The 266648-nt window shown below is 37.1% G+C and overlaps 2 protein-coding genes and 4 non-coding genes across 6 annotated transcripts; 2 read left to right on the forward strand and 4 right to left on the reverse strand.

Annotated features, from left to right (window-relative positions):
- Window positions 1-40144: 40144 nt before the first annotated feature.
- Window positions 40145-157457, reverse strand: GABRG2 (gamma-aminobutyric acid type A receptor subunit gamma2). Its single transcript, XM_049775675.1, has 10 exons — window positions 157271-157457; window positions 121615-121766; window positions 119854-119921; window positions 117611-117831; window positions 114209-114291; window positions 112322-112459; window positions 51948-52100; window positions 45912-46117; window positions 43722-43745; window positions 40145-42466 (listed from the first exon to the last, which is right to left on the reverse strand). Exons 1-10 carry the CDS (start codon window positions 157375-157377, stop codon window positions 42191-42193), a joined length of 1428 nt encoding a protein of 475 aa, XP_049631632.1. The 5' UTR covers window positions 157378-157457; the 3' UTR covers window positions 40145-42190.
- On the reverse strand, window positions 80663-80769 carry LOC126013052 (U6 spliceosomal RNA). The gene has a single exon (XR_007497388.1). It is a non-coding gene; the product is annotated as a U6 spliceosomal RNA (small nuclear RNA).
- On the forward strand, window positions 152370-153034 carry LOC126011918 (60S ribosomal protein L18-like). Its single transcript, XM_049775677.1, is given in 2 exon segments — window positions 152370-152938; window positions 152941-153034. Coding segments are annotated over 2 exon segments (570 nt in total). The 5' UTR covers window positions 152370-152392; the 3' UTR covers window positions 152965-153034.
- A 37739-nt stretch (window positions 157458-195196) lies between the features above and the next one.
- On the reverse strand, window positions 195197-195299 carry LOC126012969 (U6 spliceosomal RNA). The gene has a single exon (XR_007497309.1). It is a non-coding gene; the product is annotated as a U6 spliceosomal RNA (small nuclear RNA).
- A 4905-nt stretch (window positions 195300-200204) lies between these two features.
- LOC126012342 (U6 spliceosomal RNA) lies at window positions 200205-200311 on the forward strand. The gene has a single exon (XR_007496854.1). It is a non-coding gene; the product is annotated as a U6 spliceosomal RNA (small nuclear RNA).
- A 10570-nt stretch (window positions 200312-210881) lies between these two features.
- On the reverse strand, window positions 210882-210988 carry LOC126013049 (U6 spliceosomal RNA). The gene has a single exon (XR_007497385.1). It is a non-coding gene; the product is annotated as a U6 spliceosomal RNA (small nuclear RNA).
- Between the last annotated feature and the right edge of the window lie 55660 nt (window positions 210989-266648).

Genomic DNA, 266648 nt, shown 5'->3' on the forward strand with positions numbered 1-266648 from the left:
GTCTCTTCTATTAGCCTAAGTAGTCACAGGGTGAAAACAACACCCTGAGTCCAGAAGACAACACTGTCACGTTAGTGGGAAGCATAGCATGGTCCTACAGGAACCTGAATAATGGAGTCCTAAGTGCAGTCGACCACATTGAACTGGCTTGTCCAGTGTCTTTAGGCCACTATAACTTCTTGTCATCCCCATGGATTCTCTCCTATATACATATGTAATTGTTGAATTCTCTGTAGGTTTTTGCCCTATTTATCTTTATAACCACCACCTAGCATTCCTTGAAACTCAGGAGTGTAGATTTCTGATTTCATTATGTTCAGATCCATTGGTACTGGTTGACTTAGGCAATACTTGGTGGTTCTTGGGGATGGACAAACAGTACCAGTTATCAAAATCAAGGCATCATGTTTTCAAGGCAAGCATTCCACTCCTTTGACGTTAATTGATTTTATTTTTATTTATTTATTTTATTTTATTTATTTATTTATTTATTTTTAAATAATTTTATTATTATTTTGATTTGGGACTTACTCGAGTCAATCTAATAGTTGCTATGAGGGATATGACAAGACTTGAGGGGGCGAGTGGGGATCCTGAGTGACTAATACATATAGAAAAACTGGGTCTTTGTGTTACTTTTCAAATTACAGGTAGTTACAAAAAATGTAAGAATTATCATTTGCTTAAGACCTTTTAAGTTATCTATTTGACCATTTCCCTTTCTCTATTTCTTTCTTCTTTCTTTCTTTTTCTTTCTTTCTTTCTTTCTTTCTTTCTTTCTTTCTTTCTTTCTTTCTTTTTCGCTCTCTCTTTCTTTCCTTCTTTCTTTTTCTCTTTCTTTCTTTCTTTTATCTTTCTTTCTTTCTTTTTCTTTCTTCTTTCTTCTTTCTTTCTTTCTCTTTTCTTTCTTTCTGTTTTCTTTCTTTCTTCTCTTCCTTCCTTCATTCCTCCTTCCTTCTTCTTTCCTTCCTTCACCTTATTTCTTTTTTTTCTTTTTTTTCTTTTTTTTTTTCTTTTCACCTTCTTTCTTTCTTCTTTCTTTTTTCACCTTCTTTCTTCTTTCTTTTTTCACCTTTCTTTCTTTTCTTCTTTCTTTTTTCACCTTTCTTTCTTTCTTTTCTTCTTCCTTCACACTCAGGGGTTACTCCTGGCTATGAGCTCAGAAATCGCTCCTGGCTTGGCAGGGAACCATATCGGATGCCAGGGGATTGAACCTCGGTCCATCCTACGTCAGCAGTGTGCAAGGCAAACACCCTACCACTGAGCCACTGCTCTGGCCCAATTTTCCTTACTTTATTTTAAATCTCTAGTATGTCCTGTGAACCCAAGGCCTGGGGAAGAACCTATGGTCTAGGTAAATTGTAAGCTTCCCATTCTCAGAGAGAGCCCAGGAATTGGTAGAAATTTTACAATGTAGAATGGAAACTGCTGGAATGGAGCTGCTCAGAGCAGTAGGCAAAAGAAAACTGAGGCTTTCTCTCTCAGGAATGTCTGTTCCTAGTGCACAGTTGGAAAATACTGAGGAACTAGTAAACTACTCACTTTTAGGGCTGAAGTGATAGTACCTAATGGGTAGGGTGTTTGCTTTGCATGCAGCTGACCTGGATTTGATCCACATCCTACCAAAGAGTTCCCCAATTCCCACCAGGTGGGATGCCTAAGTGCAGACCCAGGAATAACCCCTGAGCATCACCAGGTGTGGTCCAGAAAAAAAAAAGACACTCAAGCATTCATTTTGACTCAGGCATCCTAGCTGTGAAATGTGCATGCTGGATCCTACTGCAGAGACTCATGGTATCATGCACCTCGGACTTCAAGGGCTTTAAGATTTTAAAATCTGCTGGTTGGCAACTTTAATTTATCTGGACCATATTTTAATTTTCAGGCCCATATTTGCTCTTTATCTATATATGACCAAGACTCAAAGGGCTTAAATCTCACTTCCTCTATACTCTCTGAAAACAGCAAGATGGGGAAGTGAGGGGAGACCTGCTTGTGAAGGATTATGGAGATTCTCACTCCTGCACTCTCCAGAAAGTCTCATTTCCTGCACCAAGAAATAGGAGAGACCAGGTTCAGCCTCTGGTAGCAAGTACCAGATTTAAGCAAGCCCTTTTCCCTCTGTCTCATTTAGGCCAAGTTTCAAGGTCAAGGCGGTACTCAGGCTCATACACACATACCCTTCTCTGTTATCTCCAGACTTTCTTAGGATTTGTAGGCAAGACTGCTCCCTGTTTCCATTCTGTAACTCTGCAGTGTTGTGTGTAACCAGAATAGGAGGTCAAGAAATGCACCCAGAAAATAATATCCATTGGATAAATTTTACTCAGAGGAGGAGGAGGAATCTGGTTCTCAATATCATATTGTCTTATCTTAAGAAATGCTGTTCATAGATTTTTTTCAGAAATATTAAAAGAAATAATACTATGGTTAAAAAAAATAATAGCAATTCCCAGGCATTGGGAGGGGGGTATATAAATTTCCTTTTAACTCAAAAGAATACTGGAAACACTTTGAACAGAACAACACACCCATTCTTCAGCCCTATGTGAGGGGGGAAGCTTGTTTGGGGGCCCAGAACAGAGAAGATACAGTGAGGTTCCTGGGTTAAGATATAGCACTTCTGAGACTCAGTCACCCAGGAAGGCTTGAGGAGAGCTGAGCTAGCACTTTGGAGTTGACCCTGAGTTGAGACAAGATTTCTAAGGGGAGAGCAGACATCTTCAGTTTTGCAGCTTCTCCTTAGACAGCTGATCTAGTACATCCATCCTTCATCTTGAATATATACCTCAAAGATCTGGACAGGGCCAGAAATGTGACTCCAAATAGTAGAGCTTTACCAAGACTGTGTGAGTCTCTGAATTCACTCCCTGCCTTGCCCCTGCATTGCAGGTTTTGTTTTAGTAGTCCCCAAGCTGGTAACCTCTGAAATAGAGTGTAACCCCTATTTCAAATATATAAAAGTTTCTTTATTTAAATCATTAGTCATGAAGATAGAGATGATATGGCAATAGATGGTGAAACCAAGGAAGTTTGGAGCCAGGCAGGCAAGCAGTGAGGACAAGAGGTGATTAGAACTGGCTGGTGGCTCTCGGGGGCTCTCATCAGACCAGTCTCAGAGTCTGGCAGAAATGCCCACTCTGGGACCTTGCTTTAAAAGACAGTGACTGTATGTGTCATCAGGAGTACTATACATGACTTCAGAAACATGGAAGACAAATTGTAAAATTAGATTGCCTTTGTTTTTGCAACAGATGTGTTCTTGTGTTTAATTATTTTGTATTGATTGGCTATTGTCACAGGTACTGGTTTCTCAAAAAAGAAAAGGACCAGCATGGAATGCAAAATTGAAGGTTTATATTCCCCCCAAGTTCTATGATCCTAACATTTCTTGAGGTTTCCTTTCTCTTGTTTCAAAACAGAGCTTTGAATCTAATGGGTCAGTTGTAAGGTGTCAGAAGTCCAGTTTCTCATTTGGGTTCCATTGTGTATCCTCCAGGGAGACCAGTTGATTTTAATTACAACTTCTTACCCTTCTGTGTTTCCTTTACTTCTCTCTTCCCCACTCACATACCGTTCAACAAAATTAACTTGCTCTAAAATACTTCTCAGGTGGCAGTTTGTGGCAAGTTCACACCAAACATCAGCATATTTCCATATTCAAAGGGAAAATTAATACCTCTTCCAGAGGCTTTGCATGAAGATTGGATAAAATTGCATATGAAAAACCCATTTACAAGCTGGAAATATGCAATCATAAGATGGCACCAGGAGTAGTATGACTTTGGGCTAGAATTTTGTTTAGAATCGAATAGCACCCTTTTAAAAAAGACAAATATTTGATCAATCCATATTTTATTTTAATAAGGAGGCTTTGTTAAAATGATTTGTTTTAAAGGTAATGCTTTCATGTGTAGAGTAAGATGCTAACAAATGTATTGTTGGTGGTGGTTGTGTCACATTCTTTTCTTTGTCATTAAATCTAGTTACCCTTTGGCTATGAGAATAAGAGCAATAGCTTGAATAAGTGTTTAACCTGGACAAATGTCTCTGGTTTCTGTTTCTGGACTCAGAATCCATTTCCCCCAGGGCATCCAAGAAACCAGTCAGGAAAGTGAAAGTGAACAAGTAAAGGACAAAAAGGCTCAAAACAGTCTCATCACGATTTTGGATTGCATGAGCCTTAGTGAGATCATCCTTGAAAGTGAAAATCAATTTATTTGTCTTAGATCCATCTCTGAGTTCACCAGGGCCTTCTTTCAAAGCATACTTAACCAAGTTGCTATAAAAACATATATTTCAACAAGATGAGTGGCATTCAGCTGATGCTTGCCTAGCAATGTATCCAAGATGTTAGTTGGTAAATAGTTAGCCCTGGTCAGAGCCAAAACTAAGTCACTCACTGTCCACACTGCATAATTCAATATTTGAAGTTCATCAGCTAATTCTCTCATACCTTCTTCTATATTTGTATTGGTCTTAAGGTAATGGTTTGCATCAACTAAGTATTCATTCTGCTTTCATTTACTTCTATCAAAAGTGGTTGGTATTTTAGTCTGAGATGTACCATTAAAAATATAGGGAACACTATCTCTCTCTGGTCACTTATACTGGGGTGCTCCGTGTAACCTTATAGATAGGTCCATTTGCAAGAAATTGAAGTTTTAGGGAGTTGAAAAAGACAGTGGAAAACTGAGGCTGTGATAAATCAGATGAGCCATACATAGGATTCCAATTTTGGTTTTTTGTTTGTTTTGTTTTTGTTTGGGGGCCATAAATATGGCTATGCTCAGGGGTTACTCCTGGCTCTGAGTTCAGAAATCGCTCCTGGAAGGTTCAGGTGACCATATGGAATGACAGGGATCAAACTCCGGTCCATTCCAGATAGGCAGTATGCAAAACAAACACCATATTGCTGTACTATCACTCTGGCACCTCCAATTTTCTAAAACACTAAAATTTAAGTGTAATTTGTTACTCAGCAAGTTCTAGTTAGTGTCTTGACTAATGATTTGTCTTTTGCTCCCTGTTGCTCTAATTTCTTCATGATTAAGACTCCATACATCTTATATTCTATTCAAAAATGTTAAATAAAATATTTATATGAAAATATTTAAGTGTTCAGAGCCAGCTTTTATTAACTCAGACTTGATGTTATTTTGGGCTGCACCCAGCATTGTGAGGAAAACAAAAGAAAATAGGGGAATATAAGAGAAACTGGCAAAGATTTATGGACATAAAGGAGAGTGACAGGTCATAAAGAATACCAAGCATAAGAAAGGCTTGAATTACCAGAATTTAGAAACTGAAGCAAAACAGTTAGTTTAGTGCGAAGCCCTCTGTTCTTCAAGGCTACATCAGCTTTAGCTACAATTTATTATTATCTTTTATTTTTTATTATATTTGGTGGAGGTTAGGCCACAACCTAGTGATGCTCAGGGGTTACTCCTGGATATGCGCTCAGAAATCGCTCCTGGCTTGTGGGACGCTGGGGAATCGAACCTCCGTCTGTTGCATGGGCAAGGCAGATGCCTTACACCTTGAGCCACCACTCTGGCCCCTGCTTTAGCTACAATTTAGCTTGTGTTATCAAGCCTTCTTGACTGATTCTGTGTTTGAAGAGATAAAAAAAAAATGGAGTGAACCATTTGTTTGGGACTGAAAGTTGGCAGGGTAACTGAACTCTTGTTCCATATAAATAAATTCCTTTATCTTCTACTCACCGTAGGCTACAATCTTGATTCCATGAACTTTACTTAGCAGAAGTATTCATGGTTTACTTCTAGCTCTGTGCCGAGGTATCACTTCTGGTGGAGCTCAGGGTACCATATTATGATGCCAGGGATTGAAATTGTGTCAGCAATATACAAAGTATGTGCCCTATTCACTGCACTATTGCTCTGACCCTTAACTGAGACACTGTTTAGATCAGGAAGACTATTTTTTCAAGCAGTTTCATATATATATATATATATATACAGTAAGATCGAAGGAAAAGTCTGGATATGTTATCATGTTCCCTCTGCTCCAGATATGTATCTTTCCCCCAATATGAACCTCCCCCCCATTCCAGAACAGTACATTTATTACAATTGAAGAATTAACCCAGAAACACCCTTAACCCATAGATAACATTTGGGTTCCTTTTGGATATTGTACAGACCAAGTGTCTACAAATATAACCATTAATAAAGTACCACACCAAGTAGTTCCATTGCCCTTTAGAAAAAATACTCTGCTCTGCCTATTCATCCCTAGCAACTCCAGCCCCTGTAACCACTGACATTTTTGCTGTATCTGTAGCTTTCCTTGGCTTTTGAAAAATGTCATTTGAGGGCTGGAGCACTGGCACAGCGGTGGGGCATTTGCCTTGCATGTGGCTGACATAGGTTTGATCTCTCAGAGTCTCATATGGTCCCCAAAGCCAAAAGCGATTTCTGAGCGCACAGTCAGGAGTAATCACCTTCACCGGGTGTAGTCCAAAAACAAGCAAAAAAGAATGTCATTCAATTGCAACCATTCAGATGGTAGCCTTTTCAAATTGGCTTTACTTACTGGTTTTCTTTGATACAGAATTAAGGATCCTTCACATCTTTTCCAAGCTTGATCTTTTCCTTATTGCACTTGGTAATATCAACTGTCTGAATAGCAACTATTTTCTTTTCTTTTTTTTTGAATTGTCATTTTCTTCTTTTTTTATTTAAACATATTGATTACAAATATGATTATGATTAGGTTTCAGTCATTTAAAGAACACCCCCCTTCACCAGTGCAACATTCCCACCACCTATGTCCCCAATCTCCCTCCATCCCACCCCATCCCCACCTGTACTCTAGACAGGCTTCCTAGTTTCCACATTCATTCACATGATTATGGTAGTTCACCACTCTTTGTAATGAGCTTCATGAAGTGAGCTGGAAGTTCCAGCCCTCCTATCATTGTCTTTGAGGATTGTTGCAAAGATGACTTTTATTGTTCTTAAAACCCATAAATGAGTGAGATTATTCTGCATCTCTCTCTCTCCCTCTGACTTATTTCACTCAGCATGATAGACTCCATGTACATCCATGTATAGGAAAATTTCATGACTTCATCTCTCCTGAAGGCTGCATAATATTCCATTGTGTATATGTACCACAGTTTCATTAGCCATTTGTCTGTTGAAGGGCATCTTCGTTGTTTCCAGACCCTGTCTATTTGAATAGTGATGCAATAAATATAGTTGTGAGGAAGGGGTTTTTGTATTGTATTCTTGTATTCCTAGGGTATATCCCTAGGAGTGGAATAGCAGGGTAGAATGGTAGCTCAATTTCCAATTTTTGGAGGAATCTCCATACCGCTTTTCAGAGGTTGGACTAGATTTCATTCCCACCAGCAGTGGATAAGAGTTCCTTTCTCTCCACATCCCCGCCAGCACTGCTTATACTTATTCTTCATTATGTGTGCCAATCTCTGTGGTGTGAGATGGTATCTCATCATTGTTTTGATTGGCTTCTCCCTGATGATCAGTGATGAGGAGCATATTTTCATGTACCTTTTGGCCATTTGTATTTCTTTTTTTTTTAATCAAAGTGTCTGTTCATTTCTTCTCCCCATTTTTTGAGGGGATTAGATGTTTTTTCTTTTAAAGTATTGTCAGTGTCCTGTATATTTTGGATATTAGCCCCTTATCTGATGGGTATTGGGTGAATAGTTTCTCCCACTCGGTGGGTGGCTCTTGTATCCTGGGCACTATTTCTTTTGAGGTGCAGAAGCTTCTCAGCTTAATGTATTCCCATCTGTTTATCTCTGCATCTACTTGTTTGGAAATTGCAGTTTCCTCATTGAAGATGCCCTTAGTCTCAATGTCATGTAGTGTTTTACCTATGTGTTGTTCTATATACCTTATGGTATCAGGTCTGATATCTAGGTCTTTAATCCATTTGGATTTTAGCTTCGTACATGAAGTTAACTGGGGGTCTATGTTTGCTTTTTTGCATGTGGCTAACCAGTCTGCCAGCACCATTTGCTGAAGAGGTTTTCCCTGCTCCACTTAGGATTGCTTGCTCCTTTGTCAAAAATTAGGTGATTGTATGTCTGGGGAACATTGAGAACTCAAGCCTATTTTACTGATCTGAGGATCTGTCTTTATTCCAATATCATGCTGTTTTGATAACTATTGCTTTGTAGTACAGTTTAAAGTTGGGGAAAGTAATGCCTCCATTTTCCTTTTCACTAGGAGTGCTTTAGCTATTTGAGGTGTTTATTGTTACAGATAAACTTCATAATTTTTGATCCACTTCTTTGAAGAATGTCATGTGTATCTTTAGAGGGATCACATTAAATCTGTATAATGCTTTGGGGAGTATTGCCATTTTAATGATGTTAATCCTGCCAATCCATGAGCAGGGTATTTGTTTCCATTTCCTTGTGTCCTCTCTTATTTCTTGGAGCAGGGCTTTATAGTTTTCTTTGTATAGGTACTTCATGTCTTTGATCAAGTTGACTCCAAGATATTTGAGTTTGTGTGACACTGATGTCAATGGGATTGCCTTCTTGACATCCATCTCTTCCCTATCATTATTGGTGTATAAAAAGGCCACTGATTTTTGTGTTTTAATTTTGTAGCCTTCCACCTTGCTATATGAGTCTATTGTTTCTAGAAGCTTTTTGGTAGAGTCTTTAGGGTTTTCTAAGTAGAGTATCATGTCATCTGCAAACAGTGAGAGCTTGACTCCTTCCTTTCCTATATGGATTTCCTTGATATCTTTTTTTTTTTTTTTGCATGATTGCTATAGCAAGCACTTCCAGTGCTATGTTGAAGAGGAGTGGTGAGAGCAGACAGCCTTGTCTTGTACCAAAATTTAGAGGAAAAGCTTTTAGTTTTTCTCCATTGAGGATAATATTTGCCATTGGCTTGTGTATGGCTTTAACTAGATTGAAAAATGTTCCTTTCATTTCTATCTTGCTGAGAGTTTTTATCAAGAATGGATGTTGGACCTTATCAAATGCTTTCTCTGCATCTATTGATATGATCATGTGATTTTTATTTTTATTTTGTTGATGTTGTGTATGATGTTAATAGATTTACGAATGTTAAACGATCCTTGCATTCCTGGGATGAAACTTATTTGGTTGTAATGTATGATCTTCTTGATGATGCATTGGATCCTATTTGCCAGGATTTTGTTGAAGATCTTTAAATCTACATTCATCAGGAATATTGGTCTGCAATTTTCTTTTTTGGCAGCATCTCTGTCTGGTTTTGGTATCAAGGAGATGTTGGCTTCATAAAAGCTGTTTGGGAGTGTTCCTGTTTTTTCAATTTTATGGATGAGCCTGGCTAGGATTGGTAGTAGCTCCTCTTGAAAGGTTTGAAAAAATTCATTAGTAAACCCATCTGGACCTGGGCTTTTCTTTTTGGGCAGATGTTTGATTACAGTTTTAATTTCCTCAATAGTGATGTGAGTGTTTAGATATGCTACATCCTCCTTACTTAACTGTGGAAGGTTATAAGTGTCCAAGTATTTATCCATTTCTTCTAGGTTCTCATGTTTAGTAGCATAAAGTTGCTCAAAGTAGTCTCTGATTACCCTTTGGATCTCTGCAATATCTGTCATTATCTCCCCCTTTTCATTTCTTTTTTTAATATAATTTTTATTTTGAGCACAGTGGCTTATATATTGTTGACAATAATATTTTAGGTATATATTTACATAAAATCAGGGGGGATTCCCATCACCAATTTGTCTTCCCTACACCTCCGTTTTCGTCCTACCTCCCATATCCTCTTTCCTCACCCCCGGGGCCGCTAGAATATATGGTCTCCTCTGTACCTAGCCTAATACTTAGTAGTCTTGCATCTGTTTGGTCTTGGTGTCTCCCTAATTTCCCCCTCTAACTGGGAGGCAGGACTAGCTAGTTCAAGTTATGTGGTTTTGTTTGAAGAAGAGAAAAGTAATAAACTGGGGTAAAAGTCTAATACGCTGAAAATGGGCAGAATTCTTCTAGAGGCTCTCATCATCGGTTTGAGAGACAAAGGAGAAAAAGAAGGTGAAAAACTCCACCAGTACAAAAAGAAATGTCAAATATCCAGTGAGGACTCCAACAATAACGATAAGCACCACACACAAAAAAGCCATGGTCTTGAGATAAGAAACATGGCAGAGCACATAAAGAAAGAAAAGAAAAGAAGAGAAAAAATAAGTGTAAATTGGGGCAACAACTTCAATAACCACCCCAAAACAAAGAAATCGACCAAAAATAGATAGGTAAATAAAAATAATAATAATAAATGAAGATAAAAAATATATAAAAATAAACAATGTTTTGTGCTTTTTGCTTTTATTTTCCCTCCTGCCGTGGCACAGTAAATACTGGGGTCATTTGAAAAGGAATTCACATGGCCTAACCGCTATGGGGTTTCTCCACCCTTGGAGTATATTGTCATGGGATTAACTATAGACTCTGTTCAGGATCATTTACTCTCCCAGTGGTGCTTTTGTGGTATTTGGAAGACTTCTGCTCTGTCCTGGGTGATAAAATCAGACCTCTGTATCTAGAAATCTCAGTATCTGCACAGGTCCAGGAGTGGGAATATGATGAAGTTTTTCTTTGTGGTTCTAGAAGTTCTGTTCCCTCAGTGTCACTTTAATCCATCTTCTGTGGTTGGTAGTCTTGGTCTTTACACTGAACCTAGGATGGCACATAAGATAGCAGCTTTCTTTGTGTTTCCAGAAGCCCCATTCCGTTGCAATTGTCTCTGCCAGACCTTTGGAACAATGGTTATTGTGCAGGTCGTAGTTCAAAACCCTAGACTAGAGCTTTTTTTATTGGTTCCAAGATATATATACAGTCTGGTCATGGTTCTAGCAGACAGTCATATGTAAATCGTGATCTTGGCTTTTGGACCTACCAAAGGGTGACAAGTCTTCTGATTTTGTCTTATCGTTAGCTGGTAAGGTAGGATAACCTTCTCTTAGGTCAAGTTGTTCCCATTTTCCTCATTGTCAGGATATCATATTAGAGCTGGCACTTGTTGGTGACCCAGCAGTATTAAGGCTGTCCCAGATTGGATTTGTTTCCTGCAGCTGTTGTGAAGAACTGTGCCATTTCTATGTCTGGGATCCAGGGTTCAAGGCTGGATGGATGGTGTCTAATCACCTGAGGTCTAAGTTGAGTCCACGTGACATATTTTCAAGGTAGGAGATATCCCTATATTGTAAAAAACTATGAGTTCCTATTCCTAGTAGATGAGAGCTCTTTTTTATATGTAAGATTTCCCCCATTTTTAGTGTGCCTTTGCAGGGAGAAATGGTGCTACATTATATTGTCAGTGCATTTGGGGATGGACAGAGAGGAAAACAGAAACAGGTCACATACCCAAAAAAGATTAAAAAAAATAGGAATAAAAATGTATGTGCTCACATATGTATATGTAGAACAGACATTTTTTAAAAAAAAATGAATTAACTAAGTATTTAAAGGACTAAAGTGATGCAAAAGACTACCTTACATTTGGGAAAAAGCAGGTAAAGAGGTGGTGTAATACAGGTCTTATGCTTATGTTGGAAGTACAGGCTTTCCCGTTGTCATTTGGGTTTTTCTTGTGGTGTGTGGGTTCCCAGGCACCTTTCCATCACACCCCTGACCTTCTTCAGATTGGCAAAAGATTTGTGGCAGGGAGGTCTTGGAAGAGTTCTTGCATTGGAGATACTTTTGGAACTAAGTCCGGTTTCAAGTAACATTCCACGTTAGGGGGAGTTGGTAGGGAGGGCCGCGCAGCATGAGTCCGCAGGGGAGTTGGCTGCCTTTTCTTGCAGGGGACGAGGTGTGGGTTTGACTGGGTGTCCCTTCGCTTGGGTGCTGGGTACTGGTTCGTTGAGGTAGGAGGTCAATCTTGATGCCTAATAGATTAAGGACTGAGGGTGAAGAGTTTTAATATGGTGGGAGGTCTGGATGGGATTGAGGGGTGAAGGGATAGTTGGATTTCCAAAGGGGGAAAAGGGGAAGATATATGGAAGGGGTAGGAAGGGAGAAAAGAGAAAATACATTAGAAAGAAAGGGAGAAGAGAAAAAAGAAAAAAGAAGAAAAGAAAAGAAAAGAAAAGAAAAAGAAAAAGAAAAAGAAAAATGTAGTGAGAAGAGTGGAGAAAATAGAAAGGGTATGCTAGTTTGCTTGAATGTGTTCGATGAGTAGGGCCTGTAGTATAAGTTTGTATGTCACAGTTGCTGCTTCGGTGGTCTGACTGGTCACATGCTTCAAATCCTAAAAGAAGGTATAACCTAGAGATAAAGTGTATGTTAAAGAGTATTCTTGGGACATTCTCATAGTGCAAGCTGGGTATGGTATCTCATGTGACTGAGTCCTGAGATGCCATCTTTGTTTGTCCACCCTTTGTATCCAAGAACGCCTGTGGACAGAAAAGCTAAGAGGATATTTTAAATATAATAAGATTAAGGCATTAAAACATAATATTATGGGATGTTTCCTTTGAAGTCAGTGATTTCCCGTGGTATACTTTACCTGTGATCCTGAATAAGATTCCTAAGGGATTATTATGGACCTTAGTAGTAGAAGGCTGATTACTTACCTGTTCTCTCTATGCAGCTGTTTCTACTGTTGCTGGTTTCTTTGTGGTATAATGTGTAGTCAAGAGTTTGTGTTGTTCCTTTTTCATGTATTTTGGGCACTGTTCCCGAGTATACGTTGACTATTACTGTGTTTGAAGTTTCTACCCTGTTATACCCTGTTATTTGATTGTTGAGTATTAGTTGTATATAAGGTGTATGTTCTAGGTGCTTCAGAATAGTGCTATCATTCTGTGTTTATCTTTTGTTTTCTGACTTACTTCATTTAACATAATATGTTCTAGGTCCATCATGTTGCTGCAAAGTCTGTGATTGTATCATTTCTGACCGCCATATAGTATTCTATTGTGTATAAATACCACATCTTAATGATCCATTCATCTGTTGTTGGACATCTAGGTTTGTTCCAAGATTTGGCTATTATACTGAGTGCTGCGATAAATAGTGGGGTGCACACGTATTTTGGAATAAATGTCCTTCCAACTTGGGGGTATATACCTATAAGAGCAATTGCTGGGTCAAATGGCAGCTCAATTCTGAGTTCTTTGAACACTTTCCAGACTGTTCTCCATAGGTGTTGGACTAGGGGGCATTCCCACCAGCAGTGAATGGGAGTCCTTTCATAACGCATCCCCACCAACAGAGGTTGTTCCCATTATTTTTGATGTGAGCCATCCTCACTGGTGTCAGGTGGTATCTCATTGTTGTCTTGATATGGATCTCTCTGATGATGAGTGAAGGTGAGCATGTTTTCATGTGTTTGTTAGCCATCCTTCTGTCTTTCTCAGAGAAGTGTCTATTCATTTCATCTCTCCATTTTTTATGGCTTTGTTTGGTTTGGGGGGGGCTCAGCTTTCTGGATGCTTTGTATGTTCTAGATATCAGCCCTTTATATAATGTCGAGTGAAAAGATTTTTTTCCATTCTGTTAACTGTCTTCTTGTGTTAAGTAGGGTTTCTTTTGCCATGCAGAAGCTTTTTAGTTTGATGTAGTCCCATTTGTTTATGTTTCACGCTAAAGTTCTTGCCATTGGTGCTCCATCCTCAAAGACCTTTTTGATATATAGGTCTTCGAGTATTCTGCCTATTTTATTCTCGATAAACTTTATAGACTCAGGTCTGATTTCAAGGTTTTTGATCCATTTTGAGTTGACTTTTGTATAAGGAGTGAGGTATGGGTCAATTTTCACTTTCATACATGTGGTTTTCCAGTTGTACCAACACCATTTGTTGAATAGACTTTCTTTGTTCCATTTCAAGTTCTTGCCTCTTTTATCAAATATTACTTGGCTGTATATCTGGGAGTTTATGCCTGGGAATTCTGTTCTGACCCACTGGTCTGAGGTCCTGTCTCTGTTCCAGTACCATGCTCTTTTGATTACTATGGCTTTATAGTATAGTTTCAAGTTAGGTAAGGAGATGCCACCCAGCTTCTTGTTTTTCAGTATGTGTTTGTCTATCCTGGGTCTTTTGTGGTTCCAGATAAATTTTGTGATTGATTGTTTTAATTCTTTAAAGAATGATGTTTGCATTTGTATAGGGATTGCATTAAATCTATATAGTAGTTTGGGTAGGATAGTCATTTTGACTATGTTGATTCTACCTATCCATGAGCATGGGATGTTCTTCCATTTCTTTAGATCCTCTTCAATTTCTTTCTGAAGTGTTTTGAAGTTTCCCTGGTATAGGTCTTTCACTTGCCTTGTAAGGTTGATTCCTAGGTACCTGATATTTTTTGATACTATTTTAAATGGAATTGTATTTTTAATCTCTCTTTCCTAGACTTTGTTGTTTGTATATAGAAACACTACTGTCTTTTGTGTATTGACTTTGTATCAAGCCACTTTGCTGTGTTGATTAATTGTTTCTAAGACTTTTACTGTGGACTTTTTAGGGTTTTTGATGTTCCATGTGGGCTTGAGAAGAATGTGTATTCTGCTTTCTGGGGATATAAGTCCATTAGCCCTATATCTTCTAATTTTTTATTTAGAACTCTTATTTCTTTGCTATTTTTCTGTTTGGTGGATCTGTCCAGTGGTGATAGTGGAGTATAGAGGTCCCCTACTATTATCAAATTTCCCTTCATGTGTTTCTCCAGGTTTGTGAGCAGATGCCTCACATATTTTGCTGGCTCTACGTTAGGTGCATAGCTATTGACCAGTATTAGTACTTCTTGATCTAATGTTCTCCTGATCAGTAATTAGTGACCCTCTTTGTCTCTGGTGACTTTCTTAAGGTTGAATGCAATTTGGTCTGATATAAGAATGTTTGTCCCTGCTCTTTTTTGTTTTCCATTGGCCTGAATAATTATTTTCCATTCTTTTATTTTAAGCCTGTGCTTATCCTGTAGTTGTAGGTGTGTTTCTTTCAGACAGCAGAAGTCCTGTTTATTTTTCCTAATTCAGTTCTCTACTATGTGTCTTTTAATTGAAGAGTTTAGTCTGTTAACATTTAGGGAGATTATTGACAGAGATGTCTGTTGTGCAGTTGTGTTGTGTAGGGTGGTTGTTGTTACAATTGGGGGTTTGGATTTTGTAATTCGTCTCTGAGAAGATCGTTTAGGATCAGCTTTGTTTGCACAAATAATTCAAGTTTGTTCTTGTTTGAGAATGTTTTTAGTCTGCCTTCCCATATAAATGGATAGTTTGCTGGGTATTGGACCCTATTTGGAAATTTCTTTCATTCAGTTGTTTAAATATATCATTCTACTGTCTTCTTGCTTGAATTATTTCAAATGGGAGATCTGGTTTGATTCTTATGTCCCTTCCTTTGTACTTGAGGTTTTTTTTTCTCCCTTATTGCTTTAAGGCAATGTTCCTCAAACTTTGGCCCACAGGCCACATATTGTATTTATTCCCATTTTGTTTCTTCACTTTTAAATAAGATATATGCAGTGTACATAGAAATTTGTTCATAATTTTTCTTTTTACTATAATTTGGCCCTCCAATACTCTGAAGGACAGTGAACTGGCCCCTGTTTAAAAAGTTTGAGGACCACTGCTTTAAGGAGTTCATCTTTCTTTTTTTTTTTTTCTTCTGCCATTTGGATTACTATATTCTTGGGTGTTTAGGTTTATTAGGGTCTATTTTATTAGGGACATCTCTTCACTTCCTGATTTTCCCTGAAGTTTCTTTCCAGAGGGTGGGGAAGTTCTCTGCTATTATCTCTCTGACTACTTTTTCTTCCCTTTTCCTACTTTCTCCCCTTCTGGTATACCCACATTTCTTAGATTGTTTATTTTGTCCTTGTTCATTAGATACTGGACTTTTCCTTCCAGTGCTTTGCCTTTTATTTCTTTGTTGGTTTCTTGATCACTTTTTGTTTGCAGTTTTCCTTCAAGTTCTTCAATGTGCTTCTCCAACTCTGTGTTTCTGCTTGTAAGGCTTGTTACTTTGTCTTTTTAATTCCTTCAATTCTTTTTGTATGGAATCTCTCATGTTCTTTAACAGTTCTTTAATTTGGCTGATTTGTTCATCCATAGATTTCTTATACTCGGTAGCTAGCATTTCTTTAATTTCTTTTATCAATTCTTGTATTTCCTTCCTCATTGCTGCTTTTAGGTCACCTTCCCATGGATCTGTGCATTTTGGTGAACTTGGAAACTTGCTAGGATTTGTCTTCGTATCTCCAGATGTTAGGGTTCTCCTTGATTTACCCATATTTCTTTGCGTTTATTGGTGTGCTTTGGAGTGCTGTGCCTTCTAAATTCAGCCTGTTTTAATCCCCTGTGGCATGGGGATGGGTCCCCTCCCTGAGGGTGGTTCTAGAGGAGCTGTCGGGTGAGCTCGTTGAGGTTTGGCTCCTCCTGTGCTCTTTATGTGGCCTGATTCGTTGCTTTGCCCTTTTGTTGTCAGCTAGTGCTGGTCCTCTTCTGGCCACAATGGTGGAGGGTGCTGTTGGGTCTAGCTCTTTCTCCCCCTCTCTGCTACCTGGAGGTCAGCCTTCCTTCAGTGGGTCTGGTCAATTTTCTTCCCTTTATTCCTGTCAGCCGGTGCAGTTCAGCTCCTGGACACAATGGTTTCGGGCGCTGTTGAGCCAAGCTCTCTGTCCTCCCCTCCCCGAATTGGGAGTCAATGGATCTCCGTCCCCTCCCAGCTTCAGCAGAAGAAATTCCCCTAGCCAAACCCACCCGGTAGCTGCCCTCAGCCTTTGGGGAGTCTCAGGTCCACTCTGGGGCTCAGGGGGTAGGCTGCTCTAGGTTACCCAAAGGTCCAGGTGGCAGGCCCAAGCTCACCAGTCTATTGGTCCCAGCCTGTTGCAGCGGCGGAGTGGGTCTGGCGCAGGCGATTCTGACCGGCTATGTGCCAGGGAACTGCACTCTCCTGTCTAAGCTTGGGTCGGGTGGGGTGATCTCTGGGGACAGGAGAGTGAGGCGGTGGGTAAGGGGGGTCTCTGCGCACCCACGTGGAGCGGCCCCAGGGGAGTGAACTCACCCTGGGCACCGGCGCAGAGGGTCGCTGACGCGGGGGTCCCTGTGTGCCCAGGTGGAGTGGCCTCAGGGCACTGCACGCACTCAGGGGACAGGCATGCAGGCTGGCAGGCGTGGAGGTCTCCGTGCGCCCACGTAAAGTAGCCCCAGGGGAATCACTCACCCTGGGCACGGGGAGGCACGGACACAGGGGTCCCTGCATGCCCAGGTGGAGCAGCCTCAGGGCACTGCAATCACTCTGGGGATAGGCATGCAGGCTGGCGGGTGCAGAGGTCTCTGTTCCCCTTTTCATTTCCAATACGAGTTATCAGGTTTCTCTCTTTCTTTGTGAGTTTTGCCAATGGTCTATCAATCTTGTTTTTTTTTTTTTTTTTTTAAGAACCAACTTCTCTTTTGTTGATCATTCAAATTGTTTTTGGGTTCCCACTTTGTTGATTTCTGCTTTCAGCTTTGTTATTTCCTTCTGTCTCCCTATTTTTGGGTCTTCTTGTTGAGCACTTTCTAATTCTATGAGCTGTGTCATTAAGCTATTCAGGTATGCCCCTTCTACCTTCCTGATGTGTGCTTGTAGAGCTATAAATTTTCCTCTCAGGACTGCTTTTGCTGTGTCCCATAGATTCTGGTAGTTTGTGTCTTCATTATCATTTGTTTCCAGGAAAGTTTTGATTTCCTCTTTGATTTCATCCCGAACTCACTGGTTGTTCAGTAGCAGGCTGTTTAATTTCCAATTGTTAAAGTTTTTCTTCTGTGTGCCTTTGTAGTTCACATCTAATTTCAAAGCCAATGTAGCCTGCAAGATTTCTATCCTCTTAATTTTATGAAGGTATGTTTTATGTGTCAGCATGTAGTCTATCCTGGAGAATGACCCATGTATGTTGGAGAAGAATGTGTATTCAGGTTTTTTGGGGTGGAGTGTCCAATATATATATATATATATATATATATATATATATATATATATATATATATACTAGTCCTCTTTCTTCCATTACTCTTTTCAGGGCTAGTATGTTTTTGTTGGGTTTCAGTCTGGTTGATGTATCAAGTGTTGACAAGGCACTGTTGAGGTCTCCCACAATTATTGTGTTATCATTGATGTTTTCTTTCAGATTTTTCAGTAATTGTATTAGATAATTTCCTGGTCTCTCATTGGGTTCATATATGTTTAATAGTCTGATTTCTTCCTGTTGCACATATCTCTTGATTAGTACATGGTGTCCATCTTTGTCCCTTACCGCTTTTCTGAGTATAAAGTTGGTGTCATCAGATATTAATATGGCTACCCCACCTTTTTTAAGGGTGTTGTTTGATTGGATGATTTTGAGTTTATGTTTGTTCTGATTATTCAGATTTCTTTCTTGTAGGCAACCGAAGGTTGAATTCATCTTTTTGACCCATTTTGCCACTCTGTGTTTTTTAGTTGGTGAATTTAGTCCATTGACATTGAGGAAGATGATTGTCATAGGATTTAATGTCATCTTTGTAGATAAGTTTGCTGTATTTGTTCGTCTCTCTTGTCTTAAAGTAGACCTTTCAGTTTTTCCTTTAAGGCTGGTTTTTCATCTGTAAAGTTTCTGAGCTGTTATTTATCCATGAAACTATGTATCTTTCCTTCAAACCTGAACAGGAGTCAGTTGGGTGCAGTATTCTCAGTGAGGCACACATTTCATTCAGTCTTGTCACAATATCCCACCACTGTCTTCTGGCCTCGAGAGTTTCTTATGACATGTCTGCTGTAAGTCTTAGGGATGCTCCTTTGAATGTAATTTCCCTTTTTGATCTTGCTGCTTTCAGTATTCTATCTCTGTGGGATTTGTCATTGTAATGAGTATGTGTCTTGGGGTGTTTCTGGTACTTTCGCGCATGCAGGATTTGATTGCATGTAGTCTTTAACTCTGGGAGTATCTCTTTGATGATGATTTTGACAGTTGATTCTTCCTGGAGATCTCCTACCTGGGCCTCTGGGACTCCAATGATTCTTATGTTGTTTCTGTTGAGCTTATCAAAGACTTCTCTTTTTGTCTGTTCACATTCCTTGAGTACTTTTTCCATTGCCTGATCATTTGTCTTAAGGTTCTTTTCCAATTTCTTCTGCTGTGTTGAGCTTTTCTGCATCTCATCTTCCAGCAGGCCAATTCTGTATCCTCAGCTGCTCTTAACCCTGCTGGCGAGAACATCCACTGAGGTTTTCAGTTGAGCTACCATGTTTTTCAGATCAGTTATTTCAGTTTGGAGTTTTCTGATATCTGTCTTTGTGTTCTGTTCTGATCGATTTATGCTTTCTTTGAGTTCTACAAACATCTTCCATATTTCTACTCTAATCTCCTTATCTGAGAGGTTAATCAGATGGTTGAAATTTTTTAGGTCATCCGCACTATCGTCTTCATTCTCTGTGCATGGTGCTTGCCTGTGAGGTTTCCATTTGTCACACTTGTAGTGTGATTTTTTTTCTGTATGTTGTGTGGCGTTTATTGGTTAGAAAGAGTGTGCGGCTGTGAAGCGAAGTGGAGCTTAATGCTCTTCTGGAGCCTCTGGAGAGCTATTTTTCTGGGTCCTTTTAGGCCCACCCCCAAGAGGTTCAGGAGACAGGACAGTGAAAAAACATGCACAGGCAACACTTACACTTTCTCACAGTCGGGACACACTAGGCGGGCATAGATATTCCTAGCCTGACGTCATAAACAGGGGATTTTTCTTTCTGCAGAATACTGCGGATAACCAGTTTTCATGGTCGGAAACAGTTCCTTGGCGTTCAGGCTCTTGGGTGAGCCTCTGGGAGAACTTTTTTTCTGGGCCCTTTTCAGCCTACTCCCAAGATATTCTGGAGACAGGACAATGGAAAAACATGCACAGGCAAAACTTACAGTTTCTCACAGTCAGGAAGCACTGGGCAGGTCAACTTTTTTCTTTTTACCCAAATGAGAAACATGTTGTGGCTTTTAAGTTTGGGAATTATGAATAAATTTCTAAACATCCATGAGAAGCCTTGAGTATGTTTGAACTCCTTTGTGTGAATACCAAGGAGTACAGTAAAGGTGGTCTTTAGTCTGTGGAGACCATAGAACTGTTTCCCACAGTGGCTATTCTATCTTGAATTCTCACCAGCAGTAAAGGAGATTATCTGTTAATTTACATGCTGACCAATGGTTTGTGTTGTTATTGTTCCATGTCTGGGCAATTCTAATAGGTTTGTGTGGTCTCCTCATTTGTTAATTTGCACTTGCCTGATGATGCTTGATATAGCTCATCTTTTTTTCTGTGCTTATTGTGCTGTCTGCATATTTTTAGAGTGTCATAAATTTGTCTTTTGTAATTGGGTTATTTATTATCTTAAGTTTTAAGATTATTGGTATAGTTGAGATACAATCCTGTATCAGATAAGTTTTCACAAATATTTTTTCTCAAGCTGTGACTTATATTCTCATATTTTGGAGAACTCAGACAAAAACATTATGTGTCACAGACTGAACTAGCCTCAGCAGCTCATAATTGCTTGGCTACCTAGAGATGTCTTGTGCACCTCTACTCGGTGGGTTTGGTTATTAGCATTTTGGAAAAGATTGGGCAAAATAATTTCCCTTCTCATTCAGCATCTGCCATTCGGTTTTGTTTCCCTTTCCTACTCATGAAAAATCTAGGAATTCTAATACCATCATGACATAAAGCTTGTGACGCATCCCTCCCTCATTTCTCTTACCCTTCTCTTTATAAGAATATTGACTGTAGAGGAGAGAGATGGTGTGTTTGTATTGAGTAAAGTGTTTTAGCTAATGGGATAAATAACGAAGTTACATCCTTGTAAGGATGCCATGTATTTGTAAAAATATATTATTAAAATTAATATATTAAAATATATAACTAAATTTCATTTGCCTGTTTGTTTTATTCTACTTATGTATATTCTTTTGAACAAATCAAACAATCTCACCCAAAATGGTAACAGTTGCAAGCATTTTCCTCAACAATCTTTTCGTTTCTTATCCTTCCTTCTAGAGTGTGTGGATGTATGCATGCATCTGTATGCACATAAATGCATATATTCAGATAAAATATTCTGGCAAGCTCAGAGCTTGCCAGAGTACTTTATATTATTAAACATTACCTTAAATCATTACCAGTGGCTCATTCAGTAGACTGTGAAGACTTCAGAACAGAGAATTTATCTTCTGCATTTCCCAGATTTGTCATAATACCTAACTTCACGTACATTTAATTCTTGATGCGTGCATCCTTCATGAAGTCAAGTAATTCAGAGTGAAGGCAGGAGGCATATAGCAAATCACTGATAACTCTCAAAGTGGTTGGCATCAAGAACCACTTTAAGAGCAGGGCAATCTGACTATCTAAGAATCTGCATGATTGACCTTGGGAGGCAGAGCTCACTGGAGGGCAGCAGATGAGAGGGGAGGACCAGATTGTGAAGAGCAGACTGCAGTTACCCTCCCTGCATCACCTTTCTTGTTTCTTTTTTTTTTTTTTGCTTGTTTTTGGGCCATACTCGGTGACACTCAGAGGTTACTTCTGGTTATGCGCTCAGAAATCACTCCTGGTTTGGGGGACCATGGACCTTGGACCATGGTCTATCCTAGGTCAGCTGCGTGCAAGGTTAAAGGCCTACTACCTCACCACTGCTCAGATCCCCTTGCTTCACTTTGAAATGCTGTCTTGCAAACTACAATTTAGTGACCCACACTCAGGTTCAGCCAGAGTAAAGGCAAAGGGGAAAGGACATGTACTGGGAGTCTACGCAAAGTATGGCTCTGGGGATAGTGTGGTGTTTTGCAATCACAACGCAGGATAGAGCAGAGAAATGTGGGTCACCCCCAACTAAAAAGCACAGGGAAAAGACAATTTTGAACATCTCTGTGCTATTTGCTCAAAAACTCAGACTAGGCAGAAATTCTGTCAGCACTTGCCACTATAATTTATGTAAGGCCTTGACACTGAGCATCTTTATTCTAATTATGCTCATATTCATTTTGATAAAGCCAGGATAGCTCACATGTGCATTGCCCATGCTGGGACAGATAATTTATAAACAAATATTTCTCTTTGAAAAGCACTGATAGATTCTCACCTTTTATAAATCCAATTTCTGGGTATCATAAAAACATATTAAAATGATAGCAGCTTTTTGGTTATTTGTGGACAGTGAGCAAGCACAGTAAATAAATAAATACATTTTTATTATATAATTTTTATTTTGATCATAGTAGTTTACATGTTGACAATAATATTTTAGTTAAATATTTACATAACATCAGGGGGTATTCCCATCACCAAATTGTCTTTCCTTCACCTCTGTTTTTGTCGTATCTCCCATATCCACTTCCTTCACCCCCAGGGCTGCTAGAATATGTGGTCCCTTTTGTACCTATCCTACCACCTAGTAGTCTTGCATCTGATTGGTCTAGGTGTCTCCCTAATTTCCCCCTCTAACTGGGAGGTAGGCCTAGCTAGTTAAGTTTGCGTGGTTTGGTCTGAAGAAGAGAAAAGTAGTAAACTGGGGAAATAGTCTAATACTCCAAAAGTGGGCAGAGTCCTTCTAGAGGTTCTCATCATTGATTTGGGGGGCGATGGAGAAAAAAGAAAATGAAACATTCCATCAGTACAAAACAAAACAAAACAAAACAAAACAAAAAGTGTCCATTATCCAGTGAGGACTCCAACAATAATGGTAAGCACCACACATGCACAAAACAAAAACAAAAACAAAAAACAAACAAACAAACAAAACAAAGCAAAACAACACAGACAAACACAAAAAAAAAGAAAAAAAAAGAATAAAAAAAAAAAAAAGAAAAAACCGCCATGGTCTTGATATAAGAAACATGACTTAGCCCATAAAGAAAGAAAAGAAAAGAGGAGAAAAAACTAGATACATTTTAATCTTAGGTGGAAGGAACGACAATGAAAAGTAAGGTTTAAAAGTTGTATCTGGAGGGCCCGGAGAGATAGCACAGCGGCGATTGCCTTGCAAGCAGCTGATCCAGGACCAAAGGTGGTTGGTTCGAATCCCGGTGTCCCATATGGTCCCCCGTGCCTACCAGTAGTAGCCCCTGAGCACCGCCAGGTGTGACCCAAAAAAAAAAAAAGTTGTATCTGGAAATTTAAAATTTCTTCTTTGAATCCTATTTTTCCAAATGAATTTATAATATTTATACACTGAATGACTGTGTGGTCATGGTAGGTTACAAACTACCTTCAGGTGCATATGTTAAATGCTATATTAATAGTGTTACATATGACTGATACTTAGAGAACAGTGCTAGATTTTCTACTTAGCTGTCAAAGTTGTGGTCACATTAATATGAGCAGTATTTTTTATTTATTTATTTATTTTTGGCTTTTGGGCCACACCCGGTGGTGCTCAGGGGTTCCTCCTGGCGGTCTGCTCAGAAATAGCTCCTGGCAGGCACGGGGGACCCTATGGGACACCGGGATTCGAACCAACTGCCTTTGGTGCTGGATCGGCTGCTTGCAAGGCAAACGCTGCTGTGCTATCTCTCCTGGCCAATTTTTTATTTCTTGATGTGTATTTTTATGGCACTCTGTGGGCCTGACCTATATTACTTCATCAACCCTTATATCCATGAAGCAGTCTGTCTCATTGCAGAAGAGAGAATGAATCTCCAAACAGCCACTCTCTCCATTCCAGTTTGTTGTAGCAAGACAATTGCAAAAAGTTTTCTTTGTGTGAATTTTCTATGCAGACAATGACGTAATTCCATTCCCCTCTATGAGCCACAGGACGAATGAGGGCTGAAATGGCACAAATAGACTCTGACACACAGCCAAAGACAATGTCTCCATCTCTACTACTGAGATTCTTGAGAAGCCAGAAGAGCCAAAATGACTGATTCCCCAGCTTTCAGTAGTAAAGTTTGCACAAGTTGTTGAAGCTAAGATTTCTTTGGCAAAATTCACCTCTCTGGAATCTCTGAAGTGGTGCATTTCATTTAGTCACATTAATTTTTTAAAGAACATGTGAGAGGCCATTTTAAAATTTGAGAAAGTGGTTCTGTCAGTCTCAGGTCAAAATAGTTCCAGAAAAGGGTGAAAGTTAATAGTAAATATGTGGATGAAATTCTAAGAGAATCTATAATATTAACATTCAGAATAGCATATAGAATAAGAATATGGAATAACATATAGAATAACAATATTCTATATAAACAATTTTTATTTCAAATTTAAAATAAAATGTGCCTGGTAGTTTTAGTATTAGTAATGGTACTTAGATGGTATTGATGATATTGACAGGATCCAAATAAAGTATTTACCAAGCTAATATACACTTTGTATGGACATAGTTGCAAGATTCTCATTCCTAATCATTTCTAGGTACTTCTCAAGTGACATGTCACCAAAATGAGAATTCTGAGCACACCAACTGAAACGACATCTCCTGTGCCTTTTACTCAAGCTCCCAAAGTTAACACTTCAGTAGCATATTTATTTTTCTGTTTTATGCTAACAGGTGAGTATAAGTCATTTAAAAATGTATAAAGCCCATAGCTATAGTTATGAGCATCATTATAGATATATATTTAAGAATATATTTATAGCAGTTATAAATTTATAACATTTAGTATATATGTATAATAGTCATAAATATATTATAAAGCATTCTATCTTTTATTACTGATTTTTATTTTGACCAAAATGGATTACAAATCATTCACAATACTCTATTTTATCATGTTGCAAAATAATGTTTTAAATGTTTATAATATATTTTAGTAAAATTTATAATATATTTTAGACATATTTTATAAATATCCATATATTTAGACTTGTGTACATCTATATGAATAATTTCAAGTTTTCTGTTGACTAAAAGTAACTTATATTTATTGTATTACCTCAAACTGTACCAACAGGTAGAAAGAATAAGGTGAATGCACCATTTTAACTCTCCCTTCTTTTTATTTCTTTCATCTGTCCTTTGTTCCTCCTACTCCACACAAGTACACTGTATTGACAACACCATTCTTAAGAACTTAGCTTAGGACCAGAAAGCATAAAAAACACAGCAGGGAGAGCACTTGCCTTTTGTGTGGCTGACTTGCATTTGATTCCTGGTATTACACATGGTCCTTAGCATCAACAGAAGTGATCCCTGAACACAGAACCAGAAGTAACCCCTAAGAATGGCCTGGTGTGGCAAAAGGAAAAGACAAAAAGAACAGTCTAAACCCTCACATATTTTTATTGTTTTCTGGCTGTATATGGACACACTTATCTATATGTCTTTTGGGGGGGCTCATATGCACTCAGAAATGACTCCTGGCTTGGGGAAACATACAGGAAGCCAGGGATCAAACCCAGTTCAGTCCTGGGTCAGCAGTGTGTGAGGCAAATGCCCTACCGCTGTGCTATCGTTCCGCCCCCTCCCTTTTTTTAAATCTCTTTTAGATATAGAAAAAAATACAAGACAAATCTAAGTTTTTAGCCAGAATTTAGGAGAGTTTTTTTTTTAAGGAAAAATGCATAAAATTAACTTTAGGAAGTTTGGGCATTAAGTTTTGGTTTGCTTCATTTCATAGTAAAAATCTTGTGCAATTCCTAATCTGACAGTTATTCATAGCCAATATTAAGGAAATTCCTAATAAGTCAATGTAGGTATTTTAGCAAATATACTTAATAGTTCTTTTAGATCATAATTATTACAATAGTAATAAATCTTATGGGATTTGGGGAAGGAATTGATTCTCACCTGGCAGTGATTGAAAGCTATTGTCAGGCTCTGATGATGTTCTCAAAACATGGAAGGGCTGGGGATGAGACTGAAGTCAGCTGCCTGCATGTTAACTGTCTTTACCTTTGGACTATATAGTTCATAGAAAATTTTTGTTTGTTTGTTTTGTGGATTTTTTTTTTTGTTTTTTTTTTTGGGGGGGGCACAACTGTGACATTCAGGGATTACTTCTTGCTCTGTACTCAGAAATTACTCCTGGTAGGCTCAGGGAATATGAGATGCTGGGGATCAAACATGGGTCAGCTGTGTGCAAGGCACATAACCTACCTACTGTGCTATCATTCCAGCCCTAATATAGTTCATGGTTTTAAAGAGTTAAACTCTTTTTCTGAAAAATCACTTTGTGTAAGATGACACCCAGCTATTAACTCAAAACAAAGATGTCCCCCATCTTCCTCTTTCCTTTAAACCTATCCCTTTGATATGTAAAAGCCCACCTGGGTGAATTTTGTACTGGATTAATAAAGAAAGGTCAGTTTGGCTTGGTACACTCAGAGAGATCATGAGGGAGAAGCCACTGACTCCATGACACTCTCCTGACTAGCTTGGCTTATTAAGTCTTCACAGCTACCTGACTTGCTTCAGACCCATCTATTTGGGGCGGAAACATGGCATGTAGTTATAATGTGGGGACTGATTTTACAACTGCTGCTCAGATAGTAACCCAGTGACCTGAGAAGACCCCCAACGATGGTGACTGATTTGGCCGTCTGGTGGATAATCACCATGACTTCTTGAACTGAACTGAGTGTGCAGTGCCTATCAGCAGAATAGCAGTGCACGTGGCCCCTGTTCTGAATGTGGCAGAGCACCCCTCAGGGAGGACAGTAGCAGGTAATCAAGGGGAGAGAGCTGAAGACTGAGTCGTGTTCCAGAGGCCAATGTCCATCTCTTTCTTTTACCAAAGGTGCTTTGTGCAAAGTCCTCAGCCCGCCAACCTGCAGCAGCTTTTTGAGATCACTGACGGGATAGAAGCCAAAGAGAAAGCCCCACTCGAGGGGGACCAACAGCAGGGAGTTGAACTAGTCCCTCGGCCCAGATTCCGGCCCAGGTACCGAAGGCCTTTCTATGCCAAGAGACCTCAGCAGCCTACCACAGAAGGTGGAGATAGAGGTGAAAATGGAGGATCCAAGCTCAAATGAGAAGCTGCTTTCAAATCCTACTGAAACTTTCTTCTAGGTTAATCTCTCAATACTATTTGCATTGGTCACTATAATGCTAGTTAAATGGTATATTCTACCTGTAATAGGTCTTAATAGCTACTGTTTTGTTGTTCTATGCCCCTTTGAAAACAGATAATTTTGTATCCAACTTTATTTGTTTAATATTAGTTTACACAGTTCTGGAAAATGCATAATGTTGTTAGATTTTTTATGGTCCTCAGCTGCCCTATTAGGAATGTTTCCCAATTGCAGTGATGCTGGATTGTACATAGTAAGTAGCAACTTATTCTCAAATTATGTCTGAAAAAATGCTTTTATGTCTTTGTCCACAGAAGTCCATGAAAAAGGAAATTGGATACTTTAGACTTTTATTACAGTGCTCATTATAAGAATGTTTTAGCAGGGGCCGGCAAGGTGGCGCTAGAGGTAAGGTGTCTGCGTTGCAAGCGATATCCAAGGAAAGGACCACGGTTCGATCCCCCAGCGTCCCATATGGTCCCCCCAAGCCAGGGGCAATTTCTGAGCACATAGTCAGGAATAACCCCTGAGCATCAAACGGGTGTGGCCTGAAACAAAAACAAAAACAAAAACAAAAAAAACAAGAATGTTTTAGCAAACTTATTTTCAAATATATATATATATATATGAAAATTCTTAAATATTTTTATTTCAAGCACTGTAATGAGTATATAACATCCAAGTTCCTTTTCATAAACTTCTCTAAACAAAAAATAAAAAACATTTCGGCAGATATGTATGTATATATATGTATGTATATATATGTATATATGTATGTATATATATATATGTATATATGTATATATATATGTATATATACATACATATCTGCCGAAATGTTTTTTATTTTTTGTTTAGAGAAGTTTATGAAAAGGAACTTGGATGTTATATACTCATTACAGTGCTTGAAATAAAAATATTTAAGAATTTTCAAATTGAGTATCTACAGAAAAGTTCTAATGTTTATGTTCAGAAAAGTCTATGAAAAATGTTGCGATATGTATAAAACAAGGATATGGTTAAAGCTGATTATTTTGACAATGATATACACAAGTTAATCTATGATGCTTTAAACAGCTCACAATCTTACTGCTAAAGGATTTTTATCTTTTTATTTCCACAACTCTTACTTTATGCAAGTAATTTTTATAAGTCCTGATCTGGGGTTCACACTTCTGGTGAAGAACAAAAATTTTGTAGCCTTTCTCAATTTTTTTTGTTTTATTATGAACAGAAAGAATGAAATTGTGAGATGACACCCAACTATTAAAGCAAAACAAAGATGTCCCCCCATCTTCCTTTTTCTTTAAAACCTATCCTTTTCATATGTAAAAGTCCACCGGGATCACTCTACCTTCCCCTGCCCAGGTGATTATCTACTGGTTTAATAAACAAAGGTCAGTTTGGCTTGGCATACTCAGAGTGACCATGAGAGAGAAGCCACTCACTCTACAACTCTCTCCTGATTGGCTAGGTTTATTCATTCTTCACTGCTGCCCTGTCTCTTCAGACTTGTCCACCTGGTGGTGGAAATACACCTGTGCAGCAATTTCACAATGTGGGGATTTATTTTACAACTTTTCTTCTCTGGTTTTACTTATTCTTCCGTAATGACACATTTGCTCTGAGAGGTCAGAATTATCTTTGATATTGAGAAATTATTCTATGTAATTATGTATTATAAACAATATAAAAACAAAATAAAGGTTATTTGAGAAGCATTGTTTTTATTTATGTCACTGGTTATCTTTACTCATTATTGATCTTTGCAAACCCCTACACTTGCTCCATCATTTGTAGAAACTTGAGCAAGCATGTGACCCAGTTCTGAAGGCTAGCAGAGTTCTAGACCTCACATCATGCTGTGTTGGCAAGCATAGCACTTCAGATCAAAGGTATTAAGGAAGTGCATAAGTGATGTGGGGTCATGAACATCTTGCTTTGTTCTTTTGTACCTATTAACAAGAAGTTCCTTTGGTTTTCATTATGGCTACATTTTCTTTCTTTTTAATAATAAATGCTATTTAATTATCCTTCCATTCCCTGCTTTTCATGTATTATTTTACATTTTAATAAGTTAATAATTCAAATTATTTTCTTAATAATTCTTCTATCAACAATTCTTTAAAAAGGAGAGATAGCATGGAGGTAGGGCATTTGCTTTGCATGCAGAAGGACGGTGGTTCAAATCCTGGCATCCCATATGGTCCCCCAAGACTGTCAGGAGCGATTTCTGAGTATAGATGCAGGAGTAACCCCTAAGCCTGCCGGGTGTGACTCAAAAAACAAAAAGCAAAAGAACGGTTCCCTTTTCAGTCTGTTTTTCTCTCCTTGTCTCAACACTAAGTAGTTAAATAGCAACTCTATATCACAACCTGGATTATCACACCATTATTAAATGTGGAAATATTGTTATTATTGTTGTTTTAGTTTTTGAGTTATACCTGGCTATGCACTCTGGCTCTGCACTCAGTAATCATTTCTTTAAATATTTGGCAACCATATGAGATATCAAGGAATGTACCCAGGTTGGCCACAGCAAAGCAATCGCCCTACCCTACACACTGTACTATTTCTCCAGACCCAGATCTTATACTTGTTAAATAACTGTGAGCTGTGTTTTTGGCTCAACCAGTTTTATGCATTACAACCTTACACAGAGGCTTAAAGGTTGCCTGCCTTTAGTGAGTAAACTGTGACTTAGAAATATTTTATGATAGTGGCTCCAGTTTTATTTAATTATCACTCTCATACTCTCACTCTTTGAAGCATTTTTCATCCTATTTCTAATGATGACTTATGAGAGTTTCTTCAAAAAACTTCAAGTCTTACAGACCCTAATCATAAATCTCCCATGTGACTTAACATTATGATTTTCCAGTTCTCTGCCAATTCTCCTTAATTCTTGATCTGATAGACAATATCTAAGAAATAACATGTTTTGCAACTCTGACTTTTAAACCTCAAAAATCCAGTTTCTTTCTCTTTTCACCACCCACATTAATATTCTCCCGAGTCCTTGAGTAACTTTCTAAGTAGTGTCCATGCTTCTTTAGGTCCTAGCCCTCTAATCCATTTTTCTCAGTTGGAGTGGCTTTCTGAAGTCCAATCTAATCAAATCACTTCCTTCCTTACAGCTTGTCAGTGCCATTCCACTGCCCTCAGAATAAAGTCCCTGCAAGGTTATTCATGATCCCTGTCTCCTTCAATCAGTTGCTTCTTCTATGGAAACTACTTGCTTCATTCTAAATTCTAATCTTTGGAAAGCTGTGAGCAGTCTGCTTTATTTCAGTTCTGATGGGAGGGAGGAAGGAAAGGAGAGGAAAAGAAGAGAGTGACGAGAGAGAAAAGAGAAAATATGAACCCAAGCATGAGTCTTTTCTTCCCTTTTTGGCCATAGAACTCACTTCACTGTATTATCATTTCTCTTGCTCCTTGATAGCCCCTGACTGGGCGACTTCTCTGGGTGTCCCTTCCTTACTTTTAATCTTCCCTGGGAGCAAAGCCTGATGCATTTGAGCAAAGTGAGGAGTGAGATTAATCATGATTTCAGGTAGTCTGAAGATGGAGAAAGGCAAAGGATGAGAGAGGGAGGGAGGGTGGATACACTATCCAGAGAAATCAGTTACATAACAACTCTGAGGTTTAAGGCTCTTGTAACATCTGGGCCTCAGAGTCCCCTCAGAGTATGCTTCTCTACTGTAACCCCTCAGTTTAGAAAAAGCGGCCAATTACTCATTATTATTCTACCACCATCAAACACTGATTAAAGCTGCCTAGTCATAGTGGAAGGTAAATAGACAGAGGAGAGGGTCTGAATTCTCTGGCATGGTTAGCATATACTTTAGCGAACAAATATGCCCAATGAACCAGAAGTTCCCAGTATCAGGCATTTAACAACCCCTGGAAGGCAGATGGGATGCTCTGGACAGGGATAGTCTCACAGCTTTGCTAAAGATTTTGTTTACTATTCTGACCTTGATGTAGCTCAGTGTAATAGATTTTGGTTTTAAGAAGAAGCATATTTCTGTGACCTCTGTACCATGAGTAGGCTGTTTGCTTGTCCATAAAATAAGACCTCCTTGTGTTGTGGGTAAAGGAGTTTAGATTGTTGCCACCAGAGCTCCATTATTGACTGGATGCAACTCCCTGAATTGTTCAATGGAAAGGAAAGTTGAAGGTGTGGAAGGATTCTAGACTCACATAGCCTCCTGCAGTGCCAATGGATCAGGGAGGGAGCCTTGGAAAGGCAAACAAAGTGGCTTAATTACTCTATAAGGAAGCTAAAGTTTCTTTGCATCCACACTAAAGTACACTGGCCACTTAACTATAACTCTTGTCTTTACTGGGGAGACGGCATGTTTGAGGTCTTAAGTTAAAACTCTGACACAGCATGGTTCCCTATTCTGGGAATAAACCTAGTGGTCTTTGAGTAACAAAACTTCAGGCTCACACTGCCCTTCCCCAAACTGTCATCATTCTTGGATGTGGCCCATACAGAAAAAAGATAAAAAAAAAATTTTTAAAAGATAAAAATGTAATGACATTCTTTAATTCTATAATCAAAATATTTTAGAATGCTCTCATGTGTTCACCTGACTTTCATGTTTATTGTATGGATCATGCCCATTGGTATTTGGGGCTACCACAAACATACCTCAACCATGCTAGATACCACAGGTCTCTATATCTTGAGAAACTACAATTGGCAGATTCAATTGTCACTTTGGAGAAGTCGGGCTTCAGAGCTGCGTAGATTAAGGACATGACTTGCACTGAATGAAAGTAATGCTGTTGTTGTTTTAAGGGAAGTGGTTTCTCATTATCTGATTGATGGCAAAAGACAGTGGCCAATGAATCAGTGAGCTATTTGTGGGAGCTGGCCTTCCAAAAGGCTGAGATGCAAGTCAAGGGCTGTAAGAGGTCAGGACCACAGGTACTGAGACTGAAATGAGGAAAGCTATTTGGTGTCACATGTCTGAGGCAATCAATTTTTTGTGCACATTTGCACTTGGCAAGTGCTTGCAACACACATTTGGGTAAGCAGCATGAAGGATTTTCTCATTGGAGAGAGTATTTCCCTCTGTCTGTAAAAAGGAAGCTTCTGTATAGGAATAAATCAATGCCAGTAAGGTTTTTCCCTCCCATCAGGATTATTCTGGGCATTCATCTTGGCAAAGATTTTCCAGAATCTAAAATAGTATTCGACTTGCAATTGAATAATTAAAATCTGTGAGCCATTTTACAAACACATTTTGTAAACAAACTAGTATTATCCTACGTACACATAATTATGGATCAGCTGATACTTACAAAACTCCAGGCTCTTCTTTCCATTGTTTATAATATGCAGGCCCTCTACATGGATGGAATTTAATCTTCATTACTTCACAAAAACAGCAGGTATTGGCAGGTGGTCATAAGTACAAGAGTGAAGGGAAAGAGTGGGGGCCCAAAAGAGCAAAGTCAAGCATTAGTATCAAGTACAATTGTTCCCCTGTTTTGTTTTATTCTGTTTGACAGCCTTCAAGTGCAATCCTAGTGGACTTCCTTTTGAGACTTTGAAAGAGTAATGCCTATCACTGTGGTGTCCTGAGTATTGTACTGAGAAACATCTGTACTGATATAATTTATTAGCTGAAGGGCAAGAAAAATAGTACAGAGTGTTGGGTGCTTGCCTTGCATACAATCAAGATGGGTTTGATCACCAGCACCCTATGGGGTCCCCCAAGCATTGCACAAATTATTCCTATTGTAGAGCCTTGAGAAACTCATGAACATCACCAGGTAGGGTTCAAAAAATAGGAAAAATAAGTTTATATAACATTTTGTACCAGCCATGCATTAATAGTTCATTAATGGACATTGCCTTTACAGGGCCTGACTTTGCTATTTTGAGGCTTAGACCTAGTATAGAATTTTGCCCTCGAGCTCCTAGCACTCCAGAAGGCCAAATTCTCTTATTTAATTCAGGAAAAATAGATGAGAAATGTTGACACCAAGGCTCCACACCAACAGGGTGAGGCACTATGGACTTGTGGGTCTTTACAGTTTCTGCCCTCATCAGCAGCTCAGGTCTTTGTACCCCCATTAACTCCCAGAAGGTGGTTCTAAAGGCCAGTGCCTGATCAGCATAAAGGCAGGTGGAGAGTTGTTTATGTTGAACACAACACTCCGAATAAAACATATGTCTCTAGTATCCCAGTGTGATTCCATTTAACGACTGCATTTTTTTTTCTCTAACAAAATCAGAATCCAAACACCTGAATTTCACTTTGGTCATTGGAGTTTTGATGGCCAGGGTATAGAAAAAGAGCCTTTATGATCTACATGGCTAATTTTTGGAGAGGTTTGCTGAGATAATTTGTATTCATTTCTCTAGTTCTTTCCTCCCTCTACTCATTGTGGGGAGTTCAGAAAGTGAACTACTCAATCTGGATTTCATTGCCCTTTGTTTCTCTATGGTTTAGCCAAAAAATAGGAGAGAGCATTCTGGGTGCTTGTCCCCATGCTGATCCCCTTCTGCCCACTATTTGGCAGTGATTACACCATCCTTTTGTGGTAGCTTTGGCTCTTCCATATTTTCTAAAATTCATTTCTGCTCCTTCCTTGCTCTTTCATAATGAGTGTCCTTATTATAATCCAGGGGTCTCAAACTCGCGGCCTGTGGGCATTTGTGGCCCTCCGTACAACATTTTGTGGCCCGCCTCCAAATATCACAGTATTCGTGATTATTCACTTACCAAATAATCGCAATAAAAATTGCATTAGTAAGAAAAACATCGCATTAAACATTTGCATATCTCGGGCAGTTTTGTTCGGGGTATGCAAATGTTTAATGCGATTTTTTGCGACTTTTTTCTTATTAAATGCGATTTTTTTCATTGCAAATATTTGGTAAGTAAATAATCGCAAATAATTTGCGCCTAGCGCAGACGTCATTTCCACTGCTTTTGCCCGCTGTCCCTTGCATAATCAGAGGCCTAAGGGAGAGAAGGGAGAGAAGTTTATTACAGAATTATATTTGTCATACCTTCATCATGACTTCATCAAAGCTTGCAGTGAAGAGAAAGATTGATGACGAGCACAGACAATTTCAGGAAAAGTGGGAGATGCAGTATTTCTTTGTTGAGCACAGGGGTATCCCCACATGTCTTATTGCTCAGAGAAAGTTGCAATGCACAAGGAATACAACTTCAAATGCCATTATTCAACTAAACATGCCTAGGAATGTGCAAAATATCAAGGAAATGAGAGAGCCAAGCGGGTTGCCAGTCTTAAAGCATGTCTAATGAGGCAACAAGATTTCTTCAAGAAAGCAACCAAAGAGAATGTTGCATCAGTCGAAGCTAGTTACATGGTTAGTGAGATGATTGCTAAGGCAGGGAAACCATTCACAGAAGGAGAGTTTGTTAAAAAAAAATAAACTGCATGTTACAGGCTGCAAGTATTATCTGTCCAGAAAAAAAAGGTCAATTTAGCAAAATCAGCCTTTCTGCCAACACTGTGGCAGAGCGCATTTCAGGCATGTCAAGTGACATTTATCATCAACTGTGTGAGAAAGCCAAATGTTTTGATGCATACTCAGTTGCTCTTGACGAGGACACAGATATAACAGACACTGCACAGCTCATGATTTATGTCCGTGGTGTTGATTGCAATTTTGAATTGACAGAGGTGCTGCTCACAATAATTCCGATGCATGGCCAGACCACCACTAATGAGATATTTCCGCATCTGTGTGATGTCATTGAGAATGCAGGTTTGCCATGGAAGAGGTTTGTTGGAATAATAACCGATGGAGCACCATTGATGACAGGGAGGAAAAATGGACTGGTGGCACTTGTTCAAAAAAACTTGAAGAGGAGGGTGTAGAGAAGGCCATTGCTCTTCACTGCATCAGCAGGCCCTTTGCAGTAAATGCCTGCCATGTGACAATGTGATGTCTGTTGTTGTGAAATGCATCAACAAATCAGATCCAGGGGCTTAAAGCACAGGAGGTTCCGTGCTTTTTTAGAGAAATGGAGTCAGAATATGGAGATGTGCTCTATTTCACCGAGGCACGTTGGCTCAGCAGGGGAAATGTCCTGAATAGATTTTTTGAGTTGAGAGAAGTGAAAGCCTTCATGGAGAAGGATGGGAATGCTGTTTCTGAGTTGAGTGATCACAAATGGCTCATGGACTTAGCTTTTCTTGTTGACATCACACATAAGCTGAATGTACTAAACAAGATGTTACAAGGCCCAGGGCAGCTTATCAGTGCTGCCTATGACAACGTGAGAGCAATCTCCACAAAACTTGTGTTATGGAAATCCCAGCTCTCTCAGACAAACCTTTGCCATTTCCCAGCATTCAAGGAACTTGTGGCATACCATTCAGTGGTGAGAAATATGGATTTTAATGCTATTTTAAGCTAGAGAAGGAATTTGATAACAGATTTGCAGACTTCAAAAAAGCACAGAGCCACTTTCCAAATTCCCTTTTCCTTTGATGTACAAAATGCCCCTCCTGTGCTTCAAATGGAGCTCATTGACCTGCAATGCAGCTCTGATCTCAAAGCCAAGTTCAGGGAGATTAGTGGAAAAGCAGACATGCATGGGCAATTTTTGGGAGAATTGACCCCCAGCTTCCCTGAGCTTTCCTGAATGTTCAAGTGCACCGTGTGCCTTTTTGGGAGCACATATTTGTGTGAAAAGTTATTCTCCACATTGAACTTCAATAAGTCAAAGTACAGGTCTAGACTTAATGATGATCATCTTCAAGCCGTACTGAGGGTCTCAACTGCTTCCTCTCTAAAGCCAAATGTTTGTGAGAAGAAGCACTGTCAAGTCTCTGGCAGCAAGGAATAGGCAAAAGATGCCATGTTCAGAAGAACTGTTCATGATCTTCACTCAATGTTCTCTTCATGTTCAGAAGAAATAATTAAAACTGTTAATAATGATGTTTGAGGACTTTTTTGTGAAATCCCTTATGTGGCCCTACCTCACCCTGAATTTGCCTCCAGTAGCCCCCAGGTAAATTGAGTTTGAGACCCCGGTTCTAATCCCAGCATCTCTGCATATATTGTACTTAATAAAAGGGACTTGGTAGGTGTGACGAGTTATGGATGTGGAGATGTACAATATCCTGCATTGTGTTAATACATCACTGCAAAGGGATCTGTAAGTGATAGACAAACTGTATTGCTAAAATTTGGACAAGAACTATTCCTCATGGATTGCAGAGAACTTATAGAACTTAAAAAAATAGAGCAGTGGCTGGAGTGGTGGTGCAAGCAGCAGGGTGTTTGCCTTGCACACACTAACAGACTGTGGTTTGATCCCCAGGTGTCCCGAATGGTCCCCCAAGACAGGAGTTATTTCTGAGCACATAGCCAGGAGTAACCCCTGAGCATCACTGGGTGTGGTCTAGAAAGCAAAGAGGGCCAGAGAAATGACTCAGGGGACTACACATGTTTTGCCTAGGTTCTATTCCCAGCATTAAAAGATACTTTGAAAATCACTAGGGGATACCTCTATACATGGCTAGCTGTAGTCCAGAAAACCAAAACGCAAGTAAAATGAAAACAATGAGTAAGAGCAAAGAGCACATTTACCATGTTGTCTTTAGAAGGAATATAGTCCTGAATCTAACTTTTATTTGAGCCACTGAGATTTCTGAGTTTCAAATGACTTTGTGCTGCCCTCATCACAAAGTGTGAGGAAATGTTTTCAGGTGACAGCGAATTTCTGCTCTTGCTGGTTTCTTGGTCACATCTCTTTATTGGGGGGCCTTAAAACCATCCCTATCTTTCAAATAACATTTGATTTTTCATTTACAATTCTGTGTACCATCTGTTTTCTGCCAGGATTTTATTAAATGCTTCTCCATTTTTATTGCATTATATCACTTTCAGGATGTATTTAATAGAAAGTGTGAGATACATAAAGTGCCTGTGACAGATAGTTTTAGTATTATAAAAATCAGGGGAGAAATACAAAATTTTAGAATAGGAATTTATGAAGTTATGGCATGTTTCTGAGACAACAAAAAAATGTTTGCTATGTATGCAAGTAATAATTGTGTGTGTATGTGAGAGGAGTGAAACTACAAAACATATCTGTATCTACAGCTATAATTTTATTTATTTTTGGATTTTTATACTTCTATTTGTATCTACCTATCCCTGTCTTTTTATCTTGCATAGCTATCTATTTATATCTATATCTCTATAAGTAATAAAGAAAGATAATTCATGTTTTTATTTCTTAAATTTTATATAGATTTTCCAGGAGTAAAGCAGTAGGTTTTAAATTTGTAGGAGTATCTGCTTTGATATAATGCATTCATTTGCATTAAAGAGAATTTTTTTATTTCACTTACAAGTAGAACAATAATTTTTCCTCTTTTCCTATAGCTCCATTATAAAAACTTGCACTCCTCATTTGTTTTTTGGGCCACATCTGGCTATTTCTGCTTAGAAATCACTCCTAGCAATCTTGGGGAACCATATAAGATACTGGGATTGAATCTGGGTTGGCTGCATGCAAAGCAAGAACCCCATCTCTCTGTACTAACTCTCGGGCCTCAAAGCTGCATTCTTACTCTATATAATAACCATTTAGGTTCCATATGACTTCCCTAAAATTCATTTCTTGTTTTATTCTCAGTACCCTCTATGAGGCTTACAATATGTGTTAACTGAAAAGCTTTATATTGAGTTGGTTTTATAGAGGGTTAATCAAGATATTTTTGATGAGGAACTAATTTCCAAAAGGCTTATAATAAAATAGGTAACAAGAAAAGAGGCATGAAATGGCACAGGAAGAAACTAAAGATAAATAAGCTGATTTAAAATGTAAATAGATGGTGAATTATTGATAGTTTAGTCTCCTTCAGAATTGCTCACTCAAGATTTGTTGACTAAGAAAATTAGATGCATGGAAGTACTTAATTGAGATAAGTATTAAAAAAGAAGGCACTCAAAACTTATGCCAAAACTTGTAGAAGAAATAAAAAAAAATAGCTTATCGTATTTTAGTCAAAATAGAAAGACATCAAAGGCCAGATGAACTCTTTAATGTGTTGTACAATATTCTGGAAATATGGTTCTCTTCTGAAGAAAATTCAGGGAAAAGGATGTGTGAGTCATGCTGGGTGTGTGGGGCTAATAGTAATTGAGTGAATGCTGAATGATAGAAGGTAATCTAAGACATTTTTCCTAGTAAAAACCCTAATAAAAGTTATATACATATATATTTTATAATTATATATGTATAATGTTTATATGTATAGACAATCGTATAAGCACTACTAATATATATCAGAAGTCTTCATCTGTAAGCTCAATACTTTTAACAAGACAATCACTCTGTGTTTGCTTGCTTTTTCTAACACTTATTTTGTTCTAAGGTTGGAAAACAGTAAGTATTATTCCTTTTTTAAGTTGAGAAAACTGAGGCAAATAAAACTGGATCATCAGCCTAGACCTAGAATTGAACTTAAATCTGGAGCAAGAATATCTGGTTTTCCATTTTAGTTTCTACACAATAAGTAAGGAAGTGTTCTTTATTATCCCCAAATTTAAAGGTTTCAATGAGATTTTAAATTAATTTTGGATGTCTAACCTCAGGTTGATTAAGAAAACTTTACTACCATACCCTTGGAGGCTCTGACTGTCTATCATTTTACATCTTAAAAAACCAAAATCAATTTTGATCTTAAATTTACAATTTCTATTTATCTTTTTTCCAAACAATTTTGAAAGCAGTAAGAGTGAATGTTCATTGGCATTTATATTTGATAAAACCACCAATGTATCTCTGAGGCTAGGGATTCTAAAATTCCTGTTATTTAAATTAGAACAATGGGAGATCAAACTCAAAGAAAACATTTGAGTGTTGAACAGTTTCTAAATCATTGGGAAAAAAAGAATTTCCAGATTTTATTTCCAAAATATTAAATGCTGCAAGGCACAATCATAGAAAAAAATAATGCATGGGTAGCTCTTCCAGGTTTGCCTTTATACAGCAGAGCTCCTGTTCTAGGTCATTCACCTTTTTCTCCAATAGTTGACAAAAATCCATGGTGACAACGCATAGAGATAGCAATTTTCGACCTACTCCCCAAAGACTGCATCATTTGATTAATTTAATTTGACCTATGTCACAGACAAAAATTATTGCTTCTAGTCAGAATGATATCAAGACTTTAATAAATGGATAAAAGTCATTGAGTTAGACAGCAGAAAAGACCTAAGTGAAAAAAAATTTTTATGTGACTAGAAGGTGAGAAATGAATGTTTAAATTGGATGTAGAAAGCCACGAGGGGCCAAGAGAATGACAGTTAGGAGAAGGCTAGGGCATCTTCTCATAAAGGATTATGCTACATTATTTTTTTGAGATTTTTCACCAGACTTCAAAAAATAGAATGCTGTCTCCCTATGATTTTAAAACTATAAGGGGTGGAAAAAAGTGGATACATAAAAGTATTACTGGACCTTAAAAATAGCTAATGCCAGAGCCAAAGAGATAGCACAACAGTAAGGTGTTTGCCTTGCACACAGCCAATCCAGGACAGATATTAGTTCGAATCCCAGCATTCCATGGTCCCTCATGCCTGCCAGGAGTGATTTCTGAGTGCAGAGCCAGGAGTAATCCCTGAGCACCGCTGGGTGTGACCCTTCCCCCAAAGCTAATGCTATGTGATATTTTTCTCAATTACAGACTCAGGTATTCAACCTATAAGGTTTTCTATATAGATATTCCACACAAATAAAACCAAAGGAATTAGAATGTGATGAGATCATCTAGCACTGCTGATTGTTTAGGAGGTTGAGGGTTGAGTGATCTTACATACATATAGAGTTTATAAATATAAAATGGAGGTTTATAAAGGCTCTATAGACAACTATAAACAGCTGGTAGGTGGCATAGTTGAGATATCCACTCATTAGGTCTTTTACCGTTGTGCATATTTTTAACTACACCAAACTTATGAGGTCCATTTACTTTATTTCAGGACACTGTCACCTTCCATCATCACTCCCTAACCAGATGCATGTGTCCTTTAGAAGTTTGAGAGATGTCACTGTGCAGAATTTGATCCAACAGTTCACAAAGTCCACATAGAGGGACAGGAGAACAGTATCAGCACATGCAACAGAAAAGGGGACACGCTCTTAAAGACAAACTCATCCAACCATACCACAAACATGTCACCATGATTTGAAAGCAGCATTTTATTGCAAAAGTCCACATAGTAGGCAATTCCCTTTGTGAAAAGGTGTTGAAATACAGACAGGGAGCAGCTGATAATTGAGAATTAAATTGTCTTATATATAAATATATATATTCCTTTGCCAATACGTTGCACACATTGGAAAACTAGCTGTTTTTGAGTGTCCCCCTTACAGGATACATTTCAAGTTGACAACAGTAACATGTTTCTCATCATTAGAAACTTGCCAGCAACTCTCCCCAAAAGTCAACATTGACTATGTTAACAATTTGAAACAAGAAAATAATTAAGTCTATTTACAGGTGTTTGAGGTTATATACTAGAGCACTCATGATAGATATTAAGGGTTTGTAAAATCAGCAGCTAAACATATTTCAAGATTCATCCAGATGACTTGATGGTCTTAAAATGGTTTAATGCAGCCACTCTCTCTTCTCTAATACCTTTTAGAAATTATCTAGAAGCTGTACTAGCTATGACTAAATTCTAATTTCAAGCAGTGAATCTCCCCCAAGAAAAAGGAGGATGAATGAAGAACACTACTTTAGAAAAGTGAGGCCTCAAAAAGGTAGAGCTCAACTTCTCATAGCTGAAGCCTGGGACAACCCTTTTCTGTGATCTCAGTAGATCTGAAAGAGCCTGTTCTAAATGTTTTGTATTTTGTTTCCCCCCACACACAGTGTATAGAATTGAACACCAGGTATGAATCCTACTTATACCTTTCATATTTCCTATTAGAATTGTAAATGGATCAGAATCAATTCAGTCCCACCACCAGAAAAAAAATACACAAATTATAATATGTCTTTATTTTTGTATTTCTATACACAGAGTTACAAATATTTTAAGAGGAGTATAGACTTTGGCTAAAGTAAAATTTTGATAATGAACATAAACAGCCAAAGTTCTTTGGATCCTTCTGTTCACTTCTACAATATCAAATACAATTTGACAGTACTTCTATGGAAAGATGAATCTCTGGTTCTAAACCAGCAAGGGATTTAAGCAGAGAATGTGAGTTTACTTCACTTCAGACCATTTTTGTTGAGCATCAGTTGTGTGCTGAGTCCCATAAAGGAACTGCCATGGTTCTGCACACAAGGCACTCACAATCACTGAAATGGAGAATAAGTGATTTCCTTTTTAATCATCCTAAAAGGAAGAAAAATAGCAGCAATCATATGCATTTAATTTATTTTCTATGACACTGGGCATATTTAAAGGTGGTGGCAATTGTCAATTTACTCAGTCTATATTTTACTTGAAGTGTTTTTATGTCATACATGGGAAAAATTATTCTTTGCATCTTCATGCATGAGGGAGAAGGTGGAGAAAACTCCTCCCTCCAGACCCAAATTCTTGTAATTGCATTCATGATTCTTTTGTATCCCAAAGAAACAGAATAGAAGACAAAACTTTATGATGTTAACTTCAACCCATTTATTTTGGCTCTAAAGAGGTGCATGCAATTAAACTTGAAGCATTCTATGTTGCTGAAATATTTACACCATTGTACATGTGATGGAGAGGAATTTCTCTTCCTATCTTGGGATATAGGTGTGGAAGATTCCTTTAGTACTTAAAGTGAGTCATAATTCTTCTCAGATGACGAAGAGGACCTATTGGTATCGAATTTACCATGACTGACTCCAAACAGAGGGTCACGTTGGGGACCTTTTGCATATAATTGTATTTAGAACTGAGAAAGGACACCACCACTATAAATAGTCACGGCTTTCACTTTTTCGATGGGCTGTAGTGGAAAAAGAATCTTGTTTGGTTTCAATGTTCTTGCTCTAATTGCAGCTCGCCTTATAGGTTGGAAATACGGCAAACATCAAAATTCGAATCACGCTTACTACAGGAGAGTTGGGCGCAAACAGTATGACATCAGTACACTTCACCAGGTTAGAACAGAGAAACAGATTCAGATGAGGAACCACAAAGTTGTTTGAGTGGACTCAGAAAGGACACCGCTCTCCACTAAGATTTAGTGAGTAAGACCCATATCAACAAAACCTGTACCTTCTCACAGGTAAAGGTAGGAGACCCAGTAAACCAGATTGAACAAGCAGAAGGCCGTGGGGAAGAAGATCCGGGCATAGGAGTCCATTTTGGCGATACGGATGTGTATCCTTCCATGTCTCCAGGCTCCTGTTCGGCAATCTTCAAAGCAGCAGAAAAAACTGGCACAGTCCTTGCCATCCAGACACTCATAACCATATTCTTCATCTCTCTCTTGAAGGTGCGTAGCATTGTTCATTTGAATGGTTGCTGATCTTGGGCGGATATCAATGGTAGGGGCCTAGAACAAGGAAAGGGCAGGGGAAGGACAAGAATGTGGTCAGTTGTATGAGTTCAATCCAAGGCTGCTTCTTTACAATGGCACCAATGGGAATGATGAGTCTGAAAATGAGTACTCAGGAAATTGCTATGACATCGTGATCTACAATGGTAAAATTGAACTCAGAAGGAGAAGCACATTTGCAGATTTCAAATGTTGAGCTTAAGCAGCGCAGCTGAAAATAATACCACCAAGCTAATAGCTATAGCAAGATTGAACACCAAAAGAACTCTAGTATTAGAGTTATTAATATTAGGTATGACGTTGGTTACATGAAGATTCTTAATGGTGCTACATGTGAGTGGATCAGAGAAATAAAAATGCATTAATTTAGAAATAAAATTTTGTGTCATGCTTACCTATAGACAAACAGTAAACCTGTGGTTTACTAAATAATGTCATTTACAGTAAACCCTGAACAAATGTGTTAGATGCTGTAAATAGACAATATGAGGAAATGTGTAGATCTGGATATTTCCTTAGTTTATATCACATTGATATGTCTTATATTTTAAAGGAATGTAGTGTTCTGCCTAAACCTTACCAGCTAACTTCAATATCTCTGCATTGTTTACTATGTGCGGTGACAATTAAGAAAGAGAATTTACTACTTACATCACATGGTTTTTAGTCATTCAGAAGTGGCTTCCAATAAATTGAATATTGATCTCACCTTTGCCATTGGACTAATCATAAAATTGTTGTATGTGTAAATACTTTAGATAACTTTGTTTTAGAATAACATCAATGCAAATCCTAGTAATTGTGAGTCAGTTACTAGAATTCTCTTTGAAATAGAAAGTTTAGGCCTATATTACCCTGTAAATTACACATTGTTTACTTTTCAAACGATCACATTTTGAATGAGAATTTATAGTTACATTTGGTTTTAAAAGGGCATACATAAGCGCAGCCAGTAAAATTGGATTGTTTCATCTACAAAGAGGTAAGTGTTGGTTTTGATGCTTAAACAGGTTTCATTACTAGTGACAGCTATATGAATAACTTTTTAGTTATATATAAGATCAAACCCTCTGTGAATTACCCTAGGCTGACTGAATAAACTCTCTAAATCTGTAGAACTTTATCTTAAATGTGATATTTCTAGAAGTGTGTATGTCTACTTATGGAAAAACAAAACAAAAAGCACCATGTAAGCATTAATAGTTAACCTCAGCAGTTGCATGCAGTGATTTCCATTCCAAAAATATTATACCTTGAAGGAAAACATCCGAAGAAGCTTTGGGTTTGTAGACAGAAAAGAGAATTGCATTTTTTTAATTAAAAGAAGGAGGAAAGAAAAAAAAGGAGACAAAATAAGATAAATTAAAAAATACATTTTGAAAACATAGTGAAATGAACTGAAATTATAAACACAGAAAGACAGTTCCGAGCTTGAAATAGTTGACTGTGAATGAAATCTTTTGTAAATGAGTCCAACAATACCTAATCGCAAAAGTCAATTTTGCTCACTTGTCAGGAAGTTTCCCATTGCTGTTTTTCTATATAGGAATACTATGGTAATAATTTCATTTTCAAATTATTGTCAAGGGGCATTTTGATTCACCCTAGGCTCTAAGTGGACTCTGATAAATCAATGATCTGGTTTGAGAGAAAAATGAACACAACTCTAAAATAATTTCATATACTCTGCTTCTTTAATCCCCTTTCTCCTCTCCCTTCTGCCATGTATAAGATCTTGGATTAAGGAAGCCCAGTGTTTCACACTTGGCAATGTTACATTTCTATTCATAAGCCTCTTCTGACCCATCAGAAAAACCAAGCCTTCCTATCATTGGCAGGTAGTCATGTTAGTGTCAGCAGAAAGGTCTTCTAGGAAATGGAGGCTGCAGGAATGAAATGAAAAACAAAGGAGGGAGAGAAATTCACATCACGAAAGAAAAATAAATCAAGGAGAAAGTGGAAAGGAAAGACATGCAAAACTAAGAAGAAGAGATCTGTGCCAAGTAAGACTATTGGCAAACCAAAGCGAAGCACTTCATTAACAACAATAATCGGGCCCGGAGAGAAGGCACAGCGGCATTTGCCTTGCAAACAGCCGATACAGGACCAAAGGTGGTTGGTTCGAATCCCAGTGTCCATATGGTCCCCTGTGCCTGCCAGGAGCTATTTCTGAGCAGACAGCCAGGAGTAACCCCTGAGCATCGCCAGGTGTGGTCCAAACACCAAAAAAAAAAAAACAAAAACAAAAACAAAAAACAAAAAGACACACACAACAATAATCATAATGCTTCTATCTTTACATGCCACAAATTGCTACTTTCATACAAATATGCCTTTTACAGAATTTTGTTAGGATGGGGGATACTCTATCATAAGTTAACCTTGTAAAGTCTTTGAGTCAGAGAGTTAGCCACTAGCAGGCCCATAATTCAGAAAATGTGGCAAAGCTAAAGATTCAGGAGTGTAGGGCAAATTTTTCTGACTCTGTCTTAGAAAAGAAATTTCTTTGGTGAAGAGGGGTGCATCATATCCAGCAGTGAGATGCCAAGGGCAGAACCTGGGTTAACCAAGTAGAAAAGGACCTTACCTACTGTACTATTTCTCTAGTCCCATAAGAAGTGAATAGACTAACTTTATGGGGTCTGTGTCAGCCACAAGGGACTTGAAGATTACATGGGCAGCACATGCTTCCTTTTTAGCACCTGTAAAGTAATGCAGTTGCTTGTGCTTGTGCTTCATCTTCTCTACGTGAAATTTGGTGGCAAGGGTGACATTATTCTACTGGTTTCCAAATAATTAAAATAAAATAAATTAAAATTAAAATAATTAAAATAAGGATGGTAAACTATACCTTACCCATCATCCTCAAAAGTATTAATAGTGGTTAATTGCATTATGCGATTTCTACCTGCACATTAAATTCTCATAGCAGCTCCTTACAGACAGTTATTTTATAAATGACCAAATGAAAGTACAAAGGCGGCAAAAAAATTTACCCAAACAACAGAGAAATAATTTCCATCCAAAAAGAAAAAGAACATGAAATTAATAGAAGTCTACTAAGGATAGCACACATATAAATGTTAAATAATTTCCAAACATATGATGAGTCTTGAAAACTTAAGAATTTTTGGTCTTAAGCTTTAGTTAAAAACCTTTGGGGGAGCAGAAAAAATGAAGACCAATAGAATCAAGAAATAGATTTTATAGTTAATATATCCCATGAAGTGAAGAATTAGCTTTCTCTCAACAATCCTAACTGTATGGCCTGTCCAAACTGATCAAACTCATACAATCTTTTGATCATCTCAGAGCTCCAAATGCTGAGTAACAACATTGAAATAAACCCAAACCAAGTGGCATTTATGCATCAAAAAAAAAAAATCCCAGTCTTTAAATTTTTAGGGGGGAGAAGAGGGTTCGCATAAGAAATGATACATACAGGGTTTTTCTTCTTTTTGTCTTTGTCCTTGCTAGGTTTCCGGTTGCTGACAAAATAATGCAGTGTGCCATACTCCACCAGAGCAGAGAAGACAAAGATGAAACAGACGGACACAAAGAGATCCATCGCAGTAACATAGGACACCTTGGGAAGTGACTTCCGGGCAATGGTGCTCAGCGTGGTCATTGTCAGGACGGTGGTGATACCTGGAGACAGGCAGAAGGAGACAGCATGGAAATACAGATGGTAGGGAACCTTTCATACAATTGAACCAAGGCTGGCTTGCTTTGGGCTACAGCCAAACCACATTCACTCTGTGCTGTGGGTGGATGCTGGTTGCCTGCCTACATGGTGGTGACAAGTATCGAGTATGTGTGGAGATATACCTTTTTGTGAGGGGAAACACCATGAATAAGGGCTATACTGTGTGAAATGAAGACAAGGTAAGAATAGTGAGGAGCTAATTCGATGAAGGAGGAGAAAAGACTCTTTGTAAGACACAGTAGAAAAAAATAGAAGAGAGAAACTTGGTTACTTTTTTAAATCTATGAGCAGATGAAATAGAAAGGACTCTGAGAAGCTACATCTTGTCTGCTTTTAATAGTTAGAATGCTTGGCATCTGAGGATAACAAATGATAAAGAAATTCTATTATGCAAAACTTGTGAAGGCACCTACCTGCCTTTTATTCAAAGCTCAAGGAGAAGTCACTTAAAGGCAATAGAAGAGGTGGGCTGTGTGACAAGTTCAATGGACAAATTGTTTGAAGGTTATTCACTATATAGTAAAAATTAGTTTTGCAGAAGTAACAATAATATTTATTGATAATCAATATTTATTGATTTTCAGGTACTTTGATAAGTGTCCATTCTCTATTTGAATAGCAGATATTTTCATTTTGATTTGACAATGAGGAGATAAATAAGGTTAGAGACAACTTGATGTATAAGGATTTGAACATAAAAATTAAATATCTGGCTCCAAAACCCATCTTCTAAATATTGAATATTAAATAAAGCTCAAGAAAGCTGGTCCTTCTCCCTAGTAATGGGAAACAAAGCTAAAATAACCCCCAGGAAATACTAATGACACTGTTCATTGAAAGATGTTAGTTTTTTTTTTTAACTGTAAGTGAAACGCTTTATTGGAAATTTTCTCTGGAGACCCTTGGATGGTTTCTGTGGTTAGTCACATTGATTATGCCACCTTGTTTCAAATACATTGCTTCTGCATTAGTCAAGTGGATTATTCTTGTTTTAAACCAATTGGTTTGGCAATATGGAAAATCATTGCTGTTGTATGGTATCAGTCTATATTTCTTTCTTTTCTTTATTTAAACATCTTGATTACATATATGATTGTGATTAGGTTTCAGTCATGTAAAGAACACCCCCCTTCACCAGTGCAACATTTCCACCACCAATGTCCCAGTTCTCCCTCCATCCCACCCCACCCCCACCTGTACTCTAGACAGGCTTTCCAGTTCCCTCATTCATTCACAAGATTATGGTAGTTCTCAGTGTAGTTATTTCTATAACTGCACTCACCACTCTTTGTGGTGAGCTTCATGAAGGGAGCTGGAAGTTCCAGCCCTCCTCTTATTGTCTCTGAGGATTGTTGCAAAGATGACTTTTATTTTTCTTAAAACCCATAGATGAGTGAGACTATTCTGCATCTCTCTCTCTCTCCCTCTGACTTATTTCACTCAGCATAATAGATTCCATGTACATCCATGTATAGGAAAATTTCATGACTTCATCTCTCCTGACGGCTGCATAATATTCCATTGTGTATATGTACCACAGTTTCTTTAGCCATTCGTCTGTTGAGGGGCATCTTGGTTGTTTCCAGAGCCTGGCTATTGTGAATAGTGCTGCAATAAATATAGGTGTGAGGAAGGGGTTTTTGTATTGTATTCTTGTGTTCTTAGGGTATATCCCTAGGATATAAGGCAACAAAGACTCCAATCTTGAATTGGTTTTAGCTATATAAACTGTAAGAGTACAGGTCTCGATTTGCCCATTTAGGACACTGACTCTATGAAGTACATTCATTACTTATCATCTGTGATCTTGAGTTAGCATTTCCTATCATGACTGGCAGCAACTCTCTGTACTGTAGAAACAGAGGCTCCAGGCCCTCCACCATCTGCAGCTTGTGATGTCTATTTCTGATGATTCTCTGCAGAACTCAAACACAGCAAGAGCCTGGGGATCAATAGGAAGAAACCAGCATCACAGAGAAAATGAGAAACAAGGTATTTTTCCCTGTGATGTGGATTATTGGTAGATTATTGATGATGATTGAGTGGAGCTCAAACACTCCCGAAGGATGATTTAACAAAGAGAAGACTGCAAAAACTGACGCTAGGACTGGAGACATTAGAAAGTGAGGGCCTGAGTCCTATTTTTTCCCTGGAGTTGGGAAAACTTTCAAGCAGTGATTAGGAGTCCAGATGTACCTCTAAACCAGCTGAGTCAGTTGTTCAATGTGAGTCCTGGAGAATGAGGTGCTGCTCATGTTCTGTCATGCTGGGAATTATACAGATTACACCCAGTGATACAAGGGAGATCATCTGATAATGCCATCAAATCTGGTTTGGTTGCATGCTTACTAACCCCTAAATCATCTGTTGGGTTTCTCAAAGCCATTCTTCTATGTTCATAAGTACAATCTGCCTCCATTAGGTCATTAATCTTAGATTATTACTCTTCTTCAGTTTAGTTTGTGTTATGAAATATTAGAGAGGGGAAATTCCTGGTGGTGGAAGCTGAAATAACTGTACTAGTAAGAGTAGCCTTTGGTAAGGAGGATAATCAGAGGAACTGTAGGTACCAAGACCATTATCTACTTTTTTCTAATTCATCCTTAATGATTTGGGACTAATCTATCTCCTTTTCTGGTCTCTTCTCTGTCACAACAGAGAAGATATCCACCTTGATGACATTGCAATCTGGTGATCTAGTGCTGTAATTCAATAAGTAAGAGTGAAATAAACTCATCAATAAATCATGTGTAAACATTTGAAAATTGGTATCTTTATTGAGAAGTGCTTTAACTAAATGTAACAATAGCTAATGTATACCAATCTCTTATTTTTTCTAGGTATTGTGTCCAGTCCTTGAGAGGTTATTTGAAAAAGTTTACCTCAAAAAGTTAGTGACCTGCTATTATTCCATTATTCTTAAGTAAAAGACAATAGCAGAGCATAGCAAAAGTGAGTTTTTAAGTCAGACTTCCCAAGTTTATATCTCATCTTTATATAATCTGAGCACTTTTTCAAATTAGTATGAGGTAGAGATGAGATATAATCCTACAAAGTCTGATTACACATAAAGTGTTATGAAATCTTTAAAATAGGCACATTCTACATTGTATTAGGTAACAGACTTGGGAACTATTTAATTTAGGATTTGGTGATAAAGTCCCAATTTCCAGTTAAAAGTCCCTAAATACAAGGTATTCTGAATTGTTTCAGAGGACAGATAAGACTTTCAAACGAAAAAGATTTAATTTGGGCTCATTGCTTTATTAATTCTTACAGTTCTTGGCTAGACTTAATTATAGCTGATATTTTTGTGGAGGAATTAAAATCTCAATTGAGACCTTGGGCTTTACTTCAAATTTAGGCTTCAAGTTTTATCTGACCTTTTAGAAGACAAAATGTGAGCCTTGATAGGTATTATAAATAATTGGGATATTTATCTTAGCCATTGCTTTTTAATTGACCCCTCCAGTCCTGATGTGAAGTAAGGTCTTCAGGAATGCACTTCAGAATACTTGAGAGGAAAAGTACCAATTGGCATTTCCATGGTTATACCTATCTTGATACTGTGATTGGCCCTCAGCAGCAACTCTATCCATGTAGCTTCTGTATCCATGCTCTTTTAAAGCTCCAAAATAGGTCCATTGGAGAGCACAGGGGAACAAAATAAGAGGGCCTATTTGTCTTGCTTATTGAACAATCTGGATTTATTCTATGGCAAGAAGCTTCATATCCATAAGCATTTGGGGCCACATGTAGCAATGCTCCAAGCTTACTCTTGGTGGTGCTCAGGAGACATTCTGGAATACGAGTGATCAAACCCAGATTGTCTGTATGCAAGGCAGCTATACTTTAGCTCCAAGCTCAGGAAAATTTTTAATCCTGACATCCAGGCTACACTCTATACAGATCAGGCATCTCTAAGTGTTGTCCTAGAGAGAAACTATCACTTTTAAGGCCTGCTTCCTACCAGTGATTTAAAATATGTAATGAAACTCCCTCTTCATTTTGCATATTGTAGCCTTACAGCTTCCTGAGATATAAAACATGTCGTCAGTTTTATTCTTTCAATTTCAATATGCAGTTAATGTAAGGACAGGGGAGTCTAGGGCCACAAAGAGGAAATGACCAACAAAGAGCACCTACCTGTTGCTTGCTCAAGGGCTTAGGCCTCCTTGCTCCTCTTACTCACCTTGCTCTCCAGGTTCAGCATCTCTCTTGGACACTAAGTAGCTGAAATTAGTCACCTGAATGGGCTCTGGCCAGAAGAAGGCATTGATTTGAAACCCTTTCCTTATATTTCTAGAGTAGAGTTGGACATTTATCTGTCCTATCTGTCCTATCCACTCAAAAGTATGCATACTAACTGAATAATTGTTGAGGTACAAATGCCAGGAGACAAAGAAGACTATCACATTCTGATGTGAATGACAGACCGATAATGTATTCTACTTCGCAATGACAAGTAAGAGTCCTAAGTAATAGGCTCAACATATTTTGGTTTCTTTTCTCCAGTATATAATGTCAGACAAGATGTTGGATAGGACTTATAAAGTACTGCACAGAACAGAAAATATAAAAATAACTATTTTGAAACAGATGGGAATCTAAATTAAGTTTGAAAGGGAACAAATCTGCAAATGGATTTTACCCAATAATTTCTCCAGCCTTCAGTTTTAATAACCTAATGTAGATCAGGAAATTCTAACATTTTTGAAGCTATTAGCTCTGACCTTATCCCCTCTGTAGCCTAAATGAAGGACACATGGATGATCTGAGCCCAAAAGGGACTCTGCCAGGACTATGAGGACTCACATCCCCAACCTTTTCAGTCAAACTTTTAGATATGTCACAAGAAAGGTAGCCTCAGTTTTTATGTGATCACTTCTATAGTGTTACCATTTCACTTTAATTGATTTTAGGCTACTAGAACTAAATACATTGGGAAGATAAATGATTAGTTCCAATATATAATGCCCAGAACACCAACAACAACAAAATATCTAATACAATTAGGGTTTTTTTTTGTTTTTTGTTTTCCTGATTAACTTGAAAAAATTTACTAAAAAACGTTTATAAGCGTCATTGAACAACAGGTGGGGCCAGAGCAGTGGCACGAGCCACAAGGCTTCTACCTTGCACATGCTAGCCTAGTATGGACCTTGGCTTGATCCACCTGCATCCCATATGGTCTCCCTAGCCAGGAACAATTTCTGAGTGCATAACCAGTAGTAACCCCTGAGAATCACTGGGTATGGCCGAAAAACCAAAAACACAAAACAAAACAAACAACAACAACAAACAAAAAGAGTCATTGAACAGAACTAAGAAACTTGAAAGCTTTCTTTAAACGTGAAATAAGGTTGGGGCAAAGCAATAGGTTCATGGTTAGGGTTTTTGCTTTGCAAACCACCCTGGGTTTGATATTCAGCAACCCATAAGGTCCCTTCAGTTCAGAACCAAAGTAAACCCTGGAATCTAGTGGGTGTAATTCAATACCCTCCACCCCACAGAAACAAAAACAAGATCAAAGTGTTGAAGGAGGTAGTATTAGGGCTAAGGTCTTGCCTTGAAGGACCACTAACCTTGGGGCTGGCAGGGTCACTTCTGAGTACAGAGCCAAAAGTAGCTTCACTCATAGGGGAAAAATTAAAAAATAGAACAAGTGGCATTTTATTATATGTTGACTGAACTTAAAAGCAAATCACATTAAAAATAATGAGAATTACTGAGTACTTCTGGGACATCAGAGTACAAGGAAATGTGTCTCACCTAACGAAGTTCTGGCCGGTACCGCATCCTTATTGATCCAGAAAGACACCCAGGATAGAACGACGATGAGTGTACAGGGAATGTAAGTCTGGATGGTGAAGTAGCCCATCCTTCTGCTCAGATCAAAGTAGACAGACATAACAACATAGTCTCCTGGAAAAGAACAGAGAGCGCCTGGTGAAAATGGAAGGCATTTTCACAGAGTCATGCATGTACTCCATTCTACTATTCGCAGAGCTAAAGTGAGAGTTTTCTACACGGGCTGTGTGAAAACTCTCCTTTAGCCGCTTGTTAAGAGCTAAGTGAACCCAAGTCTGATCCTTTGAGGAGCAGTGTGGCCATGATCTTTCTGACAGTGCCACAAGAGAGTACAAATTGTACTTCTCTTGCTTGCAGTGAATCCCGAGATTTTACAATCATTTTTCTTTGCAGGACTTTTCTCCAAATAAACCAAGACTGTCCAGGTGTTGGCCATCACTCAATGACTATTTTGCTCAGAATAACATACTTATTTCTATTTCTGCTGAAGCATAACTCTTAGGTTCTCCTTGATAGAAAGATACTTAAGTTTCTAATTCATTTGTGTGGTGCTTCTTGTAATATCTCCTCAGTTAGGCCATGAACAACACCTATTTCACCCCATTACACAGCCTAAGAATACAGCATGCTGCTAGATTCACTTATAAATTTCAGCAGAGGGGAGGAGGGGTGAGATTCAAAAGACTTTTGAATATAGAAGTAAAATTAACAAGTAAGAGGAAAACAAGAAGTTACATAAGGATAATGGTGGAGAGTCTTATGTACTTTGACAGTGCTTGTCTGTCTGAGCCATGAGAGTCTCCCCTCCACCCTGGATTTTTTCGCTTTAGCCTCTGAGAGAACATCCATTTCAAACTATCTGCTCTCAGTGTGCGCTATCCTCTGAGACCACATTTCAAATATTGCTCTTTTTTTTTGTAAGTTAGGCTATTTTATTTTTTTCAGCAGCAAAGTTACATGGCCTTCCATATATAACAGCTAAAATAAATTTGAAAAGTAAATAAATGCTCATTATCTCTTTAGAATTCTAAAAATTCTCATATTAATGTATCTATTGGTATTTAAAATGGAAACAAGAAATTTTACAAAGAACCATGAAAAGCGCTGAGGAATAACAGAAAAAAGATAGAAATATCACCAGAGGGCAGTGGCGCAGCAGTAGGGTGTTCATTCGTCTTGCACACGGCTGACTTTGGACGAACCTCGATTCTATCCCTTGGTGTCCCATATGGTCCCCCAAACCAGGAGCTATTTCTAAGCACATAGCTAGGAATAAGCCCTGAGCGTCACCGAGTTTGGCCCAAATACCAAAACAAAAGAAATACCACCACAATATTCATTTCTAAAATGTCATGACTTCTCTATTTTTAAAAATTTGGACATTCCAAACAAAAAAAAATACTCATAAGTGTATGTATGTTCAAAGGTGGAGAGAGAGGATGTTTATAAATAAATATGTCAGTGCCAGAGATATAGTATAGTAGGAAGAGTGCTTGCCTTTCAAGTGGGTGTCTCAAGTTTGATTCCTGGTACTTCTTATGAATACCTGTGTCTCCAGGAGAGATACCTGAGCATAGTATTGCTCCATTTTTTTTCTTTTGAACTAAATTATAATGAGTTTTTGTTTCTTTGGCCTCTTGCCTGTTTTTATTGACAGGCAGATTTAGATCTGATTTGAGAATAAGGTATTTACAGAACTCATGCACAGAGGTACAGTTTTTCTTTCTGAGAAATTATTAATCTATCATGGTCTAAATCTAGTAAAGGCAATGAACCCAGACATTACCTGTCAAATTCACTTCTATTGGGACATTAGAGAGCATTAGAGAGCAATTATTAGCAATTATTTCTGAAAACTTAGACTGTACTTTATTATAGATAACTAGATTTTGATTAAATTTTTTTAATTTATGCTTCTCTGTGTTAATTAATCTGGACATAAGCTACGTAAAATCCTAATCTTTCCTAGATTAATTTGGGCTCAGCTTTTATTATAATTTATAATGCAACAGGCCATGATTGAGTAAAGAGAGTTAACTTGAGAGAACATCAAGTACGTATTTTTTTTTCCTGTTTTGTGATCAGAACATCAGATCCAAATCCATCTTAAAGATTTTATTCAATATTTTAAAAAAAGAAGAAAAAAAGAAAGTATACAAAATGGGATCTTAACTATAAGAAAAGATTAAATCTTGTCTTTTGCTACAGCATAGATGGAATTGCTCGGTGATATGGTCAGTAGAATAAGCCAGAGGGAGAACAAAAATACCAGGTGGTTTAGGAAGAAAAGGGATGGGCACTGATCCTATGAGAACAAACCAAGGACTCTGGTGGGACTTGGAGTGGCATGATAGTGTGAAAGGTATGCAACAACTTTGTAGAATAAAAAAATAAACAATAGGGGTGGAGATAGCACAGGAGTAGGGTGTTTGCCTTAGATGCAGAAGAATGGTGGTTTGAATCCCGGCAACCCATATGGTCCCCTATGCCTGCCAGGAGTCATTTTTGAGCATAGAGCCAGGAGTAACCCCTGAGCGCTGCTGGGTGTGACCCCAAAAACAAAAACAAAATAAAACAAAAAAAAAAGAATAAACAAAAGACCATGTTACTACAATAAGAAGGTAATTTAAGAAATTGTCTTGCCTAAATAAGGATTCTTGTGGGGCATTTGAGAGTTTTCAGCAGATTTTAAATGAAAATATCTAGAGCAGTGTTAGTAATTTTTCACTCTTACGTAAGTGAATAAAAATCTACCCGGTGGCAACAATACTAAATTTCCTTTAGAGGTGGACTTAATTTTGCCATAAGTAATAATTCAATCTTGGATTTAGAATTAACTCTAAGTCATAACTAAATTTGTACTACTTGTTTATCAGTTTCTATTTTAAGGTAATAGTTTCTGAGCATCTCTGACAACAAATTTAAAGCTTTTTGCCAGTCAATTACTTTTCAAACCTGGGAAAAGGCCATTGAAGACCACAGCAGTTTTATTCTCGCAGTTGACACCCACGCATCTTATCTCCAAAGCCATATCACTGTTTATATTTTTAAAAACTTTTTGACTGAGAAGTCTGTAAAATCAAATCCCCTTAAAGTACCACATCAGTGATTTCCTGAGCCACAGAGGTTTAAATGCCAACCATATCAAAAATGGTTTTCTCAGTCATCTCAAATTTATAACACTGAATCATCCTAACACGTGATCCTTGAAGTATCAGCATTTTATAAATAGTGCAAACTTGGCTTTTGTTCTAATTTGGAATACAATAAATATATTGATTTTGAGCCTTATATGTCTAGTTTTAGGAAGAGTAGGCAACACAAATGAATTTTATCTACTATTTTTCAGCCATGCTGTTAAATATCTGTATGCTTTAAAATTCAGGATGTATGCTCTAAAATAGGGTATTTGAGCTCATATTTTGCACACAAAACTATTGTGCACTTCACAAAAAATAAGAACAATCAGTGTTGGCGGGGGTGTGGGAGAAAGGAACTCTCATTCTCTACTGGTGGGAATACTGTCTAGTCTAGTCTTTATAGAAAACTATATGGAGATCCCTCAAAAAAAAAAAAAAAAAGGAAAATGAGCTCCAATATGATCCAGCTATACCAGTCCTAGGGATATATCCTAGGAACACAAAAACACAATACAAAAATTTCTTTCTCACACCTATATTCATTGCAGCGCTATTCACAATAGCTAGATTTGGAAATAACCCACATGCCTAGGAACAGATGAGTGGATAAAGAAACTAACTAGACAATGCAATACAATGCAGTTGTTGGGAAAAATAAAGTCATAAAACTTGTTGATATGTGGATGGCTGTGAAGAGTATTATGCTGAGTGAAATAAGACAGAGTCATTTGTGGGATACAAAGGAGAATAAAAGATAGTATGGTAATAATACCCAAAGACAATAGAGACACCAGCCAGGAGTAAAATTGCTACTATTAATAAGTAAATATTGTTAGGGCAGAGAACGGACTACTCTGACAATGATAGTCGGAAATTATCATTCTAGACAAAAACTGGGTGCTTAAGGGAGCAAAAGTGATATGCATGATACATTTTTAGTAACAAGATTGCAAACCACTGTGTCTTAAAAAAAGGAAGAAAGAGAGAAGAAAATATCTGCAACAGAGAAAGAAGAAAAATGCAGGGAGGAGGCAGAGGGAAACTGGGGACATTGGTGGTGGAAATGTGTACTGGAAAAGGGTGTTGGACATTTATGACTGCAAATAAATTATGAACAACTTTGTAATTGTGTATCTCATGATGAGTCCATTAAAGAATAAAAAAAAGTGTCCAGAAGTTCTGGGTGTCCTGGGTTCTATTCAGTCCCTAGTACTGCATGCTCCACCAAGGTGAAAACAATAACAAAACTGTCAACAAATGAAGATCCTAAACTAAATAAGTCTTGCCCTGTAAATAGAAAAATAATGAAAGTACTCCAGGGTTCTAGTAAAGAGGATCTCCTATGTGTAGAAAGATATTGGCTGTATTTTTATTCTAGATTTTTCGAAAACTAGAATTGTGTCCCACCTGCAAAACATAAATTCAAGATAGGCTGAATGGATTTAAGCAAGTATATAAATGATATTTAAGGGAGTATCTTTGTCATTACAAAAGGCTTTTTCAAGTACAACACAGAAAAAAGATATATGAGAGAATTACACATTTACCATGTGACACAGTAGTTTCACATAATAAAGAACACTCCATACGTATGTATGTATATGATATGTATGTATGATACGTATGTATATACATATGTATATATACATACATATATCGTATGTATATGATATGTATGTATGATATGATGTAATATATCAAACTTGAATAAAATATTTTTAAAATAAATAAATGAAAGGAAACATCTTAGATATAAAGCATTCCCATGTATCACTAAGAAAGGAAATCCAAATATGTCACTATGCTAAACAAAATGGACATCATATAGACTCTAAAATACACAGGAATGTTCTCTTTTTCAGGAGTAATCAAATTACTAGAAAGTTAATAAATAAAATTTCTTTCCATTGCTGACAAGATGTGGATAAATTTCAGAACTAGACATTCTTGGGAGAATACAACAATATCATCTGTGTGGAAAAATAAGAAAAGAATATGTATACTTATTTTTTATTCTTGGACTTCTAAATTAAAAATTCCAGTAAATTATTTCTTTTCATGTTGCCTTTCAATTGGTACCAAAACTTTGCTGTATGCCCAAATGACTGAGTAGAAAATTTGGGCCAAGGGTGGAGATTGAGTTCCTGAACTGAAGGGTCTATACAACACAATGGAGGAGAAAAGACAGACTCCCAGACTCACCACTTATGTTTCTGTATTCATTTCTATACTCCTATTATCAGTGGTACCTTTTATGTGTGGCTCATTGTCAATTCTAGACATGCATTCAATAATCTCCCTACAATTAAGAAAGTGTTCAAAACCAGCTAACGAAAGGAAACTATAAACAGAACTGCAATCCTTGTCAAGAAGTCCTCCGGCCAAGACAGGCATAAAACATACATGCTATTTTATTTTACAAACACTCAGTAAAGAAATTTTCCAGCGAATACACTTATGCAAGTTCTGATTAAACAATGCTAGTCTTCTTAAACCTCAAAGATATCCATTCCAAGTTTCAAGGAAGTCCGAATTCCTTAACCTGACATACAATGATCTTTGTAACCTAAATTCCACTTAGATCTTTCCCCCATCATTGCTGCTTTTATAATTTCTAAGTCCTCAATATATAAAATAAATATTTGCACTATTGCATTTATTTAATTTATTTTTATTTAATCTTTTATTCTAGCTCATATTAAATCTCTTTCAGATTAGTAACTCATTTCCTATTCCTTTTCTTCATTCAAACTTATTTGCCCTCAGTCTAAAGCAGTACCACACAAATTAACTCTACTTTGTGATAAGACCTATGCACTGAGAGTCATCTGATTTTAAATTAGAACAAATTAGAAAAATCTTTCCTTAGCTGCTTAAGTCCTACTTCAAGAGCTCAAGGACTCCCCTTGGTTAGCAGTGTGATAGTATAAATTGTAGAAAAGTGACTATCAGGAAAAACTCACATGAAAAATACTGGTCAAAGCTAACCTTTCAAAAATGCATTTTATTTTTATTTGTTGTTGTTGGTTTTTGGGCCACACCCAGTGACACCCAGGAGTCACTCCTGGCCATGCACTCAGAAATTGCTCCTGGCTCGGGGGAACATATGTGTTGCTGAGGGGGTTGAACTGCGGTCGGTCCTGGATCAGCCACCTGCAAAGCAAATGCCCTACCACTGCGCCACCACTCTGACCCTCAAAAATGCATTTCTCCTACCTTTCCCTTCAACTGTTTCAGAGTAGAATGTATACTGTTGAGTGTGCCCAGATAATCCTTTTTCCTAATCCATACTGATAAAATCCAACTGGATCTCACAATCTTTCCATTTTTCTGCCTATCCAATATAGCTTCTGCTTTTCCATTATTCATTTCCTTACCTGTGCTACTTTTAATCATGTCCAACATGCAGAGACATATACCTCCAAATAACTACCTATTAAAACAATACTATATCTCATTGCCTTCCCAAATATGTCTCCAGCCTCATCTTCAGTACTATTTCTTGCTGTTATTTAAATGTCTCTTTCAGTTTTTTCATATCCAGATTCTCTTCATTTAAACTCAGAGCCGCTATTTATTATTTCCTCAAATATTGATTTATTCTCTCATCAAAGAAACCCTCATATGATCAAAGTCCTCAGTAGACTTCATGGTACTCTAAGATTTTTCATAAAGCCTATCATAATTGAAAGTAATATGAATACTATGCTGTAATCTAAATTAGAATCATTCAGCCAAATCTGTGAGAGAAGTCACAGATGCAATTATTTTGCTCATGAATTTATTCTCAGAAACTAGTATAGTGCCTGGGTACACAAGAGGATGACATCTTTTTGCTAAATGAATGCATGCTTCAGCTCAAAAGGCCATGGAGAAAACCCAGGGTTATCTGTATATCACAAGCATTTGAGACCAAGGGCAAAGATTGGCATGGGCTTTTAAAATATTAAACTTTTACTTTAAAAATAATTGCTTTGAGAAATATTTTTGCTGGATACTTGCTGAACTAAATCTCCTGAGATGTGGGTATAAGGTCATCATGATCTGTTAGCAATCTTAACTGCTTGCCAAGAAGAAAAAGAGGGAAGGGCAATTGACTACATCAGAGTGGCTGCATTATGCTTATTAAAGAATCGATTGGTGATTTGAGCTTCTCAGCCAGATCCAATTAGTGAGTGAAGAGAAGAATGGGGCTGGCAGCTGTTCAGACCATCACAGCCTTCCAAGTAGAGCCTAATAGATATACTTTCATTTCAGAAGTCACTATTTTTATTCTAGACTTTGTTTAAGTTCATATGTTGAAGAAAAAATAAAATCTATCATTTTCCTCCAGGTCTAATATGTCTTTTAAAGACTATCTCGGGCTTTCCCAAGAATGAAAAAGATCATAGGATTGAGAAGGTCAAGGACTTCTTCAACTTAGAGACCCTTTCAAAATTAGGTCTGTCTTACAAATTTTGGGATTTGGGTCAACTCCCTTCATTATTCAGTGTCTGCATTCTTAACTGTTAATCAAGTATAATAAAATTATTCACCATGTTGGACTATTTTCCCCATATACTCAGAATACAGTTAATTTTCTTGGTGTAAATCCTCACATTTAAAAAGTTTAATTATGTCAGTTGTTATTAAAAGTTAGAATAATCTATCAACTAATTAACAGGATTCTTGGGGAATACAGTGGGTCTGGCACTTCTTAAATGGCAGTGACAACATTTCTCTTTAATTTGTTTCGGCTATACTACAGAAATTCGGCCTTAGCTATCCTCCAGTCATAAAGAAATTTCAGTAGCAAAGAAAACTGCTATAAATTCTCTGCTGGTTAAGTATATTTGCATCTCAAAAGCCAAGCCAGATACCTCTCTTTCTGTCAGTCTATTTGCTTCCTAAGGCCAAGTCAAAACAAAGCATCTTCAAGAAAATGGTTTTCTCTACCTACCTTTGAGCACCACAGCAAATGATTTTTGCCTCAGGGACTTTCCCTGTCACTTTGAATACCTGCTTTCAAACAGGTTTGGTCAGTGTAGAATTAGGCTATTTTACTAGGCATAATTCTGTACCCCTTTCTTTAGTGTTATCAGATCATAGGAAGTGGGTCTTAGCCCCTAGCAAGAATACTATTTCTCTCTGGTTAAGAATATTTGTTAGCAGGAGTAAACCAGGATTTCCTGCTATCCCTTAATTTACATCAGTAATGACACGTAGGGCCAGGAAATTTTAGCCTTCCTTTTATCCTCTAACTCCTAACTGAAACCTATTCTATTCTAAGGTTACAAACCACCTAAAGCTATGTGTATTTGTTCTAAAATCAAACAATGTACATTGCATTCCTTTCATGTTATGATTGCCGCTTTTTCCTTTTATATACTCCCTTGCCTGAAGATTAAATTTGTTGCACTCCTGCCAGAAATGTGTTGACCCCACACATATTGCATGTGGTATCACTTTTTCATATTTCATATTCGTCCGCTCGTGTATCCACTTTCTTCCAGTGAGGATTTTCTGACTCCACTAAGGTTTTGCTTAGGGACACAAGATGTCTGCAGCAAAATGCTACTACACATTCAAAAGAATAAAAGTTAAGAAAAGCATCAGAACTTATCTATACAGCCAAAAATTTCTTCTTCAAGATTAAGGAATTGAAACTTATTGAATACAGTGTTTTATATAAAATCTCTAAAATAACCAGTGACAGACCCAATATTTTGCCCCACACACCAGTGTCCTTGTTGTAGTAGATAACATATTCACATGGAGTCCTAGTCAGGGACCTGGGGAAGATAAGCAGTGACTGGCCAATTATGATAGAAAGCTGGTTTGGATAACTGGGATTCCAACTCATAAAAAAATAAATTCCTTTCATTTGTTCTTGAACCTTATGTAACAAACACATTGGACGATGTAAACACACTTCTGGGATAGCTTGTCTGACTCAACAACCATATGAATTCTCTTGGATAAAAGCTTTAGATAAAAGAAAGCATAAACATTAGAAACTTTCTCTAAGTGCACACACTGAACCCAGCTCTTTTGCTAATAGCTTGCTTCTGTGCACTCCTTTACCAGAAACACACATTTTACTCATCTAATAGCTCCTCTTCCTTAACTTCTGTGGATGCTACCATAGTCTTAACCCAGTGTAGCCTTTTGTAACACAAGTGAACATCAAATCTCAGCCTTCCAGCAAATTAATTTACCTTTGTTTTTTATATGAATAAAATAACTCTGGCTCAGAATCTAAAGCTGAAGATAGAAAAAAATGCACTTGCCATTTTGATCCATTAAAAGGGAATGCAATTTCTCAGCATAATTAAACCTCACTCCTACAAACATATGACAAGATATTAAAACATTTTATAGATGTACGAAGTAGTTCTTGATTGCAGAAAATATACAAGGTACAGACCCAGGATCAAGTATCAGTAATTATATTAACAAAGGGCAGAGACTTTGGTAAGTTTTGTAATTTCTCCATAGTTCAGGGTTAGTAGTAGAACAAGGTTAATTATGCCTGTTGCTAAGGCTGTAGCAAGGGTCACATTTGCTAGTGGTAGGGAAGTATTTTGTAATCATTCAGACAAAAATGTATAGATGAAGGCAATTGCAGCCTATTAGGGTTAGTTGTTTTGCAAAGCTGTTTACATAAAATTGGAAGTAAGCTTCCTGTTGTGTGAGACTTTCTGCCTTTGTTAAATGGCTCCCAGATGTCTTCTAGAATAAGTAGCTGAGTCTTTATTTTATTTTTTAATAAGCATTATGAGTACTACCAATACTAATCAGCAAAGCACTAAGATTTGTGTCACTGAAATTGTGTTCTCATTCTTTCAACTTAGACTCCTGCAATGCAAACCAGTATCAGTATGGCTTGTGTACCTTGCTCAATATGCTAATAGAACTCTGTGGCTGAGTGTCACTACAGCACAAGAGGACTTACTGAAGTGGCTTTATTTTTTCAGAATTCTTACTACAGTGCTCACTATAAAAATGTTTTAGTGTAATAAAAAATGATCAGACTTGAATACATAATCCAAAGTCAATGACAACAGAAATGATATCCAATCTACATCAAGCTGTACATGGAGGGATAGTTGCACTAGCAATTTTTTTCAACAGAACCACATAAATCGAATCATCTTGTTCTGCCTCATGAATTAAGGGGGGAAGAAAATGAAGGGTACTAGGGCCAACCGTCATATGGACATTGAGTGGAAATAAAAAATGACCAGACTCAAATACCAAGCCCCAAGTCAATGACAACAAGCTTTACACAGAGGGGACTAGTTGCACTAGCTGTTCTGGGGACAAATGAGGGAGAAACAGGGATGTATGCTGGGAACAGGGGTGGAGGGAGGACAACACTGGTGGTGGGAATGCTTCTCATTCATTATTACTATGTGCCTTAAATATCACTGTGAAAGATTTGTAATTCACTTTGGTCACAATAAAAAATGTTTTAGTGTCTTTAATTTTAATAAGTATATTATAACTCTTTAGTCATTTTATTCACAATGGTTCTTGAGATATAAAAAGGTCACCCTAGTTTTGCATTACAGTGCTATATTTTATTAGACTCCAAATACAGTGCTCATTATAATAAAGTCTTCACAAATATTCTAATTTATTCATTTTTGATATGATTTTGTCTGCAAATATGACCTAATGTTTATGTCCACAGCTAACACTGGAATTATAGGCAACTATATGCCATAGATTCAAGCCACAGTGCTCATTCATTGAGTATGTTTTTGCAGTTAATTTTTAATTTTAGCTAATTTACTATTATATCCGTTTACTTTCAGAAAAGGAACAAATATGCTCAAGACCCATTAGACCATACTTCATAGTGTAGACTCATTTTAAACTTCTCTCTACCATATTAGTATTCTAGACTTAAAACTATCGTTGTTTTAATGATTCTTTAATAATGTACTATGCACAGCTCACCCAGGAAACCTTTTCAGCACAGTTTACCACCAATGATTATTTGGCTAGGAATTAGAAAACCTTTTCATCTAACCTGCTACCTTTTTTTTTAATGCTCTAACCTGTGCCACCTGGGTCAGTTTTCCAACTGTAATCTATGGATTGATCTTTGTGTGTGTGTGTGTGTGTGTGTGTGTGTGTGTGTATGTTGTGCTAACCACCTCTATGTCTGTTTAATGCTCATCTCTATTTTTTTTAATATGATTTTTATTTTGATCATCGTGGCTTACATATTGTTGACAATATTATTTTAGGTACATATTTACATAAAAGCAAGGGGGATTCCCATCACCAGATTGTCTTTACCTATACCTCCATTTTTGTCCTCCCTCCCATTTCCTCTTCCCTCACCCTCAGGGCGGCTAGAATATGTGGTCCCCTCTGTATCTGACCCACTACCTAGTAGTCTTGCACCTGTTTGGTGTTGATGTCTCCCTTATTTCCCCCTCTAACTGGAGGTAGGACTAGTTAGTTCAAGATGGATGGTTTTGTTTGAAAAAGAGAAAAGAAATAAGCTGGGGTAAGAGACTAATATGCCGAAAATGTGCGGAATCCTTCTAGGGGCTCTCATCAACGCTTTGAGAGATCAAGGAGATAAAGAAGGTGAAACACTCCCCCCGTACCAAAAGCAGTGTCAAATATCCAGTGAGGATTCCGGCTATATCGATTAGCACCACAAAAAAACAAGCAAACGAGAAAAAAAAAAAAAAAAAAAAAAACAAAGAAAAAGAGACAAACAAAAACAAAAACAAAAAAGAAACAAACAAAAACAAATCAAAACGAAAACCGCTATGGTCTTGAAATAAGAAACATGGCATAGCACATAAAGAAAGGAAAGAAAAGAAGAGAAAAAAAAAGTATAACTGGGGACAACAATTTCAATAATCACACCCAAACAGAGAAATCTACCAAAGATAGGTAGGTAAATAAAAATAATAATAATAATAAAAAATGAAGATAAAAAAAATAATATATATATAAAAAAATAACCGAGGTTTTGTACTTTTTTTATTTTTGTTTTTTTCCCTCCTGCCCTGGCACAGTAAATATTGGGGTCATTCAAAGAGGAATTCACTTGGCCTAAGAAATATGGGGTTTCTCCGTCCTTGGAGTATATTGTCATGGGATCAACTATAGACTCTGCTCAGGCTCATTTATTTTCCGGGTGGTGCTTTTGTGGTGTGTGGAAGACTTCTGCCCTGTCCTGTGTGATACACTCAGACCTCTATGTCTAGAGGTCTCTGTATCTGCACGGATCCTAAGGTGGGACTTATGATGAAGTCAGTCTTTGTGGTTCTTGAGGTTCCGTTCCTTCAGTGTCATTTTAATCCATCTTCTGTGGTTGGAGATCTTGGTCTTTGTGTTGAACCTGGGATGGCGCCTAGGATAGCGTCTTTCTTTGTGCTTCCCGAAGCCCCATTCTGTTACAATTGTCTCTGCCAGACCTTTGGAACTGGGGATCATAAGTATTGTGCAGGTCATAGTTCAAACCCTGAACTAGGGCTTTTTTATTGGTCCCAAGATATATACAGTCTGGTCATGGTTCTAGCAGCCAGTCCTCTATAACTCGTGATCTTGGCTTTTGGACCTACCAAAGGGTGACAAGTCTTCTGGTTTTGTCTTGTCATTGGCTGGTAAGGTAGGCTAATCTGTTCTAAGGTCAGGTTGTTCACATTTTCCTCGTTGTCAGGATATCATGTTAGAGCTGGTCCTTGTTGGTGGCCCCACAGTATTAAGGCTGTCTCGGCTGGGATTTGTTTCTTGTAGCTGTTGTGAGGAACTGTGCCGTTTCTATGTCTGGGGTCCAGGGTTCAAGGGTGGATGAATGGTATCTAATCACCTGAAGTCTAAGTTGATTCCACATGACATATTTTCAGGGTAGGAGATATCCCTGTATTGTAAACAACTATGAGTTCTTATCTCTAGTAGACAAGAGCTCTTTTTTTATGTAAGATTTCCCCTTTATTTAGTGTGCCTTTGCAGGGAGAAACGGTGCTACCTTATATTGTCGGTGTATTTGGGGGTGGACAGAGGGGATAACAGAAACAGGTCACATACCCAAAAATGATTAAAAAAAAAAGGAATAAAAATGTATCAGCTCACAAATGTATATGTAGGACAGACATTTAAAAAAATAACTTAATTAATTTTAAAAAAAAATAAAAAAAAAAAGAAAAGAAAATAAATAAAATGAGTTAGCGAAGTTTTTAAAGGACCAAAGTGGTGCAAAAGACTATCTTACATTTGGGGGAAAGCAGGTAAAGCGGTGCTATATTACAGGTCTTATGCCTATGTTGGAAGTACAGTTTTTCCCATTGTCTTTTGGGTTTTTCTTGTGGTGCATGGGTTCCCAGGGATCTTTATATCACACCCCTGACCTTCTTCAGATTGGTAAAAATTTGCGGCAGGGAGGTCTTGAAAGAGTTCTTGCTTTGGGGATACTTTTGGACCTAGGTCCAGTTTCAAGAAACAGTCCACATTAGGGGGAGTTGGTATGGAGGGCCTCGCATCATGAGACCGCAGGGGAGTTGGCTGTCTTTTCTTGCAGGAGACGAGGTGTGGGTTTGACTGGGTGTCCCCTCGCCTGGGTGCTGGGTACTGGTTCGTTGGGTAGGAGGTCGATCTTGATGCCTAATAGATTAAGGACTGAGGGTGAAGAGTTTCAATATGGTGGGAGATCTGGATGGGATTGGGGGGTGAAGGGATAGTTGGATTTCTGGAGGGGAGAAAGGGGAAGGTATATGGGAGGGGTATGAAGGGAGAGAAAAGAGAAAATAGCTTAGAAAGAAAGGGAGAAGAGAAAGGGAAAAAAGCAAAGAGAAGAATAGAAAAAAGTGAAAGGGGGAAAAGAGAAAAAATAAAAAAAAAGTAGAGCCTGTAGTTTAAGTCTGTACGTCTCAGTTACTGCTTCGGTGGTCTGACTGGTCGCGTGCTTCAGTTCCTAAAAGAAGGTGTAACCTAGAGATAAAGTGTATGTCAAAGAGTTTTCTCGGGGCCATCTCGTATTGCAAGCAAGGTATAGTATCTCGCGTGGTATCCCGAGTTGCCGTCTTAGTTTGTCCGCCCTTTGTATCCAAGGGCGCCTGTGAACAGAAAAGCTGAGAGGTTATTTAAAATATAGTAAGATAAAGGCATTAAAACATAGTGTTATGGTATGTTTCCATTGCAGTCAGTGATTTCCCATGGTGTTCTATACTTCTGTTCCTGTATACGATCTCTAAGGGATTATTGTGGGCCTTTGTTGTAGAAGTCTGATTACATACCTGTTCTCTCTATGATGCTGTTTCTTTTGTTGTTGTTTTCTTTGTGGTATAATGTGTAGTTAAGAGTTCATGTTGTTCCTTTTTCATGTATTTTGGACACTGCTCCCAAGTATATGTTGACTATTACAGTGTTTGGAGATTCTACCCTGTTGAACCCTTTTATTTGGTTGTTAGGTATTAGTTGTGTATAAAATATATGTTCTAGGTGCTTCAGAATAGTGCTACCATTCTGTGTTTATCTTTTGTCTTCTGACTTACTTCATTTAACATAACATGATCTATGTCCAACCACGTTGCTGCAAAGTCTGTGATTGTATCATTTCTGACTGCCATGTAGTATTCCATTGTGTATATGTACCACATCTTAATGATCCATTCATCTGTTGTTGGACATCGAGGTTGGTTCCAAGATTTGGCTATTATACTGAGTGCTGCGATAAATAGTGGGGTGCATACATATTTTGGAATGAATGTCCTTTCAACTTGGGGGTATATGCCTAGGAGCGCAATTGCTGGGTCAAATGGCAGCTCAATTCTGAGTTCTTTGAGCACTCTCCAGACTTTTCTCCATAGGTGTTGGACTAGGGGGCATTCCCACCAGCAGTGGATGAGAGTTCCTTTCATACCACATCCCCGCCAACAAAGGTTGTTTCCATTATTTTTGATGTGAGCCATCCTCACTGGTGTAAGGTGGTATCTCATTGTTGTCTTGATTTGGATCTCCCTGATAATGAGTGAGGGTGAGCATGTTTTCATGTGTTTGTTGGCCAACCTTCTGTCTTCCTCAGAGAAGTGTCTATTCATTTCATCTCCCCATTTTTTTATGGCTTTATTTGGTTTTGGGGGGCTCAGCTTTCTGAGTGCTTTGTATGTTCTAGATATCAGCCCTTTATCTGATATATCGAGTAAAAAGATTTTTTCCCATTCTGTTAACTGTCTTTTTGCGTTAAGTAGGGTTTCTTTTGCCATGCAAAAGCTTTTTAGTTTGATATAGTCCCATTTGTTTATATTTGATGCTAACGTTATTGCCATTGGTGCTCCATTCTCAAAGACCTTTTTGATATATAGGTCTTCGAGTGTTCTGACTATTTTATTCTCGATAAACTTTATAGATTCGGGTCTGATTTCAAGGTCTTTGATCCATTTTGAGGTAACTTTTGTATAAGGGGTGAGGTATGGATCAATCTTCACTTTCGTACATGTGATTTTCCAGTTGTACCAACACCATTTGTTGAATAGACTTCCTTTGTTCCACTTCAGATCCTTGCCTCTTTTGTCAAATATTATTTGGCTGTATATTTTGGGGTTTATGTCTGGGAATTCTGTTCTGACCCACTGGTCTGAGGTCCTGTTTCTGTTCCAGTACCATGCTGTTTTAATTACTATAGCTTTATAGTATAGTTTCAAGTTAGGTAAGGAGATGCCTCCCAGCTTTTTGTTTTTCAGTATGTGTTTGGCTATCCTGGGTCTTTTGTGGTTCCAGATAAATTTTGTGACTGATTGTTCTATTTCTTTAAAGAATGGTGTCTGGATTTGGATAGGGATTGCATTAAATCTATATAGTAGTTTGGGTAGGATAGTCATTTTGATTATGTTAATTCTACCTATCCATGAGCATGGGATGTTCTTCCATTTCTTTAGATCGTCTTCAATTTCTTTCTGAAGCGTTTTGAAGTTTTCCTGGTATAGATCTTTCACTTCCCTTGTAAGGTTGATTCCTAGGTACCTGATATTTTTTGATACTATTTTAAATGGTATTGTATTTTTAATCTCTCTCTCCTCGACTTCGTTGTTTGTATATAGAAACGCTACTGTCTTTTGTGTATTGACTTTGTATCCAGCCACTTTGCTGTATTGGTTAATTGTTTCTAGGAGTTTTACTGTGGACTCTTTGGGGTTTTCGATGTATATCATCATATCATCTGCAAATAGAGATAGTTTGTGTTCCTCTTTCCCAATTTGGATTCCTTTGATTCCCTTCTCTTGTCGAATTGCTATTGCTAGGACTTCTAAGGTTATATTGAATAAGAGTGGAGAGAGTGGACAGCCTTGCCTAGTTCCTGACCTTAGTGGGAATGCTTCTAGTTTCTCGCCATTAAGTATAATGTTGGCTGTAGGCTTTTCATAAATAGCTGTAACTATCTTGAGGAAGGTTCCTTCTAACCCTATTTTGCTGAGTGTCTTTAACATGAAAGGGTGTTGGATTTTGTCAAACGCCTTCTCTGCATCGATTGATATGATCGTGTGGTTTTTGTTTTTCTTGTTGTTGATGTGATGTATAATGTTAATTGATTTGCGTATGTTGAACCAACCTTGCATTCCTGGTATGAATCCCACTTGGTCATGATGTATGATCTTTTTGATGAAGAGCTGGATTCGGTTTGCTAAGATTTTGTTGAGTATCTTTGCATCTATGTTCATTAGTGAGATTGGTCTGTAGTTTTCTTTCTTAGTGATGTCTTTGCCATCTTTGGGGATGAGTGTGATATTTGCCTCATAGAAGGAGTTAGGAAGGATTCCTGATTTTTTTATGGTTTGGAAGAGCCTATGAAAAAGTGGTAGTAAATCTTCTCGGAATGTTTGGTAGAATTCACCTGTAAATCCATCTGGGCCTGGGCTTTTGTTCTTAGGGAGTTTTTTAATTACATCTTCAATTTCCTCTGAGGTGATTGGTCTGTTTAGGCTTTCTAGTTCTTCTTTGTCCAGTCTTGGAAGAGGGTTTTTCTCCAGGAATCTGTCGATTTCTCCTGGGTTCTCTATCCTAGCTGAGTAGAGTTGCTCATAATATGATCTCATGATATGTTGTTTTTCTTGGGGTTCTGTTGTAATCTCTCCCCTTTCATTTGTGATCCTACTGATTTGGGTGTTTTCCCTCTTTTTTTTTTTTTTGGTGAGTTTTACCAGTGGTTTGTCTATCTTGTTTATTTTTTTCGAAAAACCAACTCCTGGTCTCATTGATTTTTTGTATTGTTTTCTTAGTTTCTATGCTGTTTATTTCTGCTCTGGTTTTTATTATTTCTTGCCTTCTGGTTGTGGTTGGGTTTCTCTGTTGCTGTTGTTCCAATTCTTTGAGGTGATCTTTTAAACTGTTGGTTTTGTTATTTTCCTGTTTCTTGACATAGGCCTGTATTGCTATGAGTTTCCCCCTAATTACTGCTTTTGCTGTGTCCCACAAATTTTGACATGTTGTCTCTTCATTATCATTTGTCTCAAGGAATCTTTTTATTTCTTCCTTGAGTTGCTCTTTGATCCAGCTGTTGTTGAGCAGCATGTTGTTTAATCTCCAGGTATTAGTTTTTCTCCATTGCTTCTTCTTGACCCCAATTTTGAGCTCTGTTGCATAGTGATCTGAAAGGGTACTTCTAATGATCCTTACCTTCCTGGTCTTATATAGGTTGGCTTTGTTTCCTAAGACATGGTCTATTCTGGAGAAGGTTCCATGTGGACTTGAGAAGAATGTGTATTCTGTTTTCTGAGGGTGGAGGGCTCTATATAAGTCTATTAGTCCTAAATCTTCTAATTTTTCATTCAGAGCTCTTATTTCTTTGCTATTTTTCTGTTTGGTGGATCTGTCCAGTGGTGATAGTGGAGTATTGAGGTCCCCTACTATTATCACATTTCCCTTCATGTGTTTCTCCAGGTTTACGAGCAGTTGCCTCACATATTTTGCTGACTCTACATTAGGTGCATAGATATTGACCAGGGTTAGTGTTTCTTGATCTAGTGTTCCCCTGATCAGTAAGTAGTGACCCTCTTTATCTCTGATCACTTTCTTGAGATTGAAAGTGATTTGGTCTGATATAAGAATGGCTGTCCCTGCTCTTTTTTGTTTTCCATTGGCTTGAATAATTACTTTCCATCCTTTTATTCTAAGCCTGTGCTTATCCTGCATCTGTAGATGTGTTTCTTGCAGACAGCAGAAGTCCGGTTTATTTTTCCTAATCCAGTTCTCTACTATGCGTCTTTTAATTGGGGAGTTTAGGCCATTAACATTTAGGGAGATTATTGAGAGAGAGGACTGTTGTGCAGTTGTGTTGTGTAGGGTGGTTTTTGTTACAATCGGGGGTTTGGATTGTGTAATTCATCTCTGAGTAGGTCGTTTAGGATCGGTTTTGTTTGCACAAATAGCTCTAGTTCGGTCTTGTTTGAGAATGTTTTTAGTCTGTCCTCCCATATGAATGATAGTTTTGCTGGGTATTGGACTCTAGGTTGCAAGTTTCTTTCATTCAGTCGTTTAAATATGTTATTCCACTGTCTTCTTGCTTGAATTATTTCGACTGGGAGATCTGGTTTGATTCTTATGTCCCTACCTTTGTATTTGAGGTTTTTTTTCTCTCTTATTGCTTTAAGAAGTTCCTCTTTCTCTTTGTTTTTTGACATTTGGATTACTATATGTCTTGGTGTTGGTTTATTGGGGTCTATTTTATTAGGGACCCTCTTGATCTCCTGTATTTGCCCTGAAGTTTCATTCCAGAGGGTGGGGAAGTTCTCTGCTATTATCTCTCTGACTACTTGTTCTTCCCCTTTCCCTATTTCCTCCGCTTCTGGTATACCCACGATTCTTAGATTGTTTCTTTTGTCCTTGTTCATTAGGTACTGGACTTTTCCTTCCAGTGCTTTGCCTTTTATTTCTTTGTTGGTTTCTTGGTCATTTTTTGTTTGCAGTTTTCCTTCGAGTTCTTCAATGTGTTTCTCCAACTCTGTGTTTCTGCTAGTAAGGCTTGTTACTTTGTCTGTTAATTCTTTCACTTCTTTTTGTATGGTCTCTCTCATGCTCTTTAACATTTCTTCTTTAATTTGGCTTATTTGTTCATCCATAGCTATCTTATATTCTGTAGCTAAGGTTTCTCTCATTTCTTTTATTAATTCTTGCATTTCCTTCCTCATTGCTGCTTTTAGTTCGCCTTCCCAGGGATCTGTGCGTTTTGGTGGACTTGGAAACTTGTTAGGGTTTGTCTCCGTATCTTCAGAACTTAGGGTTCTCTTTGATTTACCCATATTTTTTCTGTATTTATTGGTGTGCTTTGGAGTGCTGTTCCTTCCGATTTCAGCCTGTTTTGATCCCCTGTTGTGTGGGAATGGGTCTCCTCCCTGAGGGTGGATCTAGAGGTACTGTTGGGAGAGCTTGCTGAGGTTTGGCTCCTCCTTGCTCTTTCTGTGGCCTGATTCCTTGCTTTGCCCTATTGTTGTCAGCTAGTGCTGAGAGGCAGCAAAAGCCCAGCGGGGGGCGGGGCGGAACCGGCGTGAGTGGACGGGGCGCTGCAGGGGCGGGGCGAACCGTTCGCGCGGGCCGCGTGTGTGGGCGGAGCCTCCCTAGCCTCTGGAGGCCAGAGAAACGCTGCAGGGGCGGGGCGGACCGTTCGCACGGCTGCGTGGGTGGGCGGAGCCTCCCTACCTTTTGGAAGCCAGGGGAAACGCTGCGGGGGCGGGCCGCGTGGGTGGGCGGAGCTTCCCTAGCCTCTGGAGGCCAGAGAAACGCTGCGGGGGCGGGGCGGACCGTTAGCGCGGGCCGCGTGTGTGGGCGGAGCCTCCCTACCTTTTGGAAGCCAGGGGAAACGCTGCGGGGGCAGGGCGGACCGTTCGCGCGGGCCGCGTGGGTGGGCGGAGCCTCCCTAGCCTCTGGAGGCCAGAGAAACACTGCGAAGGTGGGGCGGACCGTTCGCGCGTCTGCGTGGGTCGCTCATCTCTATTTTACACTATGCATATCTCTGTTGTATATATTCCTTTCCCCTGTTATATGTATATATATATATGTGTGTATATATATATATATTATGCTTTCTTTTCCCCCACCCCTCCTTACCACTTTACAAATCCTTTTCTACTTTTTCACTATCTCACCTGATTTGTATTTCTCCCTATTTAACCCTTTTTACCTCAGTTCTTAATTCCTCAGTAACTAGAATATTCTCTTCACCTCAGCCCACTCCCAGCCAGCTTCCAAAATGAAAGGACAACATTCAGCATGCCTTGCCTTGTCCCAGGAAAAAGCTGCCACCACTGCTCTTGCTGATTTACTCTTGGTAGCCCCTTTGATCCCACCTTCCTTCATTGTGGACTGTTGCTCGATATCAGATTCCACTTTTGAGAGATTCTTCACTAGAGGACATTTCCTAATCCATGACTCCTGTGAGCCATTTTTGTTCCTTCAGACCCCACAAGACCATGTCACAGGCTGAAGATGTACTCCAGAATTTATCCTACCCACCAGACTATTTCAAAAGTTTTAAAGGGGATTTTCCCTTTAAATTTTCCCCATCTTTTTTTTCTAAATTTGTTTAGTAGGAAATTCTAGTAGATAAGATTCTCTTTGGTTATGAGTTCATGTTAGAACCAGGTTATAGGGATTTAAACAATCCCTATAACCCCTATTTGCATTATGCATGTCATTATTTCTTTTTGCATAAACAAATTAAAATGGGGAAATCTTATAAATAGAAAGAATTTTTTATCTAGTAGGAATAGGAAATCCTAAATTTTTTTATTGCATGGGAAACTTTTACCCTAAATATGTGTCATAGTAAATTGATCTAGGCTTCAATTGATTAGATATCAGCTGTTCACCCCTAAACTATGGTTGTCATTTATGGAACTGGCACAGAGTTTTTGTACCAGCACCAGGAATTGAAGTTCTACTGGGGAAGGCCCTAAAGCTGCCTTGGCCCCCAACTTGCTCCAGGGTGGATTCATATGACATCCTGACAACTTGGAAACAGCAAGAACTTGCTTTCAGGGTGGGTTTCCCAGTCTCGTAAAAGAAACCGCCTCCCCCCCCTTTTTTTTTTCATCTTTTAGATAGGGTATCTAGCCCTTTTTATCGAACATGTGGTAAAAAATGCTCAGTTCTAGCTCATATTTCTACATTTTTCTATTAAATTAAGAAGGGGATAAAAAGGATGGGGGCCAAGGCCAAGTAGTTTCTGGTGTATTGGTGGAGATAAAGAAGGAAAGATATAAATATCCAAGCCAAAGTCAACAACAATGTAATCAAGATTCCAAAACTCTAACAATATAAGCTTTAAATTAGCCTGGCATACAGGCAGGCCAGGGGCCAAAGGGTGGTGATATAGGATTCACTCTGGGAACATTGGTTAAGGAAGGTCGACACTGGTGGTGGGATTGGTTCTGATTCATTGTATGTCTGAAATCCAACTATGAAGGGCTTGATAAATCACAATGGTTTCAATAAAATAAAACTTTAAAAAAAATTTTTTACTCACTGCACCAGAAACTTTATTACAATTCACATTCTACTCTTAGCTCTCTTGATTCTAAGATACTGATTGGAAACCTTTTCAATGGCTCAGAAGAGAGATTCTACTGTAGACTATGGACAACAGGATGATTCTATTTGCTTCTGTCAACTTTGATAAGACAAGAAGCCTGGCTAAATATAGTATCAGAAATGTAGACTAAAGTACTGGTTACTTTCCCTCAAATGACCTAGGTAAGAGTTGACTCAAAATTTGACGGTGTAACTTCTATGTCACAACACAAGCCCCAGGATCACAATGAAGGAATATGTGTTATTTCTTTTATTCTGGCAAAGATGCAATTTGACAGAGGAAACTAACAAAATTCCCATCTGGGATCTGTGCAGAGATCAGTTAAGAAACTCTGAGAAGTAAGAAATTCTGGTAGGGAAAAGCTGAGTTCACAGATTTGTCCCTGGGAGATCCCATTTTGGCCATGGACCATTACAATTGGTGCCTCCACTCTCGCTTACTCATCCCTTATCTATTATAAACAAATGTCCACCCTGCCCAGGATTTCTAGAAAGGAAAGAATCCACTCTGCACTCCACACCTGCCTTGGTCCCCTTTCCTTGGTGTTATCTGGATGGTGAAACTGGGGTGGTTGGCCCTGAGGTGTTTCTTACTAGAGAGATCTGATGGTTCTTACATCTGTACTGCATTCAGAAAAATCTACATTTTTTGAGGACAGTCTGGTGCTCTCATACTAGTTATCATCCCAAGGCTAGGGAATTAGTCAATGTCAACTAGTCATCAAACAGAGTTCCAACACTCACCTGTCTAAGGTACTCAGAACCCCAGATTCAATTTTTATCCCCCCAAGCTCCTAGATTCAATTTGGACAGGGCATTGTCAGAATCTTATCTAGGTCAGCAAACCTACCTTCCACTCTAGTGCCTCTAGCAAGAAAGATAATTTTGAACTCTTGGTTTGAACAAGTATATTTCACAAACCATGGACAAATCAGATAAGAGAAAGGTGTTTAAAGAGGATGACCCCAAAATCCAGACCCCTGTTCTAGAGGATTAAACATGGGAAGTAGAAACTTTATTTTCCTGACATAATATTGTATCTGTAGTTAGACCTGATAAATAATCTAACCCAGGCACTTGACATTTTCTTAGAAAATGACTAAGAGTTTGGGGAACCCAATTTTATAATACCAAGCTTTCTAAAATGGCTTTGAAAGTAGCTTGAAAAGAAGGTTCATATTGGCAATGGTTGCAAAAGGTCAAATCACAGAATGTTCCCCAAGTTGTCAAATTACTCCTGGGGTTATGCTGCCAAATTATAGACTTCTGAACTTGACCTCACTTGCTTTTTGCTCTGTGCCCAAGCCCTCAATATTAACAATATCCTACCCACCCACTTTACTGGAGTTCTCTCACTAGGAACATTTTATGACACAAGGTATTTTTAAGAATTTTTGCTAAAAAAAAGTCACTACTAATATAAGCAAAATAATCAAATTCTACTATACTATGTAGAATTGTTTCTTAAAAGCTCAGTTTCACTGAACAGAAAATCTTTATGTTTATATGGTTAAACATTCATCTAAAGTCAGTTGTCTTGGTTTAATTTCTGTCAGGCAGAAATCTTGCTGGGGAACCATGCATAAATCTTTCCCAGTTCTGGTTCTCTGACTTGTTTATAAAAATATAACAAGTTCAGAGTTAGTGAGACAGCACTGGAATTAAGGTGCTTGCCTTGCACAAGGCTGACTGGTTTGATTTCCTGCACAACATAATGTCCCTGAGAACCACTCGGAATGATATCTGAGCACAGAGCCAAAAATAAACCCTGAGTACCATTGCTCTTTAACTATCCCTCACCAAAAAATGAACATTTAAAAAAACTAAGGAGTTAGATATTGAATTTAATATTTTAAATGTTAATAATATTAATATTCAAAATAATCTATTTTAAGAGGCTAGAGAGATAGTCCTATGAGCAGGGAATTTATCTTGCATACAGCTGCACCTGGGTATGATCTCCAGTACCCTATATGGTCCCAGGAGCTCCATCAGGAGTGATACCTAAATAAAGAGCCAAAAGTAAGCCTTGAGCACTTCTACGTCTGGCCCCAAAACAATAATCGAGCAAACGAAGAATCAAATTCACCAATGGGATATCCGAAGTTCATTTTAAAAATGAGTGAGACATTTAATAAAAAAAAAAAAAAACCTAGTCTTTGCTTAGCTGTCAGGAAGTTAGGTGCTTAGTCCCATCTCACCCACTTCTGCTTTCAAAATTAAAGAGTCTACAGCACCAACTTTTCTTATTTCTAATATTTGAGATATTGAGTCTCTTTTATTTGCAAATGACACTGTATATCAAGGGTTCTCTGGCCAGAATGAAAATGAGGGGGCAGAGAAATAGTGCAGAGGTTAAGGCTTTTGTCTTGCATACATCTGACCCCAGTTCCATCTCTAGCACTATACTTCACTGAGGGACAGCTGGAAGTGACTCTTGAGTCCAGATGGCTCCTACACTCACCCCTCATTCAGATACAAACACACAGTTTTGAGTGAGACAGTCTCAGGAAGCAGCTGCTGTGAGAGAAGGATCATGAGAACCAAGGTTTTCAGGCACCTGACTTTGACTTGACTTCTGTTACCATCTGGACTGGGAAAGGTGCCAGTGTCTTCCTGGTATTTCTAGAATCTGGCTCTAGCTTTATTTCACAAAGGGATACCTGTGTCTGATCAGTGTCAAGAACAGTAGTAGTTCAAGGCTCTGTTCACTAAGCCTGACAATGCCCCTGGGCTTGTTCCAAAGAAATTTTTCATTGCTCCTTTTGCCAAATCATAATCTGAATCTGATCCTACAGTGTCAGAGATGAAGAGAATTCAGAGATAAAATGAACGTATAGAAGAGAAAGCATAGCCACACTGAGGAGTCAGGACCAGGAGAGTTCACTTTCGTATCACAGAACCTGCACTGGATTCAAGTTTCTCAATTTAGCCATGCTGCTTTTGATTTCCATTAATACTGTCACTTAGGTGATTAAGTTATTAGGGAACAGAGAGATAGTATGGTGGTTATTGTGCTAGACTTCACTCAGCCAACTTCTGGTTTATCCAGGAGTGATCCATGAGCAGAGTACTAGGAGATTCATAAGCACTATGGAATGGCCCTGAAGCCAATCTATAAATACTTCAGTAACAAACAGTAAAACTATAAATTATAAAACAAACCACCGTCTTCTGTATTTAAAAATTAGACTTTTTTCATGCCTTCCTCATCTCAAGTTCCTGGACAAACTTCAGAGTTAATAAATCCTTACAGAATACTTTTATGATTTTCAAGAAAACAGGGGCTATTACTTGGTGTGACATAGTGCATGCCTTGTTTTTGTGAGGTTCTGGGATCTGTCAACAAAACTCCCAAACAAAACTGACACAGAAAAGCGGAAGGCGAAAACCCCGTTAATCCCTCATTTTAAAGAATTGAGCTATTTGCTGAACAATGACACAGCAGCTGAAGTGACAACTTATCAGCCTGCTGATCTGAGAGGAGCTTTCTCAAGGGGGATCTAGCATTGGCATTAATGGACTTTGTTTTGCCACATGTCAGCTTTTACAGGCATGCAATTTAACCCAAAGAAAATTCACCAAGTTTTATTTTTTTTTTTTTTTTATTTTTTGAGCCACAACCAGTGACACTCAGGGGTTACTCCTTGCTATGCACTCAGAAATCGCTTCTGGCTAGGGGAACATATGGGACACCCAGGATCGAACCGGGTTCATCTTGGATCTGCTTTTTGCAAGGCAAACACCCCACTGATGTTATCGCTCCGGCCCCAAAATTCACTAAGATTTTATAGATAGAAGTTTTTAAGAGATAGAAGACTTTTCATATCAATATTGCCAACAACCCCCTGTGTAATTGGTCATTTTTTTTTTTTATGAAGACATACACATGTGTAAGGAATGGAAAATAAAAATTCTGGGCCTGGAGAGATAGCACAGCAGCATTTGCCTTGCAAGCAGCCGATCCAGGACCAAAAGTGGTTGGTTCGAATCCCGGTGTCCCATATGGTCCCCCGTGCCTGCCAGGAGCTATTTCTGAGCAGACAGCCAGGAGTAACCCTGAGCAATGCCGGGTGTGGCCCCAAAAAACAAAAAAAAACAAAAAAAAAAAAAGAAAAAAAATTTTTTTCCTTTAGTCCTAAAAGTTTACCTTTAACCCCCTATCACTTTAGCATAAGTAAAAGCTAATGTTATAGAAAAGAGAAAACCTATATTTTCAACCACTGGCTTCCAACCTTTTTTTTGTTTGTTTTTGTTTTTGTTTTGTTTGTTTGTTTGTTTTTGGGCCACACCCGGCGATGCTCAGGGGTTACTCCTGGCTGTCTGCTCAGAAATAGCTCCTGGCAGGCACGGGGGACCATATGGGACACCGGGATTTGAACCAACCACCTTTGGTCCTGGATCGGCTGCTTGCAAGGCAAACGCCGCTGTGCTATCTCTTCAGGCCCGGCTTCCAACCTTTTAACACATCCCAATCAGCACCTGGCTAGCAGTTGAGAACTACTGGCTTAGATTATCTTAAATATGTTCAAGATCTCCTAATCCAGTAGTATTTAAACTGAGATAAGTGTATACAAAGAGCTGTTATTAGCATTGTATTCAAGGTAAAGACTGAATCTTAGCTTGAAATTTTCTCATAGTGACTTTTCATTGAAAGCAACATGACGGTTGTATATGTGTGTTTTCATTTAACTATAACTACTGAAATCTGTAATATTAAATATGTCCAATTATTCATCTTATATACGAAGGTCCTGAGGTCATTATCTGCCAGAATCCACTGAGAGAAGCTGCATGATCATTGTCGTTTGGTGTAGGAAGATTGTGTGTGAGGTAGCAGAAGAGGGAGAGAAGCAGAGAGGGAAGTTTGTTACTGAGACAGATTGATCATCTTCTCAATGAGCTAAACTTAGAACAACAGAATTTTGCGAATGCTGATGTTTCTATCAAACAAGAAAGGGAGGGAGACAGAGAAATTTCTAACATTTGCCTCCCAAGAGAGTGGCATGTAATTCTACAGAAATTCACACCCAGGAACGAATGTCAGCAAACAGTGTCACAATACTTGGTCAGCTGTCTTTTAGGATAGAGCAGAGTGCCTCTTTCTCCATGAGTGTAAGAATGCCACTTACTGACTGGATACTGAGTGACCCATACCAGGATTGGAGCTAAAACCAATGCAGTCCCTCCACTGTACCTAAGCTAGCAGGACGGACTTGGATAGCTAAGCACAGGGGACACTTGGCTTGGTGAGTAGCACAACTCTAATCTCCTGGAAAAGTAAGGTTCAATTCAGAAAGCTGGAACAGCAGTGACATGAAAATAGGATTTGCTGATTAAATTCAAGCCAAGCAAACAAAGCATGACAAAGGCTAACATTCAAGTTTCGTTGTTTAAATGGGACCATAAATCTCCTTTTCACATGTGGCTGACCTTCACACAAACCTCTCCTAGATCCCTGTGCCCTAAATGAGGCTTTGAACTCTTATCAAAAGTATGTCATGAACAAAGCAAGGGTTTTGAATCAAAGATAGAGTTGCACCCTCACACCTAGTTCTTCCAAAGGTGTACAGGTTCAAGCCAGTTACTTCATGCCTTTGTCCTTGATGTTTTCTTATATCTACACCCAACTCTCTCCTATTCATATTCGCTTCCTCTAGCTGATCTGGGAGAAAGAATTCCAAATGAAGTAGAAGCATTACATGTTTATTTCATTTTTAAGGGCCACTCCTGCTGCCTTGCTGGACAATTAGTTGCTTAGAAACCAGCTGAGGCCTCTCAGGGAAATACCCCATGAGCCTTATGGTACAAAGGATTGAATTCAGCCTCACACATGCCTTTTACTCTTTCACAGGCATTATCTCTAAATATTCATTATTGTATTCTATATAAAATTTCTTAGCTAAAATGTTTCATCTCAGTCAAAGATATTTTCATCTGGGATTGCCTACTATTCTGGGGCCTATCCATGTTACATTTTATCAATTAAACGCATATGCTAAAAATGGTTGATGTCTAATTCCTAAAGCCAAATCTGAATATGCTCACATCTAGAAATGTCAGCTTTGAATATTGGTTGAATTGTGTGATATTATAAATATTCTCACATCTTAAAATAAAATTTAAAGTTTAGCCATAAACTGTATAGCTGACAACATAAGTGATTAGACACTATATTAAAACATCCTAATATGAACCTAGAATAGTAATAACACTTGAGTGGTTTTAATTTTGTAGGAAAATTCATTTATCCTAAATATCTAAAGCATCTACAAATATGCAATATTACAAAGATGCTTTTTATGCCCCCAAAACAATATCCATATTTAAAACAGAGTTGAGTGTTATTTGATAGCTTTTCTTTTTCTTTTTTATTTTTTTATTATTTTTTTATTTGATAGCTTTTCTAAAAGCAATCATAATACTAATCAAAAGGCCTCAGGCAATCCTGATTTCTTAATATTTGTTCCTTATGTATGTAAGTTAAATTTTTTCTTTCTCTTACTATTCCTTAAGAGTGTCAGTACTAAATTCCAGTGATGGCAGATTTGCAGACTTGCTAATACCCCAAGATTATGAAATTGATGTTGGAATTTTGGAATTGAGAATTTTTAAAAATATCTGAATATCAATTTTTTTTACTGAGAATTAAACAGATATATAGCACCTAATAAAGTTTGTTGGTATTCTCAAGTATAGAACATCAAGATACAGAGTCACAAGGTATCTTGTTGCAAGGTAGCATTCAAGTCTCATGAAAGACTTTGCCTAAACAGGTGATTGGCTCACTTACACAAACCTCTGTGAGAAATAATACCATGAATGAAGAGAATAACAGAAGAGGGTGCAAGCATTCTCAAAAATTGCTTCATCTCAATTAACGATAAAGAGTAAATAGAAACTGCGGAATTATCAAGTAGAGAATGCAGCCAGAACTGCCTGTTCAGAGGAAGCCAGGACATTTTTCTTTCTTTTTTTTTTTTTTTTGAAGAAAGAGAACATGACAAAAATATGGAACGCTTCACGAATTTGCGTGTCATCCTTGCGCAGGGCCATGCTAATCTTCTCTGTATCGTTCCAATATTTAGTATATGTGCTGCCGAAGCGAGCACAGGACATTTTTCTTAAGGAATGAGATAATAGGATGTACTGAGGAACTACTCACAGTTTTTTGGTTGAAACTCAGAGTTCTAGGATGGGTGAGAAGATAGCAGATAGAAAGTCAGGATAAGGTTTGGTGATTCATATATGTTGTACTGACAAATTTGAAATCAGATCTGAGAGCAATGCAGATCATGCCAAAGTTCCTTTTCATTCAAGGATGAAGAACAAGATACCTCCTGGTAACATAGCATCTGCAATTCTTAGATGTGCCAGTGTCAAGTGGATTCTCTCACTTGCTGTAATCTCATTCTCTACACTGAGGTAGAGTGGAACCATCCAAGGGTACCAGGTAGGAGGCTCTGCTGCCATTTGATTTTCCAGAATATTCTACCTCATCCTTAGGAAAAAGCTATAGATATATCCCTTGCCACATCAATACTGGATAACTTGAATCTACCATGATTGTCCCATGTCTAAGGTTAAAATCTCCCAGCTATTTCTTTCTAATTATCTGAAATGTCTAATTTTGAACTTACATTCTCTGACACCCTTGAATAAATATCCTAAATATTCAATAATCACCATGTTCCATCTTCAAAACCCTGCTCTGTGAGTTCTTTGGGTTCTAAGAGTAGCAATGTGATTGACCACAATCTATTTATTCAACCACCTGCTGAGTATACCCAACATCTTCAAATTTAGTAGCCACAAAATTTCTACAAATCTCTATTTTCTGGATCTTACTATGTGAATATCATTAATTATCTGTTTTTAACTACTGGTGTTTTTGTCTTCCAACTCTTTTGACCTAATAGGGACCCTTCAACCAATTGGACTACTGGTTGTAGAACTTGTGTATTCTCTGTCTGCCTACTAGATTAATTATTTAATTAACTTATTCAATAATGGCCACACCCATTACTGATGCGACAGAGAGAGGATCTCCTGAAGTCTCTCCTACCAATGCTTGTCTGGTACTCAGGCCTAACAGTTCAACTTCACTGCTCAAAGACTATATACCCTGGCAGGAATTAAACTCTGAAAGTTGACCAAGCTCAACCACTTAAATGATCTCCTTGGCACACTATAAATCTCTGGATGCTCATTTAGTACAGGTCCCCTCACCTCTCTATGCTAGGCATTATGACCCCCTTCCTAACAATCAAACTCCAATTTCTTCATACTTGAGATCTCTTGCAAGTCAAACTGAGCTACTTTTTGTACCTTTAGTAAGACAAGCATCTTCTAGCTTTAGATACTTTTCAGGGATTAGACTACAGCTGTTATTGAGATACCTGGAAAACCTTACTCTCCAAAAGAGCATATAAGACTCTAACAAACTTTCTGTCTGGCCTTTTAGTATTAGCAGCATGGTAGGTACATTTCACTGAGGACTCTTTACATTTATGTCAACAATAATCTTTAATGGAAATAGCTCAATTACTGGAGCCTTAAATTTGGTGATTATTTTATATCTCATAATAAAATTGTATATGTTTTGTCACACAGTAACAAAAATAAATTATAAGGAAATAGTGAGATCCCATAAATATCCAGAGAATTCGGCTGAAATCAGTCACAAAATAAAAAGATTCAATTGGAAGCAAATAAACTTCTAGGACTTAAATGGATTTTCAAAATACCCACAAAAAGGGGCTGGAGCAATAGCATAGTAGGGACAGCATTTGCCTTGCACTTGACTGACTCAGGTTCAATTCCTGGCATCCCATATGATCCCCCAAGCATGCCAGAAGTAATACTTGAGTTCCAATAGGTGTAGCTCAAAATCAAAACAAAATAAAAACCCCACAAAGAGTAAGTTAATATTTCTTTTTCTCTACTATGTTCATCTATCCCAGGACAAAACATTATATATCCCAAGGCTTTATCTTTTTAAATTAAGTTACTGGAACTAATGCCTAAGTTATGGTCCCCTTGGATTCTTGGGTCCCCAGAGCCCTGCTTGAAAAATGCTAGTTCTATTCAGCTTACTCTTCCTGGATAAGCAGTTTTTATAGTTCTAAGCTTTCATATTAAAACAACACAAAACATAAAAGGCTCTTTTGATGGGAGTTTAAGTTATTTTTTAGTATTAGTTTTGGCAATAATAAAGTAGAACCTTTGATCATTCTCTACATATTTAATTTTTTACTTTGTTTAAAATATAAGAAGTAAAAAGGGTATTTTAGGTTTCCGAAACCCTTAATCATTAAATGTGTGCAGTCATTTAAATATTCCCAGTCTTTCCTATATCTGAACCTTTATTATTATATTGTTCTTGCCCAAGGTGTAACAATAAAGCTTTTAGAAAATAGCAACATTGGGGCCAGAGAGATAGCATGAAGGTAGGGCATTTGCCTTGCATGCAGAAGGACGATGGTTCAAATCTCCGCATCCCATATGGTCCCCCGAGCCTGCTAGGAGCGATTTCTGAGTGTAAAGCCAGGAGTAACTCCTGAGCATTACCAGGTGTGACCCAAAAAACAAACAAACAACAAAAATAGCAACACGGTCTGGAGTTATAGCACAGTGGGGAGATCATCTTCATCATCATCAAATCACTCAGATTTGATTTGAGGTTTCCCATATGACCCCTGAGACTGCCAGGAGTAATTTCTGATCACATAGTCAATAATAAATCCTGAGTGCTGCTGGGCCTGGCCCAAAAAAACAAAAACCGAGAACAAATTTCTGCATGATATTGGAGTGTACAGGGATTTTTTTTTCACCAAGACCCAAAAGCACTAATGATAAATAACTGTACAGTTTTAAAGTTAGGAACTCAGAAGTCAGAGAAGGTAGAGCAGGTAAGGTAAAGTGCTTGCTTGCCTTGCACACAGTCAACTAGGGTATCTCTAATATCTGCTGCCAAGGACTTACAACTACATACTTCAGGCACGCTGGGTATATGCCACCCTGGTGCTATATGCACCACTAACTATAAACCCAAAGTTTCTCTGCAGATTCATTTGAACTAAGTACTATACTGTAGGGACCTATGACTACAAACTCCTGCCTGTCAACCAGGCCCACTTAACTTAAACCACAGCCTCTGGATACAATAATGAAACTGATCACTGTTCAGAGTTTGTTTGAACAAAGACCCCAGACTCATGGAGCCCAGGAATAATTACAAGTGAGCAAGCATCAGTGATTCCATCTTTGCTTCTTACATATGTGTTCCTTAAAAGTTTTCATTCTTCTTAAGGTAAACCTTTCACATAGCTGACCCCAATTTGATCCCAGCACTGCAGAAGCTCCTCCAAGCACTACAAGTTGTGATCCCTGAGCACAGATGCAGAAAGAACCCGAGTATCACTGGGTATAGGCTGTACACCACAACAATAATAATCCAATTTTAGAATGAGTTGAAGATGTTAATTAAATACAATGCAAAATATTAGCCATTGTATTTTCCTCATATATTATTCATTTAGTATAAACTGGGAAGTGCATATTTTCTTTCTTTGTAGATGAAGAAATATTTGTTTGAAATAGCTATTGTAAATGACATCACTTGGGGTTTAGGGCTTGATATTTTTCCAACCACTGAACCTTTCTCAAGCTTGTTTGGAACACAGACTCAGATAACAAATCAGTGTCTACTTAGGTGTTTTCATCTGAGACATGAGAAACTCTCCAATATGTTTGACTACAGAAATCCCCTAAAACCACACACTTTTAATAGCTGTCATCAGGTGTTTTAATAAGAAACAATATGCTAAAAATAAAAAGAAACACACATGCTTTTTCTTTCTTGTCTTTAAAAAACATGTTTAGGATCTACAATACTTTAATTATACTCTTCATATAATATTTTGTTATGATATATAAAATATTAACATTTATTTCACATTTAATGGGACTGTAAAATACAATATAAACCTATATTTATTTGTAGGATTTAGTACATTTTTATATTTTCTTAGGCCTATTCAGATTTTCTCTGAAAAGTTTCTTAATTTTCTGGACTTTTTTTGGTCTGTTTGTTTTTTGTTTTTGTTTTTTGGGAGTCACACCTGGTGATGCTCAGGGTTTATACCTGGCTATGCGCTCAGAAATCACTCCTGGCTTGGGGGACCATATAGGATGAGGGAATCAAACCACAGTCCATCCTAGACTAGAGCTAGTCTAGATGCCTAACCTCTAGTGCCACTGCTCTGGCCCCAATTTTCTGGACATTTTTGAAAAGAGAATAGGATTCCTTAGTCATCTTTTCTCTGGATTAAAATTATAAAAAATAATTAATGCAGAACCCTTTCCAGGAGCTGTTCCAAGACTATTCTATAGAAATCCTGGGTGAGATAACACCAGCAATAAGAAGGTCACAATAGTGTAGGCCAGGAAACTTAAAAGCATATTAGATACAAATGGTGGGATTATATCACAAGGATGTTGCTGAGAGAAGGAATTTAAAATGTATCATATAATTTTATATGAGGAAAAATGAGAAGAAACTTAAATTACTTCCATGAGAATAAATCATAAGCTTATCCTAATCATAAGAAACTATTTCTCAAGATTGAGTCCTAAGAATTGTCGTAAGATCCTATTAAAGACACTACTCAGAAGTCATGCCTCTGTACCTTAACTCTATAGATAGTGGTACAAGGCCTGGAAACCTGTTTTGAGTAACTCACAGGAAGTGCAAGAATTCATAAAATTGTACTCTGCAGAAAGATTTGGAAGCAAGAGCTGAGAAATTTCAACCCTAACTCTTTATTTCAAATCACTTTCATTGCCATCAAGAAAAAAAGAATCAATGATCTCTCAAGTTATTCTAATGACTGTGATCAGGAGACACCACAAGGCTTTGGATCAATTGCAGAAATTTAGAGTAAACACAAAGTATTACTTATCATATATATATGATACGATATGATATATATATATATATGAGAGAGAAATGTGGTTTTCGAAGCCACTTTTTACAAATAGTTTCATGAAACTAATACTATGCTTAGAACAAAGGCTGTAAAACAATTCACAAAGGTCTGTGAAAGGTCAATAATGACATGTTACCATATGAAATCTGTGGCTAATCATATAAAACTCATCAATGTCACTAGGTACCTAAAATATTACTGTGAAATATTTTTAATCCACTTAGGGCAAAATAAAAATTATTTTAAAGAGCTCATTTCATTTATAAATCTTGAGAGAAAGAGTTCATAGCTATGTTTATATGACTTGGGGGATGTGACTAATTCTTGAGTAGAACCAGATAGTCCCTAAGTATGAGTTTCCACCAAATATGCACTCACAATCATGCCACAAATGAAATCACTCAATGCATCTGTGTTTTCAGTGAAATGCTATCCATTTAGAGAAACCAGAGAAATTTATGTGCAAGTAAGAAACATATATAAGAAAACATTAGGAAGAGAAGGAAAAGGTGAGATCTAGAAATATTAAAGATAACTTATCTCATCTAATTTGTAGAGAGCTCTTATGCAATTGATAAAAACAGTTTCATTTTGTATCACAGGGATAGAAAATTGGGGCTCGGAGACCCTATATTCTCCTGCATCAGAAGAACTTCTGAGGGGTGGAGGGTAGAGGATAAGGTTGGATACAACAGCTGTATGGGTACAACAATAGTTTGGTGCTGTTGAATACAACAACAGCAAATGAATGTCTATTCAACAACTGGAGATAGATCAGATTTGTTTGGTATTTCCATGGGCTAAAATAAAAGGAAAAGAAAGGAAAGATACTACATGGAAAAGAAAGAGGATGGCAAGAGAAGTCATTCAGCATCTGCCTCCGCACTAAAACAGCACAGCTAGATGGCTTAGACTAGAGAAACACCACAATGACTGATGTTTGGCCAAAGGCTGCCCCATTCAACTTCAGTTAATGGAGTGTGAGGCTGTCAGTAAGACTTCGCAGACACCTCTCTCCCACCAGCCTCTGTCTGGGAGGCTTGGAGCATCACATGCATGGGGGCGAGCATTTCGACTGCCACAAAGAGGGGTGGGTGGAAGTAGGCAGCTCTCTAAAATGAGCCCCTGGAGCAGTCACAATTAAGAACTACAATAGCTCTTAAACTGGATAATGACTGTACTGATACTTTCAAATTATATTTCAAACATATACTAAGAAGTTGAGACTTTTTAGGATAATGGTTTCTTCATTCAGAAAAAAAGCAGACGACAGGCTAATGAAGTATGCATGCGTGAATATAGTCTGCTATGATGAAATGTATGGGAGGTTTTATATGAGAGGTTTCATTAGCCTTGTCACCTGGAGAGCCATGACAAAAGTATTTTAAAAGATAGATGGGGCTCATTGTGTTCCACCAGACTGCAGCTTCTAGAAACCCAATATGTGTTGTGTGAAACATTGGATGGCTTGAATAAACAATCAATGAACTGAATTTCCTTCATCTAAAGAGAGAAACTGACCAGTCTTGGGCTCTCTTAACAGTAAGGTTTAGAGGTGCTGCATGGAGGCTAACTTGATGGTTGGAAATGAGGCTGGAGCCAGTTCTACTCCGGAGTCATGTGAAAATAAGCAAGTTGCTTAGCCTTTCTAAATCTTTAACTATTTTTCATTTGTAAAATAGCTATAATTCCTGGTACAGAGTATTTGGCAGAAGTAAAAATGGTGCCATAGGGCTAAAGTGATAATAAGCAGTTTGGGTTCTTGCCTTACAGCAGTGCTTCTCAATTATTTTCTGTCATGCCCCCCTAGAAAGAAGAAAATATTTTCGCGCCCCTCCATGGCTGTAAAAAGTATTTTTATTAAAAAACTTTAACCTGCAAAACAAAAATATATAAAATAATTTGAGCTGGTTTTTTAATCAGAGATGACGCCTGTATTAATGGCTACAATGAGCACGTTTTGCAATACATAGCTTCTTGAAGCAGGGTTTGAAGCAGGACACAGCAAATCTCAGCTCCAGAGACATACAGAGACAAACACGGGGCTTAGCTTGTTAGGACAGTGTTTACCGAGGTCAAACGCGCCCCCCTTTGTGGAGCCTCGTGCCCCCCCCCCAGGAGGTGGGTCCCACTATTTGAGCAGCATTGCCTTACAACCTGGGTTGGCTCCCTGGCATCACATACGTTTCCCTGAGCATTCGAGAAATGAAACTTGAATGTAGATTCGGGAATAGAGTCTAAGCATCATTGGGTTTGCCCCAGCCTTCTCAAAAAACACAAAACATAATAAAAAATGCTACTAGAAATCAATTAATTTAATAGTAAAAAAAAAAAAAAAGCTGTTGGGGAGTGGGTTTGGGTTTATTTTTAATTTTCCACCCAAACAGTGGCACAGTCTTTGAAGTAATGAAAACCTTAAGACCATTAATAGAAAACAGCGAAACTATCTCTTTGCAGAATGTTTGAAATTGGTTTATCCTCTAATTTTCATGAATCCCCCTCTATCCCTTAGAAAAGAATAAAATTATTTTCCCTTTCTAAGGTGACTTATTCAGATTCAAAATCCAGATCTATAAAAATGGACTGTTCCTAGACACCACTAGGTGAAATAAGAGTGAATAAGCATTTAGAACATAAGAAGGCTAATGATTTTGAATGTCTGTCAAGTACCTGATTTTTTTTCTCAGTTAACAAGGGGTGAGAAAAGGGAACCATACATATCTTTTGAACTTGCCTTTGGCAAGACTGATTGGAACTCAACTGGCATCTCTGTGGTTTCTAAAGTTAAAATTTCTTGCAGAATAATTTTCCCTTTCCTCTTCAATCCATATTCTTTTGTCTACAATCTTACCAGAAGCATTCTGAGAATGATGGAATGGTTGAGATGTGTGATCTCCTACATCTGAATTCAGAAGACTGCTGTTACTTACAGTCAGAAGCCAAATTCTCTCTTTTTTATGTGATCTGCTTGTTTATGAAAGGAGGGCTCTAATCATATTTATGTTGAGGTATTTGTCGGATCAAAAGAAATGTGGTTTAGAGGCCTGAGTAATAAATAGCACAGTGGATTGGGCATTTTGCCTTGCATACTGCTGACCTGGGTTCCATCCTGGGCACTCACTCCAATGGTCCCCCTAAGCTTGATAGAAGCAATTCCTGAGCTCAGAGCCAAAAATGAATAAAAGGGATCCTCTATAAAATATTCATGACTTGTTTGTGCCCATGTTTGAAATGAATAAGTTATTATTTGTTATACTACACTGGGGGGGAACTCTGAAGTTTGCACCCCAAATACACCTGCTCAAGAGAAGATGAGGTTTTTTTTTCTAAAAAGAAATCAAGTGTTTCTTGCTCAGCTAAAGTTGAAGCTGAGGTGGGGAACAGTTTTGTTTGCTTCCTTGCATCATACACAAAGACAAGAAGCTGTACTGAATGTTTCAAACTGAACACAAAATTCTCTGTCAATCTGTCCCTATATCTCTGTGTCTGAATTCTAACTTCAAAGTGTCTTCTGTTTTTTGTAACTTACTTGAAAGTTTAATTTTCATTTCCCAGAAAAGAAAAACCATGTAGTTCTCTCACAAACTACAAAATGATTTTTTATTAACTTTTGGTGAAAAATGCCTGGATTCTAAGGCCATCTAAATGTCATCTTGCTGTTTTCTCTCTTTCGTCATCCTTTTATTTTCCCATTTAAGCTGGCTCTTTAAATAGCAGTCCCCCCATCAAAATAGCAAAAAATAAAAAAGCTAGAATTGTGCCTTTGTGTTGCTTTAATAATTCAGCTTGTCATCCTCCTAATTCCTGATGACAAAAATCTAATCACAGGATCCCAGGAGTAAGAAGCAGGAACTTGAGTCACACTCCATGTCTTGCTCCTGTTGGAGCTGGCACGAGTGCACAAGTGATTCATTTTCCTCAGGTGTCCTGCTTCCCTTACTGGCACAGAGATCAATGTGTTTTTGAAAAATGTTACAATGTGATGGTCAAAAAGGCATGTGAACGAATGTGAACAAATATTGCTAATCAGGAAAATTCAAATAAAAAAATAAGATCTCACGCCAAAGAGACTAGCACTCATCACAAAGAACAACCAGTGTTGAATGGATATAAGAGGGTTTTGCCCCTGAGGTCCTCATTCTCTGCTGGTAGAAACAGACTGATACAGTCTTTTTGGAAAACAATAAGAACACTCCTCAAAAACTATAAATTGAATTCCATATGACCTAATGTAAGATGACACCCAGCAATGAACCCAAAACAAGGTGGTCTCCCATCTTTCTCTTTCCCATAATATCGTCCTTTGATATGTAAAAGCCCACCTGGATCTTACTCCACCTTGCCTCCCCCCACTCCCCATGGGCACTGAAAAAGAAAGAGACAGCTCTAGTTTTTGGATCAGAGAGATCATGAATGCAGACTGGCTTCTGACAGGCTTGGTTTATTACTCTTTCACCAATACCCTGCTTCTTCAGACCCATCTGCCTGGTGATGGAGATATGGTGTGTGGGATGATCTCACAGATTGTGGATTTTATATTACAACTGGCACCTGAACAGTGGAGGAGACCCAAATGATGATGGATAATTTGACCCTCTGATGGATAATCACCATGATGGCCCCTCAAGCTGAACTGAGTTTACAGTACCCTTCACTAGAACATTGGTACACATGGCTCCATTCTGATTGGCTTCATCTTGCTCTGGTTCATCTACCTGCATTTCTTGCTCTGGACCATAAGTGCCAAGCTCCCTAGAGATTCTCCTGCACACATGCCTGAAAGGGGAAGGGTGCCATTCCAGTAGTGATGGATTCTTAATCTAAATGCCTCCCCAGGGCTGATTATTTATCATTGACTACTGACACTAAGTCAGTGAGACTCCCATCTCCCAAGGATAATGAGCTGGCTACCACCTCTGCAGACTAAAAGTCTGAAAACAGATCAACCAAGATAATCCTGTGCCCCAAGCCCTGAGTCCACTAGACAAGCCAATGCTGGCAATCCTAATCCTGGGCACTGTAAAATGATTCAATATCCAGAATTTTTATAAATTTATCAACAAAAATTTTTGTTTACTGGACAGTTATTAAGACAACCAATCCCAGGAAACTTCTGTGTAGCATTGGAGATAGGGAGACTGTGGAGTTTGATGTTGTGAAAGGAGAGAGAGGTCCAAAAGCTACTAATGTATCTGGATCTACTACAGTGCCAGTTAAAGGTAGCTGCTATGCTAGCAATCGACACATGTTCTGCAGATTCAACCCCCAGCCTCACTTAGCTACTTCACCATCCATAAAAGAGGCAGGCAATGAAGAGGAGAAAGCTGAAGACTGTACAACTTCGCAGATGTCTACACTCACCACCTTTTTTCTACCAAAGGTGCCTTGTGCGAGGACCTCGGCCCCCAAGCTGAAGCAGCTTATCAAGGTCACTGATGGGATAGAAGCCAAAGAGAAATTTTCATTTGAGGGAGACAAACAGCAGGGATATGAATGGGTCCTCCCACCCAGATTCCGGCTCAGACACTGAAGGCCTTCCCATCTCAGAAGACCTCAGCTGGCTACTACATAAGGTGAAGATGGAGAGCCCATTTTCAGACAAAGAAGCCCAACTGAGAAGCTGCTTTCAGAACCTCCTGTAACTTTCTTCGATGTTAATCTCTCGATCCTCTTTTCATTGGTCATTATATTGCTGGTTAAACTGTGCATTCTATCTGTAGTAGATTTTATAGCTACTGTTTGTTCTATGCCTCCTCATGGCAAACAGAAAATTTTGTATGCAATTTTATTGGTTTAATATTAGTTTGCACAATTCCAGGGAAATGTATTATGTTGTTAAATTTTTAATAGTTCTCAGCTATCCTAGTATATGTTTCCCAATTGCTGTGTTGTTTGATTGATTATATGGTTTAGCAACTTATTCTCAACATTAGTTGGCTAAAATGTTCTAATGCCTTTATCAACAGAAGGAAAAGAATCTGGATACTATTGACTCTTATTACAGTACTCATTGTAAGAATGTTTAGCAAACTTGTTTTCAAACTGTGTATATATATATGCAGAAATATTCTTGTGATTTTGTTTAGGGAACTTTATAAGAAAAAGGAGTTCAAATGTTCTAAACTCATATTACAGTGCTTGATGTAAGAATGTTTAAGAATTCTCAAATTAAGTGTATCTGCAGAAAGGTTCTAATGTTTATGTTCAAAGAAGTCTATGAAAAAAATTTGTGATTTTGTAAAAATTACATCACATGCATATCTTATGCCCAGGTGAACAAATCTGAGTCAGGATCACACTTAAATTAATCCCAATTAGGCTGAGGGTGAAACACGTATAGTCTGGAAGTCTTGTATATTGTATCTCCACCTGCTACCTGCCAGAACTGCCATTTTTATTGAGTACAGAGATCACTCCTGAGTGGAGCAGTAAGCACAGAGTAAGGACAGATAACTCAGGTTATCTGTGCACCAGTCCATCCAGGTTTACAAGCAAGACAATGTCTGTTTTGGGGTAAATCCAAACTGTAAACAAACATGCAAAGAAACCAGAGATGATCTTTGTTTTAGGTAAAATAAAGTGTAACCTAATATCATTTGTATAAAACAAAGATATGGAAAAAGCTGATTGTTTTGAGAATATGTATGCACAATCTGACCTTTGCTGCTTTTACAACCAACTTTTTAATAAGTTCTGATCTGGGGCTCCTGCCTCTGGCGGAGAACAGTAGAACAAAACATGTAGCTTTTCTCATTTGTTTTTGTTTTGTTTTAAACAGAAAGGGTGAAATTGTAAGATGACACCCAGCAATTAGCCCAAAACAAATGGTGTTCCTCCATCTTCTTCTTTCCCATGACCTCTTCCTTTGATATGTAAAAACCCACCTGGATCGTATATCACCCTCCCCACCAGGTGGGGTGGAATTGGTTTAATAAAGAAAAAGGCAGCTCTGGTTTTTGGCTCAGAGAGACCATGAGGTTTCTAACTGGCTTGGCTTATTAATTTTTCACCACTACCCTACTTCTTCCAACCCATCTGCCTGAGGTTGGAGATATGGTATGTGGGGTGATCTCACAACTCATGTATTTTATTTTACAACCTAGAAATCCATTCTTGAAATGTACTCTACGACCAATATAACCTAACCTCAAATACAATGCACAAAATACATCTGTCCTCCAATGTTCATTGATTGCAGCACTATTCACAATACATAAAAATCTGGAGACAACCCAAGTGCCCAAGAACAGATGAATGGGTAAAAACTGTGGTACATATACACAAAGGAATATTATGCTTTTGCAGTCATTAGAAAAGATAGTCATAACATTTGCTGCTCATGGATGAATCTGGAGATATGATGATGATTGAACTGAGCCATATAGAAGTATAGAAACAAATGATCTCACTCAAGGCCAGAGCACAGTGGTAAGGGCATTTGCTTTGCACACAGCCTACCCAGGACTGGTTCTAGTTCGATCCAATCCCCAGCATCCTATATGGTCCCCCAAGCCTGCCAGGAGCATTTTCTGAGTGCAGAGCTAGGAGTGATCCCTGAGCACCCTGGGTGTATCTCCTAAACAAAAGAAAAGCAGAAAACCACAAATAATCTCACTCGTAGGTGGGATATGAAGAAGCATTGTAGGGGAATAACTAATGTCTTAAGGCAATAGAAATAATGAGCAGGAGAATTAGTCCTTAGGAATAAATTTGCTGTTGGGGGAAATGTGGACAGATCAGGAAAGGAACAACTGGACAATGAGAGGGAAGAAATCACTCTGGATGAGGACTAGGTGTTGAAAGGAGGGAAAGTGAAATATATGGTACTTTTTTAGTAAAAATTGTAAACCACAGAGCCTGAAAGAAAAAAATAATTTAAATATTTAATATATTTATTGTTTTGGGTGTCACAGCCAGCAATGCTCAGGGATTCTTCCTAGCTCTGTACTAAGAAATTATACCTGCCAGGGTGTGGGGTACCATATTGAATGCCGAATCAAACCTGGTTTCAGCTGAGTACAAGATAAGTGCCCTCCCCACTGTAATGTATTGCTCCAGCCCCTAAAAGAAAAAGAAAAAGTGCCTGCAGTAGAGGCAATCTGGAGGATGGTAGAGGGAAAGAGAATGGAGGGAAATGGACACTGGTGAAGGGAATGCATCGGTGTTTAAATGTTTATTCCTGGACTTTAATCATGAATACCTCTACATTGTAATTCATGCTGATTCAATTAAAAAATAATAAAGACTGTTACATTGTGGAAAGGGTTAAATTCCTACTGGAATGGTAGAATTAAATGCCAGAAAGCATTTTTGGTGCATTTTCCTTGAATCCATTCCATTAGATCAAAATTTTTCTTATATGGGACTCTGCATGACAGCAAGAACTATGCTCCATGTAAAAGTTAACATTCAAGATAGCTTGACCTTTGCCTTATTTTATAGTCATTCTTAAATCATGTTCAATGATTTCCTCCCACTGACCAGAAGATTCTAGTTCATTGTTTCTTAGAAATTACTGCTAACATCTATAAAACTGAATTTAGCATGAGACAGATATTTATGGACTCACTCATTGTTGCTGCTGCTATGGTAATTAATAAAGTTGCCCCAAGTGGGTAGCAAAGGAAATCTTGACCATGTTAAACGACAGTTCCCATCACCTTACATGGTTCTCATGTTAGTATTCTGTTTACTTACTGCTCCTTTTTCCATAAACTTGCAAAACCTGGCTGTGAATATTGACAAAGTGAAGCAAAACCCCAAAATGGTCTCTTTTCAGGGGATTAACTTCTTAAAATTAGAGGAATCTGCGCACCTGGGCTCCATTTTCTTGAAAAGGAAGTTGCTACTGTTTATGCTGGGCTGATTTATCCTATGACATATTCTTGCAGTTTTGAAGATAAGTAGGAAGTCACACTGTCACTTGGTCGCAGCACGAATTCCTTCCTCACCCATGTGATTAGGGGATTCCTTCCCCTGGGGAGGTTGACTTCAGTCTTGGTTTGTGACCTAAGATTCAAAGCTAGTGAGCTCTGCCTCTCCTTCGTGGAGAGAAGACTGCATGGAGTGATAGATAGCACAGCACTCCCGGCTTCCTGAACTTACTCCCTAGCTCTGTCGGTCATGTTAAAAATGAAGAATGAGAATAATGCTACATTTTGCTTATGCTTTTATGGTTCAGAGTATCTGCAATCCTTCTGTGACCACAAAGCCTTTCCTGGGGTCATTTGAGAAGAGAAGCTTGCAACTTACCACATGGACATCAAAGTTTGCCTGTGAAACTTTGCTTTGACAAAGGATTTATGTCTATCAAAGTATACCCTTTATTTTATTTTTTTTGAACTAGTTGGTCCTTCTCTTTTATATTCTGAATCAACAATCACTGTGAGATACACAGTTGTTCGTGATTGAGTTTCAGTTATACAATGTCCAACACCCAACCTTTCATCAGTGTACATTTTCCACCACCAATGTCCCTGTTTTCTTCCCTCCATCTCCTTGGCCTGCCTCTATGGCAGACATTTCTTTATTCCCCCCCCCCTCTCTCTTCTCCTCTCTCCCTTCCTTCCTCCCATTCTATATCTCTCAACCCCTCCCTCTTTCTTTCTCTCCCTCTCCTCTGCTTCTCTCTAGCTCTTCCCTGTTTTATCTTTGAAACACTGGTTTGTAATATGATTATTGAAGGACTATCATGCATGTAACTTTACCTCCTTTCAAAACCCAGTTCTTGTTCAGAGTGATCATTCCCAAATTTTATTTGTATAGTTGTATTCTCTGCCCTAATTACACTCCCCTGCTCTTTGTGGCAAGTTTCTTCCATGGACCAATATTTCAATTGTCTTTGGGTATAATTACCATTTTTTGGTATTCCACAAATGAGAAAGCACATACTTTAGGAATCACGTAATCCTCTGTCATTTCCCCCAAGGTCCTGATATAACTTGCCTCGAAAGTAAAAAAAAAAAAAAAATGAGGAAGGGACTGGCATAAAAATAAGAGCCATATATGCAATAGTAATAAAACAATTCCTGTCTACAAATTACTGAAACTTGAGTATTATTTGATACCTAATAGTCTAGCTTAAAAATGATCAATAAAGTACATTTCCACTATACTTATATACAATCATGCATATAGGTAGACACAAAAATAGCAGAGACAACAATGAAATAGAGAAACAAATTTGGCCAATAAGCAAAAATGGCCAACAGTTTTAAAAAGTAAAAAACAAACAAACATGTGTTTTAAAAGGTATAAATCATTTGCCAAATATAAACCTTTCTGAACATGTGAATTTGGAAATGATCCTAACATTTGAGTCATAACTGGGCTGGAGAATCATCCCATCAACCAGGAGACTTGGTAGTCCATTTTCTGTATGTTCTTGCACAGGCCTGTATTCTCTAGATGCATTTTTATAAGCAAGGTATATTCTTATCTGGAAAATAAAGATCAGATTGGAACCACAGATGTACTGCAGATGATAAGTAAGGTGCCTGTTTTTCACACACCTAACTTGACTGGGTTCAATCCCTAGCACCCCAGATGGCCCCCTGAGCACTACCAAGAATGATCTAAGTACAGCTGGTATATCATAAAAATAAAAAAATAAAGGTAGGGTAGGGTGAGTGCACATCATATTTTAAAATTATTGTGGAAAGTAAATGAAATTATGTATATTAAAGAGCATACAAATTCTGGCACATATTATTATTAATATTTTTGCTGTGGAGATGGTAGCCTCAATTTTATTTAATGTACTTAAGTTGTATAATTAAGCTATTTAAAAATAGCAATGTCATTCTAGACCTTAAATTCATATTAAGGTTCTTTTGATTACAAGTGTTCTTTCTCCTTGAGGACGCAAAGTGTCTGTTCCTTCCCCTCTCACAAAGCCTTGTCACAGCCCTTGTCCTATCTTCATCCTCTCCTAATCCCTCATTCACAGGAAGTGCAATTAACACCCACACCCACTACTCACACCCACAGTGGGCCTATTTTTCCCATGCCAAATTCATTTCTTTTAGTACTCCACTAACTTACCAACCATTTCCATGGCAACACCGTGGGCCACTTGCCCCCACTATTGCCACCAAAATTCTCTATATTTGATGAAAAACAAATAGATTGGTTTGTTTCTGAAACTTGAAGAATAATATGAAGATATGTCTGTAAGGGATACACAGGGACACTAAAAACTAAAAACAACTGAAATATCTACCCAAAGTTTGCTTTATATAATACTAAATATCAAAAAATTGCCATACATTATAGGAGCTAAAAAGATTTTAAAATTCAATCCAATTTTATTTTATATTTTTAGGTAAAAAAAATTGAGGGCCAAAAAAGAAAAAAAAAATGACTGGCTCAAGGTTATTAAGAGACACAGACGCAGAAAATCAACAAAGTCAAATACAGTCACAGTTGCTATCCCTTCAGCTGTCTCATTTCATCACGAAAAATTAAGAGGATTTTTACTGCAGAAACACAACTATACAGAGCTTCAGAAAATTATAACAAAGTATTAATTGTTGTGTAAGACTGCTAATCAGTAATGTGCATAAAAACAGTAGCAATGCTTATGGCAGCTCAAATGTGAACAGAATAAAGAGAAAAATCTAGACAAGGCTACATGTATTGATGTAGCTATATATTCACAACATAATTGAAAATTTATCTTCCAGGCAAAGAGTCTATTCCATTTAAAATAGTCTCCAAAAACACCAAGTACCTAGGAATCAACTTAACAAAAGAGTTGAGAGATATATACCATGAATATATCAAAACACTTAAGAAAGTAACTGAACAAGACCTTAGGAAATGAAAAAACGTTCCAGTCTCATGGGTTGAAAGAATCAATGTGACTATTCTATCTGAACTACTATATAGATTCAATAAAATTCCTATCTATATTCAGACAACATTCTTCAAGGACTCAGAATAGTTAATTATAGAGTTTGTATAAAATCATTAAAAAAATGTGAATAGGGGCCAATGTAGTGGTGCAAGTGGTAGGGCATCTGCCTTGCATGCACTAACATAGAATGGACTGCAGTTCGATCCCCTGGCATCCCATATGGTCTCCCAAGCCAGGAGCAGTTTCTGACCATAGCCAGGAGTAACCCCTGAGCATCACAGGGTATGGGCCCCAAAACCATTATATATAATATATAATAGCATTATATTATATATGTATGAATAGCCAAAACCACACTGATAAATAAGAAATTGGCAAGCATTTTATTACCTAATTTGAATCTATTTATCTATAAAGCCATAGCGACTTTTCAGTGTGGTACTGAAATAGACAGATTCTGTAACCAATAATTCATAATAGAATATCCAAGGACAAGCCCCCATATATATCCATATATAGTGAGAGAGAGAGAGAGTGACAAAAGAGATAAGTGCATGAAATGCAATCAAGACAACCTCTTCAACACGTGGTGTTGGGATATTTGGATAATGTGTAAGAAATTAAAGATGAACCCACTATATCTCATACCTGACAAAAGTCAACTTAAAGTGGATCAAAGACCTTGAGATCAGACCTGAATCTAATAGGCAGAACATCCTAAGACATAGACCTCAAAGGATTATTCAGTGATACAATGCCAATGCCAAAGGCTATGGAGTCAAAACTAAACAAATGGGACTATGTGAAACTAAAGTTTCTGTGTGAAAAAAGAAATGAACTAAAAAAAAAAAAACTGAGTCAGAGAAAATATTTTCATTCAACACATCAGATAAAGGGTTGATATCCAGGATATATAGTACTCAAAAATTAACAAAATTATTTTTAATTTTCATCAATAAGATGCCTGTTGTTATGGCAGGCTGGGAGGGGGAGGTATGATAGGAAAGTTTCATGTAGAGAGGTTAACAAGAAGCAGTGGGATTGAACATAGCATGTCTGAAACTCAACTACGTATATCTTTGTAAATCACACTGTTTAAATTCAAACATTTTTAAAGAAATAGAAGACCATTTCATCTTCCATAAATGTGGATAGTAGATGTAACTGAATAAAATTAAAATCAACTTGTATTACTTATGTTAAAAATAAATAAACCATCACATTTCTAATATTTTTCTCATACTATTGCTTCATGACAGAGGTAAATATCCTTCATTTCCTCATACATATATGTATATATACAGATATCTGTATATCTCTGTATATATGCATGTATATATGTATATACATATATGTAAGTATATATGTGTATGTATATACATATATACGTATATATGTACATACATATACACACACACTCTCACTTGAGAAGCTAGTATCTTTTATTTTCCTTGATTTTCATAAGTGATGAACATAGTTTTCCAAAACAAGGAAACAGTCATTCAAGAAGAAAAATGCTTGGGGGTGTAATGATAAAGAAACTCTATCTTTTGGTGGGAACATCTGCTACAGTGCTTATAAAAAACAATATGCAGAGCTGGAATGATAGCACAGCAGGTAGGGTGTTTGATTGCACATGGCTGATCTGGGTTGATCCCTGGCATCCCACATGTTTCCCCAAGTCTGCCAGGAGTAAACCCTGAGCACCACTAGGTGTGGCCTAAAAACAGAAACAAAATAAAAAAGGAAAAGGAAAGAAAACAGTATGGGTATTTCTTTTAAAAGGAAGAATTTAATGGCCATTATGAGTCAGCATCCCTCTCCTTGGTATCTACCTGCAGAACATTAAAACACAGATGTACACAATTACTCACTGCAACACTTAGAACAAGAACTGTGGTATGGATTCCACCTAGATGCCCAATAACAGGTGAATTTATTATAAGGATTATGAAGGTGTGGTATATATTTTAGAGTGAAATACTATGAAGCTATAAAGAAAATATGAAATCATACAATTGACTGCAACTAGGAAGGCATGAGTTGATGTGTAGAGAAGTAAGCCCAAAGAAAAAATACCGGATGACCTCTCTTATCTGTGGTATGTAAGATAGCAGGCTGAGGGAATGTAAAGTATTAAAGGGAGGATGATATCTAGATCACTCTTGACTCTCCAGTAATAATTGAGAAGGACAGGGTTTGCAAGAAATTGAAGGTTATGAAGGGGTAAACAAAAAACAATAAGGGTAGGGAGTTATGAGCCTTGGGCACATCGGTGGTATAAAGAAGTGGTATATCTCTGTATCTAAGGCTCAGATCCAACAATACTGAATGAATAAGATGGAACCTACAAGAATCAAACTTAAAAATGATCTTTGCAAGTTTACACTAGTGGCCTCAACTGGGAAACTGCTGGAACAGTGTATGCCTGAAAGGTAAACTATGAGTAGTAAACCACAGTGCCTTAGTAAACAAAACTTTTTGAAAATAAGATGAATAATTATAAATATGCAACCCAGAGAAGTAGGAACATCAGTATCCTTGGCGAATGCATGCACCTCATATTTAAACAAAAATGTATCAGTGCATTCAGACAAAGATCTGCATTTTTATGGCACAAATAAGTTTTAAGGTTTCTACATAAATTCTCTGAATTGTTCAATGTTTGTTAACAAAGTCAAATTTAAATTCTGGCCATGCCTAAGATAGACTGAGAATTAGTGAGCATTTTACAAATGGTGACTTACCTCTTTATTGTAATATGCCTGCAAGTATTCTTACAATTGGAATTGATTTTTTTTTTTTTTTTTGGTTTTTGGGCCATACCTGGTGATGCTCAGGGGTTACTCCTGGCTATGCGCTCAGAAATCGCTCCTGGCTTGGGGGACCATATGGGATGCCACTGTCCATCGTAGGTTAGCAAGCATAGGGCAAATGTCCTACAACTTGCTCCACTGCCTCGGACTTTATTTTTTTTTAAATTAACCCTACAATTTTATCTTTCCATCATCAAATTTCACTCTCATACTAATAAAGTTACAATTGCTTTCATGACTAAAGTATGGAAGTTAAACATCCTTATTTAATTAGAAACTATTGCACAACTTATAAATTATGTTGTCTTTTATTTTAGATAGCTTTTCATTACCTAGCAATGAAAAGTATATGTAAAGTTGAATATCAAAATGTATGGTGCTATACATTATATGAGTATAGGTAGAGTAGAAATCATGTTTGGAAACTATTTCTGTAAATTTAGTTTTCTAAATAAATTGAAGCTTCCAAATTTAAGTCTCATCAAGTCATTATTTGATGAACTCCAGTATTTATATAGTTGTATCATATTTATGACTATTGGAATATATAACAATATATCATATAAAACTGAGGGGAAAAGTCATATGGGCCAAAACTATTAGGTTTTAAGAATCACAGAGAATGACTGTTTTATTTAAAAAACAAAACAAACGAAAATATTAGCAAAGTTGGTCACCATGTTTGCATCCAGCCAGCTACAAAGAATCACTCTATTCTTGAAAGAGATGTAAGCCAAGCTATAAAAAATTATGGGTACACAGGTTATACAGATGAATGCTGGCAATCTAGGAAAGAAAGGGTAGTCCAACTCCCTGCCCTACATAGCCACACCTGCTACTACCATCATCCATAATCACTGTTTCATCAATAGCTTTGCCTCACCACTCCTCTAATGTTCTCTGCAGAAATACCAATCTGACTAAAAATCCATATATGCTGGAATTTGGACTGATAGGTTTTGTTAGAGTGAATGTGGGCATTCCCACCCTGTTCTCTTGTATTTCTGGAAGCCCTGACAACTAAAAACATGCCTCACAAAAGCCACCATATCAGCAAGAGTGTTTGGAAATCCTGGAAATAGTGCTTGAAATGTTGTCATTCCACTAGGGAAACAACAATTTAGAAGCGAGTGTGTTTCTGAAGCCATCTGATGTTCAAAAGAAATGAAGTGACAGACTGGTCAACTAGCAACAAGTGCATACTAAAACTTCTGACAATAACTTAATGATCTCATTGGAGCTAAAATAGTTTTTACAAATTTGCTTGTTGCTCTACTCTTTTTCTACTTCCTTTTTCCTTTTTTTCTCTTTTAGTTTTTCTCCCATTTATCAGAAAATACATTTATAATGATCAACTATGCCAACTATGTGATACATGCTCTTTAAATAAAGTAAATTTAATTTTACAAAAAAGACTTTTTAAAATGTATGTATTCTTCTGAAAGCAAAAGAATCATAAGTATTGTGATATGGAAGTGGAATGTACACAATTAGACAAATATGATCTGCTTTATATATCAAGGAGCAAACAATGTTAAGCTTTGAATAGCAGAAAATTCATTATACAAGTAATGAAAATATTACAGTGAATCATCTAAATATTGTTTATCTGGGGATTTTTCTAATGAATTTCTGCTTCTAAAATGGACTAATAAAGTGGTCTGTTCTTGATTTTCTAAATAACACAGATTATATAAGTGGCAGCCAGCAAATTCTGGATAGCCCTAATTTGTATATCTGGCAAATGCATTCCTAAATCCTCATGTAAAAAAGGTGCTACGGTCTTATTTAAAATACAATAAAGTTAGAGAAAAGAAAAATATAAAAATAAATAAAACAAAGTTAAAATTTTTAATCAATATTTTTCTCATGACTTTCTTGTGGCTCTTTGTAGTTTTTGGTGTCATTTGCTTATATTTGCATATTCATAACATTGAATAGCATTATTGACAGAAAACTCAAAATACAGAAGGGGGGATTATTTAACTGTATTAAAAAGAAAAAATCTTCCCTGATTTAATGTGTTAAGACTGATATCTGTACATGGCCTACATGGATTCAGTCCCATACTCCCTATAATGGCCCTCTATGTATTCCACAGGACTGAGTCCTGAACACAGAGCCAGGAGCAAGCCCTAAAAGTCTCTATCATTCATATTTTTGTATTTTCAAATAAAATACAGAATATTTCACATTCACTTTAGGTCAGCAGCTTGATAAGAGGAATCGAAGCCATCAGACACATAGAAGAAAGTGTCTTTTAAATGTAGCAAGATAAAAAATTTTCAATTAAATAGAAAACACCAAAAACTTGGATAAAAGTAATGTTGTCTTGACCTGGTTGGATTTGACGAAGGTCAAAATAAGATATTCCTCCTCAAAATGATTGTAAATAGCAATCATCTAAACCTTTTATTATGTTTTCTTCTAAATGAGATTTCCCACAATGGGGAATAAATTCTTACAAGTATACTGATTCCAACAGTTTCTTAATTAAGGTTGATATGGATGTAGGACCCACAGGTCCAAGTAGCAGGTGAATACTAAGTCTCATAAGCACTAAGTATGTTTCTGAGAAATAAAAGGATATTGCTGCTAAATTAAGTTTATAATTTACTATTGCTCATTTACTATTGCAATACTAATGTCAATATAATTGCTGTTCATACAGCTGAACATTTTGTTGATGCATATTGAATGCTATTATTTAACTTCACTGTAAAATTTTTATTTCTAAATTATTTCAACTATTTAATATTATGATTAAATTTAGGAAAATTTCTATCTCTACATTTTTTTAGCTAAGGTATTTCTGAGAGAAAATAGAGTAAAAATATAGCATCCAGATAAGTAATTCTTTCTCACTGAATATTCTAGAATAAAGTATTTATTTCCTTAAATGGGCTCATCTGTGAAATGGAAATGGTACCATTTTCAGAGCCTGTTATGATAAAAAATTACATTAAATGTTGTAGAGATGATTAGAAACATATAAAAATTTTCCTAGTTATGCTGAGCTACATTTTCCAGTTTTATTTTTGCTTCCGTGGAGCATGCACATTGGCTGACCCAGGGAAAATAAGGAGAAATGACAGGTGTCACCTGGAAACGAAACAGTATTCCTTAAATTTTTCCATTTCTTCACTCTCCAGTACTATCCATCCATTAGAGAATTTCATCACAATGTTGAATTTTAAAATTCCAGCATGGGTGTTTGAATATAACTATGTATTCTAGCATTGCAACTAAAATAACAATAACATGTAATAGCTTATCACTAAGAACAAATAGATGAGTAAAACTTATTTACCTAAGCTTAAGATCTAAATGTCAGAAATTTCTGGTTCCTATTTTCTCTTTTTTTTCTTTTTAATTTTTTTTTTTTTTGCATTTGACTTGCTTTGAAGCATGCTGAAAACCTAATGAGAGAAAAAGATTCTAGAAAAACATTTATTCATAAATAAAACAATTTCTATGTTAGGACATCTACACTCTGGCCTTTGTTATATCAAAGATCATGTGTTCTAAGCGCAATGACATTAAAGTCACATATAGTCAACTGCATTTATTTTGCAGACAAAGAATTTTGTTTTTAAGAGTCAGTGATTCCTCCATTTGCTCCCCGCTCAGTATTTGTTACATAATTTATACATTTTCCTCTCATAGGTACTTTTTCTAAACTGCAGTTTAAAAATAAAATAAATATCTACCACTATGCCATTTTTCAATTGATTTATTTTAAGCTACCAGTTTGATTGGATAGTTTAAAATGCATATTATTGATTAAACTGAAGTTGCTTACTCTCTATAATTTAGGGTAATTTTTTTCGCTCCCATGGGGAAAAGGCATTATTAGTTGTATCTATTCTTACTGCCTCACCCCCATCCACACAAAAGTTTACCTGGATGAAGAAATAAGTTTTATGTTTTTCCCTGGTGTCCCATGAAGTCTCAATTAAAATATACTTTATCTATTTGGTGGAATTAATAAACAAGTAAATGAATGCTGTGGTCTAAAATAGACAAAGAAGGTTATACCTGACCTTGGCATGTAACTTTGGCATGTTTCATAATGCAGATAGGTTCACAAAGACCAGAAGTAAAACAGCTTATGTACAAAAGCATCAATGAATATAGATAGGGTGGACACAATGATAGGTTTTAAGATACAGCCTGTATATGATTCTGAAAATACACATATTTGAAAACCAAATAAGGAACATGGAGCTGGTATTTCTAAAGTTTATCTTCTGCATGATATGGTCAGGTAGTTAGATAAATTAAAGCACGGTGGCTTTTAATATTTATGTGTTTCTTGTAATAAAAGCAGAAAATGTAAGTAGCATATGAAGTCCAAAATGTGGGTGACAGACATAAAGAAATAATAGTTAATAAGTGTGGCTATGTCAAAACTTTTAACAGTATCTCACCAAATACATGTGCTTGAGTCACAAACAGCAATATGGAAATTTTAGGGATGTTCTAATATTAATATTATTTCCTTTAAATCATAACAGTAACAATAAGATTACATGAACAATATGTTTCCTTCATAAACTCATTTGCCATTTTTTAGCACACACTTCATGATGAGAGCATGTAAAAATAAAGTTTTTTGCTTAATACTAAAAATCATAGAGATGATTGGACAGCAATGAATAATAAAAATGTAATAGATTTTGGCATTAAATTTTAAATCAAAGGGGTAAATTACAAAGGAAAATCAATATAATTGTCAGAAGCAATCAATTCAATCACCACTTCTTAATCAAAAACTCCAAGCAAACCACCATACTAATAGCATCATGGATATAGAAGTGATTAAAGGAGGATTCTGTTGTGAAATCTGCAATTTGTAGAAATGAGGATGAGAGAGAGATATTATATTTTACAAAGCAATTAAAATGTTTTTAGAGAGTTAAAGAAATAAAAAAATTGGTGAGAAAAATAATTATTCATGAGATTATGATAATATGATACTAATAGTGATCTATTCTTTTTCTTAGTCTTTTCTCTGTATTGAAAAAAATTTAGTCATTTTAATAATGTATCATGCTTAATTCTCAGAGCAAGTGGTATTATTGACCTTATTAATTTACAGAGCTAGAGAAATAGTACAGGAAGTAAGGCAATTGCCTTATATGTGACTGTCCAGGTTAGAATCCCTGCTACCTTGAATGGTGACCTAAGCAATATGAACCACCAGGGGTCCCTGCTGCGGAGTTGGGAGTAGCCCTTAGCATTGCCAGTAAAGCCTCCGATATAATAATTTAGCTAGTTGAATTATTTCATTGAAATAAATTATTTAAACCTGAACCTTGCCTGGTCCTAGAGAACCTTTTTCTAATGTCTCTCCTAAGCTGTGTTGATATTAAAGTCAGTTAAGTCTTCAGAGTCTGCATTCCTCCTCCTTTACCCCACAGCCAACCATCTGCCTCTAGGGGAGTCACTTCACACACACACACACACACACACACACACACACACACACATATACACACACACATACACACACACACAACACACACACACACACACACTCCAGAAACTGAGCTTCTGTTTTCTGTATGACCCTGCAATACCACTCCTAGGAATGTACCCTGGGAACCCAAAAACACTATAAAGAAAAATTCTCTGAATTCCTATTCACTATTCACAATAGCTAGAATATGGAAGCAACTCAAGTGCCTGAAAACATGTAGATGGCTAAAGAAATTGTGGTACATCTACCAAATGGAATATTATGCAGGTGTTAAGAAAAATAAAGTCATGAAATTTGCTAATATAGATAGGATGGATATGGAGAGTGAAATGAGTCAGAGGGAGGATAGACAGAATAATCTCTTTTATGGTGCATACGAAAAATAAAAGATAATATGGAAATAATATTCAGAGACAAAAGAGATGAGATTCAGGAGAACCAGTCTATGGCAGTGCAGTTAGGGTAAAGAAGGGTTCGTTTTGACAATGACAGTTGGAACTGATCACTCTGGACACAAACTGGGTGCTGCAAGAGGATAAAGTGATATGCCTGGTACCCCTTCATAAAAAAATTAGTGCAAACCACAATGCTGAAAAAGGAAGAGAGAGTGGGAGAAAGAACTAAAATATCTGCCTCAGAGGCAGGTAGAAAAGACCATGAGAGAGAAACAATGGTGTTGGTGGTAGGGAATGTGCACTGGTGAAGGGGTAGTATACATTGTGTTGCTGAAGCTCAACCATGAACAATTTTGTAACCACAGTGCTTAAACAAACAAACAAACCTTTTGTATAGCAAGTGGGGGAAAGACTCGCCCATGTGGAGGAAAGCATTCAACCAGGAGGAAATGGTGCTAAAAAGTGGTACTGTGCTATGTATAAAACCCCATCAACAACAGTATTGTAAACCACGGTGTAAATACTTATATTATAAAACTAACAAAATACTCATCTAGAAACATACTGGTGGAAGGAAAAATAGGGTGGGTGAAATTGGTGAAGAGAAGTGGAATTGGTAAATAGATTGATGCCTAAACATTGTATGTCTGAAACCCAATCATGAAGAACTTCTAATTTCAAACGATGACTATATAAAAATAAAAAATAGTTTAAATTTAAAAATATAACTTTTGACACTGTGGTTTACAGTAATAGGATTCCATGTGAAACCCTTTATTGCCTTTCAGCTGAAAGCTTCCCTCCTCCACTGTTGTAGTGTCTCTTCCCTGTTGTTCTAAGTTCTTGAGACAGGGCTAGAAGTCAGGACTTGAGGAAGACTTGCTGGGTCACAGTGGGAATAAAATCTGGAGTGATTAAGAGCATGAGTTTGAGAGCAACCACTAAAATCTGTTCCAGCTCTAGTGGCCAAATACTGAAAATGAAAGAATCCACTCAACCCTCCTACTCCCCACCATCACCCATGTCTTAGTCTCCTTACCCATCTCAATAACTTCAAGGCTGGTGATAGCACTTGTGACTCTAGTTTAAAGCACTGAAGTAAACCCAGGAGAACGCATTTGCTCTGATGCATGGAGTCCTTGATAAACACTAGATTTTTAATGATTATTCTGATTGATAGACTGTAAGAAAGGTAGTGGGTACGAAACCTAAGAGGCTTCTAATGCAGTACAGATGAAAACAGACAAAGTTGTGAACTAGGACAGTGGCAATGACAACTGAAAAAGAGGACAGTTACACAAGACATTTCAGAAGCATAAGTGCCTCTGTGATTCATTAGATGTGGGAGGCAGAGATGTGGCTCTGAATGTTAGCCTGGCTTGTTGGGACAACGAGGGTGCTATTACCAGTTATAGAGCAATCAGTAAGAGATGATGGTTTTGAGGGGAAAATCTTGGACCCAGGATGTTATGATGTACTGGCTATCAATTAAAGGTATTCTTCACATCTTCTGAATCTACCACTCAAGTGATATTTTTTCTCAAGAGTGATCTAGAACATTTGATGAGACAAATGATTCTGGTGGTATGTATAAGGATTAGCCAATACAATGGATTGCATCATAAGAAAATTATAATTTTTTCCTTTTATTTAAACACTATGATTATAAAGCTGGTCATAATTGAGTTTCAGTCTTACAATGCACACCCTCTTTCACCCATGAACATTTCTTGCCATGAATTTCCTTAGTTTCCCTCCTACCCTTCCCCCCTGCCTGCTTCTAGAGAAGGCAATTTACTTCTCTCTCTCTTTCTCTCTCTTTCGCTCTTTCTCTCCCTCTCTCTGTGTTTGTCTGTCTTTATGTCTTCCTTTTATTTTCCTTTTAGACACTGTGGTTTGCATTATTGTTAATGAATGGCTACTATATGCATACCCTCTGTTCAAAATCCAGTTATTGTCTAGGGTGATCAGTTCCAACTATCTTTGTCAGAGTTCCCTTTCTTACCTTAACTGCTTCTTCCCATGGGCTGGTTCTCCTAGTCCTCATCTCTATTGTCTCAGGATATTATTACCACATAATTTTTTTATTTTCTTATATCCTATATATATTATATTATATATATTTATATTGTTATTATATTTATATATATTTTATATATTATATATAAATATATTTATATGTTATATTATATTATATATATGTTATATATTATATATATTTATATCCTATATATTATATATCCTATATATTTATATCCTATAAATGAATGAGATTATTCTGTGCCTATTCCTCTGACTCAATTTACTCAGCATAATACTCTCCATACCCATTCATGGATAAGGACATTTTATGACTTCATTTTTTTCCTAACAGCTACATAGCATTGCATTGTGTAGATGTACCATAGTTTCTTTAGCCAATCATATGTTCTTGGGTACTTGGGTTGTTTCTAGAGTTTTGGATATTGTAAATAGTGCTGCAATAGGAGCATATGAATGCATAGAAGTTCATAGGGCTTTTTTTGTATTGTTCCTGTAAAATGGTCCTTCTCTTTCACTATGTCAAGAAATCTTTTCCTTTGAGGTTACTTGTACTTTCCCAGTCCTCAAATTCCTTTCCTCTCTTTCTCTCTCTCTTTTTTTTAATAAACTCAGAGTTGGGAGACACATTATGTACCATTAAAATTTAGGATGTTTGTTTTCTTTATTAATATATATATTATATATCTATTTTTTTGTCAAATGCTTCTTGCTTTCCAATTGTGAATATTCCCTTAAAACATTGTGGTAATAATAATAAATCAACTTAAAGAAAAACATACTAAGAAAGAAACCATACTGATGCATTTTGATTGTGACAAATTCAGGAAAGTACTGGAGATGAAGTCAAGAGCTGAGTGCATGTCTAACTTCTGTGAAGCCCTAAGTTCAATCTTTGACACCAGAAAACCAATCATCAACAAATCCAGACTGATTTCCTTTCCTCACCTTTCATTATTCTCTGATAATCAAAACAAAAAACAAAACCAAATGCAAAAGCCATGAAAGGGAAACTTAAACAAAATCAAAGCTAGAAAACCCTACAATCAGCAAGGTGACATTGTAGACTATTCTTATCCAGTTTCACTTCTCAGAAGGAGATGCATGTAGACTAGGAGTCTAGGAGAAAACCACATTGCAATAAGAGCTAAGATGCAAACTTTCTGAAAATTTTCCAAGAAAAATGTCAATAGAACTCCCCTGTAGCCACTAAGAAATAATGGAGTTGTGTTTTGAATATAGAACTGATTTCAGCTATCAAGCAAGAGGACAAACAGAAATAACTCAGTTATTTGAAAATCTAACAGCTCAATAATAGGCAGTATCAGTTCTGGATTATTTTTTCAGCTAGTTCTCTTCACAGAGGCAGTAACTGTACACAAAGTGTCACTAGAGAGATTAAGGGGTGAAAAAGATAACAGTGGACGCAAACAGTCAAATTAATATTCACAAAGGAGTTTATGAGCTCAATTTTATTTTATTTTATCCATTTTTTATTTTTTGTTTTTTGGGCCACACCCCCCTGACACTCAGAGGTTACTCCTGGCTCTGAGTTCAGAAATCGCTCCTGACTTGGGGGATATGGGATGCCAGGGAATCTAACAGCAGTTCGTCCTAGGTCAAATACGTGCAAGGCTAATGCCCTACCATTGTGCCACCACTCAGACCCCATGAGCTCAATTTTATGATACTACTCTACCAAATCCGTTGTCTTTGCAGTTTTACTGTGATTTTCCATAGGAAGACATTTATAAGATGGCTTGGAAGGTTTCCTACTCATGCATTCAGTAAAAGAATCATTTTCTTCTGGAAATTCTTCTTAACAGACAGTGCACTTATTCTCAAAAAGGAACAATAAGGAAAAGGTTATATTAGGAGCAGCGATAAGAAGCCAATCATTCTCTTACCACCTTCTGAATGCCACTTGATTAAAAATGACTGAACAAAAGATCTGCTAGTCATGAGTTTATGGGTTATGTTTGAGGGTGCTAGAATAATTATAGAAACATGAATATACAACAGAAGTTAACACCAATTTCTCTTTCTGCAGAATTGAATATTATTTTTACATGTGTTCTTTTCACAGATGCAAAACTTCAGTTCTAAGACATTCCTAAGCCTCTATTTTGGGTTCCAGAAGACAGTTCTAGGACTTGACAGTCAGGATTTCCAATGAATAAGAAAACAGAAGACCACTTGTCAAAAATATACACAAGTACTCAGGATTTTTTGTAAGTGTCTCTAGAAGAAATCTGCAAATGTTGACAATAATATTAGTGTCTGATTACTATTTGACTTAAAGGGTGGTGTTTCTGAAGGAATATCTTTTGCTTCATAATTATTTCTTTATATACTAAGTCTTTATTCTAAATTAGTCAACACAAAAGTATCTTCTATAAATTTCAGGAGAAAAATATTGAGCATGAGGCCGGTAAAGTGGCACTAGAGGTAAGGTGTCTGCCAAGGAAGGACCGCGGTTCTATCTCCCGGCATCCCATATGGTCCCCCCAAGCCAGGGGCAATTTCTGAGCGCTTAGCCAGGAGTAACCCCTGAGCATCAAATGGGTGTGGCCCAAAAAAAAATATTGAGCATGTATGCTATAAGTATTTCTCAAAAGAAAGGTCTTAAGAGATGGCAAACTGAAAATAGAATGCTTATATTTGAAATGGGGACATATTCAAATTCACATCAGTTGAAAAATAGTTGGAAACTGGGAGTTGAAACCTAATCTGTATGGAGAATATAGTCAGGAATACAGAAGGTTCATAGTCACTCAGTGAACATAAAAGCATAAGATTAGATCTGGGGTTTAACTATGTACAGCATGGCTTGAATTTTAAAATCAATTAATACCATTAAAAATCACAAAATCTTATATAAAAATGCAAAATTTTAGTTTTTCTTGGCCATCATTTACTTAGAGGTAATAATTTGGGCATTTATTTTTCATTAACACAGTATGTCTGCACCACAGATCTTTTTTATTCACAAAAGGCATCTGTGAAAACTGATCCTTAGAGATTCAAAATTTACTCAAAAAATTTTCCTGACATATTATATCACTGTGTCTCTTTAAAGCAAAAGCCCATTCCTTTATTCACTAAAGAAACTAGTTCAAAATGCTAAATTACTAAATGGAGAAATTGTCCTTATTCACCACGGTTACTTCTATATTTCTAAAAAGTTCATATCCCCCCTTAGATTACTTCAAGTGCCATTTTAATGTATTCTGAAACACATTATTGGGGGGGGGCACACCTGCAGGTGCTCAGGAGTTACTCTTGGCTCTGCACTCAGAAATCACTGCTGGCTCGGAGGACCAAATAGGATGCCTAGGATTAAACCTAACCTGGGTCAGTCGCATGCAAGGCAAATGCCCTACCACTGTGCTACCACCCTGGCCCCATGAAACATATAATTCTTTTGGTTTGGGGGCCACACCCGGTGACACTCAGGGGTTACTCCTGGCTATGCGCTCAGAAATTACTCCTGGATTGGGGGACGAATATGGGATGCCGGGGGGATAGAACCACTATCCATCTTCCTAGGCTGCACAAGAAAGGCAGACACCTTATTGCTTGCGCCATTGCTACAGCCCCATGAAACACATTTAAAAACAAAAAACAAAAAACTATCTCTATGTTTTTTCTTTCTTAGTAATTGCTTCTCATTTTTACTTAAGTATTTAAACAAATAGGGCTAGAGAGATAGCACAGAGGTAGGGTGTTTGCAAATGGCTGTCCCAGGACTGGCGTTGGTACGAATCCTGGCATCCCACATGGTCCCCCATGCCTGCCAAGAGCTATTTCTGAGCAGATCCAGGAGTAATCCCTGAGTGCTTCTGGATATGACCCAGAAACCAAAAAAAAAAAAATAATAATCATAATTTAAACTAATAATCGACCTTGATTTATTGTGCTTCAATGTGATATAATCTACTTCTACACATATATTATAAAATAAAACATTGCACTGAATTTTCAAGAAGCAATTGTAGAAAAGTAATGAAAATCTTTCTGAATTATAAATGCCTAAATTTTAACTGCCATGGGGCACTCAAAAATCATTTTGAGTACAACATACCAGAAGTTGTCTTCACTACTTCAGTGGTATTTCTCAGACCAACAAAGGAAAACTGATAAAGTCTCCAAGATCTTGTGTCACCAACTTCAACAGAACTCCGCTTCCACTGATAGACAATTTCTTCACGTGGGTAACCATCTGCCATGAAATGGAAAAGCACACATTTAATATGGTTATAAATGAATGTATGTAGCAGCCATCTTCTATAAACAAGCCAAAGGAGAAGGTACAAAAAAAAAAAAGGAATTATAATTTAAATGAAGCTCCTTGTCTAAAGAGCATCACAGTAATGCAAATAAATACAATGATATGACATTGTAATAAATGTTAGATTTTTTTTATAAGTTCAAAATTACTACAAAAAAAATAGGAGCTAGAGCGATATTGCAGTGGTAGGGCATTTGCCTTACATGAGGTTGACCTAGGATGGACCTCGATTCGATCCCTGGAGTCCCATATGTTCCCCCAAGTCAGGAGTGATATCTGAGCGCATAGCCAGGAGTAACCCCTGAGTGTCACTGGGTGTGATCCTCAAAAAATAAAAGAAAAATTAAAAACAAAAAACAAAAAAAGGGAAAAAATAAAGGAAAAGAGAAAGAAGTAAAATATCTGCCCAGAGGTAGGCAGGGAGGAGGGTGAGAGGGAAATTGGGGGCATTAGTGGAGAGAATGTGCACTGGTGAAGGGTGATGCATATTGTATAAATAAAACCCAATCATGAACAATTCTGTAATCATGATGCATAAACAAATTAAAAATTACATTGAAGGACCAGAGAGCTACTACAGCCTTGTGTGTATCTAACCAGATTCAACCCTGGTGCCCCATATAGATCCCCTGATCAAACAGAAGTGATCCCTGAGCACAGAGCCACGAGTAAGCCCTGAGCACCACCAGGTATAGACCAAAACCAAATATTTTATTGAAGGTATATAGCACATGGTCTTTTATATATTATATACATATCTTAACAGAGGTGAAATATAAGATGTGAGTAGTACATACAAATAGTATATAAAATATATTGTTTCATTGGTGATGGGTGTTAATAAGAGAAACATAATATTAAACAGGCATACAAATGGACTAAAGGGTGAGTGAATAAAATAATCTCAATAATTTATGTTACTATTGTTGTCAAATTGTTAAGATTTCAAAAGGTAGTTATTTCTTTAACTAAACTCATCCCTGTTTGCGGTGAGCTTCATGAGGTGAGCTGTAACTTCCAGCTTTTATCTATCCTAATAATGAGAATGTATGAGGGAAATAGAAAACCTGTCTAGAGTACAGGCAGGGGTTGGGTGGGGAGGAGGGAGATTTTGGACATTGGTGATGGGAATGTTACACTGGTGATGGGTGGTGTTCTTTACATGAATGAAACCCAAATACAATCATGTATGTAATAAAGTTGGTTAAATAAAAAAATTGTTAAGATTTAAAATTAGGTAAGTAGAAATTTAATGGGGATAATACCACCGAGCCAGGTGCAATTTCTGAGTGCAGAGCCCATATTCTGAAATGTTCTGAAAGAAAACAACTAGCAAACATACTTCTCTGCTCTTCCATGACCACTGGGGGCATAAGGAATATAATTTATCATTGTCCCTTTCTATGGAGACCAGGCAGTCCTTCTCAACATAAGATCTAGGGAACAAATGACAGTTTTCTGAGTTTGCACAATGATAATAAGTGATTTATTAGCCTCATCAAATAAATCTATTTTTGTGTTAGGAATAATGTTAATAGGTACAGAAGGGTTAGAGTGAAAAAAAAGCCATCAAAGTCAACAACAGCTCTCTATAGTTGGGCACTCTCAGTACTTCTCAGTTAGCTGACATTGCAATCAGACTAGGTGAGAGGGGATAGAGAAGATAAGCATAGTACTTACAACTGGAGAACTCCAAGGGGCAAGAGTGTTCATCCATTGGAAAATTATGCAACTGTAACTGGCACTCAGCATCAATTGTCAGCCTAAAGAAAAAAGAACATAGAGATTTTAGTGAAGTTCTAAAATGTATATGATCACAATTTCTATGGAACATTCATCTTTGTTACTTGAGAATTAATTTTACATTTTTATTCATATTACAAAGATGATTCTCCCAGAAGACATCTACTCAGTCCAGGAGAATATATTTTAAGAGTTAATATAATCCATTTATTTTTACAGACCCAATCATAGAATCTCATTGACCTTAACTCCATTATTCAAAATGTAAGATCACATATTTTTGGCAAATTAATTACAAGCTGATTGTTCTATGAATATATTTAACTTATTTAATAGAACAAACTATCTTAGGAACTTAAGTTCATTTACTGTTTGCATTTAAATGGATGCTGATAATTCTATCTAATCTGCTAATTAAAGCAGAACCTACTGTTTCTAAGTACTTGTTAGCTGTTAGCTTTAAATTATTATATGTGAGTTTAAAAATACTGTGTTTTACAGTGTAGTATCATGCATTCTTAAAATGGAACACTAAGAAGCTATTAGGATGTTATAGAGTGGAAGAATATCTCATGGCACATACACAGGCATAAAAATGTTTGCCTGTGAGTCTCAATTAGTTTCTATCTAGGTGATCATTAAACACTTGGATGTTGTGGGTCTCATTATAGGCTGAGACTCCTGGAAGGAGAAGATAAAAAAAGCATCTCACAGTTTTAAATACCCTTTGGAGAACTGAAAAAAAAAAGATTTAATTAAAAAATTGAAATGGTTAAAAAAAATTCAAAAAGAGGAAGGAAAGATAGCACAGCAGGTAGGACCCTTGCCTTGCATGCCTGCAGCCCAGGTTTAATTCCCAGCACTCCATACTGTCCCCTTTTTTCACCAGAAGTAATCTCTGAATGCAGAGCCAAGAATAATAAGACATGGTGTGTTCCCCCTCCTCCAAAAAAAACCCCACACATAAAAAACTTACAATGGCAAAGTGTTCATTCTTATTGTTTTGTCTTGGGGAAGGTCACACCCAGAGACTTGTGTGGCACTATGAAAATTCAGTGTTATTAATTTTTTAATATTTTAAGTTGTACAAAGAGACAAGGTTAGTAGTTGAGTTGAACTTTGAAGCCAAAGTATCTGTATGTATCTGTTTCCAAAGATGGAGATTTAAATTGTTTTTACTCAATATTTCTTATCTTTTAAATAGGGCCTCCATCTTTTTTTTATAGAACTTTGGGACACAGATTACTTCATATGTCTACATTTTTTCTATAAAAGTAAAAGGAAGAAAGAAAGGCTGGGGTCCAGCAGCCTAGTGGTCTCAGATGCACTGGTGGGGAAAAATAGGACAGAACTAAATATCCAAGCCAAAGTCAATGACAATAGAATCAAGATACTTAAACTTTAAAAATTTAAATTTAAACAAATCTAAATTTAAATGGGCCTGTTATACTAACATGCCAGGGGTCAAAAGGTGGTGGTATAGGATGCACTTTGGGTTCATTGGTAGAGAGAGGTTGACACCAGTGATGGGAATGGCCTTGATTCATTATACATCTGAAATTCAACTATGAAGGGCTCTGTAGATCACAATTGTTTCAATAAAATAAAATTTAAAAAAAATTTGCTCAACCATAGAACTGAGTATATTGGGCAGTGGAAATGCTAGTGGAGGCAATGCTGCTTTATTCCCAATTGTCTTGATCAACTTTTACCCGATTTCTTCAAGTAAAACCATACCAAGCAAGGGGCCAGAGTGATAGTATAACTGGAAGGTATTTACCTTGCATAGAGCCTACCCAAATTTGATCCCCAGCACACCATCTATTACCTCGAGCCTGCCAATTATGATCCCTGAGCTCAGAACCAGAGCTAACCCCTGAGCTCTGTTGGGTGTAACCCAATATTAAAAAAATGTAAGAAAGCTAAACACCAAACTTATTGCATAATAAATCTGAGTAACTCTTTCCATTCTAAGGTATCTCCCAGTTGGTTTATAGTCTCTAAATATTCATGAGTTGTCTTAATTTATGCAAAGAGAAAAATATTTAGTCAGAACAAAAGTCAATTTTTCTGATTCTTAATGCTGTGAATTTATATCTCTCATGTTGATCAAGAATATACTGTTGGTGTCATGATAGTTTCACAGGAGGGCGCTTAGCACCTATCCTGTGTATGTGCAACCCTGGGCTTCATTCCTGTCACCACATAGCCCTTGTGTACCACAGAACCTGATCAGCACGATCTGGGCACCAAAGATCTTGGCCCCTGGTGGCAACAGCTCTATCACAACAAACACAGCACAAGAGCAACAATGAAAGGATATACTCACCTCACCAGCAAGCAACTTTAATGTAAAACCATTTTATAAGCATGTATATATGATATGGTAATGGAAAAAAACTAAGGCAGGCAAAACCTTCCCAGTGTTAATATTTATTTTTATTTAATTTTTATTAAGCCTGCTTTCTATTTTGCATGCTTCTGTATCATTTTAAGTCAATTTCTTTTAATTTTATTTTCTTTATTTTCTTTAAACACTATGATTACAAACAGGACTGTAGTTGGGCTTCAGTCACCAAAAGAACAAAAACCCCCCCTCACCAGTGCAACCTTCTGACCACCAATGCCGCCCCATGGTAATATTTAAAGTAAAAAGATAAACAATAACTTCTTCAAGTTTTTCCAAGAGATGTCTAGTCCCACGGTAGGTTATACAGTAAGCCTATCCAACAATAAAACTCATGCAGTTGAAAAATGAAAAATACACAAGAACCAACAACATCAAAAACTATGTTTTATTACTTGGAAATAAAGACACTTTCCTCCTTATCAACTGGTAATTGTAGGAATGAGTATATTTCAATTTAAAGTACACAGAAAAGTCAAGGCTGGTTCAGAAGTATATGACTTCCTTAAGTTCTTTCCTTTTTGTGCTACTGAGAGTTTTCAAAGGACAAGTCAAGTAGCACTTTGTTTTTAATGCCAGATGTAAAGATTCTTTTTTTTGGGGGGGGGGTCGCACCCTGCTGTGCTCAGGGGTACTCCTGGCTCGATGCTCAAAAAATCGCTCCTTGCAGGCTCCGGGGACAATATGGAATTCTGGGATTCGAACCACCATCCTTCTGCATGAAAGGCATATGTCCTACTTCTATGCTATGAATCCAGGCCAGATGTAAAGATTCTTATTTTCTCACAGAACCATCAAAATTCCCTCCTTTAAAGAAGCCATATACTACTTTAATCAACAGGTTATCCCTCATGAATGCATACATTTGGTTCTTGTCTTAGAAGTGTGTAATTTTACTTTCACCTAGTATTCTTTCATATACCAAAAAATACCTTAGTGTGTAGAGAACTCTGCCATCATTCCAAATTCTCAGCATCCTATTAGGGGTGGTGATCCAGTGTGCATCAGCCTTTTTGGAGTTCCTGAAGAAAGTGTCTGGGATCCAAATTTTCCCCACCATGTTGCTATTCAATCGGAGGACCTTAATGGTGCTATTAAATTTAAGACGTCTGTCATACCATGTTTGGGCAAAAAATATATCAATTGTATATTCCTGTTTTAAAGAAAAAAGATGGAATCAAACTTTGTTTTAAATACAGTAGGACTGTATTGTAGAGCATTGATTTGCATTTATTGGTTTCTATTCTCAGTGCCAATTTGAAGCAATTTGGGTTTTAAATACTCCAAAGGAAAGTAAAAATATGCCAAGGAGACTACTGACTCACCCATTTTCTATACACTATATGATATTTTTATGGGAAAGAAACCTATTTATACTGATTCTGGAAAAATATCACAGCCCTGGTACAGTCCATGGCATTGAGTGTATAAAGCATTTTTCCACGTTATTTGAGACAAGCTAAATCTCAGCTATGGAAAGCTGTCTTGTCTATGCTTCGATGCCAGTCTCCAAGCCTCTAGATGTCAATAGTATGAATGATTCTCCCCACATCGTCCCTACTTGGGAGAACAAAAAATAGAACAGGCATTGCCAATATCTCTTAAAGAAACTATAATCATCTATGTAGAACCAGTGAAATAAAGTGGATGAAAGTCCAGAACACCCAAAATAGTTCCAAATCAGAGCTATGGAGGTGCTGCTGCCTTGTCACTAAACAAGAATCTCAAAGAAATTAATTTATGTGTTACTGTGAAGATAACAAATAGGTTCTACATGAAGTTTTTGTTGCAGGTCTGGAGTGTGGTAAACAGTCAATTTAAAAATTATTTATTTGACTATTATCACAATTGTCATTTTCTCGAAACATGAGAAAGTAAGTGAACTAAAAGACAATATTTCAGATTTTCCAAATCTCTACCACAGAACCTATGATAGACAGATGACTGTAAAGCCATTAATATGCCAAAAGATTGATTTTTAAATTTAGGAGGGTTGTGATATAAATTCAGACGAATATGCCTGGAGTCAGAAGACACAAATTCTGGCCTATAACATTTAGATTTTCTTTAGCATCATTTTGTGATTTTAGTCAAGTGCATAAAAGAGGAAATAAAAAGAGAAAAGGCTGTTTCCTTTAATTTATAAAATGTGGGCTGGGAATGAAAGTAATCTACATGTACTGTCTAATTCCCAATTCACCTCACTGTTAATATATAACATACAGAAGACTGAATACATAGTCTGTCAGTGAGACTTTTTTTATTTGTTTCATCTACATTATTCTATACTTTTGCCACATGTCTCTGTCACTAACTACATCTTCATAGGTTAAGTCAGATCCCCTTGGTACCATAATTTCAAATTTCAGTCCATATATCGTCTGTCAAAAGGGGACAACTAATTACCTTAATTTTTTTTAACTTATTAGTTGACAATTATTTTGATCCCTATTTTAATATTAAAATACGTAAAGGAAACAAAAATTAATAGCTATGATTTTTTATATCAGTATTTCACATATCATGACCATGAGACAGTTGTTCTGGAGGCTAGTAATTTTTAAATATAAAGTTCTTGGTTTAAATAAGCATGCTGTTCAAAAACACAATTTATATCAAAAGGTTCAAGATTCTGTAAATTTCAGCTGAATGTATGACAGGTTGAAATCTGTTTAATGGTCAACCAAGTAAATGTCTTTGCATGGTATGCAGGCAGAATATACTTTTTTTAATTACCCTGAGAAGTTTCTTATCTCACTGACCCAATAGTGTTAACAAGAGGCTAACAAATTACCTTTTAAAATTACAGTACCTCATTTCACATGTTTAGCATACTCTAAACTCTAATTTCAGGACAATATTACATTTCTGCTTTGAGACAAATCATGCTTTCCTCACACTATCAATAACTTAAAAAGTAATGAAACAATATATCATATTTCTTAGTAAGCAATATTTGCCAATATGCAATGGATGCTGAAGTTTAATAGTACAAAACATAATATTATATATGTTTACATTAAATTTTAATTGCAAATCTTAAAACGTTATCCTTGTGTTGCAATTGAGAAATGGTGGAAATGAAATATCTTCCTTTCTGAATATTTTTATTTCTATGATACCACATTTTCTTTTGTAATTTATTAAAAATATAAGAAAACTATGATTAACTTACCATATTGATAGCATTCACTGGACCAATGCTATTCACATACATATCTGTGTGAATTAATGTTGGTTTCACTGCAAGAAAATCAAAGAGAATATAAAAATGGAAAAACACTAATTCAGTGCTTTAGTCTTTACTTATATTTATTTTGCTATGTTAAAAGTGATTTATTTGAAATTACTTTGGAGCCAGTGCCTTATTCACCACATTTGAATAACTTAATTTTTTCAAAGAAGTTTTCTTTTTTGAAACATACACAGCAAAGCAGAGTACAAGTTTGATACTGATTATTCTTCTGAAACTTAAAATAAACAAATGAGAAAAACATGCTCATTTTTCTCTTTATCTTCCTTTCAGGTATCTTGAACTCTGACATTTTTTTTCTTCAAGCTCAAGAATCAATTTGAACAGTGAATAATACATGAACAAAATTAACTAAGTGACTCAGAAAAAAAATACATGTAAGAAACCATAAGTATACAGAAACAGCAAGAAATACTATGAGTTATCTCTAAAACACTGCCTGCCGTTGATTCTTTTTTATGAACACTTTATCCTCATAAACTTCTGGCCAACACAAAATCAATCTTCCTTAATGACTTAATGGATTCGGTGTCTCATCAAATAGTACAAAAGAGCCATATGGAAACCAATACACACCTATTTGTCAAAGAAGACTGATATTACCAATCTTTAATATTACATCCATGACCAAATGCCTGTGCTTCATTTTCATTTAACATTTAATGAACCGGATTCATAATATTCAGAGTTTCCCAGACGGACATTTCCCTTGTCTTTATCTTTTTCATTCAATGTGCCATCCTCTAAGTCTCTGTGGTCCATTAAATTCTCCTCTATACTCTGCATCTATATCATTATCTTCTCCTCAAACAAGGACAATATTTTTCTGCTTTTTGAATTTTGGGTTTGATCATCTGACTTGCTTTAGCTATGAAAATGAGGCCAATAAAATCTGACGGTTCATTCCAAGGATAAAATGGATGCCCTTCTACTTTCTCTTTTGCTTTTTACTGTTGCCATGAGATACATATTCCCAGCAAGTTGCTGGAACCAGGGGCAGAAAGTTGTCAATGCTCCTAAATGAGCTGGCCTATCTGGGCTTGCTTTTAATTGAATTATCCTTGGTAGAGTTTGAAACAAATATTATAATTGTCTGCCAATGTGATATTCTGAACATTTATGACAGCAATAGGTAACCAATATATTATTTCTATTTGATTTTTTTTAAAGCATGAAGTTTCTTCTAGTTTTTGTCTTACTATCTAGGAAAATATTCATTTCTTTTTTTTGTTTTTATCTGGTTTATATATTTGGTCACATCCAGTGTTTAGAGCTTACTGTATTGGTTGGCCCTGATGGTTCAATCTTGGCAACCTAAGGGGACCTTATAGGATGCCAGGGGCCAAATCTGGGTCAATTGTATGCTAGAAATGCCCTTCTCACTGTACCATTACTCCCCCCAAAATATCCATATCTAGCTCTCATACCTCACTGAGAAAAAAATCCTTTGAATTTAACATCACTTTGAGTGAATATTACTTCTGACTATTCAGAATATTCTGAAAATTACTACTGAATATATACAATGAGTATTACTTCTGAATATTTCTACTTTATTGATCTTTTAATCATAGTGTTTGAAATCTTCTGGCTATTGTATCATGCTGATGTTTTCTTCAACTTTGATAGGCCTGTATAATAGGAACTTCCCTCCATACCACATTACAGACCCAATTAACATACCTCCTATATCAGGACGAAGTTTATTGTCATATCCTTCTAGGAGGTTATTTAAGATGACAGTTACATCACCCTCAGGAACTTTTGGAGTTAAGACCCATGTTTTGTTGGAAGCATAATCTTCATAGTCATCATCAGATTTCTGGCTAGTGAGGCTAACAATAGAAAGAGAGAGAGAGCGAAAGAGAAAAAGAGAGAGAGATATGAAATCAACATACAAGTAGACTTTTAATCCATGGAGTACCAGTAGGAAAGAAGTAGTCAAAATTATAAGAACATATTAGAATAATTACAGTGAAAACTCATCAGAATGTTAGTCTAGATTCTAGCTCCTTAAACTGTTGGGAACATAATTTTTAAAAATTGTCTTGAGGGGGCCGGAGAGACAGCACAGTAGTAGGGTGTTTGTTTGCTTTGCAGGTGACCAACCCAGGACGAACTTGGGTTTGATTCCCAGCATCCCATATGGTCCCCTGAGCCTGCCAGGAGTGATTTCTGAGTGCAGAGCCAGGAGTAATCCCTGAGTTCCACCAGGTGTGGCCCAAAAACCAAAATAAAAAAATAAATAAAAATGGTCTTAGAATAAATTTTTTTAATATCAGTAACTATTTTACTTAAGAGCCTGTTATATATATTTATATAAAACCCCCAGGGCTGTACAAAACATTCTTGAGCAAAAAGAAGTGATAAGAGCAACAGCAACTGATAGTGCAATGGGTAGGATACTTGGCTTGCATGCAATGACTGGGATTCATCCCAAATATAGCATATGATCCCCCAAACTTAAGTGCAGATAGGGAGTAAGACCTTAACTGGATGTGACCCAAAAAACCAAAAGGGAAAGAAAAATGACAGTATAAAGTTTCCCTGACTAAGCTAACTGAACTGCAGAGAGTAGATCAAAACATTAAAAGTGAAGTTTCCAGGGACCAGAGAGATAGAACAGCAGGGCATTTGCCTTGCATGTGGCCAACCCAGGAGGGACCCGGTTTAATTCCCAGCATCTTATATGGTCCCCAAGTTTGCCAGCAGCGATTTCTGAGTGCAGAGCCAGGAGTAAGCCCTGAGCACCACTGGGTGTGGCCCAAAACCAATCAATCAATAAATAATGCTTAAAAGAAATAAAAGTGGTATCTCCAGTTTTCTAAAAATGTCCTGCTTTTCCAAACAACCATGTTTCCAGTTATTTTTAATTTATACATAGTTGGTGTTCTTCCCACCAACCTGCCTGGTTTATGAAGAACATTAAAAAAAAAAAGTAATTTTTGTGAGAGTGCTGCATAAAGGATCAAACTGTATAAAAAGACTTGTGGCATAATGCCTTCTTCTTTTAGGCTCTTGTACAGTTTTCTTAAAATTACTCATGGCAGTCTCTGGGGGCCATATGGAATGCCATGGATTGAACTTGAGTCAGCTGTGTGCAAGGCAAATGTCCTACCTGTTGTGCTAGAGCTCCTGGCTCCCAAAGAATCTTTTATTTTAAAGTATCTCTTTTTCTCCTTTTTCCATTCCTTCTCTCTCTTTCACATACAAATGTGCCTTCCAAGAAAGACACATTCTTCTAAAATAGTTTAGGCATTAAATTATTTGATGTGCTTGCTTGTTTATATACTAACAATTACAGTTCTGAGCATGGGAGTATGTGTGATAGTCATTACTATTATCTGGGAGAGTTGAAAAAAATACATTAGGGATTCTGGCTATGAAGAAATGCACTTTCCAGAAATGCACTAATAATTGCCTCAGAGTCATTATATACCAGATGCCACACAGTAGTCAAATAGCTTGTTTCATATAAAAACATTGCTGACTGATGTTTTTCATATTTCTGATGCCTTCTTATATACGGATAACTGAAATAAAAAAAGAGAATACATATACTTAGGTGAACAAAATAATCTCATCTCACATGAAAAAATGCTTTCTATCTCTCATCATTAAAAACTGCAAAGATGAGGATTTTTTTTTTTTTTTTTTTTTTTGGTTTTTGGGCCACACCCGGCGGTGCTCAGGGGTCACTCCTGGCTGTCTGCTCAGAAATAGTTCCTGGCAGGCTTGGGTGCTCAGGGGTCACTCCTGGCTGTCTGCTCAGAAATAGTTCCTGGCAGGCTTGGGGGACCATATGGGACACCGGGATTCGAACCAACCACCTTTGGTCCTGGTTCCGCTGCTTGCAAGGCAAACGCCGCTGTGCTATCTCTCGGGGCCCAAAGATGAGGATTTTTAAAAAGAAGATGGGGACTAAAAATTAAGTAAAAACTAGAGTGAGATATCAGTTTATCCCTATGAGAATAGCCTGTATCAAAAAAACCTAGAAACAAGAGATGTTAGTGAGATGTATAAAGAAAAGAAGCCTGGTAAACTTCAGGTAGAAATGCAAATTGGTACAGTCTTTGTAGAAACTATGAGAGAACCCTTATAAAATAATATGTCTTATAACCCAGTGAACCATAACAGGCACTTCTCCACAGATTACATTCATGGCAGCACAAGTCACAATAGCCATTTGGATCAACAAATAACCATCAAAAGCTCAATGGATAAAGGAACTATGGTATATAAGCTCAAGAAAACACTCTTCTATCATGAAAACAATAAAAGCTTGCCTCATAAGGGGGTAGGAAAATAGGTGGACGTCAAGGTGATAATACTAAGTGAAATAAGGAAGATGGAATCAGATTTCTAAGGGAAACAAAAAGGCAAAAGAAATTTCCAAATTTCTAAACTCAGTGTACACTGGTGGCTATTGGGATTAAGAACCGGTAGAGAAGAAAGGAAGAAATATGGTGGTGAAAGATAAGGGTGGAGGAGGACGTCTTTGGGGGACTGGAGTATAACTGGGACTGTGGAAATCAGTGCTTCCATTATAGAAAGGTGTAAAGTTGTAACCCCAAAACTTCTAGAATATTTTAAGACAATACTATTTTATTTATTTTTTGCTCTATTGGGGGGCCATACCCAGTGCTACTCAAATATACTTTTGACTTGATGTTCAAGAATCACTCCTGACTGGGGTGACCATATAGAGTGGTGGGAATTAAATCTTGGCCAACCACATGCGAGGCAAGTGTTCTTCCTGCTATACTATATCTCAGGACCAATAAATCAATTTCTAAGATGGGGGGAAGTAGTATAGGGGTTAAGGCACTTGACTTGTATGGGCCTGTCCCCTCAACTCCATCTCCTATCCTGTTTAATCATCTGTACCATGTATGGTTCCTGAGTACAGTCAGAGACACTCTTGAAAACAGAACCTAAAGGAATTTGTGAATACCACCAAATGCAGTCCAATACTCATTTTCCACCCCAATAAGATATAAAATTAAAAAAATATTAAGAAATAAGATATAACACATACTTTGTTTTATGACTTTCAAGGCAAGTTATTTAACCTAATAAAACCTCAAAATTGCTATTTTCTAAAGCATGTAGACACTAATATTCATGTCACGCTTTTCTGTAATGTTAAGATAATACTTTTATGTGCTAAGCATGTATGTCTGACATGTGACCTTCAAAATAGGCCCATTATATTTATTGTTTAAAAGTGACCATTGGCAGATTTCCAACAGCAGCTCTACCATTTAACTAAATCTAGACCTACACATTATGCTTCAGGCTTGTATCTAATATGGGCTGAGAACAACTAAAAACATCTGTTTTCCAGGAAGGAAAATAATGAGCCCCTACATTATAAGTAAATGAAGTTTTTATTTGCTAGAGCTTTCCCAGCTGAGGTCTAAATTAATGGGCCTGGTGCAGATTCTGGGATTGTTTCCAAATTTGTCTTAAAAAGAAAAAAATAGAAGAAGAAATAGCTTCTCTCATTCAATAGTGAATATTTCTTTCTCTAGGATTCTTTGAAATCAAGAATCTCATTTGTAGGTGAAGGATAAAGAGGTTGACAGATATCTGGAACTGTGAACTCTAAGAAGAGGCCTGAACACACATATATTGAAAATGAGTCCAAAAAAGAGATAACTTAATAGCTGAGTGGGTGGAGAGCTGACATAAACTTGGACTATAAGCTAATGGCACCTATCTGAATGTAAAATCACTTAGAAGTGATTCATCTTAGAATTTCAGTCAGTGTTTACCAGTAGTGTGTGGTCTCATGGATATGTGTGTGTTGAGGATGAACTAGTAAGAAATAAAGATTCTCAAGTACCTTGTTTAAATTTTCCCAGCCAAATCTCCATGTTGTAAAATAAAATATTTATTTTATTTTTCTCTTTACAGCTTTATGCATGACTTGAATTCTGTGCACAACTACAAACACTTAAAGAGCTCAAATTTTTTTGACAAAACCTATTTAGGGAACTAAAAGTGACTTATTAAAACAAAAAATATTGTAGATAACAGTTCAATATGAGGTTGATCTCAGTTATATAAAAGATTCTAAGTATTTGGATCTTGGTCTATATTCTGAATATTTGTCACTATGAAGGTTAACCATATGGTTTATAGCATTTAATTTTTTATTTGTATTTGTATTTATTGGTTGATTGATTGTTTTTTGGGCCACATCCGGTAATTCTCAAAGCTACTCCTGGCTCTATGTTCAAAAATTGCTCCTGGCAAGCTCGGGGGCCCATATGGGATGCCAGGAAACAAAACAGATCCATCCTGGGTCAGCCGCATGCAAGGCAAATGCTTTTCCACTGTGCTGTCTCTCTGGCCCCTAGCATTTTAAATTTTAATCCTGGTATTTTACAATCTCAAAAGTTCAATAAAACTTGAGGTAATGTAGGGATAGGCAATAAGAGAAATAAATTTTCCCAGACTTGTACAAGACAAACATTTCAATGGAAATTAAAAACATTGTATTTTCAGTCTTCAAATTTATTAATATTTGTGATTATAAAATCAGAATATTTAGGGGATAACATTATAGTACAATATTTAGGACATTTGCCTTGCACGTAGTAGTGCAGGTTAGATTCCTGGCACCCTATATGGTTGCTCAAAACCCAATGATACCTGAATGAAGATCCAGAAGTAAATCCTGAGCACAGCCAGGTTCAAAAACTAAAAAATAATACAGTCATCCTGCCCAAAGCATTACCCAGATTCAGCAACAATCCTTTATCAAAATTCCAATGGCATTTTTCAATGAAATAGACAGGCACTACTAAAATTTGTGGGGAATCACAAAAGATTATTTTTAAAGACAATCAATGAAATTCTGAGAAATAAATAAGGATAGGGAACATCACATTCCTCAACTTTATAATATAAAGCTATAGGAACAGTGTGGTCTTAGAAAACTGGGCTAGCACATGCAAAAGATGATTATCTTATACCATGCACACAAATTAATTTTAAATGGATTAAGGCTTTAGAAATATAATCCACAAAACATAAACTATGTGAAAGATACTGACCTCAGTGATATCTGCAGTGATTGACTCTAAGTGGCAAGCAAAACAAAACAAAAATTAAGATACTATATTGTAGCAAACTATAAGCTTCTGCAGGCTGGAACAATAGTACTATGGTAGGGTGTTTGCTTGAACGTAGTCAACCCAGGTTTGTCCCAGGCACCCCAATCTGGTCCCAGGAGGCTTCCAGAAGTGATCTAAGTGACCCCTGAGCACAGCCAGGTATGTCTCCCCCCAAAATAAAACTAAAAAAAAATAAATAACTTCACAGAAAACCAGAAGCTATTATTAAAAATAAAGACATCCAATTCAAGAAAAATATACAGCCTACACATGCATGCATCATACAACTGGCAAAAAGATAATATCCACAATATGTAAGAAACATAAAACGCAACAACAAAATCAAATAGCCATATAAAAATTGAAGGATTTGAAGAGGCACTTCTCCAATAGATGACAGGAAAAAAATGTTTATAATTTATCACTAAGGACATGTGGATGAAAATAAAAGATATCTTCTCAGACCTGGGATAAAAGTCTACTTATAGCATTTTATTTTAAAAATAAAAGTCAAACATAGAAAACATCAACAGTAATATAAAGAAAAACGAAGCCTTGTTCACTGTTGATAAGAACTGTAAATTGGTCCAGACTTTATTAAAAAAACAGTACATAAAAGTCTCAAAATCTTAAAAATACAAATACCATATAATCCAGTAATTTCACATCTAGGTTTCTATCCCAAGAATACCAAAACATCAACTGGAAAGAATGCATCTTTGCCACAATTCTACTTACAATTGCCAATACTTGGAACAATCTAAGTATCCAATGACAGATATCTGGGTTAAGAGGATTTGATGGGTAGACACAAAAGAACCCTACTCAGTGAAAAGAAAAAATGAAATCCGTTCTTTCTATCACAAGTATAAAACTGGAGAGGATCATATTAAGTGAGATAAATCAATGGAAAGACAAGCACAGGATACTTTCCTTCATATGCAGTATAGAAAAAAACCAGCAATGGTCTTGTCAATGTCCAATGAAAACAAATCACAGATCTGAGGGAAGTGGGCTGGAATGGGTCCAGTGTTTTGTGATGAGGTTTGTGGCACTTAAGTGATGGGCCTGGTATGCTGAGTTTCCCTAAAGCATACTTACATTCTGATAAGTCAGTGTTACCACCATATAAAAAATTTAAAGCTCATACATTTTTATGTGTGAGTACTTAAAATTTTACTACCAAAAATAGTTTCTGTTCTGTTGCTATTATCTTTGCTGTGATTTATTTTTACTATTACTGTTATATAAGTATCATTACCCTTTATTATATTCACAGTGACCATCCTGCTATATCAAGTACTCTGAAGACTGTTGAATAAAGTGAGAATCCTACTCTCTAAAAGCATAATTAACAAGGAATGTGGCAAGGGTCAGAGATATAGCATAGGAAGGACAAGGGGTATAAAATGCCCATCTTGCAGCAGAACTAGATTCTATCCCCAGCACCACAAGCTCTATCAGAAGTCACTGCTAAGCACAGAGCCAACAGTAAGCCCTGAGCACTACCATGTGTATCTCTCCCCACTTCATAAAAAAATAAAAAAGAATGTGCTGTTCTTACTTCCCAGGGGAGTGATATTAGAGCTTGTCGAGTTCTATAAACTTGGCCAAACTCCAGGAGCTTTGCATGCATTGGACTCTGTGCCTACATAGTTACATGGTTTTGTTCTTTCCCAAATAGCTGGCAAATCTTATTCCTTTTTAACCTTCATTTTCAACACAAACATCATGTTCTGATAAAATCTATCCCTGACTCTATTGTGCACCAGAACCTTTACAGCATATTCTACCCAATATGTAAAGGTTGATTGCTACTTTGATTGCTTCTTGGCATCTGCTACATTGTCTTTATTTTTGTATGTTTTCATTCTTAGATAACATATCCCATAAACTCAATTAAGATTTGTAGAATCAGGGGTCTGAGCAATAATAGTACAGCAATAAGGTGTATGCCTTGCATGCGGCCAACACAGGATGGAACCCAGTTCGAACCCGAGTATCCCATATGGTCCCCATGCCAGCCAGGAGCTATTTCTGAGCAAAGAGCCAGGAATAAACCCTGGGGACCACATATGGTCTCTCGAGCCTGACAGGAGAGAATTCTGAGAGCAGAACCAGGAGTAACCCCTGAGTGCTGCTGGGTGTAGCTCCAAAACAACAACAACAACAACAACAACAGCAACAACAAAAGCAAAAGATGTGTAGAATAATTTCTTCTTTCTGTTTCCTTAATATCAATTATATTGACCATAATAACTACAGTAATAAGTTTACTTATAACTTTGCTTATATACTTAAAAGTTTACTAAGTTCAAGGAGTGTCTTCTCTTTGGAAAGAGAATATATATATGTATATATATATATACATTCTTATATATATATATACACATTCTTTCACTTAATCTTTACAATACTGATATTCCTACACTAACCCCTGATTTATAAGAGTCACTTTAGTTTGCTAAAATCAAATTGAATAACCACTAGGTTGGCAAAGCTTTGAAAAAAGATTCACCTAATGAATCTGCTATTGTACATCTAGCAAACAGTAAGATCATCAAAAATAAAGTTTCTTGAGCTAATTTCCCTTAGGACAATATATTAGTTTTAGTTTGAGACCAATAAAAGCGTGACACCTTTAGCACAAAGTTAGTAACATAATATTTCCATTGGAAATACTGACGATTTGATCTACCCAGACTGAGAAATAAAAGCAGAGCTTGCAATTTCTCGCCTTTTTTGTTTTAATAATATCTTTATTTAAACACCTTGATTACAAACATGATTGTGATTAGGTTTCAGTCATGTAAAGAACACCCCCTTTCACCAGTGCAACATTAACACCACCAATATCCCAAATTTTAATATTATAAGAACAGTGAAATGTGAAATGAGTATAAAAACAAAAATACGCTCAGACTAAGAGAGCTGGAAGAAACCCAAGAGACTATTTGATGTAGTAATTGTACTCTTTTCAAATTTCATAAGTCTTTGAACAAAGTTTAAAATCAACATCAGAGCCATTCACCATTTTCTTTCCTCATGTGGAGCCTCCAGATGGGCTCTCTAAATTCTTGAAAACTCTGAAGTGCACAGATTGAAAACTTTTGAGCTTCTCTTGCTGTTGTTTTCCAGGTTTGCAATTTCTCTTAATGGGTGTGATAAGCTACCTAAGTTAAGCTCTCGACATGAAAAGTAATTCAGACTGCAGAGCAGGTCAGACATCAGGCCAGCTCGTTTTGAAAGATGTCCTCCAGTCACTGCAAAATATAGATTCTGGTATGGTAGATTAGATGCCCACAGTGGAAAAGACTTGGAATTTTATCATGGCAGGAGAGGACTCATATCCGCTCCTTCAGGAGAACTCAGAATTCTTGAAAGACAAATGTTTTCAGTGAATGGGAATATTCAAGTGCCAGTTGCTTTTTTATATAGAACCTTTAAAAATTTTGTGGAATTTGGGCCAGAGAGATAGCATGGAGGTAAGGCATTTGCCTTTCATGCAGGAGGTCCCCCGTGCCTGCCAGGAGCAATTTCTGAGCCTGGAGCCAGGAATAACCCCTGAGCACTGCCGGGTGTCACCCAAAAACCGCAAAAAAAAAAAATGGGATTCTATAACTCCACGACAGTTACATAACTGCATAGAACCTATTCAGAAATAAAAGGCCTATACAAAGGTGTATACAACATGGTTAGAGCAATCCCTACATATAAATTTGGGTAGTAAAGTAGAAGATTTCCTTGACCAACTCTTTTTTAAATTGATTTTAAATTTAAGGTACAAGATAACAGTTGTTGTTGTATTTGGGTCATTTGTCAAATATATATTCTGATGTATAAAATGCAAACTTAGGGGCCAGCAAGGTGGCACTAGAGGTAAGGTGGCTGCCTTGCAAGCGCTAACCAAGGAAAGACCGAGGTTTGATCCCCCAGCGTCCCATATGGTCCCCCCAAGCCAGGGGCAATTTCTGAGCGCTTAGCCAGGAGTAACCCCTGAGCATCAAATAGGTGTGGCCCGAAAAAAATGCAAAGTTAATTTGATTAGTAACCAATTACCTATATCAAGTATTTTTGAGGTATTTCATTAACTAGGATGAATTTTATTGAGAAAGTTTATAATTCATGAAATTCAAACTAAATTGGATTGTGTTAGAATAAAATTTATAAAACATATACATACAAAGTCTGTGCAGGATGAGCTTCATGGTGCTTTGAGTCAGTTTCTGAACCACATATTTAAAAATTAATTCTATTGCTCCATTTTATTCTCCATTATGTTAATGCAAACTCAAAGATGACAACTATGTATCACAAGATACTGACTACAAATCCTCACTTCAATGCTTCCCTGTTTATAGTGACAAAAGCCAGAAACAAATTATTCTACAATTTTTTAAAACATGCGTGAACTGTCTACATTTCTGAAAGTCTCCTCCAAGTATCATTTGTGTGGCACTAATCTAACACATATGAATTCATGAATTCATACTCTATGAGAAAGTGTTTAATTAAATCTAATATCCAAAATGGAAGTCTTAATATAAACATGTGTATTCATAAATACCAAGTAAGGAAACAGTTTTTTAAGAAGTTGATGATGAAAAATTTGGCTCTATAATACTTATGGAGGGCAGAAATTATAAAAATTTAAAAAATCAGTGTAAAATCATACAGAATTATTAATTTTTTTCCAGAATTAGTCCCCTTGGATATTTTTTAACCCATGCAAAAGTGGAGACTATGAAGCAGCTAAATTCAGCTAAAAGGAAAACTTTTTAGGCAATATCTGCTCTCGATAAGCATTCACGTATCTTCTAATTCCTAACATCTTTTTTGCTTTTTGGTTTTTGGGTCATACCCTAGCAATTCATTGCTTTCTCCTAGGTCTACATTCAAGGATCAATCCTGGAGGAGCTCATGGGACCAAATAGGGTGCTGGGGACTTACCATGGGTTGGTTCCATGCAAGTCAAATGTTCCACTATCTGTCTGGTCCTTAACCTCTAGCTTCATAATTATGGATTGTGGTCCCAAATTTTGTCTTAAAATAAATGTATGGGGGTTGGAGCAGTGGCGCAGTGATAGGGCATTTGCATTGTACACGGCTGATCTAGGACGAACCATGGTTCAATCACCTGGTGTCCCATATGGTCCCCCAAGCCAGGTGCGATTTCTCAGCTCATAGCCAGGAGTAACCCCTGAGCATCACCGGGTGTGGCCCCAAATCAAAAATTTATTTATTTATTTGTTTATTTATTTATTTATTTATTTATTTATGGGACTGGGGATATAGCATAGTGGTAGGGTGTTTGCCTTGTACACAGCCAACCCAGGATGGACCTGGATTCGATTCCTGGCATCCAATATGGTCCCCTGAGCTTGCCAGGAGCAATTTCTAAGCACAGAGCCAGGAGTAACCCCTGAGTGCCATCGGTTTGGCCTCCAGACCAAAAAAACAACAAATAAAATAAAATAAAATAAAATAAATTTGTGATTGTCAGTAAATGTTTGGTTTGCATACCTATTTTTATATATCCAGTATTATTTAAAAAGTTGGTAAAGGTTTTGAGATTAGGAAAGTTTCAGAAGCTCTGCTCTAACTCACACAGGCCACACCTAGATTTAGTGCCAAAGGAATTGCATTTAGTGTTTATCAGTACACAGAGGCATCATTAATTACACAAATGTATATGCCCCAAATCAACAGAATGGATGCAAAGAATATGGTATATATACATAGTGGCTTCTGCCAGTCACTCCTCTACTTTCTTTTACCATTTGGGTATTTTTAGTTGTTTTAAGCACACCCAATTGTGCTTAGGGCATACTCTTGGATTTGTGCTCAGCAATCACATCTGGTGGGCTCAGGGGACCATACAGAGTGGCAGAGGATCAAACCCTGGTGGGCCACATGAAAAGCAAACATCTTAACTTTATACTTTCTGGCCCCTCGTTTTCTAAGAAGAGCAACAGAAAGAAAGCTTAGCACTTCTGGGCAGATAACGATATTACGTTCAGATGTAATCACACTGCTTAATTTCATTGTATTTGAAGATGTGTTCTGTTATGAAAAATAAAACTTAATCACCCATTCTTAATAGTTTTATTAAATATATTAAATAGATATATTGAAAAGAATACACAAAACAATATTATGTAAGCACATGATATTTGCATTCACATATGGTAAAAACCATGAAGTAAGCTAAAGATGGCAAACAATGACCCCGTTATTCAGACCTCACCATTTTTCAGTTAACTAGCAGGTAACTGAGATTCTTTTGTGCAAAGCATACAGACAGATTAAAGGAACTGCCAAGTGCAACGCAGATATCAAAACACCTCTCAACTCTTTGAGGAGAAATATACCTGAAAAATGTAACAACTAAATAACTATTCAAGCAACAATAAAAACACATGGTAGAATATGACTAATCTCCGTCTGTCAGTACCTCCAACCTGTTATTAAGATTTTTTTCCCAACAATGTGCATCTGTAATTGTCTTTTAAATCTCCATTTATTTTTTGTGGTGTTTTTTTGGGGGGTGGAGGACATCTGGTGATGTTCCAGCCCTACTTCTGGTTTCTATGTTCGGAAATCACTTCTAGTGGTGCTTACACAGACCATAAAATGTACCAGGAATTAAAACAAGGTTGATCACATGCAAAGCAAGCATCCTACATGCTGTACTATCAATCTGGCCCTAAATCTCTATTTCTGTGGTAAGGAAAAATAATATTTTATAGGCCACAAAACACTTAGGGGAACTGAAAAAACTACCAGCAAAATAAGATATAAACATGGAAAGTTGTTGACACAGAGACAAGGGGACTACCAGTGGACAGAAAAATCTTATGTCTTTTTTTTTTTTTTGGTTTTTGGGTCACACCCGGCAGCACTCCGGGGTTACTCCTGGTTCTACGCTCAGAAATTGCTCCTGGCAGGTTCAGGGGACCATATGGGATGCCAGAATCTGCATGCAAGGTAAACGCCCTACCTCCATGCTATCTCTCCAGCCCCGAATCTTTTTTTTTATTAATATCTTTATTTAAACACCTTGATTACAAGCATGATTGTGGTTGGGTTTCAGTCATGTAAAGAACGCCCCCTTCATCAGTGCAACATTCCCATCACCAATGTCTCAAATATCCCTCCCCCCCACTCCACCTCCGCCTGTACTCTAGACAGGCTTTCTACTTCCCTCATTCATTCACATTGTTATGATAGTTCTCAATGTAGTTATTTCTCTAACTACACTCATCACTCTTTGTGATGAGCTTCATGAAGTGAGCTGAAACTTCCAGCACTTCTTTCTTTTGTCTCTGAAAATTATTGCAAGAATGTCTTTCATTTTTCTTAAAACCCATAGATGAGTGAGACCATTCTGCGTCTTCCTCTTTCTCTCTGACTTATTTCAATCACATAATAGATTCCGTGTACATCCATGTATAGGAAAATTTTATGACTTTATCTCTCCTGACAGCTGCATAATATCCCATTGTATATATGTACCACAGTTTCTTTAGCCATTCATCTGTTGAAGGGCATCTTGGTTGTTTCCAGTCTGGCTATTGTAAATAGCACTGCAATGAATATAGGTGTAAGAAAGGAAGTTTTGTATTGTATTTTTGTATTCCTAGGGTGTCCAGCCCCAAATCTTATGTCCTTTAAAAAGTTAACTTGTCCAGTACTTAGGGTAGTTTAAAGGTCAATGATGACAAATGTATGAATGTGAGGGTTTATCTACTACATGCAATAAATGTTTATCCAGACAAATATTCAAATGCATCCAATTCTATGTATCAAAAATATATTAAAGATTCATATCCTGGGCCAGAGATATAGCATGGAGGCAGGGCGTTTGCCTTTCATGCAGAGGGACGGTGGTTAGAATCCCGGCATCCCATGTGGTCTCCTGAGCCTGCCAGGAGCGATTTCTGAGCATAGAGCCAAGAGTAACCCCTGAGCGCAGTCTGGTGTGATCCAAAAACAAAAACAAAACAAAACAAGACAAAACAAAAAGATCCATATACCTTGAGTCTCTTCTAGTGTGAATAGGAGTACTAAAAGCAGGGAACTTTTTAATGTGCAATTTTTAGAAATTTTCATAATTCATTTAGGTGACTGAATAAATTTTTTATTTCATAAGGGTAATTTAGTAATTTGCTCTTTATGCACCTGAACAGTGGCCATAATCCTGTACTTTTCCCCCAAATCTTTCATATTTGTTTTCTTTTCAAAACTTGTACTTCATGTCAAATTCCAAATTTCTCCCTTCTGATTCTCTCCATTTCTAGAATGCTACCTCTTAGATTTTCATGGTGTAGCTTTCCCTGAATAAAACTCTATCTCAAATTAAGGCTTTATTAATTTTTTTGTTTTGGTTTTTTTTTTTTTGGTCACATCCAGCAGCGCTCAGGGGTTACTCCTGGCAGGCTCGGGGAACCATATGAAATGTTGGGATTTGAACAACTGACCTTCTGCATGCAAAGAACATGCACTACCTCAATGCAATCTCTCAGGTTCCATACTGATAATTTTTTAAAAAGTTACAGAAGCCTCATCTTTTATTTTTATGCTAGTTTTTTTTTCTCTACCTAATAATATAAAGAGCATTTTTGTTTCTTTGTAATGTAAACTGACCTGACTAGGAACTTGGAATGCTCCTGATCGCAGTGTGTTTTGTTGTGTTGTGTGTGTGTGTGTGTGTGTGTGTGTGTGTGTGTGTGTGTGTACTCACTCACTGGTGTACTTTGCAGACATCACTGATAGTTTAATATTATTCTTGACACGGAATAATGACTTCATTTTTGAAAATATGGTAGTATTCCTTTATGCTGAAAATAGAACTATGAGTGTGTCACAGGGACCCAGAGCACAGGGCCCAGTCCTCTGAGCTTTCTTTCTGGCCTGTCGGTATTATTTTTAGTTTAATTGTTCTGGTTATCAGTACTAACATTATGGCCTTATTTGCATTTGCCTAATGGCTATTCTGAGTCTCTTGTGTTTAATGACACCTCAATTATTCACATGAATCTCCAGGGCACTGTGCAGAGTAAGTGATATGATTCTTCCTATATGTGATTCCTTAGAGAAAAAAAAAACTATAGTGATGAATGAGAGAGCAGTTGCTATCTAGTTTATGGTAGAGCACAACACCTCAATGAAAGGGTATCAAAGAAAGATTTTTTTTTCTTTTTGGTCTTGAAGATAGAAGAAGCAAAATAGTTTCCTTTCTGACCTAAGAAGACTTGACATGTATGTTAAAATTCATATGGCTGCATACTAATAAAAGTTCATTTTATTTCTGGTTCACTAAAACATGCCACAATACTACAGGGCTGGAGAGAGAGCTCAAAGGGTAGGGTACCTGTATAAAATCTGTGAGTCTCCAAATTAATCCCTTCCACATTAATTCCAGTCAGTCAACTGGTCACCCAGAACTGCATGCTGAACATTTCAGCAAAGGACTTAGCATTGCAGATGTGGGCATCTAGCTATAGAAAAAACAAACAAGCATGGGGCTGGAGAGATAGTACAGCAAGTAAAGCTCTTGCCATGCATATGGCCAACCCAGGTTCCATTTCCACATCCCATATGGTTCTTCCCAGGAATGATTTCTGAGTGCAAATCTAGGAGTAATCCATGAGCATCACTGCTGTATCCCAAAAACAAACAATCAAAAATAAGTAAACAAACAAATATCTGCCTTCAAAAAAAAATTAATTTCAGGCCAAGTCCCTGAGTATTTTTCAAAATATTATTGATGTAAGTTTTTTTTTTTTTTTGGTTTCTGGGCCACACCTGGTGATGCTCAGGGGTTATTCCTGGCTATACATTTAGAAATAATTTCTGAAAAAATTGTTTCGGGCTTGGGGGACCATATGGGACACCTGGGGATCAAACTGCAGTCTACCCTACATCAGCCATGTGTAAAGCAAATGCCCTACTGCTGTGCCACTGCTCTGGCCCCAATGTAAGATTTTTTGATGAAAATTCTTGATAATAAAGTATGAAGTAACTAAGTATAAAAAATTGAAGTATATAGAACTTATCTCTTTATAAACATATTTAAGCATGGTTAAACATAGAGTAACAATTTCATTTTTAAAAAAATAATCTTTATTTAAGCATAATGATCACAAATATATTTGTGGTTGGGTATCAATCTTTCTTCAAATGATTGACATAGTAACAGTAGTTCTTGGTATGCTAAGATCTATAGCAAGAGAGAGAACACTACATATAAATCTAAGGAAAGGAAAAGTCTATTTTATTGCCAAAGATTAACAATAGGTAGGTAGATTGTAATTCTCATTGTTATGCCCAACCACATAGGCCCACTTCATTACTAGTGATATAGACACTGTTATGTTTTCCCAACTCAAACCCCTTATCTCAAATGCAATGCAAAATTCATCAGCAAGGCTTTAAAGCTATTGAAAAGCAACTTTCTCCCCTTACAATCCTGGCATTTTTTTAAATATATACTTATTTTATTTTTAATTATTTAAATATTTTAATTAGGGGCTGGAGAAATAGCATGGAAGTAAGGCATTTGCCTTTCATGCAGAAGGTCATTGGTTAGAATCCCTGCGTCCCCTATGCTCCCCTGAGCCTGCCAGAAGCGATTTCTGAGCATAGAGCCAGGAATAACTCCTGAGCGCTGCTGGGTGTGACCCAAAAACAAAAAACAAAAACAAAAACAAAAAAATTTTTAATTAATCACTGTGCATTCTAGAATCACAGAGTTAACCAGTTATACTTAATTGGATTTCAGGTATACAATGTACCTAAACCAATCTCTCCACCAGTATCCACTTCCCTCAAAATTGTCTCCACTGTCTCTCCTGCAATGCTTTATCCTCCAGCCCGCCATTATAGTCAACTTTTTTCTCTTAGACACTGTAGTTTACAATACTGTTGCTAAAAGGGTCATGCCTGTCACCTCTTATCTATCCTTTCAGCACCTCAACCTTGTCCAGATTGACCACTTCTCTCTATCATTGTCTTAGTAGTCCTTTCCTTTTATTCCCCACATTCGCAATATTCCTCTAAAAATTAACTCTCTTAACCTTGACTTCTGTTGTTAATTCTGACTTTTTCATCCATTCCTCTGCTCTCCAGTCATCTGGGACTTTAATTCCTAAATCACACCTAGTAAAACTCAAAGGGCAACCTATGGATCCTATTTTAAAGGAGGAAATAGTTAAGAAGCATGTGTATCTGAAAAAAATGGCTAAATCTAAAATGTGTTATACAATTTCCTTCGGAGAATTTACACATATATTAATGTAAAAGTAGGCTTAACATAATTAGATTTATAAAAGAATGATTATAAAATGTCTACTATGGTGCTATGCTCTTTCAAAGTATATTTATTTCAGAATATAAATTCTATAAGAGCAAGGGCTATGTTTGCCATTCAATGCTAAATCTTCCAGATCTGATCTAAAGGTAGTAATACAGTGGGTAGAAATTCAACAAAATGTAGTTTATTTAATTGGAATTCAGAAGAATAATATTGAGAACACCTAGTGTTCTAGTTGGAAGTCACCCACCTAGAGTTGCCTAACTCCAGACTTTGGCTGTATGGACACCTACAGTTTTCTGATATATATCATAGAAACTTCATCATCAGTTTGGGAGATTCAAGAGACTGATATCATAAAATAAATTTGAGTATGGAGTTATTTTCTTCCTCAAGTAAATCACTACAGTTTATTTTAGTGCTCCATTTATCAGAGAAGTTGAGAGGCACATGCAAATTTCTTCAGATCTATAAAAAGGGTGTTCATAAGGCCTTGAGACTCTTTTAATGGTCCATTGACCACATGGATACCTTCAACATCCGAGTCAATAATAGATATTTTAAGGAGTTTTAGGTTTTGACATTGATTATAAATCTATACTATATTTTATTATATAAAAAGTTTTGATGACATGACATGTGGCATGACTAAAAATATTGTATTCTTCCACTTAGTATCACTTTTCTATTAAGCTTCTTTTATGATTTCAAAAATAATAATTAGAACAGTAAAATAATCTGCAATATATCCTCTCAAAATGTATAACATCAAAAAATCTCCTGATTCCTAGAAGAATTTTCTAATAAAAAAAAAATCTGAAGTAAAGACTAAAAGTTCTGAGGTAGAGAAAACTGAACATAGTAAATGTGGTAAAGGAAATGAGACAGATGTTGAAGAAATCTAATGAGGCACAATATGGAACAAACTGTGTGTAACAGAGGGGGAGGAGCTGAAATAGAACATCTCTGAGGGGTCAGATATAAAAAATTATACTGAGTTGATCAAAAGTCTTAACTGTGGTCCTGACAATAATATTAGCATACCATTTACTTGTAAGAATATACCCATCTTGGGGCTGGAGCTATGGCACAGCAGTAGGGTGTTTGCCTTGTCCAGGACAGACCACAGTTCGATCCCCCTGTGTCCCATATAGTTCCCCAAGCCAGGAGCTCTTTCTGACCACTAAGCGTGTGGTTCAAACCACCAGGTTTGGACAAAAAAAAAAAAAGAATATCCTCATCTTATGATCTTAGAACAATTCACTGCTGGTAGGAATTTGACTGATTTTGTCTTTTTAGAAAACAGTAGAGGACACCTTTCAAAAGAATGGGAATTGAGCTTCCACCTGACCCAGTCAGACCACATATTGGCATTTATCCCAAAGGCTGAAAAACTCTACTCACAAAAAATATTTATATTTCCATGTTCATTGTGGCTCCATTTACAATAGCTAAAATATGGAATTAATACCAATGTCCAGAACAGGTGACAAACATAACAAAACAGTGGTACACAGCACATTTGCAGAATGGAAAATTGTTCAATCTTAAAAAAAGATAGTAATGCAATTTGCTGCTACATGGATAATTTTGGAGACTATTATGCTGACTAAAGTTAGTCAGAATAAGAGACAGATAGATACAGAATGACATTATCTATTATAAAGATAATAGAGGAATAAAAAATGCCCAAAGACAACAGTTTTTGGTAGGAAACATCAGAGGGGAGGTAAAATAGGCAATGGACAATGGGGAGTGGTTACTTTTGAAGATGGTATAATGCTTAAACATGTTATGCATGAAAACTATTGCAAACCACTGTGCCTAAAATAAAATTTAAAAATAAAAAATAGGGGGCTGGAAAGATAGCATGGAGGTAGAGCATTTGCCTTGCGTGAGGAAGAATGGTGGTTCAAATCTTGGCATCCCATATGGTCCCCCGAGCCTGCCAGGAGAGATTTATGAATGTAGAGCCAGAAGTAACCCCTTAGTGCTGCCATGTGTGACCCCCCCAAAAAAAAAAACCAAACATAAATAAAAACAAAAAATAAACTGTTTCCACGTTATATCAAAAATTCTGGTCATATTAGCTAAAATTAGTAATTTACATTCCTTATTAATGACATTTCCTGTTAAATGTTGTAGTGAATAGGGAATGCAAATGGGACTGAGTTTGACAACCAAATTCTGAACATTACCCATATCTGAGTCATTATTACTCAGCTAAGAAACTCCAGGATAGTCACAGACTTTTTTTTTTAGGTAAGATTGGGTCCCCAGAACCACTTGTACAATAATCTTCACACCACCTTTGTTTAAAGAGCCTCACATTAGTAGTATTAGGAGAAGAACATAGGAATCAGAGCAATAATAGAGCAGGTTAAGTATCTGCCTTTCACAAAGCCAACCTGGGTTCAATCTCCAACATTCTATAATCCCCTGTGCACCACCAGGAGTGAGTGATTCCTGAGTGCAGAGCCAGGAATAACTACTGAGCAACACCAGGTGTGCCCCCAAACAAATAAACAACCAAAAAATAAATTAGCAGATATTTTATTGTAATTCAACTATGGTATACATATGATTCATGAATTATAAATCATGAAGAATGCAATGTTATTGTATCTCAATAAAACAACATATTGAACAAAGGGCAGCGGATAACATACATTGCTAATTTTACCAATATGAAGCTCTAAAATAGGTAATAGTGAGAAAAGCAAAGGAGAAGCAAACAATGAGAGAGAAGAGGGTAAAATATTCAATGTGTTTGATTAGAAATAATGCAATAAAAGTTTCAGGTCTAATAAGATACACAAAAACATATGAACATACATGTAGAAGCCATATTGGTGCTTTCTTTAAGGCTTTTTCCAATTTCTTCTGCTGTATGGAATTGTTATTCATCTCATCTTCCAGTGTACTAATTCTATTCTCAGCTGCTGTTAACCCGTGGAAAAGCTCAACCATGTTTTTCTTCAATTCATCTACTGAGTTTTTTAGACCTGTTATTTGACCTGAAATTTCAGTTTGGAGTTTTCTGATTTCTATCTTCATATTCTCTTGATTCTTATTAATGTTCTCTTCTATACCTTCTTTGAGTTCTTTGAACATCTTCCATATTGCAACTCTAAACTCCTTATCTGAGAGACTGACTAGTTGGTTGGTCATGTTCAAGTCATCAGAGCTGCCATCGTCATTCTCTATGTTTGGCGCTGGCCTGCGTTGTTTCCCCATTGTCACACTTGTATTGTGGGTTTTTCTACGTGCTGTAGTTGTATTCATTGGCTAAATGATGTGCACGGCCGGGAAGTTTCTGGGCTTGTAAACTCACCTCCAGGGAAGGCTCCAGGGAAGGCAAGCCGTCTGCAGATGAGCCACACCAGGATGAAATCAGGCCGAAAATGGAGCACAGCACAGAAGACAGGCAGGTAGGGGTGCTGGCATCTGAGTTCCAGCAGAGTTCAGCGGCTTCCCCTTTCTGGGCTTGTAAAGTCAGCCATTTCTTACTCACTCACTCACTCGCTAGGTAGCTTCAGAATGCAGTTTTGGGGCAGTTCACTTCCCAGGGCTCTGAGAGCTTCAAGGATTCAGAAAAGACAGAGAAGCATAGAACAGGGTTCTCTTTAGGTCCTCAGTTTCCTCAGAAGAAGCACTGCAGGGCGGAGACTCCGCAGGTGAAGCAATCAGCACTTCACCTGGCAGTCCCCATAGTCAGCCATTTCTTACTCACCCATATTGATGCTTTCATTAGAAAATTTGATATTTCTGTACACTTGAATGTTTTAGATTATCATTTATGTGTTTTAAAGGATGTATTAGGAAAGAGAAAAACTGCTGTGGTAAAATAATCACAAGAGTGATTTCAGCAAGCACTTTATGGGGCTGATGCAGTAACCAAGGTGACAGATAATGGCAAGCTTCATTCTATGACCAAAAATATAAGGCACGAAGAAAAATGAAGATTTAGTCATGACCTTGAACAGTAAAACATCATCTGGAATTATCTCTATCCTCATTACTCTCCAGGCAACAGCCTTGGCTTTCCCCTTCAGGCTCTGTAATAGATGTGGCCATCAAGAGGAGCAACACGGGCTCCCTCTGAATAATGAGCTAAATAATCTAACGGCAAGCACTCAGACCATGGCTTCTCACTCTCTTTAGAAAAGGACATTTCATTGCACATCTATCTTTAAGAAAATATCTCATGTGTCACCATTTACATCATTGCCAACCCACCCACCAGTGCTAGAAATTTTATTATTTTTAATGGTGACCATAAAAGTATTTAAAATATCCATTCTAGAGTCTTAGCATTCTCCACCCAATTCTCATCTTATACAAATTAATACAGGGGAATAGAGAATTAGAAAAATTATATTAAGATACCCCTCTCTGGCATTCTCCTTGAATTTAGTTTACCAAGGGTGGAGTAGCAACATGCCTATATAGCCAGAAAATAAACAAAAGTAACTTATCAGGGCTGCTTAATTATCAGTGCCAAGTTCTTAACTTGGAACATGCCAGTTACTACTCAATATAAATTAATACTTCATTTTTTATAAGTGAAGTGTTAGATTGCACCTTTTTTATCCAAAGCAAAGTTCATCCTTGAGAAGCCACCTGATTCCATGATTCTCTCCCCTAGGCCTGGCTTGGCCAGCTCACTCAGAGTTGAAAATACAGCATATGGATTAATTTTACAGTGAAGAGTCTAAAACCAAATATAATATTCAATAATTCAACAAATGAACAAAAAAATAAATCAGCCAGCACACATCACACACCATAGTCCATTTCACTGTGATACTGGAGTTTTATTTTTCTAAGCATAGCATATCATCAGATTAGCACCAGAAGAGGAAAGAAGAAAGAAGGCCATTACAGAATCTAGCCAATATTCGGTCCCCACTCCAAAAAGGGTGATCAGCTTTTAGGTATCAATCATTAACAGAGTACACATTCAGTTTTTTCTGATCATTTATATATATTATTCTGTTCCTTTATATATTATATATAATAATATAAACTATATAATATATATAATATTATATATAATATATAAAGTATAATAAAGTATATTATAAAGTATATATAAAGCACAAGAGGGTTTTATATATCATATATAAATAAAATCAGCAGAATAGGATAAGTAGAGTATATCTGGGGAAAACTTAGAGAATGTGAATCAAATGGTGGATATCTGGGAGAAATGCACAGAAACTGAACAGTTCTTATATTTTCCCTGCCAGTATCATGATGGATGTCTTAAGTCCAGGCAAAGTGTGATGGTTCCATTTAATACAAAAGTGGCAGAAAGTCAAGAGGTGGAACTTTTTTGTTTACTTTCTAGTATTGCCACAGAAGTGAAATTGTTTTATTAGGAAGAAGGAATCATGAAGACGAGGATTATCAGCCTGAGGACAGGTGATGCCACTTCACATCACCTTCTCACGTGACCGGTCTTGCTGTACCTCAAAACACTAAAATAAAATGAAGTCCAGGGGCCGGCCAGAGCAATGGCACAGCAGTAGGGCATTTGCCTTGTATGGTTGACCCAGGATGAACCTGAGTTCGATCTTCAGCATCCCAGATGGTCCCCCAAGCCAGGAACAATTTCTGAGCACAGAGCTAGGAGTAACTCCTGAGTGTCACCAGTGTGGCCCCAAAACAAACAAAACATGAAGTCTAGACACCCATTCACATCTGTGGGTCACTTCCTGTCCTCATCTGCAAAACATCTGATAACTCTTCAATATTCTGAACACATGGTGTCATAGAGAATCTTATGAGGAATTTGACTTGCTTTTTCCAGAATCTTGGCAGCTCATAGGATACCAGTAACCTGGTTCTTTCTTGAACAGATCTAAAAGACTGTTTTGAACGGGGCTAAGAAAGGATTTGGTTAAGAACTAGCTTCAGTGGTATGAAGTGACAATACAGGGTTTAAGGTGCTTGCCTTTCAATCAACAGACCTGACCTGAGTTTAATCTCTGGCACCCTACATGGTACTCTGAACCTGGCAGGACTTATCCTTGTGTGCAGAGCCAAAAGTAAGCCCTGCACTCTATCATGGGTGGTACAAAACCAAACAAAAACAACAAAAAAAAATAGCTTCACTTTCAGAATCTGACAGGTAATTTTACATTTATTTATTTATTTATTTATTTATTAGTTTGGGGTCACACATGGTGATGCTCTGGGGTTACTCCATGCTATGTGCTCAGAAATCGCTCTTGACTTGGGAGACCAGATAGGATGCTGGGGATAGAACCCATGTCTGTCCTGGGCAGCCCCATGCAAAACAAACACCCTATTGCTGTGCTATTGCTCTGGCCCCTACAGCATTGATTTTTAACTACTCCTCCATCATTTACCCATCTATTACCCAGAGGTAAAAGAAAGGCAGCCAAAACATTCCCATTACTACATTTTTCTGGCAATGTTTCATGCTAAATTCAATGCTCCTCAGGATCTTTGGAATTTGAAACTTAAGGTATAAAATCAGCTATTCCAGGGCTAGAGCAATAGTACAACTGATAGGGCATTTGCCTTGCACCAGATGACTAGGATTTAAGTACTACCAAGAATGATTTCTGAGTGCAAAGTCAGGATGAACTCCTGAATATCACTGCATGTGACCCCAAAACAAACAAACAAATAAATCAGCCAGCACACATCACACATCATAGTCCATTTCAGTGTGATTCTGGAGTTTCATTTCCGTAAGCATAGTATATCATCAGATTAAGCACCAGAAGAGGAAAGAAGGCTATTACAGAATGCAGCCAATACCCCGTCCCCACTCCAGCTTTTAGGCATCAATCATTAACAGAGTACACATTCAGGTTTTTTCTGATCCTTTATAATTGTCCTTTCTCCATCTACTCCAATCTTAAAAAAGCCTAAAGCAATGGATACTCCCAATAAAAACAATGAAGAAATAGCATTAGGTTGCAGATATTTGTGGTAAGAACTTATAGGAGAATGAAAAAAGTAAACTGAACAAAAATGGGAAGAATAGATCTAGATGAGATTTTCTTTTAAATATCTGAAAAGAAGATTGCTCTAGGTCTGAGACGAACTAGAAAATTACGTATTTTAAATTATAATACAGATATGGGGAGGAGTCAACATATGAGCTTTAAAGAAAAGCACAATTTCTAAGCCACACCTACTTAACTCTAGTGTATTCAACCAATTAATTGTTGAGAAATTTTGGAAAAAGAAGTATCTCATAAAAGAAAACAAAATTAGGACTGTAGAGTTTGTACAATGGGTAGTGTGCTTGTCTATGGTTCACTGAGTACCACCTGTAGTAATTCTTGAGGGCATACAGGTATGACCCCAAAACTTTAAAAAAAAATCAAGATCTTTATGAGGGCCGGAGTGATAGCACAGTGGTAAGGTGATTGTTTTGCACACAGACAACACAGGACAGATCCCAGTTTGAATCCTGGCATCTCATATGGTCCCCTGAACCTGCCAGGAGCAACTTCTGAATGCATAACCAGAAGTAAACTCTGAGCATTGCCGGTTTGACCCAACGCAAAAAAAAAAAAAAGAAAGAAAGAGAAAGAAAGAAAGAAAAGAAAGAAAGAAAGAAAGAAAGAAAGAAAGAAAGAAAGAAAGAAAGAAAGAAAGAAAGAAAGAAAGAAAGAAAGAAAGAAAGACAGAAAGGAAGAAAGAAAGAAAAAAAGAAAGAAAGAAAGAAAGAAAGAAAGAAAGAAAGAAAGAAAGAAAGAAAGAAAGAAGAAAGAAAGAAAGAAAGAAAGAAAGAAAGAAAGAAAGAAAGAAAGAAAGAAAGAAAGAAAGAAAGAAAGAAAGAAAGAAAGAAAGAAAGAAAGAAAGAAAGAAAGAAAGAAAGAAAGAAAGAAAGAAAGAAAGAAAGAAAGAAAGAAAAAGAAAGAGGGGCCGGAGAGATAGCATGGAGGTAAGGCATTTGCCTTTCATGCAGGAGGTCATCGGTTCGAATCCCGGCGCCCCATATGGTCCCCTGTGCCTGCCAGGAGCAATTTCTGAGCCTGGAGCCAGGAATAACCCCTGAGCACTGCCAGGTGTGACCCAAAAACCAAAAAAAAAAAAGAAAGAAAGAAAGAAAGAAATTAAGATCTTTAATTATAGCTAAACATGACTATATATAATCATTTTTTGTGCACATTTTATTTCAATACACCACACCAACCTAGTTTTTTCAAGATGTAAGTAATTTCTCTAATATAATAGCTCATAAAAATTACCTGGGGAAAGTTAGTGAGGTTCACAAGGTACTAAAGCTCATAATATGCATGGAGAAGGCCTAGATTTTTTCCCAGCACTTCATGGTCCCCTAATCACAATGGGAAGTGAACCCTTAGCACACTAAGTGTGCCCCCCACAACCCACAAAAATTTTGTATAAACCAAAAATATCTAAATATATGTACTGTCCAACAATTTGATTAATAATTTATGTTACTTAATGGAATGAAGCAATTATTTAAATGTAAGCAATTAAGTAATTTGTTATGAGACTGAAAAACTGAATTCCAAATGTATGCTTTCTAAAAATCAAGGAGTTTGAGGGTGCTAAAGAGAATAGAAGAGGGATAAAAGCACATGTTTTGCATGTGACTAGCCCTGGTTCAATTCTGACACCACCTGATTCCTTCCCAAAGTAATACCAACTATAGCTATGGAAGACTTTGGGCACTGGGTAGCCTAGATAATCCCTGACACCAGTACAACAGAAACCACACAGCATCACATCCTCAGGCCAGTCCAGAACTACAAGCCGAGCTGCTGAGAATCTCCAGGAGGAACCAATCACTACTCCTCCCAAATATTAAGCATATCATTTTAACAAAATTTATTTTTAAATAATTTGAAAATAGGAATGCAAGTTTCTATCAAGAAAATGTAAATGTAGATAATATGGTATGGTTTTGAGGGGTGAGGCAGAAAACATATCTTCTGCTGCTTCAGGGATCACTCCTGTAGGGATCAGGGAAACCATGGTGTTGGGGATCAAAGTCAGATCAGCCACATGCAAGGCAATCGTCGCATTGACTGTACTGTTGCTCCATGGTCCAAGTTAGTCTACTAATAATGTTTTATCTTCAATATTAACAAGTTTCTATTGGCTTTAAGAAATAGAATCTCAGGGTCAATCAATAGCACAGCAGGTAGGGCACTCAGGAGTGATTCCTGAGTGCAGAGCCAGGAATAACCCATGAAGATCACCAGGAGTGACTCAAACACAAAAAGCAACAAAGAAAGACAGAAAAGAAAGAAAAATATAATCTCTAAGAGCTGTTTGTATTTTATTTTATTTTATTTTATTTTATTTTTGTTTTTGTTTTTTGCACGGTGCTCAGGGCTCACACCTGGCTCTGACTTAGAAACTACTCCTGGCAGGCATGAGGGACCAGATGATATGCTAGGAATTGAAGCAAGTCAGACTCATACAAGGCAAAGGGCCTACTCGCTGTGCTATTGTTCTGCCTCCCCCATCCCAATTTCAATTTTAAATGTATTCTTCAGTCTTTTATTCTGAGACATTTTAAGTAAAGTAAATATTTCACTCTTCTCTGGGAAAAGTATTCTTTTATGAGGAGACATTATCCAAGAGTTACAGACTACATAAATGTATATAAATATAGGCTACCTTGTAGATGATTATTTTAAGGAAATACTCACTTGCTATTTTGATAAGATAAGAGAGAACTAGAAATAATAAATTCTAAATGGTAAATTATAATTTATAGATATAACTACTAGATCAAATTTATTAATAAATTATAATTTATATAAATTATATATTATATATATTTTACTTTATCACTGATAAACTAAAATCTCCTTCTGTACATCTTTTATAGGCCCTGATATATTTTGCACTTAATTCTAAGAAGTTCCAAAATATTCACTGTGTTTCTTTATTCTTTTGTATCCAAGTCTTTGGGTTTTAGTATTTTTGGTTTGGTTTGGTTTGGTTTGGTTTGGTTTTTGGGCCACACCCGGTGGTACTCAGGGGTTACTCCTGGCTGTCTGCTCAGAAATAGCTCCTGGCAGCACAGGGACCATATGGGACACCGGGATTCGAACCAACCACCTTTGGTCCTGGATAGGCTGCTTGCAAGGCAAACACCACTGTGCTATCTCTCCAGGCCCGGGTTTTAGTATTTTTAAATTAACTTAAGCTTATAGCTGGTATACATACTAATTACGTCAAATTAATAAAGATACTCTGAGATACATCAGTCTGAGATTAAGGTAGGCAATGGATGTTTATTTTCATGCATATTAAGTTAAAGGCCTCCTAGAGAGGAAATAGGTGGAGCAAACCCATTAATAAACATTAGTAAAAATTCAGTATATAGGGCCAAGGCAATGCATAGCATTTGCCTTGCATGCAGCTAACCTGGGTTCATCCATGGCATATATGGTCCCCCTGAGGCTGGCAGGAGGGATTTCTGAGTGCAAAGCCAAGAGTAACCATGAGTGCCACAGGGCATGGCCCCAAAACAAAAGCAAAACTTCAGTATATATTAAATTAATGTCATATATAATTATGTTACTTTATTTTCTTGTTAATATAGTCCTTTCTGGGGCTGGAGAGATAGCATGGAGATAAGGCATTCGCTTGCATGCAGAAGGTCTGTGGATTCAAATCCCGGCATCCCATATGGTCCCCTGAGTTCACCAGGAGTGATTTCTGAGCATAGAGCCAGGAGTAATCAATCCATGAGCACTGCCGAGTTGACCCAAAAACCAAAAACCAAAACAAACAAACAAAAAAAAACAACAAAAAAAACTATATATGTATATATGTTATATATACATATATATAGTCCTTTCTGTTACAAAAATGCTTTAAATCTTTGTAACATAAAGAAAAAATAATTTTCCAAGTTTTATTTTGTAAAGTTGTTGACTAACACTCAGTACTTCTCAATATTTACCCCTGGCTCTGAACTCAAGGAAAAGCTAGGGATAATATGAGCTTAAACTGGATTGGTCAAGTGTAAGGCAAACTTACTATCCCACTGTACTATCACTTTGTCCCCCACATTCACCATGTCACCATGTTTGTACTGGGCCAACTCTGTAGGCTCACTCTTTTCTTGAAAGAGATATAAACCAAGCTGTGAAAAAAATCATGGGCACACTGGTCATACAGCAAAAAGCTGGCACTATCTGGAGGAGAGGGCAGGCCAATCCCTGCCCTACTGAAGCCATGCCTGCTGCATTCATCATCCAGGATTATCATTTTGCCTATAGCCCTGTCTCACCATCCCTGTACAATTATCTCTGGGAACCCAATCTGACCAAACTTTATCCGTATTTGGACTGATATCACCAGGTGTTTTTTGGAGCAAGTGCAGGGCACCCTCCCCCACCCCTCTTCTTCCAGGAGACCTTGGAGCTGAGGACATAGCCCTAAAAGCCACAGTATCAGTAATGGTGCTTTGAACTTTTGGACAATTTCATTTGTTTGACATTGTCATCCCCATAGGAACATAACCATTTAAAAGAATGGGCAGCTAACAATAAAAGTTTATTAAACCTTCTGTGCTGTATTAATGACTTCATTGGAGAAACAATTTTCACAAATGTGCTTAATCCCATACCTCCTTTTTTTCCCTTAAATTTTCTTTCTTCTCTTCCTTTTTCTTTTTTCTTTCTATTTTTAAGAACTTTGTCCTCACTTATCTTGAAACAAATGTATTATAGTCAATTATGTGATGCATTTTCTTTAAATATAGTAAAAAATGTAAAATGTAAGTGAAAATATCTTCAATTATGAACAATAAAAATACTGAAAAAAGGTTTTATCACGAATTCACTACAGATGCAAGAAAATTGTTGGTCTTTTACAGAGCCATACACTATAAGCAATATCCACCTTAGTTAATGTAATTAACTATTGATACAAATCTTGTATTACCACCTGCTACTCCTTGAGATTGCAAACTCTATGATTGTAGGCATCATGCCTTCTGCTGTGCCATAAACATATTGTCAATTCCCAGCACATACCTTTTGAAATGCTGTTTTTTTGTTTGTTTGTTTTTGTTTTGGGGCCACACTCGGTGGTGCTCAGGGGTTACTCCGGCTGTCTGCTCAGAAATAGCTCCTGGCAGGCACGGGGAACCATATGGGACACCGGGATTCGAACCAACCACCTTTGGTCCTGGATCGGCTGCTTGCAAGGCAAACACTGCTATGCTATCTCTCTGGGCCCTGAAATGCTGTTTTTAATGGATGAATCAACATATTAATCTATTTCTATTTTTATAAAGATATTTTCCTGTTATGTTTTCATGTGTTCACAAAACAAATTATAAAAATCATACAACAAAAAAATAAGTAATTCAAGTGTTTTTCTTCTTAGCAAGATTTTAATGAAGCTATTTTCAAATTTGTTTTGAACATTTTACTTAAATAAGTCTAAAATTATAGAACTTATAATATATTTGTGTTGCTACAAAGACTTTGGTTCTAGAACTAAAATTGAGTTCGTGCTAGTGTTTCAATTATCACAAATAATATTTGCTTAAAAACATTTTTTGTTTTCCTTCTATCGTTTACTTGATATTCATGTGGTTTTCTTTATGAATAGTGAAAAGTGTAATATCAGTAGTACTTATTTAGCATTTACATGGTGCTTCATGAACAATGATTTTTATAATGACATAGAATTATTACTATCTTTTGTACTTTTATATCATAATATTATAGGTATTAATATTATAGGTATTATATAATATTATAATAATAATATTATAGGTATTATATAATATCATAATATTATAGGTATTAATATCCTTGTACTTAAATTTTATTTACACCCTAAGTTACTAATATGCAGCTTAAGAGATTTTTTTATTTCTACTTAAAGAATATTTATTTTGAAAATATGTGAAGAATGAAAGCAAACAATGCTCAAAAGTCAACTGGAGGCCTTCCATGTTTCAAAGCATTTTCTTACTTTAAAAAAATGACTTGACTTGTGTGTTGTAGATTATTTTACTAAAAATGCAATTTTGGAAGCTGTTTTTACAGTTATTGCTCTATGGTTAATATTTGAGGATCTTTGAAGAAGTATCTAACCTCTCATGCTCAGCTTTTACAGCGTATTAATGATATTGATTTATCTACCTCATTTAACTCTTTAATATAGAAAGAATAAGGATGCCTAGCCAATTTTTTCTTTCTCCCCAGGCAAAATTTTTGCCAAAAGTTAAATATTTAATTTTTTTAATTGTAAACTAATTTTCTAGAAATTAAAACTCAAATTTAAACTCTGATCATGCTCTATATGGAAGTTACAATTGCTTATACCTTTGAAGTGATTAAGAAAGTCAATCTCAAGTGTCTAAATACTGAAGGTATTTATAGTCTGACATTGATATAATAATATTAGTTCTATTTTATTGCCTTTCACTTTCATACATAATTTTGTTGGAAAATGTAATGTTAAAAGACAGCATTGGGTCAGTTATCCTGCATATTTGTTCAACAGGAGGCAAGATCTCTTTTTAAAATTAGGGCAAGTAGTAGTTGAGTTACTGAGTTGGAAATTTTACATTCACAGACACAGCCATTGAAAGAGAATGCTTTTCTTTTTCTTTTTTTCTTTTTGGGTCACACACGATGACGCTCAGGGATTAGTCTGGCTATGCACTCAAAATAATTCCTGGCGTGGGGGACCATATGGGATGCTGAGGGTCAAACCAAGGTCTGTCCTGGGTCAGCCGCATGCAAGGAAAATGCACTACTGCTGTGCTATGGCTCCGGCCCAAGAATGTATTTTCTAAGCTTACTTTTGGTGAAAAACCTAAGTAATGTTATTTAATATTTATGGAGGAGCCACATGTAGCTGTGCTCAGGGATCACTCCTCACAGGGCTAGAGGAACATATGCAGTGCACCTGGGTTAACTGCATGCAAGGCGCTGTATCAACTGAAGTATGATTCCTAAGTGCATAAGAATGATTTACTATGGCTTTTTCCGGACCTGGCTGACCTAGGGGCGCCATCATGGGAGTCGACATCCGTCACAACAAAGACCGAAAAGTGCTGCGCAAGGAGCCCAAGAGCCAAGACATCTACCTGCGGCTGCTGGTCAAGCTCTACCGGTTTCTGGCCAGACGCACCAACTCTACATTCAACCAGGTCGTGCTGAAGCGGCTGTTCATGAGTCGGACCAACCGGCCGCCTCTGTCCTTCTCGCGGATGATCCGCAAGATGAAGCTTCCCGGGCGGGAAGGCAAAACAGCTGTGGTGGTGGGGACCATCACAGATGATGTGCGTGTCCAGGAGGTGCCCAAGCTGAAGGTGTGTGCCCTGAGCGTGACTGGCCGTGCCCGCACTCGCATCCTCAAGGCTGGGGGCAAAATCCTCACCTTTGACCAGCTGGCCCTGGACTCCCTCAAAGGCTGTGGCACCGTCCTGCTTTCTGGTCCCAGCAAAGGCTGGGAGGTGTACAGGCATTTTGGCAAGGCCCCAGGAACCCCACACAGCCACACCAAACCTTACGTGCGCTCCAAGGGCCACAAGTTCCAGCGGGCTCGAGGTCGCAGAGCCAGCCCAGCCGCGGCTACAAGAACTAATCTGGATCCTGCTTTGCTATTAAAGAGTTTGGATGCTCAAAAAAAAAAAAAAAAAAAAAAAAAAAAAGAATGATTGACTATGAACTATTTCTAAGAATTTCAGTCTAAGATTTTCAATCAAAATTGTAAGTTAAATTTAAAAAATGTTGTGATTAGGACAGATTTTCCAGACTGGCATAAAATATTTGTTCTAGATTCTAGTATCTAAAGATAGACTCAACTATAAAAAAAATAAATAAATCAAAGCTGGTAAGTGCCTTTAGACTAATTACTATATTTATGAGAAAAGCAAACTAAAGGGAAAAGTGATAGGTTAAAAAAATTCTAAAGATACCTAGTGACAATTCAAATTCTGGGGCTGGGGAGATAGCACAGCAGTAGGGCATTTGCCTTACACGCAGCTGATCCAGGACAAATGGTGATTCGAATCACAGCACCCCATGTGGTTCCCCATGCCTGCCAGGAGCGATTTCTGACCACAGAGCAGGAATAACCCCTGAGCACCACCAGGTGTGATCCCCTATAAAAACACACACAATCATCAAGTATTTATGCTCATTATATAAGGAAAAACATTTCTCATTACACACTATGTATTTACATACATACATATTATCTTGTTATTTCTACTTTAAAAAATTTAAAACTGTGAAATAAAAATGTTTAGAAGCTCAAAAACTTTTTTAAAAGTCAACTGAAGAATTGTTGTTTGGGCAATAGAAAATACTTTAGAATCTTCAACTCAATATTTTTAGTAAAAGTTCATTGTAAGTTGGTACTAGAGCAACAGTTTGGTGAATAAGGCACTTGTCTAGCACACTGCCAATCTGAGTTTGATTCCCAGCATCTCATATGGTCTTCTGAGTCTACCAGGATTGATTCCTGAACACAGAACCAAGAATAACTATTGAGTACTGCGAGGTGTGACCACAACCCCACCCCAAATTCATTGCATGGTATGTTGACTAGAACTAAAAATGATTGATGTAGAATATTTACTTGTGTATTTATAAAGTATGATGCTGCAGAAATTAAGTGATGAATTTTCAGTCACACTATATTTTAAAAAATTAATTTGCACAAATGTTTTTTAGTCTAGTATAGAATTTAAAATATTTATGAAGAAATAAGCAATATTTAGTCAATTTAGTTTCTTACATGCAGAGGCTCAATTTAGAGTGTGAAATATTTGATACACTTTAACTTAAATTCTTGTAGTTTATACTTCTAAAAAAACACCAAGATGGTTTTGTCTTCTGAGTCAATTAATTGTCATAGATACTAAAAATGACTATTTGGAAATTTTTTTTCACTGCCAACACTTCAAGGGATATATAAAATTTCTAAATTTTCAAACATTACTAAATATTTAAAATCATCTGCTCAAACTATGCTTAAAAATGGTCTAACATTCTTAAGTATAAAGTAAGTTATATTTTTTCTAATAGAAGAGTAATTATTTCTAATATTTACCACTATTTATCCTAAATAAATTTATATTTTATCCCAATTTTGTTCTTCTTAGTGAATTTTTCCTCTGAGATAAAATGTAGTTATGTTAAAATAATTGATAAAATTATAAAACTTGCTTTAATTCTATTATATGAAGTGTTTGCAGCCTTTGAATATAACTTTATATCATATAATATTCATGTTTTATTTTTTGTTGATGTTTTCTCATATAGATAGTTTTGTTAAAGCTCTTTAATAGCTATTTATTATCCACTCAATGATTTACATCCAAATGAAAATTTTGGTATGTGAGATAAACTTTAGGCTCTGTTGAATTAACTAGTAATTGCATTTTGAAATATTAAATATAATAATGAGTAACTTTGGAAATCATCTTAGCATATATCCCTTTGCTTTAATGTGTGGTCTATAAAATTGTGTGTTATCTATAAAAAGTTGGTAATCTCACAGTAATGCTTTGAATTCTATTGTTTCTACTTCAAATAGACACAAACAGGAGAGTTGACTCAAATAATGATTATGAAAAACATTCTTTGGAAGAGACAATTGAAAAAGTCAATTCAAATTTTAACAATTTTCCCCAACTATCTAGTTTTTTTAGCATAGGAAAAAATTCCTTCACTTTGAATCCTAAGATCCCACACTTTTAGGATCATAATTAGAGGTCATAATTTCTATTTCCATTCAGGTCTTGTCATTTTAATCATTTTCCCATGGGTTTTTAATAAATTGAAATTCTCATTACAATCCATTGATTCCATTTTATATTATTATTGAGAAAATAAGAAAACCTTCCTATTACAAATTTTCTTGACTTGTAATTCTCATATTTTAAAAACTTCATCTAGGTTACTATGCTAAGAATTGAAAATTAAATAGTTCTCTCAAGGTTTACTTTTTAGTTTTCATTGTAAATCACAGGTACTGCTGTTGTAATGAGAAAACCTTATTCTGCTAAAAGAAATAACAAACTTACACATTTTTTGGTTAAAATAAGCCTACTAGAAATAAAATACACGAATGTCTTCACCTATTTAGCTATAAGAGTTTACAAAGATAAATGTTGGTGAGCAGGAAAGATGCACTTGCCCACGTTAGATCATTATCCACAGGTTTCATAACTAGTATAAAATCAGAGTATTTTCCATCTATATGTGACTATCTCATTTCTGGGTAAGGAAATAACTGCTATATAAAACATTAAATATTAATATGTGTGAAAATTTTAATGTGAAAGTAGTTTTTAGGATAATATTAAAATATTTTTACATAAATCATTCACAGTAAAAGGCCTCAGGGAAGCTACTCAAAAACTCTGAATGAAATATAAATAGCAAAGTTAGAAGGTATGATAAGAGTTGGAAGAACTGAGCAAACTAGCAAATCCAAAGAGAGGTTTTCCACTCCCTTTTTTTTTTTTTTTGCCTGTATCTTCTTTATATCAGAAATTGACATCTAGATTTCCTAGACAGCCTCTATGAAATCAAGTGATTGCCTAACCCTATCTCTTTTTATCTACTTTTGGTATATCAGCTACATAAGAAGGTCCTCTACCATGAACACCTTAATGGCTTGGTTTTGTTTTTGTAATTTTTCCAAAAGCTAGGTTTATTTCTTTTATCAGGAGACATTTGAGTAATTTTAAAAATACTTTAATTTTAAAATGATAGTATGCTATTTACAGTGATGGAAATAGTGAACCCACATTAACCTGTCTTTGACCTCATTGTACTTAGAATGTGCTGGCTTGGTGGGAGCCGTTTTGAGAGGCAGGTGAATGGTGAACTTGTTTGTGTAAGCCTTAAGGGAATCCCCAGATGCTCCTGGTGTGAAAAAAGTTAAGTTCCAGAAAATGTAGGAGCAAAGCATCTCAGAGAGGAATACAGACCCACACACTCTTCATTTTGGATTTTGGGGATCCACGATGCCCTTTGCTATTTTTCCTATCAAGCAGAGCAAGGTCCTAAAGCATCTGTGTCCACTCCCCAACTCTGGCACCAGACTGAACCTGGTCGCAGCAGCGTGTGTGTCTCAACACTGCAGCAAGGCCAACTCTATGCCTAGCATCCATTCCTTCGGGCACGAATCGTCTCTCCTCTCCACGCCAGGCCCACCGCCCCGCTACCATCTCACAGAACAGCTGAGGATCATCAGCGCATAGGCCCTGCACTACACAGATGTCATGTGAAGGTGTTAGACGCGTCCTATCCAGTCAGACGAGGCTCTTCCCACCCCCATTCAGCTCCTGAAACAGGGGGGCGCTGGCCCTGGTGCTGAACCACGTTTGCCCTCGTGGGAGACAGAGGCCAAGTTAGTGGGGGCTGGAGAACAAACCTGGTGCACAGACCTCAAAAATTCCAGGTGCCATCAATAGTCTGGCCTTCAAGAACGTGGCCCCTCCCCCTCTTTCAAAAACAGACCACTTGGTTATAAGCCATGACACCCCCCCCACACACACACCCTCCAAATTTGCAGTTCCTTCCTTCAGATCCCTACCCAAATGCTTCCAACTGGGCCTCGAATTGCACACAGCTCCCCTGTATCCAACAGCAAAACGTTGCTAACCAAACACAAAGTCCCCCCACTCCCCTTCGCCATACACAGGCCAATAAATAGCAAGTAAATACATTCAATTCCAAATTGAAGAGTCACCTTCCTCCTTCCACCCTTCCTAGCCCCCACCCCCATTCTGATAGTCACAGGACATGTCTTATATAAAAATAATAAAAATTCAAGGTGGTCTCCGAAATGGCACAATCCTCTCCACCCGCTGTCCCTCCATCCCACCTTGGGAACAAAACCCAATGCGATGCGTAGAAGGGAGAGCTCTCACCCGGGGTAGAGTGTCAGCAGGAGCAGGATCCACGCCGTCATTGTCCGAGGAAAGACAGGAGTCGAGTCTCCCGAGCTTCCTGTGCTCCCCAGATTTGGCAAACTCATTGCCCCCCTTTCTCTCTCTCCCCCTCTCTCTCTTTCTCCCACGCGCTTCCAGCCTCTGGGGCTGCTGAAGGATGCCTCCCTTTTGCGTTTGGCTGTTGCTGCTGCTGCTTCGGCTCCCCCAGCCCCCACTTGCCTCTAGTAGGTCCCTCAGCTTTGGGAATTGCTCCCGAGGTGGGCCGGGGGGCGGCTGGCAGAAAGGAGCTCAGCGCCAAGGCTGGCAGAGGCCATCCAAACGTCGGCGCAGGGAGCGGCTTCCCAGAGCTGGGAAAGGAAGGTGTGGGGGGGGGGAGGAAAAGAAATCGGGGGGCGGGGAGGGGGCAGGGAAAGGAGCACGAGAAGGCAAATCAGGGAGTGAGAGGCGCACGCACGCCAGCACTCCGTACTCGGGCCCCGCACACGCACGCACAAGGCTCTGCTTTGGGGATCTTGGCTTTTTTTTATTTCGCTTTTTCTTCCTGCAGGGCCGGGGGTGGGGGGTGAGGGGCGACCTGACGCGTGTGCGTGTATTGAAGACGAAATGGGGGCGGGGTGGGTAGTGGAGAATTTTGCCAACTACGTTCTCTGCGCGATTTAGCTTCACGCAGGTTAACCAGAAGCGGGTCAAAGTGGAAACCAAATGCTGCTGAATTAACACAGCCTGGTTGGTACCTTGAAAGTTCTTTTTTTTTTTTTTTCTTTTTCTTCCAGTTTAACCCTTCAAAGCCAGACAGTTACTGGCTTCCACCGAGTAAGACATGCTTTAGGGAGCCTATTAACTATGTTACCAAGCAGAGTGTTTGCTCAGATCTTCCCAGAATTCTTATGTAAAACAGTGCAGTCTAGAAAGCCTGATTACATTGAATGGGGGGCGGGGCGGGGTGGGGAGGAAGATCTTTCCTATAAGGAAAAGGAGGTGGTATTTTTCTATTTGAATGGAGTGAGTAGAATTAAGCATCTGAAGAATTGCTATGCTTCCTGGCATTTATTTACTTCAGTTTGCTGCTTCCTCCCCAGTGAAATGTAAAGACACACAACTCAACAGTTGAAGAATATAATTGTACCAAGATAGTTGTCTGATTAAATAAAACACAACGTGTTGTAAAGGAAGCTTTTTGAAAGAGTGAGGTTAGACAAGGAGATCGGATTAAAAAAAACATTTTTACAACGAAAATGTTTTAGATTTAGTGTGTGGAGAATGATTTGTTGTTACTGTGGTTTCAAGTAGTAAAGATTCTGAACATTTCTGGCATGGATGAGTGATCTTTGCATGTCTACAATGTTACCATGGAAACTGAGACCTGGGCCGGGTCCCTCCGTGCCAACCAGGTTATTCTTACACAGGAAACTCACTTGCTGGTGGAGGGAAAGAGGCATAAGAGTGTTTTAAGGTTCTTACAGAGTTAGATGAGCACACGGAAATAGGTTCATGAAGAGTTTCAGACAAAGAGTAACAAAAGGGATCCTTACCTGAGACATACAAGCAGATATTTCAAAATAGCACATTTCTGAAAGTCTCCAAAGTAGGGGAATTGGACATGGGCTTTACAAAGGCCTTCCTTACAGGTAAGGAAGAGGAGTGGATCCACTACCCATATCCCTAAAATGTACTAAAAAAAAAAGAAAAAGAAAACAGGGTTCTGCTAATGAAGCAGACTCAAAGCAAATGAAGAAAAAACAAAAAACAAAAAAAAAACCCTGAAAGTGCTTAGCACCTGGTGACCTTGCCTTGAAGCCTACCTCTGTTTAATGATGGCTGCTGGGAAAATACATTTGCCTGTGTAGCATATAGTTGCTATTTTCTACTGGATTATATTGCAGGCCAGGTCAAATCAAACATTGAGGCTATCAAGTTGCAAACATTATGCCCTACCAAAACAAAAGTCATGATCTCCTACCATATAAAAATTTTCCAATTTTCTAATGTATATATTGCAAATAAATACATTTGTACATTTGTAACAAGTATATTGAACTATAAAAATGAATTCTGTAATATACTGGTTAGTTATTATTTATCAGTGAAACAGTGAAATGAAATAAATCCATTTTAATAATAGAATACAACGCATTATATAAAGAAAACTCACAGAATAAATTTTACTATTTTTGTATTGTCACATTTTTTTAACTCTTATTCCTAATGCACTTGGGGGGAGGTTAGGTCACACCCAGCAGTGCTCCTGGAACTGGGGTTCGTCTGGGGTTGGCCCCGTGCAAGGCAAATGTCCTACCACTGTGCTCCCAATCTGTGGTAGTGCCCTACTGCTGTGCTATCACTTTGCCCCATTCCTAGTGTGTTTTTAACTGGTATTTCTGGAAATAACTTCATGCCTTTATGATCCTTTCTCTAATGTCAGCTCTCAGAAGGAAAAAAATTAATTTAATACATTTTCTTTTGGGAGGGTCACAACTGGTGGTGCTCAAGATTACTCCTGGCTCTGCACTTAGAAATCACTCCTGGCTGGGGGACCATATGGGATGGCAGGGATCGAATGTGCATCATTCTGTAATACTAAGTATTACAGCCTGGATCAGCCTCATGCAAGGCTAATGCCCTACCCCTGTGCTACCACTCGGGCCCCTATATTTTATAAGATCTGCAACACACTATATTCATTGCTTATATATATATATAATATATATATATAATCTTTACTTAAGCACTATGATTACAAGCATGACTGTAGTTGGATTTCAGTCATAAATGAAACACTCCCCTTCACCAGTGCAACATTTCCACCAACAATAGCTCTCCTCTTTCCTTCCCAACCGTTGCCTGTATTTGAGACAGGCATTCTACTTCTCTCACTCATTATGATTATCAGGATAGTTGTTGTGTAGTTATTTCCCTAATTGCAGTACTACTTTTTGTGGTGAGCTTCATACTGTGAGCCTGTTCTTCCGGTCCTCAACTCTATTGTCTCTGGAGATTATTATAATAATGTCATTAATTTTTCTTAAATCCCATGGGTGAGGGAGACTATTCTGTATCTATGTCTTCCCTCTGACTTATTTTACTCAGCATAATAGATTTTATGTACATCCACATATAGAAAAATTTCATGAATTCATCTCTCCTGATGGCTGCATAATATTCCAATTTGTATTTGTACCAGTTTCTTTAGCCATTCATCTGTTAAAGGGCATCTTGGTTGTTTCCAGAGTCCAACTATTATAATTAGTGCTGCAATAATTAGGTGTGAGGAAAGGATTTTTGAACTGTATATTCGTGTTCCTAAGGTATAACCCTAGGAGTGGTATAGCTGGATCATAAAGGAGCTCAATTTCCAGTTTTTGAGAAAACTCTATATTGTTTTCCATAAAGGCTGACTAGACAGCATTCACACCTGCTGTGAATAAGAGTTCCTTTCTCTCCACATCCCCACCAGCACTGATTGTTCTTGTTCTTTGGCATGTGTACCAGTCTCTGTGATATTTGGCATTTTTAAGACCTGATCTAGTAGTATCTTTTATATAAGTATATAAGTATTTTTAATATTTTTATATTTTATATAAGTATCTTTTATGTCACTTTTATCTTTATTCCTTTCCATTTAAAATACATTGTAATATTTAATAAAACAATATATATCATAGTTTATCAATTACCAGAAGTTTTTAAATAGAAAATTAATATTTCAGTTATAAATAATTAATATATTTGCACACATCTTGTTTTTAAAATAATGAAATTAGAGAAAAACATTACTACTTGCTTCCTCTCATCCAAACAACCTGTAGTTAATGTCCTAGAGAACTATTTTACAGATTCATTTTCTCTAAATAAAGCTTTTTGACTTGTTTTTTGGAGGGGTCACACCCACCAGTGCTCAGGGTTACTCCAGGCTCCACACTCAGAAATCCCTCCTGGCAGATTCTAGGGACCATATGGGATGCTGGGGTTTGAACCACCATCATTATGTATGCAAGGAAAATGCCTTTCTTCCATGCTATCTCTCTGGCCCCCAGCTTTTTTGACTTTTAATTTGACACAGTGTTATTACTCTGAGTATTATAGTTACTAGATCCAGAAGTGAATTATGAGGGCAAAGATTGGGCTCCTGTACTTTTCACCTGTGATATATATTTGCACTTTATCTGTGTTTTCAACCACTGGAATTTTGAAGGTGGTGTGAATGATCAAGGTGTCTTTTGTTATGATAAAGATACTATTAGATCACCCCTAAGGATGTGGGGCTGGTTTCCCAATGAAACCGTCTGGTGATTAGAGGTGAGAATTTACAGTTCCATTCTGCAACCTTCAGGAAAAGGACTTAACGCTGAATCAGTTGCCAATGGCCAATCAGTGATTCAATTTAACCTATCTGATGAAGCCTCAAAAAATTATTTTTTAAAGAACTAGTTTTAAAAAAGAAGAGTTTTGGGGCCAGAGTGGTGGCGAAGTGGTAGAGCTTTTGCCTTGCATGCCCTAGGCTAAGATAAACTGCAGTTTGATCCCCAGGCATTCCATTTGGTCCCTCAAGCCAGGAAAGGCTTCTAAATACATAGCCAGGGGTAAAACTTGAGTGTCACTGGGTGTGCCCCCCCAAATAAGTAAAAGAAGAGTTTGGTGGTGGTAACTACATGGAGTTTTATAGGGTTGGACAGTTTAAGAAATATGAAACTTCCAGCCCTCCTACATATTTTACCTCTGCACCTCTTTCATCTGCATATTCGTAAGTTAAAATTCTTTCAGATTCACACTGGTTAAACAAGCAAATGTTTCTCAGGGTTCTGTGAAATGATGGAATCCAAGAAGAGGATCTTGGCAATCTAGGATTTATAGCCAGTGGGTCAGAGCCATAGGTGATTAAAATACTCAGGCTTTGAGTAGAATCTGAGGTTGGGATGGGATGGGATGGGATAGGTGGGGCAGACTTGTAGGCTAAGTATTTTACCTATGTAATGCTGCTGTTTCCGGATACATAGTTTCAGATTGAATTAAATTGTAGAACACCTTGAAAATGAGGATCCTCATTACAATACTGAGGAAATTAAAACATATTACTCAATTCAGGTAATGTAGGAAGTACATTAGCAAATCAGACAATGAGGCACAGAATGATGGTTTAACCACTGAAAAAGGAACTAAACTTTGTGTGTTATAAAATTATGTGGTTTTTCCATGTCAGTACTTAAAAGAAGAATCAACTTTCCCTACTTATCCTATTTTCGAGTTTTTCCTTCTTTCTGTTGTCCTAGAAAGATCTTTTAACTTAGATGTACTGGAAAGCAGAATTAGCAGATGGCAGAGATTTTAACCATTTGAGATCTAAGATGAGAGCTTGGAGTAAGAACGAAAACTCTAAGGAACATCAGAAAAGTGACAGTCAATATGAAAGTTCACTTCTCTTTGAAGCCTAGAATAAAAATAGGGAAAAATACCAAGTCTAGAGTGAGTCAAACACTGAAAGATCTGAAGGCTAGCTGAATCGGAATTTTAGCTGTCCCTCACCACAGTGAACACTGAGTTTGAAATTTGCATCCCACCAAACAGGGGAGTGCTGACTTTCCCTTTATAATTCTGGAAAAACCATAACCCTTCTCTATGCTGGGGCTAAGAATTGGTTTGCTCTAGACCGAAGGACACAACTGAAGGAGCCTGAAAAAAGTATATATGTGCAATTGTTACCTCCTCCCCCAATTCCATATGCCAATCTCATATGCTGATCAGACACTCCATGCTTGGGAATGGTGGGTGTATCTTAAAGAGAGGATAATAGGGTTGCCTGAGAGAGAGCAGAGGCTGAAGGGATCATAGAGGAGCCTGGAAGAAGCTGCTTAGCTTAGAACCACAGGGTGGTTAAGGCCTTGTAATAAAGCTGTATTTCGCCTGAAACTTCAACTGATTGCCTGTGAAATCATTTCTCCGGACGAAGGGGCTGTAGGAGCCAGGCCAAATCGAGAAAGGCCTCACCACAACACTAGAACTTTATATTGAATAATTAATACAATATGCAGTCAGTCTTCTCAGGACTAAGTTAATGTGCCAATCATTTAACTCCTAATAGAACAAAAAAGCAGTGTTCTCTAAGGTAGGTTTTTCAACCTTCTCAGACTGTATCTCCCTTCCAACTTTCCTTCCTGCCCCTGCTGCTTCCTATTTGCTGGCTTGTGGCTTGGCTCCCTAGTTACTTGGAATACCCTTATAACCCACAATGGGGTACAGGAATAATGGGGGCAATAAAAACTCAGGGACAATTAAGGGATATTTTCTATTTTGCTTTTTACATAAAGAACGGTGACTTCCAGGTGGCACTGTATAATTTTTATTCTGGAAGTTTGGGATCTTTGTTATAGAGAAATATTACAAATCAGATAATAAAATATAAAAAGTGTAAACATAGATCACATATTGAAAAATAATAGCCATGCATTTAAATCAACCAACTTGAAATGCAGTTAGCCAATAAAAGCGCTTCCTCAATGATTTTAAGTAGTTCAAGTACTAAAACATGATCATGTTATTTATATGATCAATGATGAGTCCACAGAAGAAAAACTCATCAGAGAAACAAAACTTTTAAATGAAAAATAGAACATTTCTGAAGTGACTTTAAATCATGAAAAAATAAGTTTCAAGCAAAGATTTTATTAGATTAATTTATTCAGAATAACAATAAAATAAATGATCCACAGAGGCCAGAGCAATAGCACAGTGGGTAAAGGGTTTGCCTTGCACACGATTGACCCGGGTTTAATTCCTGGTATCCCCCTAGCCAACCAGAAGGATTTCTGAATGCTGAGCCAGAAGTAATACTTGAGTGCCACCAGGTATGCCCCCAGCAAGGAAAAAGAAAAAAAAAGAAATGCTCCACAAATTTGAAGGCACATAAACCAAGATTGTGCAACATAAAATTCACACAAAAATATTTCAAAATTTATTGAAAGCCATAAGATAACATCAAGCCTCCTTCAAAAGGAGTACAGAAGAACAAGAAAGAGAGAATAAAGTAGAAACACACAAATACTGGCCAGTTTTATTTCTCAAAATCTATATATTACCTGTATATTCAAGAAGTTCAGTAAATACCAAATGGTTGAGCTGAGTAAAAATTTACACACATCGTGAACTTAGACTACATAGAGTGAGCATTAAAGAAAAAGTGAAATACTGAAACTGTTGCAAATTAATACTACACTGAAGATGGATTTATCAATCAAAACAACTGATGTCCATTAACAGTGGGTGGGAGCCATCTTGAAAATGCTGAAAGAAAAGAATGTGTGGAATGCTGTTGAGTACAAAGTGTTTACAGAAATAATAGCAAAATAAAAGTATTTTCAAATATGGGTGGGTTGAAATAATTTTCACCAGCACAAGTAGGATAAAAATAGAGCAAAAATAAATTATTCATGCTGAAGAGAAGTGATACCAGATGGAAATCCAGAACTATAAGAACTGAAAATGGTCAATGTGAGAAAATACTTTATAAAGTTTATTATCTCTCTGACCCCAAGGTCATCACCTTGGACAAAACAGAATAAAGTTTTATTACAAAAATATGGGAATTCCTTTAGGTGAAGGAGTAATAGGAGTGTTCTTTAGCATGACAATGTGTGTGGCTAGAACAGGTGGGACTGAATAGGATACACTAGAGCTTCACTATGAATTTACCTTCATACTTGATCTCAGAATCTTTTCATAGGTGACATAAGAGAATTTTTATGTTTGTTTTGGGGACACACCCATCCAGTCTCAGAATTTAATTCTGGCTCTCTGCATCATTCCTGGCAGAGTCTCAGGGAACCCTAAAGGATGTGGGGGATAGAACCTAGGTCAGTCTCATTCAAGGCAAGCGCCCTATCTGAGCTCCAGCCCCATAGAAGAGAATTTTAAACTACCCAGCACAATACAATAAATGAAAATGTCAGCAAATAACTACAATGATAACTTTTAGTATATTTTTTATTTTTTCAAAAAAATGTTTTTGGTTTTCTGAGCCACACCCGGTGACAGTCAGGGTTTACTCCTGGCTATTCGCTCAGAAATTGCTCCTGGTTTGGGGGACCATATGGGACTCCCGGGGCTTGAACCTCGGTCTGTCCTAGGTCAGCGCATGCAAGGCAAACGACCTACCAGTGCCACCACTGTGGCCCCAACTTGTAGTATTTTTTAAAATGTATTTTCAATTAATTAATTACCTTTCTTGGGAGATTTTACTGAAAAGTTAATCACTTCTTAAATGAGTTACTTCCTTTTCTATAAGGATTTTTAACAGTGAGTGGTGGGGAGATAGCACAGAGGTGAGATGTGCATACTTTGGGAGGGCAAGACACTTGGTTCAAACCCTGATGTACCAAGATCCCATTAGCATTTTCTTTTTTTTTTTATTTATTTTTTTTTTTTGCTTTTCGTGCCATAGCCAATGAAGCTCAGGGGTTACTCCTGGTTATGCGCTCAGAATTCGCCTGGCTTGGGGGACCATATGGGATGCTAGGAGATTGCACTACGCCTTACCACTTGTGCCACTGCTCTGGCCCCCATTAGCATTTCTAAGTATAGCTCTGGTGATCCCAGATAATCACTGGGGTGGGATGGTGGTTTGTCCCTGACATCATAGGACCAGAGTATGAACTCCATCCATCATTAAACCACCTAAAAGAAATAATCTTTGGAGGGAATGTCAAAAAATTTAACTGTAAAAAAATAAAAATTATAAATAAAATGATTATTACAACAATCATAATCTGTTTGACACATTTGCATTTCTCCCCAAAATATGAATATTCTAAAAGTAAAATATGAATCTACCACAAACTACCAAATTTTAAATTATCAGATTAATTTTTTTAAGGAGACTAATTTCAGCAACTTACACTAATGCTTCAAAGAAAATCTGACTTCTTTAAACTTACAGAAGATCTGTAATAGTTTTTACTACCTTTGTCAAAAAGAGTTTCCAACGAGAAAAATTAATTCATGGTTTAAGTTGTATCAGAAAATTTGCATAATGCTTAAGTTTTTAACAAGAATTATTTATTTTGTCTCATCTGTATATAGTCTAATAACAATACTTCATCTATAGAACTGAGAACATTAAATGAATTTGTATATATTAATGTATACACATTTTTTGAATTGTGGAGCCTGAGAGATAGTACAGGTGTGGCCTCATCCCCCCATTCTTCCCAGGTAACTTGATCTTACCTGCAAGACCCGGCCCATTCCTGATAGAAGTCTTGGAAAGGTTAGATAAGGCTTTGACCAGAAAGGATTAGGCACTTTTGGTCTTTTGCCAGGATGGAGGTTGGAGGTAATATGGATGAAAGAAGGAAGATTCAGGGCTAACTGAGAACGGCATGCGTAAATGGTTAGCAGCCACATCTGTTGGCCAGGGCAATAAAGATATTATCTCTCTGGAAGCCTGCCTGTGAGTGAGTTCAATACCCATCGCTTTCCTGGACCCAGACCAGCCGGTTAATGGGAGATGAAGCCACGTGGCCGGGGCCTAAGAACAAAGGCCTCCATCCACCATCCAAGGCCATCTTAAGGGCTGTTTTTCAACATCAGGTTAAGTTTCTTGCCTTGCATGTTGATGATCCCAGTTTGATCCCTGACACCATATATGATCTGCAGAGCTACCACATACTTCCACCTACCCTGAGCATTGTCAGAAATTATTCATGAGCACAGAGTCATGAATAAACTTTGAGCACTACTCATGTGCCTATAAACAAAATGAAGCAGCAATTCAGAATCATATTAAATATTCAATTAATATCAGCAATGAAACTATCTTTTATTTTGCTATTTAACTTCCATGAAAAATATTGGTGGCAAATACATACCAGTTGTTAACCCAGGCATAAATTAAGTATGCATAATACAAGTATCTTGTTCTTGAGTTCAGTGACTTCATTTTCTGCCATTCTCTCTCTCCTACTTAAATTTTAAAGGCTTTAAAGTGATGAACTTTAAAGATTTAAAGTGAATGTCCTCAACACAGAGATCTCTAATTGCCTCCACTTAAATCACCTAGGACAAAAAAACTCAGTCTAAGACTTGTTTATGGTGTTTCTCACAAAAAATTCAGCTCAATCTCTGCATGGATTGACTGCAACATGAAATTCTAAACTTGCAGTTTTCTTCAGCATGGTTAGGTGGTCAGGTACTAAGTGAATTGGTATTCATGAGTTCTTTTTGGTTGGGGTTTTATTTTGCAGAAGGGGTTCTCCCAAGATGTGCTCAGGATACCCAGCTTTTATTCCCAGTAATGCTTGAGCAATTGAACTGGTGGCGTTATATAAGAGTCTGAAGATGTGGTGCTTCTCAAACTCCCTGATGCCACCATAAATTAGGAGTGCCATTCAGGCCATGAGCAGGATGGGCTAATAGAGGCAGTCCTGGCAGTACAGAAGACTTTTGGCAATATATGTGGCCATTGGAGGGTAAGTGGGATTTAGCTGGGGTTCAGGCATACACCTCAATTCCTATAGTATCTCTATATATCTAAATCTTAGGACTGACTCCTGTCTCTGTGTTTAGGAATCACTCCAGACAGTGCAGCTAAGAGCAAGACAAGGATTTTAACCTCTGTAATATCTATTTCTTTGCCTCCTACTCCTTACATGCAATAACCTTAATATAAAATTCAAAACACACTTCAATTTGAAACTTCTGAAAGAAAGCAAAGATTCACTTTAGTGTAAAAATAATTTAAAAAGAAGGAAAAGTTAATAAGAAATTTTTTTGCCTTTTTTGGGGGGAAATATCACTTCCTTATTTGAAGTCAGTTTTGCAGCTTCTTAGAAAACTAAATGTATTTATACCATGTGATCTAGTGATGGAGCTCTTTGGTATTTGCCCAAAGGACTTGAAAGCTTATGTTCACACAAAAATGTATGTGCACATGGATGTTTATAACAGCTTTATTCAAAATTTCCAAAATTTGGAAGAAACCAAAATGTCCTTCAGTGGGTGAATGAATAAATAAACTGTGGTACATCCAGACACAAAGAAAAGTACTAAGAGAAAAAAAAACTTATCAAATATGAATATACACAAAGAGATACCTTAAATGTATTTTGCTAAATAAGTCAATCTTAAAACTAATATTATTATATATAATTTTACTATATTATGTTCTTGGAATTATAATGTGATGGAGAGAGTTAAAAAATATCTTGAGAGGGGCTGGAGTAGTGGTGCAAGTGATAAGACCTCTGCAAGACCTCTGCCTTCTTTGTGCTAGTCTAGGACAGACTGCAGTTCAGTCCCACAAGTCAGGAGAGATTTCTGAGAGCATAGGCAGGAGTAAACCCTGAGCAACACTGGGTGTGGCCCCAAAACCAAATATAAAGATATATATATATATATATATATATATATCTATATATATATATATATATATATATATATATATATTATCTTGAGAGTGCCAGGAATTGGGGTGTTTAAAGGCCAGAATAGGCAGAGTATAGAGGATTTTCAGGTAAGGAAAAAATAATCTAAGCAATTCTATAATAGCACATAGATGCCATAATCTCTAACTTTTTCTCCCTAAGTCATATATATGTATATATACTCTCGGGAGTAACTCCTGAGAGTCACTGGGTGTAGCCCCAAAAATCAAAAGAAAAAAAAAAAGAAAAAAAGAAAAAGGAAATTTAGAGGCCTGAGTAACATAGCAGGTAGAAAGTTTGTCTTCTGTGTGGCCAACTCGTATTTAATCCCTGGCATCCATATGGTCCCTTGAGCCTGATAGGAGTGATTTCTAAGTGCAGAGCCAGGAGTAACCACTGAGCATCGCTGGGTGTGCCCACCTATCCCAATAAATAAAAAATAGTTAGAAATTTATATTTTTAGAGAAGTAGTAGATTCACAGCAAACCTGATGAGTCCTCATATATCCTTTCTCCTTTCTGTCCCCTTCACAGCAGTTTCTCTGTCCTAAAAAGCCCTCTTTCCTTCTTCCCCTAAGCCCATTATCCACTCATCTTTTTACTATTTGCAGAGCTTTGTCTTTTCCAGAATCTCATATAATTGGAATCACACAGGATATAGCTTTTTTAGCTTGCAATACACAGTTATAATGTTTTTCAAGATTGAGTTTCAGTCCTATAATGTTTGAGCACCCACTCTTTCACTTCCAGTCACCAATATACCTGGTTTTTCTCCTGAGTTCCCAGCCTACCGTTATGGCAGGCACTTTTCCTTTTCTTTCTTTTTAGGCACTGTAGTTTTCAATACAATTATTAAAAGGGTGTTAAGAATAATATTTTGCTCCTTTTAGTATTTATCTAATATCCAGAGTAATCACTTTCTACTATCATTGTTTCTTGGACTACAAGCTATATATGCATTCATCTACTAAAGAACAGTGTGATAGTTTTTAAATCTTGATAGTTATAAGTAAACGAGTTATAAAGTTATAAATTATGAGCTTTTGTTAACATTTTTACTCATTTGGGGCAAATACCAGAAGCACAACGTATGAATTGTATAGTAAGAGGATATCTGTTTAGTTAGAACTACAAAACTGTCTTCCAAAGTGTCTGTTACATTTTTTATTCCCTAGACCTAGAATTAAAATTCTTGGAGTTCCATATCCACATCAACTATTGATAATATTTTTGGAATTTTATGATTATAACGGGTGTCAAAAATTATTTTTAAAATTGCAATGATCTAATAATGCATGATATGGAGCATTTTTAAGGGCTTAATTTGTCATCTCTATCATTTTATTGGTTATTTCTGTTCAGGTCTCTTGCTTAGTTTTTTAGGGTCAAAAAAAGTAAAGAATTAAAATATCAGAAAAAATGAGAAATAAAGTAAGAAGTTGAAAAGAGCTCATTCTAAACTACTTTTAAGGACAAGATTATGAAATACATAACAGAAGCCGGTGCTTCTAAACTACCTACACTAATAAAATCTAAACATGGTATTGACCTCACTGAGCAATTGCCAGTCTGTTATCAGTCTACACAAAATAACTCTAGAACACAAAACAAGAGAATAAAATGGTTCAGAAATAAAATTCATTTGTGATCTGTGATCGTTAACACTTACTTTGACTACCAATTTAATGATATTAATTTTTTTAGACTAATTGATTTGTTATTTTCTTTTAATATAGTGCATTTTCTAGTAACTGTGGTGTGATCTTACAAAGCAAATTCTGAATCATAGGGTCTGGAGTGGTAACACAATGGCAGGGCATTTACCTTGCATGTGGCTGACCCAGGATGAAACCCAGGCACCTCATATGGTTCCCTGAGCCAGGAGCAATTTCTGAGCACAGAGCCAGGAGTAACCCTTGAAAAATATATAAATAAAAGCAAAGATTATAATATTGCAAAGCAACTATTGAATTATGCCAATGTTAAAATATATATATTTTTAAAACATATATGTTAAAATGTATATAGTTATATATATATATAATATGCAAATATATGCTCAATGAGCAAAATTTCTAGACAAAAGCATCAGATTTCCATTCCCCCATACATTTAATATATTCCAAGCTTCTCATATAATTTTCATTTAGAAAGGTGAGTTAAGGGGCCTGAGAGATAGCTCTGCCTTTCATGCAGCAGAACTGGGATCTCTGGTATTTTTGAGTTCACCAGGAGTGATTCCTAAGTGCAGAGCCAGATGTCATCCTTGAACACTGCCTGGTGTGGCTCAAAAACAAAACAAACAACAACAATAACAAAAGTGAGTTAAGGTAAATACAATGTCTAGATATTCATTTTAGTTTGGGAGGAAATTTACAAGTTTGGCAAGATAAAGAATGATGTTTCCTTGGTCTGTACACTTTAGCACACTGCAGTAAGCCAAGTAGGACAACTCTGAACATCCATGCATCTCCTAACTCCTCCACTTACCCCATTTAAAAATACTGGCTTTGAATTTCAAGCTTAGTGTTGCCTTCTTTTAGTTTGTTTTTAGGGCAAACAAAGTAGTGCCAGGGGCTACTCTCAGGCCACTCTCTGGTATTTGGGAGCTGTACCCCATCATTCTCTGAGACTATGAGGCTGGGAATCAAACTCTGACCTGCATGTCAGAGCATTCGTCCCACCTTCGTCCACATCTCCCTGTTCCCTTGCTTTCTTTTACTATGTTCTGCATTGAAGTTCTGAAACGTAATGTATTTATCAGAGCGTGGACTTCAGCCAAATTCCAGACATCATTTCTCACTGGCATGAATCTGCATTTCAGCTTTTATAACTTAATTTCCCAGAAGCTCCTGCACTCCTCATTTTATTTCTTAACTATAACCTTAATCAGCATTATTTTCCATCCCAGGTCACTGCCCAAATGAGTCAACATCTCCATTAGTTTTGACTATGTCATATAATTGTTATCTTAATTTTGAATATGAACCATTTCTGTCTTTATTACACTAAGTATGATCTTATAAAAATATAAACTAGGTATGACCACATACATTCATAAAACCTTTGACACATTCAACTACAACTCCTCTGGCGTGGTCTAATCTCATTTCCTTCATCTCTGCTCACTTTGCAAGTATTTCCTTTGTGCTGATCATGCATGACGGGACAGTAGCTGAACACAGGTTTTCTCAGCCCTGCTTCTTCATTTGTGTTTCTGTCTTTGCCCTAGTACAAATATGGCTATATCCTATTCACCTTGAAAGCATAGTATAAAATTACTTTCTTTCATGAGGACTTTCTAATACTTAAACTAGACCCTCTTAAATGAAGTTATTATCATTCTAAAATGATCAGGAGTAGGTCCTGAGCACCATCAGACGTGGCCCCAAAAGTGAAAATAAAAAGATGAACATGATTAAATATTTGTTTTGGTTCTTAATAAATATTGATAAATATATTATGTTAATTTCTATTGATTTGTTTAATTTTACTTCTCAATATAGTAGAACAAAAGTTATCATTTATGATACTATGTATACAGAAGAAAATAATGGTGGAATGGTTATTACCATGAGAATATGGAGTGGAGGTCAGGGAGAGTGGGCCAGTTAAATAGTTTTGGTTGGCTAAGTGTTTTAATTTTTTGATCACTGACGTCCTTAACATCCAATTCTTCTCTTCAGATTTCTTTCTTTCTTAAAATATTCATTTTAACAGGTAATTGTTCAACTGAAAATCAAGATTTAATTTTTATTCTTGTTTATTTTACTTTTTTTAACCTTTGTATTTTGTGCCAAACCTGACTATGTTCAAGGTTTACTTCTAGCTCTGTGTCCAAGTATCTATACTGATAGGGTTCAGGAGCACATATGCGATGCTGGGGCTCAAACCAGGAAGTGTTATATTCAAGGCAAGTGCCTCAATTCTATACTATTTTTGTCTCCATATCTAGATAATTTTCTAAAATAGTACTTTTTATACTTTAAGTCTATAACATAAAAGCTGTGACCATAAATTCTATTTCTACTTCAAAAAATTTTCATCAGCCAAGTTAGCAGGTTAGCAAGAAGCAAGGAATAATAAAATCAAAATTTTTTTTCTGATATATCCAAATTTTAACACTTATTTTTATTAGTAGTCTTGTTGTTTTCAGCTGTCTAGAAAGGACCCTTTACATAATTAATTTTAATACATACTTCTTTAAATTAATAAAAAATTTCTAGAAATTTAAAAAATTATCTCCAGATAGATACATTGTTACTTAAAGGAATTTTTAGAAAATATACTTAATAAATACAGAATAAAATTCAGAGCCACATTTAATTCTTATATGAATAATTTTTAAGTAAACTGTCATAATTTTCTTGGGTATTTTAGAAAGCCATGAAAGTACTTTTTTAATTTTTATTGTGACCAAAGTGAATTACAAATCTTTCACAGTAATAGTTAAGTTACGTAGTGACAATGAATGAGGGGCATTCCCACCACCAGTGTTATCCCCCCTCCACCCCTGTTCCCCGCATGTATCCCAGATGTCCCTTCTTAACCCTGAGAATACTGTTGTAACTGGTCCCCACTATACAGCTTTTTGTAGATTGGGTATCAATTTTGTTGTCATTGACTTTGGGTTTGGTGTTCAAGTCTGATCATTTTTTATTTCCACTACAAATTCATATGACTGTCTAGTGCTGGTACCATCCTCCCCCCCCCCAATTTATGAGGCTGAATGATTCAAGTTATGTGGTTCTGTTGGAGATAAAAAGCAAAAGAAAAATAAAAGAAAAAATTTAATAGCAACTACCAAAAAAAGAAAAAAATGCACCCAGCAACAAAAAATTCACCAAATAATAAACACAAGAGTGAAAAAATAAGAAAAAGTGGAAGAAAAAAGAGGAGGAAAAGACAAACAAAACAAGAACAACGACAACAAAAGGAGTGCTGGTGGCAGGGTTTTGTGTTCCCCTGTTTAGGCACTGGTTGAGTAACATGAAAATAAAAAATTATACAACCTATTTTTTATGAAAAATGGAGGATACTATTAAAAACTAAAACTGTATATAGTCTTTGACTTGGTATTTTCAAGGTTACATGAATCATTTTTATATTTTATTTTACATGTATAGTTGGAAGCATATTTAATTCCAATCATCTTATTCAAAGAAAATTGATATGAAATATATACTTATCTTAAACATGAATGGCTACTTATCAAATCACCATAGTGGGAAAATACTACTAAAGACCAAAAAAGACATATCAAAAAATGATAAAAGTTATGAGTCTTCCAGTTTTTCTATAAACATTTCTACTTTAAGAATTGGGTTTCTCTACTTGGCATAATTACTTGGCTCAGACTCCAGTGCATTGATCATTGGCCATTCACCCCTGAACCAAGAATACCACCTACGAAAACAAACATGGTTGCCCATGTTTGTTCCACACAATCAGCAGGAATAAATTCTACCAAGAAAGAACCAAGAAGCCATGGCATTGACTTACTCCAAAGATAATTCTTATATCACCCTGACAACCAGACAACAGCAATAGTCTGCTTTTAGGGCAGGATTCTCTGCAATGCTAACTGATGGTGAGACGGAACCAGGAGACACTAAACACCACCAGGTCTTGACACGGGGCCTGTACAGAAACAGGATCTATAAATACAGAATCTTGACAGCAACAACGGTGAGACTGAAGAGCTGACCACTGAAAATGACTAGAGTTGGACATCTATGTATGCCTAGAGCCTTGAGTTGGTCTTATGCCAAAATACTTAAGGGGTAAGATATTCTGTTTTTCAGGCGAAAGGTCTTTCTTTCCAATTTCGTCTATATTTTTCTGTGCTTACACAAATGACAACTGCCACACACATCTTTTTTTCTTTATTTTTAGTGTATCTCCCAGCTCTAAAAAAAAGAAAGAATATACTAAACCTTCGACTATTGTATTAACAACTTTATTGGTGATACAACAATTTTCCCATATATAACTGCTAATGAACTCTCTCCCCTTATTTTTTCACTTTAGCTTTTATTTATTCTTTATATATTTCTATTTCTTAATAAATTTGCTTTCTGTCAGCCTGAAAATATGTATTATGATCAGTTATGTCAACTATGTGATACATTTTCTTTAAATAAAAAAGTTAAAAAAAGAGAATTTGTTTCTCAAGATGACCTTTAACAGATGAATGACTAAAGAAACTGGTACATATACACAATGAAACATTACTCAGTTGTCAGGAGAGATGAAGTCATAAAAGTTTCCTATACATGGATGGACATGGAAATTAATATACTGAGTGAAATAAGTCAGAGAGAGAGACACACACAGAATAGTCTCACTCATCTATGGGTTTTAAGAAAAATAAAAGACACTATTATAATAATGTCTAGAAACGAGGGCCAGAAGGATGGCTCATGATTACAAACATGATAGTAGTTGGGTTTCAGTCATGTAAAGAATACCCCCCTTCACCAGGGCGACATTCACATCACCAGTGTTCCAAATTTCCCTCCTCCCCACCCCTCCCCCACCTTTATTATAGACAGGCTTTATACTGCCCTCATTTGTTCACATTGTTATAATAGTTCTCAATGTAGTTATTTCTCTATCTGTACTCTTCACTCTTTGTGGTGAGCTTCATGTAGTGAGTTGGAACTTCCATCCCTCCTTTCTTTTGTCTCTTAAAATTATTGCAAGAATGTCTTTTATATTTAATAATATTTTATTTAAACACCTTGATTACAAACATGATTGTGGTTGGGTTTCAGTCATGTAAAGAACAACCCCATTACCAGTGCAAAATTCCCAACACCAGTGTCCCCACCCCCACCTGTACTCTAATAGGCTTCCTATTTTCCTCACATAGTCTCTTTGTTAGGGTAGTTCTCAAAGTAGTTATTTCTCTAACTAAACTGATCACTCTTTCTGGTGAGCTTCATGTCATGAGCTGGAACTTCCAGTCCTCCTCTCTTTTGTATCTGAAAATTATTGCAAGTGTGTCTTTCATTTTTCTTAAAACCCATCGATGAGTGAGACCATTCTCCATCTCTCTCTCTCTCTCTCTCTCTCTCTCTCTCTCTCTCTCTCTCTCTCTCTCTCTGACTTATTTTGCTCAGCATAATAGATTCCATGTACATCCATGTATAGGGAAATGTCATGACTTCATCTCTTCTGATAGCTACATAATACTCCATTGTATATATGTACCACAGTTTTTTAGCCATTCATCTGTTGAGGGGCATCTTGTTTCTAGAGTCTTGCTATGGTAAATAGTGCTGCAATGAATATAGGTGTAAGGAAGGGATTTTTGTATTGTATTTTTGTATTCCTACAGTATATTCCTAGGAGTGGTATAGCTGGATCATATGGGAGCTCGATTTCCAGTTTTTGGAGAAATCTCCATATCGCTTTTCATAAAGGTTGGATTAGACGGCATTTCCACCAGCAGTGGATAAGAATTCCCTTCTCTCCACATCCCGAACACTGCTTGTTCTCATTCTTTGTGATGTGTGCCAATCTCTGGGGTGTGAGGTGGTACCTCATAGTTGTTTTGATTTGCATTCCCCTGATGATTAGTGATGTGGAACATTTTTTTCTTCTTTTTAATCTTTATTTAAACACCGTGATTACAAATATGATTGTAGTTCTATGATTTCAGTCATGTAAAGAATACCCCCCTTCACCAATGCAACATTCCCACCACCAGTGTCCCATATCTCCCTCCTCCCCACCCCATCGACACCTGTACTCAAGACAAGCTTTTACTTCCCTCATGCATTCTCATTGATAGGATAGTTCTCAATGTAGTTATTTCTCTAACTAAACTCATCACTCTTTGTGGTGAGCTTCATGAGGTGAGCTGGAACTTCCAGCCTCCTCTCTTTTGTCTCTGAAAATTATTATTGCTAGAATGTCTTTCATTTTGCTTAAAACCCATAGATGAGTGAGAACATTCTGTGTCTTTCTCTCTCTGACTTATTTCACTCAGCATAATATATTCCATGTTCATCCATGTATAGGAAAATTTCATGACTTCATCTCTCCTGATGGCTACATAGTATCCCATTGTGTACAAATAATGTGGAGCATTTTTTCATGCGACTTTGGCCATTTAATTTTTCTTTTTTGTCTAAGAGTATGTCCATTTCTTCTCCCCATTTTGTGATGGGATTAGATGGTTTTTGCTTGTAAATTTCAGTGCCTTGTATATTTTAGATATTAGCCCCTTATTTGATGGGTATTGGGTGAATAGTTTCACCCACTCAGTGTGTGGTTCTTGTATACTGGGCACTGTTTCCTTTGAGGTGCAGAAGATTCTCAGCTTAAAATAGTCCCATCTATTTATCTCTGTTTCCACTTGTTTGGTGAATGCAGTTTCCTCCTTGAAGATGCCTCAGTCTCAATGTCATGGAGTGTTTTACCTACTGTTGTTCTATATACCTTATGGTTTCAGGTCTGATATTAAGGTCTTTAATCTATTTGGATTTTACCTTTGTACAAGATGTTAGCTGGGAATCTAAGTTTGCTTTTTTACAAATGGCTATTCAGTTGTGCCAATACCGCTTGCTCAAGAGGACTTCCCTGCTCCATTTAGAATTTTTTGCTCCTTTATACAAAAATTAGGTGACTATGTCTGAGGAACAGTCTCTGAGTTCTCAAGTATATTTCATTGATCTGAGGGTCTGTCTTTAGTCCAATACCATGCTGTTTTGATAGCTATTGCTTTGTAATACAGTTTAAAGTTGGGGAAAGTAATGTCTCCAATATACCTTTTCCAAGGATTGCTTTAACTATTTGAGGGTGTTTATTGTTCCAAATAAATTTCAGAAATGTTTGATCCACTTCTTTAAAAAATGTCATGGGTATCTTTAGAGAAATTGCATAATATATGTACAATGCTTTGGGGCGTATTGCCATTTTAATAATGTTAATCCTGCCAATCTATGACCAGTGTTTTCATTTTCGTGAGTCCTTATTTCTTAGAGCATCGTTTTATAGTTTTCTTTGCATAGGCCTTCCTGTCTTTGGTCAAGTTACTTCAAGTTATTTGAGTTTGTGAGACACTAATGTGAATGGGGTTGTTTTCTTAATGTCCATTTCTTCCCCATCATTATTGGTTTATAAAAAGGCCATTGATTTCTGCATGTTAATTTTTTAGCCTGCCACATTGCTATATGATTCTATTAGAATCTTTAGGATTTTATTTTTTTAATTTTCTTTTTTTATATATATTTTATTTAAACACCTTGATCACATACATGATTGTGTTTGGGTTTCAGTCATGTAAAGAACATCACCCACCCCCAGTGCAACATTCCCAGCACCAATGTCCCAAATCTCCCTCCTCCCCACCCAACCCCCGCCTGAACTTTAGACAGGCTTTCTATTTCCCTCCTACATTCTCTTTATTAGGATAGTTTGAAACTTAGTTATTTCTCTAACTAAACTCATCACTGTTTGTGGTGAGCTTCCTGAGGTGAGCTGTAACTTCCAGCCCTTCTCTCTTTTGTGTCTGAATATTATTATTGCAAGAATGTCTTTCATTTTTCTTTTTTTTTTAATTATCTTTATTTAAACACCGTGATTACAAATATAATTGAACTTGTATGATTACAGTCACGTAAAGAACACCCCCCTTCACCAGTGCAGGATTCCACCACCAATTTCCCAGACCTACCTACTCCCCACCCCACCCACACCTGTACTCGAGACAGGCTTTCTTTTTCCCTCATTCATTCACATTGTTATGATAGTTTTCAGTGTAGTTATTTCTCTAACTGCACTTATCATTCTATGTGGTGAGCTTCATGTCATTAGCTGCACCTGCATGGGAGGATGGGGGGAAGTAAGGGTTGGGACTGAGGCAGTAAAATATTAGAAATGAGCTTTGTAGGGCAGTATCAAGGTCCCAATACAAGATGGATATTATGGATATATAGAACATATGCACACAATAATATCAATATGAAAAAAAAGAGAAAAAAATTCCACTGACTGTCAATATAAACCAGTGCTAGAACAGCCTGTCCTCCTCCCAGAGTGCATTCCCATTAGTGTAGGGAGAGATAGGGGGAAAGCCTGTTGACCCCTATAGAGTCCACCTAGACAGGTGTCCAGGGAAAGATTGAAGCTCAGGGGAGAAAAACCCTATACTTGGCAAGGGCTGGTCTCCAGAATCAAGGACAAAATCGGAAGCCAGATGTCTGCCCGCCCTCCTCCCCATGCACCTCCCCCCTGGAGTACAGAGGGAGGGGGGAACCTGAGGACCACTAAGAGTCCACCTGAACCCACTTCTGGAATCTGGGCTGGCACCCAGGGAAGGCCTGGAGTCAGGGGAAAATGACAAGGACGGCTGGGGGCCTGCCAAGCCTCCCAGCACTCCCCAGGGTAGGGAGAAAGGTTCTGGTACCCCATACCTGGCAAGAGCTGGTCTCCAGAATCAAAGAGGAAAACAGAAGCCAGATGTCTGCCTGCCCTCCTCCCCATGCACCTCCCCCCTGGAGTACGGAAGGAGGGGGGAACCTGAGGACCACTAAGAGTCCACCTAAACCCACTTCTGGCCATCTGAGCTGGCACCCAGGGAAGGCCTGGAGTCAGGGGAAAAAGACAAGGATGGCTGGGGGCCTGTCAAGCCTCCCAGCACTCAGTTTTTCTGATCTGTTAGTTCAGTGTGAAATTTTCTAATTTCAGTTGACAAACTTCTTGATGCTTAATTTTGCTCCAGTCAAGTTTATCGATGCTTTTTTTTCTTTTGAGCTCCCTGAACATTTTCCATAATTCTACTCTAAACTTCTTGAGAGAATACCTATTTGTTTCCTACTTTTTAGATTATTAGAGGAGCCATCTTGATTTCTGCAAATATGGGGGTGTACTGCAAAATTACTCCATTGACAAGGCTGTAGATTACTTCTTAAAATGTACAGAAATGGAATTCAGGTGTGGGTCCTGAAGAGGCTATAGTCCTTGGATGTAGGCAGGCTCAGCAGAGAAAAGGCAGAGAGCAAGGCTGCTGTGGTTATAAGTCTCTGGGTACCCAATCACGGCAGGAATTGGCCCCACGTGCGTTGGGTGGGGACATCTTACCGGGATGGGTCCTGAAGAGGCTATAGTCCTTGGATGTAGGCAGGCTCAGCAGAGAAAATTTCATTTTTCTTAAAACCTATAGATGAGTGAAACCATTCTGCGTTTTTCTCTCTCTCCCTGACTTATTTTACTCAGCATAATAGATTCCATGTACATCCATGTATAGGAAAATTTCATGACTTCATCTCTCCTGACAGCTACATAATATTCCATTGTGTATATGTACCACAGTTTCTTTAGCCATTCCTCTGTTGAAGGGCATCTTGATTGTTTCCAGAGTCTTGCTATGGTAAATAGTGCTGCAATGAATATAGGTGTAAGGAAGGGGTTTTTGTATAGTATTTTTGTGTTCCTAGGGTATATTCCTAGGAGTGGTATAGCTGGGTCGTATGGGAGCTCGATTTCCAGTTTTTGGAGGAATCTCCATATCGCTTAGAATCTTTAGAATTTTCTAAGTAGAGTATTATGTCATCTGCAAACAGTGAGAGCTTGACTTCTTCCTTTTCTATCTGGATTCCCTTGATATCTTTTTCTTGTCTAATAGTTACAGCAAGTACTTCCAATACTTTGTTGAATAGGAGTGGTGAGAGAGGGCAGCCTTGTCTTGTACTAGAATTTAGAGAAAAGGCTTTTAGTTTTTCTCCATTGAGAATAATATTTGTCGGGGCCGGAGAGATAGCATGGAGGTAAGGCATTTGCCTTTCATGCAGGAGGTCATCGGTTCGAATCCCGGCGCCCCATATGGTCCCCTGTGCCTGCCAGGAGCAATTTCTGAGCCTGGAGCCAGGAATAACCCCTGAGCACTGCCAGGTGTGACCCAAAAACCAAAAAAAAAAAAAAAAAAAGAGAATAATATTTGTCATTGGCTTGTAGTAGATGGCTTTAACTATATTGAGAAAAGTTTCTTTCATTCCCTTCTTTCTGAGAGTTTTGATGAAGAATGAGTGGTGGACCTTATCAAATGTTTTCTCTGTGTCTATTGATATGATAATGTGATATTTATTTTTCTTTTTGTTGATGTGTATTATGTTGATATATTTACTGGTGTTAAACCATTTTCTATTCCTGGGATGAAACCTACTTGATCGTAGTGAATATTCTTCTTGATGAGGCATTGGATCCTGTTTTCCAGGAGTTTAAGAATCTTTGCATCTGTGTTCATCAGGGATATTGGTCTGTAATTTTTTGGGGCAACATCTCTGTCTGGTTTTGGTATCAAGGTGATATTGGCTTCATAAAAGCTATTTGGAAGTGTACCCGTTTTTTTCCAATTTCATGAAATCTCCTGGCCAGGATTGGTAGTAGTTCCTCATGAAAGGTTGGAAAGAATTCATTAGTGAATCCAACTAGGCCTGGGCTTTTATTTTTGGGCAGACATTTGATTACCATTTTAATTTCCTCAATGGTGAAGGAGGTGATTAGATATGCTACATCTTCCTTTTTCAACCGTGAAAGGTTATAAGAGTCCAAGAATTTATTCATTTCTTTCAGGATTTGAAATGTCTACTATAATACAAGACAGACCAACAGACACACTAAATTTCTAACAAGGATGACACTAAATCCATGACAATTATCCCCGTGTGTCATTGGATTAAATAAACCTGTTAAGAGACACAGAGTGGCACAATAGATGAAAAAGCTGAAACCAACACCTTGCTGCCTATAAGCAACACATCTAAATAATCAGAAGAAATATAACCTCAAAATCAAAGGCTGGAGGAAAATCATTCAAGCAAATAATTACTTAAAGAAACTAGAGTAGCCATAACAAACACCCCCAGAATCCAAAATGGTCCCCTAAGCCAAGAGCGATTTCTTAGAGCATAGCCAGGAGTCATCCCTGAGTGTTACCGGATGTGGCCCCCTGAAAAAGAGACATTATTGTAATGATGCCCAGAAACAAAGGTGAGAGCCAGAAGGACCAGCTCATGATTTGAAGCTCACCACAAAGAGTGGTGAGTGCAGTTAGGGAAATAACCACACTAACAACTATCATGATAATGTTGATGAGTGAGAAAAGTAGAATGCCTGTCTCAAATACAGGCAGGAAGTGGGGGAGGAGGGAGATGGAGAACACTGGCAGTGGGAATGTTGTATTGGTGAAGTGGTGGTGTTCTTTTTATGACTAAAACACAACTACATACATGTTTGCAATCCTGGTGTTTAAATAAAAACATAAAAAATAAAAAAATGGATTTCTTATTCAATTTTGATAGAACAACATGGATGGAACTTGGGACTAATCTGTTTAGTGAAGTCAGTTGGAAGGAAAGGAATAGAAACAGAATAGTCTCTCATATGTGGGACTGAAGCAAAGAAGCAACAAAGGTCCAAAGTTAATACAAATAGAGAATTGATCCACACAATTGAGTTCTGGGTAGGAGGATGAAAGAGAGGCATGTTAGAGTCCTTGGGGAAGTGAGTATACCAGGGGATACTGGCGATGGTGTGGTGTTAGTTTATAGGATGAGATATCACCATTAACTATATAATAAATTAAAAAATCTTAAATAATAAAAAATTAACATTTTTTAAAACGCCTGAATTTCTGAAAGAGATGATAAGATTAGTTTAAGTTTTAGATATATGCTCATGTTAAGTCAAGTATATGGAAGTTGGAAGAGACAGTTGATGAGAGTCAGTTGGCAATTGGAAGAAATATGTCAATTGGGCTTGGACACTCCCCCTGACCACTCCCCTTGGATACTCCCTTTTGTCATGCAAGTATAAAAAGAAATTTTTTGGGAGGGGGCCAGAATAGTGACTGCCTCCTGGCTCATGGGGGTGGTGGTGGTAGGGAAGGGCAGACATAAAGCATCGGAGAAATACTACCAGCTTTTACACTATTCACTTTTTTATCTTCTTTGAACCTGAGCCTCCTCCAGCCACCTCTTAATGTTGAATATCTATATAACTCTTTCTCCCAGTCTCTGGAACCCTAGGCAGCAGAGGCAGGCCTCATCCACCAGAAGGAATAAAATGCATTGTATTCCAAACAAATATAATTAAGAAGAGTCAGAGTTTGGCCAAGTAAGGGAGTCCTCTTGATGCCAGAAACTATGGCCTGTGCTATTAAGAAAAATTAAGATCCTCTATCTATGACCGTTCTTTCTCTCTTCCTTTGTCCTCTAAAGTGTCAAGTGTTAGGCTTTTAAGAAAACTTCCGGTCAAAAAACTCTACATTTCTGTGGCCAGAGCAATAGTACAGTGGATAAGATGCTTTCCTTGCAGGATTGATCCCTGACATCTTAAATAATTACCCTGAGAAACTCCATATAATTCCCCTGAGCACCTCCAGGAGTAATTAATTCCTCAGTGCTGATCCCAAAACAAAACAAAAAACTAAAATTCTCTTTTCTCTCTCTCTCCATATCTCTCTCTCTCTCTCTCTCTCTCTCTCTCTCTCTCTCTCTCTCTCCCCTACTCTCTCCCTCTCACCCTCTCTCCCTCTCACCCTCTCTCCCTCTCTCTCTTTTCCTAGTCTCTCCCTCTTCCTCATCCTGCTCCTCCTGCTCCTCCTCCTCCCTCTCCCTTTACTCCTTTCTCTATATATACATATAAATATATTTGTGTATATATATGTACATATTGTTTTTTAGGCTACATCTGGTGGCAGAGGCTCTCAAGAGTTATTTCTGGCTCTGCACTCAGACATCACTCCTGGCAGGCTCAGGAAACCATGTGAAAACATATAAGTCATATAAGGAAAACATATAAGGCAAATGACCTACCTGCTGTGCTACTGCTCAGGCTCCAATCCTCTACATTTCTAATTTACTTCATGTGCATCTTCTATTTATTAAAAGATGTTTTTAGCATAAACAGAATCATCAAGATATTTTATGTCGAGTGTACTTGAGTACTCTGTAGCTTTGTCAGAAATATATTAAACACACTTTAGAAAAACACATATTTACAAAAGATTTCAGTCAATTATTTTAGTCCTCACTGGCTGCTCCATAGTTAAATGGGGTAATAAAATCTAAAGTCAACTCAGAACAATTGAATTGCTAGTGCTCTTATGAATTTGGATTGTTCTTTTTTTTTTTTTAAGTCTTATATTTTATAGCCCTTGGACAGCTTCCCTTGGGTGAAAAACAGATTCTACTCAGAGAACAACCTCCAACCTGCCTTTGACTATTTATTTACAGCCAAAATGATTAGCAAAGAGCAGAAAAATAGTTTTATTTTAAATTGCTAAATACTAGAAATAAGCAGTTAATGACAAGGACAACTAGGAAGAAATTTTAATTAATTCATCAATTTTAGTTGTTGTTTTTAAGATGTTCAGAGATTATTTCTGCACCCAAGAATTACTCCTGGTGATACTTAAGGACCATATGAGATGCTGGCAATCGAACCCACATGGTCTATCCACTGCATCCAAAGCAAATATCTCACCCACTGTGTTATCACTCTGGCCCCAAGGAAAATTTAAAGAGGTAGAAACAATGAATTTGAATTGGGTCTCATTGGAGATTTGTTTACATTACAGAGGCCTTCAGTTTTTAATCAATATACACAAATATTTTATGACCAAAATGCATAAATCTTTGAACAATGTGTACAAAAAGATCTCTGCCTTTCTTTTACGCTAACAGATGTAATATAAGCAATATAATAAATTAATATTTTCTATCTCCCAAGCCTTTTGAGAATATCTTAGATGAAATTAATAATCTGGTCTAACTTTGAGTTATTGCTCATTCTGTATATAAAGCAATTAGAAATAAAAATGCTAGAAGTATATATTAAATCTCATCAAATGTAAAATTATATTATTTACTGCTACGAGATTAAGGTGATTGTGGAGAACTAGATCTCAGATTGCAAAAAATAATTAAGTACAATCCATTACCTTAGAAAATATTAACTGAGTCAATGTTATTTCTTACAAATTCTTCTAGTTTTTCTAATTTTTCAAGTATTTCAAGTAGTTCAAGTTTTTCAAGTATTTCTTCAAGTTTTTCTAATTTTTTTTTAAATAGTACTTTTCTGGAGGATATGGGAGGCAGGATGAGAACAGAGGTGGAGGGAGGAAATTCGGTAATGGGAATTCCCCTGATTCATTTAAAATGTACCTGGAATATTACTGAGAACGATATGTAAACCACTATGATTAAAATAAAAATTATATTTAAAAAAGAAATAAAAAATAGTACATTTCTTGATTTCAAAAGAAATCCACATTCCAAGTGAAATATTTGGAAAAATTAAAATTACAAAGAATATATAATATTCTTTAAACTCTTAATTATTTTCACTGATAAATCATTTATGTGTGTGTGTTTAATAAGTCATGCTCAGACAACTATGATGTTTCTTAACACCCACCATTACAAATAACTCTTGAAGAGCTTCTGGGTGCATAAACCTTCAATTGATTCATTATTTAGTTCTCTAGGGTCATTTATTGACACTGAATTTTTAAACCAGAAAGCACAAGTAAGTTTCTAATCCATGGCTCTTGGTGAATTCTGCCAGACTGTCAGACTTTAGCAGCAAGCATATCTTAGAAATGGCCTCTCCACACTCACAACTCCTAACTCCTTCACAAGCCAGGCCTCAGAGGCTTAACTTTTCTTTTCTTTTCCTTCATTAGATACCCCTCTATATACTTACATGCCAGGAAATTCATTGAACACAACCAACTGGAATCCTAGTATGCATCAGGTAATGTACTAAGGACCCTGCAGAGATAGCAGTTACTAAGCACCAATACTAAACAGGAAAAAAAAAATATTAGTTCAGGGGCCAGAGTCGTGGTGCAAGTGGTAGGGCATTTCCTAGGATGCACTAACCTAGGATGAACATCGGTTTGATTCACTGGGGTCCCATAGAGTCTCACAAGCCAGGAGAGATTTCTGAGTGCATATCCAAGAGTAAACCCTGAGTGTTACTGGGAATGGCCCCAAAACCAAAAACCAAAAAAAAAAAAAGTTTAATTTTGTAGTAAGGACTATAAAGAAGTCAAATGAGTGACTGCAAGAAGAAACATCAGGGTGAAAGAGTTTACTAGAACTAGAATTCAAATTCTATTTTTTGATGTTTCAACTTTTTTTTTGTTTTTTTTTTGTTTTTTTTTTCGGGCCACACCCGTTTGATGCTCAGGGGTAAGCTCTGGCTAAGCACTCAGAAATTGCCCCTGGCTTGGGGGGACCATATGGGACACCAGGGGATCGAACCGCGGTCTTTCCTTGGCTAGTGCTTGCAAGGCAGACACCTTACCTCTAGCACCACCTTATCGGCCCCTGATGCTTCAATTTTTTCTAATTACTAAGAGGCCAATGGCGTCTTTCTACTCACTTCCAAAAGCTTTAATATTTGTATCCCAAAAGATGTCACAGTCAATATATAAATAAGCTGAAATTTGCATAATCAGAGAAAAATATAATTGTAATAGTTTCTTAAAAAAATACACTCTAAATATCTGTAAAGGGTATTTAGTAGGAACCAAAGTTTACTTTGTGACAAAAGAAACACAAAAGTGTTAATCATCCCAGAGTTCCAGTTAACTATCAAATACATAAATATATATAAAACTAAAAGTACATGTATATAGGCTTTTAAGTTTATCTTCTGGTAAATTAATATTTGTTATTTTTTTGCTGGGATAAAATACTTGGTTTCATATATATTTAATTAAATTACTATATATGTATTTAGCAGACAGTAAATTCATATTACAACAACCATGTGATACCATTATGCCTAACAAATCAATACAATCCCTCTGCTAGGTCAAAAATATCTGTGGCAGACATTGTTGGCTGGGTAATCATCACCAATTTCTTCTTAGTTTTTTCAAACTCATATTTTCAGCTTTCTGTTCCTTCTTGTTTACACCCACAAAACTTCAGGTTATGTTGACCCCATCCACAACTCTAGTTTTGCATTCTAATGAGTCTTTCCCAATTGACTAGTTAAAACATGGATTTTTAACACAACTTTGGCCAAGGAAATAAGTGAAAAATCTACCTGTAAAAGTCTCCAAATCTGCTACTGGCTCATATCAAGTGTTGAACATGTAGGAAAAATATTTCAAGAGCTTCAGCCTAGTATAATTACCTTGAAGTGCTTTATGACACTAAGATGGCCAAAGGAAAAGAGGCTTAAAAACTAGGCTCTACTTCAGAGCTGAGGCATCTTTTATCGGGAAGGCCATATGAATATTTGTAACATCATTCTGCCACACAGGCAGATGGCTGTGGGCGATCAATGAGAAATATACGCATCTGTGCCTTCATATTCTGGGGACAGATTACAAGATTACACAGGCATTGATCAGATATTTTGAATCCTGAACTACTTCCTTTGTCTTTACAGTGTTATCAATGCCAATCTTTCAAGGAGGTGTGCTTCATAAGCTTCCAGTTCTTGGACTATGGAATAGTCTCAGGACAAAATAAGAAATAGAAATGTGGAGCTGGAGTGATTAGGGTACCTTACATAAGACTGACCTAGATTCTATCCCCAGCATTCCATATGGTCCCCCAACCATGGTTAGGAGTTATTTCTGAATATAGAGCTAAGAGTAACCCCGAGCACTGCTGGGTATTGCCCAAAACACTCCCCTCAAAATAACATTAAAGAAAGAAAGAAATCTGCACATTTTTTTCAATACTTTTCTACAAGTTTGGTTGATTTTAATGTCAGGACCTTATTCTCCTATGCTCAATTATAATCTGTGTGGCAAATTGGAGATAGCAAATACTTGTCCAATACCTGAGATTATTACCAAACATTACTTAGTTAGATATTTCATTGCACAAACTTGGATAATGATTAATAAACTATGGAAGAGCTATTTTGAGGTGAGTATTCCAGTGACATAAATTATGCATCTCTTGATAATCAATAAAACCAAGAATTACGCATTCAGATGCACTAGTTTTTTTCTTATTTTAACACTACTTTTGGTTATCCTTCATTTGAGTGCCACTATATTTTGTGTTGTGGAGTTGTAGCAGCAGGATTTTACTTCCTTTTCATGCCCAGGCAGGTAGGGCACAAACCATGTACTCTAGATGAATCAGCATATACTAAATTTAACCAAATGCTATTTGGTTGATTCAGAGATTAAGAGATTTACCAAATATGCTATTGTGAATTAGCAAAATCATTCCTGATAAATGTTGTGGTTGTGTTCACTGATGCTATATCTCCCCAATGTTAAAAAAGTAGTGTGGACTTCAATACAGTCCAGGATACAAAGTGTTTGTTTACTTATTTTGGGGCCACACCTGTCTTACTCCTGGCTCTGTACTCAGGGAAGATTCCTGGCAGGCTCTGGGAACCAAACTGAGTACTTGGGTCATCTGTGTGCAAGACAAATGCTTTACCCACTTACTATCACTCTGGTCTTCAGAATGAAAAGTTTAAAACATCAATTTAGCTTACATGCCCACCTAACCACTCATTTCATGAATGCCATATGAACCCATGCCCACTTTATACAAATTATCCAAACTATCTAATTTATATTAAATATCTCATTAGTTGTCTAATCTAAATGATCTAATTCTGCAGATTTTAAATTAAATATAAAACTAGAAATTATTTTACACTTTCACAAACTTAATAAAATTTTGGAGAAATTCAGTATCAAAATAACTGAAAATTCTGAAAACCCAAAAGGTGATATAAAATCATGGTATGCTATTTTCTTTCCAATTTCACACTTAAATAATACAAGAATTCCATATGGAGTGTTAAATAACATTCTTCCTCTTTCCATTCAGAATATTCACCTGACTTTTCTCACCTCTTGGTTGTATCCTTTCAAGAGAACTAAGAATCTAAAAACAGCTAAGTAGGATGTGGGTTGGATCACATGATATTTGTAGAGAAACTTAAGTGAGATACACTTCTATATTTAAAGTGAAAATTCTTTGGCCTGATTAAAGAGAATCTAAATCTATTTAAAGACTGCTGGGTTTTTATTTGTTCTGTTATTTGTTTAGTTCTAGAGGCCAAGAATGATGTTAATAGTGTCTAGAATAAGGTGGCATTTAACAAGGTGAATAAGAAATATTAAAAGCAAAAGAATATTTTAACATTTACAATACTTTGAGATATTAAAAGATAGGTCTGGGAATAGACTTAATAGTAGGTCACTGCTTAATGTGCTAAATCCGGGGCTTACTCTTTAATCTTCAGAGCTTCAAAAAATCAAGGAAAATAATTTTTCTATAAGTTTGAAAAAAATACTAAATCTTTTGCTTTTCTATTTGGCCACCACAGAATATAAACTAATATCTTTAATTTTTAATCTTGTTTTTCTTTAGGTTATTCTTGCCAATGCTCCTGGTTCTACATTCAGGAATCACTCCTGGTAGTGCTCAGGGGATTATATAGGAGGCTAGGAATTGAACCTAAGTTGGCCATTTGCAAGGCAAGCGTTCTTACCACTGTACTATCATTCTGGCCACTCTAGTATCTTATTAATCTATCTTAAAAATCTCAATTTTGGAGCCGGATTGGTGGCACAAGTGTAAGGCATATGCCTTGCCCGCGCTTGCTAGGATGGACCCGTGGTTCAATCCCCTGGTATTCTATATGGTCCCCCAAGTCAGGAGTGATTTCTGAGCACATAGCCAGGAGTAACCACTGAGTGTCATCAGGTGTGGCCCAAAAAGCAAAAAAAAAAAAATCTTAATTTAGTATAATTTTTTAGAGAAAAGTAGACTAAAACAAGTATAATTTAGTAGCTTGTCTCAAAATTTACTATTGCAAAAATCATTAATCACCGAGCTTATTCACTAAAAAGAAGAAAGGTATTATAACCAAATAAACTTGTGGTTCTAAATAATATGATTTCAATGTAGGCAGGCTAGATAGCAAACGCAATGAAAAACAACCAAAAGTCAGGACCTCTTTCTCATGCACTCTCTTATAGCCATTGGCAAGAAAGTAGAGACTGAGACCACCAAAAGCCCCAAAGAAATGTTGTATTAATCATTTAAGACCAAAAATAATGCCATCCTGAAATGACACTGGACACTCTCTTTAATCATAAGAAAAAAACGAAACCACAAGGTATATAGAATTATATATACGTATATATGTATGTATATATACATATATATGTATGTATATATAATTCTACATACCTTATGTTATATCCATATATATGGCACATCCATATATATAATATAAATACATATTATATATATATGTATATTGTATATATATATATAGGGCACTTAGGTAAAGCACTCCATGACATTGAGACTAAAGGCATCTTTAAGGAGGAAATACCACTGTCCAAATAAGTGAAAGTAGGTATAAACAAATGGGACTATATTAAACTAAAAAGTTCCTGCACCTCAAAGGAAATAGTGACTAGGATACAAAGGTCATCTACAAAATGGGAAAAAACTAATTTCCCAATACCTATAAGATAAGGGGCTAATATCTAAAATATGCAAAGTACTGCCAGAACTTAACAAGAAAATAATCTAACCCCATCAAAAAAAATGGGGAGAAGAAATGAACACTTTCTCAAAGAAGAAATACAAATAGTCAAGAGCACATGAAAATATGCTCCACATAACTAATAAACAGGGAGACACAATCAAAACAATTATGAGATACCATCTTATTTCACAGAGACTGGCACACATCCCGAAGAACAAGAACATCAGTTTTAGTGGGGTTGTAAGGAGAAAGCAACTCTCATTCACAGCTGATGGGAATGACATCTAGTCCAGCCTTTATGGAAAACAATATGGAAATTCCTTAAGAAACTGGAAATTGAGCTCCCATATGATCGAGGTATACCACTTCTAGAGATATACCCTAAGAACATAAAAACACAATACATAAATGCCTTCTGCACATCTATATTCATTGCATCACTACTTACAATAAACAGTATCTGAAAACAACCAAGATGCCCAACAACAGATGAGTGGCTAAACAAACGGTGGTACAACATAGTGGAATACTGTGCAGCTATCAAAACAAATGAAATCATAAAATTTTCATATACATGAATGGACATGGAAATTATTATGCTGAGTGAAATAATTCAGGGGGATAAATAACACAGAATAATTGTCTCACTCATCTGTGGGATTTAAGAAAAATAAAAGACATTATACTAATACCCAGAGACAATAGAGATGAGAGCTGGAGGGACCAGCCTACGCTTACCACAAAGAATGCTGAGTTTAGTTGCAGAAATAACTACACTAAAAACTATGATGACAATGGTAGTGAGTGAAATAAATTGAATGCCTGTCGTGAGTACAGGCAGGAGGTGGGAGAGGAGGGAGATGGGGGGCATTGGTGGTGAAAAGGTTGCACTTGTGAAGGAGGGTTTTCTTTTTTTAATTTATTTTATTATTTAATCAACTTTATTACATACATGATTGTATTTGGGTTACAATCATGTAAAGAACATCATCCATCACCAGTGCAACATTCCCATCACCAATGTCACAAATCTCCTTCCTCCCCACCCAACCCCCGCCTATACTCTAGACAGGCTTTCTATTTCCTTCATACATTCTCATTATTAGGATAGTTCAAAACATAGTTATTTCTCTAACCAAACTCATCCCTGTTTGCGGTGAGCTTCATGAGGTAAGCAGTTACTTCCAGCTCTTTTTTCTTTTGTGTCCGAAAATTATTATTATTGCAAGAATGTCTTTTATTTTTCTTAAAACCCGTAGATGAGTGAGACCATTCTGCGTCTTTCTTACTCTCTCTGACTTATTTCCCTCAGCATAATAGATTCCATGTACATCCATGCATAAGAAAATTTTAAGACTTCATCTCTCCTGACAGCTGCATAATATTTTATTGTGTATATGTACCACTGTTTCTTTAGCCATTCATCTGTTGAAGGGTATCTTGGCTGTTTCCAGAGTCTTGCTATGGTAAATAGTGCTGCAATGAATATAGGTGTAAGGAAGGGATTTTTGTATTGTATTTTTGTATTTCCTAGGGTATATTCCTAGGAGTGGTATAGCTGGGTCATATGGGAGCTCGATTTCCAGTTTTTGGAGGAATCTCCATATTGCTTTCCATTAAGGTTTAACTAGACGGCATTCCCACCAGCAGTGGATAAGAGTTCCTTTCTCTCCACATCCCCGCCAACACTGCTTGTTCTCATTTTTTTGATGTGTGCCAATCTCTGGGGTGTGGGGTGGTACTTCACAGTTGTTTTGATTTGTATCTCCCTGATGATTAGTGATGTGGAGCATTTTTTCATGTGTCTTTTGGCCATATATATTTCTTCCTTGTCAAAGTGTCTTTCCATTTCTTCTCCCCATTTTTTAATGGGATTAGATGTTTATTTTCTTGTAAAGTTCTGTCAGTGCCTTATATATTTTGGAGATTAGTCCCTTATCTTATGTATTATCTGGGTATTATGTGAATAGGTTCTCCCACTCAGTTGGGGGGATCTTGTATCCTGGGCGCTATTTTTTTGAGGAGCAGAAGCTTCTCAGTTTAATATATTACAATCTGTTAATCTCTGCTTTCACTTGCTTGGAGAGTGCAGTTTCCTCCTTGAAGATGCCTGTAGTATCAATGTCCTGGAATGTTTTACCTACTTGTTGTTCTATATATCTTATAGTTTTGGGTCTGATATCGAGGTCTTTCATCCAATTGGATTTAACCTTCGTGCATAATGTTAGCTGGGGGTCTAAGTTCAATTTTTTGCAAGTGGCTATCCAGTTGTGCCAACATCAATTGTTGAAGAGGCTTTCTTTGCTCCATTTAGCATTTCTTGCTCCTTTATCAAAAATTAGGTGATTGTATGTCTTGGGAACATTCTCTGAGTATTCAAGCCTATTCCACTGATCTGAGGGCCTGTCCTTATTCCAATACCATGCTGTTTTGATAACTATTGCTTTGTAGTACAGTTTAAAGTTGGGGAAAATAATTCCTCCCATATACTTTTTCCCAATGATTGCTTTAGCTATTCTAGGGTGTTTATTGTTCCAAATGAATTTCAAAGGTGCCTGATCCACTTCTTTGAAGAATGTCATGGGTATCTTTAGAGGGATCGCATTATATCTGTACAATGCTTTGGGGAGTATTGCCATTTTAATTATGTTAATCCTGCCAATCCATGAGCAGGGTATGTGCTTTCATTTCCACGTGCCCTCTCTTATTTCTTTCAGCAGAGTTCTATAGTTTTCTTAGTATAGGTCTTTCACATTTTTAGTCAAGTTGATTCCAAAATAATTGAGTTTGTGTGGCACTATTGTGAATGGGGTTGTGTTCTTAATGTCCATTTCTTCCTTATTACTATTGGTGTATAGAAAGGCCATTGAGTTTTTTGTGTTAATTTTATAGCCTGCCACCTTGCTATATGAGTCTATTTTTTCTAGAAGCTTTTTTGTAGAGAATTTAGGGCTTTCTAAGTAGAGTATCACATGATCTGCAAACAGTGAGAGCTTGACTTCTTCCTTTCCTATCTTGATTCCATTGATATCTTTTTCTTGCCTAACCTCTATAGCAAGTAATTCCAGTGCTATGCTGAATAGGAGTGGTGAGAGAGGACAGCCTTGTCTTGTGCCAAAATTTAGAGGAAAGGCTTTCAGTTTCTTTTCATTGAGGACAATATTTGCCTCTGGCTTGTGGTAGATGGCCTAAACTATATTGAGAAAGGTTCCTTCCATTCCCATCTTGCTGATAGTTTTGATCAAGAATGGGTGTTGGACCTTATCAAATGCTTTCTCTGTGTCTATTGATATGATCATGTGATTTCTATTATTCTTGTTGATGTTGTGTAGATTGTTGTAGATTGTTGTTGTAGATTGTTGTGTTGATGTTGTTGATAGATTTACGGATGTTAAACCAGCCTTGCATTCTTGGGATGAAACCTACTTGATCATAGTGGATGATCTTCTTTTTTTTTTTTTTTTTTTGGTTTTTGGGCCACACCCAGCGATGCTCAGGGGTTCCTCCTGGCTGTCTGCTCAGAAATAGCTCCTGACAGGCACGGGGGACCATACGATGATCTTCTTCATGAGGCATTGAAGCCTATTTGCCAGGATTTTTTTGAGGATCTTTGCATCTGTATTCATCAGCGATATTGGTCTGTAATTTTCTTTTTTGGTAGCATCTCTGTCTGGTTTAGGTATCAAGGTGATGTTGGCTTCATAAAAGTTATTTGGAAGTGTTCCTGTTTTTTCGATTTCATGAAAGAACCTTGCCAGCATTGGTAGTAGTTCCTCTTGAAAGGTTTGAAAGAATTCATTAGTAAATCCATCTGGGCTTGGTTTTTTGTTTTTGGGCAGAGATTTGATTACTGTCTTAATTTCCTTAATACTGATGGGTGTGTTTATATATGCTACATCCTTTTCTTTCAATCGTGGAAGATTATAAGAATCCAAGAATTTATCCATTTCTTTTAGGTTTTCATTTTTAGTGGCATAGAATTTTTCAAAGTAGTTTCTGATTACCCTTTGAATCTCTACCATATCAGTAGTGATCTCTCCTTTTTCATTCCTAATACGAGTTATCAAGTTTCTCTCTCTCTCTTTCTTTGTTAGTTTTGCCAGTGGTCTATCAATCTTGCTTATTTTTCCAAAGAACCAACTTCTGCTTTTGTTGATCTTTTGGATTGTTTTTTGGTTTTCCACTTCATCGATTTCTGCTCTCAGCTATGTTATTTCCTTCTGCCTCCCTATTTTTGGTTCCTTTCGTTGAGCACTTTCTAATTCTATGAGCTGCACCATTAAGCTATTTAGGTATGCCCCTTCCTCTTTCTTGATGTGTGCTTGCAAAACTATAAATTTTCCTCTCAGTACCGCTTTTGCTGTGTCCCATAGGTTCTGATAGTTTGTGTCACCATTGTCATTTGTTTTCAGGAAGGTTTTGATTTTCTCTTTGATTTCATCTTGGACCCACTGGTTATTCAGTATTAGGCTGTTTAACTTCCAGGTATTAAAGTTTTTCTTCTGTGTCCCTTTGTAGTTCACATATAACTTCAGGGCCTTGTGGATAGCGAAGGTAGCCTGCAAAATTTCTATCCTCTTGATATTATGGAGGTATGTTTTATTTGCTAGCATGTAGTATATCCTGGAGAGTGTCCCATGTATATTAGAGAAGAATGTGTATCCAAGCTTCTGGGGATGGAGTGTCCTGTATATATCTAGTAGGCCTCTTTTTTCCATTTCTCTGTTCAGGTCTAGTATATTCTTGTTGGGTTTTAGTCTGGTTTGCCTGTCAAGTGTTGACAATGCCATGTTGAGGTCTCCCACAATTATTGTGTTGTTATTGATATTATTTTTCAGATTTGTCAACAATTTTATTACATATTTTGCTGGCCCCTCATTCGGTGCATATATGTTTAGGAGAGTGATTTCTTCCTGCTGTATGTATCCCTTGATTAATACAATACATCTGATATTAGTATGGCCACTCCAGCTTTTTTTTTTTTAAATATGAAATGCTTCACAAATTTGCATGTCATCCTTGTGCAGGGGCCATGCTAATCTTCTCTGTATCGTTCCAATTTTAGTATATTTGCTGCCAAAGCGAGCACCACTCCAGCTTTTTTATGGGTGTTGTTTGCTTGGATGATTTTCTTCCAGCCTTTTATTTTGAGTCTATATTTGTTCTGACTATTCAGGTGTGTTTCTTGTAGGCAGCAGAAGGTTGGATTGAGTTTTTTGATATTTAGCCACTCTGTGTCTCTTAACTGGTGCATTTAGTCCATTGACATTGAGAGAAAGAATTGTCCTGGGAGTTAGTGCCATCTTTATATCGAAGTTTGGTGTGTCTGTTGGTCAGTCTTGTCTTAATGTAGGCTGTTCAGTTTTTCTTGTAAGAATGGTTTTGAGTCTGTAAAGTTTCTGAGCTGTTGTTTGTCTGTGAAACCATGTATTTTTCCTTCAAACCTGAAAGTCAGTTTTGCTGGGTGCAGTATTCTAGGCGAAGCATTTATTTCATTGAGTTTTGTCACTTTGTCCCACCACTGCCTTCTGGTTCTGAGTGTTTCCAGTGACAGGTCTGCCGTAAATCTCAAGGATGTTTTGTTGAATGTAATTTCTCTTTTTGATCTTGCTGCTTTCAGAATTCTGTCTCTATCTTTGGGATTCGTCATTGTGACTAGGATGTGTTTTGGGGTGTTTTTTCTGGGTTCTCTTTTAGTTGGTACTCTTTGGGCGTGCAGGATTTGATCACATGTATTTTTTAGCTCTGGTAGTTTCTCTTTAATGATGTTCTTGACTGTTGATTTTTCCTGGAGATTTTCTTCCTTTGTGTCTTGGACTGCAATGATTCTTAAGTTGTTTCTGTTGAGCTTATCATAGACTTCTATTTTTATCTGTTTCCATTGTTTGAGTAATTTTTCCATTGATTGTTTGCCTTAAGTCTTTTTTTTTTTCCAATTTCTTTTCCTGTTTGGAATTGTTATTCATCTCATCTTCCAGTGTACTGATTATATTTTCATCTGCTGTTAACCCGTGGGAAAGCTCAACTATGTTTTTCTTCAATTCATCTACTGAGTTTTTCAGACCTGTTATTTGACCTGAAATTTCAGTTTGGAGTTTTCTGATTTCTATCTTCATATTCTCTTGATTCTTATTAGTGTTCTCTTCTATACTTTCTTTGAGTTCTTTGAACATCTTCCATATTGCGATTCTAAACTCCTTATCTGAGAGACTGACTAGTTGGTTGGTCATGTTCAAGTCATCAGAGTTGACATTGTCATTCTCTATATCTGGTGCTGGCCTGTGTTGTTTCCCCATTGTCACACTTGTATTGTGGGTTTTTCTACGTGTTGTGGTTGTATTCATTGGCTAAATAATGTGCAAGGCCGGTAAGTGAAGCAGAGCAACCTTGCTCTTCTGGCTCCACCCTTTCTGGGCTTGTAAACTCACCTCCAGGGAAAGCTTCAGGGAAGGCGAGCCATTGAAGATGAGCCACACACAGGATAAAATCAGCCCGAAAATGCAGCACAGCACAGAAGACAGGCAGATAGGGGTGCTGGCATCTGAGTTCCAGCAGAGTTCTGGGTGTTCTTTTTTTTTATAACTGAATCCCAACTACAAACATGTTGTAATCATGGTGCTTAAATAAAGATATTATATATAAAGATACTAAAGCACGGGACCGGAGAGATAGCATGGAGGCAAGGCGTTTGCCTTTCATGCAGGAGGTCATCGGTTCGAATCCCGGCGCCCCATATGGTCCCCCGTGACTGCCAGGAGCAATTTCTGAGCCTGGAGCCAGGAATAACCCCTGAGCACTGCCGAGTGTGACCCAAAAACCACAAAAAAAAAAAAAAATACTAAAGCACATCTTGGGAGCTTCATGCCACCAGCTCAGTTAGTTCTTCTATACAGAAAGTAGGGTTCTTCTTCAAATAAATAATGCTCTGCTTTCTCAGTGTCTTGCTATGTTCTTAGCCCCAGATATTAAGAACTTGGATATATAATCCCACTCTCCTGTCCAGCAACAATGTTACCCGGTTTAAAAGAGAATCTGAATACATACACATCCATTAGTTTGGTTTCAAAACAAATTTTCGATCTTATAAAAACATGAAAACATATTCATAAAAACATATTTTTTCAAAAGCTTTGATTAGGAAAAATCATCATTATAATAGCTGAAATACAGCACTGGCAGATGAGACAGAGCAGGGGTTAAGGTATTTCCCAGTTTGATCTCAGGAACAGTCTAGGACTCCTGAAGAGCAAGTAGGAATGACCCATGACCAGAGTTAAGAATAAGTCCTACTCACAGTCAGATATGTAACAATGGCTAGTGAAGTTTACCAATAAGAAAAGAGAGGAGTGAGGAATCTTCATATTGTTTTCCATAAAGGTTTGACTAGATGGCATTCCCACTAGCAGTGAATGAGAGTTTCTTTCTCTCCACATCCCCGTCAACACTGATTGCTCTTGTTCTTTGTTATGTGTGCCAGTCTCTGTGGTGAGAAGTGGTACCTCATAGTTGTTTTGATTTGCATGTCCCTGATGATTAGTGATGTGGAACATTTTTTTTTCATGTGCCTTTTGGCCATTTGTATTTCTTCTTTTACAAAGTGTCTGTTCATTTCTTCTTCCCATTTTTTGACAGGGTTAGATGTTTTTTCTTGGTAAGTTCTGTTAGTACCTTGTATATCTTAGATTTTAGCCCCTTATCTGATGGGTATTGGGTGCCCATAATTTTTTTGAGTGAAGATTCCTGATAGCTTTAACTTCTCTTATGATGAACAATTCAAAAGAGAGTAGAACCTATAGGTCAACAATCAATCAGATTTTATCCAATTCTTCAGACGTATTTCAGGGTTCCTAAATAAAAATAGTACTATTAAACATAATGAACAAATTGTTAATTGTGTTTGAGTTCTTGTGATATGTGTACACATGTGCATACACATGTTTACAGGTACTCCTAAGACAATACAGCCTTACATGTGGAAGTAACCTGGCCTCCATGAAAGTAAATCTTAACATTACTATTTTAAAGTAGTTTATTATCTGCTGAAAAACTCAAATATATATTTTATTGTATTGGTGCTTTATATTTTTATTTCTTTATATATAACTATACCCCTTAAAAGTCTTATTTTATTTGAAATATATCCTGATAGAATTATACTGTATATATTACTTTTCTCCTAATTATTTTATATCATGAGATTCATCCTTGTTTGTTGTTATTGTTATTGTTTTTATTTGGGGGCCACACCTGGCTGTATTTAGGTATCAACTCTGGCCCTTCCTTAGGGACTTTATATGATGCCAGGAATAGAACCAAGTTAGTTCTGTGAAAGACAAACAACCTTGTGTTTATCTTACATAGTAAAATATTTGTGTTTTCTTGCATAGTACTCATTTTGCTATCTCTGGTTCTCATCCTTGCTTTATAAAGAGATAAAGAAACTACTTCTTTTCAGAGAATAACCTATTAATTCAAAGCATTTGCCTCTTCTAATGCTGGTTACTTGTACTATTCACTTTTTTAAAGTAAACTATTCTTGGAAGGGGAAATAAAATCTGAAACCATACTCAGGTAATCCAGGGGCCTTTGATATGATTTGATTTGATATGTAGACAGGAGAGCCTAGAAGTTCATTGGTAAGGCCTGCAGCTGCTTGGGTCCTGCTGTGAGAAGGGTCATCAGAGACACTCCAGCAGTACTTAGTGCTCTCTAGGATAACATTCTGGGGACCATGTGGTACCAAGATTCAAACTTGAATTCTGAGAGAATACAAAGCAAACAGTCTCTGACTGCTGAACTATTTCTCTGGCCCCAATAAACATTACTGAATATTTTTAGAATATATATACAAAAGAGAGAATATATAGATGATAAATTTAAGAGAAAATTTCTGGGTCTCAAGGTTTGTTCAAATTTAATTTCATCAGACAAGGTTTTATTTTTTGGGGGCAAATCAATTTAATTTCCTACCTCCAATATATTTCAGTTGCTCCACTGACCACTGCAACTGATATTATCTACTTACATTTTTTAAAGTGGCATCAATACTGTCCTTGTATAGTCTATAAACAATGCTTAAGCACAACCCTCTTTTCCTCATTTAGAAAATGTTTAATTTTTCTACACACCTCCTAATAATGGATTCCAATAGAAACAGTTGTGAGTATAGAGAACTGTTTTCAGTGATATGAATTTTTGCTTATTCAGTTAATGAATGCATTAAATATAATGACTGACTATTCAATTCTTTATCACTATGACCCAAAATTATAAAAGTAAAATGGTAAGTAAAAATGCAAATTTAACAAGTACATGTACAGGAAAATTACAGTCCACTAACATTTCTTTGCATTTTCTTTAAAATCACTTTATTTAAGTCTATATAAAAATTATCTGTAATGGGGTCGGCGAGGTGGCGCTAGAGGTAGGGTGTCTGCCTTGCAAGCGCTAGCCAAGGAAGGACCATGGTTCAATTCCCCAGGTGTCCCATATGGTCCCCCCAAGCCAGGGGCAATTTCTGAGTGCTTAGCCAGGAGTAACCCCTGAGCATCAAATGGGTGTGGCCCGAAAACCCCCAAAAATTGTCTGTACTAACAAAATGTATAAAGCTTACTTATTTCTTTCTAGTTCAGATGTCTCTGAAAATTAACTGGTGTTCCATTATGTCTGATATAGTTTCTAATTAAGAATATACCTTCTACTTTTCCTCCTTTGATTAAATGTATTGAAGACTTTATTAGACAATAGGTATTATTCTAGGCCTTACTGTAAATAGTTGGTTACTTTAAAATTTGTCATATATTGGGGCCAGAAAGATAGCATGGAGGTAAGGTGTTTGCCTTTCATGCAGAAGGTCATCGGTTCGAATCCTGGTGTCCCATATGGTCTCCTGTGCTTGCCAGGAGCAATTTCTAAGCATGGAGCCAGGAATAACCCCTGAGCACTGCCGGTTGTGACCCAAAAACTAAAAAAAAAAATTGTCATATACTAGTGCTCACTTCAGTACACATAGACTAATATTGGAATGATACAGAGAAGATTAGCATGGACCCAGCACAAGGATGATATGTAAAGTATGTCATATACTAGGTATACTTAAAATGATCTTAAAATATTTGTATATATTTGATCTTCACTTAAAAAATTCTGTATCTTCATTTTAAAAAGTCGTCTTCTGTGGTAGGAGTGAGAGTATAGCTAGTAGGGCATTTGTTTTGCATGTGACTGGCCCAGTTTTGAACCCTAATATTCCATATGGTCCCCAGAATTCTATCAGGAGAAAGTCATGAGCACCAATGGGTGTGATAAAAAAAAAAAAACTACTTCTGAGATGGAAGAAGATTATTGTAATAAGTAAATAAACCTAAATCTCTAACATCAAATTTGTAACCAAAGACCTCTAAGCTTTTTTTCCCCCCCTGGTGCTTGGAGTATCCTGCTTTGCTCTGCACTCAGTGATTACTCTGTGGGGAGTTAGTGAGCCATATGTGGTACCTGGGATAGAATCCAGGTCAGCTGAATGACTGCATGCAAGACAGGTGCCTTCCCCAGTCTATTCTCGGGCTCAAGTAATATGTAAGTCACTTCTCTTCTTTGCATCTCTATTTTATTCCTGAAAGGAGAGTGAATTTCTAAAGTTTATAAAAGAGTTACTAGTCAAAGGGCTAAAGTTCAGCTTGCTATTATTTCATTTACTAGAAAGTAAAAGAAACGGGCTGGAGTATTTTAGTAATAAGAATATAAATATTATTCATGGGGCCAGAGCAATTGCACAATGGGTAGAGCATTTGCCTTGCACATGGCCCACCTGGATTCAATCTCCCCATATCCCATATGGTCTCCTGAGCCTGCCAGGAGTAATTTCTGAGCACAGAGCCAGGGGTAAACCCTGAGTACCACTTACTGTGGATCAAAAATCATATAGATAGTTAATAAACATCTATCTATAAATATCTATATCTATCTATAGATAAATATTTATCTATCTATATTAAGCTAGTTAGGCCATTGTAAAAGCAATGTGTCATTTACAATGCTATTTTAGAATTTTAGCAGGCACTGAATGTCTTGTTCTCAAGAAAGAACAATTTGGAACTACAGCAGTGGTGCAAGCCTTGCCTGTGCTAGCCTAGGACAGACTGCAGTTTGATCCCCCAGTGTCCCATATGGTTCCCCAAACTAGTAGCTATTTCTGATCACATAGCCAGGTGTAACTCCTGAGCCTCACTGGGTGTGGCACAAAAGTCAAAAATATAAAGAAGAAAAATATTTTTTTTTGTTTGTTTTGGGACCACATCCTGTGATGCTCAGGGGTTATTCCTGACTCTGTGTCCAGAAGGAACATCAGCATTTCAGGAATTGACATTTTCTATTGCTAAACAGAAAACTTTCCTTTTGATTAAAACCATGCGAAGCATGATTAGCGATAGCCAAAGAGGACCTTTGAAATGTTCAAAGAATAAGGACTTGGGGTTATGACTTTTCTTTAAGGCTATAGGGACAAATTATTCTTTTGAGAAAATAGTCTTACTGTAAAGCAACATCTGTGATTAAAAACAATATTGACAACAGAAACATTTGATTACAAGAGGCAGAGTGATTTTCATTGGCAGCAATAATAAAAAATAAACATCAGATGTGAATATGAATGAGTCAAACTAAAGACTTGACACATATAAAGTTCAGGTTTCAAATATTGAGTCTGCAAGGCTGGAGAGTTAGTGCAGTGAGTAGGGGATTTGCCTTGCATGGAGCTGACCAGATTTGATTCCCAGCATTTCATGTTTGTCCCCTAAATGAAGCTAAACACTAAGTATCACTGGATGTGCCCTCCCCCAAATCAAAACAAAATACAAATACATTGAATCTGGGTCAGGGGAGATAATTCAGTGGGCAAGATACTTGCCTTCATGTACCTTACCCAGGTTCAATCTCTGGTATAGTATATAGTTTCCAGAACTTTAGCAGGACTGATTTCTGCCCAGAACCCAATGAGGTTCCAAAATATAAATAAAAGATGAGTTCAAGTTGTACATTTAAACTGCTCCAACTTTACTTCCAAAAAAAGATCTCACCTGAGCATATTTTTATTTTTAATAATATTTTTATTTTAGCAATATGATTACCAACATGTTTATAGTTGTGCTTCACTCCCCTTCACCAGTGCAACTTTCCCACTACCAATGCCCCTCATCTCCCTCCTTCCCCACCCCCTGCCTCTATTCAAGACAGAAATTCTATTTCTCTCACTTACTACCATTATCATAATAGTTGTTAGTGTAGTTATTTCTCTAAATAAACTCACAACTCTTTGTGAAATCTTCATATCATGAGCCAGTCCTTCTAGCCCTCATCTCTATTGTCTCTGGGTGTTATTACAATAATGTCTTTTTTTAAAAAATATTTTTATTTAATTACCACCATTACAAACATGTTTGAAGATGGGCCTCAGTCATAGAAAGAACACCCTCCTTCACCAGTGCCAATTCCCACCTCCAATGTCCCCTACTCCCTCCTCCCCATCCCCTGCCTATATTTGAAACAGGCATTTTACTTCTCTCATTCATCAACATTGTCATGGTGGTTGTTAGTGTAGTCATTTCTATAACTGCATTTCACTCTGTGGTGAGCTTCATATTGTGAACTGATCCTTCTAGGAATTATTACAATAATGTCTTTTTTTCTTTTCTTTTTCCCATTTTTTCCAGGATTTCATGTTTTGTGGCATAGAGTTTCTCAAAGTAGTCTCTGATTACCCTTTGGATCTCTATATTATCTATAGTGATCTCCCCCTTTTCATTTCTAATCTGGTTTATTAAGTTACTTGTTGTGCTCTGGTGTCCGCCTCCCCGACAAGGCTGATACAAGGGTGGGTAACAGAATGTGGTGACACAGCTTAGGCATTATAGCAACAAGATGATATGTGAAGACAACAGTCACCAAGGTACATGGCATCATTGATTTGGATGGTATATGAAGATAGTGGTTACAATGCCCATGGCATCATTAAATCAGGAAGTATGTAAAGATAGCAGTTAAAATACTCATGGTATCATTAATTAAGAATTATGTAAAGATAGTGGTTGCAATGCTTATAGCACTATTAGCCTAGACAGATTGTAAGGACAGGTTGTCCTGGATGACTTTCTCCTTAGCTCATCCTTTACACATAACAGCAGTGACAAAAGTCTCTAAACAAATACTTTCTTTTATATTTAAGGCCAGCAGAATATTCCTTATTTCCCAGCCTCTCTTCCCACAGTTATTCTCTTTCTCCCTTTCTTTGTGAATTTTGCTAATGGTTTATCAATCGAGTACAAACTCGATTGTGGGGGGGGGGCTCACTTAATTAATTTCTGCTTTAAGATTTGTTATTTCCTCCTGCCTACTTATTTTGGGTTCATTTTTTTGGTTATTTTATAATTTTATAAGCTGTATCATTAAACTATTTATGTAGACCCCGTCTTCTTTTCTGATGTGTGCTTGCAATTTTTATTTTAATTCTGTGTTTGTTCTGACTATTCAAATGTGTTTCTTGTAGGCAGCAGAGTGTTGGATTCAGCTTTTTGATCCATTTTGATCCATTTGGCCCATTGACGTTGAGAGAGATAATTGTCATAGGATTTAGAACCATCTTTGTGTAGACGTTTGGTGTGACTGGCAGTCTGTCTTGTCTTAAAGTAGACCTTTCAGTTTTCCTTTTAAGACTGGTTTTAAGTCTATACAGTTTTCTGAGCTGCTATTTATCTGTGAAGCTATGTATACTTTCTTCAAACCTGAAAGTGAGTCTGGCTGGTTGCAGTATTCTAGGCACACCATTTATTTTGTTGAGTTTTGTCACTATATCCCACCACTGCCTTCTGACCTTGAGAGTTTCTTGTTACAGGTCTGCTGTACATCTTAGGATGCTCCTTTGAACGTAATTTCCCTTTTTGATCTTGCTGCTTTCAGTATTCTATCCCTATATGTAGGATTCATCACTGTGACTAGGATGTGTCTTGGGGCGCTTTTTTTTTTTTTTTTTTTTTTTTAGGTCTTTTAGAGCTGCTACTCTTCGGACATGTAGGATTTGGTTGCATGTAGTCTTTATCTCTGGGAGTTTCTCTGTAATGATGTCCTTAACTGCTATTTCTTCCTGGGGATTTACTTCCTGAGTCTCTAGGACTCCAATGCTTCTTAATTTGTTTCTGTTGAATTTATCAAAGACTTCAATTTTTATCTGTTCACATTCTTTGAAGATTTTTTTCCATTGTCTGATCATTAGGTTTAAAGTTCTTTTCCAATCTTTTCTGCTGTATGGAGTTGTTCTGCACCTCATATTCCAGCTCTTTGATTCTGACGTAAGCTGCTGTTATTCAGTTGGAGAGACTTTCTATTGAGGTTTTCATTTCATCTACTGAGTTTTTCAGTCCTGTTATTTCAGTTTGGAGTTTTCTAATTTCTATCTTTGTGGTCTGTTCAGCTCGATCTATGCTTTGAGTTCTCTGAACATCCTCCATATTTCTACTATAAACTCTGTATCTGAGGAGCTAAGTGGTTGACACTTTTTGGGTCATCAGAGCTGCCATCTGAAGTATCTATGGATGGTGTTGTCCTGTGTTTCTTCCCCATTTCCACACTTGTAGTGTGGTTTTTACTATGTGTTGTATTGGGGTTAATTTGCTAGAAAATGCTTGCCAGCAGCCACACTCTTCTGGCTCCACAGTTCATCTGAGTAGACAGCCTGCCTTTCTGCTGGGCCCTGAAGAGTTTATGTTTGCTGTCATCTTCTTGACTGCCTCATGCAACAAAGCAGGATAAAGGGCAGCGAGTGAGGCAGCAGCAGCCTTTTATAAAGGCTCTCTTGTACCCAAACACATGGCAGCAATTAGCCTTCCCCTATTGGGCAGAGATAGCCTACCCTGTGCTGGTCCCTGAAGAGATTATGTTCACAGCCATCTTCTTAGCTGCCTCATGCCAGAAAGCAGGAAACAAGACAGAGAGCTAGGCAGCAGCCTTCTATAATGGCTCTCTTGTATTATGGCACGAATCAACCTCCACCCTTATTGGGTGGAGACTGCCTACCCATTGTTGGGCCCTGAAGAGATTATGTTCATTTCCTTCTTCTTGGCTGCCTCACACAGGAAAGCAGGGAACCACAATAATGTCTTTTATTTTTCTAAGAACCACAGTTGAGTGAGACTATTCTGGGCCTATCTCTCTCCCTCTGACTTATTTCACTCAGCATAATAGTTTCCATGTCTATTTATGGAAATTGTATGACTACATTTTTCCTGACAGTTGCATAATATTTCATTGTGTATGTACCACAGTTTCTTTAGCCATTCATTTATTAGAGGGCATTTTGGTTGTTTCCAGATTCTGGCTAAATAGCTATTGTAAATAGCTCTGCAATGAATCTAAGTGTGCAGAAGGCATTTTTGTATTGTGTTTTTGTGTGTGTGTGTGTGTGTGTGTGTGTGTTTCTAGGGTATATCTCTAAGAGTGGTATTGCTGATTCATATGAAAGCTTGATTTCCAGTTTCTTGAGGAATCTCCATATTGTTTTCCATAAAGGCTGGACTAGAAAGGCATTCTCACCAGCAGTGAATGAAAGTTTTTTTCTCCTCACAACCCCACTAGCACTGATTGTTCTTTGTGATGTGCCCCTGAGATTTTTATGTTTATCATTTTTATGTCTCATTCCATAATTTTTAGACAATGTATTCTCATTAGAAATAAATTTGATAACTTTAATTTTATTGGTTAAACAATCCCATTCAATATACTTAAGTTTGCATACTAATCAAATTAGTTTGGAGACAAAATGGCCAAGAAATTGAGATCCAGTGATCCAGAGAAACCTGGCTGTAAAGCTAAGTTTCATAGTGGTAGTTCTCATAACTGCCATAATTGTGATGAATCACCTAAATATTGATGGTCTCCATTTTATTTGGTATAAGAAAAGATTTATTCTTTACAATGTACTTGGAAAGCTAAAACATTACCTATCTAAAGTGTATTAAGAGCATCTCTCCAGCTCATAAATTACTAGGATTTGTTACTGGGGCCCTTTCTGTACCAAGTAAGTTCACCTGTCCACTGGTCATCAATTGCAACACATATTGTCCTCAATGTCCTTTTAATTTTAATTCTGCTTGGCGTAATTTATTTTTAGAATGGGAACATTTGTTATATGACAAGTAAAGAGTCAACATTCAAGGAAATTTTTAATACTTTTTTCTTAGAGGCGATTTAACCATCAATATTTTGGAAATATTTCAAAGATTTTTCCTTCATGACTATTGTTGCTGGCAGTTATAGCCAGCAATGCCTCTTTCTGTCTATTTATTGGCTTTATTTTGAATTGTACTGAGATCTCTAGAGGTAAAATGAGAAACCAAGGGCATTCACTTACAACAGGATTGTAATTTTATAAATGTAAGCCTGATAAATACAAATGACTTAGCAATATTTTTAACATCTACTAATATCACTTCAGTTTAGAGAGATGGATGTGAGCTGAATTAAGTTAGACTTCAAATGCATACATGACCTTGAGACTTAAGCAGTTCTTCTCACTAACATTTTCTTCACCCAATTCTTCTTAGCTATTTATTAAAAAAAATCACTTGTCTTCTTTTCTTTGGAGTTTAAAAACATCCTTTAAAAAGAAAAGCAGTCCTTTCATAAGAAGTTTGAATTTAAAATGAATAACTTCATTACTAAATCCCCCCTTTAGTTGCATTATCATTTTGATCTAAAACACAGCACAGTCTCAATACCATGTCAGAAAACAGGTTGCAAATAGAAAGTGGTCTCAACAGGGACCAAATCATAGAATTTGACATTAAGGATTACTCACACAGCTGGCACCTGAGAAACCTTACCAGAAAGAGAAGTAATCAGCAAAGGAGCTCTCAGTGGTATTTACTTCACCCTGTTTGCCTTCTCTATCAAGACCTGTGATAAGCATACAAGGGAAAATAACCAAAAACTTAGAAGTGAGAGCCACTGGAGTGCTGGGTGCTGAGCAGTCGTTTCAGAATTTATACCATTATACTATTGCTTTCACCTCTCCTTCAGTAGTCATTGTGTGTTTGTTTCATCGTGATTTCCAGGGCCAGACACCCAGCCTGGGCTTCACACACTCACACCTGCTGTTTCTCCCAGCTTCATTCCAGTCCACACTTCCTGTTTTCATACCATTAGGTTATACCATGGTTTAAATTCTAGTAAATGCTCTTTTCACAACAAGTTGACAAGCTCCACATCCATTTCTTTAACTGCATCTTGGATCCTAAGTAAACAACAACAAATAAAACCCACAAAACAAAACAACGTTGAGCTACAGACTGGCCACCTTGCAGGGCCAAGACACCTGTTTCCCCAGATGGCTCAAGTAGGGGTTGTGTGCTGCAATGCTGGATCCAGGGTGTTTCTAAGTGTCCCTGGTAAACCAAGGTGACCTGACAGGTTCCCCAGAACAGTCCTGAGTAGGGCTTTAAGTCCTCATCCACTCACGAAATTTGCAGCACAGAAAGCATGAGTGCCAAGATGTTTGTGTCCTCATGTGTGTCTGTACCCTAGGCCTTCCCACTGCTCTTGTGGGGGGAACCAGGATCTCTCTCTGCAAGGCTGCAGTACAAGCCACAAACCTTCTCTTTGGGTTGCCCATGTGCCACAGGAAGGGAATGACAGGGCCAGCAGGACACGGAGTACTCAAGACCCCTACAAAAACTGGCATGGATACCAGGAGGCAATGCTCCCAAACAGCTCAATTCTCCTGCAAGCACGCACTGTGTAGTACACACTGCCTTGTTCTTGCCTGGAATGGAGGCCAACAGTTCAGCGCAAATTGACCAAATCCAACTGTGTCTTGCATTGCTGTTTTATAGGCCCAGGCCTGTAACAATATTGGATCAGAGATTTACTTATTGTTGTTGATGTTGTTGTTGTTATTATTTGCATTTTGCTTTTTGTACAGATGCCTGGGACTAAAGCTCTTTCAAACTTGCAGAACTTTTGTCAAAAAGTTTACTCATGGTCCGCTACTATGCGTTGCTGAGATGTGTTAACTTTTTAGATTGTTTTAGCTTTTTTAGACTTTATCCCCTCTCCCCTCCCAAATAATTCCTGTACTGTCCTTTTCAACTTAACTTTTTATTCCTTTGAAGGGATCACTATTCCCTGCTGAGCAGACTTTTCAGGGATTTAAGGCCTAGAGATAAGGAAACAGTCACAGGGGTCAGTCACCTCTTTCCCAACACAGGGAAAACACAGTGAGAAAGAATGACCTTGTTTGTTTCATTAATTTTGATTACTTGGCATCCAGTGAACCAAAATAGTGATTCATTCACCTAACCCTATGAGGTATTTTTGCAGAATCTCTCTTTTGAGGTTTTGATGGTGGGTCTTTGGTTATCTAGCTCTCCTAACACCAATCCTTGAAAAGACTTAACCATCTTATTCTCTTGGCTCTCAGCATCATTTAATTTCACCTAGCTGAATATTTATTTCTGGCTATTCAATTCTGCTCCAAGGATCTGAGTGTCTGATTTTATTCCAGTAAATGGTTTGATTATTGCAGTATTGTATTACACTATTGTTTTGTTTTGGGGTGATACACAGTGATGGTTAGGGGTTATTCCTGGCTCTGCACTTAGGAATCATTCTTGACAGCCCTGGGTGGACCAGAGATTTCAGGGATCAAACCCAGGTGGACCATATACAAGCCAAGTGCTCTATTCTATGTTATATCTTGTCAGTACCTTGCAGTACACTTTAAATTGGAAACCTGTTTTCTCTGGTTTATTTAAAACAACAACAACAACAACAACAACAGGGACTGGAGCGATAGCAGAGTGGGAGGGTGTTTGCCTTGCACAAGACTGCCCAAGATAGACCTGGGTTCAATCCCCAGCATACCATATGATTTCCAAATCCATGAGCAATTTCTGAGTGCATAGCCAGGAATAACCCCTGAGCATCACTGAGTGTGGTACAAAAACAAAAAACAAAACAAAACAAAAAACACAACAACCTCTTAAGTTGTTTTATTTTTAAGGATAACTTGGCTATTCAAGGTATTTTGTATTCTTTAGTAGTGTTTATTATCTGTCCTTAAGAAATGCTATTGGAATTTTGATAGATATTGCATTGAGTCTGTGAATATTTTGGGTCTTCTAACAATTTAATTTTTTCAATCCATAAATTATGGGATTTTTTTCAGTCACTTTAAAAGTTTAAGGTCAGTCACATGTAAGCCACTGCTATACTTTCATTCTGGCCTGTAATTTACCCTTATTTAAATAAGTCTTCTGGGGCTAGAGTGATAGTACAGTAGTAGGGCATTTGCCTTGCATATGGCTGACCCAGAATGGACCCATGTTCGATTCCCAGAATCCCAATGGTCCCCATTCCACCCCAACCTCTGCATGCCAGGAGCAATTTCTGAGTGCAGAGCCAGGAATAACCCCTGAGTGTTGCTGGGTGTGGCCCTACAACAATAAATAAATAAATAAATAAATAAATAAATAAAGTCTTCTTACTTTTTAATTTAATTTTGGTTTGGGGGGCTATATCTTGTGGTTCTTGGAAGCTAGTTTTGGCTTGTTGCTGGGACAGCACTCAGTATTGGTTGTTACACCTGGATCTTCTACATGCTGAGCCTGCATGCCAGCCCATCTCAACATTGTGCATTATTTGTATATGCTATATTCTTTCCTTGCTTTAAGAAAAAAATAGTATGAATATTAAAGAAGTTAGAGAAGGTGCTTAAAAATAAATTTCTTTGGGTTCAAGCCTGGGGTAATAAATGATTTTACTAGGAGCAGAGAAATGTCAACCTATTTAAAGAGTAGTTAGATTGACACAGGGAAATCTTCAGAGAGAGAGAGAGACCTGTCTATCATTTTTAAGGTACACTTTTCATTTGGGCTGCTTTAGGTAGGAAACTTTTGCTTTCTTCAGAATAATTAGTCCTGAGAAGGTGCCAGTTCTAGATTGGTTATTACACTTATTTCCCAATATAATAAATATCATATAGCCTAAAAATAAAATTACAAGAAAATGCTTATACTCATTTAGCTGGTTTACTATGGATAACTTAAAGAGATATATAAGAAAAAATTAAGTATCTGTATGTTTCTATTCTTAAGCTCTGTAGTGAGCAGCCTGTAATTATTTTTGAAAATTGGAAAGAAACCAAAAGATGCTATTTAATAACAAACAAATGAGCAAAAACAATGATGTGATGCTTTCTTCAAGAATTCCTAGATCCTTTTCAGAAGACTTAAGAAAACAAGAAATGACACCTCATAATTGAGAGCATTGTCACCTACAAATTAGCATATGCAATTTCACTTAGCTTTGAGCAAAAAACAGACCTGAATGGATTTTTATGCAAAGCCCAAGAGGACAGTCTTAGGCCCATTGAACCTGGAAACATTAATGTCAGGGTGAAGTCACCCTAAATTAATTTAGAGTTATATGGCTAGATGACTACTAAATTAGAACTTTCCCTTTGAAGCTAACAGGATGACAACCTAAGCACATTTTTCTGCCTCTTGAGAAAATGCTGGGGGCAAGGTACCATCTGGTAGGATTTGTACACATGTTGGTATATAGGAATTTGTTGTGTCCTTTTGAGAACGATAATGTGACTTCAAAATCAAATACCACATTTTTTTTTATATGGAACGCTTAACGAATTTGTGTGTCATCCTTGTGCAGGGGCCATGCTAATCTTCTCTGTATCATTCCAATTTTAGTATATGTGCTGCTGAAGCGAGCACCAAATACCACATTTTTAATAGCTCATTAAACCATGATAATAAATTTGTGTGAAAATTGTACACACACTGAAATATTAAATAGAATCTAAATATGAGTAACATACATTTTAAATGTGTTGAATTGATCACTTTTACCATAATTAAGGATGATATATGTATATATGTATGGTTTTTTGGGTCACATCTGGCAGCACTCAGGGGTTACTCCTGGCTCTATGCTCAGAAATCACTTCTGGTAGGTTCAGGGGACCATATGGGATGCCAAGATTCGAACCACTGTCCTTCTGCATGCAAGGAAAACACCTTACCTCCATGCTATCTCTCCGGCCCCAGAATGATAAATATATTTTAAAATAATTTACATTATATGGAAAACATAGAATTAATTTAGGGGGTGTAATTCTCAAGGATTACTCTTAGTGGTACTCAGGGAACCATGGATTGAACCCTGGTAGCCTCTTTCAAGATAAGTTAGTGCCTTACCTGCTGTACAATTGCTGTCTTCTATTTTACTTATATAGAAATATATAGTATTTGGATACTCCCACTTTTTCTACCAGGATACTCTCAAAAATTACTTGCTATTGCAATATTTTTACGTTTTTTTCTCACCTTATTTGTTTTAGGTACCTTGAGTTACAGTAGTGATGATGACAAAGTTTTATGGAAAAACAAAGCATAAACAAGAAGAACAAAAAATACATTTCAGTATCCACACCTTTTCTCTACCACTATATCAGGACAGCAGAGATTGCTCTTCAGAATGTCCTTTGTAGAGCACTTAAGAAATAGTTAAAGGAAACTAGACTGCTAGATAACAATCACCTGTATATTTTAGAGTTTAGCCTAAAGTTTTCCCAAAAATTATAAAGCAGCTATCACACATCTGACTTTCATTATCACAAAAACCCTGAGTTTGAATTCTGTGAAAGATATAGTTGTTGTATCTCCATCTTTGTTTTAGACTGGGAAAAAAACAATAGTGATGCTTTGGAGGTATCCTGGGGTGACTAATGGGAAGTGAGACAGAGTGGTAGCAGTTTTGAGAAGGGAATCTGTAGAGGAAGTCTCATTCCCCAGTCCTGGGGGAAATTGGGCAACGCAGACACAGAAAATAATCCAGAGGAGGTTGTAGCGATAGACCAGGGTCAGGAAAATATCCACCACAAGCTGGCTACGGGCTGGCAAAGGATGCTGCCAAAGGATACCGGCAGGCAGACATGCTAGCTGTGGAAGAGAAACTGCAAACAGTTACTCTAACTTGAGGTCTTTATTGGGAAGAGAAGAACCCCCCCCCCAAACACACACACACATACACACACACTTTATAAATGGAGAACAGGTAAAGGTAGGAGACCAATCCAGAGGTATTTCCAGTCTGTGAGTGACAAGCACAAGCAAAGAATTCTCCTGAATAGGGTAAAAACCCATTGCTCCAACAGGAATCATCATTTTATTTCTCCCTACCTCTGCCTCCTAGGGGCAGCTGGGCCCTCCGTACAACATTTTCTGGCCCTGCCCTAGAGGAATTTTGTTTTGTTTTGTTTTGTTTTGTTTTAGTTGTTTCAGTCACACACCCCTATGTTCAAGGCTTACTACTGACTTTGCACTCAAGGATCACCCCGACTTTGCCTCCTGCGTCCCCCAGGCAAATTGAGTTTGAGACCCCTGGTAGACTAACCAAGTCTGTGATGGGCCCCTGCACAGTATGGGGCACCAGCCCCATTAGGCAGTTACTAAGCCGCACCTGAAATTCACGTGTTCTATAAGGCAACAGGACAAGCAAGCAAGCAAGCAAGAGAGATTTCTCTAGAGGAGTTGTGGACTCAGGTTAGAGTGAGGAATCGCTCATTGCAGGAAAGGGAAAATCAGTTCTAGACCTTACCTGGGCATTTTGGGTCCACTGGCTTCCCTAATAGAGAATTTCCGGGGAATGGAGAGATAGTACAGCAAGTAGGGCGTTTGCTTTGTACACTGACCCATCCCCAGCATCCCACATGGTCCCCCAAGCCTTCCAGGAGTGATTTCTGAGCCAGGAGTAACCCCTGAGTGCCAGCGGGTGTGACCCCAAAACAAACAAACAAACAAACAAAGAACAGCAAAAAATAAGAAGGAAAAAGAGGAAAAGAATTTCAGGTGGGGAGATGTTCAAGAGAGTAAAAACAGATTTTATTTGGAGATACTGAGGAAGGGAAGGATGAGGATATGAAAGAGAGAGTAAAGCACTCTAGGCAAAGTACAGGATTCTCCAATAGCCGAGAATGCTGCAGCTCTTGTCCAAGTTTTAATAGTCTAAAAATCCATATCTGGAGAGGGGATATGCAGATGATATGTGCAGACACCACGTGCATGGGCTGTCATTTTAAGTTGACTTTTATAAGGTTTTTCTCAACTTGCCCCTTGTGTTTTGTTGTTGTTTTTTTTTTCCCTGCAGATAAGTTTCTTGGTTTTATTACATCTCAAGAATTTATTGCCATGGAGATCCTTTTCCTACCTACCTGCTGTCTATATTTATTACATGAAAATGATATTTTTCTTAGATCTAAAAAATAGGTGGTACCAGTTTCATTCTACCAATTGAAATCCAGTACATAGTATGAAAAAATAAAATTTTCATATTACATACTAGCTATGTAGTATGGAAGAGATTGAAATTCACACTCCTGTCTATTTAACTTCAAAGTGCTCATTTCATTATGAAGCCATAGTTCATATCAGAGCTGACTTCTAAACTTCCCTATTATTATCACTAACTGCTAATTTAGTCATAATCATAAGTTCTTAAATTTAGCTGTGTAACATGTCAAGAAAAATAGTAATTATGTAATGCTTTATTACTTCCATGTCTACTGTTAGTAAACTAGCAAATCCTTCCAGAATAATGAGTGTTTATTAAATACATTCCACTCTGACTTAGAAATACAGTTAAGAGTAAGACAGAATATACAAATTTCCTAAGTTTCAGATGAATTTAAACTATTTCTTAAATTATAGCAAAAATCTAATTCAAGATCATTGGGCTTCTAAGTCAATATTTCTAAAAGTGGGTGATTCCATGCATGGGAAGGAAGGGGAAGACACTGGAACAGTCCAGTTGAGTAGTAATAGCAGTGAGGGAGGCACTTTCTACTTGCTTGTTTTTCAGGGGTGCTGAGTGATGTTTTGGGTATATTTTTAGTTATTGGGACAATGTTTGCAAAATATTCTAAAGGGACATGTTAACAAGTAAGTGTTATGTGCTGTAATAAAATTTTTGAATACCTGATTCTACTTTAAATTTTTTTTTCTGTCCCTCTTAGAATATTTTTTTTATTAATTTCTTTTTTTATTTTAATTATGACAACAAAGATGTAAAGAAGAGGACAGGGTAAAGTTACAGTGGAAGCCCAATCACCCATAAACAGAATTCTCGGTAGTCCCATCGATATCCCAGCCTTGAACTTTCAGCCAAAGAGCATTAATAAAAACAAAACTGAACCCATGTACAATACAATTCCTTATCCCTCAAATCCCCAGTTGTAGTACATACTATTTCTTAGCAGCACACAATATAATCTAAAGACATTATACTTATGTAGCTCCTTACACATTGAGGGCAAAGTACATTTCTCTAGTTCCATGTACATACAAACTAGTTTAAGTTAACCTCGAGAGTTTTAGTGGCTTGTTTTTCTTAAGAATTAGAGTCAAGGGAACATAGTAAAAAATGGTATTAAAGTGGCATTTGTTTGCATAGGCCCATCAAAACATAAGGGACATGGAAAGACAAATTATGGTCTAAATACAAGGAGACCCTAACCCTGAAGTTTCCTGGCACAGGACTGACTCTAGGCTCCAGGCGAATTAGTTTGTCCAATTCGAGTCATCGTCTGTAGTGGCAATACACCTCCATTCCTCACATAGACTCTGTTGTTGGTATCATGCTTCTGTATTAAAGATCCTGGAGTCTGCATATCCCATATTGCAGTCAGGATTGTGCATAGCTTCCTCTCGTTTCACCTCACACTTAAGGGGCACTAGAGAGAACCATGTCCTATAGAGCAGGTCATTGATGTTGTCAAGTCTTCTCAGTGTAAACGGAAGTCTCTTTTTAGGGGGTCGATGTCAGACCCTTGATAGTGTCTTTCCTGGTAGAAGACTGCTTCCAGCTGTTGCTGTAAAAGACCTTGGATGTTTCGTAGATAGCTTGCCTGGTTCCGGCGTGAATGGAGGATGCCCATTCTTCTGATGCCTGTGCCAGGTCATTATATCAATGTTCAGGGTGTAAGGTACATTGTACTGAGATTTATTAGATAAGAACTTATCTGTATGTATGGTGTTTTCCCATTTTAATGTGTCTATGCAAACAAGGATCAATGCCATGGGGCGTTATTGGTGCATCTGGAGGCAATAGGAACAAGACCAGCGGCCCGGACGGGCAGTTGGCAGGCCCCCCATGGGCCAGTGGCCTTTTTGTCCGGCCTAGGGTCAGGGGGGCCCGGACTTGGGTCACCCGACCCCCCTCTCCCCCATTCCTCCGGATCTCCAGGTGGGTTTCTGGGAGGAGCTGACGGGGCACCCTGGGTTTTCCCCACTCCCAGGCCGGGCCGGGACACTGGCCTAGGGTGGGGCTCCAGTCCCTGAGCTTCGGGCTTGGGAGGGTCTCTCTCCCTTCCTGGAGCAGGATTTTCAGCCGGCCCGGAAGGGCAGCTGGCAGGCCCCCCATGGGCCAGCGGCCTTTTTGTCCGGCTTAGGGTCAGGGGGGCCCGGACTTGGGTCACCCGACCCCCCTCTCCCCCATTCCTCCAGATCTCCAGGTGGGTTTCTGGGAGGAGCTGACGGGGCACCCTGGGTTTTCCCCACTCCCAAGCCGGGCCGGGACACTGGCCTAGGGTGGGGCTCTAGTCCCTGAGCTTCGGGCTTGGGAGGGTCTCTCTCCCTTCCTGGAGCAGGATTTTCAGCCGGCCCGGAAGGGCAGCTGGCAGGCCCCCCATGGGCCAGCGGCCTTTTTGTCCGGCCTAGGGTCAGGGGGGCCCGGACTTGGGTCACCCGACCCCCCTCTCCCCCATTCCTCCGGATCTCCAGGTGGGTTTCTGGGAGGAGCTGACGGGGCACCCTGGGTTTTCCCCACTCCCAGGCTGGGCCGGGACACTGGCCTAGGGTGGGGCTTAGGGGGTAGAGTTCGATCTGGTGGGTGACAGATAGCTGCTCAGCTATACTCAGTCTGTCACTTGTAATTTCATACCAGTCTACATTTTGCAAACTGCGCGGGGGCTAGTGCCCCTGCGCGAATATTTGCTCCTTCCAACCATCACTACCCCAGATTTACCCTTCTTAACTTCAGTAACACATAGTTCTAATCTCTGACCTAAGACATACAGTATATCTAACAAATCACAGAACTATTTAGAAGGACACAAATTGAACACATATATCTTTTGAATTTTTTATGGGTATTTTCTTTAACTGATGTAACTCTCTATATATTCTTCTACCATGATGTTTCTATTCACTTTTCATCTTGTCTATTCTTCGTAAGCTGTACAGTAAGGATTGTTGGTGGAACTGTCCCTCAGTTTGATGCCTATGATTGAACTATTTCATGGAAATTGCTGGTCTTGTTCCTATTGCCTCTACTTTAAATTTATACCCAGATATTTATTTATACATATTTAAAGAGAATAGTTGTTGCAGTGCTGTATGCAGCAGAGAAAAATGGTAACATCTAAATCTCAATTAAGAACTTACTAAGATGCATCTGTGTTCTGAAATAGTATGACATAGTTTAAAGAGATAAAGGAGGCTTTTCTCTAGCAAGGAAGACAGGACATTGAAAGAAGACAGGTGTGTTTCTTGTCTAGAAACACACTGATCTCTATCTATTGCACAAAGCAAGCTCCATAGACTCACTCTCTTCTTGAAAGAGATGTAAACCAAGCCATGCAAAATTCTGGTGCATTGGCCAAGCAGCTAAAAGCTGACAGGCTCAGGAGAAGATGGTTGTTTAAGCCCCCATCCTGTCGGACCATCTCTCCTACATCCATCACCCTTAATTACCACTTTGCCGATGGCCCTGCTTTATCACTTCTCTACAATTCTCTGAAAAATTACCAATCTGACCAAACTCCAGGAATACCAGTAATGGGGTTTAAATCACCAGGCATTTTTTTGGAGTGACTGCAGCCAGACTCCTGACTCCCTGCATTCTCTTGGGAAGACCTGGAAGCTGAGAAAATATCCAAAAAACGCAGCAATACGAGTAGTAGTACTTTGAATTTCTTGACAACTCCATTTGTTTGATGCTATCATCTTTTTTTTTTTTTTTTGTGGTTTTTGGGTCACACCCGGCAGTGCTCAGGGGTTATTTCTGGCTCCACGCTCAGAAATTGCTCCTGGCAGGCACAGAGGACCATATGGGGCGCCGGGATTCGAACTGATGACCTCCTGCATGAAAGGCAAACGCCTTACCTCCATGCTATCTCTCTGGCCCCTGATGCTATCATCTTGATAAAACTACTTTAGGTGCCAATGTGTAGTTGAGGTCACTTGATGTTCAGGAACAAATGAAATAATAATGGTCAGTTAACAAGAGTTTGCTAAACTTTCTGCCACTGTCTTAATGACATCATTGGAGGTCATTTCACAAATTTGCTTGTCACCGTATTTTTTGTTTTAATTTTCTTTCTTCTTTCTATTCTTTTAAGAATACTTTGGGGCTGGAGCAGTGGCTCAAGCGGTAGGGTGTTTGCCTTGCATGTGCTAACCTAGGACTGATTGGTTTGATACTCTGACATCCCATATGGTCCCCCAAGCTAGGAGCAATTTCTTTTTTGTTTGTTTGTTTGTTTTGTTTTTGGGCCACACCCAGCATCACTCAGGGGTTACTCCTGGCTATCTGCTCAGAAATAGCTCCTGGCAGGCACGGGGGACCATATGGGATGCCAGGATTCTAACCAACCACCTTAGGTTCTGGGTCAGCTGCTTGCAAGGCAAAGGCCACTGTGCTATCTCTCTGGCCCTGCTAGGAGCGATTTCTGAGTGCATAGCCAGGAGTAACCCCTGAGCGTCACCAGGCGTGGCCAAAAAATAATAATAACTTTACTCTCACTTATCTAGAAACAAATGCATTATGGTCAACTCTATGATTCATTTTATTTAATTAATGTAATAAAAAATAAGGTATTTTACTATGTTCTCCAGGATCACTGCTGCTGAGGACTTCTACAGTGCTGAGGATCCAGTCTGGGAGAGCTACATGCAAGGCAAGGGTCTCACTCTCTGTAATATCTATCTCTCAGCTCTTACTTTATTTTTAACTTAGATCTGGCACCTTTAGGTTGTAGTATAGGAAAAGGAAGAACTGGAGTTACTACATAATGAAGAGAACCTCTACAACTGATTTGGTGGCTAGTTATATAAGGCTTTTGACCCTTTTTTGTTGTTGTTGTTCTTTCCCCCCCCCCCCTTTGGCCATACCCAGTGACATTCAGGGGTTACTCCTGGCTATGCACTCAGAAATTGCTCCTGGCTTGGGGGAACCAAATGGGAAACCCAGGGTTTAAACTGTGGTCCCACTTACCACTTGTGCCAACCCACCAACCCCAAGGTTCTTGACTTTTTTTTCTAACCTCCCACCATTTTCTTTTTATTCTTTAACAGGAGTTTTCATTTAAATGTTAAATAAAAAATGTTTTTAAAAAAACATTTTATAGAGCATTTGACTTGCACTCAGCTGACCCAGGACAACAGACCTGGGTTCAGTCCCTGGCGTCCCATATGGTCCCCCAAGCTAGGACCGATTTCTGAGCCAGGAGTATCCCTGGAGCATTATCCCCCCCCAAAAAAAAATTAAAAAAAGGCATCTTGTACTATCACTCAGCGGATCTGAATACCTCAATTCAAAATAAGGAAATTGAAGTCCAGAGAGTGATATCTGATTGCTTGGAGAACTTAATCTCCAGGTCTTGTGCCTTCCCTGGCACTATCCTACTCAAATGCAATCTTGGGTCTTCACCTAGGTACCTCTTTAAACAGTTAGAAATATTGATAATGAAAAGATTTTATGGGGAATATCCTCTTATAGAGCTAACAACGATGGAAAAAAAAAAAGAAGCTGGGCCCAAAGGGAAACTGTAGGCCAGTTAAGAAAGAGCTAGGATACTGTCTTCAAAACAATTTCAGAACTACTGCTTTTTTCTGGGAGCTTGAATAAATTTTCAAAGGGAATTGCTTGGCAATTTGATTGAAGGAGGATAGACTAGATACTGACAATGGTTTATTGTGTTTCTCAAGAAACTGGAGACTTGATGAAAATGAACAATCACAAGGAAAGGACCAGTTCGGAGGGCCCAAGAAACATACTTGGCTCAAGTAAACTTTAATCTCACTGCAGCAAAACAAAACAAAACACACCCATTTTTCTATCTATTATGAAAACAAAAATGAAAGACATTCTTGCAACAATAATTTTCAGGCACAAAAGAGAAAAGAGCTGGAAGTTACAGCTCACCTCATGAAGCTCACCACAAACAGGGATGAGTTTAGTTAGAGAAATAACTACGTTTTGAACTATAATGAGAACGTACGAGGGAAATAGAAAGCCTGTCTAGAGTACAGGCGGGGTTGGGTGGGGAGGAGGGAGATTTTGGACATTGGTGATGGGAATGTTGCACTGGTGATGTTCTTTACATGACTGAAACCCAAATATAATCATGTATGTAATAAAGTTGGTTAAAAAAATCAACAACAACAACAACAAAACAGAAATATTTATTTACTGGACCGGAGAGATAGCATGAAGGAGGGTGTTTGCCTTGCATGAAGAAGGACTGTGGTTCAAAATCTGGCATTCCATATGGTTCCCCGAGCCTGCCAGGGGCGATTTTTGAGTATAAAGCCAGGAGTAACCCTTGAGCACTGCCAGGTGTGACCCAAAAATCAATATATATATATTAGAAAGTAATACTTCTCTATCATTTTAGACTATATTTTAAAGAGAAGAATCATTTATTTTTTTATTTCCTTGATGCCTCTTTCTGTATGGAATGGCAATTATCATATCTAATGAGAATAAATATAAATAATGAACTGGCTAGGCTCCACTTAACTACTCCATTTTCTTTGTCGTATGTCAGAAATCTCATCTGTTATATCAGACCAGAGTAAGTGATGTTGCCTAAAACAGGGTAGGATAGCGTGCTAATTCTTGAGTATATTGGCTACTTAGTTCTCATGAAGCCTGCAATGCAGAAGGTTTGGCCTTCATCTGCTAATCTTTTCTTTGTTTTTATTTTCTCCACCCCTAATCTTTTCTTTCTTTCTCTCTTTCTTTCTCTTTCTTTCTCTCTTTCTTTCTTTCTCTCTTTCTTTCTTTCTTTCTTTCTTTCTTTCTTTCTTTCTTTCTTTCTTTCTTTCTTTCTTTCTTTCTTTCTTTCTTTCTTTCTCTCTCTTTCTCTCTTTTTCTTTGTTTCTTTGTTTCTTTCTTTGTTTCTTTGTTTCTTTCTTTCTTTCTTCCTCCTTTCTTTCTTTATTTGTTTCTTTGTTTCTTTCTTTGCTTCTTTCTTTCTTTCTTTGTTTCTTTCTTTCTTTCCTTCCTCTTTCTTCTTCCTCTTCTTTTTCTTCCTCTTTTTTTCTTTTTCTTACTCTTCTTTTCCTCCTCCTCCTCCTCCTCCTTCTTCTTCTTCTTCTTCTTCTTCTTCTTCTTCTTCTTCTTCTTCTTCTTCTTCTTCTTCTTCTTCTTCTTCTTCTTCAACTCCACTGTTTTTCCTTCTACACATACCTAGCTCATGAAAAGGTGAGGTCTGATAGACATTGTGGTACCTACAATGTGTCAGTCCCTCATAAGATCATATATGTAGCTGGTGTCATTAACAATTGAAAGCTTCAGCTTGGTGTTTGCAATCTGGAAGAGATTATAATAAATAATAAATAGTAATTTGGGATTGGAGAGATAGTACAGGAGTTAAGATGTTTGCCTTGCATGCAGCTGACCCAAGTTTGGTCCTCAGCATCCTATGTAGTGCTTGGAGTCTCAGCAGCAGTGGTACCAGAATGGAGAGCTAGGAGTAAGCCCTGAGTACTGCCCAGTGTGGCCCCCAAACAAAAACAAATAAATACTACATCATATATGTGTACACAGAGTAGTAGCTTACCCCTCTCTACAAGTTTGCATTCTTTTTGTTTTATTATTTATTTTATTTTTTACTATTTTAATAAATTCTGTAGTTGAATCACCATGAGATACACAGTTGCAAACTTGTTCATGATTGAATTTCAGACATGATCTCCAACATCCTTCATTAGTGCTTGATTCCCACCATCATTGAACCCTGTTTATCTCCCACCCTCCCCCTTCCCTCTCCCCTGCTTTCCTCTATATGTGACATATTACTTCCTCTCCCCCACTCTTTCCATTTTAGACAGGTGGTTTGTAATATTGTTACTCAAGAGTTATCATGCATAGTTTATATTCTTTCAGCATCCAGTCCTTGTGTAGAGTGATCATTTACAACTATTATTATCATAATGGTCCCTTCTCTGCCCTAGCTGCACTCCCCTACTACTTGTGGCAAGCTTTTTACCATATACTGGTCTTCCTGGCCCTCATCACTATTGTCTCTATATTTTTTCAATATATTATTCCAATAATATCTTTTTTGCATGTCCCACAAATGAGTATGATCATTCTACATATATCCCTCTTCCTCTGACTCATTTCATTCAGCATAATACTTTCTCTATACATTAATGTATAAGCAAATTTCTTTTTCTTTTAAGGCTGATTTTGAGTCTGTAAAGTTTATGAGCTGTTGCTACCTGTGAAGCTATGTATACTTCCTTCACACCTGAAAGTGAGTCTGGTTGGGTGCAGTATTCTAGGTGAAGCATTCGTTTTGTTGAGTTTTGTCACTATATCCCACCACTGCCTTCCGGCTTTGCAGGTTTCTTGTGACAGGTCTGTTCTTAATCTTAAGGATGCTTCTTTGAATGTAATTTTCCTTTCTGATATTTGTGCTTTCAGTATTCTATTCTTATCTGTGGGATTGGTCATTGTGACTAAGATGTGTCTTGGGATGCTTTTCTTTGGTTATCTTTTAGCTGGTACTCTTCAGGCATTCAGGATTTGGTTGCATGCAGTCTTTAGCTCTGAGAGGGTTTTTTTGTAATGATGTCCTTGACTGTTGATTCTTCCTGGGGATTTTCTTACTGGGTCTCTGGGACTCCAATAATTCTTAGGTTGTTTCTGTTGAGTTTATCAAAGACTTCAATTTTCATCTGATCAAATTCATTAAGTACTTTTTCTATTGTCTTATCATTTGCTTTAAGGCTCTTGTCCAATCTCTTCTGTCATATGGAATTGTTCTCCATCTCATCTTTCAGCTAACTGATTTAGTCCTCAGCTGCTGTTACTTTGTTGGAGAGGTTTTTCACTGAGTTTTTAATTTAGTCTACTGAGTTTTTTAGACCTGTTATTTCAGCTTGGTGTTTTTTGATTTCTATCTTCATGTCTTTTTGATTCTTATTTGTGTTGCATTCAATTTGATCTATGCTTTCATTGATTTTTATAAGGATCCTTCATATATCTTCTCTAAACTCCTTTTCTGAGAGGCTAATTAGATGGTTGACATTTTTCAGGTCATCAGAGCTGCCATCTTCATTCTCTATGCCTGGTGTTGACTTGCGTTGTTTCCCCCATTGTTACGCTTGTGTGATTTTATTTTTCTATGTGTTATGGTGGAGTACATTGGCTAGAAGTTGCAGTAGCAAAGAGGAGCAGCTGTGCTCCTTTGGCTCAATCCTGCTTGGGCGTTCCCAGATCACCTATGACACCAGCTTCAGCCAGGGTTTCTGGGCTGGGGTTGGTTTCAAAAGCCACAGCAATGTTCAGGCAGCTTCCCTTGTAATGGCAGCAGCTGTGGTGACTGGTTCCACCCTGCTTGGGCATTCCGAGCTCACTTCCATCACCAGCTTCAGCCGGAGTTTCTGGTCTTTTATGTAACTATTGTGGTTCTTTCTGGGGCACCTCGTATGATCCCTGAGCCAGATCCAGGAGTGATCTTTGAGCACACAGCTGACCTATGTTTAATTCCTCACATTCCATATAGTTACCTGAACACCTCCAGGGAACTCAGGAGTAATTCCTGGGTATGTTAAAATGATATATGAATGATGAAATCGAAATATTTTAATCATGCTTTTACTTCTGTGAATCATGCTTCTATTCACAGGATTTGTTTAAAGTTTAACTAGAGCCCAAAGCCTGAACAATGAACAGGACATACCAGGACAGCCCAGGCCTCAAAGCCAGAGCAAAGGGCAGGACACAAGCAAATCAGGATATATTATACTTGCCATTTGTTAAACTAGGAATTGTCTTAGGTGTTCCTTGAGACAAATATAAAAAGTGTGGAAGGGGCAATAAGCTGACATGCACAGAATGCAGGTGGGATGGGAGAGGATGCTTGTGGTTAAAGTTTGAAGGAACCATTGTTTCAAAAGTGCTCTGGCCCCTTAAACTGATTTTTGAAAGGTCTTGTTGAATCCAAGAAATTTGATTGCTAAAATATAGTTTCTTGAATTATATTATTGTTGCTTTACTTTTTTTGTTTAAGTATCCAAATCCATTTCTTCATTTTGATTTTCAGTTCTTTTTTATGATGACCAAAAAAATGTCTGTTACAAACTTGATCACTCTGTTTTTTCACTGTATAACAAACATGCTGACACCCACACATTGAGTTCACTGACAATTTTTAAAGAATAGTTAATTGAAATCTAATCAGCATCTGGATTTTCAGTCTATCTTTATCATCAAATCCAAATTTTGAATTTGAACAAATTTTCTTAATCTCATTGCCTCTATTAGTTGAGTAAGGAGAATTTTAACTTTTCCTTTGTTGTAGGTACTCAAAGAGCTTCAATCCTTTTAAATCTATTTCTGAAAAAAAAAAAAACCCTAAATTATTTTTATCCTTTCATACCTGATTAACTAGACAATTTTTCTGCTCTTCTATTTCTCCATATTATTTACCTCTTCCTACATTTCACAATTAATGAATGTTTAAAAAGAATGAGACAGACTAAGCAGAGTGCAAAGAGAAATGATAAAAAGCAAGATTAAAGTATGAAGTTCATTTATCTAATGAATAATATGTTGTGAATTTATTCATCCTAGAAGTTGCAGGTTGAGAAAAGTGGAATAAAAGCAGTCAATTCTGCAGTGTTGAGATTGAGTGGGAGGCCAGGTTATTGAGCTATTAAATATAGCAAGGTCTAAATGGAAGGCATAAGACATGTCTTGTGTAACCTACACAGTGTTTTTTGGATGAGATAAAGTTTAAATATGAGGAAATAATACACAACATTCAAATATTCAATATCTCAAAGATGTAGAACATCTTGCCTGTATATGTTTAAATATATATGGAATTTATCTCCTGATTTAAGTCAAAATAATCAAGGTTGATTATAAGATGACACACAACATTTAAGCCAAGCTCAAACAAAGACTTTCCCCCATAATCTTTTCCTCTAAAATGTAAAAGGCCACCTGGATCACTTTGCTCTGCCTCACCCTGGTGGATATTGCTACAAAATAATAAAGAAAAATTTATTTTGTCTTGGTATTCAGAGAGACCACAAGGCGCAGAGTGGTTCCTGACTGGCTTAGTTCATTATTTCTTTGTTTCTTCAGATCTATTGGCCTCGGGTGGAGATAGAGAGCCTGAGGTGACCTCACAACTTAATGGCTTTATTTTACAGTTGATTATGCCAAAATCACAGAAATATTTATACAAATGAGACATAGCTTTTTGCATTTGTAATTCATCTTGTTTGTCAAAATGGTCATAGAAAACTTCAGTTTATCATCTTCTATATGGAAATGATATTTACCTCTACTACTGGCATGCAAGTGAAGTATTTCAATGTGTTTGAAACATATATATGCTAATTAAATACAGTAGTTGCTAAGATGGTTTGAGTGGAAATACATAATATTAGGAACCAATGATCTGGATGACTGTTTCTCAGCCCTTTTTGCAGTGATGTCTCATTCTTCTGAGCCTCTCTCCTGAAGTTAGTGCCTCAATCTCATATTGTGCTCCCTCCCTGAATTTACTTGATTTTCTCCAGGTTTCCTGTTAGAATGCCCTAGAGGATCTCAGAAGGCCATATAATACCCCTTAATTGAAAAACATTGATTTGGACTCAACCTTATCTTCAGCAGTATAATGACCATCTGTTTTGGAAGATTTCATGCAGTTCTACAATCATTTTTTGATACAATTATTATTTTTCATTGGAGAACAAAACATTCCAGAATAGCAATCCATTTGATTTGAATCTGATGGTAATTAATTCATGTCTAGCTTTAAAAGTAATTGTGTGACTCATATTTGACTAATTTAAAGCATTGCCTTCTGCCTTCCCTTGTATATGAGTTATTAACTCAGGAATGGACATGTAGCCAAATGATGTCAAATTTTTTCTACTCTTAATCTCTTTTTGCTGAAGAAATTTTTATGTGACTCCATGGACTATATGTATATAAAATGAATATACAAATAAAATGATTGACCAATAAAAATTATAAACTAGATTAAAAACAAATTTTAAAAATGTATATGTCATATCGGTCATGGATCACAAGTTTAAGTACTTAGGATTTAGATAATGCATTCATAGGAATTAGTAAGAAGATTAAAGAAATATTCTCCTCAGTGTTGTCCTTAAGGCATTAAGGATGCAACTTTGAACTGTCAGGGGCCACCTAGTGGAAAGAGCCCGAAATGAAATGCATTTGACACAGGTCAAGCAAAACTTATTGATAGATGTGCAAATAAAAAAAGAAAAGAAAAGGAGGAAATATAAATTATTTGAACATTATTATGTTTTTTAAGCTTAGATTGTTTTAAGCTTATATTATATATGTAATATATAATATATTTATTTATATAAGTTTTCTACAGTTATTTGACCTTGAAGAATTATGCAGAATGTAAAATTATTTTCAATAAAGTAAAAACTAAAACCTGGATATTTTTTCTGAGCTATTTAAATAACTACATCTTATTTTCCCTGCACCTTTTTTTGCTTTGTTTTGTTTTTCTGGTTCTTGAAACAGAGAAGTAAAAGGGTGGCTTGAAATCTTTATGAATCTTAAGAGGTCAAATTTGATTTTATGAGATTATTTTTAGATATTTTCTTCAATATATTTAGTAATCAAAAAGATAATAGATCCATATTTATATTTTTATCTCAGATAATGCAAAGAATAAAACCTAATATTAAATTTTTACTATTAAATTACAACATAACATATATTATACAATCTTTTCATTTATAAAAACTTATATAGAGTTTTATATAATGAAAATAACCTAAGCTCTCAGAGCTAGACTTTATTACAATATAAGCCATATGGTCTCCAATTCTACCAAGAGTAATACTCTTGGCGGTACTTTTGACTTTATTGAAGCAAAATAAAATTTATATGATTATAGCTTTGTTAAGAAAGCAGGACCAATATTCTTAGTAAAAAACGACTCCTAGCTAATGTAGAAGAAATGCACACAATACTTTTCTGCATCTTATGAATGCTTTGTTAACAAAATGAACATCTCATTTATTAATACCTAAATATGCATTATTCAACATAAGCTTTTTTATTTTTACTGATATGTACAAGTGGGTTATTTGCAAGTTGAAAGATATTCTGAATATTTTAAGCTCAAGTTTAATAGATACTAAAAGTTATTAGAAAAAGCAAATAGTCTCATTTAAATATCTTAAAGTGAGATATGTTTGAATTTGAAATTGAAAGTTATTTTAAATATGAGTAACTTAATGGAAAAATTATTCAGGGTTGTTTCAATAGATAAGCTCATAATTTCACTGAATATAAATGTTCAAATAGTCTCATTAAAGTTAGCGACTAGAAAAGTACAAAAAGGATTTATATTTGTATTAAAATTCCATTATATGTGGCTTCACATGTCTTGGGTTTTAATATGTTAAATTTGCATTATTAATTTTATTATTTTTATGAAAGTAGTTTTACATTTTTACCATGAGTTCTTAAATGTTTAGCCAAAAATATTTAGATGAAGTTAGTTTAGTGTACCATTTCACAGGCTTCAGAATTTATGTTACCACACTGTACTCACTCTCTAAGTACCAGAATCCCTCTACAGCAGCCTTAAAATGCTCTATAATTTTTGTTTGTTTGTTTGTTTGTTTTTGGGCCCCATGCTCAGGGGTTACTCCTGATTATGTGCTCAGAAATCACTCCTGGCTTGGGGGATCATTTGGGATGCCAGGAGATCGAACCGAGGTCTGTCCTAGGTTAGCGCATGCAAGGCAGATGTCCTACCACTTGCACCACTGCTCCGGCCCCTTTTAAAATAGTCTTATAATGAGCTCTTAAATAAGTTAAGAGCACTGAGCACTGTATTTTGAGTCTAGAGTACTGTTTTTTTTCCTGTAGACTTTTGTAAACAAAAATATTCGAACATTTTAATGGATGTTTAAATTGAAAATGAATTGATAAAACATTCTTATAATGAGCACTGTTATGAGTTTAGATAATTGAGCATTATAATGTACATCTGGAGCACTCAATTTGTTTCTCCAGGAAATTCTGTGAACAAAAACATTAGAATATTATTGCAGACATATTAGTTTTAAAATAAGTTACTAGAACATTCTTATAATGAACACTGTAATGGGAGTCCCTGGCATCCAAATTTGTCCTCCAGAAATTTCGTGGGAAAAACATTATTGCAGACATCTTTTAAAAGGCAATTAGCTGATCACCTGCTTTTAATTATGTGGCTATATCCATTGCTAAAGGTCCCATTGAAGTATTGAAGAGGATAAACACTCGACAACTTTTAAACCCTCCCCTATCTCACCCATTGTTTACCTTAGTTATGTGGACAGATTTTGAGGGTTTACTGTCATTGCCAATATTCTTGCTTTGTTTATTTCTTCCAGTTATTTCTTTTGAGGGGGTGGCAGGGCATACCCAGCAATGCTCAGGTGTTGCTCCTGAATGTACACTCAATGATCACTCTTGGGCACAGCACATAGGGGTTTTACCTTGCACTTGGCTGACTTGTGTTCGATTCTCAGCATCTCATCTGAGCCTTTAAAAATTTTCAAATATTTGGGGCCGGATTGAGAGCACAGCTGTAGGGCATTTGCCTTCACCAGCACACTCAGGATGGATGGTGGGTCACATCCCTGCATCCCATATGATCCCCGTGACTGTCAGGAGCGATTTCTGAGCACAGAGCCAGGAGTAACCCCTGAGTGTCGCCAGGTGTGGCACCCCCCCCAAAATTCAAAATATTTTAAAAAGAATCAACACCTTAAATATTTGTGTAAGAAAAATGTTTAAAAATTGCAGAACAGGGGCTAAACAAACAGTATTAGGCCTTGTACAAAGCTGTCCCATGTTCAATCCCTAGGATCTCCATACGGTTTTCTGAGTCAGCCAGGGATGATTCCTGAGTGCAGAGCCATAATAGTACAGGAATTAGGACATGAGCCATGCATGGACTCCCAAGCACTGCCACATGGAGTAATTTCTGAGCTCAGAGCCAGGAGTGACACCTGAGCACCAAAACCAAAACTAAAACAAAACAAACAAAAAGGAATTATTCCTGGTGATGCTCTGGAGACCATATGGGATGCTGTAGATTAAAACTGGGGCTGCTGGAGGGACTTCAGAGCATAAAAACCGGCTAACCTTTGCAAAAGCTGGCTCCCTGTGTGTGACACCAGGCGGGGAAAATCCGCGAAAGTACACCGGCCCAGTGGGGCTCAGCTGTGAAAGACTGTGAGTGTGACCTGTCTATGTCTGTCTACTGTCCTCTTGCGTGAAACTCTTGCGAGTGGGGCAAAAAGAGGCTCAGAGGAGCACGGCCGCTCCGCTTCGCTACGCGGCCATGCACTCTTTCTAAGGAAAGAACACCATTGCAACAAGAAGGAAAAATCACACTAAGAACGGCGCTATATCACAGAAGCAAACATTTCTCTCTGGACTGTCTTCTCTGTTGCATGCTCGGGCTTAAGATTTGACCCAGAGTGAGGCTTCATCCACGGAGGACTCCCCTCCCTTAGAGGCAAGTCAGCCCATCCAGAAAGGGAGGAGCCAGAGGAGTGTGCTGCCTACATCATATAGACAATGAATACCACCACAACACGTAGAAAAACCCACAATACAAGTGTGACAATGGGGAAACAACGCAGGCCAGCATCAGACATAGAGAATGAAGATGACAATTCTGAGGACCAGATAATGACTGAACAACTAATCAACCTCTCAGATAAGGACTTTAGACTAGCAATATGGAAGGTGCTCAACAGACTCCAAGAAACCATGGATCGAGTTGAACAGAACACTAATAAGAACCAAGAAAATATGAAGGCAGAAATGACAAAACTCCAAACTGAAATAACATGTCAACTAACAGGACTGAAAAAGTCAGTAAACGAAGTGAATGACAAAATGGATAAGCTCTGGGACAGGGTATCAGAAGCTGAGAATAGACTTGGTGCTGTGGAAGATGAGATACATAACAATTCCATACAGCAGGAGAGATTGGACAAAAAACTTAAAGCAAATGAGCAGACAATGGAAAAATTAGTCAAAGAATGGGAACAGACGAAAATAGAAGTCTATGATAAGATCAACAGAAACAACTTAAGAATCATTGGAGTCCCAGAGACCCAGGAAGAAAATTTCCAGGAAGAATCAATGGTCAAGAACATCATTAAAGAGAAACTTCCAGAGCTAAAGAATATATGTGATCAAATCCTGCATGCCCGAAGAGTACCAACCAAAAGAGACCCCAGAAAAACCACCCCAAGACACATCCTAGTCACAATGACAAATCCCACAGATAGAGACAGAATTCTGAAAACAGCAAGATCAAAAGGGGAAATCATGTTCAAGCAAGCTTCCCTGAGATTTACAGCAGACCGGTCACCAGAAACGCTCAATGCCAGAAAGCAGTGGTGGGATATTGTGACAAGACTGAATGAAATGAATGCTTCACCCAGAATACTATACCCAGCAAAACTCACTTTCCGGTTTGATGGAAGAATACATGGTTTCACAGACAAAAAACAGCTCAGAAACTTCACAGACACAAAACCAGTCTTAAGAGAAAAACTGAAAGACCTAATCTAAGACAAGACTACCCAAAAGACACACCAAATTTTGAAATAAAGATGGCGTTAAATCCCAGGACAATTCTTTCTCTCAACGTCAATGGACTAAATGCACCAGTTAAGAGACACAGAGTGGCTAAATGGATCAAAAAACTCAATCCAACCTTCTGCTGCCTACAAGAAACGCACCTGAATAGTCAGAACAAACATAGACTCAAAATAAAAGGCTGGAGAAAAGTTATCCAAGCAAACAACACCCATAAAAAAGCTGGAGTGGCCATACTAATATCAGATAATGCAAACTTTATACTCAGGAAGGTTGTAAGGGACAAAGACGGACATTTTATATTAATCAAGGGGTACATAGAGCAGGAAGAATTCACTCTCCTAAACATATATGCACCGAATGAGGGGCCAGCAAAATATTTAATACAACTGTTGACAAATCTGAAAAATAATATCAACAACAACACAATAATTGTGGGGGACCTTAACACGGCTTTGTCAACACTGGACAGGTCAACCAGACTGAAACCCAACAAGAATATACTAGACCTGAGGAGAGAAATGGAAGAAAGAGGCCTAGTGGATATATATAGGACACTCCATCCCCAGAAACCTGGATACACATTCTTCTCCAATGTACACGGGACATTCTCCAGGATAGACTACATGCTGGCACATAAAACATACCTCCATAAGATCAAGAGGATAGAAATTTTGCAGACTACCTTCGCTGACCACAAGGCTCTGAAATTATTTGTGAACTCCAAAGGGACTCAGAAGAAACACTTTAACACCTGGAAGTTAAACAGCCTCATGCTCAATAACCAGTGGGTCCGAGATGAAATCAAGGAGGAAATCAAAAGGTTCCTGGAAACAAATGACAATAAAGACACAAACTCTCAGAACTTATGGGACACAGCAAAAGCAGTACTGAGAGGAAAATTTATAGCTTTGCAAGCACACATCAGGAAGGAAGAAGGAGCTTACCTGAGTAGCTTAATGACACAGCTAATAGAACTAGAAAATGCTCAACAAAAGGACCCAAGAATAGGAAGACAGAAGGAAATAACAAAGCTGAGAGCAGAAATCAACGAAGTGGAAACTCAAAAAACAATCCGAAAGATCAACGAAAGCAGAAGTTGGTTCTTTGAAAAAATAAACAAGATTGATAGGCCACTGGCAAACCTAACAAAGAAAGAGAGAGAGAGAAACTTGATAACTCGTATCAGGAATGAAAAAGGAGAGATCACTACTGATATGACAGAGATTCAAAGGGTAATCAGAAACTACTTTGAAAAACTCTACGCCACTAAAAATGAGAACCTGGAAGAAATGGATAAATTCTTGGACTCTTATAATCTTCCACGGTTGAAGGAAGAGGATGTAGCATATCTAAACACCCCCATCACCATTGATGAAATTAAAACAGTAATCAAATGTCTGCTGAAAAACAAAAGCCCAGGTCCAGATGGATTCACTAATGAATTCTATCAAACTTTCCAAGAGGAACTACTGCCAATCTTGGCAAGACTCTTTCATGAAATTGAACAAACAGAAACACTTCCAAATAGCTTTTATGAAGCCAACATCACCTTGATACCTAAACCAGACAGAGACGCTACCAAAAAAGAAAATTACAGACCAATATCACTGATGAATGCAGATGCAAAGATCCTCAACAAAATCCTGGCAAATAGGATTCAATGCCTCGTTAAGAAGATCATCCACTACGATCAAGTAGGTTTCATCCCAGGAATGCAAGGCTGGTTTAACATCCGTAAATCTATCAACATAATACACAACATCAATAACAAGAAAAATAAAAACCACATGATCATATCAATAGATGCAGAGAAAGCATTTGATAAGGTCCAACACCCATTCTTGATCAAAACTCTCAGCAAGATGGGAATGGAGGGAACCTTTCTCAATATAGTGAAGGCCATCTACCACAAGCCAGTGGCAAATATTATCCTCAATGGAGAAAAACTGAAAGCCTTCCCTCTAAATTCTGGCACAAGACAAGGCTGTCCTCTCTCACCACTCCTATTCAACATAGCACTGGAAGTACTTGCTATAGCAATTAGGCAAGAAAAGGATATCAAGGGAATCCAGATAGGAAAGGAAGAAGTCAAGCTCTCACTGTTTGCAGATGACATGATACTCTACTTAGAAAACCCTAAAGACTCTATCAAAAAGCTTCTAGAAACAATAGACTCATATAGCAAGGTGGCAGGCTACAAAATTAACACACAAAAATCAATGGCCTTTCTATATACCAATAGTAATAAGGATGAAATGGACATTAAGAAAACAACCCCATTCACAATAGTACCACACAAACTCAAATATCTTGGAATCAACTTGACTAAATATGTGAAGGACCTATACAAAGAAAACTATAAAACTCTGCTCCAAGAAATAAGAGAGGACACACGGAAATGGAAACACATACCCTGCTCATGGATTGGCAGGATTAACATCATCAAAATGGCAATACTCCCCAAGGCATTATACAGATTTAATGCCATCCCTCTAAAGATACCCATGACATTCTTCAAAGAAGTGGATCAGACACTTTTGAAATTCATTTGGAACAATAAACACCCTCGAATAGCTAAAGCAATCATTGGGAAAAAGAATATGGGAGGAATTACTTTTCCCAACTTTAAACTGTACTACAAAGCAACAGTTATCAAAACAGCATGGTATTGGAATAAGGATAGGTCCTCAGATCAGTGGAATAGGCTTGAATACTCAGAAAATGTTCCCCAGAGATACAACCATCTAATTTTTGATAAAGGAGCAGGAAATCCTAAATGGAGCAGGGAAAGCCTCTTCAACAAGTGGTGTTGGCACAATTGGATAGCCACTTGCAAAAAATTAAACTTAGACCCCCAGCTAACATCATGTACAAAGGTAAAATCCAAATGGATTAAAGACCTCGATATCAGCCCCAAAACCATAAGATATATAGAACAGCACATAGGCAAAACACTCCAGGACATTACAGGCATCTTCAAGGAGGAAACTGCACTCTCCAAGCAAGTGAAAGCAGAGATTAACAGATGGGAATATATTAAGCTGAGAAGCTTCTGCACCTCAAAGGAAATAGTGCCCAGGATACAAGAGCCACCCACTGAGTGGGAGAAACTATTCACCCAATACCCATCAGATAAGGGGCTAATCTCCAAAATATACAAGGCACTGACAGAACTTTACAAGAAAAAAACATCTAACCCCATCAAAAAATGGGGAGAAGAAATGAACAGACACTTTGACAAAGAAGAAATACAAATGGCCAAAAGACACATGAAAAAATGTTCCACATCACTAATCATCAGGGAGATGCAAATCAAAACAACGATGAGATACCACCTCACACCCCAGAGAATGGCACACATCACAAAGAATGAGAATAAACAGTGTTGGCGGGGATGTGGAGAGAAAGGAACTCTTATCCACTGCTGGTGGGAATGCTGTCTAGTTCAACCTTTATGGAAAGCCATATGGAGATTCCTCCAAAAACTGGAAATCGAGCTCCCATACGATCCAGCTATACCACTCCTAGGAATATACCCTAGGAACACAAAAATACAATACAAAAACCCCTTCCTTACACCTATATTCATTGCAGCTCTATTTACCATAGCAAGACTCTGGAAACAACCAAGATGCCCTTCAACAGACGAATGGCTAAAGAAACTGTGGTACATATACACAATGGAATATTATGCAGCTGTCAGGAGAGATGAAGTCATGAAATTTTCCTATACATGGATGTACATGGAATCTATTATGCTGAGTGAAATAAGTCAGAGAGAGAGAGAAAAACGCAGAATGGTCTCACTCATCTATGGGTTTTAAGAAAAATGAAAGACACCCTTGTAATAATAATTTTCAGACACAAAAGAGAAAAGAGCTGGAAGTTCCAGCTCACCTCAGGAAGCTCACCACAAAGAGTGATGAGTTTAGTTAGAGAAATAACTACATTTTGAACTGTCCTAATATTGAGAATGTATGAGGGAAATGTTGAGCCTGTTTAGGGTACGGGCGGGGGTTGGGTGGGGAGGAGGGAGATTTGGGACTTGGGTGATGGGAATGTTGCACTGGTGATGGGTGGTGTTCCTTTTATGACTGAAACCCAAACACAATCATGTATTAATCAAGGTGTTTAAATAAAAAAAAATTTAAAAAAAAAAAAAAAACTGGGGCTGCTGTATGCAAGGCAAGTGCTTTACTATCTGTACTATCCCTCCTGCTCCAATTTACTCCAACTGTGAATGAAATTATACAGTTTATCTTTCTCATTCGGACTTATTTTACCTATTTTACACCCCTCTAGGTCCATTGCTGAAGTTGTGAGAAAATAAAGACCACACCGTCTTTATTTGTTATTGGGCATCTGGGCTATTTTTCTATTCTGTTTGGGTTGCTAGCTTTTATAAATTGTGCTGTTGTGCATCCTTTTTGGGGGGTAGGGTGGGGTGGGGAACAGTAACAGGCTCCCATGTAGTACTCTGAAGGCTCTGAGGGCCACTCCTTCTATTACTCAGCCAATCAACAGTTCAGTGCTAGAGCTCAAGGAGACAGAGCTTGGCACTGTGATGACAGCGACTCACAGGGCCACACCTGGCAGTATGTGGGGACCTCTACAGCCATACCTGGTGGTCATGTGGCAGTGCTTGAGAGTCCATGCATGGTTCCTGTTCTATTCTGGCTCTGCAGTCAGGAATCACTCCTGGCAGACTCAGGGGACCACATGGAGATGCTAGGGATTGAATTTGGGTCAGCTTTGTACAAGGCATTGTATTGTCTCTCTGGATCCTGTTCTGCAATTTTTAAACATTTTACTTAGACAAATGTTTAAGGTGTTGCTTCTTTTTCAAATATTTGGAATTTTTTTTAAAGTTACTTAAGATTTTTTTGCACCTATATTCTTTACTAAGATTTCAGTTATTTTGTGGATTTTTATTGCCTAGCATATAATGTATTCTAGCAAATGTTCTGAATGTACTAAAACACAATATTTATACTCCATTGGATTAGTAACACACTGCATTTCTCATATAGATCCAGTTATTTTGTCTGTTTGTACTGGAAGAAATGAGTTATCTTCAATTATAATGCATTATCACTTTAGTTAAAACAGCATTTTTATTGTGTTAAAATACTTAGTTAGTGATATACTCTTAACAAAATGTTTTAATTGTCCAATAAAATATTGTTAACAACAGGCAAAACATTGTACAACAGATCTCTTGAATTTTTCATCTTGCTTAATTGAAATTTTATGTCTGCTAGTTAGCAACTCCACATTTCCCATTCCCCCTAGCCTTTAACAGCTACCATCCAATTGTTTTCCAAGAGATGATGATTTGAATATCTCAGTTCCAAGTACTTTGCCATATGTAAGTGTAGGTCTTTCATTCTGTGAGTGGTGTATTTCTCTTAGCATGATTTATTCAAGGTTAAGAATTTATTCTTTTAAAGTCTGAAAAATATTTATGTGTATATACCACATTTTTAAAATTCCTCTGTAAGTAGGTATTTAGAGTCTCTTCACATTTTGATGATTGATGATTGTTTCGTTGTGTTGTTGGCAGGTGAAGCTATTGTGAGGGCCTGGTGGGGGTGGACTGAGGTGGGGAATATACTCAATGAGAGATCCAACCACAACTTTGCACAGGCAGTACATATAGATTGCCATATGAGTCACATTACCAGCCCAGAATCCAATTGATGCTTTATATTTCTTTTTCCATTTTTTCTGCTAGGCTAATTTTTTATTGTAATGGTTGAGAAGTGTGTCTGCTGTGCTCAGGGACTTAATCATGCTTGTTGCTATATGTTGCTCTTAGTGTAGTGCTCAGGAAATTATATGATTCTGGGGTCAGAACCAGGCCCTCTAGTATGCAAAGCACATTCTCAAGTTACCTGCCCATCCCCCCTTCTATCAACTTTATCACTTCCTCTTTAGATTTTAGCAATTTAACTCAATTTTCTCAGGTTTTGTAATCTTTGTATATAATTTATTTAGAATATTTAGAGATGCTTTCCTCTGTAGTTTACTATGTCCTACCAGTATTAAAATATATTAGTCTACAACTTTTCAAATAGTGTCTAGACCCTTTTTGTTTTCATAGGTCTAGACTTTAGAAAGTTTAATTTATGGAAATTCAATTTAAAGTTATATGGGATCTATATAATTTTCAATATTATACAAGCACATGAAACTTTATACCTTAATACAATACATGTCTTCTTTCCTGCTAACTCAGTTTATCCAATTTAAAAACATTATATAGGACCAGAGCAATAGCACAGCAGGTAGGGGTTTTGCCTTGCATGTGGCCAACCTGGGTTTGATCCTGGGCATCCCATATGGTTCCATGAGCACTGGCAGGGGTGAATTTCTGAGTGCAGAGCTAAGTGAGCACCACTAGGTGTGAACTAAAGACCAAAACAACAACAGAAACACATTATATAGTGACAGTTATGAATACTATGATATATTATTGTAGAGTCAAGCTATTTAATAGTTTAATAGAATATAGAATAGAGGACCCAGAAATAGAACCACACATTTGCGGACAGTGATGGTTTTACCTAAAGATACAAAAATCACTGTGAAATAATATGTTTTTAATAAATGGTGCTGGAAAAAGCATATACATAGATTTTTAAAAGCTCAAAATAAATCACAACATGGTAAAATTCAAAATTAAATGATAATGAAACTGAGATATGGGGCATAATTAAGAGTACTTATACATGGCAGCAAAAATATTATTTTGAAAAGCCAGATTCAGTACCTTACAGTTATAGTACTTTCATCAAAATGAAAATCTTTTGCTCAAAAATCATTCAATAAAAGTATAAAGAGAAATTACATGTTAAAAGAATATATTTACAGAACACATATACAGTAGGCTACTATCTGTAGTATATAAAGAACCCTTAAAACACAAGAGTAAGAAAGCAAATCATTCACTTAGAAAATTGGCAGAAAAACATGAATAGATGCTTACAGCAGAAGATATAAATATTCAAATAAGCTTATAGGGTAATGAAAATTAAGATCACTTAAGTGAGTGATTTTCAACCATTTAATGCTTGCAGACTAGCACTAACTTAGACATCTTTAAAACATCAAAAATGACTAGACTAGGGACATAGCTTAGCAGTAATTGTTTTGTTGTTGACTTCTATTCTTGGTACCAAAAAAAATAAAAGAGCATCAAAAATAGTAACAAAACCCAATGCTGGAGAAGATGCAAATAAATGAAACAAATAAATAAAGTAACCTATGTAACTTCCTACTTTGCTGGTGGGAATGCAAAATGTTAGAGCCACTCAGATAAAGAGATTGCAGTTCTTTTTTATGGGGGGGGGCCACACCCGGCATTGCTCAGGGGTTACTCCTGGCTGTCTGCTCAGAGATAGCTCCTGGCAGGCACGGGGGACTGTATGGGACACCGAGATTTGAACCAACCACCTTTGGTCCTGGATCGGCTGCTTGCAAGGCAAACACCACTGTGCTATCTCTCCAGGCCCAGATTGCAGTTATTTTTAAAATCTAAATATAGATTTACCATACAGCATAGAAATAGCACTCCTGGGAACTTGTTCCAGGAAATTAAAACTTATGTCCACTAAGAAAACTTGACAAGATTTTTATAGTAGTTATGAAAAGGTAAGAACTTGGATACATCCAACATACCTGCAATCAAGTATTTAAATAAATCACAGCACATATATTAGTTGTGATTCTATTTAACAAGACAAAGAAAAGATTAGTCATTCTGAGTGAAAGCGAACATAGACCCCCAGTTAACATCATGTACGCAGATATAATCCAAATGAATTAAAGACCTTGATATCAGACCTGATACCATAAGGTATATAGAACAACACTTAGGTAAAAAAAACTCCATGACATTGAGACTAAAGACATCTTCAAGGATAAAACTGCACTTCCCAAACAAGTGGAAACAGAGGTAAACATATGAGAATACATTAAGCTGAGAAACTTCTGCACCTCAAAAGAAGTAGTGCCCAGGATACAAGAGCCACCCACTGAGTGGGAGAAACTATTCACCCAATACCCATCAGATAAGGGGCTAATATCCAAAATATACAGGGCACTGACAGAACTTAACAAGAAAAAAAAATCTAATCCCATCAAAAAATGGGGAGAAGAAATGGACAGACACTTTAATAAAAAAAGAAATACAAATGGCCAAAAGGCACATGAAAAAATGCTTCTCATCACTAACCATCAGGGAGATGCAAATCGAAACAATGATGAGATACCATCTCACACCACAGAGATTGGCACACTTCACAAAGAATGAGAACAATCAGTGCTGGCGGGATGTGGAGAGAAAGGAACTCTTATCCACTGCTGGGGGAATGCCATCTAGTCCAACCTTTATGGAAAGCGATATGGAGATTCTTCCAAAATCTGGAAATTGAGCTCCCATTCGATCCAGCTATTCCACTTCTAGGGATATACCCTAGGAACACAAGAATACAATACAAAAATCTCTTCCTCACACCTATATTTATTGCAGCACTATTCACAATAGCCAGGCTCTGGAAACAACCAAGATGCCCTTCAACAGATGAGTGGTTAAAGAAACTGTGGTACATATACACAATGGAATATTATGCAGCCGTCAGGAGAGATGAAGTCATAAAATTTTCCTATACATGGATATGCATGGAATCTATTAATCTGAGTAAAATGAATCAGAGGGAGAGAGATAGATGCAGAAATAGTTTCACTAATCTATGGGTTTTAAGAAAAATAAGTCATTTTTGCAACAAATTTCAGAGACAAAGAGAGGAGGGCTGGAACTTCCAGTTCACTTCATGAAGCTCACCACAAAAATTGGTGAGTGCAGTTATAGAAATAGCTACACTGAGAACTACCATAACCATGTGAATGTATGAGGGAACTGGAAAATCTGTCTAGAGTACAGGTGGGGGTGGGTGGGATGAAGGGAGATTTGGGACATTGGTGGTGGGAATGTTACACTGGTGTTCTTTACATGACTGAAACCTAATCGCAATCATATTTGTAATCAAGATGTTTAAATAAAGATATAAAAATAAAAATATTTTAAATTTAAAAAGATATAATAAAAAAGAAATTAGACAATTTTTATTATTTTTAAACACTTTTAATTGCCTAATTTAAGCACCATGATTATAAATTTGTTCATAGTTGGGTTTCAGTCATACAATACACCATCCTTCACCAGTGTACTTTTCCTGCCCATTCCCACAATCCCCATCCCTGCCTTGCTCTAGGGCAGGCAAATTTCCTCTTTCACTTTGTCTGTCTCTTGATGTCTCTGTCTCTCCCTCTCTCTTTCCTTTTTGAAATTGTGGTTTGCACTATTGTTAATGGAGAGATGCCTTGAAATTAGACAATTTTAAAGGTGTAAGTAATTTATATCACTTTCTCAAAAATGTCAAAATTAATGTAAAAAATTAACACCTGTCCCATCCTCTTTCAGAAGCAATACCCATTCGAGGTAGTCTTTTCTTATTCTGATCAACTTTCTTTTGCTTGTGATACCCTTTCCCCTTTCCCTGTCTTTATCCTGTCTTTATTCAGGCATGGCTTTCTCTTCTAAGGAGTGCTTCACTTCTTTTCTCCTTTTACTGGTCACTGTACAGTCTTAGTGAGACTAGCTAGTTTTGAGCATTTTTCTTTCACTTGCATGTGAATAAAGAGTGACAGGAGAATGGAGCAATAGCATGCTGCCAAGCCTGCCAAGCCAAGTTCCATCTCCTACACCCTATGGTCCCCCATGCCTTGCCAGGAGTGATTCCTGAGCTTTGAACTAGGAGAAACCTCTGAACCTCACCAAGTGTGTCTCTAAACAAAAAACAAACAACAAATAAGTGTCAGGACCCTGTGACCTTTAGTTGCACTTTTCTAATAGTATTAATGTGGATTTTTTCTTTCATTTTTTTAATAGATCTATGTGGTTATTGAAAATCAATTAAAATTACTTAGCTACTATTATCCTTTGAACATAATTTTAAATATTCTGAAGTTTAGGATAAAGATCCAAAAATCTGTGCTTACTTAGCCTGTAACAGCAAAAATGAGACAGTGCCATTTAAAATTACTAGATATATTGTAATATCAAAATCAAAAATTAAGAAGCTAATTTTATCAATTTTTCTGTTAGTATGGGTAAAAATGGTGTGAGCATTTTTCAGAATAGAAGGCAATAAAGACTATTTTTATTGATTGAGAGTCTGTGGTTTACAGTATGCTATGAAAAAAGTTTAATATTATTGCCATTAAGTAATAAGAATTGAATTTCTCCTTTCACTAACTTTATTACCAGGTAAATGTTACTTAGCTATCATAGTTCCTCACAAATTATTTAGAACTAAAGGAAATAAGTTCTACGAAATTCTTGAAACAGTCCCAGAATAGACTTAGAACTCTTCAGAGTAAATGGTCTTAGTCCTGTATGAAAGTTCTTAAATGTCAAGTGTTTACAATATAGTTGCTATTGCTGCATTATGTAAAACTCAAAAATTCTGGATTATATTATACTCACCTGGCAAGGATCCCCAGGATGAGGCTTATCCATTGCACTCCAGATTTTCTGACCCTTGCAGTTTCCCCAAATATGGGAAACTGTACAATTTGTGATAGTCGGGAACTGCATTTGCACTCTTCCCTGTTATAATTATGACTTATACTTTAATGTGTTTATAATTTTATTTGTGTATTTGGGTGGTGTGCTTGCAATTAAACCTAGGATTCCATTTATGCAAAGTACCTGGTCTACCACTGAACTACATCCTTGTTACCTGAACTTTATTAAGAATTCCTTATTTAATTGACTTCTCAGATTTTTACCATTTCTTTTATTTGCGATCACTAAATGTTCCAGAAAAGATGATTTGCTTCTTTGCCGAATCTGGATTTGAAGAGGTCTTTCTTACCATGTGGCAATAGTCTTAATACTCTGCTGACTTTGAGTGTATTTAAAACAAAAAAACCACTTTGCTGTTACTTGGAGTGAGAAAAAGGATGATGAGTGTGTTCTCATTCGTGAATTCAGTATGCTCTTGAGCAAGGTGGAAATGACTAGCTTCTGGAATTAATCCCTACTAGGCCAAATATTGCTAGAGCTCCTCCTAATGGAGGAAGTCAAGGAAGGCTGAGCGCATTTGGTTAGTATGTTCTAGTGTCTGAGTTTGTTCATAGTAATTAGTGGAATGGATTATAACAAGGTGCAAGTTTTTGGGGGGTAGTATACAAAGCATACCAATTCCCCTGACATGGAAAACTGCCTAGTTAATTTTTGTGGATATAGAAAAATAATTGCTTTTCATAAATAAGGATTGCAGGCATAAATGCATTCCATCCTAAGGGAATCAGACATTTTCTCAACCAAGTCATTTTTAGTGACATATGTATAAAATATTCCTTTGAAAAGAAAAAGATCTGTATTTAGGAAGCTTGTAAATTCAATTACAGACATAAAATAAAGTCTGACTTGTTAAATATGATGTGGGATAGATTTCAGAATTTCTTATTTAAACTTCAGATCTAACACAGCATAAACATCTCCATTTATTACTGCCTTAAAAAGAACTTGCTAGTTCCATTCTGAGAATATGGTTTTCTTAAGTATAAAAACACTATCCATATAAAAATGGAGATTCTTCATCTATTTCCTTTTAAATCAAAATTTACGTCAACAGTTGGTCATAGTTATTGATTATGGACTAAAATAAAGGCCAAATTAATACCACTAAGATAAATTGTTAAAAATGTATGTTGAGGAGCCGTAGCAATAGCTCAGCACCTAGGACCGGCCTAAGTTCCATCCCTGTTGTCCCATATGGTCCACCAAGCCAGGAGTGATTTCTGAGTGCATAGCCAGGAGTAAACCCTGAGTGTCACAGGGTGTGGCCCCAAAACAAAAACAAAAACAGAAAAAAATGTATGTTGAAAGCAATAACCATCATCTTGTTGAAATTAGGCGAAGAGTCCCCTTCTAATTGGGAATACTGGCTCCTGTTTGAAAACAAAGTCAAGGCTTAGCAATGAGTTTCCAGTGTTGAACTAATAGTGTGCCACTCCCCTCCAAAGCATGGACTCAACTCATTAAGCTGTCTATCTGGACTTGTGACAGTTTTCCCTTCATGTTTTTAATAATTAGTTTATTTTCATTATATAGTTACAGAAATAAGTAAATCGTATTTGTGTGTGTGTATCCTCTTAGAAAATTATAAAGTTAGAAGCTTTTTCTTATTTTGTTCAGTTTTCAAAAAATATAAACTGGCCATAAAGTGAGACTTCTGGTATGGATATTATGATAGCTTGAATAAGTATTGCAATTCTTGTAAATATTTTATTTATTTATCTTATGTTATATATTTAACCTATCCATAAAACCAAAACTTAGGTTGTCTACTTATCTATTCGTTATAAACTTTGTTTATTTTATTTGTGCCATAGTGTTCAACTATTTTAGTAAGGAATTTGACAAAGAAATGTTATTGGCCACAAGTAGAAATATTTTATAGCTAATAATGGAAAAAGAACTTATATACTATAAGAAGAATATATGTTAATGTCAACTTAGGATGTTTTACATTCTTTGACTTTTGTATATTAAAAACTTTACTAATGACATGAATGATAACATTAATACCCTGTTTATCTAATTGAGATAACACGTATTGATCATGATAAATGGTCATTTGTATAGAGAGATTGAAAATTTTTCCATATTAAAAAATAAATGGGGGTTGGAGAAAGAATATATTGGATAGGGTGCTTGCCTTGCATGTGGCTGACCTGGGTAGACTTCTTACATCCCATATGGTCGCTTGAGGCCATCAGGAATGATCCCTGTGTGCAGAGCCAGGAGCAAACTTAAACATTGCAGGGTGTGACCCATACTTTTTTAAAAACTTAAGTGAAAATCAAAATGTATGCATGGTCCCCAAAATAAATTAATAATAAGGTGACATGATTGTTCACCAAAATTAAAAGTAAAGTAGAAGAGATATAGGAAATTTAATTTAATACATATTTGCTAGAGAACATCTAAAATAATATGATTATTTATGGCAATTGTTATCTCCTTTGTATTATTGAAAATGATTATTTGGTTTTGATTTAGTTTTTGAATACAACTAGGGAAAAGAGTTTTTAGTGTTTTATATTTTTCTTTCAAATTTATTGATTTCCTATTGCTGTGCAATATATTTTTTCTGTTGTTTATGTGTATGATTTGCAATACTTTTCAATTTCAGTAGTGCACTTATATATAAAAATTTTAAATAATAGAAATATTTTCAGGAGGGAAAATGTCTTTTATTTCTTTGCACAAATATTTTAGATTATGTGATATCAAAGTAAATGATTGTAAAATAGCCTATAATAAACACAGAAAAGTAATAATGAAGTCATTTTTTTCTGCAGGCCAGAAAAATAATATTTCCATTACTATTCAAAGTTATTTCTATATCTAAGATGTGAAATGCATATCCATTGTTAGAAAGTTACATTTGGTTTTTTGTAGATAAATGATGCTGTAAGAGAAGGTTTGAGTGTATTTAGAGGAAATAAGTTAGATTTGGATATTTTTATATATTTCTACCTCTAAAAATGCAGTTTATTCATGATAAATAAAAAGAGCAAATAATAAGGAACAAAGAAAATGACTCTATAAAACATTATTTGCATTTGTTTTTGTTTGATCATAGAGTCTGTCTAGAGATTGAGGATGAGGGTGCATTCTAAAAAGCTCTGTGTACCTTCAGTTATTTTCTTCACCCTCAATATTTACTCTTCCATCTTGTTCCTACTTATTGTAATAGGCCAATGGGATGAAATAGGATTATTGGTAAATTTGAAGTTATTGTAGAAGTGGAATTCTCTTTAACTTGAATAAATGGATTTTCTTTCTCTCTTTTTTGTTTCTTCTCTTTTATTGTGGCTGTCACACCTCATTGGTTGAGCCTAGGGGTAATATGTCACCATGATGAATGCCACCCACGTCTATCAGACAATGCAGTCTAGTGAAATGAGGACTCGATTACAAGCTGTAGTTTATTTCTGATTTTAACACAGATTGGTTGAGTGACCTTGAGTAAATTGGGTCATGTCAGCATACTGGCACTTTTGGGCTTTATTCTTTCCTGTCTTATAAATAATGAATGCATTTCACATAGATACCCTTTTTATGTAATCAAAATTACAAGTATAATTGTAATACTCTGTTATTCTATAAATATTTTTTCTAATTTTTTTATGTCAAGAACTCTTTATCAATATTATTTGTTCTTATTTGTATATAAAATATATTTATTTAAAATTATGTTTTAAATTGAGTTATAAGTGGCATGTGATTTTTTAAATGTTTAAAATAGAGAATGTAATGACTTGATATACATATTTTGAAAGAATTTCCCCTCTAGACCCTGCCACCTCACATCCACTGAATGAACACAACCAGATTTATTTTTAATTTTAAAGATTCTCAGACTTATTTGACCCACAATACCCTTTTCAAGGAGAGAAAATTAACTCAATATCCTCTTGAAAATGTACTATTAAGTGAAAAAACAGATCATACAGACCCCAAAATTGTTAGGGGCTGGAGATATAGGACTGGACTAGAAGCCATCATGCTAAGTATTTCCAAGAACAATCTCTAGTTTGCATTATTAATTCCCAGATCAGTGAGTTTGACAATTCAATTTGCCTTTAAGAAAAATATTTAAATAATAAAATTTAGTCTATTGGTTTCTGAAAAATGTTTTAGGAATGATGTATAATATAAGAATAAATTGCTATTAGAAATCATTGGAACCATCAGTATAATCTGACAAACTAGAATAACAATACAAATATGAGTATAATGGGGCTGGAGAGATAGCACAGTGGTAGGGTGTTTGCCTTGCACGTGGCTGACCCAGGATGGACCTGAGTTTGATTTTCTGTGCCCCATATGGTCTTTCAAGCCAGGAGCGATTTCTGAGCACAATAATCCCTGAGCAAAACTGGGTGTGGCTCCAAAAACAAAAAAAATTGAATATATATGTATACAAATATATATGTATATATAATAACTGAGAATATGAATGATAAAGTTAATATTTAAACCCACATATTTGAAGCAACTTATTTCTTTTTTTATATTTAAACAACTTTATTACATACATGATTGTGTTTGGGTTTCAGTCATGTAAAGAACACCACCCATCACCAGTGCAACATTCCCATCACCAATGTCCAAAATCTCTCTCCTCCCCACCCAATCCGTGCCTGTACTCTAGACAGGCTTTCTATTTCCCTCGTACATTCTCATTATTAGGATAGTTCAAAACGTAGTTATTTTTCTAATTAAACTCATCCCTGTTTGTGTTGAGATTCATGAGGTGAGCTGTAACTTCCAGCTCTTTTCTCTTTTGTGTCTGAAAGTTATTATTGAAGAATGTCTTTCACTTTTCTTAAAACCCATTGACGAGTGAGACCATTCTGCGTCTTTCTCTCTCTCTGACTTATTTCACTCAGCATAATAGAATCCATGTACATCCATGTATAGGAAAATTTCATGACATCATCTCTCCTGACAGCTGCATAATATTCCATTGTGTATGTGTACCACTGTTTCTTTAGCCATTCATCTGTTGAAGGGTATCTTGGTTGGTTCCAGAGTCTTGCTATAGTAAATAGTGCTGCAATGAATATAGGTGTAAGGAAGGGATTTTTGTATTGCAATTTTGTGTTCCTAGGGTATATTCCTAGGAGTGGTATAGCTGGGTCGTATGGGAGCTCGATTTCCAGTTTTTGGAGGAATCTCCATATTGCTTTCCATAAAGGTTGAACTAGACGGCATTCCCACCAGCAGTGGATAAGAGTTCCTTTCTCTCCACATACCCTCGAACACTGCTTGTTCTCATTCTTTGTGATGTGTGCCAATCTCTGGGGTGTGAGGTGGTACCTCATAGTTGTTTTGATTTGCATCTCCCTGATGATTAGTGATGTGAAGCATTTTTTCATGTGTCTTTGGGCCATTTGTATTTCTTCTTTGTCAAAGTGTCTGTCCATTTCTTCTCCCCCTTTTTTGATGTGCTTAGATGTTTTTATTTTCCTTGTAAATTTCTGTCAGTGCCTTGTATATTTTGGAGATTAGCCCCTTATCTGATGGGTATTGGGTATATAGTTTCTCCCACTCAGTGGGTGGCTCTTATATCCTGGGCGCTATTTCTTTTGAGTTTCAGAAGCTTCTCAGTTTAATATATTCCCATCTGTTAATCTCTGCTTTCACTTGCTTGGAGAGTGCAGTTTCCTCTTTGAAGATGCCTTTAGTCTTAATGTCCTGGAGTGTTTTACCTATGTGTTGTTCTATGTATCTTATGGTTTCGGGTCTGATATTGAGGTCTTTCATTCATTTGGATTTAACCTTCATACATGACCTTAGCTGGGGGTCTAAGTTCAATTTTTTGCAAGTGGCTATACAGTTGTGCCAATATCACTTGTTGAAGAGGCTTTCTTTGCTCCATTTAGGATGTCTTGCTTCTTTATCAAAAATTAGGTGATTGTATGTCTTGGGAACATTCTCTGAGTATTCAAGCCTATTCCACTGATCTGAGGACATGTCTTTATTCTAATACCATGCTGTTTTGATAACTATTGCTTTGTAGTACAGTTTAAAGTTGGGGAAAGTAATTCCTCTCATATTCTTTTTCCCAGTGATTGCTTTAGCTATTCTAGAGTGTTTACTGTTCCATATGAATTTCAAAAGTGCCTGATCCACTTCTTTGAAGAATGTCATGGGTATCTTTAGAGGGATCACATTAAATCTGTACAATGTTTTGGGGAGTATTGCCATTTTAATGATGCTAATCCTGCCAATCCATGAGCAGGGTATGTGCTTCCATTTCACGTGTCCTCTCTTATTTCTTGGAGCAGAGTTTTATAGTTTTCTTTGTATAGGTCCTTCACATTTTTAGTCATGCTGATTCCAAGATATTTGAATTTGTGTGGCACTATTGTGAATGGGGTTGTTTTCTTAATGTCCATTTTTTCCATATTTCTATTGGTGTATAGAAAGGCCATTGATTTTTGTGCGTTAATTTTGTAGCCTGCCACCTTGCTATCTGAGTCTATTGCTTCTAGAAGCTTTTTATAGAGACTAGGGTTTTCTAGGTTGAGTATCGTGTCATCTGCAAACAGCAAGAGCTTGACTTCTTCTTTTTCTATCTGAATTCCCTTTATATCTTTTTCTTGCCTAATCGCTATAGCAAGTACTTCCAGTGCTATGTTGAACAGGAGTGGTGAGAGAGGACAGCCTTGTCTTATGCCAGAAATTAGAGGAAAGGCTTTCAGTTTCTCTCCATTGAGGACAATATTTGCGTCTGGCTTGTGGTAGATGGGCTAAACTATATTAAGAAAGGTTCCTTCCATTCCAATCTTCCTGATAGTTTTGATCAAGAATGGGTGTTGGACCTTATAAAATTCTTTTTCTGCGTCTATTGATATGATCATGTGGTTTTTATTTTTCTTGTTGTTGATGTTGAGTATTATGTTGATAGATTTGATAGATTTACGGATGTTAAATCAGCCTTGCATTCCTGGGATGAAACCTACTTGATCATAGTGGATGATCTTCTTAATGAGGCATTGAAGCCTATTTGCCAGGATTTTGTTGAGGATCTTTGCGTCTGTATTCTTCAGCGATATTGGTCTATAATTTTCTTTTTTGGTTGCATCTCTGTCTGGTATAGGTATCAAGGTGATGTTGGCTTCATAAAAGCTATTTGGAAGTGTTTCTGTTTTTTTCATTTTCATGAAGGAGTCTTGCCAGGATTGGTAGAAGTTCCTCTTGAAAGGTTTGAAATAATTCATTAGTAAATCCATCTGGGCTTGTTTTTTTTTGGGGGGCAGACATTTGGTTACTGTCTTAATTTCCTCAATAGTGATGGGTGTTTTTAGATACACTGCAACCCCTTCATTCAACCGTGGAAGATTATAAGAGTCCAAAATTTATCCATTGCTTCCAGGTTTTCATTTTTAGTGGCATAGAGTTTCTCAAAGTAGTTTCTGATTACCCTTGGATCTCTACCATATCAGTAGTGATTTCTCCTTTTTCATTCCTTAATACGAGTTATCAGGTTTCTCTTTCTTTGTTAGTTTTGCCAGTGGTCTATCAATCTTGCTTATGTTTTCAAAGAACCAACTTCTGCTTTCGTTGATCTTTTAGATTGTTTTTCAGGTTTCCACTTCATTGATTTCTGCTCTCAGCTTTGTTATTTCCTTCTGTCACCCTATTTTTTGGGTCCTTTCGTTGAGTACTTTCTAATTCTATGAACTGCGTCATTAAGCTATTCAGGTATGCCCCTTCTTCTTTCCTGATGTGTGCTTGCAAAGCTATAAATTTTCCTCTCAATACCGCTTTTGCTGTGTCCCATAGGTTCTGATAGTTTGTGTCTCCATTGTCATTTGTTTCTAGGAAGATTTTAATTTCCTCTTTGATTTTATCTCTGACCCACTGGTTATTCAGTATTAGGCTGTTTTAACTTCCAGGTATTAAAGTTTTTCCTTTGTGTCCCTTTGTAGTTCACATATAATTTCAGGGCTTTGTGGTCAGCGAAGGTAGCCTGCAAAATTTTTATCCTCTTGTTATTATGGAGATATGCTTTGTGTGCTAGCATTTAGTCTATCCTGGATAATGTCCCGTGTACATTAGAGAAGAATGTGTATCCAAGCTTGTTGGGGTGAAGAGTCCTGTATATATCTACTAGGCCTCTTTCTTCCATTTCTCTTTTCAGGTCTAGTATATTCTTGTTGGGTTTCAGTCTGGTTGACCTATCCAGTGTTGACTTGCCGTGTTTAGGTCTCCCACAATTATTGTGTTGTTATTGATATCATTTTTTAGATTTGTCAACAATTTTATTAAATATTTTGCTGGCCCCTCATTCGGTGCATATATGTTTGAGAATGATTTCTTCCTGCTGTATGTATCCCTTGATTAATACAAAATGTCCATCTTTGTCCCTTACAACTTTCCTAAGTATAAAGTTTGCATCATCTGATAATAGTATGGCCACTTCAGCTTTTTTATGAGTGTTGTTTGCTTGGATAATTTTCCTCCAGCCTTTTATTTTGAGTCTATGTTTGTTCTGACTATTCAGGTACGTTTCTTGTAGGCAGCAGAAGGTTGGATTGAGTTTTTTATATTTAGCCACTCTGTGTCTCTTAACTGGTGCATTTAGTCCATTGACATTGAGAAAAAGAATTGTCCTGGGAGTTAGTGCCATCTTTATATCGAAGTTTGTTGTTTCTGTTGGTCAGTCTTGTCTTAAAGTAGGCCGTTCAATTTTTCTTTTAAGAATAATTTTGAGTCTGTAAAGTTTCTGAGCTGTTGTTTGTCTGTGAAACCATGTATTTTTCCTTCAAACCTGAAAGTCAGTTTTGCTGGGTGTAGTATTCTAGCCAAAGTATTTATTTCATTGAGTTTTGTCACTATGTCCCACCACTGCCTTCTGGCCTTGAGTGTTTCTGGTGACAAGTCTGCAGAAAATCTCAAGGATGTTCCCTTGAATGTAATTTCTCTTTTCCATCTTGCTGCTTTCAGAATTCTGTCTCTATCTGTGAGATTCATCATTGTGACTTGGATGTGTTTTGGTGTGTTTTTTTCTGGGTTCTCTTTTTGTTGATACTCTTTGGGCATGCAGGATTTGATTGCATATATTCTTTAGCTCTGGTAGTTTCTCTTTAATGATGTTCTTGACTCTTGTTCTTCCTGGAGATTTTCTTCCTGGGTCTCTGGGACTCCAATGATTCTTAAGTTGCTTCTGTTGAGCTTATCATGTAATGGCAGCAGACAAACTTTTGTTTTTCATTTTTGTTCTCATAGCTGAGTAATATTCTTTTTTTTTTTTTTGCCTCAACCAGCTTAGTAATATTCTATTCTGTTTACCGTTATCTCTTCAGCCACTAATCTGTATGTATTATGGGTTGCTCAAGAGTTTTGACTATTGTAAATAGCGCTGCATATTTTTACTTTAATTCAATGTTATGTGTATTAAAACTTTGTTCTGCTTAATATAAACAATGCTCTATCAAATAATTATGTTATTTATTCTCTTATTTCTGGAACATTTGTAGTTTCCCTCTTTTTTGACATATTGAAATAAAGCATCTATGAACATTCTAATAAATTTAATTTTTCTTCAGTTAGCAGGGAAGCAATTTCTCACCATACGATGTGTCTACATTCTTCAGTACTTTTCATTTTTGTCTCCTTGGTGGTTGTAAAGTGGTATTATATTCTTTTTTTTTTAATATATTTTCCTGATTGAGCATTATTTTAATTTTGTGACATCACTTTTCTACTTTTATGATCAACCTTTCTGCATTATTCGGAATTTTCATTGAGTGAAATCAGGGGGCTGTTGTAAAGCTTACTGTATATATTTCTCTTCTTAGTGATTAAAGTTCTTAGTTTTTTTCCTTTCAAATAGCACAGTATTCTAGACATCAGAGTTTTTCTAATTTTCTAGCTATTTTCAATAAAAATTTGATTAATTTATTCCATCATGATATATAAGTCAATAAATAATCTATACTTAGAAGAAAATATTATGTAGCTATAAAAATAAAAGTAACATTTTGACAATATGAATTTCCTTTGAGGAAAATTATGTTAAAAGATATCATCAATTGAAGAGAAAAACAAAAATTGAATGGACATATTATATGCAGAATTAAAAAAAATAAGTGATTTATAGTAACAGTAAAATGGTTGTTACTGCACTGAAAGAGTAGAACAATTGGGGTGATATTGCTGGAAAGTGAGATCTGAGTTCTAATGTAAAACTGATTATTATCATTAATACTTATTACATAACTTGAAAGTTGCCAACAGATTAGATCTAAATATTTTTATAACAAAATGACAACAATTAATTGACTCTAGGTGTTAACCTACCCTTTTATGGTAATTCTATATTATAGAAAATGTCTCAAATCAACATATTGTGTACTTTATGTGTATACACTGTTTTAAAACAATGATATCTGTTAACTCTCAATGATGGAAAGAGAGAAAAGAGCAAAAACAAAAGGTCTAGTGAGTAGCTGAGCCATGATATTTTCCTTACTTGAACTTATTTGAATGCCAGCACTGTGCCAAAACTACATTTACAATCACATTCCTTTAATCAAGAGGAAGCTTCGATTGTGAAAATAGAGCTTTTTCCCTCCCTCTAAGGTCAACTTGTTACAGATGGAACAGCGCAGCACTATTTATACTGAAATGGGTTTTTGAGCTGTGGTAGAGCAGAGGTGCTTATACATGACATGATTACATTTAATTTATATTTCATTTCTAACTCTCTTGAGTGCTGCTCTGCTTTTTCATTTTCCTTTTCTTTTTTATATCCTATGATACAGAAGGTGATGGCTGAAGAAATCATCTGTAACTCCCAAATCTCTCCTCAGTTAAGTGTAAGGTAGGACTCTTATCTCTTTATTGTTGTCTTTTTCTTTTGAAATTGGTGATTTTCCTTTCCCATTGCTGATTTTTTTTTTCTATTCCAGAAACAAAATTATCTGCAGCTTGGAATGCCATTATACTAACTTAACAAGTAAAAATTTCTAATTAATTTGAATGAGATTATAATCAAAGCTTATGAACATCCAAATCTTCTAATGCTTTTCTGTCACATTCTGTGTGTAGAATAAATTGTTAATTTATTTAGAAATGACTAAAGAGCATTCTTGTTCTATAAGTAAGAAACTTCAAAATGAACTTTGTTAAAGGTAAAACTGTAAAAATTGAACAAATTCAAACTTTTAGGACATATATCACTGTTACTCTCACGTGACTATCAGGGCTTTCTATTTTCTTGTTTTTGTTTGTTTGTGGGTCACACCCAGCAGAGCAGCACTCAGGTGCTCCTCATGGCTCTATGCTCAGAAATCTCCCCTGGCAGGCTTGAGGGACCATATGGGATGCCAGGATTCGAACCACCGTCCTTCTACATGCAAGGCAAATGTTCTACCGCTGTGCAGTCTCTCCTCCCCACTATTTTTCTTGTTTTTAATTAATTTTGCTTAGAGATCCATAACCAGTTGTGCTCAGGGGGTATTTTTGTTGTTGTTGTTGTTTTATTTTTGTAATCGTTTTTGGGCCACACCTGGTGATGCTCAGGGGTTACTTCTGGCTATGCTCTCAAAAACTGCTCCTGGCTGGGGGGAACATATGAGACACCAGGGGATCGAACCGCGATCCATCCTAGGTTACTGCGTGTAAGGCAAACGCCCTACCACTTGTGCCACTGCCTAGCTACAGGGAATTATTCTTAACTCTGCATTCAGGAATTACTCCTGGCAGCCTCAGGGTTATGAGATGCTGGGAATATGAGATGGGAATACGAGATGCTGAGTCAGCCATGTGCAAGCCATGTACGTTATCCTTTGTGCTTTTGCTCTGACCCAACTTTCTTGCATTTTAAATAAATATCTAATAGTTCAGAATCTATTAAATTCTGGGGACATGATGGCTCATACCTTATGTGTTCAGGACTTCTGGTTCTGTGCTCAGAGATTACTCTGGCAGTGTGGACTTTTTGTAGTCCTGAAGATTAAAAACTGCACACAAGCTACCTCCTAATTTCTTCACCCTTGTTTTTTTCTCCTATATGTTTCTTCTCAGATGAAGATTCTTTAAACGACATTATTGCATTTTCCCTCTGACTGAGTTTTTACTAATTTATATTTGACCAACAAAACTATAAACATGTAGATAAACATTTGCTATTAGGTCCAGAGTGATAATGCATCAGGCAGGATTATTGGCCTTCCAAATTGAAGACCCAAATTCCAACCTGACTTCATATGTGATCCCTGAGTTCTATCAGGAGTGATTCCTGAGCACAGTTAGGAGTAAGCTCTAAGCACCTCAGAGTGGCTCCCAAACAAACAAAAGCTTGTTATTATTAATAATGTGGAGAGAGATGTCAAACAGGCACATGTTGTGATATAAAAAGGTAAACAAATGCCAAAACTTAATAGGCATTTTTGAAGTCAGAAAGTTCTGCCTTAAAAGGTATCAGTATATAGATACTTGCTGAGCTTCTGCTTTGTTCTAGGAAAAGTAAGGCTGACTGCTATGGTATTTATGCTATCCCCTTGCCTTTTTCATTCTACATAATTAATATATTTATTATCTCTTTTCTTATTTCTGCTCTTCCCATGACTTCGTTTATACAAATCTTCATTTGACATATCAGCATCTCTGTCTCTGCAGACATTCAGAGTGGTCTATTTCTGATTCATTGCTCATTGTGTTTTTTCTTAGATACAGACTTGTTCATGTGATTTTTATTTATTCAGTGTTCAGTGCTGTTCTGTTGCTCTCAAATTAGCATTCAGACTTCTCATCAAGATATAGTAAATAGCTTTTAAGTTTCTTTTCTCTCTCTCTCTCTCTCTCTCTCTCTCTCTCTCTCTCTCTCTCTCTCTGTGTGTGTGTGTGTGTGTGTGTGTGTGTGTGCGCGCGCGTGTGTGTGTGTTTAATATCCTTTCTAGCTGTTTTCCCCAAAATAGAAACTCCCCTAGTCCCAGGCATATTTAGAACAAACTTCCCCTCCTATTTGATAATGCTCTGTTAGGCCTTTTAACCATGCTTTGTGAAAACATGACCATATGAGACAATTAAGTTCTTTTCAATAGTGGAATGCAGCAAAAAGAATTTTAAAAAAAGCCACAGGTGTAAGGAGCTGAATAAATACTGAGATATGCCCTAAAGGAAAGCAAACCAGACTAATATTTCTTTTTTTTTTTTTTTTTTTTTTTTTTGTGTGGTTTTTGGGTCACACCCGGCAGTGCTCAGGGGTTATTCCTGGCTCCAGGCTCAGAAATTGCTCCTGGCAGGCACGGGGGACCATATGGGGTGCCGGGATTCGAACCGATGACCTTCTGCATGAAAGGCAAATGCCTTACCTCCATGCTATCTCTCCAGCCCCAGACTAATATTTCTTATGATCTGGCTACATAATTTTTCTATTGGATGATACAGAACCAGGTTGTTCAGTCACTCAATTTGCAATAAGCTATCCGCAGAGAATTTGGTAATTTTCAAGCTGGGAAACATAGGACCCCACTACAGATTTTAAATCTAATCTCTTTTAGGTTGCTAAATTCTTTTCTTATAATATCTTTATTTAAACACGTTGATTACAAATGTGATTGTAGTTGAATTTCTGTCATGTAAATAACACCCCCACCCTTCACCAGTGTAACAGTCCCAGCACCAATGTACCGAACCTCCCTCCTCCCCAACCCAACCCTGCCTGTACTCTAGACAGATTTTCTACTTCCCTCATTCATTCACTTTGTTATGATAGTTCTCAATGTAGTTATTTATCTCACTGCACTCATTCGTGAGTTGGACCTTCCAGCCCTCCTCTCTTTTGTCTCTTGAGAATTATTACAAAAACGTCTTTCATTTATCTTAAAACCCATAGATGAGTGAGACTATTCTGTGTCTACCTCTCTCCCTCTGACTTATTTCACTCAACATAATAAATTCCATGTTCATCTATGTACAAGAAAATTTCATAACTTCATCTCTCCTGATGGCTGCATAATATTCCATTGTATATATGAACTACAATTTCTTTAGCCATTCATCTGTTGAAGGGCATCCTGGTTGTTTCCAGAGTCTGGCTATTGTAAATAGCTCTGCAATGAATATAGGTGTGAGGAGGGGATGTTTGTATTGTATTTTTGTGTTCCTAGGGTATGTTCCTAGGAGTGGTATAGCTGGATCATATGAATGCTCAATTTCCAGTTTTTGGAGGAATCTCCATATAGCTTTCCATAAAGGTTGGACTAGACAGCATTCCCACCAGCAGTGAATAAGAGTTCCTTTCTCTTTACATCCCCACCATCTGCTTGTTCTCATTCTTTGTGATGTGTGCCAATCTCTGTGGCATGAGATGGTACCTCTTAATTGTTTTGATTTGCATCTCCCTGATGATTAGTGATGTGGAGCATTTTTCATGTGCCTTATGGCCATTTGCATTTCTTCTTTGTCAAAGTGTCCATTTCTTCTCCCCATTTTTGATAGAATTAGATGTTTTTTCTTGTAAAGTTCTGTCAGTGCCTTGCATATTTTGGATATTAGACCCTTATTTGATGGGTATTGGGTGAATAGTTTCTCCCTCTCAGTGGGGAGCTCTTGTATCTTGGGCACTATTTCCTTTGAAGTGCAGAGGCTTCTCAGCTTAATATATTCCTGTTTATATCTGCTTCCACTTGTTTGGAGAGTGCAGTTTCCTCCTTGAAGATGCCTTTAGTCTCAATGTCATGGAGTGTTTTACCTACGTGCTATTCTATATACCTTATGGTCTGATATCAAGGTCTTTAATCCATTTGGATTTTACCTTCATACATGATGTTAGCTGGGGGTCTAAATTTGCTTTTTTGCAAGTGGCTAACCAGTTGTGCTAACACCACTTGTTGAAGAGGCTTTCCTTGCTCCATTTAGGATTTCTTGCTCCTTTATAAAAAATTAGGTGTATGTCTGGGGAACATTCTCTGAGTACTTAAGCCTATACCACTGATCTGAGAATCTGTCAGATGCATTCAAGTCAAGTGCTCTATCTACTATACTATCCCTATGCCCCCCAACATCTGCTCTTTATTAATTCAGTGACCTTCATTCTCATGTTTTCACAATATATCTTAATTGTTGATCGTTTCTCTATAACATTTTCTCTTCTTGTCCCCTTCCTATGGAAACTGACTTCTTTTTTTGGGAGGGGTCACACCCGTCAGAGTTCAGGGGCTACTCTTGGCTTTATGCTCAGAAATCGCTCCCGGCAGGCTCAGGGGGACTACATGGAATGCCGGGATTTAAACCACCATCCTTCTACATGCAAGGCAAACAAATGCCTTACCGCTGTGCTATCTCTCTGGCTCCTGTCTTCTTCTTTTCTATAATTCTGTAGTTCTTATATATCCTCTAAAATTAAACATTCATTTTCTCCAGGAAGAGTTTGTTTTCTTCCACTGTGTGCTCCTGTAACTTATTTACTACACTTAATGCTTGTCTTCTGTGAAAGTGGAAGTTTTTTTAAGAGCGGAGATTGTCTATTGAGGCATTATAGTACTTAACTCAGTGCCAACATGAAAACAAATTAGAAGATTGGGTACGGAGATAATATAGTGATAAAAAACACTTTCCATGAACATGACTGACTTGGGGAACCCTGGATACATTTCCAAGCCCACCAGAAATGACTCCTGAAAATAGCTGGGTATGCCCCAGACAAAGCAAATTAGAAGATATTTCTAAATACTTGAATTAATGATTTTAAATAAAACTCATTAAATTTTGCAAAACATTGAACTGTCTAAATTGAATATATAATCAAGAATCAGTAACACCTCTGGCTATTGATCAATATTGAGTCAAATTACCAGACACTCCAAAGTCTGGTTTTGGTCTGTAAATATAAATAAGAGTAAAGAGTTGCAAAAAAGAAGATTTTGGTCCTTGTTTCCAAAACTTGGATTTTCAAATTGGTAGATATTGAAATCCATAGTGTTTTTAGAAAGGGAACATTTCATCACTCTGTCAGTTATTGATAATTAAGGTTTATCTCTCATGTGAATTCTGTTTTCTATTGGGTAATGAGGCTTCATCTAATCTTGTCATGCATTAATATGATGATAGATTAGTAATATATGCCTTGAAAGATGGGGAGTTTGAAGAAGAGCCCATTTGTACTTTGCTATCATCTATTATGCAGTATTTCTTTGACTGAATCCACAGGTTCCACAAATTTCCAAGGATGATCTAGACATGGCAATTTGAAAATAAAATTGAAGACTCATAAAATTATAAAAACAAAATTGTTAGAATGTCTTTTACATATAACTACTAAGAGAAAATTTCTAAAATACTACCTAAAATTATGATTTTTCTTTCCTATCCTAGACTTTTCAGGTTTTAAGTCCAGATATGGATTGAATAAAAATAGAGATTTTCTGTAATGCTAGTCCTAATTTACACTAGCTTCTGCATGTAAAAATAAGTAAAATGTTTTTTATAGTTAATCATCAGACCATACAACTTTTTATGTAGTTTAGTAACCAATATCAGTTTCATAAGTAAATAGCTACTTATGCCATTACTATGTAACATTTTAGTTCAAGCATAACATTTAAATTCTTCAATATCCGAAGTGGAAGAATTTTAGGACAAGTTTCAAGTTTCTTTCTTTATTTTTTTTGTGAAACATTTTTCTCTACATACAATATAATACAATACATACAGTGATTAAAACAGTTCAGAAATACATGAGTAGGCTTAGATTTTTGAAAAAATAGAAAATAGAAGGAAGCATATCATGTATAATATTTTGTTTGTGTCTAGTTATATATCCATTGTAAACATTAGTTCCATGTGTTAAGTGTTAATGTTTTACCTTATTAAATTACCATGTCTTACAGTTATTTATAATTGAGTTTTAAACATACAGTGTTCCAGTATCAGTTTCACTACCATGTCAACTTTCTTTCACCAATGTTCACACTGTAAATTTTCTGGATAGTTAAATTTTGTTCTTAAATCAAGTTGGTGATAGTACCAGACATGACCTTGAAACTTTTTATCATCCTTCTTAAACAAAGTTAGTGGCATTATAGTCCTTTGTAAGTAAGGTAGCAGTACATATTATTTGGCAGGCACTGAGCTAATTGCTCATTCATATTTCCATATTTATCACTTATAATTTTATATGGAAAACTGTTTTTATTTAACAAATGAGGAAAATGACAAATGGGACTTTGGTTATTTTGTGCTTTTTTCCATTTTTGCTACGTTTGTGTTAATATGTATAATATTTATTATATAAATATATTACATATATTATTCTTAGGGATGAAAAGAGGATGTTCTACATTTTCTTAAAAGCAGGTGGCTATTTACCCCAAAAACATTTGTTTTGTGTGACAAGGAGCCAAAAGGAACAGGTGGGATAGGAATACTCACTTATTTCTCCCGTGTTCCACAAGGTTGCCCAGTCTCCAACCACCTGCATCATTTAGCAGTTCTGATTAAAGAGCACAGCACCTGGCAGTCTCTGAAAGGTCACTCCCTGGTGCTGCCTGCACTGCCCAGGGCACTAGCATTGTCATGATCTCTAGACAATCTGTTATATCTGCTTTGTCCCAATAACCTTTGGTAACAACAAAAGCAAACAGGTACTTAAAATCCAAGGATGCCAACCTATTTTTTTTTTTTGCTGTTAATTTTGGGCTACATAAGACTGCTTCAATGCTTAGCCTGGCTTTATGCCCAAAGACCACTCCTGACAGTACTTGAGGGATCATATGTCTTATGGGGGATTGACTCCAGGTAGGAAGTATGCCTAACCCTTTACTATCTGTCAGGCCTTAGTGTACTCTTTATTTAAAAATAAAATGCTGATATAATATCATATTAAGTTATTATCTCCTGAAGTTTTATTTAAAATAAAACTAACCTAAGGTATTGCTATAATTTTACAACAGAAAATAAAAGTGGTCAACATCTTTGCACTACTTATTTCATTTTAACTAGGTCCCCTGGAAATAGCAGGAAATATTTGGTCAAAAAATTTTATATGCTTGCATATGAATATTTGTTTCTTCCTCACTATTTACTCTTTTTCCCAGAGAGGGATATGAATATAAAATATGACTAATATATATATATATAAACACATCTCTATATCACCAAAGAAAAGAAAAAGAGACAAATATTCAGATACCATAGGAAGGCACTATTCTTGCCTTGTATAAGTTCAATGTCTGACATCCTATCTGGTCCTCAGAACATAGCCAAGAGAAACTCCTGAGTGTTGAGCCAGTAGTAACACCTGAGCATTGTTGGTTGTGACCAAAATCTATTAAAAAAAAACAAAGCAAAACAAATAATTTTCCATTTATGTATTCATGCATATTATATACAAGTGACTTCAAATGCCAGCAAAGTTAAGACAGGTAACAGAAACAAAGCCAGGCCTGGATGATAAGTGATGAGTATAGCACATTAGAAACTAGTGAAATTCTGAAAAACTGGAAGATTCATGCCTACCACTTAATTTTACTTGACCTGAAAGATGCATGTCTACTGTACTGAATATTTCTCTTTTTCACAAGAAGTCTCCAATGAGAGTTTATAAAAATATTTATGACATAAAACAAATAATATTGAAGCTGGGTGATAATACAGCAGATAGAGCACTTGCTTTGAATGTAGCTGACCAGCTTCAATATCCAGCATCTCATATGGTCCCCTGAATACTGCGTAGAGTAACACCTGAGTGCAGAGCCAAGAGAAATTCTTTTGTATTTATAGGTTTGGCTCCAAAACAATAAACAACAACAAAAACAACATAAATTATACTAGTAGATCTTTGTCTCACCAGACTCTTCTATAATTTTTAGGTGGAAGAGGTGTGAGATTGATAATATACTAATTTTATATGCTAGAAAATATTACATGTAAGACATTATTCTTACATGAGGACTTTAAAAACAGTTCTCTTTCAAATGTTCCTTAGATAAAGTTATCAGAAACAAAACAAACAAAAATAACCAGTGGGGCTGCATCAATTAAAAAAATTAGCCATTGATTACAATGGGAAATTTCCTAATCATCACTGTGGCTTTGAGACATGCCCCAGCACAGAAGCCCAGGTGGAAGCTGTGAGATGGGAATGAGCTGGGAATACCCAAGCAGGGTGAGGCCAGATGAGCACTCCACTTCGCTTTGTGGTCGCACGCATCTTCTAGCAAATAAACTCACCATAAAACATAGGGGAAAAAAACACACAACAATGGGGAAAATAATGCAAGCCAACAACAGGCATAGAGAATGAGGATGGTAGCTCTGATGACCTAAAAAGTGCCAACCAACTAATTAGCCTTATAGAGAAGGAGTTTAGAGAAGAAATATAGAGGATGTTCATAAAACTCAAAGAAAGCATAGATCGAGCTGAACAGACCACAAAGATAGAAATAAGAAAGCTCCAAACTGAAATAACAAGACTGAAAAATGTAATAGATGAAATGAAAACCTCAATAGAAAGCCTTTCCCACAGAGAAACAGAAGATGAGAAAAGAATCAGTGAGCTGGAAGATGAGACAGAGAACAACTTCAACTCCATACAACAGAAGAGATTGGAAAAGAAACTTAAAACAAATGATCAGACAATGAAACAAATATTAAAGGAATGTGATCATATGAAAATTGAAGTCTTTGACAAATTTAACAAAAACAAATAAAAATCATTGGAGATCCAGAGACCCAGGAAGAAAATCTCCAGGAAGAATCAACAGTTAAGAACAACATTACAGAGAAAGACCCAGAGATAAAGACTTCATGCAACCAAATCTTGCATGTCTGAAGAGTACCAGCTAAAAGAAACCTGAAAAAGAAAAATCTAAAATACATCCTAGTCATAAAGATGAATCCCACAAATAGGGATAGAATACTGAAAGCAGCAAGATTAAAAAGGGAAATTACATTCAAAGGAGCATCCTTAAGATTGGCAACAGACCTGTCACAAGAAACTCCCAAGGCCAGAGACAATGGTGGGATATAGTAACAAAACTCAATGAAATGAATGCTTCTCATAGAATATTGCACACAGTCAGACTCACTTTCATGCATGAAGGAAGTATACATGGCTTCATGGATAAACAACAGCTCAAAAACTTTACAGATGCAAAACCGCCTTAAAAAGAAAAACTGAAAGGTCTGATTTAAAACAAGACAGACTAACAGTCACAACAAATTTCTACACAGAGAGGACACTAAATCCCATGACAATTATTTTTCTCAATGTCAATGGACTACATACACCTGTTAAGAGACACAGAGTTGCAAAACGGATCAAAAATCTGATTCCAAGATTTTTCTGCCTACAAGAAACACATCTGAATAGTCAGAATATAAACTCAATATCAAACACTGGAGGAAAATCATCCAAGCAAACAATTCCTTAAAAATGTTGGAGTGACCATATTAATATCAGATTACACAAACTTTAGATGCAGAAAATTTATAAGGGACAAAGATGGATTTTTATACTAATCAAGAGATAGTACAACAGAAAGCAATCACACTCCAAAATATATATGCACCCAATGAGGGATCAGCAAAGTATTTAATACAATTGTTGACAAATTTGAAAGATATCAGTAGCAACACAATAATAGTGGAGACCTCAAGACCTGAACACTGCCCAGTCACTCCTTGATAGGACAACTAGGCTGAAACCCAACAAGTATATAACAACTCTGAAAAGAGACATGGAAGAAAGTGGTCTAGTATATAAACCTGTTATATATATATACATACACCTACACACACACACACACACACACACACACACTCACATTGGACTAGTAGAAATATATAGGGCACTCAACCCTCAGAAAACTGGATACACATTCTTCTGCAATTTACAACATGGGTCATTATCCATAAAATGTATCTCCATAAAGTCAAGAGGATAGAAATTTATAGACTACCTTCTCAGATCACAAGGAACTGAAATTACAAGTGAACTACTAAGTGACACAGAAGAAAAACTTTAATACCTCGAAATTAAGCAGCTCACTACTGAGCAACCAGTGGGTTAGAGATAAAATCAAAGAGGAATTCAAAATACTCATGGATGAAAACAAATGACAATAAAGACACAAATGATTGCATTTTATGGGACACAGCAAAAGTAGTACTAAGAGAAAAATTTATAGCTTTGCAATCACACATCTAAAGGAAGAAGCATATATAATGACACAGATGGAATCAACTTAAACCTCAGGAGATTAGATCCCATCCGTCCAGCCTTGAATCCTGGATCCCAGTCACAGAAACGCCACAGTTCTTCACAACAGCTGCAGGAAACAAACCCCATCCGGGACAACCTTAATACTGCTGGAACACCAGCAGTGCCAGCTATAACACGATATCCTGACAATGAGGAAAATGGGAACAACTTGACATAAGAGCAGGTTATCCTACCTTACCAGCCATCGATAAGACAAAATCAGAAGACTTGTCACCCGTTGGTAGGTCCAAAAACCAAGATCGTGATTTACAGATGACTGACTGCTAGAACCATGACCAGATTGTATATATCTTGGGACCAATAAAAAAGCCCTAGTGTAGGGTTGGAGCTACGACCTGCACAACAAACATGATCCCCAGTTCCAAAGGTCTGGCAGAGACAACTGTAAGGGAATGGGGCTTCTGGAAACACAAGGAAAGGCGTTATCCTAGGTGCCATCCCAGGTTTAGTGCCAAGACCAAGACCACCAACCACAGAAGATGGACTAAAACGATACTGAGGGAACAGAACTTCTACAACCACAAAGACTGACTTCATCATAATTCCCACCCCTGGAACTGTGCAGATACTGAGATCTCTAGATACAGACGTCTGACTGTATCAACCAGGACGGAGCAGAAGTCTTCCAAACACCACAAAAGCACCACCGGGAGAATAAAGGATCATGAACAGAGTCTATAGTTGATTCCATGACAATATACTCCAAGGGCGGAGAAACCCCATATCTCTTAGGCCATGTGAATCCCTTTTCGAATGACCCCAATATTTACTGTGCCTGGGCAGGAGGGGAAAAAAACCCCCACAAAACATTGTTTATTTTTCATATATTATTTTTTATCTTCATGTACTATTATTATTATTTTTATTTACCTATCTATTTTTGGTTGATTTTTTTGTTTTGGTGTGGTTATTGAAGTTGTTGCCCCCACTTATCTTTTTTTCTCCTCTTTTTTTTTTTTTTTTTTTGTGGTTTTTCGGTAGCACCCAGCAGTGCTCAGGGGTTATTCCTGGCTCCAGGCTCAGAGATTGCTCCTGGCAGGCATGAGGGACCATATGGGGCGCCGGGATTCGAACGGATGACCTCCTGCATGAAAGGCAAACGCCTTACCTCCATGCTATCTTTCCGGCCCCTTCTTTTCTCTCTTTATGTGCTTTGCCATGTTTCTTATCTCAAGACCGTGGTGTTTTTTGGTTGTTAGGTTTTTTGTTTTTTTTTTTGTGGTGCTTAGCGTTATTGTTGGAATTCTTAATAGATATTTGACACTTCTTTTTGTAGTGGTGGAGTGTTTCACCTTCTTTTTCTCCTTCATCTCTCTAACCGATGACAAGAAACTCTAGAAGAATTCTGCTTATTTTCGGCGTATTAGACTTTTACCCCAGTTTATTACTTTTCTCCTCTTCAAACAAAACCACATAACTTGAACAACCTAGCCTTGCCTCCCAATTAGAGGGGGAAATAAGGGAGGCATCAAGACCAAACAGGTGCAAGACTACTAAGTAATAGGATAGGTGCAGAGGGGACCACTTATTCTAACTTATTCTAGGGGGTGAGGGAAGAGGATATGGGAGGTAGGACAAAAACGGAGTAGGGAGGACAAACCGGTGATGGGAATCCCCACTGATTTTATGTAAATATGTACCTAAATATTATTGTCAACAATATGTAAGCCACTATAATCAAAATAAAAATTATGTTAATAAAAAAATTTATCAGGAGTAAAAAAAATAGAAATGATCAACAAAAGGAACCAAAAATAGGTAGGCAGAAGGAAATTACATATCTTAGAGCAAAAATAAATGAAATCGAAATAAAAAAATCAGAAAGATCAAAGAAAGCAAAGTTGTTTCTTTGAAAAAATAAACAAGATTGATAAACTACTCACAAAACTCACAAAGTAATGGAGAGAAACTTAATAAACTATATTACAAATGAAAAGGGGAGATCACTATAGATAGTGTATAGATCCAAAGGGTAATCAGAGTCTACTACTTGGAGTAACTCTATGCCACAAAACATGAGAATCTGGAAGAAATGGATAAATTCTTAGATTCATAATTTTTCATGGTTAAGCCAGGATGATCTAGCATATCTACACAGACCATCACTAATAAGGAAATTAAAATGGTAATCAAAAGTCTTCCCAAAAACAAAACCCAGACCCAGATGAATTCACTAATAAATTTTTTCAAACCTTTCAAAAGAAACTACTACCAATTCTTTTCAAGCTCTTTCATTAAAATGAAGAATCAGTAACAATCCCAAATAGTTTTTATGAAGCTAACATCACCTTGATACCAAAATTAGATGGAGATGCTGCATAAAAAAAAAAACTACAGGCCAAAATCCCTGATGATCACAGATTCAAAGATTCTCAACAAAATTCTGACAAATAGAATAGAATCACCATGACTAAGTAAGATTCATTCCAGGAATGCAAGGACGGTTTAACATATGTAAATCAATAAACATAAAATACCATATGAATGAAATAAAAAATATGATCATATCAATAGATGTAGAAAAAGCTTTTAATAAGGTCTTACATCCATTCTTGATTAAAAAAAAATCTCATCAAGATGGGAATGGAAGGAACTTTTCTCAGTACAGTCAAGGTCATCTACCACAAGCCAATGGCAATTATTATTTTCAATGGACATAAAAAAAACATTTCCTCTAAAATCTGATACAAGACAAGGCTGTCCTCTCTCACCACTCCTATTCAACATAGGGCTGGAGGTTCTTGCCATTTTTGTGATTAGGAAAAAATAGATATTAAGGGTATCCAGAAAGGGAAGGAAGAAATCAAGCTCACAATTATTACAGACCCTCGGATCAGTGGTATAGACTTGAATATCCAGAGAACGTTTCCCAGACATATAGTCAATTAGTTTTTGAGAAAGGGGCAAGACACACAAAATAGAGCAAGAAAAGCCTCTTCAATAAGTGGTGTTGGGTTAACTGGTCAGCCACTTGCAAAAACAGCGAACTCAGAACTCCATCTAACACCAGGCACAAAGGCCAAACGCAAATGGATTAAAGACCTTGATATCCGACCCGAAACTATAAGATATATAGAACAACACTTAGTTAAAACACTCCGTGACATTGAGACATCACTCTCCAAACAAGTGGAAGCAGAGATAAAGAGATGAAACTATATTAAGCGAAAACTTCTGCACCTCAAAGGAAATAGTGACTAGGATACAAAACCCACCCACAGAATGGGAAGAACTATTTACCCAATCCTCATCAGATAAAGGGCTAATATCGAAGATATACAACGTTCTGTTAGAATGTAACAATGAGAAAAAACCTAACCCCATCAAAAAATGAGAAGAAATGAATAGACATTTTTCTCAAAAAAGAAATACAAGTGACCAAAAGGCACATGAAAAAATGCTCCACATCACTAATTATCAGGGAGATGTAACTCAGAACAATTATGTGGTACCATCTCACACCACAGAGACTGCCACACATCACAAAGCACAAGAATAATCTCTGCTGGAGGGGATGTGAAGAGAAAGGAAATCTCATTTATCTCTGCTTGGAATGCTGTCTAGTCCAGCCTTTATGGAAAACAATATGGAGATTCATCAAAAAACTGGGAATTGAACTCCCATATGATCCAGCTAAACCATTCCTAGGAATATGTCCTAGGAACACCAAAACACAATACAAAAATCTCTTAATCACATCTATATTCATTGCAGTGCTGTTTACAATAGCCTGACTCTAGCAACAACCAAGATACCCTTTAACAGATGAAAGGCTAAAGAAACTGGTGCACATATACAATGAAATATTATGCACCCATCAGGAGAGATGAAGTCATGAAATTTCCTATACATGGATGTACATGGAATCTATTTTGCTGAATGAAATAAGTCAGAGGGAGAGAGATAGACACAGAATAGTCTCACTCATCTATGTTTTTTTTAAGAAAAATAAAAGACATTTTTGAAATAATGGTCAGAGATAATAGAGATGAATTCTGGAAGGACCAGCTCATGATATGAAGCTCACTAAAAATAGTGTTGAGTGTAGTTAGAGAAATAGCTACACTGACAACAATTACAACATTGTCAATGAATAAGGGATGTAAAAAGCCTGTCTCAAATATAAGTGGGATGTGGGAGGACGGTGATGGGGGTATTGGTGATGGGAATGTTGCACTGGTGAATGTGGGTGTTCTTTATATTACTAAAACCAAACAACAATTATGTCTGTAATCAAGGTGCTTAAATAAATATATTAAATAATAAAAAGATAAAATAATGAACTTGCCATTGAAAAGAAAAAATTAATCAAATAAAATGGAAAATACTTTAAAATAATTGTATAAAAAGTGTAAATACCCAAAATATAAAGGGTTGTGAAGTTCAATAGTTTAAAAACTAATCTAATAAAAAATTGGCAAAAGAGAAAAAGACTTTTTCAGAAAGACATAAAAGTTGCCAACAAATATATGAAAAGGATACTCAAAGATACTCTGTGTCATTTATCATTGCAATCTTTGTAAGTATTTATACCTTTGAGCTTCCTGATATATCTGGGTTCTTCAGA

This window comes from Suncus etruscus, chromosome 6, assembly GCF_024139225.1.
Source record: "Suncus etruscus isolate mSunEtr1 chromosome 6, mSunEtr1.pri.cur, whole genome shotgun sequence".
Lineage (NCBI taxonomy): Eukaryota > Metazoa > Chordata > Mammalia > Eulipotyphla > Soricidae > Suncus > Suncus etruscus.

What these genes read in the sequence shown, in the direction of transcription:
- GABRG2 (XM_049775675.1), bottom strand. Translation starts at nt 157,377, where the DNA reads ATGAGTTTGCCAAATCTGGGGAGCACAGGAAGCTCGGGAGACTCGACT. An exon ending in AGAGTTCTCTACACACTAAG is followed by an intron (nt 114,292 to 117,610) that starts GTATTTTTTGGT and finishes TTTTTTCTTTAG; the next exon opens with GCTGACAATTGATGCTGAGT. An exon ending in CCCCTTGGAGTTCTCCAGTT is followed by an intron (nt 112,460 to 114,208) that starts GTAAGTACTATG and finishes ATTTCATGGCAG; the next exon opens with ATGGTTACCCACGTGAAGAA.